Here is a 288,358-nt window from a genome sequence, read left to right on the forward strand (position 1 = left end):
CTCTCTGGTGACTGCTGTGGCCTCGTCTTGGGGGATGTTCATTTAAAGTACTTAATTGTCAAATGTGGTAAGAATCTCTTTTTCTTTTTTAAAACATCTCCCCTCTATGTTGTTAATAAGATAAATGGAGCCCCTTATGTATGCCTGTGTTCCATACACAAATAGTTTTAGAAAACAAAACTGTGAACTGGGTGAGAGCTTCAAGAAAGGACCCACATGCTGAAACTACTAGCCTACCAGCAGGATCGATATGATCTTTGTGCAAGAATATGCATTGTTGGCATCCATGGTTCTTTTTTTATTTATAAATTCAAAATCTTCTTCAGCCATCTTGGAATAGTATTGACCCTATTGCATCATTGTTGTACCATTCCAAGATGACCAACATATTGCTTATGAACATATTGGCCATGTTGACACTGTAACATAATGAGACACTATGAACAATACCAAGGTAAGACAGATGCTGACTGCTTTGCTTAGTTTTACTTTTCTTTGCAAGCCTACACCTGCCATGTTTAGAGGGCACAATTTTTTTTACCACTTTTATTATTTTCATTTATTTTCCATGTTGTTGTTGAATTTGTGCGTTTTATTGTGCACTGGTAAGTGGATTAACACAGTGGGTGGATGAAGGAATGACTGGCAGTAAATGTATAAAGACTGATTAGATACCCAAACTCTCCAATGATTAAAGAGGCACTTTCAGTTAAAAGCCAGGCTTATTGATATTGCCAATGCTTGTTATACATTTACTACATTCTTCAGTGTATCACATCATTGTAGCCTACTGCTGTGGTCTATGCTGGTTGATGCAGGCATTCTCTTAGAATGGGGACTAGAGCCTGCAAGGACCAGTATGGACCCATGCAGAAGGAAAGTATAGCTGTTGGCACTCAGTTAGTATTTGTCTATAATGGTGGACCAATTGGATTGTTCGAATTGATTTTGAAAACACTTGTATTATGCTACCATGACCGACTTCTGAGTAATTCTTGAGTTTAGAGGTCACATCAGTCCATCCACTGCAGAAAGATTTTTATGCTTTATAGTAATGAGAGTCCTGACAATGCGCTTGTGTGCGGCCAAGCATTGCATCAATTTACTTACAATTAAAAGAGCCTATGATATGCCACAGAAAACTGCAGTGCTGTGAGAGCATTCGGGCAACCCCAAGTAGCCCTTTGTAGACATAGGCCCTGGTGTATTATTTTAATTTAGTTAGTATAGTACTGATAAATCGAGATGAGAAACATATTCAGCTACTTACTCGCCAACCCACAGGGCGGGTGATCTATTTGAGGAGACATATAGATTGCCATCAATATGCTACATACAATAGCCTGGGCAGGATTTGAGAACTTAGTTGACAAAGAATAGTCAAATGTGAAAACATAGCTTGAGGTATTTCCTATTAATGATGAAAAGGCGGATACGGCAAACCCAGGACAGAGCCTGCAAAGCTGGACCACTCGACCGCACGTAGGCTTTCCAATTACTTTAGCATTGATTAAACTGTGACTGATGGAATACAGATGAAAGGCATGAAAAACAGTAACGAACATTCAGGCACGGAGTCTGCTGCAGGCATGCTTGATGAGAGCGCTATGCAAATTCACAGTTATGCACCAGCGGTGATGAAGAGCCCTTGCTGCCCCTTGTTTTACAGTAGCAATTTGCAAAGCACACCAAATGAAAATGACTGTGTCGTCAACTAGGGGAAATGCCCCAGTATTTATGTTATGGCAAAAAATGCTGTTTATGAATAGAAATGGGAGAATTCTGCATCTTAATTCTACCGACCTTTTACGTTACGTTCACTTGAATTTGCATACAAAGAACTTTACTAATGACTGTACATGTTATGCGTATTTGTATGGCATGCATATAACCCGAGAGGGGCTATTGGTAGAGGGAGGTTTTCAGTTTTTTGCAAACTTCAAGGACTGAGCTGGAGGCTATGATGTGCCGGGGAAGGTTGCCCCAGGCTTTAGGAGCCAGACATGAGGAAGGGCACTCACCAGCTTGGCTCTTCAGGTGCATGAGATGTGGGTGAGTAGGAAGTTGGCTGAGTGGAAGATTCTGGTCCGGGTGTGGAATCTGACGCAGTTGTTGTGGTAAGTGGGGAATTACATTGTGCAAGGCTTTAAATATATTTGTGAGGAGTTTGACGAGTGCATGTTTGTGAACTGGGAGTCAAAGGAGGCTTTTGAGATGTGTGGAAATGTGGGAGCAGGGTCGGAAATGTGAGTGTGGTGGATGAGAATGAGTGTGAGTCTAGCTGCTGCATTTTTATGACCTTGAGGGGCATATTTATACTCTGTTTGCGCCAAATGTGCTTCAAAATTTTTGACGCACATTCAGCGCAAACCTTGCCCCATATTTATAGTATGACGCCCGACCCCGCGGACATCAAAAATCCTCTGTGTGCATCATTTTTTGGATGCGGGAAACCGCCTTGCGTTAATGACATGCAAGGTAGGCGTTCCCATCCAAAAAATGACTTTAAGGCCTGTGTTTCTTATTTATACTCCTGCGTCATTTTGACGCACAGGAGGGGGCGGGCCTTAAAAAACGGCGCACAGCCTGATGTGTGCTGTTTTTTAACGCCTGGGTGAGGGCAGGCGTTAAGGGACCTGTAGGCTCACTTCCATGGTCCCTGCCCCCAGAGACACCCCCTGCCACCCTCGCCCACCCCTGGAGGACACCCATGGATGGGGGGGGACCCATCCCAGGTAGGTACAGGTAAGATGGGGTAAGTATTTTTTTTTAAAAAAATTTAAGTGGCATGGGGGCCTAATTTGGGCCCCCCTACATGCTACTTTTTGGTAAGACAAGAGTCATTTCAATGGGGGTTGTGCGTCAAAAAATGGCGCAAGTCCGGTTTGAGCCATGATTTTTTACTCTAACCTGACTTGCACCATTTTTTGATGCACAACCCCCATTTTCCCCGGCTAAGGTCAATTCTCAAATAAGGCGCCTGCCTGGCGCGTAGGAATGGCATTAGCCAGCGGTAAAAAAAATTACGCAAACCAGCGCCGGCGCTGGTTTGCCTCAAAAAGTTTAAATATGGGCCTGAGTCTCTTAGTGAGGGTTTGTGGGATGGTTATTTGGGTGTTGAGATGTAGCCATCTGAAAATTGTTCTAATGAGCTTGCGGTTGTGGAAGCAGGAGGAGGTGATCATGTTAATCTGGCTGGTCCTTGAGAGCTTATTATCATCAGTCATTGTTCGGAAGGCCACCAGGCCTAGGTCCATGGAGAGGTGTCTTTTGCAAAGAGTACCACCTCTGTCTTGTCGGAGTTGAGCTACAGACATTTGTTTTTCATCTAGTTGGAGACTACAGGCAGGTGACGAACTTTATCCAGGTGTTTGGGGTGTCATTGGAGAAAAGCTGTGTGTTAACAGCTTACGAGATGATGCTGATTCAATGTGCTCAGATGATGTTGGCGAGCTGTGCCATGTAGACTTTAAACAGTGTGAGGCTAAGTGAGGATCCCTGGGGAAAGCTGCAGCTCAATTTGGCAGCAGTAGAGGTGTACAGGGCTAGAATGAACCAAATGAGGAGAAGCTGATCTATTGGAAATTGGGTTCATGTATGACCAATTTGTGGAGGATTTGGGTGAGGATCAGGTTGGCAACAGTGTTAAATGTGGATGAGAGGTCAATCAGGAAGAGTGGTGGAGGTGACAAGGGTAGTCTTAGTACTGTGACTGGGCATGAGTCTCAATTGAGTTGGTCCAGGAGGTGTTTGTCATTGAGGTGGTAGGCCTGTCATTTGTTGTTAAGTTTTTCCAAGACTTTTGCCTGGAAGTGAAGCAAGGCGAATGATCTGTTGTTAGTAAGAGTCTACGAATGTGCTAAGGGTTTCTTCAGAAGAGTTACTCAGCAGGAGATTTTACAGGCGTCCGGCATTGTGGCAGCGGTGAGGGAGTTGTTGAGTATCGGAGTTAGTGTGGTGCTGATGGGGTAGCCCTTTGGAGAAGATGAAGTATGGGCAAGGATTCGGTTGGGCTCCCAAGTGGTGGGAGCTCATGGTGAAGTGTAGTGTCCATCTTGGTGATGATTGGCCAGCAGGTCATGGTTTTGTCCATAGTGTCCTTATTGTCGGATTGAAGGGCGGCAAGGATGGAGAGGTCCTGTTTGGGAGCAAAGCTGCTCTATATTGTGTTAATTTTGTTGATGAGGTAGTTGAATAACTGGGTGCAGAGATCTTGTGATAGAGTGACAGTCGTCAAGCTGGTGGCAGGGGGTTTGAAGTTTCTTTGGTGTTGGAGCTGTTCTCAATTCTTTCTGCCAGGCTGAGCGTGTCTCCATTGGTGTTCCTGTTGAATGCAATGCTGTTTTAATAGTCGTAGTCCTTCTGTGTACCATCTGGCTTGTGGTCTGGCCCTTAGGGTGGTGATGGTCTTGAGCAGGGTGTGGGTGTCTGTGCAGGAGGTGATCCAGGCATTCATGCAGGGAGCATGCTGGTCAGTTTTTCTCCTTGTACAAAGATAAACATGTTGCTGCGTTGGTGAAGTAATGGTAACACCGACAAGTCTTCCAATTTTTCAGGAATCTTTTTCATTAGTTGACAGAAGTGCACTGCACTAGGGTTGTGAAGATCGCAAATGGAGAGGCTTTTACCAATCAAAAGTAATGTGAGAACTTGACCTGTACAACAATGTCTTACAGCATAGGTCACATAGGGTTAGTTGTCTCTCTTCTGGCATGGAGACTAGTGCTACAGGCCAACATCAGAGAAAAATATGACAAAGCAACAATAAAATAAAGAAATGAAAAAACTGACAGTCCAAACCAAGTCTAGTTGGAAAAAAACACACCTTAACTAATAATATACTTAAAAAATTGTAAGAACAGACGCAACAGAATCAAAAACAAAACTGATTAAAACTAAATACGTTCTTTGAAATGATTACAAAGAAAGCAGAGGGCCAGATTTATCAGTGTTGCTTTGTCCTCCCTAGGAGAGGCATAACGTTCTCCTCAGTTGTTCCTCTTTCTAGAAGAAAGAGAAGAAAATGCCTCTGAAGGTTGTATTTGTACAGGAAGGTTTTCCATTCTGCACAAAACAATCCTGCCTGCAAAACAGGCACCCTTGCACTATAATGCAAGGAGGACTGATGAAAAATGAGCTACCTTGATATAAATAAGTTTATCTCATGATCTTTACATGCTTCTCGCAAATACCTCCAGGCACTAAAATGTAATGACGGAATTAAAGTACCTAAGAGATTTCTGTCGTTACATGCATATACCTGAGGCTGAGACAAACGCATAGGGCATTTTTAAAATTCTTTATGCACCAATCGATTTTTATAAAAGAAGTAAGGTGTCAAGACCATGCATTAAAACCTAATACAGAACAAATATTGGGATTTGTCACAATGGAAGAACTTTGTTAATTTATGAATGATGGTCAGTTCACATCTTCTTGCTCAAACTGAATACAGATATTTCAATCGTTCCTTTTAATGTTTCCTATTTGAGTCAAACACTCTACACAGTGGTTCCCAACCTTTTGACATCTGTGGACCCCCACTTTATCATTACTGGAGCCCGAAGACCCCACTGAATAATTATTGGAATCAGGGGACCCCACTGAGTCATTACTGGAAGGTGGGGACCCAGGCCTAAACATTGTCAATGATTTGAACCGCAAAGCAATACACAAAAACTACAGGAGCAAGCATTCCATCAAACACATACACAAATGATAACACGGAAACAGATCAAATTAAAAAAATAAAAATTTTGAGAGGAGGGTTGGAGCTTTTCTAAATTCAGTTCATAGTATATTCTGTTTGATGCACCTGCACTGCTCCCACAAATCGATTTGAGGATACACATTTAATATTTAACCTTCAGTTTCAAATTCCTTGACATTTAAAATACATTTTTTAAATTTCACTTGTACATTTTGCCACTTTATTTATGTACACTTTATTAATCTGTTAATTTTCCAAGCAGTCACAGACTCCCTGGCAGAGGATTTGCGAACCCCCAGGAGTCCCTGGACCACAGGCTGGGAACTACTGATTTAAAATGTCTGTGTGTGTTCTATGATCTTTGTTTGTATGTAATATTTGTATGGCACAAACCTAGCCAAACGTGCAGTGGGGCGCTGTCCAGGGTCAAAGGCAAAGATACCATAAATGAATGACTGCAGGGTAAGGTTAGCTCGTAGAGTGGAGATGGGGTGGTACTTCATTGTGATGTAATGTCCTTCTAAGAGTTGTGTCTTCAGCAGTTTTGTAAATTGTAGCAGGGTTGGGGCAGTCCTTACGCATATAAGGTATCATTTGTTACATTCACATTCAGCCACAGGCAAGTTCCAGGAGTTGAAACACTGGTGAAGAAAGTATTTATTGGTTTCACGAGCAACCACCAAGACCCTAGCCAAAACAGCTACTTCCGCAAACTCATTTCAACTACTGTCTTGGTATATTCCATTTGTACTCACAAGGTTCTATGGCATAGTAGTGCACAAGCCACAACACATCTTCCCTTTTACTGCAGGTGACCAAATCAATAATATTTCAAGAATTACACAAAATAAAAGGGAAAGGTAAATGAACAAAAGAAACAATAATGAATAGCAATAAGACAATAGTAATGAAAATAGCGAAGCTCTAATGGTACAGCACAACATCCTCAACATCTATAAAGAGAGTAATAGTTGACAAGTGTATTACTCATAGTTTTTCACCCCAGATGGACTTCTTCTACAACGTATCAAATCCATTTGGGACTAGTTGTGTGGCACAGCAACTCACTTTCTGGAGCCATTAGAGGATTCTACTTAACAGTCTGAACATGCTCCACAAATCTTGTATATCAACAACCACTACTTTTCTTTGAACCACTGTGATGACAAATGGTAGCAAATAATAAGTGTTCCTTTTCTTTGCAATTTTGGGTTTCTTGATCCATACTTTCTCCCACCTTCCAGTAAACCTTCTTCACTTGTATTTATCCTGATGTGCTTCGACCTTGTCATCTAACTTAGCCAATTTACAACCCTCTTCCATGATGGACTCTTCAAACTTCTGAGCACTTCTGATCTGGCACACACTCCCTCAGACTAGCAGATAACAAGACACCAGTCACAGTTGGGTGAACCCACAATGATTTATTCAAACACCATCAGGGGCAAACCTAAATTCAATGCCCTTTTCACACAACCCATAACCATTCTTACCACTCACTCAGCCAACCCATTAGATTGGAATGCATGAAACACAATCCTTAGGTGAGTGATTCCCAACCCTTCCACAAATTCTTACATTTCCCTACATACAAACTGGGCACCATTGTCTATCATCTAAGTTTTGGGTAAACCCTCAAGAGCAAACATGTTCCTTAAATGCTCAAGCACTGTGTGAGTCACGCCACTGCTCAAGCATCTGGCACAAATATATTTTGTCTTATAATGCAGCAAACAGAATAGCAAATCTTACAGAGGGCTGCAGAAGGTTGAACAGAAAATCTATATCTATCACCACTTTGGACCACAGCTGATGGAGAACCTCAGCAGATGATGAGAAAGTCTGCTTTACCACTCTATTTTTGTCATTAGAGGCACATAGCACACAATCATGCACTGCCAGTTCCACCACCTCATTTATCTTGGGCCACCTGTATAATTCGCTCAACTGTGCTTTAAGTGAAATTTCTCCCAAGACACTCCAAGTGACCTAGGTTAATCAACTTTTCTCTAATCCTTTCAGAAGATATACAATGATTTTTTTCTGAACTAAATTCCTTGTTCAATACTTAGTTTGTTTTTAACAGTCCAAAATGATTTTATGTGGTCACCTATCACACTATGCCATCTCTGTACCAACAAATGCTTCACCTGGGTCAACACTTTATCAACTTCTGTGACTTCTACTTATTTGTCTTTATCAAGAGCATTCTCACTCTTCCACGTGTCACCGTGGGTTCTCATCCACATCTTCAGAACTGCAAATAGGTAATGGTGACAAATAGCCGGCAGCCAGGTTTAAGTCTCTGATAAGAATTCTACAAGTAATATGAAATCATCTACAACATCTATCCATCTCCTGATGTGAGGTGTGGCGTTCTCACTACCTTTAAAGGAGAAAATATTGATCGGTGGGCAATGATGACGTCCTACTATGAGCTGTATGCCCTACAAGAAAAAACAGAAATGCTGTAAGTGCTCATGTGCAAGCTAACATCTCTAAATTATAGAAACGTCTATGCTCCTTTGAAAGAACATGAAGTGAAAGTAACATCACACTCCCATGCACAATTCACTTGAGCTAGACAACAAGTCCCCTCACCAGGGCACCATATATATATTTTTTTTAAACTAAAGCATGCTGCAGACACCTGAGAGGCCCATGAGGGCACTTCAGCGATGCTGGAGGGGCCGTGTGGGCCCTGGGACTCTCCCCACAGCCCCCAACAAAAAAAAAGCTGTGGGGTGCGCCCAATGGACTCAGGACACTCCTGTTTGTTTAAAAACAAAAAACTAAATGGGTTGCATGCCCCTGCACAACCCAGGCACTACTAATTACCTTACATATTACATTACTCATGACATATTCTATGGCATCATTGATGACATCATTGCAGCATCTGAAATGACATCATTGATAACAACACTGTGCATGGCTGGGGCACGAGGTATAGTTATTTTAGTGCCCAAGTTATAGTTACTTGAGATATCTATAACTGACATTTGCACCTAACTTTAACATCCCTTTAACCCCTTCTGTGCCGCGGACGTAGTGGTTACGTCCCGCGGCACAGTGCTGCTGTGCCGAGGACGTAACCACTACGTCCTCGGCACACAGCCCAGAGGGAGCGCTCTTGCTCCCTCTGTGTGCTTCCCCCCCACCCCCCAAAGTCAGGGGTGGAAGGGGAAGCCCTTCCCCTTCCACCCCCAACCCCCCCACCCCCCCCACCCCCCCATAATGACGTCAGCGCGCGATCGCGCGCTGACTTCATTGTGGGATCCTCGCCGCACAGGAAGCCATTTGCTTCCTGTGCGGCAACGAGTAAAGAGGTGAGTTCCTCTTCCCGGTGGGTGGGGGGTTGGGGCTAAAGAGGCACCGGGGAAAAGGAAAGGCTTTTCCTTTTCCCCGGTGTCTCTTTGAGCATTCCTGCTGCCGGATCGCATTGCGATCGGGCAGCAGGAATGCCCACTAGACACCAGGGATTTTTTTTTTTGTTGTTCTTTCGTGTTTTTGTCTTCCGGGGAGCGGCCCCTTGGGCAAGGGTCGCTCCCCTTTAGGGGGCAATTACTACGGCCATTTCTGCCCCTCTTGGGGGCAGATCTGGCTACTTTTTAGCCAGATCTGCCCCCAAGGGGGGCAGAAAACACTAGATCACCAGGGATTTATATTGTTATGAGCATTTATGTGTTGGGGGGTGCCCCCTTGGGCAAGGGGCGCCCCCCCAAGGGGGGAGAGAACTGTTGGCCTTTTCTGCCCCCCTTGGGGGCAGATCGGCCTATTTTTTTTAGGTCCATCTGCCCCCAAGGGGGGCAGAAGCCACTTAGGCACCAGGGATTGTGTGTGTAGTGGATGGGGGGGCGCCCCCTTGGGCAAGGGTCGCTCCCCTTTGGGGGGCATGTCTTTTAGGCCCATTTCTGCCCCCCTTGAGGGCAGATTGGCTACTTTTTAGCCAGATCTGCTCCCAAGGGGGGCAGAAAACACTAGATCACCAGGGTTTTTTATTTTTATGTGTATTTATGTGGGGGGGGTGCCCCCTTGGGCAAGGGGCGCCCCCCCCCCCCAAGGGGTCAGAGAACTGTTGGCCTTTTCTGCCCCCCTTGGGGGCAAATCGGCCTATTTTTTTTAGGTCCATCTGCCCCCAAGGGGGGCAGAAGCCACTTAGGCACCAGGGATTGTGTGTGTAGTGGATGGGGGGGCGCCCCCTTGGGCAAGGGTCGCTCCACTTTGGGGGCATGTCTTTTAGGGCCATTTCTGCCCCCCTTGAGGGCAGATCAGCCTATTATTTTTAGGCTGATCTGCCCCAAGGGGGGCAGAAACCACTAGAACACCAGGGATTTTTTTTTATGTGTTTATTTTTGTGGGGGGGGGCGTCCCCTTGGGCACGGGGCGCCCCCCCAAGGGGGGCATTGACCTGTTGGCCATTTCTGCCTCCCCTGGGGGCAGATGGGCCTATTTTTGTAGGCCCACCTGCCCCCAAGGGGGGCAGAAGCCACTTAGACACCAGGGATTGTGTGTGTGTGTGTGTTAGTGGATGGGGGGGGGCCTTGGGCAAGGGTCGCCCCCCACTTTGGGGGCACATGTACCCAGGCCATTTCTGCACCCCTTGGAGACAGATCAGCCTATTATTTTTAGGCTGGTCTGCCCCCAAGGTGGGCAGAAACCACTAGAACGCCAGTTTTTTATTTTTATTTTTATTTTTGTGGGGGGGTGTCCCCTTGGTCACGGGGCGCCCCCCCCAAGGGGGTCATTGACCTGTTGGCCATTTCTACACCCCCTGGGGGCAGATGGGCCTATTATGTTAGGCCCACCTGCCCCCAAGGGGGGCAGAAGCCACTTAGACACCAGGGATAGTGTGTGTGTGTGTGTGTGTTAGTGGATGGGGGGGGCCTTGGGCAAGGGTCGCCCCCCACTTTGGGGGCACATGTACCCAGGCCATTTCTGCACCCCTTGGAGACAGATCAGCCTATTATTTTTAGGCTGGTCTGCCCCGAAGGGGGGCAGAAACCACTAGAACGCCAGGGATTTTTTAAAATTTGTTTATTTTTGTGGGGGGGCATCCCCTTGGTCACGGGGCGCCCCCCCAAGGGGGGCATTGACCTGTTGGCCATTTCTACACCCCCTGGGGACAGATGGGCCTATTTTGTTAGGCCCACCTGCCCCCAAGGGAGGCAGAAGCCACTTAGACACCAGGGAAAGTGTGTGTGTGTGTGTGTGTGTGTGTGTGTGTGTGTTAGTGGATGGGGGGGGCCTTGGGCAAGGGTCACCCCCCACTTTGGGGGCACATGTACCCAGGCCATTTCTGCACCCCTTGGAGACAGATCAGCCTATTATTTTTAGGCTGGTCTGCCCCCAAGGGGGGCAGAAACCACTAGAACGCCAGGGATTTTTTTTAAATGTGTTTATTTTTGTGGGGGGGCGTCCCCTTGGGCACGGGGCGCCCCCCCCAAGGGGGGCATTGACCTGTTGGCCATTTCTACACCCCCTGGGGGCAGATGGGCCTATTTTGTAAGGCCCACCTGCCCCCAAGGGGGGCAGAAGCCACTTAGACATCAGGGATAGTGTGTGTGTGTGTGTGTGTTAGTGGATGGGGGGGGCCTTGGGCAAGGGTCGCCCCCCACTTTGGGGGCACATGTAACCAGGCCATTTCTGCACCCCTTGGAGACAGATCAGCCTATTATTTTTAGGCTGGTCTGCCCCCAAGGTGGGCAGAAACCACTAGAACGCCAGGGTTTTTTTTTATTTGTTTATTTTTGTGGGGGGCATTGACCTGTTGGCCATTTCTGCCCCCCCTGGGGGCAGATGGGCCTATTTTTGTAGGCCCACCTGCCCCCAAGGGGGGCAGAAGCCACTTAGACACAAGGGATAGTGTGTGTGTGTGTGTGTGTGTGTTAGTGGATGGGGGGGGGCCTTGGGCAAGGGTCGCCCCCCACTTTGGAGGCACATGTACCCAGGCCATTTCTGCACCCCTTGGAGACAGATCAGCCTATTATTTTTAGGCTGGTCTGCCCCCAAGGGGGGCAGAAACGGGTAGAACGCCAGGGATTTTTTTAAATGTGTTTATTTTTGTGGGGGGGGTGTCCCCTTGGTCACGGGGCGCCCCCCCCAAGGGGGGCATTGACCTGTTGGCCATTTCTACACCCCCTGGGGGCAGATGGGCCTATTTTGTTAGGCCCCCCTGCCCCCAAGGGGGGCAGAAGCCACTTAAACACCAGGGATAGTGTGTGAGTGTGTGTGTGTTAGTGGATGGGGGGGGCCTTGGGCAAGGGTCGCCCCCCACTTTGGGGGCACATGTACCCAGGCCATTTCTGCACCCCTTGGAGACAGATCAGCCTATTATTTTTAGGCTGGTCTGCCCCCAAGGGGGGCAGAAACCACTAGAACGCCAGGGATTTTTTTAAATTTGTTTATTTTTGTGGGGGGGCGTCCCCTTGGTCACGGGGTGCCCCCCCAAAGGGGCATTGACCTGTTGGCCATTTCTACACCCCCTGGGGGCAGATGGGTCTATTTTGTTAGGCCCACCTGCCCCCAAGGGGGGCAGAAGCCACTTAGACACCAGGGATAGTGTGTGTGTGTTAGTGGATGGGGGGGGGCCGTGGGCAAGGGTCGCCCCCCACTTTGGGGGCACATGTACCCAGGCCATTTCTGCACCCCTTCGAGACAGATCAGCCTATTATTTTTAGGCTGGTCTGCCCCCAAGGGGGGCAGAAACCACTAGAACGCCAGGGATTTTTTTTAATTTGTTTATTTTTGTGGGGGGGGCGTCCCCTTGGTCACGGGGTGCCCCCCCCAAGGGGGCATTGACCTGTTGGCCATTTCTACACCCCCTGGGGGCAGATGGGCCTATTTTGTTAGGCTCACCTGCCCCCAAGGGGGGCAGAAGCCACTTAGACACCAGGGATAGTGTGTGTGTGTGTGTGTGTTAGTGGATGGGGGGGCCTTGGGCAAGGGTCGCCCCCCACTTTGGGGGCACATGTACCCAGGCCATTTCTGCACCCCTTGGAGACAGATCAGCCTATTATTTTTAGGCTGGTCTGCCCCCAAGGTGGGCAGAAACCACTAGAACGCCAGGGTTTTTTTTAAATTTGTTTATTTTTGTGGGGGGGCGTCCCCTTGGTCACAGGGCGCCCCCCCAAGGGGGGCATTGACCTGTTGGCCATTTCTACACCCCCTGGGGGCAGATGGGCCTATTTTCTTAGGCCCACCTGCCTCCAAGGGGGGCAGAAGCCACTTAGGCACCAGGGATAGTGTTGTGTGTGTTTTTTTGTTTTTTTGTTTGTTTGAGGGCTGTCCCCTTTGGCAAGGGTCGCTCTCCATGGGGACACACTACTAAAGGTATTTTCTGGCTTCCTTGGGGCAGACAGGCCTATTCTTTTAGTAGGCCCATCTGCCCCTATGGCAGAATCCACTTAGGCACCAATTTCTAAATGTTTGATGGTGGGGTGTTTGTCAACTGAAGAAGTCTTTGCATTTGTGATAAAAAATGTTTTCCTCCTTTTTGTTCTAGTTCAAAGCTTTTGCTTTATTTGCTGTGGCTCCTTGCGGTTTTGGCGGTGGTTGACCTGCAGTTTGCACAGTTGCATGTTTTAGGTAAGTAAAAACAATTTACTCCAAAGGAGTATTGTTGCAATGCATGAATGACATGTTTGTAGGGGGTGTACTCAATGCAGGATTGTGTGTGAAATTGTCCTTAGGTTTGTGCACAATGATATTTGTTTTATCTTATTTCTAATTTGCCTTTCTTTCTTTATTTTTAGTGGGATATCATTGGTGATTGCTGTGTAGTTGCTGGTGAATCAAGCTTTTTCAGGCAAGTGAGCGGTATAGTTTGTGAGTTTATAACTCTTACTAACAAAGCTACACTTTGTTACTTGTCTTACACAGTGCTGGTTGTTGGTGGTGAATTTGTCCAGTTAATTTTAGCAGGAGAGATTATGGCTAGCCGCAGGATGACCGCTCAGCAGGTGGTTGGTATGCTTTTTGAGTCACAGTCTGATCATGACTATGAGACGGACTCTGCATCTGAGGCAGAGGAGGAAGTCAGAGATTCTGGCAGTGATGTTTCTGTTGGAGGGGAATCTTCTGATGATGAAACCACACTCAGTGCAGATGAAGGGCCTGTTTTAGAGGAGGACATTGATGTGCCAATAGTGCAGCAACCTGGGGCTGAAAGGTTTCCCGTTATAAGACCTGATGTCTGGGTTGCCCCAAACATGGAGCAGCCAGAGTTGCCTGCCTTTACTGGTCTCCCGGGGTATAACGCCAATACAGAGAACTTTATGCCTATCAATTTCTTTGAGTTATTCATGGATGATATGTTTTTGGAAGAGATTGTTGAGCAGACTAATTTGTATGCGGAGCAGCATTTGAGGGACAACGCTGCTAGAGCTGCCCAGTGGATTCCCACAAATTTGGAGGAGTTAAAAAAGTTTTTGGGTTTGACTTTTTTGATGGGGTTGATAAGGAAGCCGTCACTGGCTTCGTATTGGTCTACTAGTCCCTTGATGGCAACAGCTATATTTCCAGCGACCATGAGTCATAATCGGTATTTGCTTCTTCTTAGGATGCTGCATTTTGTTGACAATGCATTAGCCTTGCCACGAGATCACCCAGATTCTGACTGTCTTTTTAAGATTAGGCCTGTACTTGATCATTTTGTAGATCGGTTTTCGGAGGTCTATGTTCCAGGCAAAGAGTTAAGTGTGGACAAGTCTTTGGTCCTCTTCAAGGGTCGTTTGTTTTTTAGGCAGTACATTCCTAGCAAAAGGGCACGATATGGAATTAAATTGTATATGCTGTCTGAAAGTAGGACAGGACCCTGGTTCTCAGGCAGGTCGCTCCCCTCACCGCCTCACAGCCTCCAGCGTGACCACTCTCGCTCCTGTGCCCTGTGCTCCTGTGCCCTGACTGCCTTTTCCCGCCTCCAGTGACCTAGCGCCAGCGCCCTCTTCGTTGTGCCCGAGTGCCTGTGTCCGCTCTTTCCTCTGTACCCCGAGTGCCTGTGCCCCTGGTATTGTTCCACTGTATTGTATTGTTTTTACCTTGTTTGCCCTCACCGTGTTCTTCTCTCTTCCAGCCTCGTCGCGTCACCCCATCGCCGCCCGTTCGTTTCCCGCCGCTACACTCCAGTAGCTCCGCCCCCTTGCTCCCCATTGGCCGCCCCGCTCCCACCTCCCAGCTGCTCCTCCCTCCCTCTTCCCCTCATATGGAGGCCGCGGAGCGGGCGCGCCGCTGGTGCGCCGAAGGCGCGCCAAAGGCAAGCCCGTCTGCGCCCGTCCGCGCCTGGACCGCGCCCAGCGCCAGACCCCCTGGCCCCCACCACTGCGAGCCTACACGCCGGACCTACGAAGCCGCCACCCTCATCGCACTCAACACCGGCCGGATCCCCGGGTGCTGCCGTGCTGCCCCAAGACGCACCCACGGACCCTTCACCTGCCAATCCTGCAAGTTCTCATGCATCCAGACCCGCACCGCGCCCGCCAAACCAAGCACCAACAGCAACCACCTGAAGTGCATCCTGCTTAACACCCGCTCCATCCACAGACACGCCGTGGAACTCTGGAACCTGCTCGACACCACATCTCCAGACGTCGCCTTCCTCACAGAAACCTGGATGAACGCCTCCTCAGCGCCCGACATCGCCATCGCCATCCCGGACGGATACAAGATCACCTGGAGGGACCGCATCAACCAGACAGGAGGAGGCATCGCCATTGTCCACAAGACCACCATCCGCATCACGACCAACTCCGACGACACCCTCACAGCTGCCGAACATCTCCACTTCCAGATTCACACCGACCCCAAGACCACACTCAGAGGCACCCTCATCTATAGACCCCCAGGACCCCGCACACAATTCAGCGAAGACATCGCAGACTTCATCAGCCCTCACGCCCTCTCCTCCGCCGACTACATCCTCCTAGGGGACCTCAACTTCCACCTGGAGAACAACAACGACAACAACACCACCACCCTGCTGGACAACCTCGCCAACCTCGGACTCAAGCAACTGGTGAACACCCCCACCCACTACGCCGGACACACGCAGTCTTCTCCTCCAGCAAGTACATCTCCTTCAGCCACTCCACCGGACTCCACTGGACAGACCACAGCTGCGTCCACTTCAGCTTCAGAAAAACAACGACTCACCACCACCCACAACAGGCTCCCCGCAGGAGCTGGAACAAGATCACCACCGACCAGCTCTCCACATCACTGAGCCAGAACCCTCCCGCCAGCTCAGCGGACCCCAACCAAGCAGCCAACAACCTTACACAGTGGATCACCAACTGCGCTGACAACCTCGCACCTCTGAAAACCCATCCCATCAGGCCCAACAGCAAGAAAGCCTCCTGGTTCAACAACGACCTCAAGAACTCCAAGAAGAACTGCTGCACCCTCGAGAGAGCCTGGTGAAAAAACCCGACTACAGACAACATGACCGCCCTCAAGTACGCGTCCCGTAAACACCACCAGCTGATCCACACCACCAAGAAGACAGCATTCAAAGAACGACTAGACAACAACGCACACAACAGCAAGGAACTCTTCAGCAGCGTCAAAGAGCTCTCCAACCCCAGCGCCGGAAACAACGACATCACCCCCTCACAAGACCTCTTCGACTCACTCGCCTCGTTCTTTCACCGCAAGATCGCCGACATACACAACAGCTTCGGCGCACAGACCACGCACCCAACCACCAAACAGACGCCCCCCAACACCACCCTCCGCGCCTGGACCCCGGTCAGCACCGAAGACACCATCCATACGATGAACACTATCCATTCCGGATCACCAACCGACCCATGCCCCCACCACGTCTTCAACAAGGCCGACTCCGTCATCGCACCCCATCTCCGGGACATCATCAATTGCTCCTTCAACACCGCCACCTACCCGGAGAGCTGGAAGCATGCCGAACTCAGCGCCCTCCTGAAGAAACCATCAGCAGACCCCACCGACCTCAAGAACTACCGCCCCATCTCGCTCCTCCCGTTTCCTGCCAAAGTCATCGAGAAGACCGTCAACAGACAGCTGGCCGCCTTCCTTGAGACTAATGGATCCCTCGACCACTCACAGTCCGGCTTCCGAGCCAACCACAGAACCGAGACCGCCCTCATCGCAGCCACTGACGACATCCGAGCCCTGCTCGACAATGGGGAAACAGCGGCCCTCATCCTCCTGGACCTCTCCGCAGCGTTCGACACGGTCTGCCACCGCACTCTAGTGCAGCGCCTCAGCAACATCGGAATTCAAGAGAAGGCTCTAGAGTGGATCATCTCGTTCCTCACCGGAAGAACCCAGAGAGTTCGCCTCCCCCCATTCAGATCCGAGGCCACCGAAGTCATCTGCGGCGTACCACAAGGATCCTCACTCAGCCCCACCCTCTTCAACGTCTACATGAGCCCCCTCGCAGCCATCGCACGCCATCACAACCTCAACATCATCTCCTACGCCGACGACACCCAGCTGATCCTCTCCCTCACCAACGACCCAGCCACCGCCAGAACCAACCTGCACGAAGGGATGAAAGACGTAGCCGAGTGGATGATGAACAGCCGCCTGAAACTAAACTCAGACAAGACGGAAGTCCTCATCCTTGGATCATCACCCTCTGCCTGGGACGACTCCTGGTGGCCCCCTGCCCTGGGCAGCGCACCCAAACCAACGGACCACGCACGCAACCTGGGCTTCATCCTGGACTCCTCCCTCTCAATGACCAGACAAGTCAACGCCGTCTCTTCATCATGCTTCAACATCTTACGCATGCTCCGAAAGATCTTCCGATGGATCCCCACCGAAACCAGGAAGACGGTCACCCAGGCACTCGTCACCAGCCGACTGGACTACGGTAACACCCTCTACACCGGAACCACGGTCAAACTACAGAAAAGACTCCAACGCATCCAGAACGCCTCCGCACGCCTCATCCTTGACATCCCCCGACACAGCCACATCTCCGGACACCTGAGAGACTTGCACTGGCTCCCCGTCAGCAAGAGAATCACGTTCCGCCTCCTCACCCACGCACACAAGGCCCTCCACGACCTGGGCCCCAGGTACCTCAACAACCGCCTGACCTTCTACACTCCCACCCGCCAGCTACGATCGACCAGCCACGCCCTCGCCGCCGTGCCACGCATTAGAAAAGCCACCATGGGAGGAAGATCCTTCTCCTACCTGGCAGCCAAGACTTGGAACTCCCTCCCCATTCACCTCCGTCTGACCCACGACCACCTCTCCTTCAGGAAGCAACTCAAGACCTGGCTGTTTGAGCAGTAGCGGTCCCCCATCCCCCCCAGCGCCTTGAGACCCTCCGGGTGAGTAGCGCGCTATACAAATTTTTTGATTGATTGATTGATTGATATGTGTATAGTTTCTGTGTGTACACTGGTAGGGATTCCAATATTGACCCCCCTGGTTGTCCTCCCACTTTTGGAGTTACTGAGAAAATTGTGTGGGATCTTGGTAGACGACTGTTCAACAAAGGTCACCATTTGTATGTAGATAACTTCTACACTGGTGTGCAATTGTTCAAGGAATTGTTTAGAGTGGACACAGTTGCTTGTGGCACAATCCGTTCCAACCGGAAAGGCTATCCAAGGGAGCTTGTCTGTAAAAAACTTGAGAGAGGACAGTGCTGTGCCTTGCGGAACGAGGAGCTGCTAGCTTTGAAATTTTCAGACAAGAGGGATGTCTACATGCTAAGTACCATCCATGATGAGAGTACTTCCCCTGTGACTGTTTGGGGCCAGGTTGCTGAAGTGCGCAAACCTGTGTGCATTTTAGATTATAATAAGCACATGGGAGGTGTAGATAGAGTTGACCAGAGGTTGGAACCTTATACTGCTATTCGTAAGTCTTACGTTTGGTATAAGAAGTTAGCACTTCACCTCTTCCACTTAGCAACCTTCAATGCTTTTATTGTGTTTAGGGATAGGTCTCCAGAGTCAAAGATGACATTTGTGAAATTTCAGAAGTCAGTGATAGAGAGCCTTATTGTGGTGGAACAGGCCAGAGTTCCTAGAGAAGCAGTGGTGGAGGATGTGGCTAGATTGAAAGATCGCCACTTTGCTGAGCACATTCCTCCCACACCCAAAAAAGACTTTCCAGCTAAGAAATGTAGAGTGTGTTTTCGAAGAGGTGTCCGGAGGGAGACTCGAATGTACTGCCCAGATTGTCCTTCAAAGCCTGGGCTGTGTGTCGGTGCTTGTTTTAAGAATTACCACACCCAGAAGAATTTCTGGGAACAACCATGAGTGTAAACTCATGTCTGTTTTGTATTTTCATGTGTTCAGTTTCATGGTTAGCATTTCTGTCATGTTCTTAGTTAGAGCTTTTGTGTTTGTAGTTTTTTAATTCTTTCTACTTTGTTAGGGGTGCCTCTGTTAAAAAAAAAAAAAAAATGATGCCATTGTGTGTGGAGTGGGGCTTGGCTGAGAGTGTACATATTGACTTGCTGTTGGCTACTGCAACACACTGCCAGCCAAACACCAGTCCACACACTCCCATCAGCTGGTGTGATTGTTGTATCAGGCATGTGGGCGTATGTAAGTGATGGGCCCTTGAGTGGCGCTGTCTGTCGATGTGAGTGTTGTAATGTGCTGGGCCCGTGGCTGGCGGTGTGAATGGCCTTGTGTGTGTCATGTATGAAAGTTGTGTGAATGGACTGTAAAGCGGTTGGTGCCTTGTCGCGGCTTTACAGCTCACGAGCTGTGAGTCATTGGTTCAGTTTTTTGCCTTTCAGTTACTAACCGTGCATTTCATTTTTGTGAAAGCTCTTCTGTTAGTAAAATTTGATCCACTGAACCATCACTCACCCTCGTGCCAAATCCAACCAGTATGTGTGGTAAAAATGACAAAACCTGCTCCGCTGTAATCAGGCGTTGCAGCACACCTGTGACACGCTAGGTGCCTCAGGTGGGACCCCAATGATGAAGCATGCCACCAACTTGGTTGGTGGGTGAGGGGTCTTTTTCACATAACAAAAGTGTGTTTCTTTTCAAAATTTTAGTGTTTGGCACATCACGGACGTATGTGGGCACATCAAAACGATATATTACTAAACTACCTGTGTTTGGGGGGAGAGGGCACCTATGTTTTTGGTCCTGTGTGCGGCCTTCATCTAGGGAAACCTACCAAACCCAGACATTTTTTAAAACTAGACACCCCAAGGAGTCCAGGGAGGTGCGGCTTGCGTGGATCCCCCAACATTTTCTTACCCAGACTCCTCTGTAAACCTCAAAATGTGCTTAAAAAAGCATATTTTCCTTACTTTTCTTCGTAAGATCACCACTCCAGCACAAAATTCCTACTCCCCAGTGTTCTCCTCAGTCTCCCAAGTAAAATGACACCTCACTTATGTGGGTCCCCAAAGCAGAGTCAGTCTAAAGATGTATAAAAGAATATGTCCTTATAAACTTGCTGTGCTATCCCCTCTATCTCTACAAGTTTCGGGCCTTATTCTGTTGCAGGCACCTGGCCCACCCACACAAGTGAGGTATCATTTTTATCGGGAGACTTGGGGAACGCTGGGTGGAAGGAAATTTGTGGCTCCACTCAGATTCCAGAACTTTCTGTCACCGAAATGTGTGGAAAATTTGTTTTTTTGACATAATTTGAAGTTTGCAAAGGATTCTGGGTAACAGAACCTGGTCAGAGACCCGCAAGTCACCCCATCTTGGATTCCCCTAGGTCTCTAGGTTTAAAAAATGCACAGGTTTGGTAGGTTTCCCTAGGTGCCGGCTGAGCTAGAGGCCAAAATCTACAGGTAGGCACTGTTTTCAATGAAAAAATGTGATGTGTCCACGTTGCGTTTTGGGGTGTCTGCTGTCGCGGGCGCCAGGCCTACCCACACAAGTGAGGTATCATTTTTATCGGGAGACGTGGGGGAACGCTGGGTGGAAGGAAATTTGTGGCTCCTCTCTGATTCCAGAACTTTCTGCCACAGAAATGTTAGGAACATGTGTTTTTTTAGCCAAATTTTGAGGTTTGCAAAGGATTCTGGGTAACAGAACCTGGTCCGAGCCACACAAGTCACCCCATCTTGGATTCCCCTTGGTCTCTAGTTTTCAGAAATGCACAGGTTTGGTAGGTTTCCCTAGGTGGCGGCTGAGCTACAAGCCAAAATCTACAGGTAGTCACTCTGCAAAAAACACCTCTGTTTTCCGTCACAAATTTGGATGTGTCCACGTTGCGCTTTGGGGCGTTTCCTGTCGCAGGCGCTAGGCCTACCCACACAAGTGAGGTATCATTTTTATCGGGAGACATGGGGGAACGCTGGGTGGAAGGACATTTGTGGCTCCTCTCAGATTCCAGAACTTTCTGCCACAGAAATATTAGGAACATGTGTTTTTTTAGCCAAATTTTGAGGTTTGCAAAGGATTCTGGGTAACAGAACCTGGTCCGAGCCACACAAGTCACCCCACCTTGGATTCCCCTAGGTCTCTAGTTTTCAGAAATGCACAGGTTTGGTAGGTTTCCCTAGGTGGCGGCTGAGCTACAGGCCAAAATCTACAGGTAGGCACTTTGCAAAAAACACCTCTGTTTTCCTTCACAAATTTGGATGTGTCCACGTTGCGCTTTGGGGCGTTTCCTGTCGCGGGCGCTAGGCCTACCCACACAAGTGAGGTATCATTTTTATCGGGAGATGTGGGGGAACGCTGGGTGGAAGGAAATTTGTGGCTCCTCTCAGATTCCAGAACTTTCTGCCACAGAAATGTGAGGAACATGTGTTTTTTTAGCCAAATTTTGAGGTTTGCAAAGGATTCTGGGTAACAGAACCTGGTCCGAGCCACACAAGTCACCCCATCTTGGATTCCCCTAGGTCTCTAGTTTTCAGAAATGCACAGGTTTGGTAGGTTTCCCTAGGTGGCGGCTGAGCTACAGGCCAAAATCTACAGGTAGGCACTTTGCAAAAAACACCTCTGTTTTCCTTCACAAATTTGGCTGTGTCCACGTTGCGCTTTGGGGCGTTTCCTGTTGCGGGCGCGAGGCCTACCCACACAAGTGAGGTAGCATTTTTATCGGGAGACGTGGGGGAACGCTGGGTGGAAGGAAATTTGTGGCTCCTCTCAGATTCCAGAACTTTCTGCCACAGAAATGTTAGGAACATGTGTTTTTTTAGCCAAATTTTGAGGTTTGCAAAGGATTCTGGGTAACAGAACCTGGTCCGAGCCACACAAGTCACCCCATCTTGGATTCCCCTAGGTCTCTAGTTTTCAGAAACGCACAGGTTTGGCAGGTTTCCCTAGGTGGCGGCTGAGCTACAGGCCAAAATCTACAGGTAGTCACTTTGCAAAAAACACCTCTGTTTTCCTTCACAAATTTGGATGTGTCCACGTTGCGCTTTGCGGCGTTTCCTGTCGCGGGCGCTAGCCTACCCACACAAGTGAGGTATCATTTTTATCGGGAGACGTGGGGGAACGCTGGGTGGAAGGAAATTTGTGGCTCCTCTCAGATTCCAGAACTTTCTGCCACAGAAATGTTAGGAACATGTGTTTTTTTAGCCAAATTTTGAGGTTTGCAAAGGATTCTGGGTAACAGAACCTGGTCCGAGCCACACAAGTCACCCCATCTTGGATTCCCCTAGGTCTCTAGTTTTCAGAAATGCACAGGTTTGGTAGGTTTCCCTAGGTGGCGGCTGAGCTACAGGCCAAAATCTACAGGTAGGCACTTTGCAAAAAACACCTCTGTTTTCCTTCAAAAATTTGGCTGTGTCCACGTTGCGCTTTGGGGCGTTTCCTGTTGCGGGCGCTAGGCCTACCCACACAAGTGAGGTAGCATTTTTATCGGGAGACGTGGAGAAACGCTGGGTGGAAGGAAATTTGTGGCTCCTCTCAGATTCCAGAACTTTCTGCCACAGAAATGTTAGGAACATGTGTTTTTTTAGCCAAATTTTGAGGTTTGCAAAGGATTCTGGGTAACAGAACCTGGTCCGAGCCACACAAGTCACCCCATCTTGGATTCCCCTAGGTCTCTAGTTTTCAGAAACGCACAGGTTTGGCAGGTTTCCCTAGGTGGCGGCTGAGCTACAGGCCAAAATCTACAGGTAGTCACTTTGCAAAAAACACCTCTGTTTTCCTTCACAAATTTGGATGTGTCCACGTTGCGCTTTGCGGCGTTTCCTGTCGCAGGCGCTAGGCCTACCCACACAAGTGAGGTATCATTTTTATCGGGAGACGTGGGGGAACGCTGGGTGGAAGGAAATTTGTGGCTCCTCTCAGATTCCAGAACTTTCTGCCACAGAAATGTTAGGAACATGTGTTTTTTTAGCCAAATTTTGAGGTTTGCAAAGGATCCTGGGTAACAGAACCTGGTCCGAGCCACACAAGTCACCCCATCTTGGATTCCCCTAGGTCTCTAGTTTTCAGAAATGCACAGGTTTGGTAGGTTTCCCTAGGTGGCGGCTAAGCTACAGGCCAAAATCTACAGGTAGGCACTTTGCAAAAAACACCTCTGTTTTCCTTCAAAAATGTGGCTGTGTCCACGTTGCGCTTTGGGGCATTTCCTGTCACGGGCGCTAGGCCTACGCACACAAGTGAGGTATCATTTTTATCAGGAGATGTGGGGCAACGCTGGGTGGAAGGAAATTCGTGGCTCCTCTCAGATTCCAGAACTTTCTGCCACAGAAATGTGAGGAACATGTGTTTTTTTAGCCAAATTTTGAGGTTTGCAAAGGATTCTGGGTAACATAACCTGGTCCGAGCCACACAAGTCACCCCATCTTGGATTCCCCTAGGTCTCTAGTTTTCAGAAATGCACAGGTTTGGTAGGTTTCCCTAGGTGGCGGGTGAGCTACAAGCCAAAATCTACAGGTAGGCACTTTGCAAAAAACACCTCTGTTTTCCGTTACAAATTTGGATGTGTCCACGTTGCGCTTTGGGGCATTTCCTGTCGCGGGCGCTAGGCCTACCCACACAAGTGAGGTATCATTTTTATCGGGAGACGTGGGGGAACGCTGGGTGGAAGGAAATTTGTGGCTCCTCTCAGATTACAAAACTTTCTGCCACAGATATTTTAGGAACATGTGTTTTTTTAGCCAAATTTTGAGGTTTGCAAAGGATTCTGGGTAACAAAACCTGGTCCGAGCCACACAAGTCAGCCCATCTTGGATTCCCCTAGGTCTCTAGTTTTCAGAAATGCACAGGTTTGGTAGTTTTCCCTAGGTGGCGGCTGAGCTACAGGCCAAAATCTACAGGTAGGCACTTTGCAAAAAACACCTCTGTTTTCCTTCACAAATTTGGCTGTGTACACGTTGCGCTTTGGGGCGTTTCCTGTTGCGGGCGCTAGGCCTACCCACACAAGTGAGGTAGCATTTTTATCGGGAGACGTGGGGGAACCCTGGGTGGAAGGAAATTTGTGGCTCCTCTCAGATTCCAGAACTTTCTGCCACAGAAATGTTAGGAACATGTGTATTTTTAGCCAAATTTTGAGGTTTGCAAAGGATTCTGGGTAACAGAACCTGGTCCGAGCCACACAAGTCACCCCATCTTGGATTCCCCTAGGTCTCTAGTTTTCAGAAACGCACAGGTTTGGTAGGTTTCCATAGGTGGCGGCTGAGCTACAGGCCAAAATCTACAGGTAGTCACTTTGCAAAAAACACTTCTGTTTTCCTTCACAAATTTGGATGTGTCCACGTTGCGCTTTGCGGCGTTTCCTGTCGCGGGCGCTAGGCCTACCCACACAAGTGAGGTATCATTTTTATCGGGAGACGTGGGGGAACGCTGGGTGGAAGGAAATTTGTGGCTCCTCTCAGATTCCAGAACTTTCTGCCACAGAAATGTTAGGAACATGTGTTTTTTTAGCCAAATTTTGAGGTTTGCAAAGGATTCTGGGTAACAGAACCTGGTCCGAGCCACACAAGTCACCCCACCTTGGATTCCCCTAGGTCTCTAGTTTTCATAAATGCACAGGTTTGGTAGGTTTCCCTAGGTGGCGGCTGAGCTACAGGCCAAAATCTACAGGTAGGCACTTTGCAAAAAACACCTCTGTTTTCCTTCACAAATTTGGATGTGTCCACGTTGCGCTTTGGGGCATTTCCTGTCGCGGGCGCTAGGCCTACCCACACAAGTGAGGTATCATTTTTATAGGGAGACGTGGGGGAACGCTGGGTGGAAGGAAATTTGTGGCTCCTTTCAGATTCCAGAACTTTCTGCCACAGAAATGTTAGGAACATGTGTTTTTTTAGCCAAATTTTTAGGTTTGCAAAGGATTCTGGGTAACAGAACCTGGTCCGAGCCACACAAGTCACCCCATCTTGGATTCCCCTAGGTCTCTAGTTTTCAGAAATGCACAGGTTTGGTAGGTTTCCCTAGGTGGCGGCTGAGCTACAGGCCAAAATCTACAGGTAGGCACTTTGCAAAAAACACCTCTGTTTTCCTTCAAAAATTTGGCTGTGTCCACGTTGCGCTTTGGGGCATTTCCTGTCACGGGCGCTAGGCCTACGCACACAAGTGAGGTATCATTTTTATCAGGAGATGTGGGGCAACGCTGGGTGGAAGGAAATTCGTGGCTCCTCTCAGATTCCAGAACTTTCTGCCACAGAAATGTTAGGAACATGTGTTTTTTTAGCCAAATTTTGAGGTTTGCAAAGGATTCTGGGTAACATAACCTGGTCCGAGCCACACAAGTCACCCCATCTTGGATTCCCCTAGGTCTCTAGTTTTCAGAAATGCACAGGTTTGGTAGGTTTCCCTAGGTGGCGGGTGAGCTACAAGCCAAAATCTACAGGTAGGCACTTTGCAAAAAACACCTCTGTTTTCCGTCACAAATTTGGATGTGTCCACGTTGCGCTTTGGGGCGTTTCCTGTCGCGGGCGCTAGGCCTACCCACACAAGTGAGGTATCTTTTTTATCGGGAGACGTGGGGGAACGCTGGGTGGAAGGAAATTTGTGGCTCCTCTCAGATTACAAAACTTTCTGCCACAGATATTTTAGGAACATGTGTTTTTTTAGCCAAATTTTGAGGTTTGCAAAGGATTCTGGGTAACAGAACCTGGTCCGAGCCACACAAGTCACCCCACCTTGGATTCCCCTAGGTCTCTAGTTTTCAGAAATGCACAGGTTTGGTAGGTTTCCCTAGGTGGCGGCTGAGCTACAGGCCAAAATCTACAGGTAGGCACTTTGCAAAAAACACCTCTGTTTTCCTTCACAAATTTGGATGTGTCCACGTTGCGCTTTGGGGCGTTTCCTGTCGCGGGCGCTAGGCCTACCCACACAAGTGAGGTATCATTTTTATCGGGAGATGTGGGGGAACGCTGGGTGGAAGGAAATTTGTGGCTCCTCTCAGATTCCAGAACTTTCTGCCACAGAAATGTGAGGAACATGTGTTTTTTTAGCCAAATTTTGAGGTTTGCAAAGGATTCTGGGTAACAGAACCTGGTCCGAGCCACACAAGTCAGCCCATCTTGGATTCCCCTAGGTCTCTAGTTTTCAGAAATGCACAGGTTTGGTAGGTTTCCCTAGGTGGCGGCTGAGCTACAGGCCAAAATCTACAGGTAGGCACTTTGCAAAAAAACACCTCTGTTTTCCTTCACAAATTTGGCTGTGTCCACGTTGCGCTTTGGGGCGTTTCCTGTTGCGGGCGCTAGGCCTACCCACACAAGTGAGGTAGCATTTTTATCGGGAGACGTGGGGGAACGCTGGGTGGAAGGAAATTTGTGGCTCCTCTCAGATTCCAGAACTTTCTGCCACAGAAATGTTAGGAACATGTGTTTTTTTAGCCAAATTTTGAGGTTTGCAAAGGATTCTGGGTAACAGAACCTGGTCCGAGCCACACAAGTCATCCCATCTTGGATTCCCCTAGGTCTCTAGTTTTCAGAAACGCACAGGTTTGGCAGGTTTCCCTAGGTGGCGGCTGAGCTACAGACCAAAATCTACAGGTAGTCACTTTGCAAAAAACACCTCTGTTTTCCTTCACAAATTTGGATGTGTCCACGTTGCGCTTTGCGGCGTTTCCTGTTGCGGGCGCTAGGCCTACCCACACAAGGGAGGTATCATTTTTATCGGGAGACGTGGGGGAAGGCTGGGTGGAAGGAAATTTGTGGCTCCTCTCTGATTCCAGAACTTTCTGCCACAGAAATGTTAGGACATGTGTTTTTTTAGCCAAATTTTGAGGTTTGCAAAGGATTCTGGGTAACAGAACCTGGTCCTAGCCACACAAGTCACCCCACCTCGGATTCCCCTAGGTCTCTAGTTTTCATAAATGCACAGGTTTGGTAGGTTTCCCTGGTGGCGGCTGAGCTACAGGCCAAAATCTACAGGTAGGCACTTTGCAAAAAACACCTCTGTTTTCCTTCACAAATTTGGATGTGTCCACGTTGCGCTTTGGGGCGTTTCCTGTCGCGGGCGCTAGGCCTACCCACACAAGTGAGGTATCATTTTTATAGGGAGACGTGGGGGAACGCTGGGTGGAAGGAAATTTGTGGCTCCTCTCAGATTCCAGAACTTTCTGCCACAGAAATGTTAGGAACATGTGTTTTTTTAGCCAAATTTTGAGGTTTGCAAAGGATTCTGGGTAACAGAACCTGGTCCGAGCCACATAAGTCACCCCATCTTGGATTCCCCTAGGTCTCTAGTTTTCAGAAATGCACAGGTTTGGTAGGTTTCCCTAGGTGGCGGCTGAGCTACAGGCCAAAATCTACAGGTAGGCACTTTGCAAAAAACACCTCTGTTTTCCTTCAAAAATGTGGCTGTGTCCACGTTGCGCTTTGGGGCATTTCCTGTCACGGGCGCTAGGCCTACGCACACAAGTGAGGTATCATTTGTATCAGGAGATGTGGGGCAACGCTGGGTGGAAGGAAATTCGTGGCTCCTCTCAGATTCCAGAACTTTCTGCCACAGAAATGTGAGGAACATGTGTTTTTTTAGCCAAATTTTGAGGTTTGCAAAGGATTCTGGGTAACATAACCTGGTCCGAGCCACACAAGTCACCCCATCTTGGATTCCCCTAGGTCTCTAGTTTTCAGAAATGCACAGGTTTGGTAGGTTTCCCTAGGTGGCGGGTGAGTTACAAGCCAAAATCTACAGGTAGGCACTTTGCAAAAAACACCTCTGTTTTCCGTCACAAATTTGGATGTGTCCACGTTGCGCTTTGGGGCGTTTCCTGTCGCGGGCGCTAGGCCTACCCACACAAGTGAGGTATCATTTTTATCGGGAGACGTGGGGGAACGCTGGGTGGGAGGAAATTTGTGGCTCCTCTCAGATTCCAAAACTTTCTGCCACAGATATTTTAGGAACATGTGTTTTTTTAGCCAAATTTTGAGGTTTGCAAAGGATTCTGGGTAACAGAACCTGGTCCGAGCCACACAAGTCAGCCCATCTTGGATTCCCCTAGGTCTCTAGTTTTCAGAAATGCACAGGTTGGGTAGGTTTCCCTAGGTGGCGGCTGAGCTACAGGCCAAAATCTACAGGTAGGCACTTTGCAAAAAACACCTCTGTTTTCCTTCACAAATTTGGATGTGTCCACGTTGCGCTTTGGGGCGTTTTCCGTCACGGGCGCTAGGCCTACCCACACAAGTGAGGTATAATTTTTATCGGGAGACGTGGGGGAACGCTGGGTGGAAGGAAATTTGTGGCTCCTCTCAGATTCCAAAACTTTCTGCCACAGAAATTTGAGGAACATGTGTTTTTTTAGCCAAATTTTGAGATTTGCAAAGGATTCTGGGTAACAGAACCTGGTCCGAGCCACACAAGTCACCCCATCTTGGATTCCCCTAGGTCTCTAGTTTTCAGAAATGCACAGGTTTGGTAGGTTTCCCTAGGTGGCGGCTGAGCTACAAGCCAAAATCTACAGGTAGGCACTTTGCAAAAAACACCTCTGTTTTTCTTCACAAATTTGTATGTGTCCACGTTGCGCTTTGGGGCGTTTTCCGTCACGGGCGCTAGGCCTACCCACACAAGTGAGGTATCATTTTTATCGGGAGACGTGGGGGAACCCTGGGTGGAAGGAAATTTGTGGCTCCTCTCAGATTCCAAAACTTTCTGCCACAGAAATTTGAGGAACATGTGTTTTTTTAGCCAAATTTTGAGATTTGCAAAGGATTCTGGGTAACAGAACCTGGTCCGAGCCACGCAAGTCACCCGATCTTGGATTCCCCATGGTCTCTAGTTTTCAGAAATGCACAGGTTTGGTAGGTTTCCCTAGGTGGCGGCTGAGCTACAGGCCAAAATCTACAGGTAGGCACTTTGCAAAAAACACCTCTGTTTTCCTTCACAAATTTGGATGTGTCCACGTTGCGCTTTGCGGCGTTTCCTGTCGCGGGCGCTAGGCCTACCCACACAAGTGAGGTATCATTTTTATCGGGAGACGTGGGGGAACGCTGGGTGGAAGGAAATTTGTGGCTCCTCTCAGATTCCAGAACTTTCTGCCACAGAAATGTTAGGAACATGTGTTTTTTTAGCCACATTTTGAGGTTTGCAAAGGATTCTGGGTAACAGAACCTGGTCCGAGCCACACAAGTCACCCCATCTTGGATTCCCCTAGGTCTCTAGTTTTCAGAAATGCACAGGTTTGGTAGGTTTCCCTAGGTGGCGGCTGAGCTACAGGCCAAAATCTACAGGTAGGCACTTTGCAAAAAACACCTCTGTTTTCCTTAAAAAATTTGGCTGTGTCCACGTTGCGCTTTGGGGCATTTCCTGTCACGGGCGCTAGGCCTACGCACACAAGTGAGGTATCATTTTTATCGGGAGACGTGGGGGAATGCTGGGTGGAAGGAAATCCGTGGCTCCTCTCAGATTCCAGAACTTTCTGCCACAGAAATGTGAGGAACATGTGTTTTTTTAGCCAACTTTTGAGGTTTGCAAAGGATTCTGGGTAACAGAACCTGGTCCGAGCCACACAAGTCACCCCATCGTGGATTCCCCTAGGTCTCTAGTTTTCAGAAATGCACAGGTTTGGTAGGTTTCCCTAGGTGGCGGCTGAGCTACAAGCCAAAATCTACAGGTAGGCACTTTGCAAAAAACACCTCTGTTTTCCTTCACAAATTTAGATGTGTCCACGTTGCGCTTTGGGGCGTTTCCTGTCGCGGGCGCTAGGCCTACCCACACAAGTGAGGTATCATTTTTATAGGGAGACGTGGGGGAACGCTGGGTGGAAGGAAATTTGTGGCTCCTCTCAGATTCCAGAACTTTCTGCCACAGAAATGTGAGGAACATGTTTTTTTTTAGCCAAATTTTGAGGTTTGCAAAGGATTCTGGGTAACAGAACCTGGTCCGAGCCACACAAGTCACCCCATCTTGGATTCCCCTAGGTCTCTAGTTTTCAGAAATGCACAGGTTTGGTAGGTTTCCCTAGGTGGCGGCTGAGCTAGAGGCCAAAATCTACAGGTAGGCACTTTGCTAAAAACAGCTCTGTTTTCTGTGATGGGTCCACGTAGTGTTTTGGGGCATATCCTGTCGCAGGCCCTAGGCCTACCCACACAAGTGAGGTATCATTTTTATCGGGAGACTTGGGGGAACATAGAATAGCAAAACAAGTGTTATTGCCCCTTGTCTTTCTCTACATTTTTTCCTTCCAAATGGAAGACAGTGTGTAAAAAAGACATCTATTTGAGAAATGCCCTGTAATTCACATGCTAGTATGGGCACCCCGGAATTCAGAGATGTGCAAATAACCACTGCTTCTCAACACCTTATCTTGTGCCCATTTTGGAAATACAAAGGTTTTCTTGATAGCTATTTTTTACTCTTTATATTTCAGCAAATGAATTGCTGTACACCCTGCATAGATTGAAAACCCACTGCAGGGTGCAGGTCATTTATTGGCTCTGGGTACCTAGAGTTCTTTATGAACCTATAAGCCCTATATATCCCCGCAACCAGAAGAGTCCAGCAGACGTAACGGTATATTGCTTTCGAAAATCTGACATTGCTGGAAAAAGTTACAGAGTAAAACGTAGAGTAAAATTGATGTTTTTTTCACCTCAATTTCAATATTTTTCTTTTTCAGTTGTTATTTTCTGTAGGAAACCCTTGTAGGATCTACACAAATTACCCCTTGCTGAATTCAGATTTTTGTCTACTTTTCAAAAATGTTGCGGTTTCTGGGATCCAGCGTTGGTTTCATGCCCGTTTCTGTCACTGACTGGAAGGAGGCTGAAAGCACAAAAAATCGTAAAAATGGGGTATGTCCCAGTAAAATGCCAAAATTGTGTTGAAAAATTGGGTTTTCTGATTCAAGTCTGCCTGTTCCTGAAAGCTGGGAAGCTGGTGATTTTATCACTACAAACCCTTTGTTGATGCCCTTTTCAGGGAAAAAACCACAAGCCTTCTTCTGCAGCCCATTTTTCCAATTTTTTTGAAAAAAACTAACTTTTCACTGTTTTTTGGCTAATTTCTTGGCCTCCTTCTGAGGAACCCACAAAGTCTGGGTACCTCTAGAATCCCTAGGATGTTGGAAAAAAAGGACGCAAATTTGGCGTGGGTAGCTTATGTGAACAAAAAGTTATGAGGGCCTAAGCGCGAACTGCTCCAAATAGCCAAAAAAAGGCTCGGCACAGGAGGGGGAAAAGGCCTGGCAGCGAAGGGGTTAATCTTTGGTTCTTTCAATGAAAACACACACTCAGAGAAAATAAAGGTTCAACCCCAAAGGCTAAAAACAGATTCAGAGACATAACAGACATCTAGTACGACCCTATTTCCCGAATATTCTCCTAAAATGAACCGCTGCTGAGATATATTTATAACCAATAAAGCAGATAAACTCCGATTGCTGTAGGGAAAAATGGAAGGTCTGCATTGCCGGATATTTAAAGATTTGAGCAGAGGCACTAGAATGATTTTGCTAGGGACTTCTTAAAGTTTGCAGAAAAACGTAAAATGTAACAGAGACTGGGCAGAAGTCTAATCACACGGGCAGGGGTCTAAAGCTGAATTATGAAAAACATGACTAGGGTAAGCTACTATTAGATGCTCAATTCCCCGGCTAAACCTAATAAGATAAAACTGATGGGCATTAGTTAGACGAAACAAGAGATAAGGCTCCACCTGGTACGTCGAAACCAGGGACAAACAGCTCTCCACAGTACGTTTCCACATATGCTCTAGGGAACTCGTCTGTTCTCTCAGTTGAAAAAATCATCCCTGAGCTGCTGTTTCATTTGGAAGTAACACATTACCATAGGATTATGATAACAGTCCACTCGCCCTAAAAAGGAAAACTATTCCTTCACGTAGCTTAGCCATTTCAACTTGGAAGACAAGCCAGAGGACATAGCATCACAAAGCTCTATTGAGCTATGTTTCCTCTTTAGCCTAAATTGCTTTCCATAGCATCAATGGCGCATGTTTAATATGATCCGTGAGCGGGACCAACCCAAATTTAGAGTGGCAAATTGTACTGGGGAAATTGGTTGGTAGTAAAAGAAGCTTCCTTAAGAAATTATTTTCAGCAACTTGCAAGTTTTTGACTTCACAAAAATCCCCACACCCCTGCACCAAAAGTAGCCAGTGTCAAACATTTTCCTCGATAGATGTTCAGCATTACACCCAGTGGCTTCCCACCCAGTCTCTGGGCAAGCCTAAAAGGGACAGCAGTAGCTTGGTCCACTTTAACCCCTCTACTCTTAATTAAATGAGACCATGAGTTACTGCAATCAAACGGGATACCTAAATATATAAAGGTGCTTACATTATACAGTTTCACCCCATCCAGAGACCGATGTTTGGGCATTTTGGGCGAAGGGCCTATAACCATCACATGTGAGCTGGAGATGTTAGATTTGAGCCCCAAACCATTCATAAACAAAAATAACCCTTCTAATAGTTTTTTTAGACCCAGGCATGTTCTAGAAATTAAAACACAATCATGCGTGTATAGCAAGGCAGGAAGCGTGTATAGCAAGGCAGGAAGTTTCCTAAGTCAGCTTTGGGTACGTCGGCCTCCACTGCAAGAAGCCATTTTTCTATGTCATTAAAGACAGAATAGAAACAGGACAAGGACACAACCTTGCTTAACCCCGCACTTAGGGGCATATTTATACTCTGTTTGTGCCGAATGTGCATCAACAATTTTGACGCACATTTAGTGCAAATCGTGCACTATATTTATACTATGACGCCCGACCCTGCGGACATCAAAAATCCTCCGTGTGCGTCATTTTTGGGATGCGGGAAACCACCTTGCGTGAATGACATGCAAGGTAGGCGTTCCCGTCCAAAAAATGACTTTAAGGCCTGTGCGCCTTATTTATACTCCTGCGTCATTTTGACACACAGGAGGGGGCGGGCCTTAAAAAATGGTGCACAGCCTGATGTGTGCCATATTTTACCACCTGGGTGAGGGCAGGCGTTAAGGGACCTGTAGGCTCACTTTCATGGTCTCTGACCATGGAAGCAGTCCACAGGTGCCCTTCACTGCCCCCAGGAACACCCCCTGCCACATTCACCCACCCCTAGAGGTCACCCATGGATGGGGGGACCCATCTACGGTAAGTACAGGTAAGTTGAAGTAAGTATAATTTTTTTTTTTTTTTTAAGTGGCATAGTGCTACTGTGCCCAATGGTCATGCCCAGGGGACAGAAGTCCCCTGGGCATGGCCATTGGGCAAGGGGGCATGACTCCTGTCTTTGCTAAGACAGGAGTAATTTCAATGGGGGTTGTGCGTCAAAAAATAGCGCAAGTCCGGTTTGAGCCATGATTTTTGACTCAAACCTGACTTGCACCATTTTGACGCACAATCCCCATTTTTCCCTCACCGGCGCTGCCTGGTTTGAGTCATTTTTTACTCTGACCAGCCCGCAGCGCCGGATAACCCCAATCCTTAAATAAGGAAATAATGGCGCGTAGGAATGGCGTTAGCTGGCGTACATTTTTTTATGCAAACCAGAGCCATTCACAACACTAGCCTCTCCAAGAGAATTATGCTCACTAGTTTACAGATGGAGTTGATTAATGCAATGGGGCGTTAACACAAGGGTCTGATCTATTACCCTTTTTAAGAATGGGTATGATGTGAGCACTGCGCCATGACTTAGGGGGCTGACTTCAGCCACATCGCGCAAAACATTTGTTAATAGTGGGGCCCACAGTTCTAGGTTGTCTAAAAAATATCAACAGGGACCCCATCAGGGCCTGGGGCCTTATTTCTCCTGAACCAACTCAGGGCCAACCACACAGCACCATAAGTTGGTGAAGCTAACACCAGATTCTTGGGGTTACCCTTGAAGGTGTCCTTAGAAATAGCACCACCCTCATCATTATCACTAGAGTAAACAGAAGAGAAATGGTCAGCCCACTGTTGAGAAAGAATAGTAGCACCCATGGAGGAGTTATGTGTGTCATTTAAAAAAGGATCACTTACTGTTTTCCCCACTAACACTGGCTCTATTTATCCCAAGCATCACTCGCTATATCCTTTTTTCTTTGAATTATGGCCTTATTGTATTCGCGATGAAAACACACCCCAACCCCTGTCCTGTGGGACCTGCTTTGATGCACCCAACATTTTTCTATGGGCCCTAGAGCAATTGTTATCGAACCGCTGCAGCAAATTAGGTTCAGCTACATTCTTTTTTTAGATCAAAAGTCCAGCAATTGATTTACTCACCACAAGAATTGAATTTAGGACCTCACTAGAGGGGAGGTCATCATTTAAGCAGTCTGAAATTTGATCCCCGACCTCCTTCAGTAACACCCTATGGGCAGAGGAAAAGCCCTCAGAAGCCCATTTACGGGTAATGCCCTTATTTTTTTAATAGCTCATCTGGAGAATAACCTTGAAAGGAAGGGATGTGCGGCCCTTCTAGTGTCAATGTAGAGATACAAGGGATGATGGTCACTCAGCCCATTTGGGAGAATTCCTGAACTGATAACCCGGGGCCTAAGAGAGCGTGAAACCGTCATGAAATCTTTCAAGCTCCCATTCCCTCTCCCCATGAACCACATGCAATCATCCATTGATTGATCACTTAAATCCACTGTGAGCAAAAGAGACAACCTAAACAGCAACAAATTACAAAGATCACCACAGGGAGAAAGTTCAAAGTGGGCAGGGTCTCCAACATCCAAATAAGGGATACCACATAGGTTGGAGTTTCCAATACGGCACAGCGTACAATTAAAATCACTGCCCCAATTAACATTATGAGGAGAGGTGAGATAATCTAAAACAGAGGTCAAAGTGCTATCAGGTGGAGTAGCAATGTCCACATGTGTCCGAATAAAATTATTATGCTACAAATTTACAATTACAAGAACCAGTTTACCACCAAAGGGTATGCTGATTATTTGGAAATGGGTAGATTCTGAGTGAATCTTTAATATCCTCCTGATAGAGGTAGTGGATAACAATGTAAGAAGACCTCACCATGAGACATTCCTGCTGGGGTATGACCTGAATAAAACCCCTCAATACAAACCCCCCTCTCTAGACCAAGCCCCTCATTATGACATTGCGAGTAAATATTGCTTACTGGCGCAATGACGGATGCCAACATACTGGCGCGGAGACGAACATCCGTCCACCATATTATGACACACACACACCAAACTGACAGAATACTGCCACAAACACAAATCCGCCAGACCAAAGGTAAGTGTTAATCTGTTGGAACGAACACCCATACCGTTTTGCCAACAAAACAATGCCCTCCACATTATGACCCACGAATCACCACAGCAGATATTCAGCGGCGGTAAACCACTGGTGGTACACACTGGCGCGGTCATAATGGCCACTTAAATACAAAACAAAAGCAACATTGGCCAATACCAAAAACACACACCTGACACTAATACACACACAACACCCACCCACATTACCCACAATCCTTTCTTAACACAAAAAGACGCAATAACTGTCCACGAAAATCACAGAGACAACTACACACACACACCACAACCACCCATTCATCTATCGTGCACCTCACACCCCACCACATCACTCAACACCCTCTGCACAACACACACCACACAACACCCATGTCCCCACAAAGGCACTCCCGTTTCACTGATGAGGAGTTGCAGGTCATGGTTGAGGAAATAGGGTAGAGCAGATCTCCATTGCCAGGAAGATGGAGCTATGGTGGAGAATCGTGGACCAGGTGAATGCCATGGGACAGCATCCACGAACAAGGGACGGCATCAGGAAGAGGTGGAACGACCTACTGGGGAAGGTACGTTCCACAGCAGCAAGGCACCAGCTCACTATCCAGAGGACCGGCGGTGGACCCCCACAGCTGACAGCATGGGAGGATCAAGTCTTGGCAATCCTGCACCCTGAGGGACTCACTGGAGTTACCGGAGGACTGGACACTGGTGAGTCAATATTTACTACCTAGCCCCCATTCCTGCATGCCACCACCACCCCCACCCTGACACCCATCACTTCATTTCATCCCACACAGTGCACCACCACAATTAACTAAATTAAATGCCAAGCCCTGCATGCCATACCTACTGCATGCACATCCCTCCCAGCCCTGCACGTACACCCACCACCAATGCATGCACAGCATGGGGAACTAACAATCCCACAATACATGACCATACACAAACAAAGGTGGCAGGGCAACAGCAACAATATAGGGGAAGCTAGGGATGCAGTCACAGACATGTAGCATAATACACCACTTACATCCCCACAGGTGCCTCAGCCAATCTCAGCGGCGAGGAGGTGCCACAGCTACCCAGTCCCCCAGCAGAAGATGCCCCCAGTGATGACAGCAACTTTGGACTTCTGGATCTGGAGGAACTCCCTGGCCCATCAGGGACCACTGGTCAGTCGGCTACCCCAGCCCACACTCAGCCCACCACAGAGCCTCCCCCCTTAGTATCCAACACCACAGCAGTAACCCAATGTCCCCAGACCTCTGTCCACAGGACACGTCAATCAGCAGTGTGCCCACCTGTACAGGGACCCCAGTCCACACCTCACAGGCAAGACAATGAGGGTTCTGGGGTCAGTGGCAGTGGACACAGTGTTCAGGGGACACACGCAGAGGGAGCCAGGGGCACTTGGAGGACAGCTGTGCACCAGGGGGAGGACAGGCCCAAGGAAACAGCTGTCCCGGAGACACTCACTAATGTCCTGGAGGCTTACCAACAATCCCAGGACAAGATGGGTCAGGTGATATACATCATGCAGGAGAACCAGAGGCTGCAGGAGGAACACCACCAGGAGATCAAGAAAGAATTGCAGTCCCTCAACACCACCATGGTCTCCATAGCAGGGGTGCTGGGTGACATGGCCAACATCATGAGGGAGTACACATCACACCAGTGGGCCCCTTCCACTAGCTAGTCAACTGAGCAGCTCCCCACATCTGCTGCAGCTAGTGGACTGGAGGCCCTGCCACAGGACCCACAGGCCACCAGCACCCCTCCAACTGCAGAAGGTGAACCACCCCGCAAATGGTCCCTGCAACCCAGACAGACACCAGAGACACTTGCCAAGACCAAGACCACCGCCAGGAAATGAGCCCTTCCTGAATTTCCCCACTGTGTTCCACTGTGTCACCTTCTCCACTTTGAACTGCTGTTGCTCTCCTTCCTATCGCCCCTTGGACACTGGACCTGTGCTACAAACAGACTGGACCACTACACTGGATTTTCCTCTACCATCACCCCATTCCATTGCACTATTTCTTCATAATTTTCACTTCAATAAACACCATTGAACACAACTGGAGTAATAGTGCTTTATCCAACGGAAATGTGCAATGTGTTGAACTGTGTCATCCTGTATAATTATCCCAAACTTTGTGATTCCATCCAACAAATGGCCTGTAGCAGTTTGTAGTCATCACATCAGTACACAGTTGAAACCACACCAACATCTGCAAAATGGGAAGGCATAAGTAACAGTCTGTTGGAATGCTAAGGAAGTGACTGCCATCATGCTACAGCCACACAGAAAAATAATTTATTAGAGGAATGGTCAGTTCTACTGTCTTACCTGTGTGTCATTGGAAGTACTGCCCTATAACTGATGTCCTGTTGTCCACATCTTCATCCTCTTCCTCCTCCTCATTGTCCTCAGGGTCACTGTTGCCACAGGAGCATTTTCACCCTCCTCCACCTGCTGACAGGGCACATGTCGTCTGATGGCCAGGTTGTGCAACATGCAGCATACAAAAACTATCTGGCAGACCTTTTCAGGGGAGCAGCAGAGGGATCCACCTATCAGATGGAGGCACCTGAGGATGGCCTTCAGGAGACCGAAGGTCCTTTCAATAATCCTCCTGGTATGCCCATGAGGCTCATTGTATCTAATCTCAGCCCTAGCCCTTGGATTCCTTACAGGAGTCAAGAGCCAGGACAGGTTTGGTAGCCAGAGTCACCTGCAAGAAGTGAGGGACAAACATTAGCCTTGCACAATGGCATGGGGGATGACTCCTGAAGGTACACTGACATACATTGGGTGGGGACTCAGGCTCACCTATAAGCCACACTCTGTGCCTCTGTAGTTGAGCCATCAGTTGCGCTACTATTCCTCAGGATGAAGGTGCCATGCACCCACTCAGGATACTTGGCAGTGACGTGGGAGATATACTGGTCAGCAAGGCACACTAACTGGACATTGAGTGAGTGGAAACTCTTCCTTCCACAGTGGTAGGTACCTAAGAGACAGAAGAGTGAGAAGGTAGTGACAACATGAAAAATGGATCCACCACTTCAGTGTACATAGAGCATGTATGTATCTGGACACTGTAAATGGCTATGTATGTACAATCGACACCAATGAGGCAGTTTCTATTCTAAAATTGTGTACCAGCACTATAACATGGCAACTGCCTGTCATGTGTGTAGGGACGGGTGGAAGTGATCAAACTACGCCGGCACTGGGCATCATGGCGGAAAGTGGTCTGCACCGCCGTGCAATTCCTCATTGGCTAACATGGGGCTCTATGGAGTACAGTATCCAATGAGGATCACCGCCACAGACGTGACCGCCATTTTCTGACTATAACCTCACTTGATTCCTGACTTTTCACCTCCTCGGCGTGTGCTGCTGTGACCTGTGTCTGGAACCTTAATGGCCCGTGCAACAGGGGAAAGGGCCCCTGCATTCACTTTTAAGGAGCTAGAGCACCTGGTGGATGGGGTCCTACCCGTGTATGGACAGCTCTATGGGTCTCAAGACCAACAGGTGAGTACACCATGGGGACATTGCATGCAACAAGGCTGCATAGAGATGTGTGTGTGCTGGCAGTGTGTCATTTGGTTGGGGGTATGGCTGGCGGTAGTGTACATGCAGGGCTCCAGGTGATGTGTGTGCTGTATGAGGGGCAAATGATGTCTGAATGCCATATGTGTGACATGCTGGATATTCGGATTCATGGTGTCCATCTGTTTATGTTTTCCCTGCAGGTCAGTGCCCATCAGAAAAAGGGCTTGTGGCGTGCCATCGCCAAGGAGGTGCGGGGCCTGGGGGTTTATAGCTGGTGGAGAACCCACTGCAGGAAACAGTGGGAGGACCTGAGATGCTGGGCCTGGAAGACTGTGGAGGCCAAGCTGGGGACGGCCTCCCAGTGAGGAATAGGTGCCCGTCGGAACCTGACCCCCCTTATTGGCCCGCATACTGGTGGTGGTCTATCCAGTACTGGATGGGTGCTTGAGGGCAGCACAGCAGCCACAAAGGGTAAGTCTAGTGTGTGAGTGACAACCATATTTGTTGCCTGGCATGGGATTCTGGTGGTGGGTTTTAGTCAGTGGATGCCCCTTTATGCTAGCTCATACATTTCCCCATGGTCCAGCTAGGGGTTATTGGGTGAATAGCAAACTCTGGATAACTAGCTAGGTGGCTTTGATTGTCAGACAGGGCTTAGTAGGTCCCAGGAGGGGTACAGATGGCAGTGTTTGGCTCTTACCTGCTGTAGTACCTAAACAATGGTATGCCAGTGCGATGTATACTGCTCAATCTTGGTCCTTGTGTGTGATGGTGATGTGTATGCCATCTGTGGTGTTGGTATTGTAATTGACCTAGTGCTCCCTTTCTTTCTCCCCCCCTATTTTCTTTTGTCATCCTGTCCATGTGTGCATTAGAATCATCTGGCGAAGGAGCAGGGGCACAGGCGAGTGAGGGAGCTGCAGCCCATGAGACCCAGGAGGCAAAATCCACCGACGCCGAGGGGACCAGTGGGATGGACGGCGAGGGGAGCACCACGACGAGGACAGGAGGTGACAACACTGACTCTGAAACCTCCTCCGATGGGAGCTCCCTGGTGGTGGCAGAGACCTCTGGAACCACCCCAGCTACAGGTAAAGCCGTCACCCTTGTACCAGCACTGCCCTCCCAGTAGCCCCCCCACCAAGTTTCCAGTGCCCGCTCGCCCAGGAAGGTGGGCATCTCTTTCACCCCAGGCACCTCAGGGCCTGCCCCAGTAAGACCTGCTGCCCTCAAAGAGAAGGCTCTTTACCTCCTGGGATCCATTGCTGTAGGGCAGGCAACCATAATGAATACCATCCAGGGGCTGGCATCCTCTCTGATGGCAGCCAGTATCCCTGGTCCCCCTCCAACTATCACTTCCCAGTCCCAGTCTCCTCAACCCCAACCCTTCCCATGCACACATACAGACAAGCATGCACACAAAACATCAAAACATTACACAAGAGTGGCACAGAGTAACACAGGGACCACACTTCAAGCCACAAGCACTCACACAAACAAGACAGATGCACACACAACATCCACTGCCTCCACTGTCTCCCCTTCCTCCTCCTCCTCCCTCACAGTCACATCCGCACTCACACCTGCATGCACTCCATCAACAGTCCCAGACTCTGCCGCCTGTACACTCTTGCCCACAGACACAACAAGAGCAGACTTGCAGACATGCACCCCACACACCACATGCAGTCACCACCACCACCACCTCATGCAGCACACCCACCTCACTTGCAGACACCACCACAACAGCCATCCACACGTCCTGTTTGCCCTCTCCCACTCTGTCTGCCCCCCAAAGAAACACAGACACTCGCACTCAGACCCCCAACAGCCATTCACCTCATACACGCACACTGTCCATTCACCTGCACCCAAGTACAGCACACCTACTCTTCCTACTACCACTCCCTTTACCTCCACTTCCATCCCTCCTCCCACATCCCACCCCAAAGTCACTAAGAAGGGTTTCCTTGCCCATCTTGACCTCTTCCCTACCCCTCCCCACCTCGCATTAAGTGCAAGGTCCCCACCACTCAGCCCAGCACCTCAGCCAACCAGTCTGCCATTGCTCCCACCCAAAAATCTGCTGCTGGCACTAAGGGGCCCACTGAGTGGGACAGCAGCTACTCCCAGCAAGGACTTACCTCCGCCTCAAAAACTGAGTTCTAGGGTGGCGGAACCTAAGAGACAGAGGTCAGGGTCAGTGGAGGTACCTCCTAAACCTGGAGGCAAGGACACAAGTCACATGTGTGTGTGTGTGTGTATGATGTGTGTTGTGTGTGTATGTGTGTGTGTGTGTCACTCTCCTTTTCCTCCCTTCCTCCCTTGTGTGCTTGGCGGTTTTACTCACCGTCATCGCCTTAGTCGGTGTTGGTGCTCCAGGAAGGCCATGGCATTGTAGAGCATCGGGAAGACTTGGAGTTCTGGTTCCATGACAGCCGCAGAGTCCCTGAAGGTAAGTCTTTCCTTTTCTGTAATATGTTTCCACCAGGCTTTTGATGGCGTTGCTAATTCCATGGAAATCCTGGCGGTTTGCTATGTCATAATATGGTGGGTGGTACTTTGACTTTTGCCTGGCTGTAGGTGGCTACCGCTGTGGTTGATGGTGTTAACACCCTGACGGTTGGTGTGGTACATTGACTGTCTATAGGAGGTCTCACTGCCATGGTCATAATTTGGTGGTAATTACCACCAGCCTGTTGGCGGTATTTCCACCACTGTCAGTACCCACCAATGTCATAATGAGGGCCCAAGTTTCTGGCAAACATACAATATCGTAGCCCAAGACTAGGTTGAGCCAATCCTGATTTCCAATGTTACCTGCAATTCCAGCAACATTCCAGAATAAATATTTAAAATCATAGAGAACCAAAGGAGGAGGATGCCTGGGTGACTTGGTAGGTGCAAATGGTTTAAAGGTATCTGACACCTTAGAGGAGTCTGTGCTAGAAGCGTCACTGCATTGAGGATAAACTAGTCACAGGGCTAGACATTCCTTTAATCTCAGTGGGCAGAATAAAAGCCCTAGGAACAACAGGGTCCAACACATGATTATTAGGTACAAGTCAGTCCACCTGTTCCAACCAAGAAAATTGGTTAAATGTCGGGACATTGTACATATTACAGCCCCTCAAAACCCCTTTGGCAGATCTTGAAGCTGGCGCAGGGACAGGCCTACAAAAAAAAACCAAAGGAACCGCTTTAGTACAGCCAGTTGGAAATCTATCCTGGCTAGTTGATTCAAAAGAGCTCCAACAATTGAGCTTTGTGCAAAATTTACAACAACACAGTCCCCATCCTCCCTTTTGGGTCGGGGGCCAACACATTTCACCCATTCCACATTTAAAATGACATTTGAATAAAAACCATAAGTGTACAAATCAGAATTTTGAGCAAACCTATTGATGATCGTGTTCTTCAATTGATCAAAAGCTTCTTCCTGTCCCAGTGCAAGAGGGCGGACATTTGTACGACTACAACAAACGGGGTAGCCTCTGGGGAGAGATGGAGAACTCTAGACCCGTTCACACACTTCCTGGTAGGAGACCAAGCAGGATCATTAACATTTGAGTGCCTGTTAGCTGGGGTGACAATGGGAGCAGGGGAAACGTGACAGAACTCAGGGCCAGATGTAGCAAAGTGTTTGCGTCTCGCAAACAGTGAAAAACGCCGTTTGCGAGGCGCAAAAGCCTCTTTGCTATGCAGAAATGCATTTTGCGAGTCGGATCCGACTCGCAAAATGCATTTCCGACTCGCAAATAGGAAGGAGTGTCCCCTTCCTATTTGCGACTCGCAATGCAATTCAATTTCATTTGCGACCGCAAAAGGGGTCGCAAATGAAATCGCAGTTACCATCCACTTGAAGTGGATGGTAACCCATTCGCAAACGGGAAGGGGTCCCCATGGGACCCCCTCCCCTTTGTGAATGGAAATCAAAATAATTTTTCAGAGCAGGTAGTGGTCCTAGGGACCACTGCCTGCTCTGAAAAATACCGAAACAAAAGATTTCGGTTTTTTTTCCAAGTGCAGCTCGTTTTCCTTTAAGGAAAACTGGCTGCAGATAGAAAAAAAAAACTGCTTTATTAAAAAGCAGTCACGGACATGGTGGTCTGCTGTCTCCAGCAGGCCACCATCCATGTGAGTGCCCATACTCGCAATGGGGTAGCAAACTGCGACCCACCTCATTAATATTAAACAGGTGGATCTTTGCGACCCCATTGCGAGTTGCAGACGGTGTCTGAGACACCTTTCTGCATACCAAATTGCGACTTGCAATTTGCGAGTCGCACGGACTCGCAAATTGCAAGTCGCAATTTGCTATTTTGCTACATGTGGCCCTCAATTCCCTAACTGACTAAGCAACTTGGGGAGTGGCGGGAAGGCGGACCTGTAGTCAAGTGGTTACCACAGATTCTGAGAGAAGGCATCGGGAAGCCAGAGTAGCAGCTTCCTGATTTGACTGACAAAAAGCAAGATTTTTGCCCATCTCCGCCTCCAACTTGTCCAGCTTGACCCACATAGTAGTAAGAAGATCTTTCAGTGACACCTTCAGATCCTTCAGCTGCCCATGTTAAGTCAGTGGGTGGGGTGGAGGACAGAGAGATTCTCTGGAAACGCCCAGCCTCGGGCTGGGTATATCAGCAGCCCCCTCCTCCATTTGTGCTTACGCTTAGTAGCCGGTGAGTGAGGCAAGGTGGAAAGTGCTAATGGTGATGTCACATTACCCAGCTGAAAAGGAGCACCTGCCGGGGGCTGAACGCACAAACCTAAACCAGAGTTATTAATCCCCCCATCTTCTCTGCTTGTCTCCTGGGTAGGTACCACAATAAGAGCTGAGGATTCCCATATCTCTGGAGCAAAACTGTCCCACTTGTGCCCAAACATAAGCACCTTTCAGCCAAATCAATTTCTTTGGAGATATCTCCAACCACCCTCCCAAGAAGAGAGTCTATCATGGTATGATTGCTACTTGTCCCAAAAAAACTGCTAATGGACTCCTTTTTTCCCCATTTCACCAGAAATTAGAAGAATAAGCAAAAACCCCAGTGCCAATCCCAGGACCAAGGGAGCAGGCCCAGGACAGCCTCATTCGGCAGCAGACGGGCCCTCTCTTGACCCAGGCTTCACCCGATCACACTCCTGGGAGCGCCCCACTAGTGTTCTGCCCTGTGGTACTTGAGTGCATTAATTAAGGGTCGACAGACAGGGGAAGAAGCGCCTCCAAACGTGAAGGAATGACGGTCAGTGTAGTTCTGGCTCCCCCTGGTCCCACAAACACCAAACAGAGCCCCTGCTGCTGGACTTGAGCATGGTAATTAAGGTCCGACAGACAGGGGAGCAAGTGCCTCCAAGTGCGAGGAACGCTGGTCAGTGTAGTTCTGGCTCCCCCTGGTCCCACAAACTCCAAACAGAGCAGCCTGAACTGCGGGACTTGAGCATGGTAGTTAAGATCTGAGAGACAGGGGAGCTAGTGCCTCCAGGCACAAGGAATGCTGATCAATGTACTTTTGGCTACCCCTGGTCCCACAAACTCCAAACAGAGTAGCCCGCCCTGCGTGACTTGAACGCTGTAATTAAGAGCCGACAGACAGGGGAGGAAGCACTTCCAGGCACAAGGAATGCTTTTCAGAGTAGTTCTGGCTCCCCCTGGTACCACAAACTCCATACAGAGCAGCCCATGCTGTAGGACTTGAATGCGGTGATTAAATGCCGACAGACAGGGGAGGAAGTGCCTGCAGGCAAGAGGAATGCTGGTCAGTGTAGTTCTAGCTCCCCATGGTCCCACAAACTGCAAACTGACCAGTCTGCACTGTGGGACGTGAACGCAGTAAGGGCTGACAGACAGGGCAGGAAGTGCCTCCAGGAATGAGGAATACCCGTCACTGTAGTTCTAGCTCCCCCTGATCCCACAAACTCCAATCAGAGCAGCCCACACTGCGGGACTTGAGTGCGGTAATTAAGGGCAGACTGATAGGGGAGGAAGCACCTCCAAGAACAAGGAATGCTGGTCATTGTAGTTCTGACTCCCCCTGGTCCCACAAACTGCAATCAGAGCAACCCACACTGCAGGGCTTCAGCGTGGTAATTAAGGGATGAGAGTCAGGGAAGGAAGCACCTCAAGGCGCGAGGAATGTCAGTCAGTGTAGTTCTGGCTCCCCCTGGTCCCACAAACTCCAAACAGAGCAGCCATGACTTGAGAGTGGTAATAAAGGGCTAATAGACAGGGGAGGAAGTGCCTCCAGGCACAAGGAATACAGATCAGTGTAGTTCTAAACCCCCTTGTTCCACAAGCTCCAAATTGAGCAGCATGCGCCGCAGGACTTGAGCACAGTAATTAAGGGCTGACAGACAGGGGAGGAAGCACCTCCAAGTGCAAGGAATGCTGGTCAGTGTAATTCTGGCTCCCCCATCCCACAAACTCCAAACAGAGCAGCCCATGATGCAAGACTTGAGCACAGTAATTAGGGGCCGGCAGACAGGGGAGGAAGCGCCTCCAGGCACAAGGGATGCAGGTCAGTGTAGTTCTGGCTCCCACTGGTCCTACAAACTCCAAACAGAGCAGCCCACACTGCAGGACTTGAGCGCAGTAATAAAGGGCCAAAAGACAGGAGAGGAAGCGCCTGCAGGCATGAAGAATACCAGTCAGTGTAGTTCTGGCTCCCTCTTGTCCCACAAACTACAAACAGAGCAGCCATGCTGTGGGACTTGAGCGCGGTAATTAAGGGCCTACAGACAGGGGAGGAAGCTCTCCCAGGCACATGGAATGCTGGTCAGTATAGTTCTGGCTCCCACTGGTCCCACAAACTCCAAACAAAGCAGCCCTCACTGCAGGACTTTAGCACGATAATTAAGAGATGACAGACAGGGGAGGAAGCCCCTCCAGGCACGAGGATTGCCGATCAGTGTAGTTCTGGCTCCCCCTGGTCCCACAAATTCCAAACAGAGCAGAGGAAAACTTTATTTATTTTGTTTTTTCTACACAAACCAAACTTAAACTACACAAACATTAGAAATTCTACTATTATACTTATGCACCACCTACAAATTATTATAACTTGCATTCCTCCATGCACAGTGTACTCAACTCGGAAGCCACACTACAATAACTATAACTCACCACTCTACCTCACACTGCATTCTCATAAATAGCAAGCTATTGTTAATATAGTGCTCCTACGGAGTTGATACAGTGTAACTTTAGAATTTCTAATGTTTGTGCAATTTAAGTTTGGTTTGAATAGAAAGAATAAATACAGTTTTCCTAACTATAACTAATGTTCGACCTTTAGTTTTTTCATTAAATATGTTTCAAATCATAGCATCCAATCTCGTCAAGTGGAGTGTCATTAAGTGGAGTGCTGTACAGTGGAGGTGAGTGTCATACAGTGTAGTGTCATAGAGTAAAGTGAAGTGGCATAGGGTACAGTAGAGTAAAGTGTTATAGAGTGGAGAGGCGTGATATCCACTTGAGTGCAGTAGAGTGAAGAAGTGTAGCATACAGCTGAGTAAACTATCATAAATTGGAGTGGCGTTTTGTGCAATACAATGAAGTGGTGTGTCATTGAGTGTTGAAAAGTGTTTCAGAGTGTAATTGAGTGTTGTACATTGGAGAGTAATGGCATTGAGTGGGGTGAAGGGTTGAACAGTGTAGTGTAGGGGCACAGAGTGGAGTACAATGTGGTACAGTAGCACAGATTGTAGGAGAGTCTTGTAGAGTGGAGCTGCATAGAGTGGAATAGTGTGTGTTAAAGTGGATGTGGAAGGATGTAGAGTGTAGTGTAGTGCAGTGGCATAGAGTGGGCTAAAGTCTCAGTCACTGGAGTATGGTGGAGTCCAGTGGAGTGCCCTAGCTTAGAGTAGAATAGCATGTTGCAGGGTACAGTGGTGTGAAATGGAGTAGAGTGGGCTGGCGTAGCATACATTGGAGTAAAGTGCTGTAGAGTGGAGTGGTGTGCTGTATAGTGGAGTGGTCTGCGTGTTGTAGAGTATTGGAAAGTGTTAGAGAGTGGAGTAGAGTGGATCACCAAAGCGTGGATTACATTGGAGTGGTGTGGAGAAGAGTAGAGTGTGGTACAGTATGGTAGAGTGGAGTGGTATACACTGTCAGAGAATTGAGTGGCATCCAATGTAGAGACATAGAGTGAAGTAGTGGAATACAGTGGACCAGAGTGGATTAGTGTCTCATAGTGTATAGTATAGTAAAGTGTGGAGGAGCAGCTTAGAAGGAGCTGTGTAGAGTGCTGGAGAGTGGAGTTGAGAGGCATACAGTGACACAGAGTGGACTACACTGTATTTGAGCAAAGTGGAGTGGCATACAGTAAAGTGGCGTACTGTTGAGTGGAGTGGAATGGCCTAAAGTTGAATAGCATAAAGTAGAGTGGAGTGGAGGCAGATACAATGTAGTGGTGTACAGTGGACTAGCATAGAGTGGACTGGAGTGGTGTATAGTGAAGTGAATTGGTGTACAGTGTAGTGGCATAAGGTAGAATGTCATACAGTGGAGTGGTGTAGAATGGAGTAGTGGAAAGTGGACAGGCATAGAGTGAAGTTGTGTGCAGTTGAATAGCGTAGAGTGGAGTACTGTAGAGAGTAGTGACAGAGTGGAGTGGCATAGAGTGGAGCGACATAGTGTGGAGTGTTATACAATGGAATAATGTACCGCCGAGTGGCATACAATGGAATAGTGTTGAGTGAAGGGGCATATTGAAGTGGCATAGAGTGGAGTTGTGTACAGATGGATGGCATAGAGTGGTGTGGCATAGAGTAGAGTGGTGTAGACTGAAGAGGAATGGATTGGTGTAGAGTTTAATAGCATACATTGGAGTGTTGTAGAGTGGAGTGGGGTAGAGTGTGGTGGCATACAGTGTTATCGCATAGAGTGGGCTGGCGTAGAGTGGAGTGGCATGGAGTGGAATGGTGTAGAGTAGAGTAAGGAGTGGCATTTACTGGAATGATATACAGTGGGGTGGCATTGAGTGACATGGCAAGAGTTGAGTAGCAGAGAGTGAAGTGGCATAGAGTGGTGTTGCCTCCAGTGGAATGGCATAGAGTGGTGGGGCGTAAAGTGGAATGGTGTAGACTGGAGTATCGTAGAGTTGAGTGGCGTACAGTGGAATAGCATAAAGTGGATTTCATAGAGTGGAATGGCATAAAGTGGAATAGCATACAGTGGAGTGGTTTTGATTGAAGTAGCATGGAGTGGAAAGCGGAATAGTGTAGAGTGGGGTAGTGTAGAGTGGGGTAGTGTAGAGTAGAGTGGCATACAGTGGAGTGGCATAGACTGGCAGAGACTGGAGTGGCATACATTGGAATAGTATAGAATGTAGTGGTGTTGAGTAGACTGTTGTATAAAGTGGAATGGCATACAGTAGAGTGGAGTAACAAAGACTTGAGTGGCATTGAGTGGAGCGGCGCACACTGCAGTACCATAGACTGAAGTGGCAAAGACTGGAATGACATACAGTGCAGTTGTGTAGAGTGGAATGGCTTACAGTGGAGTTGAAAAGAGTGTAGCGGTGTACAGTGCAATAGCATACAGTGGAGAGAGTGAAGTGGCATTCAGTGGAATAGATTGGAGTTTATTGCCGTAGAGTGTAGTGACGTAGAGTGGAGTGGCATAGAGTGGAGTGGCATAGAGTGGAGTGGTGTGGAGAGAAATTGCGTTAAGTGCAGTGATGCACAGAGGATTGTCGTACAATGGAGTGGCATATGCTAAAGTGGCAGACAATAAGCAATATTGATGTTACTAATGTATATATAAATAAAGGATGGTACAAAAAAACAGTGCTAAACCTACTAATTTCACATATGGTCAAGTATCTGTCACAAGGAGAATGTAACAATTTGTCTGATTTTCCAGCTGCCTCGTAATACATACATGGTTGAAGATGGGATCAGTGTTGTAGGGATGCCTTTATTAAGGGCCTCATATAGAGTTCGGTGAACAGAATATCCATCACAAACATGACAGATATCCCATCCAGCATACAATACATACATTATATCCTATAATACTTGTAATACAACAGATGGGATATCCGTCACATTTGTGACCAAGTATCCCATTAATCAAACATAAATCAGGGCCACAGCTCTTACATTCACACTTATAGAGCGGTATAAGAAAACTTTTTTGACTGGCACTGTTTCACATCTTTGGTAGTAAGTTAAGGCAGTGCTTAGTACAAACACCTTTTACCACTGTATTTTGATAGCAGTTGTCAAGTGAGTGACAAAATGTTTGGGCATATTGGTTGGGTGCCATTTTATTTGCTGTTATTTTGCATGCTGTGATGTGCTGCATTATTGTAATGTAATTTGTGTTATGGGTGTTGTGTTGCATTCTCTTTTTGCTGTTTTTTTGTTGTGGTTTGCTATGTTTTAATGGTGTTGTTATGCTGCTTTGTGTATGACATTGTTTTCTCTAGATTAGTTCTTATATGTCAATCAATGCTGCTACATTTTCAGCCAGAAGCAGCATCTCTTTAAAGTTCCTGTGTCAAGCAACCATTTATTTCTGTCTAAAGAGGTAAAATAATGGTGATCCAGGTTGTCCATCCATTTCATAAATCTTTATTCGGACAAATGCGGACCATAAAAGAATACAAAAATAATTTCACCACACATTTGCATAATAAAATCCATGACAAACTCTACTACAGTTCATAGCTAATTACAATAGCAGCAATAATCATCACAACCATATTCCCCCTGAGTCACGCAGCTGTGCAAAGCACACATATGAATAAAAACCAATAATAAACTAAAAAAAGAATAAATAAAATGAGCAATAAACCCAACATTCCATAGAGGTGACTACCATTATCCTTAAAATAAAGTAAGAATAACTAACTGTGCCCCACACTACCCTTCCATGGACTTCCTACATCTTACTACAGCACAGAGAAAGGAACTTACTCTCAGGCATATGTCCTCGTCGCTCAACATTTGTAGATGAAAAAGTGCTTCTCTACTTTTACGGTGCCCCAACTTTTTCCAACAACGGCTTAAGAAAAGTTCTAAACTGAGAGTTAAAAAATCTACGAAAGAACATAAAATGTGGCAAAATCCTTCTCGCTGAAAGCACAGTAACCTCCACACTGTGCATGCTCTAAAACGGAACAAAAGGTGCCTCTCCCAATTCGTGAATTGCTTACAAGTTTCAAAGTATCTGCAATAATTTAAGGCAGACACTTTGCTTAATTCAGATTTCAGCCTATTTACAGTACAGTACTAAAAAAATTGAAATTTTCTTTCAGCTTGTTGCACCTTCTAATAGTTGCTGGGGCCCTAAAAAGGTCCTTCAGCACCAGTGAACAAAAGGTTCTGAATACATAGTTGATCCAGGGATGCAAAGACCCTTGTCTAAGCTAAGGCAAACCATTATTATATCCCTGCATAGGGACGTTGCCGGTTTGACCATACTCTAACCCACAGCAGTAAGGGAGCCAGGCTAACCCTATCTGTAATATAGTTTGAGTTAAGCTCCAAATTCATAATTAAACTTGAATTAGACGCAGCCATCGATAAATGTGAGATTCCTCATGTCACGGTTTCGGGCGGGTCTGATCAGGACTCTGGTTGGGACACCCCTTGAGGTCACCGAATATCCTAAAGAGGTAGTATACTGGGGAAGAAGAGCAGCTAAAGGCATACACGGAAAGGACAGCTATGGACAGGCACAGGAAACAGGAAAGTAAAAGCAGAGCAACCCTTGAACAAACAGGAAACAGATTACTAATGGACAAACATGCTGGGGTTGTACACAGTAAGGCGCAGAACCTCCCACAGTGACAGGGAATGTCAATGCCTCTGTGCAGTTTGCTCTTACAGATAGTCACCCTGCCAGCCCCATAGAAAGGAGGCAGCAGAAGTGAATCTGTCTCTGGACCCTAGAGCACAAACAAGGATAGTACTTACATACACAAGACATGCTCTTGTGGGTCCAGCTGGAAACACAGTGGCGATTCCTGAGAAAACAGCAATAGCACACTGTCACTGTTAGGCACGAAATACAACGTATAACACTAGACAAGGATGGGGGCTGGAATTGCCTCCTGGAAACCAGGAGCCAACCCCAGTACAAAGGAGAACACTTATACACTGGTGAAGACTGATATAACACTTACCAGACACAAATAACCAAGAAGAAACGGAAACAGAAGGGAACAAAGTAAGAGGCAGAGGCAAGAACTGGGAACAGGCTCAGGCTGAAGTAAAGGCAGGGCTAGGACTTGAAAACAGGGTGCAAACTTCTGGCTGGAACAAACAGAGATAGGACTGGGAAACTGAGAGCAGGCTCTGGCTGGAACAGGCAAGGACAGGGCTGGAATACAGGGAGTAGGAAATGAGCAGTAAACAGGACTGGGAAACAGAGAGAAGGTTCAGGCTGAAACAAGGCAGGAGCAGGGCAGAGAAACAGGGAGAAGGCTCTGGAAGAAACAAACAGGTACAAGGCTAAGAGATAGGGAGCAGACTCTGGCTGGAACAAGCAGGGCAGTGAAACAGGAAACAGGATCAAGCTGGAACAGAACAGGAAAAAACTGGAACACCATCCGACAAAGGGTCTGTAACACAAAGGAATCGAAGTCCAATGCACGACGGGGATCTTGAGGAAATGGCTGCTTATAAGCAGTTCCAAGCTGGGCTGCACAGGAGAGGTCTCAGGTGTGTGTAGTTTCAGACACTTGCAAGTCCTGGAGGAGAGGATCCGGTGAAAAGGAGTAACTGGACTTCTCCCATAGAAAACAATGGGAAACAGAATCCAGGTTTTCCTGACTACCAGGCTGTGCATTATGGGAGTTGCAGTCCCAGGAAGCAACTGTAGTACTACACAAGTATACCATGGCCAAAAGAGAAACAAACAGGAGTCAGCAAGGGACTCTAAATAAGTGTTGAAGGTGATTCCCAGGCTTCCAACAGTCCCCTTACAGTGCCCCCTGGAAATGGGACGACAGAGTCGTAACACCTCCATATGAAGGGGCCAGATGTTACAAAATACCAAATCGTGGCCCCATATGTGGCGGTAGGGATGCACTGAGCATTCTAAATATTTAAAAGAGGGAAAACAGAACCCTTCACGCCTACTCTGGATAAATTAAAAGTGCACCAAACACTCTACTAAGTTTAAGACGTGCTTGACACACCTAAAGCTGCCAAGATCTCTTAGAATTAAAATTGACATATAAACAGCTAAAATCATTAACGCTGCACAGACACTGGCCCTTAATTGTGAGCCTGGCAATAGTACTTTTGCCTGGCCCACATGCCATTATATATGACTTCCCATAATTGGTGGTCAAGTCCAAACTACTCATAAAAGAAACGAAATGGTCAACCAGCACCCGCAGCGTGTTTGCACTATGAGCCAACAGCACTGTATCATCTACATATAAGAGCGTGAGTGTGAGCAATCTTGTGGATGTCCACAGGAGTCAGGGTCAACTCAGAACATACTTTATTTATATAGATGGAAAAAAGCAGCGGATTCATTACACAACCCTGGTTGTCAATTATTTAAGGCAGTCAGCCCAAAAGTGTGGCAGAGACTGTGGCCCAGATTTACTTCGATTTTGCGTTGGGGTTGCATCACACTTGTGGTGCAGCCCCAAAACAAAATCATTTTTTAGATTTACTAAACCGTGCAAAGCCACTTTGCATGGCTTTGATTGAGCTACTAAATGCAAAGTAATGTAAGACAGTTCACTATGCTGTCTTGCGTTAATTAGCATCAGCTAGGCGTTACATTGGTGGAGATGGGTGTTCCCATACATCTTCCCATGTATATTAACACAAACCCAGATTTACTTGTAAAAGTAGGTTTGCACCAAAATGGTGCACCAAACCAACAGGTGTAATGATAAGAAATATCTTCATTTCTCCTTGTTACTTCCTCATTCTATTTGTCCGGCATAATTCTGGAGCCCTTTTGCCGTTACAATGCCACATTAGCATAATTGTTTTACGCTAATGTGGAGTTGGAAGGGGAAGAACACCACCAGGCATAATGTATGCATGGGGGGCATTCTGGCACAAGGGGGGGCCATACAAATGGCACAAAGGAATCTATGAGATTCCTTTGCGCCATTTATATTTGCATTTCTAACGCCTGTTAAGTGCAGGCATTAAAAAGAGGCTCCCATTGATTACAATGGGCCTCTGGGTGCTTAGCAGCATTAGCGTCATAATTTTTTACGCTAATCCTGCAAAGCGCAGGACTAGCGTAAAAAATTATGATGCTAGTCACCCTAACTACCACTGCGGTGCGCCGTATTGTAAATACGGCGCTACCATGGTGGTGTTAGGGAGGCGATAAGCGGTGCAAGAAAAGTGGTGCTGCACTAGGTGCAGCGCCAATTTTCATAAATATTCCCCATAGTGCATTTATGATCTCTCCCTTTCAATCAATGCAGAACAGCAAGTTCCCATGCTGGGTCATGTTACATGAAATAATAGTAAATGTGCACCTGTGTATGAACTACGGCTCCCAGTGCTCACTTTGACCCAGATTTACTAAGAAATCAAGGAGCGACAAGTGCGGCAAGTAAAGTTGATGCATTGATTTGCATGTGCATGTGCTGGCGCCCTTTATGCTGCCATCCTACCCTTGCCCTATATTGCAACGGTGTCTGCATTGTGGGAAGCATAGTTTTTGTACAGGAAGAGATGCCTTACTGTACAACAACTATGCTTTAAGGCGTTTCCCTCTTTGTATGTGTGCCGCAGAATGAAGAACACACGCACACAGGGAAAATGTTACGCCTGCCTCAAGGAGACGCTGGATCTTGGAGCAATTCCCAGTCTACAATTCTTTGTAGATAGAGATTCGCATCCAAACCAATGGGTAGTATCTTGGGAAGGGCCATGCACCACCCAAGGAGCGTCTCCTTGATGCATAGCATAGCTAAGCAGCATTTGCGCAACTTTGATTTACTTTTAGTTACACTTTCATTCGAGTCTACATTAAAAGTAAAAAACACCCGTTGCAAAGTCCTTTTAAATCTGGGCCTTTATATGAGGCGGCCAAGGCCGGCTAGAAACTTAAGAAACTAATGCAGTTACTGAATGAGACAAAATTACCTTAAGCAAGATTCTGAAACATAAAAACATATCTGCAGGTAAATTCAACTACATACATTTCCGAGATCTTGCGAAGTACAAGACAATGTGTCTGCTGGAACCCTTTAAAGGAAACACGATTTATATTTCCTCTGATTTTATTTTATGAACGACTTCAGATGAAAAGACATCATCCTTTCTTGTACAGAGTCAGTTCAGACAGTAAGCCCTGTCCATCTCTCAGGAGACACATCTCGTTTAAGAACTTAAGTGTGCGACATAAACAGTTTTCACTTCATTTATATGGCACCTGTGAATTTATAGTTTTACGACTGGAAAGTTATGCAACAAAAAAACATAGTTGAAAACCTATTGTTAGTTAGAACATCTTTTGTATCTAATGTAGTGGTTTTTAAATCACTGGATGAGGGCTGCAAAAAGCTAAAAGAAACACTTAAAACATAAAATGGCTATTTCTATTACTGTGCAACTACAATGATAAAGTATTCAATTTTAAGAAATCTAAAAATCTGCACTAATTGTGATTTTTTAACTTGAACGTTTTATTTTAAAACATAAGCTGTAACTTAAGTTCGTGTATAAACAAATTATAGACGCAAAAGAATAAAAGCCTCTTTTATGGGGGAAATACTACCCTCCCTTGCAGGAAATCCGTCACATCAGTCTATTGAAATACGAGAACTCGGGCAGGTAACCACTATTCACATCCCCTCTCCTCCACGTTAAACATACCAGACAACAAATGTCACGCATCTAGCAAAGAAAAACCAAACAACAAGGAATTTAAACAGGTTGTTGTTGACACAGTGTGTAATTTGTTTCTTGGCTATCTGGTTCCACACTACATACATTGCGACTTAATGTGGCAATCTTATCCATTCTCTCCTAAGAAGATCAGCAGCCGTAAACATGTACGTATGTTTGTACATATGTGGTATTAGTACAGTGCAAACCTAACCAAAAGGCAGCAATGTTCTGTACAGTGTCAAAGGCAAAGATACAGTCATCAAGTCATTAGAGAGGTAGCGGGGGTTGGGAACAGAAGTAGTTAGGGTACCGTGATGCAGTGTACATAATATTCACCTGCAAGTATCACCATGTACTAGAACCAGTCTCTCCCCCTTGAACATGGTAAAAGGATCATTTGAAAATAAATAGGCTTATAGACTCAATCAATATTCAGAATTCCTTAAGATTAGGGTAGCCCCAAAATGCTTGCAACATTCTACCTTCAATGCCACAAGTTCTTTGGCTGAAAATAACATTTTGCTGATCTTTATGTGGTACTAACTCTAGTTGATTTTTCACTGCACTTAAATGTTTTAAACAAATATTACTGAGTTGTTGTCCTGTTTCACACTTAAGCCCATATTTATAATTTGTTTGCATTGCATTTGCGTTATTTGTTTACGCAAAAGCGGCACAAACTTATAAGATATAATTGTATTTTGTAGGTTGTGTGTCTAGTGATGGTGTTGCATACTCCACTACAAAGCTGCAACAACATATATATTCTTGAGATAATGCCTACATAGTGCCAATTAACTTGGAGCAGACGTTCAACAACTGTAGGCAATCAAACTTGTTTCAAATTGACTTTCCAGTACCTTTCCCTTCTTGGAGTCCAAACTCTTCCTTATAATGTACAAATGATCTAACACTTGTGGAGCAAACTACTGATTATGTTTGCACCTCCCATACTGAAATCAGAAACACCATACCATATTTGGATTGGGAAAATACTTTGGGGCAGATTTATCAAGGGTTACGTTGCTTTTGTACCAGGAATTGGGTGCAAGTGCAACACAACCCTTAAATACGATTTGTCAAGCCATGCGTGCCCCTGAGTGGCTTTATAAATCCAGAGCTACGCAACACAGCTCAAATCACTGCATTGTGCTACTCTGCCCCAGGGAGGCTTTCCATGGGTGTTGGGTGGGTATTCCCATGCAACGCCCATGGATTTTTAATGCATTCTATAAGTGGTAGACCTGGGAATGCGCCAAAACTGCTACGTATCTCCAGGTGAGGCATAACAAGGAGAAATATGCTTATTTCTCCATAGGAAAATGCCGTGGGGGATTTTTTGGTGCATGAAGGTGCCCCTTCCCAGCACATTGTGTGCCAGTGCTGGAAAAAGGCAGGAATGCACAGTATTATACGGTGCATTCCTGCAGCTTCCATGTCATGCAGCGGCCCATAGTTCATATTGAGAGGCACAAATGGTGGACTGAGGGATGACAGCTTCTCCATGCAGTCTCAACCTAAACTCTACAGATCACATTTGATCTCCTTCTCATTTCAATGCCATTTGTCAGACAGTAGCATCCAGTCCATAAAAACAAAATCTTAGCTATGGTGCCTGATATAATTTCAGGAGTTCCAGGTATGCTAGCCCCCTTTCGCATTTGGTAACATCGGTATTTTATTTGACTCTAACAGTGTTCAGCTACTGAGTCGAACATTTTCATAATCTCTCTGGTCTCCCTGCGTATCTGCCTCTTCACTATTTTAAAGAATATCCCATGACATACGTAAGTCATATCCTGTGGCTATGTTGTGCAAATGCAAAAGTATATCATGAAAAACTAAAATGCTTTAATTTAATAAATATTCTGAGGGGCAGGTATGGTGGGCCATATTTACTCACAGCATACAATTTGTGCTATAAAACATTACATTAAAAAAAAAATGTCAATTGATGGGATGTTATTGATGTTATCCACAATAAAACAAACATTGAAAATAATCATTTATCGAGAAATACGCAATCAATCACAAATGATATAATCAATGGCATCAATGATGCTACAAATAAGTGGCTTAGTCACGTCTATCTGCGGAAGTACAAAGATATGCATTTTATTTCTGGCTAGAGACAGCTAAAAGAACAAGTTACTTACGTTCGGTAACGCTTCTTCTGGTGGATACAAAAGCTACCTGTGGATTCCTCACCTTATGAATTCTTCCATGCGCCAGCATCCGAAAGAAAATCTTCTTCCCAGCTCTCCAGGTCGACGAGGACGTCACAATTGCACGGCTCCACGCGACTCCGGCTGACGTCACCGTGCCAATAAGAGGTCGTTGCCGGTGTGCTGACGTAAGTTTCACCCATTTTTTATATGCCTTTGAGGCGAACAGGTGAAAACCGACCTCACAATAGCTCCAATAAATACATATATACATAAAACCACCATGATGCAATAGAACCAAAACCATCATTTATATATACACATAATTACCAAAATCTATATACACCTGTAAAACAAACATTTTAGTGTAACCAGACAGGCAAGGGGGAGGCGGGTGGGACTGTGAGGAATCCACAGGTAGCTATTGTATCCACCAGAAAAAGCATTACAAAGGTAAGTAACTTGTTCTTCTGAAGGATACAACTACCTGTGGGTTCCTCACCTTATGAATAGAGTACCAAAGCAGTACCGCACTCGGAGGTGGGTGCCTGTCTGATTACACCAAGAAATCCTGCAATACAGATTGTGCAAAATGGCTGTCCCTCCTAACCTCAGAGTCCAAGCAGTAATGCTTTGCGAAGGTGTGGAGGGACGCCCAAGTTGCTGCCTTGCAAATATCCACCACTGAAACCCCTCTTGCCAGGACCAAAGTAGCAGACTTAGCCCTGGTGGAATGGGCTCTGAGACCCTCAGGGGCAACTTTCTTTGCCAACGCGTAGCAAATCTTGATACAAAGAATGACCCACCTGGAGATTGTTCTTTTATGGACTGCTCTGCCCTTCCTCTGTCCAATATACCCCACGAATAACTGGCCCTCCAGACGAAAGTCTTTCGTCCTTTCAATATAAAAACTAAGAGCCCTTTTAGGGTCCAAACGGTGAAGCCTCTCTTCCTCCTTTGAGGGGTGAGGAGGAGGGTAGAAAGATGGAAGGGTAATGGTCTGCCCTATATGAAAAGGAGTGAAAACCTTTGGTAGGAAAGCCACCCTGGTTTTCAACACCACTTTATCCGGGAAGAACAAGGTAAAGGGGGGTTTAACAGAAAGAGCTTGAAGCTCACCAACCCACCTAGCCGAGGTTATAGCAATGAGAAAAACTGTTTTAAGCACCAGAAACCTTAGCAGGCAAGAGTACATGTGTTCGAAAGGTGACCCCATTAAAAAGGTTAAAACAAGATTTAGGTCCCACTGAGGCATATGAGAAGGAGTGGGATGAAACCTATTACCTAAGCCTTTCAAAAACCTTATCACGATAGGCGATTTAAACAAGGAGGGCTGATCCGGGAGGTGAAGAAAGGCTGACAGGGCAGCCAAATAACCCTTAACTGTAGCCACTGCACAACCCTTCTTTGCTAAATCTAAATCAAACAATAAAATATCAGAGAGGTGGGCCATCAAAGGGTCAATTTGCTTTTCTCCACATCAAGCCATGAATTTAGCCCACCTGCCGACATAAACTGTTTTAGTGGAGTGTCGCCTGGTCGATAAAATAACATCCACTACATCTGGTGGGAGAGAAAAAGAACTCAGGTTGCCCGTTCAAACTCCACGCATGAAGGTACAGGTTCTGGAGGTGGGGGTGTAGCACCTGCCCCTGCGACTGCGAGAGGAGGTCTGCCCTGAGAGGGAGACAGAGTGCAGGACACAGCGAGAGTTGGAGAAGGTCCGTGTACCACACCCTTCTTGTCCAATCCGGGCCTATTAAAATGACTTGAGCCCGATCTTGTTGAAACCTTCCTCAGAACCCGAGGAATCAAGGGTATGGGGGGAAATGCGTAAAGCAACTGGTTGCACCAAGATATCTGAAACGCATCCCCCAAAGCTCCTTGCACTGGATACTGGAGGCTGCAGAATGACAGGCAGTGTGTGTTCTCCCGAGTGGCAAACAGATCTATCCCTGAAGAACCCCACATCTGAAAGATGTGCAGGACCAGATCCGGATGGAGACGCCACTCGTGATCGGCTGAAAAATGTCAAGTGAGAGTGTCCGCACGTACATTGAGCACTCCGGCCAGATAATTCGCTACCAAGCAAATCCGATGGTCCTGAAGCCAGGACCAGAGTCGCAGAGCTTCTCTGCAGAGAAGATACGACCCTACTCCTCCCTGCTTGTTTATATACCACATCATGGTAGTGTTGTCCGTCAGGACCTGAACTGACTGACCGCGAAGGGACGGGAGGAAGGCCTTGAGAGCCAGACGTATCGCCCGCAATTCCAACAGATTGATATGAAAAGTCTGTTCCACTGGAGACCAACGACCCTTGATGACCAGGTCCCCCAGATGAGCTCCCCACCCTAGAATGGAAGCATCCGTGATGACCGTGGCTACCGGAGGCGGCAGTGAGAACAGCCTTCCCTGAGGAAGGTTGCCGTCCACAGCCCACCATCGTAAATCCGCTACAGCGTCTCTGGAGATCATTATCGACTCCTCGAGACCCCCTTTGTGTTGAAACCACTGCTTGCGGAGTCACCATTGGAGAGCCCTCATGTGCCAACGTGAATGAGTGACCAACAGAATGCAAGAAGCGAACAGACTGAGCAGGCGTAGGACCTTGAGGACTGGAACAACCGCTCCATTTTGAAACATTGGAATCAACACCTGGATGTCCTGAATCCGCTGAGGTGGAGGATAGGCCCGATTCAATGTAGTATCCAGTACTGCCCCTATGAACAGGAGGCGTTGAGAGGGCTCCAGGTGAGACTTGGGCACATTTATCGTAAAACCTAGACTGAACAACAACTGAGTTGTCATCTGCAAGTGACGCAACACAAGCTCTGGAGACTTGGCTTTGATCAATCAATCGTCCAGGTTAGGGAATACTGATATCCCCCTACTTCTGAGACTTGCTGCTACCACTGCCATCACCTTCCTGAAGACTCGAGGTACTGAAGTAAGACCAAACCGAAGGACCGCAAACTGGTAATGTTGCGACCTCACCACAAACCGGAGATACTTCCTGTGCGACTTGAGTATAGGGATATGAAAGTAAGCATCCTGCAAGTCGACAGACACCATCCAATCCTCTTTGTTCAACACAAGAAGTAACTGTGCCAGAGTCAGCATCTTCAATGTTTCCTGTTTGAGGAATCAATTCAACATCCTCAGGTCTAGGATTAGTCTCAAACGACCGTCCTTCTTGGGGATCAGGAAGTATCTTGAATAACAGCCCTGACCCCTTTCCTGCTCTGTAACCAACTCCATCGCACCTTTTGACAACAGGATCTGATGGTCTTCTGAACAAAATGAGGGACTGGGAGGGATGGGAGGAGGAAACTCCTGAAAAAGGAGAGCATATCCATTTCTCACAATGTTCAGAACCCAGGAGTCTGATGTAATCAACTCCCACTCGTGCAGAAAAAGACGTAATCTTCCCCCTACAGGAGAAATGTGGTAGAAAATTGAGAGAAAACCAGGGCTGCTTCCCTTGTTGTTGTGCTCCAGAGGAAGAGGATGATGCTGGGTGGCCCCTCTTGTCCTAACCCTCCCCCACCCTCTAAAGGATCGATATGGGAGGCTGGCAGGCTGTTGGACTGTGGACTGGGGTCTCCCAAGGTAGACGGCTCCACGCCCAAACCCCCTAAACGTCCGAAAGAACCTGAAAGGGGTGGCAGAGGAGCAGACATAAAGACTTCGCCGTGGCCCGACTATCTTTAAATCGCTCTAGGGCAGAGTCCACTTTATCACCAAACAGTTTCTCTACGTCAGAGGGCAAATCCAATAAAGTAGACTGCACATCAGAAGAAAACCCAGAGGACCTCAACCAAGCGTGCCTCCTGGTAGCAATAGAGTTACCCATTGCCCTGGCCACTGAGTCAGTGGAATCCAGCCCAGACTGGATTATCTGTTTTGCTGCAGCCTGAGCATCAGATAGAAGTTCACCAAACTGACCCTGTATATCCTGTGGCAGGTCAGGAACAATAGCCCTAGCGGAGTGCATCAGGGCGTGTACATATCTACAAAGAACACAGGTAGCATTTGCAGCCTTGAGAGCCATGGTGCAAGAAGAGAAAGTCTTCTTTGCCGATTGCTCCATCCTTTTGGATTCCCTGTCTGATGGAATCACAGGGAAGGAGCCTGGAGCAGACCTTGTGGAGCAAGAGGCCTGGACAACCAGACTCTCCGGGGTAGGATGTTTCGATAAGAACCCCGGATCTCCAGACGCCTCTCTGTATCTTCTTGCCACAGACCTATTAACAGCAGGTGACGACACAGACTTCCTCCAAAGTTCTAATATGGGCTCCGTAAGAGCATCGTTGAACGGAAGCAAAGGATCCGCAGAAGTTGTAGAAGGGTGTAGGACCTCTGTCAAAATATTTGTCTTAACCTCTACAGCAGGCAACAGAAGATCTAAAAAGCTCGCCGCCTTCCTAATCACCGTGTGGAAGGAGGCCGCCTCCTCCGTGAACTCCCCCAGTGAAGAAAGGTCCCATTCCGGGGAAGTGTCAAGCCCGCTGGCTGAATCCAACCCTTGATATTCACCCAAGGCATCCACAATCTCCCCCTCTTCCAACACCTGCCGTTGGTACTCTTCCTCTTCTAAAAGCCTCAAGGCCTTTCTACGCAACCTCAGTCTGGCCTCCAACCTCGGCATCAACATAGAATTGGCCGATGTCGATGACACTGGCTTCAAAACTTGAGGATGCGAAACAGGAGAGGAAGGTTGGCTTCGGTCGAATCCATCATCCGGATCCGGCGCCGGAGTGGATCCTAACGGCGCCGAGGACACTTGATGCTCCACCCTCGGCGTCGTCTGATGGGGCAAAGAGATCGGCACCATAGGTCCGGAAGGCAACGTCATCCGAACCACAGGACCTCGAGGCGACGTCATCGGCGCCGAACCGGCACCCTCAGCTGGATAAAAGGGCATAAACGGTGCCGACCTGTGGAACCAGCCGGTGCACCAGCAGGTGCCATAGCCTTAAACATCGAGATCATGGCATTTAAAAATGCCGACAGATCCGCTCCCAGTGCCGGGAAGGCAGGATACCGCTCGTCTCCATGTTGCACCTGTGCTTGCTGGACCTCCGATGCAGCAGGCGAAAATCGAGGACTCTCCTGAGGTGCCACTACCTCGAAGACTGATTGCGCCATAAAAGCCTGAGGGCTCTGAGGTTGTGGAGTCTCCGTCGGACTCACCTCCCACGTCGCACGGCGCCGTCGAGATGGAGACCTTGATCTTGACCAGCTCCGAGCCGAACAACGCTGAGAGTCATGATGACGTTTTCTCTTGTGTCTCTTCGACGAAGTATGGGAAGAGGCTCTACGATGACTCTTATGCCCCTTCTTCGCCTTGGCCAAAAAGAGTTTGGCCTCTTTCTCTTTCAGAGCCTTAGGATTCATGCTCTGGCAGGAAATACACTCCTCGACGCCATGCTCAGAGTGTAGACACCAAAGGCAATCGTCATGAGGGTCAGTAACCGACATGTGACCCTGCACTCTCGACATGGCTTAAACCCTGACTGCCTAGGAGGAGACATTGTAACTAGAAACCGGATTGAAACTAGTAACAAGATGGAACACCTCCAACAGTAGCCAGAGCTAGGAGAAAACCGTTAGCGTTGAAGGCACGGAAAAAAGGGAACTGGCGTCGGCACGCCGGCGAGGTCCTCTTATTGGCACGGTGACGTCAGACGGAGTCGCGTGGAGCTGTGCAATTTTGATGTCCTCGTTGACGTGGAGAGCTGGGAGGAAGATTTCCCATCGGATGCTGGCACATGGGAGAATTCATAAGGTGAGGAATCCACAGGTAGTTGTATCCATCAGAATGAGACAATTACAAGCTAGCCGCGACGTTATGATTGCAGTGGCCACCTTGAAATGGAGCATTATTGTTTCAAAATGGCCACCACAATCTGAATGTGGTAGCCAGAGTGACATGGGAAATTACTGTTTCAAAAGAGCGACTGGATTCAGAATACGGTGGCTATTTGAAAACTAGTGATATCCTGTTTCAGGATGGATAACACATTCTGAATATGCAAAACTGTCAGAAATTGGGTTACTAATTCAGAGGGGATACCTTACAACTTAATAAACATAATCTGGTTAGTCCAAATCTCATGTCTTAGAGAAACACTTCTCTACCTCTGACAGAGGCAGCAGACAATCCACTTAAGGATCTGTTAGGTTACAGCAGTACCAACAATTTGAAAGTAAAGTGCAAAAACAATAGAATTCCCAAACCAATTTATAAAAATAGAGTAAAAGAAGATGAGGAAAAATCACCAACATCATTAGAATTTGACAAAGGTAACCAGAGACTACATATGTAAAAATGTAATGCAAAAATATACCTAGAAAAAGTTCAGCATCCCAAATGAGTCATCTTGGTTAAAGTTTTTACCTTCTGACTTAGTCTCTGAAATAAAAGTAAAAATCCTTTGTGTGGACTATCCAAAGCTGTAGTCATCAAGGGTCTCTGGCATTAGGATATGTCATCCTTTAGTTACTACCGAAGCCACAATTTTGGCACCAAAATGTCCTAGTGGGACAAAGCTGGATTTTGTAGCTCCCATTGTGGCTTTGCAGGTTGGATGGATGTGTTGCCTGACCGTGCTCCAATGTGCCAGCTTCAGAATTAATCTTTGTTTTAGTCTTCAGAATCCTGTGGGGCAAAGCTGGATGTTGTTGCCAAGCATGGCTCTATAAGGCGATATACCATTACTACAGATCCTTGGGAAAGCCTGAGCAGAACTGTGCAGATTCTAAAGGTAGAAAAATGACTAAGTCCCACTTCACTCCACCTGATGGGAAAGTTCTTTCTGGGCAGTCCTTCAGCCCTCACATCCTGAGGGCAGGCTTTTAGGGACTAGATCACTCTTTAGCCAGGGCTCCTGGATGTCCAGTCCTCTATAGACAGCTGGGCCCTTTTCGAGTCAAGCATCCTTATGCTCTTTGTGTCCTTGGAACAGGCAAAAAATAAGCAAAGCATTTGAGTCCTGAAGGCAGATTTATTAAGACTGTGCCACAGCCATGCAAAGTCATGCACAACAGTGCAACATATTGATAACTTACTTGCTTTCCATCACTTTGTGCTGCTCTGCACTGCTTTATGGTACTTTTCTTCCAGGGGGAATTCCATTGCTGGCACTTGGGTATTCTGGTGCTACCACCCATGGATTCTGATGCAAAGCCTGAACTGTCAGACTTGGTTTTGCCTCAAAAAATAATGTGTGAGTGAGACAAGAGAGTGAGTAGGAGAATGCATTTATTTATCCTAATATTTCATACATTGGTTGTGTTCTGCACAATACAGTGCACATCCAATATGAAATGCTTTAATGCTTATCTAAGCATAGAATTTTGTACTGTATATGGTGCAAAGCTATTTGCGTGGCACTAGGCAGCTTATTTGTTTGCAGCATAGAGGAAGAAGCAGCAGTTAGACATACTTAGCAAATATTGTTCTGTGCTGCTTTCTCTCCCTATAGCAACAGAGTGCAGCAACGTTTTAAATACATCTACCTCACAAAGAGCAGTCAGAGTCCCTGGGTGCCAGCTGAAATCAGGAGTGCTTGAGACCTTGATTCATCTTCTAGCAGGAGTCTTATTTCTTCCAGCAAGCTATTCTTCCTCAGTGGAGTCTTCCCAGGCCATGAATGTTCTGAGGAGGTGGTGGTGAGGTGTCAGTCTTATCCTGTGTGCTAGCCAGAGGTTGAGTAATTTTCCCTACTCAATCCAGGCTATGTTATTGCCATGTGCCCACCTCCTTTTGCATAACTTCCTTTTCACTTTATATTATCCAGAAGCCTATTTCAAAATGGCGTCTCCCTAGTATTGCTTCTAATTAGATGAGCTTTCCTTTCACCTGATGGGATCAAAACAGGTTCTCCCTCCTGCTGGGATTGGAACAACATGGCTTAAGAGAGCTCAGAAAAAACTGGGAGAAGATCCTGTCAGCCCCATTTTGATCTATCAAGTCAAACAAAGAGGTGTTAAGGCTGCCTTTTGATATAATAACTGTTCTCAACCTCCCTGACCCACACATGCCTAATCCCTGCTAAGGGCCAGCAGTTAACACCACCCTATTCTTCCTAGGTACAGAGTTAGGCTGTTGCTTTTCCAGGCAAGGTTGTTACTATCTTATCTAAGGATGTGTATTCCAGTTGTGAAGGTGTGCTGAGTGGCAGACCTGGTTTATGCTAGTTCAAGTCCAGGCATCTGAAAGTACATTCTTATAAAATGAGTTTTCCACTTAAGTTATCAAACATATGAGTTCACTGATAAATCATATTTCAAACATGAAGTGGGAAATATTTTTTAATTATCCTTCTAGTATTTTCTCAAGCAAGATAGAGCATACATATTTGAATTAACACCTACATCTGTCTGATGTAAAATGTAGTTAAACCTACACAGTGGACACAGCTTTTAAGCCTCCAGTCAATGTGAGTGCACATTTTTAAGTATACAGCAGGACACTTGCTTTTATATATTGGGTAACCTGCCTTCTTGGCACACTTTTGTGACCTATTAGAACATACAGATGGTTTTTACTACATGGCAAATGTACTTTCCCTTGCTATGTGTTACTTCAGCCCAGGCAGAGCACAGTAGTGCCCCCAGAAGTCATATATGTTGACATGTGGGTAGTGTAAATACACACTGCAGCCCACACTTGACTTTTAACTCCCATGACATTGGTGCATTTTCTGCACCCTCTACAAAGGCATTTCAGGAACATTTAGTACAATATTTGTGTGAACCAATTTTCCCAATACCATTTTGGGACCAGAGCACACTCACCGTTGCACTGAATAGCAGTGTCACAGTGCACAGAATCCTAACACCAGTCCTAATACCAAAACCAAGATGTTCCAAAATGACATGCTGTGGCCAAAGTTCAGATTCAATAGTGACCAAAAAAGTCCTAAATATAAAGAAAGAGTTGTTTCTGTAGGATGAACACATTTTGTAGGATCGTGGTCAGTAACCGCATGGTAGGTATTGGATAAAAGTTAGCTGGATAGTTAGGAAAGAGGTAAGGTTTTTGTTGAAGCGTGTCATATGGCCTTTTTGCCAAATAAGTATCAAAGGGCAACTGTGTGATAAAATAACAGAATGATAAATTAAAGGTGCAATCTGACTATACACTAATGATTATTGGATGATGGACAAACCAGAGCACACACAGGGATTATTAACAAATGGTGCATGAGCTAAGGATTAATGAATAATGAGGCAACTCTAAACCTTAATGAATGATGGTGCAAATGTGAACATACTCCTGGGATTAAAAGCTAACAGAAACCGCACCGCCTTTTGAGATACTCCTGGGATTAGTCAGAGATAGTAAAAATATGAATTTGCGTACATTTGCTTCTTGATTTATTGTGGATATTCTTGATACACTCTTTCTTACTCCTTCATAAAACCTAAACAGGCATAGTGGGTGCAATTATTGACATAATGTAGCCATTCTTGCCACAATGAGGTAATGTGTCCTTGCATAATATCAGTAATTTTTGGCATTTGTATACGATTACCATTCTGTCTGAGGCTACTGCTGTTTGAATGCATCCCTGTACTCAATCATCCATGCATACTCTCCCCTATAAATGATCTATGCACTCATTCACTTAGGCATTAACCCACCCATGCAGTCTGTCATTCATCCAACCACTGAATTTTTTCACATACACGCCCTCACCCAGCTCTACAACCAAACACAGAAACATGCCAGCTGACAAAGAGGCACTTTCATTTACAAAACTATATGCCAGATTTATTAAAAAGTGGCACAGTGCAGTGCTGTGCCATAGTTTGCAGCACTGCGTCACTTTAGAAAGGCAGGGAGTTGCCATATTTACTCAAATATGGCACACCCCTGTGTTTTCCGCTGCACCAAGCAGTGCTAAATGTAGCTGCCTAGCGCCAATGCAGGCATGCTTGCACTACAGTGCAAGGGTGCCTGCGTTGAGGGGATTGATTGTTTATGTGCAGGAAGGTGTCTCTTCATGCACATAAACAATCTACAATGGTGATTTGGCAACTCTAAGTGGCAAATGGTCATTATTGAATGATTGTTTATGTGCAGGAAGGAGCACCTTCCTGCACATAAACAATCATTCAGGGCCTTTTGCTCTTTGTATGTCTGCTGCAGAATGCAGCACATATGGAAAAAGTAAAAAATGAGGAGGAATAAAAGTATTCCTCCTTGTTGTGCCATGCTAACAGCACCCGTGGGGTGGCGTCAGTTGTTGGCCCTGCCACAGATTTATACCTTCTAGTAAATTTGAGGCAGCATCAAAGGCTATGGGTGTTGCGGTGGAAAGCCCACAGCAACACCCATTGCATGCCCCTCTTATGCAGAAAACTTCATCAGAGGGACCCATATTTACAAGGTGACATTAACCCACAAAAAGCAGCTTAGCGTCACCTTGTGAATGCGGGGCATTGCACAGCGCCACCGGAGAGGCACAAAAAGTGATGCTCCGGTGGTGCTACGGCCTTGTACATCTAGGCCCTATATATTGCAATTTAAAAGTGGGAGTGCAGTTTACAAATGACAATTTGTATTAAGAAGTATGAGTTTAGGTATTGCTGAAGCCCAGCAATACCTAAACTCAGCAACATTTATTTAGTATTTATTTATTACGAGCACAACTAATTGCTGACATCAGTACAGTTTAAGGGGCGTCCTTTTCATCTTTCATCTCCTTAAATCTTTTTTCCATTTGTACATTTTTTTTTAGAAAAACAAAATTATGGTTTGATTTTCTTACATCCATCTAGGCTTTGTTTTTCAAGGAAACATCAATAACTGGCTGAACTACCCCTAACATTAAATATTATAATAACACAGTAAGATTATTTAATTTATTGTCACTCAAACAATGCAAGTAGCTCATAACACAAAACCTATACTTATCTGCTGTATTCAAGCAAATAAAATTATAATGCCATAGAAACAAGGACGTCACATAGTGACAATTATGTCTGTAATTTGTGATATATTTTAATAGTGTATAAGAATTTTGACAAAGTCTGAGCTGTTGCAGCTGCTTTTCTACTTGCACTGTGAATAGCTGCACTATATTTTTTAATACAATTTGGGATTTTGAACATTTTGCTCATAGGAACCTTCTTCAGGGAGCTGAGCGAAAGGTTCGTTGATTTCCTGTGTCCACCTGTATCAGGCTCATAAAATCAGAGGATAGGTAGGCTGACTCGTGATAGGTTATCCTGTGAGGAAGTGGTAGTGTCGGGGTGCACCTCATTAATTATTAAATAAACGAATTATACTATAAGCAAATACAAAATTATGTTTTATTAGATAACAAAAGCGTTATGAATAGTCTTAACAATTCCAAGGTTTGCATGCAATTTACCACACAATTTGTGGTGTTTAAACGTTTTCATCACAAATCAGATATTTTTTCCAAAAACTTGCAAAAAATAAGTTAAACTTTCAATTATAATTTCAGATCAAGTCATATGTGACATTCCCATACAAATATCAATTATAAACAACTTTTAACATATTGTAAACATTTGCACCGAACAATCACATTCTTAACATCACAGCATTGTACTGTATTTATCTGGCAAACTGCAAGAAGACATTCCTTAGGACAAATTAGAAACAACTGAAAATATACACTGGTTACATATATTTACTCAGTAGATTCTTTAAAAACATAAAGTCAAATAGATTAAATATTAGGATGTGGTTAGCTGCAACAAACTGTCTAATAACTTCCACAATAAAGCATCATACGCATAACGTAACATACTTTATAGTACATGATATGTGGTTTTTTTCTGTGTATTTTTCTGTGTGCAGCAAGCGATTATACCATTAAAATTAATTCACCAATCTTATGCCATCTGATTTCTAATGTTTTGACTAGTCCTACCCCAACAAGTGGATGATTAGCTTCAACTTAGATAGAAATATGAATTCTCACTTAGATTAGTACGTCTTCTACTGCGACACATGCAGCTACTTCATAGAGATACTAAGCATGAGCAACCCAGAATGTCAGTAGACCAAGACGGCTAAATGATGGCTAAATGACTCTTAAAAAAAGTGTTCCAAAAGACTGAGTCCTAGATGAAGGAAGAAAGGAACTGAAGACAAATTATCTTTATATGATACAACAGAGAAAAAACTGAACCTAAACTGAGACGGAGTATCACGATCTACCCAGAACACAACTCTTATGTCAGGGTTGATGGACCACAGAGATCACCACGCCTATCCACCTCTAAATATACAGTCACATGCAGCCAATTGAGAGCTGGTTAAGTATGAACCATGGTCTTCAGCATGTAACTGGCCAATAAGGCTCTGTTCTGGAGTATTTGTGGGTCATATGCTGACAGTTTGGGAAAGCCCACACATAGGGCTTTACAACTGATGTAGGACAAGAGAAAAGCCTAAGTTTGACGGCTTGAAGAATTTAAAGCAGCTCGAAAATTTGAGGTTGTTTGTTTATTTCCTCACAGCAGTTTCAATAAATAAGTTGTTTTCAATGGTCTGGGTGTCAACATTTTACAGCTTAGAGATCTTATCATCAAAAATTTCAGACCTTGCTCTACCTAAGCTTGCATGAATTGAGTAAATGCTGTGCTGCAGTCTCTCAGATGCTGAACTTGACTCACAGGGATGCATTATCAATCTAAGCACTCATTCTATCAAACAGCACAAAGAGATCACCACTGAATCCAAGGTAAAACGTAGAGTAGCTGATTCCAGCTGCCAGCTGAGTACATATGTTGAAAAGAATCGGGAGCATGTATGAGCTTTGCAGAAACCTGCTGATAATGACAAATACCATGGAAAGGAATTCATCTCACTTAGGATGCTGAAGCTGGAACCGCCAACTGTGTTACAGTCTCCCATGTCACATCCCGTGACTGATCCAACCATATGACAACATTCAGCTACTATTTAGCCATTATGCTGATCATGAAGTGATGTTTCCCTTTTATGCTGGGAATAGAAACCAGACTCACTAGGACCCAGGAATGTATAGCCTTCAAGTAATGAGTGCAGCATCTTTGTTAATAGACACTCCATGCTGGTTGGAAATTTGGAAATGTGTCTTCAATTTTCCTAAATGGAACAATCTAATTTAGACGTATGAGACAGCATAACTACTACTTGCTTCAATACCCATGGAACACTTGTGCAAAGGAGGCTAGACAAGAATGTAATAGCTAAAGAGTGAAACAACAAAAGATCAACACATAAGCTGAGCTGTCAAATTAGGAACATGCAGGATATTCCCTTACCCCTGTGCCATCATCGATAAGCATGGTAGATGTAGTCCCAACAAACAGAAAAAGCGAGAAAGCTGCGTAGGACTCCATGGTGAGTCAAGCTCCTGTGGATGACAATTGCAGCTACTGCAAAGAGAATTAGCCAGAGAGAAACTGGTGTTCCAGCTCACTGATGCAACAAAGGGCTGGCAGTCAAAGTGCAACAGCATGGTCCCACTCTGATACAGATTAGACTGAAAGTGCACAGCAATATGCCCAAAAGCAAACTAAAAGCAAAGAAGGCATCCCTTTAGGATGACACTCGGTGATAGGCTCAGAGGGTACCATCACTGCAGACCACATTTTGTGATGTTGGAAGGACCCACATCAGGCTTCTTGACCATGCATATTTTAAATTAATACGAAAATAAAACGTGCTTTTTACTTTTCAGATGACTCTCTCCAGCAAAACAGATTGAATATCTTTTGAGGTTACTAGTTTTCGAAACAAGCTAATTTCGCATTTTGCAAATAGTAATATTTTAACTATGCCTCAAAAGGAAGATCACCTTTATGATTCAAAAATCTCAAGTAGAAGTAAGGCATACGATGAAGAGTTATTTCTCTGGCAGCACTCTTAAAATCTGATCCTTCCTCTCAACCAAGACACATCCGGCCACCTCTCTCAATGAGGCCATAAGCCTATAGAGGCTTATACCAGCCATATTCTAGCATCAGGACATGGTTAGCACGAGTCACCTCCACGTCCCCCATAGACTATTTTGCTTTCTCCAACTATGCACAAAGCTCAGACATCCTAGCAATGGTCTAGTTAACAGTACAGAAAAAGCAAATAAATACAATATTGATTAGTCCCATTGAATCACCTAGCTTGTCATTAACATCTGCTATGTTAAAGAGGGGCACTGGCCATAAAAACTTTTGATACTGTTCTATATCTGACACATAGTTTATTCCTATAAATATACCAATAATTTAACCGAGAATCCTTCATAAATTGCTGTATTCTGCTATGTTAGTGCAAGAACGTAAATACAAAATAAGGCCAAAGACTAACATGCTGTTGCCCTTTGAAAACAACTTGGTGTGAAATAAGGAGGAGGCCACAGCAGATGGTGCGCATTAGTAAGCATGACAGTTATCCAAACTGTTAATAAATAATGCCATAGCAATTAAATACATATTTAGCAGCATTAGATATGCCAAAAGCTAGTGCAAACCGTTGATATAGAGGCCAATGGCTGGATAAATGTTTGTCACTAATGAATGTAAATTTGTCATAGAATTTTTCAGGAGCGAAAAAGTCCTTGCATAACCCTGTCATGGTGCTATGTACATAACCACGAAAGGCATGGAAACATCGATATGTATAGACAAAAGGAGGCAATAATGGAGGCCACTGGATTGGAGTTTTTCACCATTTTCCGTAAGAGCGGTATCTTAAAGTGACACATATCGTGGCTCATTTTCATAGGTTTGTCTGACCTCAATCCCTCTCCCGGGTTCCATTTTGAACATTTTGTTTAAAAATAGTGAGAAAGGCACCTAAAAAATTGGTGGTGATCTGAACTTGATGGTAGCCATGAACATTAATTAGGGGGAGACATTAATTAAGGAGAGAGAGAGGTTCAGTAATTGCTTGCAGTGTGGTGCCGCTAGCCCTGCCCCTAGTCAAAGGGCTCAGAAATGCAGCAGCCATGCTTGCTTTCTGCATTGTTCCCTCCTTGCCCTTCTGTCACCTTTCATCAGCAAATATGAAGCTGTTGAGGGCTATGCCTGTGACAAGAGGGCAACCAACTCTGTGATGTCATCAGGGTGAAAAAGGTGCATTATATCACTTCTAGTGTCACTGTTATTTTGACGAATCCACATAGAGCCTCTGCTACAGCTTTTTCATCCATCCAGATCCTCTCTATGCAAAGCAGACGAGAAAAGTGGAAGCAGCGTAATGGGTCTCTCCCCCAATTCTCCACAGAGTGCTGCGGTGTAAATGGGGCTCTAGTTCTGTGGATGTTTCTCCCCTTCCTCTCCAAGAATGGGAACCGCAGGAGAACAGCACATCGCATACACAGTCCCCAATCTTTAAAAAAAGACGTGCATCTCCTCCCTGGGACCAAAGAAACCTCAAAAAAGGCACCGGAAGGTCAAGACTCAAAAATCGCATAGCATAGATGCATTATCAAAGTATATATATAGTCACATTTTTGTAGAAAAATATATGTACAGAAGAATTGCTATGTACAGAAGCCTGCAGGGGGTGGGCATAATGTTATCTTTTGCCTTTCGTCTTGGCACCAGCCCCTGTTTTTCTTGAAGTAGCTGAGGAATTCGATGGTGCTTTCGTCTTCACTGCAGCAGGTTTATTCTGTTTTTGCAAAGACTGTAGCCCCATCATTTCACAATATTTATTGCAAAGGTGGAGAGCTTTAAATTGTTCGATGAAGGAAATGGAGCAGTTGCCTTTGAAACCTTTATACCTAGAAAAAAGAAATAAAATAAACTTCAAGTAAAATGGCTTCTGTTGTGTATTTTTTAGGGCGCAAGGATCTTTCACACATTTTACAACTGTAATATCTAACTGGTTACTAGGAAATGAAGATGTTATAAGCAAAACAATTATTATTTTTTATTGCAAGATGTGTTTGATTTCTTTTTATCTGCTTTCTATTGTGCTGAATCCTTCCCAGGAGGCCCTGAGAAGTCGATTCTGGCATACTTCCAACATTACAATTTTTGACGAAAGTTTGACCTGCAGAGGTTAATGGTTTTACATGAGGACATTTGAAAACAATGCATGGTTGTACTGCAGCTGTGATTGCACAAATAAAGAATCAAATGTTCCTGGCTGTTGGGATCTACAGGGGACACAGGAAACAAATATGTCAATTGCAGAGCCCTGTAAAAAAAAAAACCTGAGTTGAGATTACAGATGACTAGGTTAGACACTCTCAGGGGTGCGGCTAGCAGGAATAGTAAAGGTACTTTTAGAATCCCTTGGCTGCAAGAGGCTGTGAAATTCCAACTTGGAACAACCTCTTCTATCAAGATGTTTTAAATCTTTATCAATCAACACCTTTCTCGTCCCCAAACGCCCGCAGCTGCATGCTTTTTCTAGCCTGAGGAATAAAAAAGGCTACAGACCTAGGAGGAACAGAAAGGGACAAGTTACACACAAATATACCAGAAATAGTCTGGGTGTATTTGTGCATGTCTTAGTTGCATGACTTAGCACACTAAAGCAAGATCTGTTGGCTTTGCAATACTTGTTATAATCAGTTTCCATAATTTTATTAATAAAGGCACATTGTTCGATCATGAAAGACCCAATCATCTTTAAGATCCTGGGGTTCTGTGAATTCTGCCGAGGCGGCAGATCGATTGTGGAATTCCCTCTGTTTTCTCTTCAGGCTGTCCAGACCAAGTGACATTTAGGCCCATATTTATACTTTTTTAGCGCCGCATTTGCGTCATTTTTTTACATGAAAGCGGCGCAAACTTACAAACTTACAAAATACAATTGTATTTTGTACGTTTGCGCCGCTTTTGCGTAAAAAAGTGATGCAAATGCGGTGCTAAAAGCTATAAATATGGGCCTTAGTGTCTCATTACGAGTGGTCCAGTAGGGAATGTGAGAAATAGAGCTCCTGTTAAAATTTTATCCCATGGGGATCAAAATTTAAAAAGTGTGAAAATTATTGCTGGTTCCATGTTCAGCCCAGTAATGTGGAGCAAAATGGATATTTTGGTGCCTACTTCACGTTCTAGACTTTTTAGGACCTTTTTCAAACATTAAGAGCCAGATTTACAAGGAGCTGCGCCAAAATTGGCAGCGCTGTGCTGCCTCAGTTCTGAAATGCAGGGGTGCGCTGTATTTTCAAAAATACAGCGCACCCCTGTGTTTCCTCTAGTGCTGGCGCTAAATTCAGCTGCCAACGGTGGCATGCTTGCACTAAAGTGCAAGGCTGTCTGCGTTAGTGGGATGATTGTTTATGTGGGGAAAGTGTCTTTTTCTGTACATTAACAATCTACAATGGTGATTTGGCACTTCTATGTTTGCTGCAGAAGGCAGCACGCAAAGAATTAATAAATTGTCATTATTGAAAGATTGTTTATGTGAAGGAAGGAACACGTTCCTGCAAATAATCATTCTTGGCGTTTTGCTCTTCCTATGTGTGTTGCAGAATGCAACATACATGAAAAAAGCAAAAACGAGGAGAAATAAAAGTATTTCTCCTTGTTGCACCATGCTGCCGCCACCCCTGGGGTGGTGTTACTTTTTGGCACTGCCTCAGATTTACGATTCCTTGTAAATCTGGGGCAGCGTCAAGAGCAAGGGGTGTTGCAGTGGGATATCCACAGCAACACCCATTGCACGCCCCTCTGCCACAGAAAACTGCCTCAGAGGGACCCATATTTACAAGGAGGCCTTAAGCCACAAAAAGTGGCTTAGCGCTTCCTTGTAAATACGGTGCAGAGCACAGCGCCACCGGAGTGTCACAAAAAGTGACGTTCCAGTGGCGCTAGGGGCTTGTAAATATGCCCCTAAATTTCAGCAGGTTTGATCTGCCAAAATGTTAATCCTGTCTTTTGGACTTTAATGCACTCAGTGATTATCGGGTGCAGAAAACTCCATCTAACCTTTAACTGCAACACCCACGCTTACAAGTCGTTGCACAGGAGCTGGGCCTTCGAAAACATCATAAACTGCAGTAATTTTCAGCCTATGACTGGTTATGTTGGAAGTGTCAGAGGACTGGTTTATCCTGCATAAGTGATCTTTGTGTTGCTTCCTCATTCTTGAGCCAAGCTATTCTAGGTGCGGGACATATGATTATCTGGTAGGAATATCTAATCGAAACATTGGCTATGGGGCCATTTGATCCTTGTCGTGCACAACTGGCTGGCATGGAAAGATACATCTGCTGCAAACCTCTTCCATTTCCCGGGAGCAGGAATCTCAGGTTACTGGATTCCTTCAACAATCTCTGGCGAGCAGGTGACGTTTGCAGATTTTGATACACTAAACACAGTACATTTTCTCTATGCTACTCCCTTCACTCTCCTCTCTGTTTGTCCCTTTCGGCCCGCACCCCTCTTACTCTGCAGCTTGTTTATACATGGGTAACTTAATTAGTGCTGCATTAAGAGCTAATGCTTAATGAAGCAGTAGAATTTATTTGCAAAGGCCCGGGGCTGCATAAATTTAATCAATTATTCATGATGCACAATTCTATCTCTCAATTCCCATGACTCAACCAAGTGCTTTTTGCCGCACTCGTAGCATGCCATAGGCAATAACTGTATAGTCAATGCCCGTAGGAAGTGTGATAACATACTATTATATAGATGTGCCTGAAAACATGGTTACTTACTCTCCACATAGGTATTTTTAAGAGTTCATAACTATGTTGCTCGTGGACTGACAGATGTATGATAGGCAAAGTTTGTGTGTTAGAGAGCTAGCAATGAATATTCCATAGGTACAGTGGGTGTGCTAGGGAGCTAACATTGCCTTTTCCATAGGTACAGTTAGTGTGCTAGAGAGCTAGCATTGCCTTTTCCATAGGTACATTGTGTGTGCTGGGGAGCTAGCATTGCCTTTTCTATAGGTGCAGTATGTGTGCTAGGGAGCTAGCATTGCCTTTTCCATAGGTACAGTTAAGTTGCTAGGGAGCTAGCATTGCCTTTTTCATGGCAAACGTTTGTGTGCTAGAAAGCTAGCATTGCCTTTTCCATAGGTACAGTGTGTGTGTGCTAAGAAGGTCGCATTGCCTTTTCAATAGGTACAGTGTGTGTTAGGGAGGTAGCATTTCCTTTTCCATGGGCACCGTTTGTGTGCTAGAGAGCTAGCATTGCCTTTTTCAGAGGTACAGTTTGTGTATTTGGGAGCTAGCATTGCCTTTTTCAGAGGTACAGTTTGTGTATTTGGGAGCTAGCATTGTCTTTTCCATGGGCCCAGTTTGGGCACCAGAGAGTCAGCATAGCATTTTTCCTAGGCAGAGTTTGTGTGCTAGGGAGCCAGTTTTTTGTTTTCCATAGGTAAAGTTTGTGAGCTACGGTGCTACCATTGACCTTTGACATAGGTATGGTTTGCGTGCTAGGGAGCTAGCATTGCCTTTTTCTTATCTTGTTGCTAAATGTTTAAAAGAAATGGATGACCGAGTTCCTTCCATGTTCTTAATTCAAATGTAGTCCCTAGCTATCATATAATGAGGTAGCAGTGTGCACCACTCTACAAATGAACATAAGGCTCAGTGGCACCCCCGTTTTCAACAAGAATACTATTGAAAAGCTTTTACAATAATGTACTTGCTTGTAACTTGGTGTACACCCATATTTTACTCACTCTAAATAAATACACTGACTGAGGCAAATTCTCAATGGCGTGTAGGAGTATGTGAAGTAGTTCTCCGATAAGGCTATTTTACGTACTCTTACACGCCTTTAAGAATCGGCCTGAAAATATTAAAAATGGGAATAAAATGTGAAAATTCATATTTGATTAGTACAACCAGAAAGGGCTCTATATTCTTTGCACTTTTACTTAATAGGGGGTTGGATGTTTGGGGGCTGAATCACAAACATACTTATGAGTATGTAAACAAATACTCCGGTAATACTACTTCCTATACTCATACATGCTTTTATGAATCACCCTTACCACATCTTCACAAGAAACATAGCTGCCAGTAGTGCCGAAACTATAAGTGGGCCACTGTAATTATGCAATTTTGCAGATGTGGTATTTTCTGCATAATTATGAATTTACCACTTTTCTCACATAATACATCATCTGTTGCATAACCTGCAGAATTTAACCAAAAAATGTGTTCCTAGCTCAAATATATAAAAAGTCATTAAAAATGTGTCAACACTTGTTACCAAGAGTTGAATTTCCTTCTCAGAGGTCAACTGGTCACCTTTCTGTTGCTTACTGCTGTATTTCGGTGTTATACTGATACTGAGAAGGTGAGACCTTTTCAATTCAATTATTTATTTTCATTCATTAATATGAATGTGAATCTCAACCATCTTGTTTAAAAAGTCTAATATATTATTAACCTCAAAGTACTCCGAATGCTAACCCTAACCACATAAACAATTAAATGTATACTTACATTTACTAAATTAAGATCATTTGAATCATAACTTGAATTAAATAATTGCACACGTTATTCTTGCAATAATGCTAAACCTAACCTTATTTTAGTTAAATCTTTAATTATATTTAATTCTTTAAATAGTAACTAACTAACTAATATTGAAGTAAACTCGTTTAATTATAATTAAATACAAAGTTACATAATTGCAACATTAAACATACCTCTGTTTTACTTAATTTTAATTGCATTCATACTGATCTTAAAACTAAATTAAACAAAAGTACATTATATCATATTCGACAGAGTCATGTCATAAGTTATGGTGTTGCTCAGCCCACAAAAACAAAGTAAAATAGCAAATGAAGTAAAGACAGAGGGGTACATTTTAATGAAGCAATGGAGGCGATTCAGAGATGTGAGATGCCACAGCCTTCCCCCAACTCAGGGTCTGCCTTCTGCCCCTGACGTGGATTCAGTCTATCTGCAGTATGGAAAACCAGTATGTGCAAATCCTGCCATGGACCACTGCCTACTCATAAAAAGTGAGAGGAAAACTTGTAATTTTTCTTTTTGTAACGCATCCCGTTTTCTTTAAGAAAAATGGGATGCATTACAAACAAAAACTGCTTTATTGACAAAGGAATCACAGACATGGTGGTCTGCTGACCCCAGCAGGCAACCATCCTTGTGATTGTACCCATTCACAATGGGTCGCAAATTGCAACCTGCCTCATGAAAATTGATGAGGCAGGTCCATTTGCAACCCACTGGGAATCACTAACAGTGTTAAACACTCTGTTGTACATCGCAGTTTGCAATTTCCTAATATCGAATCGCTAAAATTCGCTATTAGGAAATCACAAACCTGTGATTTTTTTAAATCTTACCCTAGGACTCCTCAAGTACAGCAGTTTGCCAGTTCTGAATATAATGGTCTTCCATGTTTTCTGTCTAGAATCCCAGAGGAAGCAGCCTTAGTGTGGATACTCTAAAATACCCCTGGCCTCGCCGCCCCCTTTAAGCTGCCCCTTTCTTTCCCCTAACAGCAAACTTATTGGCTCACCTTCAAAGGAAGAAAGTGGGTCTCATTTGTGTGGGTCCCTTCTGACCAAGAATGGGCTGGTTTTCAATGACCAACTATGGGCTGGTAACAGAATGTATTTTTCCTTTATACCCATGTTACCTGTACAGCCCTCTGCTGCTTTAGTTGTTGTGTCACAGGAGGCGTCTATAGGTCTGGTTGCTTGGCCTGTTTTCTCCTGTTGTAGTTTCAGCACAGGAAACCCATTGTAAATTTAGCAGATGAATCTATGATTATAACTGGTCATCAATTTCCTCTTGGTGGTCTGATAGATCCTTTATTCCTTCAGTTTGTAATCCAAAGTGGCCCTTTCATTTCTTACAAGCTTTGACCAGGGGTTAGTGATATCCACAATGTGTGTCCAATGGTCAGCAATCACATCCCCTTGGGGGGGCCTTGCTAAAATGGAATCACTGGTCAATAGGCTATTGAGAAGATTTTCTCTTCTACGACCTTCACTCAAGCCATCTGATCCTTCATGGGTGTCCGCTTTAGTTCACAGGTCGCTAGTAACCTTAAGGATCTAACATGCAAGGTGTTTTTTCTTGTGACTGTAACCTCAGCTCGTAGACTGGATTCCTTGTCAGTTAGACCCTTGTATTGGCAAATCTTTCTAGACAAACTAGTTTTGTATCTGGGTACTGACTTATGCCAAAAGGTGATTAGCCTATCTTCACTCGTCCCTTCTCCTGCTTTCATCGAAGAGGAGTCCAGTAATAAAATGGATGCAGTCAGAGCTAATCAGATTTTTGTAACTAGGTCACATGATTACAGACAATGGGCCCGATTCACAAAGGTAAACTTAGACCAAAAGTCTAAGTTTAGACCTAAAGTCTAACTTTACTTATAGTAAAGTTAGACTTTTGGTCTAAGTTTAGTCTTTAAGACGAAGTTTAGACAAAAAGTCCAAACTTAGACCAAAAGTCTAACTTTACTGGTAGTAAAGTTAGACCTTTAGTCTAAGTTTAGGCTTATTGTCTAAACTTAGACTTTTGCTTTACGTTTACCTTTGTGAATCACGCCAAATGTGAGGAACTTTTTTTATGTTTTGGTACCTTTAGGGAAGGACTCTTGCTCTACCGTACGTTGATGGGAAATGACTGTTACCTACATGGCATATCTTCCCCAAGGACATACTCTTTCAGGTTCAACTCAGGTCAGGCCTACTCAACGGATGGCTGCATCCTGGGTTGAAGTCTGTGGTGCCTCTATCCTGGACATGTACAGGGCAGCCACCTAGGGGATCCCTTCTATGGTTGCTTCTGACTATAGAATAGCAGTTGGGAGTCAACAATCTATAGAATTTGGATCTAGAGTACTAGTGACAGCCACCGCTAGATAAAGATCTTTATTTTCCAATGTATTTAGCAAATTTCTATTACAAATACTAAATGTGATGTATCAATAAGGACTTTGGTCTTTTGTTCTGTATCAGTCCTCATATCTGCTTATAGTAAGTACTGGGTTGTGGGACAAGCACAAGATCATTTTTTCATCCCAGTATTAACAACCCTTAATCCTTTCCCAATCTTTACCTCGATTCCACCAGGCAGGAGGATGACAGGAAGTGTTTAGGGCCATCCCTGAATTTGTTCCCCAGGTGAGGCATGGACTCAAGGAGGGGGAAGGCTAAGAAGGGAGGGATATTATAGTTTGTTTAATTTTTTGCTCAGTCATGTGATACCTGAAAGTGGGAGGTGGCACCTCATATAGGGCCTGATTACAACTTTGGAGGAGGGGGTTAATCTGTCCGAAATGTGACGGATATACCACCCGCCGTATTACGAGTCCATTATATCCTATGGAACTCGTAATATGGTGGGTGGGATATCCATCACATTTAGGACGGATTAACCCCCTTCGCAAAAGTTGTAATCAGGCCCATAGTAAGTACTGCTAAGGAAAAGGGTAATTGGAGTATTGAAGATTTCTGCAAAGTAATCAAGAAATGTCTGCAGATCAGAATCACAAATGCATAAAAGATGTTCATGTATCCACAGATGAGTAATAAATGACCTATGACAGGAGCATATGGACTAGGGTTTATTGTACAGATTACAACTGCTGTGATCTTCTGCAAACAGCCCCAAAACATAGGTCCATTACTTTGAGTTGAACAAAAATGCTGCATGTCATGACTATGCATTCTCTTTAATGGTTTATTCACTCTGCACTGGTTTATCATCATATTTCCACAGTTAAAAACATCTCTTCTGACTGTCACATCTTTGGGAGCGGCCATGCTTCCAATTGCTGGGTCTGTGCCATTGCTTTACCGATACCCTCATGAGGAAGGGTCAATAGTGCACTTTACATTTTATGAAACGTGACAGATATTCATTACACATAAATCTAAAAATATCATAAACAAATGTCCTATTGATCCCATGAGGAAAGTTGAGCCCCTGGAGTACCTGGCACAACTCACATCACCCCATGGTAATACAGAAGAAGATAGAGAGGGATTACCTTTTCTAATCCTTCTCTGCCTGCCAACATGGCCTGGATGCTGCAAGGATTTTCACTCCCAAAGCAAAACTACATTTTTTATTTGCGTACTTTCTTTCCCCTAACAACAAATATATTTTGTAGGTCATCTGCAGCAGTCTGGCATCTTTGTGTGGCCATTTGTGAGGTGGTACCATAAGGAAACAGCCTACAATTGTATTAATAAAGTAGCATCCATTTGAATCACAGGGGCTGATTCATAAACTGACCTTTATAGTATGTTTAGTGGTACTATAATAGTACAAAACAATACTCAGAAACCTAGGGGCGGAGAGCTCCGCCTCTGCTTTCTTTTCTATGCAGAGGTCTCTGCCCTAGTTGCAGAAGTCTTTGCGCATGTAGGTATATGTTTTAGTAGTAAATGTGGGTGGAACTGGGGGAGTGGCTGGAAAATAGGAACTTTCTACTACTAAATGGTAGGGGATTATGGAGGGGTAAGAAGGGGCTTTGGGGGCAAGGGAGGCATATGCATATACAAATACCCACCCACAAAAGAGTAAGCCCATTTCTATTCACAACTTGCAGTTCTATTGTTACAGTCAAAAAGGGCCCCAAACAATATTAGAACATTGGAATTTTGGGAGCGCCAACAATGGAGTGCTCTGGGCTTCTAATGGCTGGTAGAAGCCCAGAGCTCCAACATTCCAATGTTGTCATTCTCAGCTGTTGCTGTGAATAAAGGCCTCATGGAGCCAAGGGGATTTAACCCACTCAGGCTCTGTGAGGCCTTTGTTTTAGTAATTAGAGCATTCTAACCTCTAGGGCTGAGCCGAGGGGATTTCAATCCATTCGGGCTCCATAAGGCCTTTGTTTTATTTGCTCTCTAGTGGCAGAATTTTCTAATAGCATTATGGATGTGCTATACAGGTTATTAAAGGCCCTCGCTTGGCTCGGGCCTTTAACACTTGAGCGGGCCTTTGATGGCTAGTATAGCCTGCTACAGTGGGCTATGAAGCTATGGTAAATGTTCTTCAGTACAGCTTTGGATAAGTCCAGCAATTCACATGGCCACTCACATGTACTGCAAAACACTCCTATTAAAAACTGTGGAGAAAAGGATAGTGCTAAACAAAATAAACTATATTGAAATATATATATCTATATATCTCTATATATATATATATATAAATATATATATATAGAGATATATAGATATACACACACACACGCACACACACACACACACCTCATATGTGTATATATACACATATATATTTAGTTTTATATATATAGGCCCATATTTATACTTTTTTAGCGCTGCATTTGCGTCATTTTTTTACGCAAAAGCGGCACAAACTTACAAAATACAATTGTAGTTTGTAAGTTTGCGCCGCTTTTGCGTCAAAAAGCGGTGCAAATGCAGCCCAAAAAAAGTATAAATATGGGCCATAGTGTTTGCAGTTATTTTTAAAGTTATTGTCAATCAATTTTTTCATTAAATAAACTAATATATGAATGAGTGCATTTTCAAGTTTGAATATTTAATTTTATTTGAAAATATCTAAATAAGTTTTTAACCAAAAATGTTAAAAATAATTTAAATGGCTTAAACAATAACTTTTAATAATATTTACTAAATATTTAAATACAACAATTACAGAAGCTGAGATTTTTAAATAGTATGTTTTAAATAATGAAATTACACTTCAAAATAATACATTTTATTTAGTTATTTATTTATTAAATTTGATGAGTTCAGCTGGTGTTACCTTTTTGATTCTAGGTAATAATAATTATTTTAAATTCATTTATATCTTTATTTTACTTAAAAATATTTTTACTATTTTGTTTGAATAGTTATTACATTTTATTATTTTTCACTGTACTTTAGCATGGGCGATCTCTGGTCTCGTGAAAAGTTACTGGTACTAACTTCCAGGAGACTCCACAACCACTTTTGAGGGGTGGAGACATATAAGTCCGCGTCTAGTAGCAACTTTCTCATTGTAAATTTGCACTCAGAAATTGTGAAAACTAAAAACGTAATTGGGAACTTTAGACACTGTAAATTTATACTCAGATATGATGAATAGCTAAAAAGTCTAAGATAACTATTGGATGTAGCAGTTCATTTACACATGAGTAAATCTACATGTGCACATGCATCTGCGTGAATAGACAACATGGTATTCTATTCTCCCGGGCATTAAGTGGTGTCTTCTTTGTCTAAACCAACTCCACAGAAAACAAAGTGATCAGGGTTATTTTCATCCTGCACTGTGCACTCAGCTGAAGAAAAGTAAAGATGTGAATTACTCATGCACCTAAGAGTTTGCTTCTCTAAATATCTGTCTGGGGATTGGTGCTGCGGATGTAGGTTGACTCTTCATCAGCATCTTCCGCTAAAGGATTGAAGTTTGATATCTTAATAAGCTGATCGCTGCAAACGCATTAGTGTCCCAGCCTGGAGCCAGACAAGGCCAGTGAACCTCATGGGAAGCACAGGGACTGTGAAACAGATACCGAACTGTATGAATCTATTTTTTTCTAGCTTTAAAAGGTTTTGGATTGTTTTACGAATGGTAAGCTGGCCAAACAAAAATGATGAAACACGACCTTGCTTCACTGAGGTCTACTTTACCCTCAAAAACCAAATGCCATTTTTGCTTTTAGAGCTATTAACCAATATTTGTAGACTGATAACAGTTTTGCAAAAAACCTATTGATTTGCCAGTGCTTGTTTATGTATGGTGTGGCTCTTATTACAATGCACAGAGAGATGTAGGTTTAAAGGACGGAAGAGTTCAAAGCCACTACAAATCTGAATTTAAGATTCTTTGGTTGTTTACAATAGGCTGGGTTTGTTTTGCTCGACATGCATTTTTCTGGTTTGTTTGATTAAGCCTGTGCCCAAATAATATTGAACAAAAATGTTAGTTCACAAGGCTAAAATAAATCTCTGAGCACTTCAGTGCATGCTGGTCTTTAAAGACAAGGGTAGAACAGGCAGGTGTGGAAAGGTGCTATTGTTTCAATGCTTTTGACTTAAGGCGCCACAAGTAATGTGCTCCTTCCATTTATTGCTACATCTCCTCTTTGCAGAGAGTCACAGTTCTGATCAAGCTAGTTTTCAGCAATGGTTTTGATAATAACCCTCATTAATTCCTATTCACCAGATTCCAAACTTTGCTTTCAAGTAATTAAAAGCCTAAGGTCTCGTTTCTTCAATAAGATGATAATGAGAGTCTAATATTGAAAGCATGTAATTTTATTATTCAGTTATAAAGTTAAACTATTTTACTTACAATAAAATGTAGCCAATTAGGAAACAAATCTAAGAACGTGATACAATAGAAGTTCAACGGAAGTAAAAATGCATTGAAAACCCCCCTGAGATTTAGGCTGCTTACAGTGCGCTGCAAAACTATATATTTGAACCTGTGGGTAAATTACAAATGTCTGCCTGAGTTCACCTTAGTTGTGTAGCAAAAGCCACATGTGAGGGTTCATTTCCAATCGTAGTTCCCATATTTAGGATTGGCATATCTATCGTCGCAAAAATCATTTGCAAAGTTGGAAACTCTGCCAGTGTGGTGTCCCTTTTCCTAATTGTAAATTTAAGATTAGGGGCGGGTTTGTGGGCCTTTTTTGGTTGGGACTTTCCTTCAAAAGCAAGTGAAGCCTAACAAACTTGTAACTTTGTGGGTATTCTCATACCCCTTGCTGTTAAGATTCCCATCCTGCAGAAGATTGCAAATGTACACCTCTCAAAGGCAAAAGTAAATGTGTTCCTGGGGTGGCAGCGGGGTGTAAAGGAAAGCATATCTCAACAACAGAGAAATTAAATTTAGATTGCTGCAAATTTGTGTTTATTAGGTTTCGGTTGAGATAGCGCACTTGCTGTTGCTTGTGAGACCTTTTTTCCAAGGGGCTTTAAAGGCCATCCAATGCTTACCACTGGTTGGCTTCATTGATACCCTTATTTGGTTTTTAAAAATTGGCGCATGCAGTATTCACTTTGCTTCAAGTGTTGTCACCTCCCCAGAGCATGGCCCAATACTTGTGTCCTTCCACTGTTCCCTTGATCAGGCGATATTTTTTATTTTTGTTTAAGCTCTAGTCTAGAGTGCACGTCTTTGCAAACATTTTTCCTTGTGTACTCTTTCTCCGTGTTGCTTCTGGGCGAGAACCATCGCTGTCCCTTGGTGTTGCTGCTAAAAGCAAGTAAATGTACATAACAAACCTTCCAGAATTGGGGGCCAGTACGGATCTACAACCAAACACTTTGGTCCCATGTGGTAATTCCTCAGTCAAGGAGGTTTAAACCATATCTGCCCCCAAGTAGGCTAGGCCTGATTTTTTTCTATCCATCCACTGATCTTGTCTAAAACAGCTGTTGCTGAGGTTGTAGGTCACAGACACATTGTTACACCCAGGTAAGTATTAAAACACCTATCTTTCCAGTTATTGCAATTTACGTTTTTTCACAAGTAGTGAGGAATTTTGACATTTATTGTGCAGTAAAAAACAAGATTGAGTCAGAATATTTAATGTCATATGTGCATATGTATATACATCTGTGGCTTTACATACCTCAAAGCTAGCTACATAGCAGAGTATTGTGAATACAGTGTAATGAGAGGATAGCAATTGCTGTTGGAGGCAGGTTATGGCAGTGATAGGGGCTGGGTATTTACTGGTTGAGGAAGTTGGGAATAACAGGGTGGATTATAACTGAAAGAGTGTGACAGATCCACTGAGGGGGCAAGGACAGGAGGGGTTGCCCGGTCGCTGTCTTGCCATATGTCCTGTGCATAGCTGCCAATTTTTCAGACTTATTTTTTGTGACATTTTCATGGTTTCACTGTACTTATGGCTGACATTTAATGACCAAATGTGTGACATTTAGAATTACACTTTCTGGTAAGTAAAACTAAGCACGAAATATCAGAAATGATTCCCTTTTGAAGCAACAAGAAGCTCTGAAGTGATCTTGAAACTGCTTTAAGACCCCTGCAGAGCAGTCTGATTTAGTATAACTAAATGTATATATATTCAAAGCCCTTGTTTTATTTTAAACACCATGTCAGCACATTTTGTGGCAGGCTATCTTATACTGTGTATAATACAGTTTTAAAATAATGACTGGTATATTCACAGAGCTTTCAGTCACAGGCTGGGCCTCGTAGCACTATAATACATAAACCACTATTTCCCTTGAGCCAACCAGGATTCAGTTTTTTTATTCTCTGGTTACACACATAGACTTCTGAAGTAACTTTATTAACCAATGAGGTTTCAAAGTGTATTTTTTCACCAATTCATCATCCTCAACATCAGGGGTGCCATGCAGCTCCTCAAACTCCAGTAGTGCAGTGAGGAAGGAGTCCACTATCTCTTTCAAAAATATGCCTAGACATTATCACAAGTCATCTGTATATATATATATATATATATATATATATATATATATTTTTTTTAGCCAGGGGTACTTTGCATGCAGGGATTTGTATGACCATTCCATATGATAGAAAAAGAGAAAACTAAGAAATCCCAGCGCGCAAATTGTTGAGGGTTCAAAAGTGTTACAAACTACATTATGGGCACAATATGCAGTAGCTGAGGGTTGCCCCCATTACATTTCTTGGTGCCATCTAACACTCACAGCCTAAGACATCCAATGCCACAAATGTCACCTCATGAGTAACTTAAATTATACTCCCCACCACAATGATAGCCTCCAGGGCTGGACTTGCCACACTGCCAACGAGGCTAGCAGGTGCTCTGCACTTATATTGACCGCTCCTCGCCACCACAGTAATAAGGTGGTCCAGACAAGGCCTGGATTGGCAACCAACTGGGGTACCAAATTCTGCAGCAATGCTGCTCAGTCTGCACTTACACTCCTCCCCCACCACAACAATATGAAGGCTAGACCACCAGGGCTGGACTGGCCACTTTGGACTATTATAGTGCTCTGCACCACAGCTTACCCCCTGGACTAATACTGGCCACTTACAGCTGGGAAAAGGTGAAGCTGCCTGTGTGGTTGACTGGGACTGCTGTGCTCTCTCCTATAAATTGCGCCAATGCTGCTGTCTGGTACTGGCATCGGGATAGTGGTAGGTAGGCAGAGGTTGTCTCTTCAGGCGCTAAGAGTACTGGCTGCGGCAAATCGACATGGCAGAGTGAAGTGCATCTGGCATTCACACGTTTCACTGCTGATGGTCTGACATTGCCAGTAATGCTGTAGTAGGCAACCCAGAGAAGGCTCTGTCCCGGCACGGTGCACTGCTGCAAGACATTCCCATCAACTGTCTGTTGCTTCAGAGCTGAGCTAGGAGCTAGTGTCGCTGCCGGCATAGAGTCCAGCAGGCTGGTCAGCGAGTGCCCGCCTTTTAAAAACAGTGCGGTGCTTGCCTGGAACGCAAGAATCTGTGTGCCCTGCCAAACCCCCCCAAAACATGTGGAGGGCAGGTGATCATTTCTGCATTCCACCTGGGCCCCTGCACGGGAGGTGACAATCTACATAGTCAGGTGCGCTGTGGTGGGTAGGGCCGGGGTAGGACTTTCTAAACATCCTGCCTGAGACACCGCCTGGAAAATGCAGCAACTATGTTGCTAGAAAGAAGCAGAGCATGCAGTCAGGCACGACTGTGCACTCACTTGTCGTGGACCCTGAGGCGCTATAATGCATGACTAATGCATTTCAGTGCAATGGAACAGACACCTGAACGACAATGCATTAGTCTAACCCCTGATGAATGGTACTTGGCAGGGATGCCTGTACCAGCAGTGATTAATGTGTGCCGGTGTGTGCCAGTCCTTGGCATCGCCACTTATTTTTCAACACCGGCACATATTTAGGAGAGTCCACCACATGGTGGCACTGAGTATCAATTTTTTAAAAGAGCCCATTGTCAGAATGTTTAGTAATTTGATACATATTTAAAGAAAAAAAAATACTAGCACAGCAAAGCTATTCTTTCAGCTTTGAATGACATGTTGTCGTCCAATTTATCACATCTGTAGAAGTGTGGAGGTTAGTAGGTCACCCTGGTACTGGCATTTCGCAGCATTAGCAGGACACTGAGTGATGCAAGCTGTTGGGCATCTCGAGAAATATCTTAGGTCTTTGCATTGATATATAATAAGCTATAGCGAAGTATGATATGAATTGTTAGGCATTAATTAAGGCTCCGGAAAGCCACGCAGAGCGCTATGTGACATTAAATAATATAAAAATAGGTAAACATATTCATGAAACAAGTGAGCCATCTCATCTTTACAGTACGTTTCATGATTCGTAGTATGATTTCTTCAGTCCATGACATAAATGCAGAACCTGAAAAATAAAGCTATGCTCACTTATCCACTCTATGCTCAATTTTCGCTCAAAGGGAAAATAAATACCAGAATAAATCTGAATGCCTATAAATGTGTCAAACATTCAGCAGGAGAAATAATTAGAAATCTCATGAATGGTAATGCATCTTGAAGTCACATTTGTCAATTACAGTGCGTGTTTGCATACAGTTCAGCGTTCAGTAGTGGGAGAGCACAGATGGCTGTTTCGCCTGATCAGTTTGTACTTACCCTTTGGCCAGTGTTGCTATGCCAACGTCAGTGAGCTTCATTCCTACACCTACAGGAAGGAAAACAGAGTTTTACATCTCATCTGGGAACTCCGCTGCTTGGGAACAAAGGCATTTCTTTTGTGCACGACTTTGCAAATTTTCCTAACAAGTTAGTTCATCAAACAATGCATTTGCAACAACGTACATTTACTGTATTTTCAAACTCAAGATTCTAATAGGTCTTGCGTTAACCGTCTGATTTTACCAAAATTAGATATATAAATATACTACTTCTACAAACTTTCTGCCAGCCCTCTTTGTCTATTGGTCTGTTGCGTCATTCATATTTTTTTTGCACCCACTACAGCATACAATATGAGGCAATGGGTCAACCCACTACAGCCATCGGCTATCTTCACGGGGAGGGACGGTATTCTTCCCTTTTTCAGGGAACATATCCACACACAAAGGGAGGGACTACTACTACAGCAGTGTGTGGTTTTTGAGTCCAAAAAAATGTATCTTTTAACCATTTGTTTTCTTTTGTTTAAGATTGATGAGGACCTGACAGCTTCCCCAACAATAAAGTTCCGCAAAAACCATGTCAAAATAAAACAAGCATTGACAAAGCCAAACTGGCAGCCAATGTTTGTATAGCTAGTACAATGGTTTCTCCTATGGGGAAGAGGGGACCATAAAGCTACGAGAATGGATCATTCTCATTACAAGAAAGTCAGCTACAAACACCAACCCCTGAAGTCACATCAGGACAAAGGGAGTTTCCAATGAAAGCAGATTTTGTATCACTGTCACCATTGTCGCTGGTTTGATTGACACAGTTTTTCTGTGGTGAAGGCTTTGTGTACTGTTTGGGGCCACTTGATCCACGTGAACTAAATCCTAGCAATTGAAACCACACGATTATGAACTAAGGGCCTGATCCCGCGTGTGGCAGTCTATAGACGGCAATGCAGTGGTCTGAGCAGCACATTTAACCCTGGTGGTTGGACTGCCAGGGAAGTGCTAGGTCCACCAGGATCTCAGATACCAGCGGTCTGGGGATGGTGGTGGTCCTAATCCGCCAGGGAAGTGCTGCAAGCAGCGCTGCCTTGGGGGTTACGACCCCATTCTCTGCCAGCGTTTGGCATTGGAGCAGTGGAGGGGCAGACAGTGAACATTGTGAGGGTGATGGGCATTGTGAGGGTGCACCCTGCATGCTACAGCACCTGAGTTTCCGCCCACTGACCTAGCAGGAAATTCTTAATTACTACGGAGGGGAGGTCGCTGCATAGGCGGCGGCCACCCTGTTGGGAGTTTGGCAGACAGGCTATCCCATCTGCCAAACTCGTAATAGGGTCCTAAGTGACTGCTCTATCCTACAAGTATATTTATAAAGGAACAAAGGTCCCTTTTATGGTGCTTAAGAACATCAGACTGTACATAGGGATACAGTCAAGCCTATAACTTAAGTCCAATGGATCTCTACCGCTTCAACAAAGAGAAGCAGACACTACTCTTCAAGCAACAGTTTTTCCCTGTGTAATCTTCCAGCTGCTATATCTATCTGAAGGATGATCCCAACACACCGCTTTAGCCCTCTTTTTTACTCCAGGACGGATTCTCCAAAGTTCCTGACAACAGAGCTCATGTTGCACCATCTCCTACCCCTGACTACTTTCCACTAGCCTCACTCATCAATCCACTTTATTCCTACTTCCACTGTCCCTTCTCTGAATCCCCCCTCATGAACCCACCTTTACAGTAAAGTACACCATTGCTTTTTAGCTTGGATCGTATTACACAAGCCCACTTAAATAATTATGGGAGCCTTGGATGTAGCACACATTTCAGGGTAGGTCCTTTATAGATGGGATACAAAGACAAAGGGGAGTGCCAGAATGATACCAAAATTAGCAAATGTAGCCTTATTGCTATAGTTGAGGTTGGCGAAATATCATATCATCTATGGTTGCAACAAAACATTCAATAACTCTTCTTATATAGGGAGCTTTTGGCAGGACGCTGAGCCATTTTGTACTTTATCAATGTATATATTGGAACCTAGGTATCACATCACAGCTGGAAAGCAATGAAGTGCTGTACACAACTGGGTAAGGGAATGGCCTTTGATTTGACATTGAAAATGGTAAACTACCCCAGCGTCTAGGCATTGCTCTTCATGGAAATTAGTCGGGCTAAGAAAACAGAGCAGTGAGGACTCACTGGGTGCAACCTGGACCTCGGCTGCATGAAGTACCTAAAAAGATTCTTCAGCACCTCAGATGAGAACTTATTTTCTTTGTATATAGCTCTAAATAAAGCACTTCTGCCATTTCTAAGTGCTGTAAATCCCAGATGTTACTATTATTTAATTTAGAGTTCTCAATTAACCCACCTCAGAAAATTAGAAGAATAAGGCTGCCTTGCCAGGATGCAAACTTATGATGCCTGTATGCCAGATTTTTCAATGTGAAAGTTCAGCTGCTGAGCCATTCTTTCAGCTATAACTAACAAAATATTTAAATCAGTAAACATGTGCTTAGAAAATAAGTAACCAGCTCCCATATTCATTATAATTGTGAAAAAAGTTGATCTGTTCTTGTATACACTTTAATGCAAATACATTATCCTTTTCAAACTATCAACAAATACTGCAAATTGTTCAAGAGTTTAAACATTGTCACATTTTACACATAATGTGAACCCCAAAACAGTGACACATCCACATAGAATTAATAGAGCTCAAGGAGCAAGGAGGACAACTGCGGAAAGAAGGAGGATGACTGAAGAGGGAGAAGTAAAGAGAATGACAGAAGAGTGGGAAGGAAAGCTGAGAAGTAGGTAGGATAATTGAGGGGCGAACGATTATGTTGTGATGTGTGATGTATGATGTATGATGAAAATAAGTAATGTCCTAAACTGGATGGTGAACATCTGCTCTCACTAACCTCAAAAACTGCTAGGTGATCTTCAATGAACCGCTGCCACTATAAGACCACCTACCTATTTTACAGGCAGAACGCAAACTAATTTTAGGACCTTAGATCCAATCTTATTCAACGTAACCATCAATTAAGCATATCAGGGAAGTTCTGTCTGCAGTATTGAGTCAAGTACCCTGTCTAACCATGAACCCCTTCCAGAAACTCAATTATCTACAGTAGCTACTGGCATCAAGGCCGACTTTTCTAAAAGGTTCACAGCCCTGCAGTGGTAAATCAAGAGTTTATAAGTGGGAAGTTCTGAGAAGCAGCCTTGTTAGGGGTGAGCACAAAGCGCTCTGTCCTCTGTAGTAATCTCTCTTTGGTCTTCCAACCACGCCCATGTCACGTCAGTCATTTTCATTGGTTTGTGGGCTTGCCTTTTAAAATCCGCTTGCTTTCATTTGTGAAAGGCATGCATACGTCAGGCCTTTTACGGTGTTTAGCCCACCTACACAGCACCGGTAAACTACTAAAAACATACGAGGCTCGATGTTTTCAGCATGGTTTCTGTAGTACTTTATCGGTTTATTTTCCACGCAGCGCAATCACGCTGGGGTTTACATAGCACGATCGTGCTCGGTTCTGACGTTTTCAATTTCAGCACAATTGTGCTGCATTTTACATAGTACGATTGCACTGCGTTTCTTTTTCTTTTCATTTGTGTGGCAAGAAAAGTCCAGTTAGGAGTTTACAACGCTAATAGCTCTAACTCGAGCAAATGCGAGACCCGTTGCATTGAAAATGCTTGTTTTATATTGCTGTTTACATGCTTACCATAATAAACAATGGCATTATGTCTTATGGTCTTGCCTGACATCTCAACAGCTTTTGACATAAATAACTGAAGAGTTCTCTTGAATAGCATAATGACCTTCATTACCATATGGTAACTGGATCTGAACATGCCACCAGCATAGTTAACAGCCAATATCAAGGACCTACAATCTGCCCAGCCTTCCATGCCATACAGAGATTTATGAGTAGCTATGGTCTCCCTCTATCCTATTTGACCTTTTTATTGAATGAATGGTTGAAAAACTACGAACCATTTAAACTGTAACTATATATAAATGGCCCACATATTTAACTAAACTATTTGCAGCACAACACTCTATAGTTAATGAAACACACGTGAAATCAGTGTGAAAACATTACCTCGCCAGAAACTCATAAACAAATATAGAGTTTCTGCTCCGAATATCTGGCCTAGTGCACCCACATCCACAAGTGGCTAAACACACTACACCACTGTCGCTATCATTGAGAATGGTGGCCCTTGGTAAATACTTGCCTTTTTTATATCCTGCCACTCTCCATCTGGCAACTACCTCACTTCAATCTCCTCCCTTATTAAGCCCGGAAAATGAAAAACATTGGAACCCACCCTTTCCAACCATGGGAGCTCCATGCCATCTTTTCTAAAGATGTCACTGACAGAAAGCATTTTTTTAAAGATGGCGTTGAGTATTACTGTCACAGTACATGAGACAGCTCATCACACTAGTCATAAAAAGAAACAACTGTAATCTTCTTGGGGGCATCAAGGGTATCCCATATGGAACTCTTTCAAGTCACTCACCTTAACGAACCTCAACTTTAAATTGAATGCCTCGAAAGTCACGGCTAGTGGAGCGACACCCTCCCCACCTCCATTATGAGATCCCTATGAGTAACGCACATTTTCTCATCACATCCTCAACATTATCAACTCTTATCCTTCACAGGAAGTCTTGATAACTACGGTGAAGAAACACCAGAATTTCCTAATCTTCAAGACTCCAACTCTGGGCACAGAAGACCTCAGCAAATATTTGCCATTCTCTCACTTCACCATCCTTGGAGTGTTTGTCTGAAGTCTGTCTCTATACGGCAAAAACCTTTGGTCATGCAGCAGAGGTTCAGGTTGCACCCACTGAATCATCACCATGCTGTTTTTTAGCCCCAACTAATTTCCATGAAGAGCAATGCTCAGATGCTGGGGTAGTGTACCATTTCATTTTCCATGGCATGTCAAAAGATATGGACTGTCCCAAAAGGTACGGATCCAGTCCAAACAGCTATGTCAAGTCTCCTCTGAACAGAAGCACAAGCAAACCCATGCAAGTTTTAGTCCTGTTGGATATTGTCTATGAGGCACCACATCAAAGGGGGAATAGGATCCACGTCAAGACATGCCCATGTCATTTACTTCCGCTCATTAAGAGAACACATAAGTGATGTATTGAAGTGCTAAATCAATCTGTGGCACTCAGTCACTCTGGGAGCACTCTACTTCACCTTTTTGTTAGCTTGTCTGTACCATGGTGTACCATCTTGCCTGGCATGTTACCCCATATTTCACTGTATGTATGTTGTTTTAGTCCATTTGTCACTAGGACCCTGCCAGCCAGGGCCCCAGTGCTCATAAGTATGTGCCCTGTATGTGTTCCCTGTGTGATGCCTAACTGTCTCACTGAGGCTCTGCTAATCAGAACCTCAGTGGTTATGCTCTCTCTGCTTTCCAGATTTGTCACTAACAGGCTAGTGACTAAATTTACCAATTCACATTGGCATACTGGTACACCCATATAATTCCCTTGTATATGGTACTGAGCCACCCAGGGTATTGGGAGTTCCAGGAGATCCCTATGGACTGCAGCATTTCTTTTGCCACCCATAGGGAGCTCTGACAGTTCTTACACAGGCCTGCCACTGCAGCCTGAGTGAAATAACGTTCACGTTATTTCACAGCCATTTACCACTGCACATAAGTAACTTATAAGTCACCTATATGTCTAACCTTCACTTAGTGAAGGTTGGGTGCCAAGTTACTTATTGTATGGGCACCCTGGCACTAACCAAGGTGCCCCCACATCGTTCAGGGCAAATTCCCCGGACTTTGTGAGTGCGGGACACCAGTACACGCGTGCACTATACATAGGTCACTACCTATGTGTAGCGTCATAATGGTAACTCCGAACATGGCCATGTAACATGTCTAAGATCGTGGAATTGTCACCCCAATACCATTGTGGTATTGGGGGTGACAATTCCTTGATCCCCGGGTCTCTAGCACAGAACCCGGGTACTGCCAAACTGCCTTTCCGGGGTCTCCACTGCAGCTGCTGCTGCTGCCAACCCCTCAGACAGGTTTCTGCCCTCCTGGGGTCCAGGCAGCCCTGGCCCAGGAAGGCAGAACAAAGGATTTCCTCTGAGAGAGGGTGTTACACCCTCTCCCTTTGGAAATAGGTGTGAAGGGCTGGGGAGGAGTAGCCTCCCCCAGCCTCTGGAAATGCTTTGATGGGCACACATGGTGCCCATCTCTGCATAAACCAGTCTACACCGGTCCAGGGATCCCCCAGCCCTGCTCTGGTGCGAAACTGGACAAAGGAAAGGGGAGTGACCACTCCCTTGACCAGTACCTCCCAGGGGAGGTGCCCAGAGCTCCTCCAGTGTGTCCCAGACCTCTGCCATCTTGGAAACAGAGGTGTTGGGGGCACACTGGACTGCTCTGAGTGGCCAGTGCCAGCAGGTGACGTCAGAGGCTCCTTCTGATAGGCTCTTACCTCTCTTGGTAGCCAATCCTCCTAACTTGGTAGCAAAACCTCCTTTTCTGGCTATTTAGGGTTTCCGCTTTGGGGAATTCTTCAGATAACGAATGCAAGAGCTAACCAGAGTCCTCTGCATCTCCCTCTTCACCTTCCACCAAGGATCGACCGCTGACTGCTCCAGGACGCCTGCAAAACCGCAACAAAGTAGCAAGACGACTACCAGCAACATTGTAGCGTCTTATCCTGCCGGCTTTCTCGACTGTTTCCTGATGGTGCATGCTCTGGGGGTAGCCTGCCTTCACCCTGCACCAGAAGCTCTGAAGAAATCTCCTGTGGGTCGACGGAATCTTCCCCCTGCTAACACAGACATCAAAAGACTGCATCACCGGTCCTCTGGGTCCCTTCTCATCCTGACGAGCGTGGTCCCTGGAACACAGCAACTCTGTCCAAGTGACTCCCACAGTCCAGTGACTCTTCAGTCCAAGTTTGGTGGAGGTAAGTCCTTGCCTCCCCACGCCAGACTGCAAAGTTGTGGACTATGTGATTTGCAGCTGCTCCGGCTCCTGTGCACTCTTCCAGGATTTCCTGCATGCATAGCCTAGCCTGGGTCCCCAGCACTCCGTCCTGCATTTCACAACCTTGCGAGTTGTCCTCCGACGTCGTGGGACCCCATTTTGTAACTTCACATGGACTCCAGTTCACTCTTCTTCTAAGTGTCTGTTGGGGTACTTCTGCGGGTGCTGCCTGCTTCTGTGAGGGCTCTTTGAGTTGCTGAGCACCCCCTCTGTCTCCTCCTTCAAAAGGCGACATCCTGGTCCTTCCTGGTCCTCAGCAGCACCCAAAAACCTCTACCATGACCCTTGCAGGTAGCAAGGCTTGTTTGCGGTATTTCTGCGTGGGAACACCTCTGCAAGATTCATTGCAACGTGGGACATCCGTCTTCCAAAGGAGAAGTTGCTAGTCCTCTTCTTTCTTGCAGAACTCCAAGCTTCTTCCTACCGGAGGCAGCTTCCTTGCACCTTCATCCGGGGTTTCCTGGGCTCCTGCCCCCCCTGGACACTGTCGCAACTATTGGATTTGGTCCCCTTGCCTTCCAGGTCCTCAGGTCCAGAAATCCATTATCAGTGCACTGCTGGTGCAACATTATAAGTAAACACCATGAAAGAAACAAAAATAAGCCTAGGAGAGCATCTCTATTATTACTTGTGATCTGAGGCACTATCAATGGTGTACAGCTAAGATTGTGACATCACCCGCACGTGAGTGTCAGCATTTTACCTCGGTCGGGCAACATGCACTATACCATGGATAATCACAAATTGTTATGAATTAACACCATTATGGCATGACCAGTGATTTCCTGGGGTTAGCACCTTGCCAAGGTTGTCAATAAGCTGGTAAGGATAGCCACCATTCTGCCAGGAGGGGTAATTAGTCAGCAAATAGTGGACATAATCCTACAAATGCCAACATTTTGGTAAGAATTACTATCACTTTGCCACTTTATTAATGGGCAGAAGTTAATAGAGTGAAGGAGGAGGACAAGTGTGACAACATCGGGTGACCTAGAGAAAAGAGGGCTGCACCTCCTCTCACTGCTACTTCTCTCTCTCTGTTCCTATGCCTCCGATGGCTTGATTTTCTAGGTATGTGGAGGTGGCCAGGTGGATCAAGGCTAGAGACGTTAGCGCTGCAAGGCTAGTAGAAAGATTCTCTTTTTTCCACTTCTCACAATGCCGGAAGAGGAGATTCTATTGATTTGCAAGGCTTTTCACTTCCCATGCACTGTAAAGGGTACTTTGTTTTCCTTAGACAACATGCCAAAGTCACCCTTTTTTGGTAAGCTTCACAATAATGGTTTGATAGCTCCTCAAGAACCAACCCAACTTCATGGTTGGGTTGGTGATTGGCCTAACAGCGTGCCTCTGCTGCCTCCACCAACATCGGTCGCTAGAAATCTAGGGGTGCTGTTTGACGCCCAGCTTATGTTTGGTGCACAGGTGTCTGTGGTGGTGAAAACATGTTTTTGGATTCTCCACATAATGAAGAAGTTCTTTTATCTTCTCCCTTATGAGGCCCAAGTTACTTTTATCAGGGCACTCGCATTTTATCTAGATTAGATTATGCCAACGTCTTGTATTTCGGAATATCTGATCCAGCTGCTACTAGTGATGCAGAATTTGGCAGTCCAGCTACTGTACAAAATTCTGAAAGGTACTTCAATATCACCATTTCAGGAAAGAGTTCATTGGCCACTAGTTCACCAGCACACAATGTTTAAGGCTGTGACCTTAACACACCAAGCCTTCAATAATAGAGGGCCCTTGTACCTCAATGAGCGCATTCCCAACAATTTACCTGGTAGGTCCTGGCATCCCTACACTGCAGGTCTTACTGTGGTTCCTCGCTTTTTGAAACAGTGTAGGGGAGGCTCTTGCTTCACCATCAAAGCGGTAGGCTTGTGGAACAAGCTGTCTGTACACCTGAGACTCATCTCGGAGGAACCCAGATTCAAGAAAGAGTTGAAAACTTACCTATTCAGATGTTAGTGGGGCGAGAGGGCTGGTATTTCACTGTCATACTCTCTAGTGGTGCCAATAAAAAGCTCCAGGACACTCTTGTGAGTAGCTGTGCACTATAAAAGTGCCCGTCATACATTCATTCATTCATTGTAAGATAACCCTCAAAATACATCACAAGAGAGAGCTTGTCAACTGTTAACTGATTGGATGATTCAAGTGTTTGATCATTTTAAATACAAATTGAATGTCTTTGCATGGAAGTAATTTATGCTTCATTAAGAGACCCTACAGCACTGTTGTATTATCTATTTCTGCCCGCCTCACTGATGAAACTAAGACTTTCGTGACAATAGGAGCATTCGAGAAATGTATTCCCATGTAGCAGCTACATGCAGGAATATGAAAGGAGCAATGGAGGCAAAGTGCATCAAGGGTAGTCATTCACTCCAGCCATACCCTCAAATGAAAACCCCTCAATGTCTCATATTCTACATCCACCATGTACATACATGTGTTCTGTTCTCCACATTTCGTTCAAAACCGTTCCTTAACCAACTGGTGCCAACACGACCAGAAATAAATATCATGGGAAGAGAAAAAATACTACGAGGACATAACACCAGCAAATAAATCCGGACCCATCCAAACTCTTAAACAAATGTGATAACAGACTTTAGCCTTTGACATGCTATTTACAAATAGAGTTTATTGCACCGGGTTCTTTATGAAACTCTCATTCATTCACACTAATCCTTTTTTAGGTCTCGCCTAGGCAGTCCACTCTGTTGCCTTTCTACATTTATTTATTTTCAATGGTGAACATTTCCCAATTGTGCCGCATTTGGGTGTGTTGTCACTTGCATGGCTACAACCCCCTGTTACATGTCTTCCTACTCTTTAGTTCATTTATGGTTTGTTCGGCACACTCTTTTTTTCTTTGATGCGGGTTTTTCTTCCTATAGCGTTCACCCGATCTCGTGTGCTTTCAACGGAGGTAATTCAACCATTGCCAGAACGGATGGCATTTGTAATTTTCTTTCCGCCATCGTTTAATTTCATATATTTCGATCCGCATGCTTTTTGTAGGCATCGAGAGAGCCAACACTAAGGCTCGAACCCGGTTCCCCAGTCCCAAAGTCGGCAGCTCTGTATGTTATGCCACACCCTTCCACAAGGCTAAATTGTTTAGCTTTCACAGAGTCCAATGCGGATTTGACAGCCAAGAGGTATGTCCCCCTTCTGTGCAGCATACATGGATTGGCTGAGATTACTTCAGTGATCCAATCCTAGACCACCAGAAACATTACAAGTTCATCCCGCTCGTCCTTAACTAACAGCATCTGTTCAGCCATTGGAATGGCTGCAAAAGCTCCTATGTGACCCGGTCTTCGCTTGAAGGGATTCAACACCCAGTTCTGTAGTTTTATCTAATTGTCACCCGAGGGGGTGGCTGGATCACAGAGACTTCACTGTCCTTATGCACTGTCACCCCCGAGGTGCTGCTCTCCCTAGGTTTCTGGTGGTTCACTCTCTGCGCCCTCGTGTTTGTGTGCACATTCCATCTTCTGGGTGTGCCCCATCATGACTATTTTCAGTTCCAGCAAAGCTGCTTCCTGCTTCACTTCTAAGATTCTTGTGTGACTGTTTTCTACACTTGTTATTACACAGCATCCGTTCAGCCATCGGATTAGTTGTAAAAGCTCATGTGTGACCCAGAAGTAAAGAAACTAAGGGAACATTAAAAATGTCATCCTTTGAAACCTCAATTACAGACTAAAGACATTAGTTTGAGTTTACTGGTAATCTGTGGAATTCGCAGATAGGCTATGTATCACCTGGTATTCGAAAGGCAACGTAGCTTTTAAGTTCATTTGATGCCACATAGCCACACTCCACCTACATACACTCCACATCATGCCACATATATCCAATCATCATAATTTCACTCAATGCCACACAGTTCTGGGCAACACAATACCACTCCACATATTATAATGCCACTCCACATAATTTGGCAACGCACCAGATAATTCAACTCAATAACACATTTAAACAGCACCCCATACACATCCAGTCCACACCACAGAATACCAAATCATGCCACAAAATTCAACACAAAACATAATTAAACTTCACAACATACCACTGCACAACACAAAGTACCAGTCCACATAATTATAGTACACTCAAAACCACATAATTACTATCCACATAATTTCACTACAAACCATGCCACTTAATTCCACTACACACATCCACTTCAAACCACACAATTCCACTACACACAATTCCATTACACACAATTCCAATCTAACTCACAATATTCCACTCCACATCACATACATCCACTTCACTCCATAACACATTGGCCAAAGACATTGAAATGTACAACCCCAATAGCTCTAACTCTTGCAAATGCGAGACCAATTGGCATTGCCAATGCTTGTTTTATGAGGGAATAACATGGCAATTCTAACCTTGCATGTCTGTGACCAGCAGGTTGCCGTTTGTTTTCTGATACACCCAGTGCTGGAAGGTGCAACACTTCTGGCCAGCTTCAGAGTCCCTCCTCATGAAGTTGATTTCCTTTCCGTCTCTGATCGAATACTTCACAAAGTCTCCCACAAGCTCCTCTTCCACCGTAGCATATGGGATGTGGTTTGTAAGGCGATGAATAAGGAAAATAGGAATGATTCTGAAAAAATCAATGATGCAATTAAAAGGATGTTGCCTTTCTATTTATCATATTCTCTAAAGTTCCCTCTAATTCTCCTTTATGGTACTATGTATCAAGCGCTACTTTTTAATTTGGTGGAACCGTAACACCTTTAAATGCATCTTATTTAGGCTAATACAATCGAAAGTGAAATATACCACTGTTTTCAAAAACAGGAATTAAAAGATAACTAACTGGTTATTTGCCTTCCTCCCTCCTGTTCTTGTTCTTCCCTAACAAAAGCATCTAGCAGCGTATTTGTGATCTCTGTGCAGCAGCTAATATCGGCCATTCTGTATACCATGAGAAAGGTAAAAAGTAAAGAGAGACAACTCCACTGCCATTCATCTGAGCATAGATGTGACTAAATAAAACAGTTGTGTATTATACCCTGTTCAAATTGAACTACCTAACATTGAAGCTATGCCTAGCCTAAGTACAGGTGCTAATTTACTGCTTTTGGGAATTCAGAAGCATTCCTGGTAGGATGACTGGAAAGCTGTGGTAGCCATGGGATTCCAGCTATATATCTGGAAATATTATATGACTTCTCCCAGAGGCTCCTATTTCCCATGTGAACTGTAGATTTATGAACATGGGAATTAATAAATTACATACTGATGATCTGCATTCACCATAAGATAGTCCTCCTCATCATAGCCATGACCCATGATGCCACTCCACCTTCTGATGGGGAGATGCTACCCAAGATTTCATTTATTTCCGTCAAAACCAACAACCACCAATCAGATAACAGGAGCCTCTCCCTCAACCACTTCCTGTATGTAGTTAAGCCACATATAATTGTGTGTCAGGAAGGGGTGGGGGCAAGTTGCTGCTATGACGAGGAGGACTATTGTACGGCTAATGAAGATCACCTCTAAGTAATTTATTCACTACCCCTATGATTGTTCTCCTCATCATAGCCTGACCCATGAGGATTTACCAAAACTATGAATAACAGACATAATTATATAATTCAAACAGAAATATTATATTTCCAGAAATGATTGCACTGCTTATTTCAGAATAGAAAAAAAAATGTCAATGTTCGAAGAAAATATGTGCAATTTAAAATGAGAGAGCAAAGTATGGGGTTTAGTCCAAGTGGCTGCTCAACAAATTTCCTGTAGGGTAACACCTCCCCCTTCAGCCCACATGGCTGCTACTGCTCGTGCCGATTTGGCTGATACTTTTCCTTTGTAGTTCATATTCCTTGACTATGGTCTGGCAAACCCATCTAATAATGGTAGCAGAAGAAACCCTCTTCCCTTTTGAAGCCAACCCATAAGAGACAAACAGGGACTAGGAGGACCTGAAAGTTTTAGTCCTTTCCAAATAACTCAGTAAGGCCCTGTTCACTTTTAATGAAGATGGAATATCCCGGTCACAGGTTAAGACAGGAAGAATTATCTCCTGATCTGAATGGAGCATTTTTGGTATAAATGCTGGGTCCGGTTGTAATACAAATCTGTATGGAAAGAACTTCAAGTATGGATAAGTGATTATAAGAGCAGACAGTTCACCCAACCTTCTGGCAGAGGTAATTGCCAATAAAAAAGCACACAACCAAGCAACGCAACTTGATCCAATAATTCACAGGTTTTTTTTCTGTTACCCATCTAAGACCACTGAAAGATCCCAGGAAGATAGTGGAGGGCAACATGATGGGTTTTCTTGCACCAAGACATTAAGAAGCTTCTTAGCTAGAGGATATCAGAGTGATTTCCCCTAGATTCTGTCCAGGATGTTATGACGGCCCACTAGGAAACTAAGATAGAAGGACATAAGCCCTTTGCAAATCCATCCCGTAGGAAATCCAAAATTCTAAACAGATCTCCCAAAACTTGATCTATTTAATGTCCCAAGCAGGAAAGTGTTTCCAATGCTTTGCGTATAACTTCAAAGTGGAATTTTTCTATGCTGATTGTATATTGCATACAACTTCCCTTGAGCAAACTATGTTTTGCAACCCAGACCTGAACTTCCAAACCATCAAATGTAACTGATGGATTTGAGTCAATATTAAGTCTGGGAATTGCAGGGGGCTTGGAAAGAATGCAAAAGAAGGCGGGGTCCGAGAGCAAGCTATGACTCAATCAGAAACCATGGATGTCATGGCCAGAATGAGGCTACAAGACTGACTGTCACTGTCTTACACTGAATCCTCTGAAGCAGATTCTGTAGAAGGAGAAATGGAGGAAAAGTGCACAGTAGTTTGTGTCGCCAGGGGAGAGTCAAAACATTTATGCCGCAAGTCTTGGGGGCACAGACTCTCCATGCAGAAGAACTTGAAAAGGATGTTTAATGGGGGGGGGGGGGCAAAGAGATCCAGTACAGGGACAACAAACTAGTTAATCACCAGCTGGAAGGCCTGGCAACCTAGGTGGAAGTCTATGGGAATATTCTGTCTGAGACTGAGACTGTTGGCTCAGACACGGAACAACGCTGGAATGTACGCTGCTCTGATCGAGTACAGATTAATCTCTGCCCAAGTCGTGATTTCCCTGGCCACAGACACCAGAGTCTCAGACTGTGTTCCTTATTGTCTGTTTTCATAGGTCTTTGCCACGTAGTTCTCTGTTCTGACTAAGACAGTTTGCCTCATTAGAACATTCACAAAGTCCAACAACACCCTCCCTTTTGCTACTAACCCCCTCCAATTCGAGGGATTGGGGCTTTCTGACTCTGACCACTTCCCTTGCACCTCCTGAGTCCCGATAGTCACGCCCCAACCCCACTGACTGTCGTCCATTGCAATGAGTAGGGAAAAAGGGATCTGTCATGTGAGTCCCTTGCAGTAGATTCTGTGGTGAAAGCCACCACTGGAGTGTATGAGCAATGGTTGCTGTAATTGGAATCTGTATGTTATAATCTAGGGAAGTCGGAGACCAGTGAGCCAGTACATGTTGTACCAGTGGTTTGAGGTGAAGTTGTGACCATAGAGTTACTGCTGTGCAACTGAACATGAGATCCTGAAGTTGTAACCATTGTCTGGCCATAGCTGTCGATTGCTGAAGCAACTGATGAAGTTTGGACTGAAGATTTTCCATTCGGTCTTCTGGAAGGAATTATTTTGCCTTCTCTTGTTCAAACAATGCCCTAACAAATGGTTTTTCTTGAGCTGGGAGTAGATGTGAATTCTCCTTGTTCAATAACAGACCCAGAGATGACAGCAATTGTATGATCCATTGCACATCTTCCTGAATCTTGGAAAAAGAAAATTAATCAATCAACCAGCTACAGAAACAATTGCATCCCAAGTCGTGCATGTGTGCCACCACTGGTGCCAGGACATTTGTGAAGATCCTCGGTGAGGAGGAGAGGCTGAAAGGCAACACTCTGAACGGGAAATGATCGTCCCCATCCGTGAAACAAAGAAATGTCTGAGAGCTCGGATGTACTGGGATTTGAAAATAAATGTCCTGTAAGTCTATGGTGGCATCCAATCTCCCTGTGAGATATCCGGGTTGATCTGGTGCAGTCACCATTTTGACATTTTGAAAGGAAAGTCCTGTACAAATGTGTTGAGCTGTTTCAGATCCTGTATAGGACAGAATCTTCTGTCTGGTTTGGGCTCCAAAAAGAGAGCAGAATAGAAGCCTTGCAGACATCGGTGGAGTGGGACTCGGACTAGCGTCCATTTTTGAAGTAGGCTCTGCACTCTCTGATGAATTGCCTGTAGTTTCAGTGGGGTTTCTGGCACCTGAGTCTGAACAAAATATGGTTCCTCTGGAGGGGACTAAAAAACTATTTAAAATCCATATTGGACAATGTTGAGCACCCACCTGTCTCACAAGACTGAAATCCCAGAGAAATTGCACTGGTGCTTGTGCCCTCGCAAGGGAGCTCCCAGATCAGCGAGCCGGTGTGGAAACTCCACTCAATTCCGCAACAAGACACCCTAAGGGAAAGCTCCCCACCACAGTTCGAGCACCTGAGCGGGAAGCGCATGAACTGCCAGCACACCAAGCGTATAAGAAACAAAGAAACCGCTAAACCCAGATTACATTAAAAGTGTAAATGTATGACTGCCTGAATACCATTTCGGTAGCCTTCTCTGTCGCGAAGACGAAGGGAGACAGAAAGGAGGCACCTTTTATCTGATTGGTGGTTTTTGGTTTTGATAGAAATAAAGGAAAGTGTGGGTAGCGTTTCTCTGTCAGAAGGCAGGGAGCCTCATGGGCCATGGCTATGACGAAGAGGACAGATCTAGGGGTAATGGAAACCCCTGTGCAAACACACTATTTTTTTTGCACGAGGAAAGAATTTTCTCCGTGGAGCAAGACCTTTCCCTACACTCTCAGCAAATCAGGGGCAGTCTGTTCACTCTACCATTAATCCTTTAAGTCCCGGCAGGGGTAGTTTTCATCAAAAATATACCTTTATGGCTAAAAATACTTAGTAAATTGGGCCCAAGGGGTCCTGTTCTTTAAAATAGTAGTACATTTTCACCCATAAAAGTATGGCAACATAAGGTTCAACTTTATTACAATTGAGAATTCACAAACATTCCCAGTAGTAGGCCTGTGATGCTGTGTCAAGCGCAGGGTTTAAGATGTACTACTAGGATTGTCATGTGACATGTCCCCTAAGATCCTGTTTCCCCTGTGTAGAAATCTCCTTAGCCCACACTTAAGCAAAGGCAGATTTAAGCCCCCTGTGCAAACACGATTTTTATCTTTTCTTCACATGGCCAAATATTTCCCCCCTACAAAAAATACCCATCTCCCCGGGTGTGATCCATTCCCCTTCTCATCCTGCAGGGGAAGGTATGGCTGGATTAAATTTCCACGTAAATTAGTGACTGCTCACCAATGTACGTTAGTAGGCGTTCACAAGGCAAAGCACACCTTAAAAAGCTCACTTCTTACTCATGGTATGGGATTTACTACTGTGGATATCCCCACACTACTGGCGCAGAAATCCACTGTAGGAAATCCATTTACGTCCACCAACAAACGTCAGACATAAATGAGGTATTTTCAGCTTTAAACATATATTTACTGCCGAAAATAACTTTGTGAATTGGACCTTTAGTGCTTATTTTTGTCAGGTATTGTTAAGTGGCAATAGGGCGACATCTTTATTCTCAAAAACACTTTATCAAATGTTTGCATTCATTAAGGGTTTATTAAGAGCCGAATTGACATCGGTTACAACCTATTTAAAGATAATGATGTTAGACTAAGTATGACAGGACTCTGGAATGCACAAAACTTGGCAGCAAACGTGATAACATGAAATGCATGTGCTTGGCACGGCAGAGGACGGCACAAAGTATATGACCTTTATGTGAGGCCTTTCAGCAGTCAGGCGAACCCTGGAAATCACAAATCCTCTTACTATTATTATCAGCAGCTAACCTTTAGTCTGTTCCACTGTCAAATCCCTGGCTGCAGAGATAACATGGGACTTGCAGGTGCGCTGATGTATTCAAACACTGCATGTTTTAATCCCACATCCAAAGCTGCCTGCTGCCACTCCTTCCCCCATTCCCGAATATAACTTCAAATTCATTACCCAGGAAGTGGTCCTCTCACAAATTCATGGAGGTAAAGTGCTTACAGCTATAACAAAAACTGTTATCCACTTGTCATCTTGAGTACCTAATCTGGGTTTCCAACAAGTATCACCACATCATCCTTTTATTGATCAGCCTCCTGTGACTCCCATCCCATGAAAGGATCACCTCCAAAAAGCTCACCGTCACAGGGGAATTAGGGAGTGCCAAGAGCAAGACCCACCTCATTTGGGAGATATCCTCAATCAAGAATAATGTCCTCCTTTAAAGTTTGCCAGTGCATTTACCAAACTGCTGTTCTGCAGAAGCAGGGAACCGCCCACCTTGGCGGATGCACCACAGCATGGTGGCCTGCTGGAACGGCCATGATGAACATGGGTACTGGAATGTACTTCCCGGCTCACAATGGTAGGGTTACGATTCCAGTAACCATATTTAAAATATACCTAACGTCCTGGGAGATTTTTTCCCATGTGTTAGTAATATTTCTTTGTTTTTTTGTGTAAGACCACCTTTACTGATATGATTGACATGGAAGTCTTGAAAAGAAATGACACTGCCAGATATAGTGGACACAGGCCACCATAAATTGGGCCGCTGGCACCATTTCCAGTGGTGTCACAGCTGGCCGAACCATACTTCTCTTTTTCAGGAACATCGCCTTCCCATGTCCTCATATTGTGCAGGTTACACTGGTGAATGGGATATCTACCATTTTTTTTGCAGATGGCATGTTACCTCCCTCCTCTGAATCAGATGCTGTAATTCTAAATCTTCCTTTTCCATATGCTGCCATTACATCATGGCCCACCCTCCTGGAAGAGTACAGAACAGCTTTCTCTGGTTTAAACTTCCACAAGGCCCTCAAATCCCTCCTCTTCTTCATTCATTCCCCCATTCTCTAATATACGTCCAGCTCAGGCTCTAATTAGTTACATGAATGCATTTCGTGTACTTACTCTGGCACTTTTCCAAAGTCTTTTAAATGTTCAGCCTCTGCTGCATACATCTTGGCATACTCCCTGGCTGTATTCTGCACATAACATTCCTGCATACACAAAAAAATATATATTACTGAAAATGAACTTTTATGTGCTGAATGTTAATATCTACTTTACAAAGCAGCAAGTGTGCGCTAGAGTAACAAGGGAAATAGGAATTTAAGTTTTATCAGACACAATCATTTTCATCCATTCCAAATATCCTGGGTCCCAGACTAGTGACACCTTCGGGGAGAGAATAAAAACAGCAAACAATCTAATTTTACAGAAAATTAGAGCATAAATGAAGTATAATGTGGTTTGAGCCCCAAACAAAAGATCCAACAATATGAAAAGGTATGAAGCTTCAAAATGAGTGGCTGTAGCAGGCATGCCGGTTGGAGAGTTTCAAAGACTATGCACATGTGGGGGCTGAGTGCACCCAGGAAATCACAGGGGGGTCATATTCACAAAGTCATTTTGGAGTAAATTAAGTAGTACTACAGTAGTACTTATTTAGGTACTCATACATGCCTCTGTGAATTGGCCACAAAGCACCTAGGGTGGAATAAAATGGGAATAATAAATGTATATTGATATACACTACCCTTTTTTACTTTTATTAGTAGGGAGCAGGAGATTTCGGGTCTGATTAAAAAAGGCAAATAAGAATATGTAAAAAGAAAATGATCCAGTAGTAATACTTTCCCAAATCATAAATGGTTTTGTGACTCTGACACCTACGGTCTGTCTGAAAGATTTTTCTGTGAGTGGTTATCTTGTGGCAGTCTACGTGAATTTCCATGAGTAACACAATGTTAGGCCTGACTACCTAATGGTGGTCTTCTCCCAATGTTTTGCCTGCCTCCCTCCATTTTTCTGTTCTTGTTTTTGCTGGTTTTAGGACTCTGTGCACTTTACCACTGCTGACCAGTGCTAAAGTGCTTGTGCTCTCTCACCTAAACATTGGCTCCTACACAACTGGTATATTTAATTTGACCTATAAGTCCCTAGTAAAGTGCACTATATATGCCCAGGACCTGTAAATTAAATGCTACTAGTGGGCCTGCAGCACTGATTGTGCCACCTACACGAGAAGCCTCTTAACCAATTCTCAGGCCTGCCATTGCAAGGCCTGTATGTGCAGTTTTTATTTAAAACCCTTTGCCAAGACTTAAACTCCCCTCTTAGTAGATATATGTCATCCCTAAGGTAGGCCCTATGTGACCCACAAGGCAGGGTGCAGTGTATTTAAAGGCAGGACATGTGCATTTAAGTTTTACATTTGCTGGTAGTGAAAACTCCCAGAGTCATTTTTCACTATAGGGAAGCCTGCTCCTCTCACAGGCCAGCAATGGGAATTCCTTAAAACACTTTTAAGCTGTAATTCCTAGCCAGAAATGAGTAGCTACATGTTTTATATCTTTGGGATGGTAATGATAAACTCAATTTATTGGAAAAGTTAGATTTTACATTACTATTTTAGAAATGTCACATTTATAAAGTAGGAATGTCTCTGCTCTTACTGCTCTATGTGCCTTACAGCCTGTCTCCAATCCACGTCTGGTCTGTGCTGGGTGACAGCTCCCCTTGTGCATTCTATCCAGACAGCCATAAACACAAGATACTCAAATGCATCTGCTTTCATCTGCCAGTGCCAGCCTTAGGATATTTTGGGCCCTGTGCAGAGTGTACTGTTAGGGGCCCCCTATGGCACAAGTAACATAGTTTTTCATTGCTAATCATTATATTATAGTAGATTGTTAACAAGTACAACAAGTAAAATGTAACTATGCAAGTGCATCTGACATTTTCGCTCCCCCCTAAGTTGTGGGCCCTGTACAACCACATGGTTCACACACCTCTAAGACTGGCACTTCCTCTGCATACTATTGGGTTTTCCTGGGCAGGAAGGGTGGAGAGGCTCTCACTTACACTTCAAATGATAGTGTCCGGACTCCACTCAAAAGACGGATTATTCCCCACAGATCTCCTGGCAGGCAGGACTGGGCTGAAAGGGGAACTGGTGTACATTGAAACCACTCTTTGACGTCTCCCTCACTTCAAAGGCACATTTGGGTACAAGTACTTGGTCTTTGTCCCCCATCAACTCAGACGCATCTGGACCTGGAACTGAACCTCTGTCAGAACATCTGCTGTGCTGCCCAAAGGAATCAACTGGACTGCTTTCCTGAAAAGACTGCTTTTCTACTTGTTGCCCTGCTGTTCTCTGACCCTGCTGGAAGGACTCAACCTTCCCACCTGAGTGATCCCCGGGGGCTTGCTGGCTTTCCCCCTGTTCTCCTGCAGTCACATAGACATCACAGACTGCCTATAACTTTCCTGGTGCTGCAGGTGTCTGCCTTGTGTGAGCCTCACCCTTGCCTGAGGTCCCCCTTCAAGCTCTGGGCCTCCTAAGTAGGTTCTGCAGCTGATCTCTGCAAAAATCGATGCATCGCCCTGAGTGCGGCAGAAAAATCGGTGCATTTCATCTCCGATGACGATGCAGTGGCTGCACGATGACAGCGGAGTTACAGCCTGCGCGACTCACCGATGATGCTCTGCATGGCCCGACAAAATGCATCACATTTATCTCAACAGAGCTCACCAATGACACAGTGACCTGACTGCCTGGAAAATATTGACGCATCATGCCCTGAGCATCGCCGCATCACTCCATCAAAGGTACTGTTTCAGTGGGCCCTGCACAGGTTTTGTAGCCGGCCTACCCTCCATCGCAGTCGGTCTGGATTTTGGATTTGCACCGGTCCCTCACGACCTCAAGTAACCTTTTGACCCCTAGTGACTTCTAAGCACTGTTTTCACACTTAATAATTAAAAAGTCATATCTCGACTTCCACTGGATTTATTTTTGTCGTTTTTGGTCTTGTTTTACTCAGATAAATACTATCTATTTTTTACCTGGTGTGAGTCTTTTTGTGGTGTTGTCACTGTGTTACTGTATGAGGTATTGCACAAATACTTTACACACTGCCGTCTAAGTTAAGCCTGCTCTCTGCCAAGCTTCCAGAGGGTGAGCACTGGACAAGTTAGGTTGTGTTTTGACTTACCCTGTCTAGGATTGTGGTCCCTACTAGAACAGGATCCATACCTTTGCCAACTATAGACCCAATTTTTAACACACATGCTGCCTCTGCACTGCACCAGGACTGTATGCACATCATAAGAAACCAGAGATTCACATTTGGTAAATTACTCGTAAACTCTAAGAGGAATTAGGTGTGAAGGCTTTGGCAGGACAGCTCGGTGGTTCTTCAATTATATTACATCTAACACTTTCTTTTCTGTTTTCTACACTAGTCTAATCTCAGAAACACCATCTAACCTTTGTGAAAGAAAGAAACAGCAATAATATAGGGCAATAAATGTCAGCTACGATTTGTTAAAAAGAAAAAAATGTGATCAATTCTGCAGCTATTTTGTTAAACAACTCATTATAATGGGAACAGAATAATTATAATAGAAAAATACTCTGTCATCTCTTTTTTTGAATATCTGTATGTTAACCTTATTTTGAAACAAGGTACACGCCAAAACAATGAACATTTATGACAAATTACTTGATGGTAGACAAAAATATTGTACTTCAGGAAACTTCATAGATATGTTGTGGTGGCGAAACTAAAGTCAGACAAATAAAAAAGGGAGCAAATTCTGGCTAAAAACTGATTGTGTGTCTAATTAAATATTTGACTACAGAGGGAAACTGAAAAATGTATGCTGGAGTAAAGTAAAAACCAAAACTAGAGGACATTTATAGAACACATAGGGCCTGATTCTGACCTTGGAGAATGGGATACTCCGTCACAAATGTGACGGATATCCCACACGCCGTTTTACAAGCTCCATAGGATATAATGGAACTTGAAATATGGCGGGCGGGATATTCATCAAGTTTGTGACAGAGTATCCCATCCCGCAAGGTCGTAATTAGGCCCAAAGTGACAAATCACAATGAGATAATGGCTAATATTAAAATAATTTACAGGGGCTTATCAAAAAGATAATAATATGGGAAAATGTATAGCTGAATTTAGAAACCTTGAGCTTTAGGTACATTAATAAACTTGTTAGGCCTGACAGTTGTTGTATAGTCATCTCCCAAGCATTTGCCTTCTCCCCTTCTGCTTGTTGAAATTCATTTTTGTTGGTATTAGGACTCTGTGCACTTTACCATTGCTAACCAGTGCTAAAGTGCTTGTGCCCTCTCCTTTGGATTCCCTTATCACATTTAGTAAAAGATAACATTTGATTGGGAACAGGAGAAATGTCATGTTTGGACTCAACTGAACTGTACTTTAAAATCCTCTTTAATGTTAAATTCAGATTATAATTTTGAAAAAGCACTTTTAGAAAGTTGGCATTTTCCCACCTTACACTTTCTGACGCCTTCTAGGAGTTTCCAGCGGAATGAGCCTGTTAATTGCTCCCCCATCAGGAATGCATAATGGGCCCAGAAAGTGAACAATAGGACCTGGGTGTAGCTGGGAGAGGGCCATCCTGCCAGAATGGGAGGCACAGAGTTGTTTCCTACCCCACTTACATTTCAACGGGCTGCCTCCTGCACACTCATAAAGGCACTTGAACCCGGCCTTCTGTCACACTAGACCTCCTGAAGAAGCCTTGGCAGGTGAAAAAAGCCAAGGAAGGAATTTTCTAAAACCAGATATGGGGGTGGACTATACATCACTCCTACTTCAAAGGGTGGCCCTAGATATAAATATTGGACCTCCTGAGACACTCATCAGTACACTCCTTGACCTCTGGACATTACAGAAGAAGGACTGCATTCTTTCCCAGCGGACTACACTGGTGCTGAGGCCTTCTTTCTTCCCCAGAGGACTGCTCTGCTGCTTGAGGTCTGCCTCGTTCTTCCGAGTACTGCTCTGCTACTATTAGAGGACTATCTTGCTGGTTGAGGCCTGTCTTGTTCCCCTGAGGACTACCCTGTTGCTTAATGCCTGCCTTGTTCTCAAAATACTTCTCTGCTGCTTGAGGCCTTTCCTGCTCTCTGAGAAGGAAGTCTGGACCTGTTCCCTTACTTCTGGGCAAACCTGAGTGATTCCAAGGCTCAGCTGGATTAACTCCTTTTGTGAACTACAGGGACAAAACAAGCTCCAAATGCAACCCTGCAACTGCCCAGCTGACCTGCTACAACTAGCCCTGCCTAGACCTGCAGCTGGACGCACCTGGTCTTGCAATTAGATTTGCCTGAGTCATGCTGGCTTCCACTGGAGTAAGATTCTTATCTCCAGCCCCAGAGGTACCTCTGTAGGTCCTGGACCCTTGGCTGGCATCAGTTGAGCTCCTCCTATGAAATCCTAAATTTTTGAATTGTTTTCAGCAGGACTAATCTGGTCCCTACATCCCTCCCACAGTAAATCACAGTCGGCCTGAACTTCCAAACAGATAGAGCTTTGGGCTACATTTTTACTTAAACCTTTAAATTTCCATAGCTCTAGTTCTACTTATTGGATTTGTGTTGTTTTGTTCTCAATTTATTTATTAAACGTATACTATTTTTCTGAATCGGTCGGGAGTTCATATTGTGTTATGTTTTCACTTTATTACTGTTTGTGTGCTGCATAAATACTTAACACAGTGCCTCTAAGTTAAGTCTGACTGCTTTTGTGCCAAGCTCTCAAGGGTTTAATCCCAGGTTCATTCAGTGACTTTTGTGGCTCACCCTGTCAAGGATTATGTTTGTTGCCTGAATTTCTTACAGAGCTGATAAGTCAATTAGATAAATTTAGGTGCACAATGAATCACTCAATGTTGGGGCAGATCTGTCATATTTTACCAGGCCATTCAGTTTGTACTTGATACTGAAAGAAGGAATCATGGCAATCAACGAGCTAAGTAATTAGTGATCTAATATAAACTCGTGTCTCCATGAAAGCCTACACTACCTTTTGAACACTAGTGATCTCCTATGGCTCAAAACAAGTCTCCCACACAAAAATTTCCCTCTCAGCAACAAGATCAGCCAAGTAATTTCCGTGTTGTAAAAACCTTCACTGAGCCGCACCACAGTCAGCAACTACCAACCAATCATTAATATATCTCCAATTGACTACTAAACTTTGGCACAGAAATTAAGCTACTCTGAGCATACCAGCTATGGATCTAGTGAGAAAAGGAAACAACGACGCTCCATTTTGTCAACAGTTTTTTCTGCTTTACTGATAATGGCAGCCCTCCTGTTACTACCTGGTTTCTTCACACCTCTAGTCACAATGATATCTTGAAATTTTTCTTAAAAACATGACTACAGACTTGAGCACTGGAGAAAGACACCTTGATTCTACTCATTACCACCTGGGCCATTTACCTTCTCACAGATTTAACTTACTGACATAGGACTATGATAAGGAAGTTCTGGACTTTGAGTAACAAAGGTTGCTGGGAAGTAATCTCACCATTACAAACTCGTCCATCTTCCTTATCATAGTCCTACATCATACTGTATGGTCTGTGACGAGGAAGACCTTTGCACAGAGTAATGAAGATTCCCTCTCAGGCTGATTTGTTCATGTTGCTCTTCAGCCTACTTATGAGCCCTGCTGCTGCCAGCATGGACTTCCAGTTTACTAATATGCTGACAACATAAAACTAATCCTTCCTTTTAATAACAGCAGAGCAAGATATTATACACCAAAAAAGTACCTAAATGTAACAAGAGAAATGACACAACTACGGTTTCCAAATTTTGGTGGGCTTTTCGTCTGCACTGAGTTTCTTATGATGCATGCTTTCATCTAGTGTAAGGAAGTCAGCAAACCACTTTAGTATGCATTGTTTTCTTTTTAGTAATGGTGATTGTATTTAATCTAATCGATGGGCTTCATATGCTGGACAGTCGATCATTTTTGTGCAGTGTTTTTTCCGCGAAAGTGTGCCAGATGATATGATCGCACCCATTCTAACCACAAAGATAATATGATATAATGTGGACAGCATGCAATAACACAGTCTGAGATAAGCATTATTTACACTTGAGGCAGACAGGAACAATCCAAGTGTAGGCTGTTACCTGGGTTGCCAGTTTGTAATTTCTTTGCACAAGTTCATCTGTGGTTTTGGTCCCATGTGCAACCGCATTGTGCACTTTAAGAACACAGACATGACCGGGGCTAAAGATGGGTACAAGCCCGTAGATCACTTTACTTCTAAATGCTTTACGGTGGACCCCTTCTCCAAAGTGCAGATCTTCAGTTGAAATCCTTCCATGTAAATTGTCACCAAAATACTTATCACTGATGAAATCTTCTCTGAAAAAGAGTTGATTGAATTCAATCTCTTCCCCACCTGCAAATCATAAAGTAATCAAAATAAAGTTGATGCAATTAGGGATATTAGAGGAAGATTTAGGATGCCAAGTCTATGTGCAGTGAAATGGAAATGAAAGACAGACTAATATTCTCATGTTACAATACTCAAGATAGTTCATGTAGACATACTTTTATGTCTTTCAAAGGAGAAGAGTTCCCTTGCAGAGAATTGTGTTCAGCTTCACCCACGTAACAAACAACGAAGTGCTGGAAGGAAGACTTGGGTTAATCTCAGCCACTGGTGATCAGTCAGGCAGCATTCCAGTCTATTATTTTTCTCCCGCTACGTCACTCCGGAAAGACAACTATGCCACTTCAGACAAGCCATATGCAAAACAGTATTGGTTCTACTCCAATAGGAACACTGCAGCCTGAAATGCTAGGATGGGTCCCCTCTGTATGGGAACCCGATGCAACCCCAGACTGGCTTCTGACTACTTAGACCTCATCAGTGAGGCATAGCTTGTATCCAGTGACACAATGTGCTTCAAACATAGGTGTCAGTTCACCAAAATGCATAGGATATCAAAAGTTACATTACACACATTTTGATCCCTGTTGACATCACAAGGGTGACGCTTGATCAGCCATTATACATTAAACAATCTCTTATTTCCTCATGTGAGCTAACTTTGAGAAGAAGAAACATGTGAAAGCAATCCTTAGAAAAAGGAGTGGTTGGAAGCAAGAGAGAATTATGAGACCCCATGTACTGTGCAAGGAGGCAAGAGGGCGGAGAAAGAGAGGAGAGTCAAAGGCAAAAAATGTGAATGGTGAGTAGTTTGATGCAAGAATTAAGAAAGGAAGGCAGGTATTAAAAATATACAATCACTGGTGCCTGCTGACACATTTCTTTAAAAATAAGAACTTCAAGCTTTTTCTTGCAGCTTGTAAAAGAAAAAGGTCCTGTGCAGAACTGGATGAAGTGAGTTCCAAATTGTGATTGCGTTACCAGAAAATAATTGGGCCATGGTAGGAATTAAAATGGGCACCAATAATTCACAAATGCTGCTAAACTGGCATAAACATTTGCTGTGTATTCATCTGCCACTCATCCCAATGTGCCAGAGAGACGAATGCATTTCATTATCAGATAACTGCACACAGTAATGTAGATCGATGCAAAATCTTGTAAGGGTATTTGCTATCCAGTACAAAAGGTGTTATGCACTGGAAAGTTACCTCTTTCTCAGCACAAAAACCTTTTATGTTGATTTTTGTTACTTTGTGTCAAGGGAGCATTACCAGGGAGTTCCAGGGAAATCACTAGAGCAGATCGATACAAATATCCATATCTTTTGACACAAAGCTCACTCTACTTTAAATGCCTGATTGAGCTTTATATCAAAACTTGGCACCTCCTTGAAGGAGGTATTCACAAGAGGAACTGAGCTTATTTATAAAAAAAGCCCATGCATTGCATGTGTGCTGCAGTGCACAGCCCACAGTAAACGTGTGGGATCCTTCTGAGTGTGTCTAAGCATTGGAACTTGTACTATAAGGGTATGCCTTTAGTACAAATTCAATACTAAACAGTGTACCCTGACATGTGCACTATGATGCGAGGCTAAACATCTCACAAAGAATTCTGCTTGTGTGCCAACACATTAAATCACAGCAGCAGCATGACAGTATTAGTTAATGTGACACAGCAATGTGTTTATACTTTCAACAACTAACTGCAGCCAATTAGGTTGTTGCACTGTGTTGCTTTAAAAATTCCAGGGCTGGCCTTCGGGTGGTGCGACCTGTGCAGCTGCACCTGGATCTGACTTTGGGGGTGGTCACAGTGTTTAAAATAATTATTGGTTTTAAAGCAGGTGAACGTCCATGTGCATGTGGCAGTTTTCAGGCAGCAATAACAATGTCAAGATAACACTGGTTATTAATGTGCCTACTAGTGAAAGATCTGAATTTTGGGCCACAAGTATGAAATTTTGAAATTGTAATTTCCTAATTGCAATTCTTATTGAATCACAATTAGGAAATCACAATTTGTGATGTAAGAAAACCTAAACATTTTCAAGAGTTTTCCCGAATTGCCCTACAACATGAATATTAATGAGGTAGGTCTCAATTTATGACCCTTTAGGAATGATAGCCATAACAGGGATGAGGGCCTGCTAGGGCCAGCACACCACCATGTCTGCAATTGATTTTTAATAAAGCAATCTTTTTATTTTTTTAATGCATTCCCTAAAAGAAAACTGGATGTGTTTAAAAAAAGAACATGAATCTTTGAAGTTTCATTTTTTAAGAGTAGGCAGTGGTCTGTCGACCACTGCCTGCCCTTCAAGAGTGTTTGTTTACCATTCTCAAAGGGGAAAGGATTCCTTTGGTACCCCTCCCCATTTGCAAATGGGTTACTACCTCCTTCAAGGAGGCGGTAAAATCTGAATGTTTTGCGACCATAATTCAGACAGAAAACATTTCTACATGGCTTTTCAAGAAGGGCTATGAGCTAAAGCTTGATTTTTGACTGTACAACTTAATGTGTTCTAAATTTGAAGTCTTGAATTATGTTCATAAAAAAACAGAAAGAATGTCCAAGACTGAAGCAGTGTGTTATCAGAGAGATCATTAGGCCACCTTACAAAATGCATATACGTTTAGGCTATCTAATTGCCAACTCACAAAGCAATTTTTTTAAAGGAGTGGATCACAATGAATACATCCTCAAATTCATTCTGTAGAGATTAAAACTATTTGAAATAACATCGAGGTAAAAGTTCCGGTCAGATGCCGCTATGCTCTATTTCTCTATGGCAAAATGTTAATATATGTTGTATACGTCTTGGAGCTTTTTTCCTTCATTTAAGAGAGATATTTAATGGAGAGTGCCTATTAAAAGCCTTGGAAGCTCTTGGTGAACAGTCCTAAACATTGAAGTTCAAATAGCCTGTAAGGTTAGTTAACGAAAATCCATTCTCCATTAAATAAGCCCTAATTGCATGTTTTTGCACAATTCTGCAAGCAGTTTATGCAATTTCACTTGTTTATATCTTTATAGGTATTGCCATCTAGTGGTCGTTACCCAGTTTAGCCACTGAAGATCTAGAATGTGATAAGGCTTTCCGTTCGAAAGGCCAAACGTACAAAGAAAGTGTTTGTGAAAAACAAATAGCGCATTTTTGCGATTTGCTATTTGGTAATCACAAAGACCCACGTACCAATGTGTTTCTTATGTATTTTGTGAGTGCCAGTGGGCCGCAAATAGACCTACCTCATGAATATTAATGAGGTAGGTCTTGGTTTGTGACCCATTGGGAATCGCAGAAATCAAAGAGATGGTGGCTTGTTAGGGTCAGCAGACCACTATGTCTTTCAATAAAGCATTTTTAAAAAAAATACAGCCCAATTTCCTTAAAGGAAAAGTGGATGCGTTTCAAAAAGAAAACTTTATATTTTTTAAGAGTAGGCAGTAGTCCGTGGGATCACTGCCTGCTCCTAAAAATCTTTTTACAAATATTCTCAAAGAGGAAGGCGATCCTAGGGGACCCCTTCCCATTTGCCAACACATTACCGCCTACTTGAAGTCGGTGGTAAAATGCACATATTTTGTGACCGCATTACAGTCGCAAAACATTCTTATATACCACCGCGATTCGGTATTAGGAATGGGCGCCATAAACACACCCCTTCCTAATACCGAATCGCAAACCCAATTTGCGATTCGGTAATAGGTTACCAAATCTTAGATAGGGCTTTGTACATTTCATAAATCTTTTTTACATTTACAAAGGCTTTGAACATGTAGCCCTAAGTCTCTAAGCATGGTTGCAGTGTGCTCAACCTCACTAGACTAGACGGACTCTCCCAAAGTGAACTACAGCACTCACGGTGGGCACTGCACGTCACAATGCACCTACTTTGCCTTTTTTTAATTCTCTTGACTCTGACACAAAACAAACAGGTTGGTGAGGCACCCTAAATGGACGGAAAACAAACCTTTCATTTTCTATACTTGAGCCCAGGCAGCAGCACATTAAGTTTGGCAAGAGCTTTACATTATTTATGTATTGTCAGGTCCTGGTGATTATGAATCCACACAAAAAATCTTTAAAGTCAAAACATGAAATCCATCGCCCATTATAACCTCTCACCCTGGCCGATTTTGGGTCCTAATAAGAACACCTAAGTTTGGTTCCTTTCTCTCTTAAGCTTCACATGGGGCCTTGGATATTTTGGAGGTTCTCTGACTTCTCCCACTGACTATCAGTGGACTATTTTACCCCATTATTTCTTAAGACTGTTTTTCTTTTTTCTTTATAATTCCCTTTTGCAAAATCTGCCTTTTATTTTTTATCTTTTACTTAACTTGGTGAGGACCCTTTTCTTCTTTATGTCTTAACTGAAAAAGCTACATTGCTGTTTTACACACACATCACGCATTGTTCTCTTACGTTGGTCCTACCGCTAAGGCAACTCTATCAAACATGTTTCAAAGTTTTCGTTACTAGAACCAGATTATCTCTGTTGGTTCCGAGAGTTAAAGCATTGAGAGAGCTTAGTCATATCTCACAACAAGAGAATAGCCTTTCTGCCACACAGCCCTACAGTCACGTTCCCTACAGTAAACAAGCATTGGCAAAACAAAAAGGTCTAACTTGTGTTTTCAGTCCTGACTAACATAATTAAAAAAAAAACCTTCAACAACGACTGCTGTATACGTATACAATGCACCTATAAAATTAAGAATTTAGTCTGTCATAAATCAGTGCAAAATAGCCCCTTACGCACTGCGACAGAAGCTATCCTTAAGAGGAGGGAGACACACCATGGAGCAATTAGCATGAGGTGAGAGAGTTATACTCCTCTGGGCAGAGCCAAACACCACCCTATATAAATGTAGAAGAATTGGTAACACAAGGTATTCCAGACAACTGCACCCTGAAACCACATCTAAAAACGAGGCAGACTCTAGCAGGGTCTGTTGCATAATAGCCACGATGAATATGATGCTTAAAAGAAAACTTTCATATTGCTGTTTTAATGATATGACTAAATGAACCTGGCTGCTCATGTCTGCCTTCACTGTCCACAAATCGGTATTATTATTATTTCTCTACTTGAGTACACAAACCTTGCACACATGTTTTGGCTCTGTCAGGGCTGACTCCATCCTTCGTACGTCTGAGGTCGATAAGAGACACATAACTGAGTAAGTGAATTCTAATAGTAAATTCAAATTGCACAAGAAAATGACGTGTCATAATTAGCTTTGGCAACATTAAAACAATTTGAATCAGCTCCACACCGACAACACCACAATCAAAGGCATCCTCACATACAGATCACCAGGCCCCAGAAATGGCCTCAGCCACACTGTCATGGAATTTCTCACCCCTCTCACCATCGAATTCTAGGAGACATCAATTTCTACCTGAATGACACCACTAACACCCACTTTCACCGACCTTCTGGAAAGACTACACAACAATGGCCTAAAGAAGCTGGTTACCGACCCCACACACAAAGCAGGACACAGGCTAGACTTGATATTCATGTCAAGCATGGGTAAACTACAGCCACACCTCACAACTCACCTGGTCGGACCACTCCATCATACACTTCACCCTTGCCAGAACCCATCACACCATCCCAAGCCACCACAACCCGTCCTCCCACAGCTTGACCAAGGTCACTCAGCAGCAATGGACCAGCACCCTCAACACCTCACAACCTAAAATCGCCACCAACGTAGATCAGATTGTATAATACTTTAACAATTGGATCATCTGAACAGCCATTGGGTCGCCCCAATCAAACAAGTAAAGACCCACAAAACCACCAAGCAAGCCAGCTGGTACACCCCAGAACTCAGCAAAATGCAAATGCAAACTAGAAAGAAGATGGTGCACCAGCAAAAACCTCACAGACCGATACACCTTCAAAACAGCACTCAGCAACTACCACTGCCAGATCAAAAACCACCAAAAAACCTCCCCTGGCCCGCCGGGTCAAAGCCAGCACCAACAGGACCAAACAGCTCTTACCCATCGTCAGAGACTTTGCCTTCCCAAAACAACTCCCCCACCCCGGACACAGGAACTCTGCAAGGCTCTCACCGACCACTTACACAAGAAAGAAACCATCTACAGGAATCTCCAACCACCGGAACCACCGATCACCTCATCCACCGCTGACCACCTTCTCAGCACATAGGAACAGCTAAGCGCACTGACCACGGCCACTCTCATGAGCTCTATCCACTCAGAGGCACCCACTGACCTCTGCCCCTACAGACTCTTCAACTTCAGAAGAGACGAGATCAGCTGTCAGCTCACCACCGTACTCAACATCTTGCTCTCCACAGCCACTTTCCCAGAAGCCTGGAAACACGCAGAGATCACACACCTCCTCAAGAAATCCTCTGCAAACCCCATCAATCAGTAAAACTACCACCCCATCTCCCTCCTCCCACTCCCCGCCAAAGTCCTGTAGAAGGCCATCAACCTCCAACTCACTAAGCACCTGGAGAGAAATAACGTTCTACACCTGTCACAATCAGGAATCAGAGCCAATAACAGCACCAGGACAGCTCTAATCACTGCAACTGACAACATCTGCGCCCTACTCCACAGGGGTGAAACAGTTGCCCTCATCCACCTTGCTCTCTCTGTGCTTTCGACACCAACTCCCACCACACTCTCATCGACTGACTATGCTAGATTGGGATCATTAACAAAGCACTCCGTTGGTTGGCATTCTTTCTCACAGGGCGCACCCAGAGAGTCCACCTCCCTCAAAAGCCAAGCACACCATCTGCGGAGTCCCCCAAGGCTCCTCACTCAGCCTAACCCTGTTCAACATTTACATGGCATCACTAGCAGACATTGTGAGATCAACATCGTATCCTACGCTGACGACACACAGCTCATCTTCTCGCTCTCAACAGACCTCACCCAAACAAAGATAAACTTTCACAACTGCATGAAAAGCATTTCTTCCTGGATGAGGGGCAACTTCCTGAAGCTCAACAAGGACATAATGGAGTTGCTGATCTTTGGCAGACAATCAACCCTCTGGAACGACTCCTGGTGACCATTGTAACTTGGACCTACCCCAACGCCTAAAGATCACACCCAGAACCTTGGCATCATCCTTGAGAGTGAACTCTCCATGAAGCACCATCTCTCATCCTGTTTCCAAATGTTCCGCAAGATCTTCAAATGGTTACCCCCTGACACAGAGAAGACAGTGGCATAGGCCCTCATCACCAGCTAACTAGACTACGGCAACACACTCTATATAGGCACCTCAAACGAACTTCTGCAGTGACTCCAAACAGTCCAGAATGCAGCTGCTAGACTTATCCTCAACCTACCCAAGAGAGCCCACATCAACCAGCACCGGAAGGACCTCCACTGGCTCACAATCCACAAAAGATGCCTCTTCAAGCTTCTAACCCATGCTCACAAAACACCCACTACCTGAACCACCGCCTTCACCTCCACCAAACACCCAGGAGCCTCCGCTCTGCACACCTCGCCCTCACAGATACTCCATGCATACGCCGCTGCCACTCAGGAGAACGCTCCTTCTCATACCTCGCCAACAAGACCTGGAACACTCTCCCTATCCCCCTCTGACCCAATTCAGGAAGGGACTGAAGACTTGGCTCTCCGAATAACATCTGCAGCAAGCACCTGGATACCCTCTTGGGTGATAAGCTGTGCTATACAAATAGCAACTGACTGACTGAGTTTCACAAAACATATGCATTTGTATCATATATGTGTTAAGTGAAGTTTTCCATATTTTGAAGATGCAACCAAGGGTGCCACTTCAGAAGGGGTGTTTGGGGTGTTACACCCCCCTAAACATGTATATTTTGTATATTTTGTTAAATAATTAGGTGCAGGTGCTTTCAGTCAGGTATGGTGAGGTGTCTGTCTGATTTCACCATACTTTTTACACATACAGATAAAAACGCACACACACTCTCTACCTCTCTCTGTTTGGAACACTTCAAAAATGTTGGTTATTTCACAGACTAATGTGCTTTCTCTCACTTAGTACACCTACCAATCTACATTTCTCTACCTTTCCGCTGCCACTCAAGCCCCTCTTGTGCACCCTGCTTGTGGTATAATGTATTTTAACATTATGGGGGTCATTACAGCATTGGCGGTAAAAGGCGCTTACTGCCGTGCAGAAGACCGCCAACACACCGCCGCGGAATTCCGCCACGGTCATTATGACCCAAAGCCCGGAATCCACCAAAATTTAGACACACAAGTCCGCCACACCAAAGGTCAGTGATAAACTGGCGAAAACAAAACCTCCACCGTCACGCCAACAGGAATACGCCCACACTATCACGACCCACAAATCCACGTGGCGGTCTTTCAACCGCGGTATTCCATTGGCGGTACACACCGCTGCGCTCAAAATACACACTCATTTACAAAACACATCCACATTGGACAATTCGAAATACACACACCTGATACACATACACACACCACTCCCACACACCCAGTACACTATAAAACACACACCCACATCACCCACAAACCCCTACTGCCAAGAATTCCGAAAGAAGGCCAGAGAGAGACAGTACAATCTACAAACAAGCATCCACAGACACTCAACACCATCACCCACATAACATCCACGCACCTCACACAACACACCACTAAATATCACCCCACACATCACAACACACACCACCCCACACATCAACCACACCACCCCATGGCACGGCAAAGACACCACAGGTTCTCTGAGGAGGAGCTCAGGGTCATGGTGGAGGAAATCATCCGGGTAGAGCCACAGCTATTTGGATCACAGGTGCAGCACACCTCCATTGCTAGGAAGATGGAACTATGGCGAAGAATAGTGGACAGGGTCAACGCAGTGGGACAGCACCCAAGAAATAGGGATGACATCAGGAAGAGGTGGAACGACCTACGGGGGAAGATGCGTTCCGTGGTCTCAAGACACAACCTGGCGGTCCAGAGGACTGGCGGCGGACCTCCACCTCCTCCCCCACAACTAACAACATGGGAGGAGCAAGTCTTTGCTATTCTGCATCCTGAGGGCCTTGCAGGAGTAGCTGGAGGAATGGACTCTGGTAAGTCAAATCTGTACTATTACTTTCCCTACCCTACCTGCATGCCATCACATACCCCCACCCTCGCCCTCACCCCCATTACTCCAACTCCTCAAAAATGTTCCAATATCACAAACCACACATCCCAACACCAAGCCCTGCATGCAACAACAAAGCATGGAGACCTATCACCAAAGCATGGCCACTGCACATACCCATACACCCCCCTAAACCATCATCTCACAAGCCCCCACACAGGAATGCAAGCACTGGGGTACACAGTCACCCACCCATTGCACACCATGCCACACACAGATGCAATAATCATGCTTTTACACCCCTGCAGGACCCCTACCCAACGTCACCGGACAGGAAGGTCCAGACATGTCCACACCACTAACAAAAGAGGCCCACAGTGATGACAGCAGCTCTGTCCAACTGGATCTAGACGACCAGCCAGGCCCATCTGGGACCTCGGGACAGTCGGTTCCCCTGACACAGTCACAGGCCACCACAGAGCTTCCCCCCTCTGGAAACACAAGCACAGCACCCACCCAGCGGGCCCATACCTCTGTCCCCAGGACACATCAATCAGCTGTGTGTCCACCACTACAGGGAACCCAGGCTAACCCACCACCCCAACAACAACAGGGACCTGGGGGCAGTGGCACATAGTTCAGGGGACAGAGGCCCAGGGAAACAGGGAAACTGGGAGGGCTCCTGTGCGACAGGGGGAGGACAGGCCCAGGGAACCCACTCTCCACGAGGCCCTCTCCAACATCATGGGAGCCTACCATCATTCCCAGGAGACGATGGCAACGGTTCTGTCCAAGTTTCAGGAGACCCATTGGCTGCAGGAGGAACAGTATTTGGGCTTCAGGGAGGAACTCAGATCCATCAATTCCACCCTGGGCACCATCGTAGGGGTGCTGAAGGATGTCCTCAACACCAGGAGGGACACTGTGGCACAACAAGGGGCCCCTGACACTAGCCTGGACGATGAACTGCCCACCACCTCCGCTGGCGCTAGTGGACAGGAGGCACTGCCACAGGACCACCACACCAGCACCCCACCCCCTGCAGATGGAGAACCACCCCGCAAATGGTCCCTGAGATGCAGGACAAAGACAGAGAACGATGCCAAGACCCCAGCCAAGAAATGAGACCACCCTGATTGTCATCCTTTTGTCCCACCTTGTCACCCTGTCCATCCTCAAACTGCCCCAGCTCCACTTCCTAGGCCCCTTTGGACAATGCACCTGTGAGACTAATAGCTTGGACTCTGCCATGGAAATTCCTCCAACATCACCCCTCACCATTTTACAACCCCCTCCAGAATTGAGCACTTAAATAAACACCCTTAAAGCACAAAAAAATCTGGAGTCTGTCTGTGATTTTGAATTAGTGTATTAGCAATTACAGTGACAAAATGCTCTTTCAATTGTAATGTCAACATACCTATGTCACACAGCTCTAGTCCATGAGGAAACAAAGCAGATGGCACACAGTGGGACCCACATCTGTGAAATCGTAAGAGAAAGTGAAAACTCAGTGATCATACACTGGGTGAAAAGGACAGACAGTAGAGAGGTAGTAGTGTTAAAGTACATGTAGTAGGCAGATTTGTCTTCTTACCTGTGTCTCACTGGAAGTATTGCAGGATCACAGAGTTCCTGTTGTCGATGTCCTCTTCTTCTGCTTCCTCGTCTTCACTGTCGACAGGCTCCACAGCTGCCACAACACCTCCATCTGGACCATCCTCATGCAGAAAAGGCACCTGTCGTCGCAAAGCCAAGTTGTGAAGCATACAGCAGGCCACGATGATCTGGCACACCTTCTTTGGTGAGTAGAATAGGGAACCACCTGTCATATGGAGGCACAGAACCTGGCCTTCAGGAGGCCGAAGGTCCGCTCTATAATCCTCCTAGTTCGCCCATGGGCCTCATTGTAGCGTTCCTCTGCCCTTGTCCTGGGATTCCTCACTGGGGTCAGTAGCCATGACAGGTTGGGGTAACCAGAGTCACCTGAAAATGGCGAGGGACAACTGTTAGACACACACTAACTCTTAGGGATATACCCAGACAACGATTCCCACTGATTTGGTTCCACGTGCTCACCTAGTAGCCACACACGGTGCCTCTGTAGTTGCCCCATCACATAAGGGATGCTGCTATTCCGCAGGATGTAAGCATAATGCACAGAGCCAGGGAATTTGGCATTAACATGGGAGATGTACTGGTCTGCCAAACACAGCATCTGCACATTCATCGAATGGTAACTCTTCCGGTTTCTGTACACCTGTTCACTCCTGCAGGGGGGACCAAGGCCACATGTGTCCCATCAATGGCACCTTTGATGTTGTGGATATGTCCCAGGGCATAGAAGTCACCTTTCACTGTTGGCAAATCCTCCACCTGAGGGAAAACGATCTAGCTCTGCATGTGTTTCAGCAGGGCAGACAACACTCTGGACAACACGTTTGAGAACATAGGCTGGGACATCCCTGATGCTATGGCCACTGTTGTTTGAAATGACCCACTTGCAACTAAATGGAGTACTGACAGCACCTGCAATTGAGGGGGGATTCCTGTGGGATGGCGGATAGCTGACATGAGGTCTGGCTCCAACTGGGCACACAGTTCCAGGATTGTGGCACGATCAAGCCTGTAGGTGATGATTACATGTCTTTCCTCCATTGTCAACAGGTCCACCAGCGGTCTGTACACCGGAGGATGCCGCCATCTCCTCACATGTCCCAGCGGACGGTGCCTATGGAGGACAACAGCGAGCACAGAGTCAACCAACTCTGAGGTACGTAAACACAGCTTACTCAGAAAACTATTCATAATCCGAAAATTGCCTGTATGAGTGTTGAGCCAAGGCCTAGGTATGTGTGACGCAGTTACAAATTAAGCCATGTGGGCCCCTGAAATGGCGGCTGCCTGACCTGTAAAGTGGGACAATGGGATATGAGGTAATTGCGTTGGCGTTGTACACCGTTGCGGTAGGCGGTCGAAGACCGCGGCGCAATTCTGCATTGGTTAACATTGGACCCTATGGGTCCCAGGAGCCAATGACGATGTACGCCGGTGGTGGTGGTATGCACCGCCGCGGACGTGACTGCCATTTTCTATCAGTTCAATCATTCGATACCTGATCTTTGAGAGAGGACCTACACTGCAAGTGCTGCTGTGACCTCAGTCTGGAAGAGACAATGGCTCGTGCGTCTGGGGAAAGGGCCCCTGCCTTCAGCACGGAGGAGTTGGAGAAACTCGTGGATGGGGTCCTCCCCCAGTACACGCTGCTCTACGGTCCTCCAGACAAACAGGTAAGTACACTGTGAGCATGCTGTATGGGCAATGCCTGTGTGAAGTGGGGTGGATGAAGGGTAGAGGGGGAGAATGAGGCGTGCATGAAACAACGGTGAGTGCATGTGCCACATGGCAAGGGTAGGGATGCGGACCAATGACTGTGACGGTGCAGTTGGAATTAACTTTTCTTTTTCCCCTGTACAATTCCTGTAGGTCAGCGCCCACCAGAAGAAGGATATTTGGCATGCCATCGCCAAGGACGTCCGGACCCTGGGGGTCTACCACAGACAGAGCACCCACTGCCGTAAAAGATGGGAGGACATTTGCCGCTGGAGCAAGAAGATGGCGGAGGCCCAGTTGGGGATGGCCTCCCAACGTGGGAGGGGTGCCCGTCGCACCATGACCCCCCTGATGTTCAGGAGCCTGGCGGTGGCATATCCGGAGTTGGATGGGCACTTGAGGGCATCACAGCAGCAACAAGGGGGTGAGTACACTCTCATTCTGCTGATTCAGCGCGCATTGGAGGTGTCTAGTTAAGTCCCCTTTTTCAGACAGACCCCGTGGCACCCCACCCCACCTGGGTACAGTGCCAACTACACCTAGTCAGGCTCCTGTGACATCCATGTGTGCAGATATCGGCCATAGCCTTGTAGGCCATGTCCCAGGGATTGAATAGTGGACCCCATGTGCGCGGCATAGTGCAGGGGGCTTCTGTGTCTGTCGTGTCCGCCAACGGTAGCGGTAATGCATGCACTCAACATGTCTTTCTTCTGTCTCCCCGCCCCCACCTTTTTATGGTCTCCCTGTACTTGTGTGCATTAGCATCATCAGGTGGAGGAGCAGTGGCACCGGAGCAGGAGGGAGCTGCATCCCACATGGCCCTGGAGGGTGAGACTACGGACTCCGATTTCACCAGTGGGACGGAGGGCGAGGGGAGCTCCACGGCGGGGACAGGAGCTGACACCAGTGATACGGACTCTCTGATGGGAGCTCCCTTGCAGTGCTGGGCCCGTCTGTGCCCCCCGCATCTACAGGTACAGCCGCCATCACCCCCCCCCCAGCACCGCCCTCTCAGCAGCCCGTCAGCCTTTGCCCCGTGCCCGCTCACAAAGGAGGGTGGGCATCACCTTCGCCCCAGGCACCTCAGGCCCTGCCCCAGTCACCCCTGCTGCCCTCTGTGAGGAGGCCATTGACCTCCTCAGGTCCCTCACTGTTGGGCAGTCTACCATTTTGAATGCCATCCAGGGTGTAGAGAGGCAGTTGCAACAAACCAATGCATTCCTGGAGGGCATTCATTCTGGTCAGGCAGCCCTTCAGTGAGCTTTTCAGACTCTGGTCTCAGCACTGATGGCAGCCATTGTCCCTGTCTCTAGCCTCCCCCCTCCAACTTCCTCCACCCAGACCCACACCCCTGTGCCTCAGCCTATCCCAAGCACATCATCAGAAAAGCATGCACACACCTCAACACACAAAGGAAGCTCTGGCAAACATAAGCACCACACATCCCACGGGCACTCACGCAAGCATCACACACATGCAGAGATACCAACATCCACTGCCTCCACTGTGTCCCCTCCTCCTCGTCTCCCTCATCCCTTCCAGTCTCGTCTCCACTCACACCTGCATGCACTACATCTTCAGCCACTACGTCCATCACCAGTACACCCACCACCACACCCCGCTCACGTGCAGTCACCACCCCCACTACCATTCACACATCCCCTGTGTCCTCTCCCAGTGTGTCAGTGAGCCCTCCTCCCAAAGTACACAAACGCTGCCACACACCCACCCAACAGCCATCCATCTCACGACAGCCTCCAGCCCATGCACCTTCACCCCAAGTCAGCAAACGGACACCTCCTAAGACCACTACCTCTTCCTCCACTCCCAAACCCCCTCCATCTACCCGTCCCAGTGTTCCTAAGAAACTTTGCCTGGCCAGCCTTGACCTCTTTCCCTCACCTCCACCACCCCGTCCGTCCCCTAGGGCCGACTCTCCAGGTCCCAACCAAGCACCTCAGCCACGACATCAGCGGGATCAGTGGTGCCAGTAGTCACCGGATTCTGGAGTGCACCAGCCAGCAGGGCAGCCAGTGTGGCAAGGAGCCACAGCACGGACAGTCCCCACCTGTCAAGCATCAAAAGTTGGCCAGTGCCCGGCGGGAGAGGGGGAAGACACCAGCCACCAAAGCCACTCCCAGGGGTACAGGTGGGAGTGTGGAGTCAGCTGCGACACCTTCCAAGGTGGGGAAGGGCCACAAGAAAACTGGCAAGTCTGGGAAGATCAGCACGGCGGAGAAGACCGCCATCAGCCCCGCTGCCAAGGAGCCGACTGCCAGCAGCCCCACTGCCCCAGACAGGACCACCAGCAGCAGCCCTGCTGCCAAGAAGACCGCCAGCAGCAGCCCAGCTGCCCCAGACAGGACCGCCAGCAGCAGCCCCGCTGCCAAGGAGACCACCAGCAGCAGCCCCGCTGCCCCAGACAGGACCGCCAGCAGCAGCCCCGCTGCCAAGGAGACTGCCAGCAGCAAGCCCGCTGCCAGGGAGACCGCCAGCAGCAGCCCCGCTGCCCAAGACAGGACCACCAGCAGCAGCCCCGCTGCCCAAGACAGGACCACCAGCAGCAGCCCCGCTGCCAAGGAGACCGCCAGCAGCAGCCCTGCTGCCCCAGACAGGACCGCCAGCAGCAGCCCCGCTGCCCAAGACAGGACCGGAGACCGCCAGCAGCAGCCCCGCTGCCCAAGACCGGACCGCCAGCAGCAGCGCCGCTGCCAAGGAGACCGCCAGCAGCAGCCCCACTGCCCAAGACAGGACCGCCAGCAGCAGCTCCACTGCCAAGGAGCCGGCCAGCAGCAGCCCCGCTGCCCAAGACAGGTCCGCCAGCAGCTGAACCGCTGCCCAAGACAGTACCGCCAGCAGCAGCCCCGCTGCCCAAGACAGGACCACCAGCAGCAGCCCCGCTGCCAAGGAGACCACCAGCAGCAGCCCCGCTGCCCAAGACAGGACCGGAGACCGCCAGCAGCAGCCCCACTGCCCAAGACAGGACCGCCAGCAGCTGAACCACTGCCAAAGACACCGCCTCCACAAGCACCGCTGCCAAGGACACCGCCACCACAAGCAGCGCTGCAAAAGACACCGCCGTCACAAGCACCGCTGCCAAGGACACCGCCGCCACAAGCACCGCTGCCAAAGAGACCGCCAGCACAAGCACCGCAGGCCCATGAGCACCAAAAGCTCAGACGCTACTGAGGCCGCAACGAGCAGGATGAAGCACTCTGGGCACAAGGCCCCCTCCAGAACCAGTGGAGATTCACATCCACTCACACAGTCCTTGGCAGGATGAAGCACTCTGGGCACAAGGCCCCCTCCAGAACCAGTGGAGATTCACATCCACTCACACAGTCCTTGGCAGGATGAAGCACTCTGGGCACAAAGCCCCCTCTAGAACCAGTGGAGTATCACATCCACTCACACAGTCCTTGGCAGGATGAAGCACTCTGGGCACAAGGCCCCCTCCAGAACCAGTGGAGAGATACATCCACTACCTCTGTCCTTGGCAGGAAGAAGCACTCTGGCACAAGGCCCCCTCCAGAACCAGTGGAGAAAGGTATCCACCTGAGAGACCGTGGCTTTGCACTCCCCAGGATGAAGCAGTGGGCAACCCACCCACTGTAGAGACTTGAGAGACTGTGGCTTTGCACTCCCCAGGATTGAACAGTGGGCATGGGGACCCCTCGTGGATTTGGCGTCGTGCACTCAACCGGCTGAGGTGCCCACCCTTTCCCTTCCCCCTGAGGTGCCTGTTTTATTTCTATATGATGCCCCTGCAGTGTTCTCTCCGTCTTGTTCGGGTATCTTGTGTGGGCCTCGCCCATGCATTTTGGGCCCAGTGGTCCACGACTTTCATGGTGGAATACCTTGGACTAATATTCTTGGTGTATATATTTGTAAATAGTGTATGTATATTTTTTGAATACTGAATTTTAATATATTACAATCGTTCACCTCATTTCCTTTTGTCTTTGCATTCTTCCGGGGGAGTTGGGAGGTGTAACTGTAATGTATCATGCTGTATTAGTGTGTGTGTTGTAGTGGGTGAGGGTGGGGGTGTTGCGTGTGTGTGTCATTGTTTTTCCCCTCCCCTGTGTCGTAGGTGCAGTACTCACCGTGGTCTTCGCCGCCAGCGTTCGTGCTCCTGGTAGACGAGCAAGAAGATAAAGGCTGGAAAAATGTGGAGCTCTGGTTCCATGGCGTCCTGGTTCCTCGTGGGGTGTGCAGAGGTGAGCGTTTTCCCTTCGAAGTCCTGTTTCCGCCGTGTTTTTGTTCACGGTGAATCCGCCCCGGAAAAGGTGGCAGATTGGTAGGTTGTAATTCTGTGGGAGGTACATTGTCCTCCGCCTGTCTGTTGGCGGTGACCGCCGCGCTGTTTGTACCGCCGTGGCGGTCGGAGTGTTAAAGTGGCTGTCTATGTTGGCGGTTTCTGCCACGGTCGTGATTCCATTTTCTTTACCGCCGGCCTGTTGGCGGTCTTACCGCTGCTTTAACACCGACTGCCAGGGTTGTAATGAGGGCCTATGTGCCAAAGTGATTGTTGGACAATCTGAAGCTCACCCCTCCACCCACAATTTTATGGACCAAGCTATGCTCCTGGATGCAACCAACCCTCAGGCGCATTCCAGAAACAAACAACGTGGTGCTGCAGAAAACCCCAAGAGTGGAAAATCCAGAAGCGCTGGGATTTGGTGAATGTGCAATTGTCCCGAAAAAAAAAACATATTCCTCTAAACATGCAGAAATACATAGAGGCGAATTTTCCAACTATATACGTCAACTGCATATGTCATCACTTATTCTTAAGGTAGGTGTGCGTTTAGATGTACAATGAGTGTGTGAAAAGTGATCCCAAATGCTTATGAATACTCCAAGTTGTTACCTCGTGAATGCTGATCACTTTTTGCATCTGCCATCAAACTCCCACTGCATCAGATTTGTAGTCCTCTTACCCTCACAGCTACATGTCATGTCATCAGAACACCAATAAACGGAACATTCTAGAGAATCCGATTCTCTGAATTCCCAGTTTTTGGGGCATTTAAGTTTCACTTAAGTGGGCAAAGAGTGTTAAGATTCCGCATTATCATTCTGTCTGAATGTCCTGTGGATCCGGGAACATGATATTGTATGAAACATTCACCTCTGCACGAGAACTCCCACTTCTGCAAGATGTGAATGCGATTTGCTAAAGTAGCTGAATCTCATTAACAGTCATTAAAATGCTGTCAGACATAACAGGGCATGTTACAGATGTGCAGCACGTGGCGCGCGTTTCTGAGAACTCTGCACCAAAGAGGACACGATTGGTTATACCGACAAACTTCAGACAAAGGGGGTTATTCTAACTTTGGAGGAGTGTTAATCCGTCCCAAAAGTGACGGTAAAGTGACGGATATACCACCAGCCGTATTACGAGTTCCATAGGATATAATGGACTCGTAATACGGCTGGTGTTAAATCCGTCACTTTTCCGTCACTTTTTGGACGGATTAACACCTCCTCCAAAGTTAGAATAACCCCCTAAGTCATTTGTGTAAAATGAGTTACAGTTCTACATTATAATTACCCCGTGAGATCATTCTCTAAAGAAAGACGCTCATCTGTTAGAAAAGGGATCATATAAGTAATAGATGCTCCTACAGCTGTAAGGGATAGAGGCACGATTCTTTGTCCTGTAATGAATACAATTAACCAATCAAATATCTATCCTAGTATCTGTCAGTGAGGCAAATCTGCCCCCTTAAAAACAGATGCTAAAACCGAAGGAGTAGGCAGTAGCAAAAATCCCTCACTTTGAACCACATCCCAAATGGCACTGAGTGAGAAAAAAAATAATACAGCCATCCATCCTACCACGCCCCCATCTATTTATCCATCATTTTATCCATTATCCATACTTATTGTCATTGTTCTAGCCATGCCCCCAGGCTTTCCTTTCTCTCGTTTTCTAATGGATCACCTACTCTATAGCGCCATCATCCTTACCTTTTTTTCAGTGGCATTTGTCAGCTTCTGTTTGGAGTCTGATAAAAGTCAAAGGAGTCATAGGAATCAATGTGAATGTTTATAACACAAAGAACTGTCTACAGGCACTCACCCCTCGCCATTCCTCAAGCAGCTAAAGTGGGGCTAGTAGGGGTGTGGGGATCATGACACCCCTGCTGCTACCTTGTTACAGTCAGGGAGAGTGATCAGAAATGAAACAGAACTTGTCACTTTCATGCACCAGTAATGTTCAACGAGTAAAGTGTAGCATCGAATCTGGAACACAAAAATTGTTATCTTGTTTTGCTAGAACATGACGTGATTTTCCTTACACCCTTTTGGAGTGTGGCACTATTCTTACACGAAAACGATGGACTGGAATGCGGTCCAAGCAATTACCAATGATTGAGATGAAGTCAAGCATTCCACTCGCACTTTATTGTTTGCCTCACTGTGGGGAAACATCATTTTTTACGACTTTGGGGGTGGGGGGGGTAAGGGGGAGTTAGGGGGTTTTAGGTTTTGGGGTGGGGTTGGGGGGTGGGGCGTTTTTGGTTTTGGAGAGGGGGTGGGGGGTCAGGGGGTTTTAGGTTTGGGGTGGGGTTGGGAGGGTGGGGCGTTTTTGGTTTTGGGGAGGGGGTGGGGGGTCAGGGGGTTTTAGGTTTTGGGGTGGGGTTGGGGGGGTGGGGCGTTTTTGGTTTTGGGGAGGGGGTGGGGGGTCAGGGGGTTTTAGGTTTTGGGGTGGGGTTGGGGGGGTGGGGCGTTTTGGTTTTGGGGAGGGGGTGGGGGGTAATGCTTTTATCAGGAATGCCTTTACAACGGAAATCGTTGTTAAGGCATTCGTGGTAAAATCATTAGTAGTAGCAACGAGGTCGGTGTTCCGACCTCGTTGTTAAGGCACTAGTTGTTTAGGAAATCGGTGTTCCGTCGTACAACCCTCACTGTGATGTCCTAAGTGCAAAGGGTACCAGTGTGGGTCCCGTACTCACTATGCCACTGTAATCAGATTGCACCCTACTGAAGAGGCCCAAGAAGACCATAAGTGGTCGAGGGTTGCCTCTGTTCCAGTTCAGAAGGCATCTGTTCCTATGGAGGCACAACCAAGGCTGATCGGCATATGGCTGGTTTGTCTGAGTTGCTATGGTGGACCAAAAACTGATGGACTGAACTTAGTTTTTTGTTTTCCTCAGTACATTTAGAGTCATTCACCTAATCCTGGGGTTAAACTGCGACACAGTAATAATATTACTGTACCAAGTTAGTGCAGTATCACCCCAGGATTAGGAGACCGAAATACTAAAAAATGCAGTAACACGCACTGTAGAGCCACCTCGTTTATGAATGCTTTGTTTAACAAGTACGACTCCTGTGCAAACGCCCATTTGCGCATGAATTAGTGCAGTGTTTATCACACCGGGTAGCTACCAGGTACGACAAAGACCATACTTTAAGTTCAATCTGTTGAAACGTAAGAGGGGAAAATGGCCATTAACCACCTGGACATGCGGATTTTGATGTACAAAATGTAAAAATCTGCATGTTATGCTCCATTTTTGAGGGCTCAACTCGTTATCGGTGCTATCTATTGCACCTGTGAAATTTAAAATCCCGGGGAATTGGTTTTTATTGAGTGCCATAAGTAGCAGCCATCCCTCTGGGGAAACTGTATTTGCTGCTAAGTGACAGCAGAGAAAGCACCTATTGTGCCACCCTATGCCCTGCATTTTTTGCATTTGGTTACCACCAAGCTTTAGCTAGTGGTTAATTTGGTAATGCACTATGGTATGACTGTGTTACTGAAAATCAGATGACCACACATATTTATCATTTACACTCCAAAAGCAATGTTTAACTCTACTTTCAACAGCTGCAATTTGCAAAGGTAGATGAGAAAATAAATGAAAAAATTAAATAATAAATCTTAAAATCTATGTAGTGTACCTCACAAAGCAAACTGCCAACTGGCTCTAACACTTCTGATGAGCCCTCAGTGTATTTTGGTTGCCAAATATTTTATTTATATATTTCTCATATTTATATATTAACAGCTGCAATTTTGTAGCAGACAATACCAGAGAAAGAAATTTCATAGGCTTTTCAGAGTGACTACTACCACCCATCAGGAATGATATTTTATCAACTCGAATTTACTCATATCTCTGCACCAGGTGCATGTTTCCACAGAGTCATATCACCTACTACAAATGGCAATAATACTGGGTTATTTATATGTTTAAATTACCCAACTTGGCCTTCTTAAACAGAATTACATCTTCCATAATGTTGGAAAGTGGAATATTAGTAAAAGCAGGTAGGTACGTACACTTAGCAATAGGCTACAAACCCCCACTAGGTCCAGTCAAGGTCTCAATAAATTAATCCTTGCTCAACCCTTGGTAGCTTGAATCACGAGCAGTTAGGCTTAATTTAGGAGACAGGTGTGTAAAACATTTAGGCCAATATTTATACTTTTTTAGCGCCTCATTTGCGTAATTTTTTGACGCAAAAGCGTCGCAAATTTACAGAATACAATTGTATTTTGTAAGTTTGCGATGCTTTTGCGTTAAAAAGTGACGCAAATGCGGCGCTAAAAAAGTATAAATACATGCCTTAATATCAACAAAACAGTTAATAGGTTAAAAAAACCACACAATAAAAATCCGACACCAATTTAAAAGAATAGAGAATGTTTTCATCTTTGCAATGACATGAAAATGACAAAAAATCCAATGTAGAGAACTGGGGATATGAATTTTTATAGATTAATTTAAAAAAAAAATGCTTTCTATCACCTAAAAACCAAAAGCGCCAACCAGGGACATCTGGTCGCAGTCGACCGGGGCTAAGTCAAAATTGAGGCTGACTGCGATGGAGCCCTGCTCACATACACTGAGCGGTAGGCCTCGGTTAAAATTTTACCTTCATATTTAGAACATTTCTTGGAGATTTTCTTCGACCGGGGCAAAGTAAAAAATTGAGGCTGACCGCCATGGAGCTCTTCCTGGATACATTGCGTGGGATGCCTCAGTCAAAGTTTTACCTTTGCACTTAGAACCTTTTCTGGAGCTTTTCTTCCCTGACCTCGGACGGTCCTTCTCAGCAAGCTGATTTTGATGCGATGTCGTCGGATTGCCTTTCCGCGAGCCCAGGTCAAATCCTGGAAGTCTAGGACTCCGGAGCTTTTCAGCGGGCTGAACCTGAAATTCAGACGGGTCGTGGTTGACGGTGGCTGATTTCACTCTCAACATCAGGTCAGTCCACTTATGAAGTTTTTTTTCAAAGTTGCTCCAACCTTTTCCAAACCTCTCAATCTTCTTCCAGAAATATGTTTTGGGTCCTCAAAGTGCCCACAAACTTGCTCCAAGGTTCCAGAAGCTTAGAGTTACTCCTTGGAAGTCTGGACTACAGTTTCCAAAATGCATCTAGTCAGAATTCTTAATGGCCACTGGACACTAGTCAGCTGGGCTCTTCTTGCAGGACTTGATGCTGGAGACACTAGTTAGCTCCTTTGTAACTGTTGCTTAGAGGGAGTCCACTCCTGGAGGTGGGGAAGCAAGCCAAAGTCCTTTTCTTGTTGACGCCCAAAGTGTGGAGCTGGTGCAGTCCTTGTGAGTGCAGTGTCCAGGTGCAGGCGAGGGGTCCAGCAGGGCAGTCCTTCTTCTTCCAGTATCTTCTTCCAGCAGGGATCTGAATTGTGGGGCAGCTCTGACATATTTATCCTTGCTCCTCGGGGTGAGAAGCAGGGCGGTCCCCCTGTCCAATAGAATGGAGGCCATCACCCTCTTGAGGGACCACTTCCTGGGAGGTGTGGCAAAACTCAGTCCCAGGGAGCAATATTCTTCAAAAATCCAAGATGGCAAAAATTCTGTCTTAGAGTTTAGATCTGGCTGTGACCATCCACTGATGTGGCTACGTTTACCTTAACACACCCCTTGCCAGACCCTCTCCTAATCTAATTGAGGAGCTCCTCTCGGTCTGGGGCTGCAGGAGATGGGGGAGGTCTAGTTTGTGTCCCAAGTGGCTTTCCCTCCTTTGAAGACCAGTTTGGCTACTGTTCTTCCATCCTGTTCTGCCATCTGCTATAACAGTTTTCCGCCTTCTAGATGTGTCCTTTGTTTCAGCACAGGCCACTTCACACCTCATTAAGGCAGACTGGCTCAGGATGCCAGAGGTTCACCAATCGGTAAAGGACACTACAGGCCTGAATTTGCTAACTTTCAGAAAGAGTTCTAAAACTCTTTCCCTGGGTTAGTTATACTAAATTCAACACTGGCAAGTTGTTAGATGTATAATAACATTTAATTTCATACTAAATATGCTATATTTAGCTCATCTCTATGGAAAATAAGGCTTTATTATTTTAAAATAAACTCTCTCCATGTTAGCCTATGGGGGCCCGTTTACTACAATGGGGAAAAACGAATTTGGTTGTTTTTCCCTCACCAGGGCTTATAAAACATCTTTTATGAAGTCCCTGCTTATATTTACACTACACCCGACCTGGGGAAGACCTTAGGGGTGACATTTATGCAAAAATAAGGCCGATTTAGACTTTTAATTATAATTATAACTTAAAAGCAGCCAGCAAGGTAGGCCTGCCTTTACAATGACAATGGGTACCACAGCAGTGCACCTATGTGTGCACTACCTATCCCGTGGTCCCTAAACCTACATGCCCTACCATATACTAGGGACTAATAGGTAGGTTGTCAGAGTCTAATTTCCATATGCCATTTTACACAGAGCACTGGCCCTGGGACTGGTTGGAGGTTCCCAGGGCACAGTCAGAGTCAATAACGACCAGTTTCAGTCCAAAGGTTTGGGGTTGATTAGGCAAAAAAGGATGACTTCCCAACGCATAGTTATAGAAGTAAGCCACTTTTGGCAAAGAACATGAAGTGAGTATTTGCTCAGGCAAGTCTGACTGTGCTTCGAGCTCGGCATTCAACAAGTACAGGCCATACAGCTACACCTGGGTTGTTTAGAGAAGGTGGTTGTTACTAATTTGCCATCATATCATATGTTTCTATAATAAACTGTTAGACAGTTACAGAAAAAAAAGTTATATTCTGGACACTGGACATTTCCAGTATCTAGCATGGGTTTTATCACTGATTGCTCTTAGTCACTCTGTAATAAATTCAGGGTACGGCCTTCTTACCTCTCTCACTTCTAATTTGAGGACTGCAGGTCCACTGAACTAGCACAAAATGGTTGCCTCTCGAAAGATTGCTCCCAGGCCAGCACAGCACACTAATGGGGTGAGACTTTGGTTGCTTGTGTTCCATGTGGAAGCTGGACAGGCTCAGAGAATTAACAGCTCCGGATAGACTTTCTCCTTTGGTGCAGTTGCAAGAAGTGGCCCTGGAATAATTTTCAGAGTGGGGGGTGCTGCTATCAGTTTTACATCACTGAAGTCATACAGATTGTGAAAAATCCAAGAGTCAAACAAACAGCAAGTGTAGCAAATATATTCGTCAGGAGAGTGGTAAGAGGGTAGTATGTAACTGGTGGTGCTTTTAGGAGAACATTGTTGCAAATAGATTACTAAACCATTCATGGAAGAGATGTCTAACTGGATTGTGGTAAGCCACCTAAAACTTAATGGGGACAAGACTGAGGTGCTGGTGGTTGGAAACAACCCCTCGTGATGGGGCCATTATTTATGGCCCCTTTGCTTGGGAGAGTCACCATTCCTAAACCTGAAGTAAAAAGCCTTGCAGTTGTGTTAGACAAGGAGCTGACCGTGGCTGCTCAGGCCCAGAAGGTATCAGCTGTGTGTTCTGGATTATTAAGATCTCTCAGAAAATCACTCCTTTGGCTCCCTTAGGATTGTAGGAAGCTGGTCGTCGAAGGCCTAATTTTGTCACGCGTGGAATATGGCAACTCCTTGCATCTGAGTAGTCTATCATATGTTACAAAAAAGTTGCAGATTATTCAAAATGCTGCTGCCTGTGCATTACTAGGTGTGACAAAAAGAAAATTCACACAGCCAGCTTTAGCAGAATTGCAAACGCTGCTGAATAAAATAAGAGCTGAATTTAAAGCTCTGTGTATTGTGCACAGATTGAAATACTCAGCAGGGACTCATCCTCTACAGCACCTAATTACTCCACATTTGGCCAGGAAAGCATGAGGATCTAATAACCTCTCCCTCCTCGATGTTCCCAGAGTTAAGACAGAAAAAGGAGGGGGTCGCTCATTTGCTTACAGGGCTGCGAAGCTGTGGAACACTCTCCCAGTCAAGCTCAGATCTAATAGTAACTCACTAGGCTTTAGAAAGCAACTAAAAACATATCTGTTTGTATAAGGCAAGGTTAACTTACTTGATAATGTAAGGTTGTGCTCTTTGACTCAGCATTCGGATGCCGCTAGTTGGGTAGCTGTTTGCGCTTTATAAAAGTACTTAACATAATATAACTTGGTAGTGCAGTGTCATTTCCATAAAGCATATTTTCCATTGAAATGACCACTAAATGTGCTCAGATATACAGTTTTTAGTGGTAAAAAAACAAACACAAACAATAATGTGTGGAAATCAGGTGTGGAAATCAGGTTTCCGATCTTTGTTTCAATCACACCTCAGAATTTTAAAAAAATGTGCCTCTTTTGTGCTTTCCACACTTCTGATATAGTTGGACACAATTGCACAGTTCATTTACAGGTATTTAAAATGTATTATGCGTTAGAAATATTACATCTTCAGTAGCCCTGCAGGATTGTCAAGTTTACTTTACAAATTCATCTTGCTCTGCATTAGAGAAGTAAACCCAACCTCTATTTTACAAGAATAAACAGCCATTTGCCACAAGTTATTGCCTGCATTTGACCCCTGTACTTGAAGCTCAGCAAATGTTACGAGATAAAAACAAAATGTAAAGGCATCTTTATTGCCCATTCACCTTCTGTACTCCAGCATGGTTAATTTGGGGGTGCAACACACCTATGTCCAGCGCCTACTGTTGCAATATTGATTTGCATACGATTGGTCCAAGTCTGCAGTAGCACAGCAACACAAAAGCATTCCACTCTTTGTTTTTTACAGCCTGCTTTGACAAATTACGGTAGACCCCCCCGATGTGAACCTCAAGCAACATAGACCTTCTAAAAAACCATACTTTTATCCGATGTAAATAACCCAAGTGAACCTATTTCGCGTCGTAGTCTGGTCTGTAGACAGATATTTGGCTTCTAGTTAGCAAGATAATTTAACCTAAAATTAAGACTCTGTTTACAAATCATCCGGAGCAGTATTCCAGGAGGAGTCGGGGTACCGCCCTATTCTGAGTGATCCAGTGCCCTCTTAATAGCTGCAGGAATACCAGGAATGATTTTGCCAGGTACATTTTTGCACCAGATAAGACCACGTGCGGTCAGCGGACATTTTCCACTGACGCAGACTGTCAGAGGAAAAGTCCTTGGAATTGGGAATCCAAGAGCAGTGAAGTACCACCACCCCAACCCCTTCCCCCTAGGAATTCCAGACAACTCTAATAAGGGCCCTACTGCCTTAGATTCAAGTGCTTGGAATATGGCGGTCAGTCAAGCTCTAGCAGTCTCAGAAACGGAACCTCCCTCAGTGCTTTGCTATGAGGGATGTCGGCCATCTGTGAGAGCCAGTTCAGAGAAGTGTGCTACATGTCTGTGGCAGCCAGGAAAAAAACTCTGCCACTGAAGGTTTTCTTAGAGTTTCTGAAAAAGTAGACGTAACTCACCGAGACCATTTATGTGGGTAAATAATAATTAACAGAGATGTTATTGATTCCTGAATAGGTGAGATTTAAAAGGCAGAATTGCTCCACTGGCAATCTTTGATTTTGTGGCTGAAACCTAAAACAATGACTTGGTATTGCAGTCACCCGGGGCAGGCTTTTTGCAGTGCACACAACTGTGTCGGCAGAGTAACACCCACACTGTCAGAAAGGAATATATTATCGCAATCTGCATTCAGCGCGTCTGTGATTCTCGGAATCTGATTAGTTGTACAATAAAGCCCACACTCTCAAGCGGAAGTCTGAATCACGGCGAGGAAAGCTTTATTCCAGCTGAAACAATCAAGCTACAGAGCCCTTTCCACCTCGACGAAAATATATGTGTCAGGGCTAACATTCCTCCGGCGGGACGGTAATTGGGCAGTTTCAAGGTGAAATTGTGCACAGAGCAAAATTAAATAATAATGGCCTCATTGGCAAACTATATGCAAATCAGAACTCTATCAATCATAGCTCTCCTCCTACTAATTGACAGTACATATTGGAGCCTTGTCAAATCCAAGACTTTGCCTACCTAACTGTCCATACTTAATCAAGGCCTCTCACTGGTGCCTGTAATGATTGTTGGCTTCCTTGCCACAGTCATTAGTCTATGAGAGTGAGTCCTCACCCCGGGGAGAACCAGCTTCCTTGCGCCCCAAAATAAAATGAGTTATTTCCTTAGAACCTAAATAAACTAGGGCTCGATGTACTAAACCAGTTGTTCTTAATCTTTTGACTTCTATGGACCCCCCCCACTGAACCCCAAAAATACAGAAACAAGCATTCATCAAAGAAATGATGAAAGATTTAATTTAATTCACAAGCAAATATTTTCTAAAAAATAATTTTAATGGGAAAAATGGTGTATTTGTAAATTCAATTTAGGCTAATCATCATCCATACTATTTTCTGTTACATGCACACGCTCTGCTCCCACAAATAAATCTGAGGATAACTTAATTTCCAACATACAATTTCTAATTCATTCACATCTACAGAACATTTTAAAATGTTTGATTTTACCTTTTGCATACTTATCTATATATGCTTCATTAATCTGCTAATGTCACTTAATTTTCTTAGCAGTCGTGGACCCCCTGAGTAGGCTTTACAGACCCTCAGGGCCCTCCAGACCACAGGTTAATAATTACTGTACTAAACAGCGGTTTGCGCGTGGATTTCTCTCTCTGGGCTGCCAGCTTCTCTTCTCAAGGTCCCAGGAACTGGATGGGCACCACTTTGCAGAGTATGAGTCTCTCCAGAGGTTCCAGGTGCTTGCAGAGAGAAGTCTTTGCTGTCCCTGAGACTTCAAACAACAGGAGGCAAGCTCAAGCCCTTGGAGATCTTCACAAGAAGGAAGGCAACACAAAGTCCAGTCTTTGTCCTCTAGCACAGGCAGAAGCAGCAACTGCAGGATAGCTCCACAAAGCACAGTCACGGCAGTGCAGCTCTTCTTCCTCAGCTCTTCAGCTCTTCTCCAGGCAGAGGTTCCTCTTGGTTTCCAGAAGTGTTCTAAAGTCTGTGGTTTTGGGTGCCCTTCTTATACCCATTTTGCCCTTTGAAGTAGGCTTACTTCAAAGAAAAGTCTCTCTTGTTTGTGAAATCCTGCCTTGCCCAGGCCAGCCCCCAGGCACACCAGGGGGTTGGAGACTGTATTGTGCGTGGGCAAGCACAGCCCTTTCAGGTGTGAGTGACCACTCCTCCCCTCCCTCCTAGCACAGATGGCTCACCAGAAAATGCAGACTACACCCCAGCTCCCTTTGTGTCACTGTCTAGTGAGAGGTGCAACCAGCCCAACTGTCAAACTGACCCAGACATGGAATTCACAAACAGGCAGTCACAGAAATGGTTTAGGCAAGAAAATCCCCACTTTCTAAAAGTGGCATTTTCAAACACACAATCTTAAAATCAACTTTACTAAAACATGTATTTTTAAATTGTGAGCTCAGAGACCCCAAATTCCACATGTTCATCCTCTCCCAAAGGGCAGCTACACTTTAATCATATTTAAAGGTAGCCCCCATGTTAACCTATGAGAGGGACAGGCCTTGCAACAGTAAAAAACGAATTTAGCAATATTTCACTGTTAGGACATATAAAACACACTACTATATGTTCTACCTTAACCAAACACTGCGCCCTGCCCTTGGGGCTACCTAGGGCCTACCTTAGGGGTGTCTTACATGTAACAAAAGGGAACACATGCCAAGTCGAATTTACAGTTTAAAACTGAACACACAGACACTGCAGTGGCAGGTCTGAGACATGATTACAGGGCTACTCATGTGGATGGCACAACCAGTGCTGCAGGCCCACTAGTAGCATTTGATTTACAGGCCCTGGGCACCTCTAGTGCACTTTACTAGGGACTTACTAGTAAATCAAATATGGCAATAATGGAGAGACCAATTATCAATACAATTTACACAGAGATCATATACACTATAGCACTGGTCAGCAGTGGTAAAGTGCCCAGAGTTCAAAAGCCAACAGCAACAGGTCAGAATAAATAGGAGGCAGGAGGCAAAAAGATTGGGGATGACCCTGCATAAGGAAAAAAGTCCAACACATAGTATTAAAGCACCCTCAGAATGGCAAAGCAGACAGTGCATATTCTAAGGGTGCTGGGCAGGGGGGCCCCTGCACTGCCCATGCCATGGCACTGAGCTCATCGCCGCCGTGGCTGATTATGGGTCTGACCACCGTCAGCCCGTCGGGAACCATGTTCCTGGCGGTGACAGCGGTCTCCTGGCGGTCCGACTGCTAGGGTCGTAATGTGGTGGTCGGGCCACCTGGAGTGGGGCTGTCAGACTGCCACTGCAAGTCTGGTAGTCCCTGGACCTCCAGACTAGTAATTAGGCACTAAATCTGTGAGGCAGGGCTCTTTGCAAAGGCCTACTCTTCACTCTATACGTTTGCACCTTGTCCTCACTTATCTGCATGTTTGGCCTGAAATGTATGTGTTATGTGGATGTTTGGATGATCCTTGCAATATTATCTCTATTTTGAACAAATGCACGTTGGCGGCAGTAGAGTGGATGAGTTCCAATTCTCTTAAATAAAAAAAAAACATGATTGAAGTCCACTTCATCTCTGCATGCAAGTGTCAAAAATACATCCAAATGGGCTTTTTGTCTTTTCAATTAGGGACATCTCCCACTCCTGTCTCTACCTTTGTTAATTTGGTCTTTCAGTTCGATTACAAATTTTCTTTAGCTAGCCAGTAAACCACCTCCATCTGCATTTCTTAATGAAGCTGGTTAGAAAATGTCTATCTTACCTATCTGATCACACCAAACTACTGATGATTTGGGCTAACATTCTCAGTCACCTGGATTACCGTAACTCTCTCTTCCTGGCTTCACCGACATTTATTTTGCATCTTTTACAATAAATCCAGAAAGAGGCTGTGTATTTAGCTTTAAACCACCGTACTTGCTCCTCTGCAACGTCATGCCTGAGTGCACTGAATTGGCTACCACTCTCTTAAAGGATTAATCTTATTTACAGGATCTAGAAATGGAATATTTGTGACTTGAAGTCAGTGCCTAATTTGCAAAATAATAAGTACCGGGCCAAAGGCTTCTGTTAGAACCACGCAGCCGGAGCTTCTGAATGTTAGGACTGTCGACTACCAAGGTCGCCTAGTCATAATTCCAAATCATGCCTCATGCATGTATCACTCAACACTCCCTGTCCCTTTATCTCACTATGCAGGTTCTCTTAAAAAAATTAATGAGTTTTGCTGCTTTGCTTGTGGCCTTAACTCAACTGGGGTTGATGAAATCTGTGATCTCTGATGTAATGATTCCTCTGGCGGCCTAAAGCTCCACTGCATGGGACCATGTTCTCTGTTGTAATGAGACCATGTTTCCTTTAGTGTTGTGGTAATGGTTTGCTTCTCAGGTCTGTTTTTCTATCACTGGAGGGTTGCCTTTGTCTTTGGTTTGGTGGACTAGATCAAACCAAGAAGAGAGTCAGAGGGAACTGGCTTGAATACGTTTGTGATCCAACCTCTAATATGTCATAAACTAAACAATAACAAAATCACCAATCCTACAGAAGAGGGTTTAGTTGGAAAAGTTATGAGATACATTACATGGATTCCTTTTGAGAGGTACAGTGCCTTATTTATCCAAAAAGTGTTTTAGTTAAAAGGAGGCTGCACCCTAACCCGTCTTAGGTGACATACTTCATCACAGTACCTGCATATCACCCAAGCATCACAGCTGGCTCACATGGCCTCCACTAGTGTTAAAGAAGCCTTTAAGTGATGGAACTCACGTAGGACGTGCCACATAAAACAAAACTCTGGTGGTTAGAGGACTATTTTTGGTACACTTGTAGTGGTTTCTTACATAGAGTTGTTACCTGGACCTACACAATAAAACCGTCTCAGTTAGACAATCATTATTTTAATTTATTGTCATCTGTGACAAGCACAAACAGAAGAGGTGTTACTTGTTGGCATCATTTTACCTCTATTGGACCTAACCAGGTCCGTGACATTTTCTCAGTGCTGTAGGACCAATAAAGCCACGGCTGCTCTTGACTAACTAAATGAAGGGTGTCGAGATGATAGCTCCTTCAATACTGCATAAAAAACCTCTTTGGAAATTAAATGCTGGACAAAGCCTAGTCAACCCCACTGTCCACCCACACCACCACGCCCCCCACAGACTCTCAGAACGGTTTGGCGTGCTCATTGTGGACAGAATATTCACAGTGATGGACTGTAATGAGGCCTGAGGGATTGCTAGTGGCTGAGACTTTTGCAAGTATCCCATCCATCATTTTTGTTGCTTTAGTCTGGTGCCCCAAGTGCGATGGGTAAGCCTAAATATGGGTTCAATGCTCACTATAATATAAGATTCAAGCTGCACCTCACTGATGAGGCCCAAAAAGACAGACACTTTTCTAGGGTTACTTGTGATCCCGTTTAGTGAGGGTTTGCCCTGGTAGTTCCAGCTAGACTGTTCCTATTGCCCCAGACTGATTTCAGGTGGTTGTTTACCGTATGGAGTGGAACAGTGGGGAAACAAATAATGGACTGGAATACAGCTCAAGTGACTGTCAGTGGCTGAGACGCTTGCAAGCATTCCACCTATTGGGATGGTCCCAACCCCATGGTTACATTAGAATGGGCCAATTTCGCCTCACGTACACCCACCGGCACGCTGCCCTCCACTCCCTGGGTCTACACATATCACTGATGCTAGCGCCTCACGCTCTGCAGCTGCTAATGTGTGAATGCTACCTCTTCTGCGTTTATCGGGTAGATTCCTACACATATGAATACATGTTCTCGACTTTCTAAATTCACTTTTGCCGTTTCCTATCTACATGATATTTTTGCCTTTCATGTTTTCTCATGTGTTCTCTTTCCCTCCAGCCCCCTCCAATGCCTCCTCTCTTCATGCTTTCAATGCGAGAGAAGCTTTTGAGAACTGGGAACGTGAAAAGGCTTCAAAGATGGAAATCATCTGCAGCCCAGGGCTAGTTTACTACATTTTATGCAGCTGCTATTGCCTGGAAGCAACAATGTTTTTGAGTGACGCTCCCCTGGCGCCATTATCATGCGGTACTTACAGAGCTACGATGGCCCGAAGTGTTTGTAATGCTAATATTTTGCTTCTCGCCACAACCAGAATGTTAAAGGGTGACTGACAAACAAGGGGGGAATGAAAATGGAACATACATATAATATGAATAAAAACATAATGCATTATATCTGCCATGGGCCTCGATGTTGATATTACACTGGTGGATGCGCCATTTTAAGATTTCTTTTGGACGAGTTACAAAACACTACTTTAACAAAATGCCCTGTTCACACAGCCACATGTAATAGAATATCAGTTTCAAAACAACAGCAAGCGGAAGAAGGGCAGAGGAGCACTGCGTTCATGCCTACAGAAATGCGCATAGGGCCGGCCTATAATTAGCTCGGGCGCAGCAGCCCTCGCTAGAGGGATCAAAGAAGCGCAGGGCATTTGGAAAGCATTCTCCACCTCGGGCTTTCCCTTCTCAGATCCTCTTACACAGAGGAGACTTCGGGGGCCTAGGAGCTCAGACCGTGCGGGGCCGTCATTTTTCCTGGAAACACCAAAAATAGGCTACCTCTTTTGCTTTATGGCCATGGCATGACCTGGCATGATGAATTATTTATTAATTAATTTAAATGTTTGGTCGAAATTCAGTTGACTGAAAGCATCCACTGGGAAATCATTCCTCAAATACCAGCTTTTAATGACGTAGCAAATGCTTTCACATCTTCATTTAGGAGTCGTCTACTGTAGACAATACCAATACACTCAATGAATATTAGGCCGGACCATTGGTTGGTTTTCTTGACAATATCATTTGCTCGCTTCTTATTTGATGGCTTTCCTTCCTCTTCTTTGGTTTGCCCCTACCGAGGAGTATTGCATCTTTACCATCCTTTTCATTGAATGACATAGGAGTGCATGTGTTTTCTTGTTCTCTCTGTCATGTGCTACTTCTAGCCCTAAATAGCCACTCCTCCCTGCACCCCAACTTTCCCCTCCTGCTGCTTCCCTTCTGCCTTTTTCAAACCTTTTATTTATTTATTCATTTATTTATTTTATATTTCTCCTCCTTCACCTCATGCTCTTACATTGCTCACCCACCTCCACTCCTTTTTTCTCACCCCACCTTTCTCCCTACCCACTCCTCTGAAGCTGCCATGTCCCTCACATCACATTTATAAAAAAAAAATATGCTTTTAAAAAACTTTTTGGCGGGCTCAGCAAATGCAGTGCGGATTTTTTAAGCTTTGCATAATTTTAACTTTTTTTTATTTAGTTCTCCTAAACTGGTATCTCCAAATACAAGTAATTAAAACAAGAGAATATGGTAGTTGCATCATTCAATATGCATGCACATTCCTAGTTATGTGAATACTTCATCAAACTGGGCCAACGTAGCACCATGACGCATATTTACAACAATGATGTGCCGTTTTTCTTTTTTTTTCTGCTGGTGCAGCACATTTTTGTCCTCTTTTTGCAGATACTGAATACTGTCAACAAACATCCTTAACAATATGTCAATGCTATTTTTTATTATTATTATTATTTTTTTACTGGGGAGGTCGTCCTCGTGTCCCCACCTTTCTGGCCTATGGCTCTTCTCCTTGTAACTGCTCCCCCTTATTTTTTTCATGAATATTTACTTCAGACTTTCCAATGCCAATTTCAATTTTCAACTGCACACCTTTACCTGTTTGTTGGCCAGACCTAATATTTAGAAAATACCTTTGGGTCAGCACCAAACTCGTGACTAAATGACTTTTATTGTCTACCTCAGTTGCCTCTTCTAAGTTCAATGACTTTCCTCCCTATTCATGTGTCTGTCATGCCAAGGAGCATTTCAGGCTCAATGTTCTGGGTGGCTGACTTGTTTGTTTCTTACACTTGGGGAGCAACTTTGTTTCTTTACTTTTAAGCACTCCATAGGAGGACATATGTTTTCTTGCTCACTTCCCAGAGTGCTGCTTTCTTGTTCACTTTGCTCTGCCCCCTCACTCTGTGTTGTTTCCTCTTCTCACCCAGCTCATTGTTCGTTTAGCCTGCCCTAGGTCAACTCGCTCATTTAAAAAAGAAAAATTAGCATCCCTCTCCCATCACAGCTCTGACGTTTGTCCCCCACCTGACCCTGCTTGTTGCCCCCACCCCTCTCCCACTTTTTTTTTATTTATTTAAAAGGTTTGTGTGAGATGTGCTACTGGCAGGTGTCCATCTTAAAATGGTCTTTTACTCATTTGAAGATACCCGATTTCCACTGCAGATAACTACACATGCACAGTAGGTATGAAGGAATGAGTTTTTATTACCTGAGCAAACCTATTCCAAGATGGGCCTGGTGGATGCAAGTGCATCCTTTGTGGTCATATTTAAATTGGTTTATTCATTGATGACAAACACATTCACAGATAGTCAACTTTGATGCATAAACATCCACTGCAGGAGTCTTTGAATAGGTTTATTAAAACATTACACTTGCATCAAAAAGTGGCTGCTGTGGGACGCACAGCCATTTCTGTATGCATTTGTAACACCGTGGCAGCTTTCTTATACAAAATAAATTTATAAGGCCAATAGGTTTCACTGCCAAGATCTAATGGCCTTACTAATGTTTGATTTTCTTATTTTAGTGCTGTCAGGGCTTTTGCAGTTGCCCTGTTTGCTAGCTAACTGTCTTATATCTGAACAATAAACCATGGTGCCACAATAAATTGTTAAAAAAACTCAACTTATTTATGTAAATTATGGTTCCCAGCACAATGTATTGAGCAAAAAAATAATAATAATTCTTCCAGATACTAATACATTACTGCATGCTTCAAATTGTCATAATCTAATGTTCACAACGGTGCAGTAGGAAATACCTGCATACCCATAGCTTCTGTGTGTATTTGTTGGTTAAAGCCCATGGCTCCAGTGTTTGTCTTTGAAAGCTGTGGGTGTATATTCTCTTGAGCTGTTTTATGACAACAGATTTTGTTTTGAGTTACAGTATTTAGTTGTGGTGACATTGATATTTATACTACTGCAGGCTGTAAGTTAGGGTGCAACATCATCAATAGTTTATTTCACTAAAACCCCAGAGAATCAATTGTCCTGTGTAATGAAGCACATCATGATAGCCGTAATCTAAGACTGAGACCTGGGAAATTCAGGCCTTGAATACGCGTCCTTACCCCCATATAAGCAGTGGTGTTTCTAGAAGTATTTGTTTATGGTGGGGGCACACAGTGGGCCACAAATAAAACGGATGGGCTTGATGCAATGGGTATTCATGAACAGTGTGTGTGGGCTTGTGAGTGCATGAGCCCGAAATGTAGTTATGCTTTAGACGGTGTTTTTATTGAAAAGGCATTTATTGATTGGCCTATAACTTTTGACCCCATGAACCGATTTTCATGAATTTTGGCAATCAGTTAAGTTTCAGAATGCCAGGTTTTGTGACAATCCGTCCACCGGGAAAAAAGTTAAAGGAACGAAGCAGGGTAAAAGTGATTTAAATTTTGAAATCCCATAGGAAATTTTGCTCACATCTGCAGTCGAAACTGCTGAACTTATTTACACTAAACCTGGCACAAAAGTAGAACATTATTGAGAAGGCATTCCTTTTTTGGATAGGCGAAAACCCATTCAATATATTTTGAGATCTAAACATTTAAAAAAGGTTGCAAATGGGATTTAAAGGGTTCACATGTTTGTTATCTCTGTCGTATGGGATTCTCAAATAAATCGGTAGTCCAGCAATTTAGAAAAAGATGAGGAAGACTTTTGTCCCCCAAGGATCCACATAAACTGATCTGTGGATCTGAGAAGAAATGATTGGCTGATGTGAGAAATATTTCAAGACAAGGTTTTGATGTTTACCGAGTACTCATGGATTTAGTGCATTTGTCACATATTTACTGCATAACTTGTTTTGCAGATGTCAAAAAACTATGGTTCTAGTACTTATGGATCAAAACAATTCTGCTAGAGAATGTGCTGCATAATTTGCATTTGCCTGTTACATAATCGAGATAGCTCTGGCCCACAATTTGGTCTTCCATTGCCACATGACCCCAGTGGCCAAGAGAATTGTAGTAAAGCTCTGCAGAACGGATTGGGGGCGGTTATGAAGTTGAAAATACCCATGATTGTACATGGACCTTGTGTGAATAGTTTAAACATTTAATGGAAATATGGCAAAAATAAACATATTTATTTAATTTTCTAAAATAATCTTTATACTACTATATTTTTCTCTACATATACGTATGCAATGCAAGTCCATCCTGGCAAGGTCAACTCCGTTTTCCATCTTCTTCTGATCAGTATACTGAGTATCATCAAATTGGGAAATTATAACATCTATTATTTAAAATGCTTATAAATAATCTAAATGTGTTATGACGTACTATATAAGAAGCATGTGTTATTATTATTGTTCTTGATCTTACTATCATCATTATTTTAAATGGCTTTGCATTTTATAAACCAACAAGGCAAGACATTTTACCTTCCACGTTTGGATGGCTTGAGAATTGTTCCAACACTGAAAAGAAAAATGAAGTGTGTGTTACGAATGTCTACCTTTTAACAGTCTCTAGTGATACTGCGAGGGCTCATCTGTTATACATGCACAGGCATTCTGATTCACCTTCTGCGGTAACAGTGAAGTCAGGATCTTCCTTTGCATACTTGCTCCTCAAACTGCAGTTGTCCCTGTTTTGCTCTTTCCTGCCAGCCTGGAGTGTTAAAGAAGATGCAGCTGAATCATTCTCTGTGCTACAACAAAAAAGGAAATTATATTCAGTTTGCAATTTGCTTTATTCAACAAAAACACTTTCACATGAATACAGTTTAGGACATTTTTATGTTCAATATACTACTTTAATTTTTATGCATATTTAACAGCTCAAACATTGGCTTGATTTTCATAATCTGCCTAGATATTGAGTACATTTCGGACTTTTCTGGAATCCATTGCAAAATCACCTGGGAAGTTGAGATAGTCACAGAATCCCAGGAATAGCTTATGATTTTTTTGTGAATTTCGAAGTACTCACATGAAAAACATGTGTAAATGTGTAAATGTAATAGGTGGGCACTTGGTTTGGAAAAGTAAGAATTATTAGAACGTTTTCATAGTTCTCTTCTCAATGTGGAAAACATTTACCCATAGACAAATTCCATACCAATTTTTGGGGTCTTCCTTTCTCTCCCCACTTTCTTCCTACAGTATCCAGTGTAGCAATATGTCTGTCAAGAATTTGGAACTTACATCCATGTTTCTGATTGTTCGCCTACTCAGATAGGCATTGTATCTACAGAATGCTTTCAGGCAGATTTACTCAGCCTTAAAATTACTGGGTACTAATATATTATTAGATGTGAGCAAATACATCTAGGAGTATGCAACAAAGTTTATACTCATAATTGGAGGTATTTGCACACCTAATAGGCCCTATATATTTTTATGCAAGCTCGAATTTGGGAGTGTGCACTTTCGATTTAACCTTTCCCATTATGTTGCAATGTCTTTGTAAATGAAGATATGCTATTCAATTGCATGTAAAATCAAATGTTATATAACAAATGTCTCAGAATTGTGAAGATCCCATAACACGAGAAATTTTAAAGATCTGCAAACATGCAGTTATTGAGAAAGTGTTATAAATCATCAGTGGGCAGCCTTTGTAATTTAATCATTTCGAAAGTATAATATCAAGAGATACAACACATAATATTTGAGAGACATACAAATCAATAAACACCTGACAAGGGTTGAAAACCTAAGATTCAAGAAGTCCCTTTGCCTTGACATATGGAGCTTAGAATAAAAAACAAGTTACATTTGTGGAAATTTGAAGCTTAGAGCAGCACCGTAATCTGAGGAGCATGCTACAATTTAAAAATATATATCAAGACAGTGCACTGCAGCAGGAAAGCTCACATGCATGTTCTATATTTATAGTTTTCCTGGTTATCTGTAGCCCCTGTAAAACACCTGTATTAATTATGGCATTTATTTACGACTTTGCCTTTCTGCATTCTGGATCTAATCATGGCATGTACATACACTCAAGACAACGCTGTGCTTGCCGAACAGCCAGTTGAGCAACATCCCTCCAATTAAGTTTATTCAATGGTAATTAAGTCTATCCAACACTAGAACATGTGAAACACCACCTGGTGAGGCGGTGCTGACCTTAAGTGCTGTAGAACAATTCAAAGGGTGAAATACTTAATAAAGGGAGCAAATCCTCGGGTTAGACACTGGCCCGGATTTCCTTCAACATGGCCACATCTTTCATCAAAGTGCCTGCTCATAAGGAGGTTTTCTTAGTAATTTTTCCTTTGTAACCACAAAGAATCGTGTGTAGCCTTATGTCAGGTCTGCATTATTTGTGGTCTGCAGTGTGTTCATCCCTTTCTCCCCATATATAAAATGCAGATAAGTGCAATTTCCTATTTAGCCAATTTTAGCCAAATCATGGGGTGCACCAACTGTTTCCAATCAGGGGCTCTAGTACCCTGTAGTGTTTTATATTGCCCCCAGTACAGATCTGTACTGTCCTAGACCAGGGAACTCAAGTCAACGTCTAGTATTTGAAAGCATTTATCAAAGACTATACACTGGTGATTTTGAAAGACATACAGAAGCTTCGGAAGGGTTTTCATTTTAAAAGTAGGAGCTCTCCCCACCCATGAAATCTGCAGTTAATGGCTTTTTCATTCATTTGTTCAGAAATGGGAAAGAGCCCCAGGTTTTGTTTCTTCACACATGTAAAGTATGTGTGGGCCCTATAAAAAGAAAGCCACTTGAAATGCTTTGCAGAAGACTATTGGGCCATGGCTTGGCCCTTATTATAATTTGTTGAGCAGAATCTGTGAATTCTTATAGCGCTATTTCACTTTCCTAGGCAGCGGCAATCTCCACTATCAGTATTAAGGCAAGCAAATTCTTGGGGAAAGTGGAGCCACTTTCTTATTTAATCCAACCATCTCTAAGATATTTAAAGCCACATCCAGTAATATAGAGTCAATAGAATCTGTAGTCATTTATCTGGGAGGGTCTTCAATCTGAAGTGCAATGCATCAAACTATACATAGAGTATTAGTGATCTCACAATTTTGGGGTGCCCCTAACAGTTCAAAGGAATGTTCATGGGTCAGCAAGGCTATATCTAGGAGGAGGAATAAAGCTTCCTTTGCCAACTGGTGAGTGCCTCTAAAAAGCAATAAAATGTGCCCTAAGTTTTTGGCCAACCATATTTTCTAAAGGGAAAATGTAATTTCCTTGTAGTCTTTGAAAAGGTAAATAGGAATATTTTTCACCACTTAAAATGTCTTATATATGTGTTGTGCACACTTGCACTGTATTACACTGCACATATCTATTGTAATAACTTAAAAAGCACCACTGAATATCAGTTTTTATAACATGTTATCAAGGCTCTCTAACAATACTACAATGTTGTATCTTGGTCGCAATATGTAACGTTCTATTTACTACTTGTGAGAAATTTAGACCCTTGCAGAAAATCCACTGGCCCGCTATAGGTTCTACGGTCCTAACCTTCACCCGATTTAGATATCCTTCCCAGCACAGAGGGGATCTCTGTTCTGTAGAAGGCTGCCATGGTGACTGCCTTTACAACCCTAAACGTTTGCCATGCAGGCACCCAATTTAAAACCCCTACTTCAGAAACTTTTATGTTGAAAGAAAACAAACTTCTAAAGTGAGAGTTTGTTTTCTATGAAACAAAGTGGCCTGGCATGCAAATGGGGAAGGGGAGATTCCCCCTCCACTTGGGGGGCATTTTGCATTTCTTTCCCGGGTCCGCCATGCCTCACTAGTGATGCTTCCACTCTGCTACACTCTAAAAGAGGCCCTATGTCGTTGAATGTGTCCGACCAAGTTATTTATTGCAAAGGGCATTTGGAGGGAATGTGCATAATCAACATGAGTATTCCTGGAGATACTAAAACTATCTCTAGCAGACGTCTGAAATGTGCAGCCCAGAGTAAAGATGCTTGCTAGCTAATTCTAATGCTTAGCAAACAGCAAAACTAAATAAATCGAGTCATGGGACAGGGTAACCGTGTACCATAGTGGAAACTAAGTAATCCAAAATCAATACAGAAAAGTATATGCAAATTACATTGCCAGTTAGGAACAACAATAGAATGCCAACATGTAATGTGCACTTCTGAGTACATATTAAAAATGGCTTTAAAGTGAACATCCATCTATGGCCATAAGTGTATCTTGAATAGCACACCGACAATAGTGCCACAGTAATACAGCATGTCTTAACTTCCATGAAGAATACAACCCCTGTATCAAAAACATTCATAACAGCAGCAGCTTTGCCAACTTATGTGCCATTTAGTCAGCATAAACCTTCTTCAGCTTTGCGGATACACATCCTGCCAATTCTGTTGTGGTTGACCTCAATAGTTGCTAAGATGTTAGTGTTTGCGGACCAAAGTTGGACAGTTTCCAGGTGGTCTTGGCCTGGAAAGTATCTGTGTATCATATATGCCTTCACCATCTCTGTAGCCCTGTACTGCTTAGATGTGATATGTTTCTTTTACCAAAACTGCTTATTATGTTATATTCAGACATGACTCCCACAGTGTAACTTTGTGCTTCGCTTCGAAGCAGTCATCAGCAGTGTACGGCACAATCTATAAATCAGCTATGACCTAAAATATTGTGGCTAAAACACTGGTAACTACAGGGATCATTGTAACGGTGCCCCACTTTGACGTAGTTCTTGGGCAGCAAAAGTGTATACATAAGTCGATAATACTATAACATACCCCATATCGCTGTTTTCCATAAACACAAAATAAGTATTTTTTCTGTGATATGACCACTCTGGCACAGGACATCCTTAGCCCACCTCGTTCTAAGGTGTGCAGGGCCTTCCTAATTTCTCTTCTCCTCCTGAAATTAACCTATGGAATGTTACCAGCAGATGTATTTCCCTGGCAGTAATTTAGGATATGGCGGGCGCTAGCGGAGAGAGGCTTAGAAGATGCTTCACTAGCTCATCATGGGTTTCATGTTCTATCTCCAAGCTTGGCTGTCTTTTCTAAAGCTGGTAGATCAATGGAGTTAATGTGCGGAAGTGGCTTGTATCTTTCATCTCAAGCCACACCCACAAGACTAAACTGGCATCCTTCATGTAACCCACCTCAGGTATGGAGTACCTCAGAGATCAGCATCATGGTTAAGCCTTTCAGTGCAATTTATTTTTTCTTCAGCTACATCCCCAGCAAGTCTAAACTAGATTGCACATCTATACTGACTATTCACATCTGCAATCCCAAACTACAGGATAATATCTAGGAGCGAAGAGGCTACCTAACCACCTGCTTATTTTCTGCCCGCTAATCTATAGCCAGTTAGACTACTGATGTTGACCTATCCTTTATTGTGCAAGTCCTGGTCTCCTCCAAATTTGCTTTTTACGGAGGTGAACTCCCACCAGACTACACTGGCATTTTTTCCGGACTACGAGACAACACCATACACTAACTATGGCACGTGAAGAATCGCTCTGCACATATCATCTTTAAAATAATAACGTCACATCCTGACGATTAAAACACTATACCACTGCTAATGAAACAGTGCAATAACTGCAACACTCTTTCCGTAAACCACAAACGATTTTCTTTGGCTCAAGGCTCACTTACCTCATAAGAATATTCCCAATCCATTAGTTGAACTATATATCAAACCAGGCTGGACAAAGCTCAGATGAGTATTGTGAACTCACCTGTTGTGCTCAAGCAGTGAGATAAATCGATTTTATGTACAGGGACAAAGAAAGGCTCATGCATATCAGCACCTCAGATGCATTCTTTCAAGGGGTGATGCCCCTAGTGCATGGAGGTGCCATATGTGTCAGCTACTATCGCCAGTTGAAAGAGTGGGCTAATACTGGGTGACCCATGCTGTCAGGATGCTGCAGATGTATATTTGCAGCATCCTAAAAGCCAATGTGAAGCGCAAATATGCACTAACATTCAGAGCACATGTCACAGCTGGTGCTCTTGGCTGCAAACTTTATGCTCCCTAAAAGGAAGAACACAAAAAATGATGGGGTTCTTATAGATGCCACACCAATGTTCACTATGATCCAGCGATCCAGCTTGACTTCAGTATACTAAAAACGTAGTAGGAAGGACCTGGGATCTTTACCATCTTTGCGTGCTGCTGCATGAGAACCAGCCAAACTCACTCAAAGTTACTAAACCAGTAGCACATGAGGATACCCTCTGTGGTTAATTGGGTATCATTAATAGTTAATTTAAAGAGTACACAATTGACTGCAGTGCTTCGTGGCACAGAGGAAGCAGTGGAACCGAAGAAAGATATCCTAAGTACATGAAACAACCCTCCCAAAAATAACATTGAAAGAACAAAATGCAAGATCAGATCATTTTCGATCTCTATCAGCTCTTCTCGCCTAGTTATTTTTATCTTTCTCAAATATGTGGACTGCCCAACAGTGGCCTGCACTCAAAGGGGACCTGCACTGAACAAAGCATAGAGTCAGCCTCCATCAAGCATGGGAGGATAGAGGACTCCTTAGAAGCCATCTCCCAATCCTCCTGCCGATCTTCTGCAATCGGTGCGCTGACTATCTTCCACTATGTTAACATGTATTAACCCTCCTGTGTATTCAAAGACAGAGAACAGAAACCACATTCCAGTTGATGTAGCTGTAAAAGCTTGCATTTGTTTGGGAAAGGAGTGCACCAACATATATGCCTCAACTCGTCTGTGTTCCCTTAGGGCTGACAAGAGCAATGGCTATCAGATTAAAGCCGTTCTTTATCAGAGCTGTTGCTAAAATCCTGATCTAGAAATGTCCAAGAATTAACAAAAATAAGTGCTAAGGCAGTGGCGTAATGAAACCGGAGGGGCTCCCTGCAAAATACACAAAGGGCCCCCCCCACATAGGGCCAGCTAGCTGCTGCTTTTGCCTGGTGCAACAGTCTTTTTTGGCGTCCTCCCAATCCCCCATGACCTCCTTCTTCACAAATTCCCCCACTGCCACTCTCCAGCAGTGCCCCTCACCTCTCCATAGCACCCTCTGGCTACATTTCTTTTTCTTATTTGGAGCGCTACTCTTAATTCACTCACCGTTTTGTAATCTGCATGGTTCACGTTCTTTGCAACAGGCACATTATCCTTCTGTGCTACTTTATGATTCGTAAAAACTGCCACTAGACAAAATTCAGATCTCTCACCAGCAGTAACATTAATCACCAGAGTTGTTATCTTGACATTTTTATTGTTGCTTGAAAACTGATGGATGTACAAGCAAGTTCAGTGCTTCTAAACCCCCAAGTTATTTTTAGGTTGCGCATAGGCAACGCGCATGTGCTGTCTTTTGACATGCTGCAATCTACTTCTATGGGCGTTCACCACACCCATCACATGCCCATCACTTTCATTCGTTCTTTGCCCTGACATTCCAAATTCCTGTGGATTCTTAGGTAAATGTTTTGTTTGTCCCGCCTTGAGGCTGTTTTGTTACTGCCTTGGAGACTGGCCCTGTTACATGAATTATTGCACTATGGGCCACATACCTCAGTGTGGGTGGGTGTAGGAGGCTGGCCTGGCTTGTAGTGGGTACCAAGGGGTACTTACACTCTGTACCAGGTCCAGTTATCCCTTATTAGTGTAGAAGAGGTGTTTCTAGCAGCTTAGGCTGATAGAAGGTAGCTATAGCAGAGTAGCTTAGGCTGAACTAGGAGACATGCAAAGCTCCTACTATACCACTGGTGTCATTAGCACAATATCATAAGAAAACACAATACACAGATATACTAAAAATAAAGGTACTTTATTTTTATGATAATATGCCAAAAGTATCTCAGTGAGTACCCTCAGTATGAGGATGCCAAATATACACAAGATATATGTACACAATACCAAAAATATGCAGTAATAGCAAAAGGAAGTAATGCAAGCAGTATAAAGTTACAGTAGATTGCAATAGGAGCACATAGGTATAGGGGCAACACAAACCATATACTCCAAAAGTGGAATGCGAACCACGAATGAACCCCAAACCTATGTGAGCTTGTAGAGGGTCGCTGGGGCTGTAAGAAAACAGTGAGGGTTAGAAAAATAGCCCACCCCAAGACCCTGAAAAGTAGGTGTAAAGGGAACCTATATTCCCCAGAGAGCACAGAAGTTGTGATAGGGGAATTCTGCAAGGAAGACTAACACCAGCAAAGCAACCAAAGTGGATTTCTGGACGAGAGTACCTGTGGAACAAGGGGACCAAGTCCAAGAGTTGCGACAAAGTCGAGAGTGGGCAGATGCCCAGGAAATGCCAGCTGAGGGTGCAAGGAAGCTGCCACCGGATGGTAGAGGCTGTGGATTCTGCAAGAACGAAGAGGGCTAGAAACTTCCCCTTTAGAGGATGGATGTCCCACGTCGTGTAGAAGCTTGCAGAGGTGTTCCCACACAGAAAGACCGCAAACAAGCCTTGCTAGCTGCAAGGGTCGCTGTTAGGCTTTTTGGATGCTGCTGTGGCCCAGGAGGGACCAGGATGTCGCCACTTGGATGAGGAGACAGAGGGGGCGCCCAGCAAGTCAGGGAGCCCTCACAGAAGCAGACAGCACCCGTAGAAGTACCGGGACAGGCACTTGGAAGAGAAGTGAACCGGAGTCCACCCAAAGACACAAAAGGGAGTCCCACGACGCCGGAGGACAACTCAGAAGGTTGTGCACTACAGGTTAGAGTGTCGGGGACCCAGGCTTGGCTGTGTACGAAGGAAATCCTGGAAGAGTGCACAGGAGCCGGAGCAGCTGCAAATCACACGGTACCAAGCAATGCAGTCTAGCGTGGGGAGGCAAGGACTTACCTCCACCAAACTTGGACTGAAGAGTTACTGGACTGTGGGAGTCACTTGGACGGAGTTGCTGAGTTCCAGGGACCATGCTCGTTGTGCTGAGAGGGGACCCAGAGGACCGGTGATGCAGTCTTTTGTTACCTGCGGTTGCAGGGGGAAGATTCCGTCGACCCACGGGAGATTTCTTCAGAGCTCGTGGTGCAAGAAGGAGGCAGGCTACCCCCAGAGCATGCACCACCAGGAAACAGTCGAGAAGGCGGCAGGGTGAGCGATACAAGGTTGCAGTAGTCGTCTTTGCTACTTTGTTGCGGTTTTGCAGGTGTCCTGAGCTGTCAGCGGTCGATCCTTTGGCAGAAGGTGAAGAGAGAGATGCAGAAGAACTCGGATGAGCACTTGCATTCGTTATCTAAAGAATTCCCCAAAGCAGAGACCCTAAATAGCCAGAAAAGGAGGTTTGGCTACCTAGGAAGGAGGATAGGCTAGCAACACAGGTATGAGCCTATCAGAAGGAGTCTCTGACGTCACCTGCTGGCACTGGCCACTCAGAGCAGTCCAGTGTGCCAGCAACACCTCTGTTTCCAAGATGGCAGAGGTCTGAAGCACACTGGAGGAGCTCTGGGCACCTCCCCTGGGAGGTGCAGGTCAGGGGAGTGGTCACTCCCCTTTCCTTTGTCCAGTTTCGCGCCAGAGCAGGGCTGGGTGATCCCTGAACCGGTGTAGACTGGCTTATGCAGAGATGGGCACCATCTGTGCCCATCAAAGCATTTCCAGAGGCTGGGGGAGGCTACTCCTCCCCAGTCCTGACACGTTTTTCCAAAGGGAGAGGGTGTAACACCCTCTCTCTGAGGAAGTCCTTTGTTCTGCCTTCCTGGGCCAGGCCTGGCTGGACCCCAGGAGGGCAGAAACCTGTCTGAGGGGTTGGCAGCAGCAGCATCTGCAGTGAAACCCCGGGAAAGGTAGTTTGGCAGTACCCGGGTCTGTGCTAGAGACTCGGGGGATCATGGAATTGTCTCCCCAATGCCAGAATGGCATTGGGGTGACAATTGCATGATCTTGGACATGTTACATGGCCATGTTCGGAGTTACTATTGTGACGCTATACCTAGGTAGTGACCTATGTTTGGTGCACGCGTGAAATGGTGTCCCCGCACTCACAAAGTCAGGGGAATTTGCCCTGAACGATGTGGGGGCACCTTGGCTAGTGCCAGGGTGCCCACACACTAAGTAACTTAGCACCCAACCTTTACCAGGTAAAGGTTAGACATATAGGTGACTTATAAGTTACTTAAGTGCAGTGGTAAATGGCTGTGAAATAACGTGGACGTTATTTCACTCAGGCTGCAGTGGCAGGCCTGTGTAAGAATTGTCAGTGCTCCCTACGGGTGGCAAAAGAAATGTTGCAGCCCATAGGGATCTCCTGGAACCCCAATACCCTGGGTACCTCGGTACCATATACTAGGGAATTATAAGGGTGTTCCAGTATGCCAATGTGAATTGGTGAAATTGGTCACTAGCCTGTTAGTGACAATTTGGAAAGCAGAGAGAGCATAACCACTGAGGTTCTGGTTAGCAGAGCCTCAGTGAGACAGTTAGTCATCACACAGGGAACACATACAGGGCACACTTATGAGCACTGGGGCCCTGGCTGGCAGGGTCCCAGTGACACATACACTAAAACTACATATATACAGTGAAATATGGGGGTAACATGCCAGGCAAGATGGTACTTTCCTACAGTGGGCTACATTTTTCTTTTGCTTCGCCACGTCACACTCATGGCGGTATGTTGTTTCTTCCTCTTTCTTGTTTTCCGGCACCTTGCTGTTTCTTTACCAGATCTGTGAGTTATTTTTGAATTATTTATTTTTTTGCAGTTTCATGTAGCGCAAACTTTACAGGAAGGTATTAGAGCACTTTACATGAGCACTGGTTACATTACACAAGGACATATTCATTTTTGGTAGCAAAGGAATATTAAGTGATTTTCCCAGAATCAGAGGATGTTAAGCCAGCTCAGAGACTCAAACTGTGTTCCTCAGATCCAAAACCAGCAGGTCTGGCTGTTCTTTCCACATCCTTTCCCCTACGGTTCTTTCTCTGGTGCATTTTGGGGGTGGGGGCAGTCTGGGAAGTTCTCTTGGTAGTTCTCAGCAAGGCCTGTGGTTTCTTCTGCTTCTCACCGCTCTGTCCTGGATGGGAATGGCCACAGTGCGTGACCTGTGGGCGGAGGGGAACTTGAGTCACGTACAAAAATATTACATGTACACAGTGTGGATGTATAAATACACTGTGTAGCTGTGCAGAGCGACTACAGGATTATGCCCAAAACAAATGTAATGTACTAGAAACCTGTGCCTTTACTACCCTAATGTGACAGGTATCTCTCCCTTCCACTGTGCGTCCCAGACCTTTCCGATGTTTTTTTTCTATAGTTGAGACCCTTGTCTATTCCCCCCTGACAAGGGCCTCCCCGGTTTCCCTGAGCACTAGCTGGTAAAGCAAAAGGGCGGGTGGAGGAAGGGGAGAGGGAGAAGAGGGGTGAAAGGTGTGACTCCACGCATGCACAATTTCATAATAATTCTTGTATGGCTCACATCTCCTGTTAAATAAAATGTTGCAGTGATCTCTACTTTTGTGGCTTATATCTCATGCCAGTGTCACATGTACCCTCCTTGAACGGCTTAAGGATTTTCCTAACACCACATTAGACAGACCACCCTTATATGGTGTGAATTCACAATATTAGTGCTTCTGAAGCCCTACTTCTGTCAAGCTTCAATTACGCAAGTGCAGTGTGCCCTTGCAGAAACAGATTTCCAACCATCCACGTCTGCTTGCACATGGTGCTTCGAAACGGTCTGAATGCTACGCTAAATGCTCTATGATTTATCGGGCATTGATATTGGCATTAGAGGTTCACTGGCTGCTTTTCATAAGAAGTGCTTGGGCACTTTGTACCGTCTCATACCATATGGTACAAATAGAAAGTGGTCATGTACCATCCCTCGAATGCTGGCCTTGGGGGTCCTTGTCATCACTGGCCCGTGACAGAAGCATCTTCTGTCTGGACAAGATCAGTCAGTCACCCACAGCCGCTGATTGCTATTTAAGGCACACAAGACCCATTACCCAAGATTGTTTTTAGAAAGACAAAAATAAATGAGGGATGAAATGCCAGCCACCTAGAACTAGCTTCCTTTCTCTCTCCGCCCCTCTCTCTCACACGCTCTCTCTCTTGCCTGTCTCCCTCCCTATATTTTCTCCTCCTTTATGTCAGTCTATCTCTCTCACACTCCCTCCACACCTATTTTTCTCCCCCTTTGTTGCACTTTTCATCCTTAGCGTGGTTTCCCCTAACTTTTTGTCTCTGTTTCCAGGTTGTTGATGTGTGCTGGACTCTGTTTCTGCTGTTCTTGTTACTCTGGGCACTTTACCACTGCTATCCAGTGCTAAAGTGCAAGTGTTCCTCTACAAAATGTGTATGTAATTGGTTGTCCATGATTGGCATATTTGATTTACTAGTAAGTCCCTAGTACAGTGCACTAGAGGTGCCCAGGGCCTGTAAATCAAACGCTACTAGTGGGCCTGCAGCACTGGTTGTGCCACCCACATGAGTAGCCCTGTAATCATGTCTCAGACCTGCCATTGCAGTGTCTGTGTGTGCAGTTTTAAACTGTAAATTCGACTTGGCAAATGTTCCCTTTTCATACATGTAAAACACCCCTAAGGTAGGCCCTAGGTAGCCCCAAGGGCACGGTGCAGTGTTTGGTTAAGGTAGGACATGCAGTAATGTGTTTTATATGTCCTGACAGTGAAATATTGCTAAATTTGTTTTTCACTGTTTCAAGGCCTGTCCCTCTTATAGGTTAACATGAGGGCTACCTTTAAATATGATTCAAGTGTAGATTCCCTTTGGGAGCGGATAGACATGTAGAGTTTGGGGTCTCTGAGCTCACAATTCAAAAATACATCTTTTAGTAAAGTTGGTTTTAAGATTGTGAGGGTCATTCTGACTTTCCCGCTGGGCCGGCGGGCGCCCGCCAAGGGAGCGCCCGCCGGCCCAGCGGGAAAGGCCCTGCAACACAGAGGCCGGCTCCGAATGGAGCCGGCGGTGTTGCAGGGGTGCGACGGGTGCAGTTGCACCCGTCGCGATTTTCACTGTCTGCAATGCAGACAGTGAAAATCATGCTGGGGCCCTGTTAGGGGGCCCCTGCACTGCCCATGCCATTGGCATGGGCAGTGCAGGGTCCCCCAGGGGCCCCATGACACCCGTTCCCGCCATCCTGTTCCTGGCGGTAAAAACCGCCAGGAACAGGATGGCGGGAAGGGGGTCGGAATCTCCATGTCGCCATGGAGGATTCGCCCAAGCAGGGGAAATCCGCCGCGGTCAGAATGGGCAATGAAGCACCGCCAGCCTGTTGGCGGTGCTTCCGTTGCCCCCGGCCCTGACGGTCTTGTACCGCCAGGGTCGGAATGAGGCCCCATGTGTTTGAAAATGCCACTTTTAGAAAGTGGGCATTTTCTTGCTTAAACCATTTCTGTGACTCTGCCTGTTTGTGGATTCCCTGTCTGGGTCAGTTTGACAGTTGGGCTGTTTGCACCTCTCCCTAGACAGTGACACAAAGGGAGCTGGGGTGAAGTCTGGACTTCCTGATGAGCCATGAGCTAGGAGGGAGGAGAGGAGTGGTCACTTACACCGGAAAGGGCTGTGCCTGCCCTCACACAATGCAGACTCCAACCCGCTGGTGTGTGTCTGGGGCCTGGCCTGGGCAAGGCTACTTCAAAGGGCAAAATGGGTATAAGAAGGGCACCCAAAACCACAAACTTTAGAACATTTCTGGAAACCAAAAGGAACCTCTGCCTGGGGAAGAGCCGATTAGCTGAGGAAGAAGAGCTGTCCTGTCTGTGCTTTGTGGAGCTATCCTGCAGTTGCTGCTTCTGCCTGTGCTAGAGGACAAAGACTGGACTTTGTGTTGCCTTCCTTCTTGTGAAGAACTCTTCAAGGGCTTGATTTAGAGTGTGCCTCCTGTTGTTTGAAGTCTCAGGGACAGTAAAGGCTTCTCTCTGCCAGCACCTTGAGCCTCAGCTGAGGCTCCTACTCTGTCAAGTGGTGTCCATCCAGTTCCTAGGCCCCTAAAAGGAGAAGCTGGCAGCTCAAGAGTGAGGAATCCACGCACTGACCACCGTGCAGGGAAAAGATCGATGCAACTTTGATCTGAGGCTAAGAAATCGACGCACCGCCGGCTTCGCGGCTGAAAATCAACACTCGTCTGCAAAGTGACCGGAAGATCGATGCTCGTGGCTGGAGAAATGACGTGCAGCACCGCTGACGGAGACTGGTGATATCACAACCCGCGCTGCGTGGTTTTTGGATCATCGTGCGGCTGAATTTCTGACACAAACACCGCTGGGTGTGTAAAAACAACGCAAGGCCTGCCCGGACCCGTGTGAGGCTCCAATGGACGCATCGCTCTCCTGCGGAGAGCAGAAACGACACACACCAACTCGACTGAAGGAGAAACGAAGCAAGGTCTCGCTCGTGAGTGAAATCGATGCATCGAAAGCTCTTTTTGATGCACACACGCCCGTGCGGGGTTATTTTTGACGCACCAGGTACATTTTCATGCTAACAGTGTTAGCGTTGTGCTTAAAACTAAATGAAGACTCTTTTTAGTTTTTAAGTAATAACTTGACTTGTGTATTGTGGATTTTTGTCATTTTGGTCTTGTTTTGTGTAGATAAATATTTTCTATTTATCTAAACCTGTGTTATGTCATTGTGGAGTTTTTTCATTAGGTTACTGTGTGTGTTGGTACAAATACTTTACATCTAGCACTCTGAAGTTAAACCTGCTGCTCGTGCCAAGCTACCAAGGGGGTGAGCGGTGGTTAGCCGAGAGTGATTCTCTTTTACCCTGACTAGAGTGAGGGACCTTGCTTGGACAGGGGGTAATCTGACTGCCAACCAAAGACCCCATTTCTAACACCCTTTATCTCTCTCTCTCTCGCTCTCTCTCCTCCTCCTCCTCTCTCTCTCTTTCTCTCTTACTCGACACCTATCTTTTCTGCCCCTTTATCTCAGTATCTCTCTATATTTCCAGGGTATATCTCTCTCTGTCTTCCTCTCACTCATCATGAACTCTCTCTCTCTCTCTCTCTTGAACCATTGATTTCTCGCTATTTTTAACTCTATGCATGTCCCAGTCTCTCTGTACCCTTCTTTTATGTCTCTCTGTACCCATCTTTCCCTGTCTGTGCCCATCTTCCCCTCTCTTTATTTTCCGCCCTCTCGATGTATCTCTGTCCCCTTCTCTCTGTACCTCCCCATCGACAGCTGTCTCTCTTTCCTATCTCCCTTTCTCTTTGTTCGTTTCACTATTTGTTGCTGCATTACATTCTCAGTCCTCTGACAGTTTCTTCCCAAGCGCTAATGGAAGAAGGATTGAGAGGTGGCTGTGCTGCACACCCAAGGGAAGGGCCCAAGAGAAACCAAAACTTTACCGACTCTTTATCTAAAGTATGCTTTACTTTACCAGAACTAAAAGCAGAACCCAGGCTTCCAGTCTCACAATGTCATTTGGCAATTCTACTGGATAGCCCTATCCAATATTTTGTTGCAATTTGATTTATGTCATGTTATCAGCTGAAACTAGATCCAGGCGGGCCCATTGGGTGTTGTTCCACACATCTCTTAACATTTGAAATTGGAAGATAAAATCTGTAGGTCAAAAACAGGAAGTGTTTTAAAAGGGAGGTCCTGTCTGGTACTGAGTACCTACAATTCATTATTTTGAAAGAAAGAGTACTGGCACTTCTTAGTACTGCGGCAAAACACTTATGGCAGAGTACCTGTACATCTCAGGAGCAAACAGCTACTCCACAGAGGTCACTGTTGGTTGCACAATGTCAGCTAAAATATGTTCCATCTGCCATGTAATGTAAAATATGGCTAAGTAGTTATAAGGTCACAAAGGCGAGACCTGTTGTTTATGCCAATGCTTGTTAAACACAGAACCCACACCAAAGTCAGTACACCGGTAGCACCACCCTAAAGCCAACCCTGCCCCACACTTGGACCCATTCAGGAGCTCTTAGGCCATGGGGCCATTGCACAGGGCCTGAGAGGGCCCCTGGAGCTACACCTCCCACACCGCAGGGGCTGTGGCGGATATTGTTCCACAACTGTGCTAACGGGCACCCTTCTTCATTTGTTGATTAATAGTGGGTGCTACTAGGCTCAGGGCATCAAGGCATTTTGCAGAAAAACCTTCTTGTGACCCATGAATTGCACTTTCTGTGCATTTGAATTTAAAATAAATAGTGGTAACTTCAAGTTCCTTTTTCGAAACAAAGTACCGGTGCAGGGATAACTAATTTGTTGAAGACAGTCACTGACATCTGTTCCTCTTCATCCTTAGGCCTTCATTATCGGTTTGACGTCCGGCCAGTATTACTGAACCAAAGTGAGGCCCATACTTGCTAAAGTGCCCAGACTATGGAATACCTATGCAGACCTGAAAATACTGTTAGTCAGTCTGCATATTTCCCATGATTCTGAGCTATTGCGCTAACAATTAACACCACCATGTCTGAACAGGTGATAAATGTCAGATTGGAGCACTGTGGGGACGGGTTTAGGGGTTGGGAGATGGAGCACATCCAGATCCATGCCATACTGTGGCGTGGCTAGGGGGCGCACTCTCTGCTCCATCCATGGTGCTGCAGCAAATCGGAAGGAGACCCAGCTGTGCGTGTATCCACCGCCCTGACATCTGCTCGGCAATTTTAGCAGATACAGATTTACACCCGGTAAAAGTGCATAATGTGTTTTTTGACCTGGTAAACTTGGGTCCTGACATACTGGGAACACATGACATGTCACAGTGGCAAGCCCTGTAATGATGCCCCTTGTCTATACTCATAATGGAGCCCTAGATTTATACATGCTGGTTTAAAGACTGGCTCTGTTACTTCCTCTGTAAATAAGCCCCATTATGAGTTGTTTCCTTTGTGATCATACATGCTGTATATTGTACTAGTGAATATGTTATTTCATTTATTTAAATATGGAATTCATTTTTCTTTCTTTTTGAGATATTATGTCGTTTGTGAAGCAGGTGCATTAATCCTATACCATCAATAAGCACTCAACTGCAGGTTAAAAGTTGGCTCATGGTATTTCAATGCTATGTTTGGATTGACTGAGACCTTTTTAGTTAGATAAGCACTATGCTTCTGACACTTTGCTGAAAAAACACGGCCAGGTGCTGTAAATGAACAGCGGCAGCACCTCCACTATGGCGGAGGAGTGTCGCTCCCCCACCAGCAGCAGAAGCTGCAAACCTTTTACAATGAAAGGATAATAATCTATAGGTACACACAGCACTCCCCTCAGTGCGCATGTGTGTTTGGCCGGCCGTCTCGGGCCGGCCAAAACACGTGCACTGTGCACTGTGTTGCTGGTCTGGAGAGATCAGGCACAGGCTCAGGCTCCCAGTCTTGAGTCAATCATAACACTGCCCTGGGCATCAGGATTGGCCGCAAGGCAGGCTGGGAGCCTATGCCTGCCTGCTGAGGAGACAGAGAATTGGCGGCATGGCGTGCAGGTAAGTTTTTGAAAAATTGTTTTTTTTTTACTATTAATATTCCCCCTAACCCCACTGCACGCCCCACCCCTTGTAACCCCCATGAGTTGCAACTGCAAATGAAACACATTAGTGCCTCCAAATTACACTCTTTAATAGACAGTGAAGGCATACACCAAATATTAAGTGCTTACAAATTCCAAAATGTATGCCAAATAAATAAATATCTAAAGCATGGTTATTGCCACACAGGCACCTGAAATTACCAGTGAATATATATTTATTATAAATCGCATGGAAGATGTGAACGCTCCTTCCACCCTGACATATGTAAGTACCAACTATAGCTAGACTGCTGCAGAGGTAATCAAGTAATCATACTGATTAGCACGGGCTCTGCCAGAAGAGCTCTTCCCTGAATGACTATCCTATATTTGGGAGTGATGTTGTGAACGATGGTGGGGTTGCTAGATCACTTATTGTCGGCTGAACTTCAGCATTCATTTAAAGAAATAAGTGCATGTTGTAATTTGAATTTTTATATGCGTTTATTGGAGTCAACTGCACTAAGGCAACTGACAATGATTTCTAAAAGAAAGAATTGGAAACATGCCATTCTGTTAATATGGAGCAATGAGGCAGTCATCAGTAGGGCACGTGATGGCAAAACCCACCAAAAATGGTTGGAATCTAGTTATAAAACAATATTTGCCATGCTTACCTTTGTCTCTACATTCCAATTGACAAACATGAATGCACAGCGCTGAATGGTGTTATACCATTAAAGAGCATCATTATGGGACATTATTTTTAATGGGAGGACAAAACTCCAAATGCTGTAGTTGTATCATACAATGGGCATTTTTTGTTGTTTACAGCAAAATGCCATTTTTAATGGGCACTACTTCGCCTAACAACATACGTCTGCAGTGGCTCAGTGTTTCAAAATAAGACAATGCTGAAATTACAGAACCTGGGCACAATTTGCATCTAATGAACATGTAAAGCTTTTTGAAGCTAAGGAATAATGCACTTGAAGCATTGGTAAAATGTTGAAGTATTAAACATTTCTAGAGGTCATTATCAAGGCAGAATATTTTTTCAGTTTTTGGTGGTGGTGTGTATACGCTGAAGAGGGCCTGGATAGTGAAGACTGAAAGCTAATACTTTTCCACCAACAAAGCACACATCTCAAAACTTCCCAATAAATCTGAGAACTTCCAATAAAAAGATCATATAAAAGCAATGCCCATATGAGTGAGATCCTACCTGAGGAAAATCTGCTGTCATTCAAACTGGGCCCATTCATCGAAGAATCCTACTTAATCTATTTACACTAATACCTGGCAGACAATGAGAACTCAGGAGAACAAAGTCTTTATTTTTAGAAACACTGCACTGAAATTCAGAACATTTCTTGCATTGAATCATTCCTTCACTAGTGCTGCAAACAGGAATCTAGCACTCCCTCCCACTCCAAGCATCCAACCAAACTTTTTATCCTCCTTAAAATGCTCACCAGACATCTTTTATGATTCGATATACATAAATGAGAAGAAGAACAACCCTTTTTTCTGTCCAGTGCTGTGTTATTTCACAATTTCTGAATTGCTTTCATGAAGTTCTTTGGCCTCACTATTTCCAGTCTTGCTACATCTCACACTTTATGAAATACTCTTTTATAAATTCATGTTGTCTGCAATTAACAAATAAATAGCATGCTAAACACAGAGGTCAAAGCTCTAGTTTTTTCCTATATTAAGTATTGCAGTGATCCACTTACTAGACTCCCAAAAAATAGCTGTGTGTATAAGCTGTTCTTCATTCAGCAGCTCATAACCTGGAAAAACATATGTATCACTTCCCTCCTGCCCATCCTTTTCCTAAATTGCTACCAATTGAGACATGTTGCCCTTTTGGAACAGCCTACCCAGACAAAGCCCTAAAGCTGAATACTGTAATTACTAACAATGAAACTTTGAATACCCTCTGGCCTCCATAACCATAGAAGGAAGACAAAGCCACTCCTAATACCATTTGTTTATAAAGGGAGTGCATTGTGTGCAGGTTCTTCTCAGGCAAAGCCCACAGGATAGGAAATGCACTACTTGAGCAAACCAGAAATGCCCCATAATGCCCTAACATCAGACAAATACTACAAAAATATTATAATGTCCACAGAAAAGGCTGTAAACAGTTTCATTTACTTCTAATATTGATGGTCATCTACCAGAAATGTATCCTTTGATCAGATGAAATCCACCTACTTGTATAATATTTTTCCTGCATGTAGCCTCTCCTATCTCACACTGAAATTATCATCACCTTCTCCTCTCTATTCCTAGCGTCCAGAACCCTACAGCCTGCTAAGGATGGCCCGCACTTCCAATACAGCTTCTTTACCTTGATCCAATTTTAGACTACCTGAAATCCCAGTTTTTCTCTCTAAACTGATGAATTTAACTATGTTACCCTTTCCTTCTCAACTTCTCCAATCAAGATTTCTCATCTTTATATAAATAAAAAATGCATGAGCGTTTCAATTCACGCTATCATATTTATGCTCTCACATGTTTATTATCTATCACAACATAATCTAGTTTTAATCTTAGTATTCAAAAATGTGTACAGGTTATAAATTTCACAAATTATTATCCACCGCCATTGTTACACTCGGTGTAACAAGTATTTCTTTAAAATTAACCACTCATATTGTACTTCCAGCTCCTTACACTTAATTAGTTTGTAAAGTGCTCTGAAGATACCTGTTGTCAACTACACATTTTATGAAACAAGTTTTAAATAAATGTTTTAAAAAACATAAGGGTGGCTCATTTGGGTATTCAAAGAATTATAGCTAGTCTAATAATCACCAACATTTAAGATGGAAATAGAGAGAGGGAACCCAGAGAAGTGCCTCATCTCCCACTACCAACAAGAACATCTGTAGGATCTGTACTCTTTTGAAATCATATAATAGAAAAACAGCCATGCTATGTTAAGTTAGTGAACCAACAGAATACAGAAGGAAATGAAAACATTAAACTCTCCTCAGCCATTCTTCAATAATACCTAGGTTACTGTCAACGGGGGAGGGGGAGTACAGAGAACAAATTAAACCTATATGCCCCTAATCTAAGGGTCTGATTTAGAGTTTAGTGGGGATAGTCCATCAAAAGCATGATGAATATCCCATCCACCTACTACAAGTGCCATAGCATATAATGCACTTATAACAGGGCAAACAGAATATCTGTCACGTTTGAGTATCCAATCTGCCAAACTCTAAATCAGACCTTCAAATCATGTCTAGAACTCCCACCAACCACAGATACCTTTTTAGGATACTTAGCAGTAATTAAAATTAAAATGCTGAGTGTCTGTTCAGTAAAATAGGAAGTGAAAAACAGCATTAGGCTTTACAATGTGCTATCTAATGTGTGATGTCACTGACCTTTAGTCTCTAGACCAGATGATCCAGAAAAATTGTGAACTGTTAATTTAAGACACCGAACACGTGAATATTCCTTTTTTTCTGGATAATACATCCACTGATTTATTATTGAACAGCTGAAGAAGTATACATTCAAGTCTATTCTATTAAAGATTTAGGGGTAAGGCATACAATAGAGGAAATTAATTATGAAACCACTGCACATATGTTGCTTATGACCCATTTAATTTGTGTAACATAGTGTTTATTATTATTAAGAAAAATATATTATTAACTACTAATAATAATTGCGAAAGTTGTTTCTTGTGCTAAATAGGCTGCTTGCTTTACAGGAAGTGGAACAATCATAACATACAAACATATTTTCCTATTTCTAATTATGTAGGAACAAAAATGTGTGAGATTATTTATTTAAAATTTGTCTTTACACTATTCTACCTGGCGAAGTCAGCACCATTTACAGAGCAACACAATCAAAGAGATCAAACCTCATATTACAATAAAACAAATGGTAACACAAATAAATGACATTGCAGAAGAACAAATCAGGGGATGCAACTGACAGTGAGGAGTAAATGGCGGAGAACCACCTAATTTTGGACAGGAGATGAGGGTTAGGGAGGGTAGAAAGGCTATAAAATGGGATGGGGACCAAAATAGGTTTGGAGAAGAGCGAAGTAAAAAGAGGATGAGGGTTGGTAGACATAGAGTTGGAGGTGAAGGGAAAGCAAAGGGGCTGAGTGGAGGGGAGAGAAAGAAGAGGTCTCAGATGAATAAAATTGTTTGGAAGGATAGGTAGGAAGGGGCAGAAGAAGGAGGGGTGGGATAGGTCAGGAAAGAGGATTAGGCTAGAGGGGGGAAGGAGGCTGGGGTGATGGGGAGGGGTGAGGACAGAAAAAGGGGTCACAGGGAAGGTTGGACGACGTAATTTCGTTGAGTTGGTCAATTTAAAATTAAGGCAAAATCTATTTGCTGGGTTTTACGTTAAAGAACATATCTTTGAGATTATACCACACACGGAACCTGTTTTCTTGAAGGGTATTTGAAAAAACACATGCAGCAAAGCTTTCTCTATTGCTGTACTTTTGTACTCTGTCAATAGCTTATGCTCTTGCAAAGTAATAGGATAGATGTCTATAATGCCTATTGAACTATGGAATCTCTGTTAGTCTCTAATGAGCACCATGTGGGAACTACAGTGAACTGTCCCACATATCGGTGCCCTTGCTTTGTAGTACAATATCAGATTTAATATGTGATAATTAGAACACTGAATTTTTGGAAGCTCCACCGAGATGATCAATTGTGGCTGATGAAGACTCTTTCTCAAACATTCAAACATGTGTTTGCTCTTCTCCCAATTTAATTTGGAGAAATCCATCTCTGGTTGCAATGCTGGAATAGCATTGTAGCCACCCTGCATCAGGTTACACTACTTGTAACATGCCCCCCTCACCCTTAAAAGGCCCACGTCTGTGGCCTGGGTGTATTACTTGGGGACAGTAAATTAAATTAAGTATAGCTCTTGGCTGTGGGGTATATCATTCAACATTTTCAATCATGATGGTAAGAGTGATGATGCTTCATACCTCAATTCTGACAAACAGTTGTCACAGTTATGAATTGTCAGGTATGGCAGTCCTTGCATCAGATAACATAAAGGGTATCATTACGAGTTTGGCAGTATACTAACTGCCAGACTCGCGATGGAGGCCAGATCACTGCCAATGTGGCGGACCAAGTGCCACATTACGACTGCAGTGGTTGCACCACACTTGGACCGCCAGGACCGCCAGGATTAGTCGTCCAGGCGGTCGTTGCGGTCCTAATCGGCCAGAGCAGAGCTGCAAGCAGCGCTGCCCTGGGGATTATGACCCCCTTCTCCGCCAGCGATTTCATGGCGGTAACACCGCCATGAAAAGGCTGGCAGAGACAGGGTGAAGAGGGCCCCAGGGGGGCCGCTGCACTGCCCATGCATTTGGTGCACTCTACGCAATACAGCATTGCCGCTGGCTCTATTATGAGCCTGAGACAATGTTGTAGGCCGTTTCCCGCTAAGCCAGCGGGCGGAAACTGAGGTTCCACCCACTAACCAAGCAGGAAACTCGTACTGAACCTGGTGGGGAGGCTGTCAGACTGGGGGCAACCTACCCGTCGAAACTTTGGTGGATGGGCTTTTCTGTCCGCTGAAGTCATAATGAGGCCCAATGTTTCCAGAATCAGACAATCATCTGTTCAATTTGCATCGCTAGTTCTAGAACCACATCATCCAGGTTCCAAGGTCAGCAACTTATCCACCTACCACATCTTCATCTTCTTTGCCTACTGATGCATTCTGCTTTCTGGATCTTGTGGGTTATAGAAAGACTGTTAACATGGGTGAAGCCCATGCCAAGAATCATATGGAACCTCCTACTGGTGGAAGAGTCGTGCAGTCACAGGCATTCTTGTGATGTTTGCTGCAGTCTTACTTAGCCAAAGAAGACACGTACCAAGTATATGCAAAAAAGCTCGAATGAGTAAACGTTCTGAGCTGCCCATTCCCGCCATACCTACAACGAGGACATCCTATATTCCTTAAAATTACTCACTCCATACATTTCATGTACACTCACTGTAGATTATGTCGATGGAACAAGGCAGATGACATGGCAGTGCTTTATAGACAGGGGGAAAAGAATCAGGCTTTACATGTAACACTAGCAGAATAAGGCAAAAGCAGTGGAGGTCCGAGAAATTAATCAGGAACAATCTCAGGACACCAAAGCCCCCATATGTTAAATCTGTTCTGTTCTAAGTAAAACTACTGTTAAGCGCACTCTTCATTTTAGTGATCTTGTGTATAGGCTGCCAGTTTACAAAATATAATCAGAACAGCTTGAAAATGAAGCAGAATGAAGTACATTTAAAGAGCTTACCTTCTTTGTGCTTGAGCAACCAACTCTGAATCTTCCTCCCCGGGAATTTCAGCAAAGTGACAGGATAATTGCTTAGTTTTAGGGCGACCTAGTAATTTCTTGGCTTGCTTATTTTTCATTATATGAGGAGCTTCAAAACAGAAAATAACAATTTTAATGCATTAAATTGATAATGGAAAAACCACTGCAAATTCACGTTATCATGTGTGTTTTATAAACCAAACTGCCTCCAATTATTAAAATATGTTGTTTAGCATAAATATGGCACACTTCACAAACTGTCAAAAATAATTATAGTGCAACTTAAAATATCAAACTGGAAATTTCCAGGAGGCTTCACGCTGTCTTAAAATATGCATGAGCGCTGCAGAGGAAAAATATAAAAAATAACTTGCTTTCTCATAATTCCTTTCTGCTGTACACGTCTAACACTGAGAAGAATATAGGCCATAGTGCAAAGAAAAAATTAATTAAATCCTGATAAAACTGAACTGTTTCCATTAGCACAGTCGTTTGCTGAATGCTTTGGCATTGGAGTTTCAAGTCCTCCATTTTCAGCTTAATTCCATTACTTGAAGCCCAGGTGGCAATGGCAGTCTATCAATACCATAGCTCACCTCTTTCATGGCCTATGGCAATTGTGTCCAATGTTGATAAACAATGGCCTGGGCTTTTCCAGATATTCAGGATGTCCATACGAGATGAATTTAGATGTCATCAATCAATTACATAGGCAGTGGTTGTCTTGAACATTTGACTTGGCTGTGGCCCTCATAGTTAAAAGTAAGAAACCCCTGGCTAGTATGATATATTAACGTTAAATATAATAAAGTGACTCAGTAGAGAACACTTGTATTTTTATAGAAGAAGCTGAATCAACAGAAGTGTTTCACAGGTTGATTTAGTCTTTGGTGGATTTTGGGGCAATCCACAAAAGCATTTATGAGTGCAGGAAGCAGTTTTACAGGCGTACTCTTTACACACTCTTACATATCTTTGTGAATTGGCCCCAAAACGTTCAACTTCCTATCAGTGAAAATTGCAAAAAAGGCGCAACCTTTCGATCGTTACAAATTGTTCATGAATAGCCCCTTAATGACCCCATTTTATTCCCATTTGAGAGGTTTTATGGCGTATTCACAAAGTATGAATACATAAAAGAGTACTACAGGAGTACCAGTGCTTAATTTGTGCTTGTTGTTTCCGGTGCTGAGCACCACTTGTTTTTGAGGGCCGGTGCTTATTGTTCTGCCTCATGCATTTGCTGCGAGCAAAAGCCTCATATGGGAAAGATGGAGGAAGAGAAAAACGAAAAAGCGTCACAAAGGGAGAGGGCAGAAAGCTGCAAGGGTGAGCCCAGGTCAGTGAGTGGCTTTAAATGGATTGAAGAGGCCTAGGATGGCTTCAGGACTAAGCCGCCTCAGTATTCCGTGTTCTCACATTTAATTGAGGCAGCCGCGTGTTTAAGAGGAGGTAGTGCTTAATTTGTGCTTGTTGTTTCCGGTGCTGAGCACAGGCACTTATTGTTGAGGGCCAGAGCTTATTCTTCGCCCCCAAGCGCTTGCTGAGGGCAAAAGGCACATATGGGAAAGACGGAGGAAGAGAAAAACGAAAACGCGTCATAACAGGAGAAAGCAGAAAGCTGCTACAGTGAGCTGAAGTGGCAGCAAGCAGCTTTAAATGGAATGAAGTGGCCCGAGATGGCTTCAGGATTACGCTGCCTCAGTATTCCGTGTTCCCTCATTTGGGGCCAGATGTAGCAAAGGGTTTTACCCATTCTGTGTCTATGGGAAAATTCGTTGGTACATATGGCCTTTAATTGCAGCAGCCGTGTGTTTAAGAGGAGAGCTTTTAGCACCTGCACCTTGTTATTTACAAGTTAAGCACTGAGAGGAGGGCTCTGGGCACCGGCACGTTTTTATTTACAAATTAAGCACTGAGGAGTACTACTCTATGTAAGTCAACATTCCCCTGGGGAAAGGCCCCAATATGTCCATCAGTATTCCTGAGTGGTGGAGGCTTCTCCATAAAAGCACAGTTTCTGGAATGAGATACCTCGGGGAGAAAACTTCTGCAAGAAAATCGGTGCTTGTCACGTCCACCACGAAATTCTGGCACTATAAATGTATTCCCAATACTGCAAATTCTAGCAGCAAAAATAATAGATTTATAAAAAAAATAACATGGATGAAAATATCAATCATAGTGCCAAGATACACAGCTTAACAAATTATTAGTCTCAGCTCATCATAATAGGCGTGTTGTGGTATGGTCTCTGCAGAGCAACAAACCCCCTTGTCTCTACTGCTCTATCAGAGATAAGTGCATGTGCGTCGTTCTTCTTTATTCAACGTGCTTAATATACCAATATTTTTTATATATAACATTTTGTAAAAGTATCAGTGATCTGTTGCATAGTCTGTGATTAGATTCTCATTAACACTAGTAAGGTCAGTCTTCCAGTCTCGCATGGCCGGGGCAGGGTGAGGGTTGGAGGGGGATGGGTGGTGGGCGGGAAGGGCGTGGGAAAAAAATAATTTAAAAATAATAAAAAAAAACGTACCTGCTTTGGTCCCCTGCCGCACTCCTCTCCCGTCGCTGCTGCAGGAACAGGCTCCCAGCCTGCCCTGCGCCAATCCTGATGCTGCTCAGAGCAGCGTCAGGATTGGCTGGGAGCCTGTGCAGGCTCTCTCCAGCCTAGCAACCGTGTGCCTGTGCTGGCCAAACACACATGCGCTCTGACGGGAGTGCATAGTGCACTCCCTTAAGCTCGTCACCCCCAAGGCCCGCCTCTTTTACATGGAAAGGACAATAAACAGAGTTTATTATCCTTTTCATGTAAAAGGATTTGCAGCGGTTGGTGCTGGCAGGGGGTGACACTCCTCCGCCCATACGGAGGAGCCGCGCCTGCCTCTCATCTGGTTTCACTTTAGCTTGCCAGTGCGCAACAGTGCAGTTTTGCTCCAGTGCACTGCATTTCTAATGATGGTTATAGTGCAACACTGCAGAGCGCTTGCTGCCTCTGGATCTAACGTTTTGAAGAAGCTCTATTCAGTTTCCCATCAAAAAGATAAGTAGGGTACTTCCAATAGTAAATCATTTTTCTTAAATTTGACAGTTACCTAAAAAACAAAAGGGGAAGAATTTAAAGGCGTACATATTATATTCGACTACTTTAATTATAACACCCTTGATCTTGCCATCATTCTGAATTACCATGATAGGTACAATATGAAGGGCACTGATAAAATTGGTTATAAGAAGACTTTCCATAAACTCTTCAGTGAGTTCAGAGCATGATGAGTCTGATTCCTCTGTGGATGAGGAAAGCCGAGGAAGGCATGAGAGACAGCGGTCTGTCTGAATGGAAGGTCATAGTCAGAGAGGTCATAGAGTCAGCAGTGACTGCGTCAATGCAATTCATGCAGGACGCATTTAGTAATTCCATTGCAGCCTCTTTTAATAAACTGAGTCATTACCTCCCCCCATGCTCCAGGGAAGAAATATGTAATTACCAAGAGCGAGAATTCCCCTGTGCTAGTAGTAAAGATTCCTCTTCCCAGTATAACATTTTGAGCCGTTTCCAACTATAAAAAGGAGGAACTATCCTATCCTGTTCAAGAGATCAGGGTCTTGATTATAAACCTTTTAAGAGGAGTTGAAATGTTTCCTTTGTGAGGGATTCTTTTTTAGACGTCTCAGGAAGAGCAACGTTATGTTTGCCCGCCCACCCCCAGAATCAAATTTAATTTCTCCTCCTATACTTCATCCAGGGAACACAGAGGATGAAGACATGGTTAGCCCTCTCACTGCAGGTGATACACTTGAGGTGTTTGCCCCCTGTGTTTTTGGAAGAGCTGGGAGAGGCAGATCTCATTCCGCTGGCAATACTCAGTAGAGCTATTTTCTGCCAAATGTTGTCACCTCAAGAGGACCGCATACATCCAGTTACAATGACAGGAGAGGACTTTCCCCTTTGTATTATTAATAAAGAGGCCGGGTTCCACATGGAGGTTGATGTTCAATCAAATTTTGGTAAGCCAATCCTCTTAAACACTTTTGTTCCCAAGAACGATCAGAGGCAGACCCACCCACGTTCTTCAGAATTGAGGGTTAATAATATCAGATGGGTGCTACATACTTTTCAAGGTTATAAATTAGAGTTTCACTGTCCACCGGTTCAGTTGATTCAACCTCTTCCTACGATTTTCACATCTCTAGAGAGAGATCTGATTACACAGGAGGTGCACAGACTACTCCACAAAGGTGCAATAGAGGAGATTTCAATGACTTATCATGGCGTTCTCAGCAACTTACTTTTGATCCAGAAAGCGAACAAATTTTTTCATCTGGTCATAAATGTGAAGGTGTTTGATGCTTTTGTCTTTTATAGACAATTCAAAATGGAGGGGATTCACTGTCTCGGAGACTCCCTTCAGACTAAAGATTAGTTAGCAAAGATAGACCTAAAGGATGCATATCTTTCAGTCTCACAGCACATAAAAGTTTACATCTGCGAAGGGGCCTCCTTTGGTCAGCATTATTTTATCCCTTTCCAAAAGGTAAGGCAGACATTGGATTGGTGGGTTTCCCAAGTGGAGACTTGGCAATTGGATGGGGTGCAAGATGTGGAGCAGTGGTAACAGGGTAAAATGGTCTCTCAAAAAAGATCAGTGTCATATCTGCTCAAAGATCTGCTCACCAGGTCCTTCACAGTAAAAACAATAAACTGTTGTATTCTCACTCTCCCCATCTTGAATAGTTGACTGCAATTGTAATATACTCTATGAAGTATCTTCAATTAGGTGAGCCTCAAGCTTGTTTTAATCGCTACCTGACATGGATATGTTAATGAACTTTCCCAGTCCACATATCCATTTGGCCAATGTCTGTCTCCCACCCCGCCCTAAGGCACACCAAATTGCCCAGTCTGTTATTGATAAGCATAGTGAAAGCTATCACATCCCACCGGACATAGCCCATCGATTTCTGCAATTCCTTTAGCCTGCCACCCTTCCACAAGGGGGTCGCCATAGAATACCTATGTTGCCACCCCTCATATTTTGTGGCTTTGTCCTAGGCTTCAGTCTTGGGAGCATGGACCTATACTCTGTGCCATAAATATAGTGCATGCATGTATTCTCATTCATCAGAGACCACTCTTGTCTTATTGCCAGGTCATCCCTGGAATTGAGAGGCCCAGTAATAGGCCCTGAGGTCTGGGATGGAGATGCCACCATTGTAGGTGTGTCTCTGCAGGGTTTGCTAGGCTATTCTGAGAGCACTCTATCCCAGAGCAATGTACGCAGAGCAATGTCTAACCCGTCAAAGAATGAGTTGAGATAGGGTAGGTAGTGGTCTGGAGAGCTTACAAGAATTTGGGAAGGGTAATCATTTTAAATACAGAGGATGTACTCATAAGTGAGATCAACAAGCATCTCCATCTGTCTGCAACGGTCTGGAGCTCCCGCTAAACCACATGCAGGTTTTGCTCTAGAAATTGAGCCTCATCAAGCAAGACTTCAATCCTCAGGTAGCAGAATCCTGTCACTACCCTGATGGTAACTGGGACCAGGAGCAACACTTTTCCATCCCTTGGTACAAATAGGGTTGATTTGCTCCAGTTAATCCTATACTCTACATAGTTCTCAGAGTTTCAGAACACCTATAGACAGGTATGGCAGGATATCATTGGCGTATAGCAACACCTTCTTGGGTTCAACTGCAGGGAATCCCCTGATTTGCACTAAGATCGCCAGTGGCACCGTACAGAAGGCCAACAGTAATGGGGACAGCGGACAACCCTGTTGGGTTCCCCTTTCTAACAGGAAGGTTTATGAGAGCACTCCGTTCACCTTCACCCTTGCCATCAATTTATTGTATAGTAACTCTACCCAGTGGCAGAAAACTGGACCAAACTCAAATCTGCTTAGCACTTGACATTGGCTCCACCAATAAATAGAGTCAAACACTTACTCATTTGCAAGGGCCAAGAGGAATAGCAACCTGTGGGTTTGCGAGGCAAAGTATGCAGGCAGTGAAGGCTTTGCCTTGTTGTCCTATTGGGTGTGAATCTCATTTGGTCCCTATGGACTAGGGGATTTATAACTTTCACCAGAAGATATAATCACTAGATTATTGGCCACGATCTTGAGCTCTGTATTTAACAGGGAGATCAGCCTGTATGAAAAGCATGCAGTACCTGGCTTTCCTTCCTTGGGTGTCAAGAGAATTGTTGCCATAAAGCTGGAGACAACTCCCTCCTTTCCCACTCCTTCTTGAACATGGCCAGGAGGTGTAACCCCAGGATCAAGAGAGTTTCTTTAGAGAATTTCCCTGGTATCTAACTGGGACCCGGGGTCTTTACCTGTCTCATCAGACCCACTGCCTCTGATATATCGGTGTGGGAGAGCTCCTGGTCCAGGTCCATTCTACTGTTGCTATACAATCTCGGGAGTGGCACTTCCTTGAGGAAGGCTGTGGTGTCACCTCAGGGGTGGTGTGCCCCTCCTTATATAAGGCTGGGCAAATACTGTGCAAAAGCCTCTGCTATACTCCTAACCATAGTCATCCATGTCCCATCTCCTGTATGTATCTCCCCCACCCATCAAGCCCCTTCCTCTCTCCAACCCAATCAAGCCAAAAGGGAGAGAGCTTTAGCCCCTACCTCGGACAGTTTCAGAAGAGTGGCTTATAATACTTTTTTGCTATGTCATGAGTAATTATTTAATATGTTTCACGCAGGAACTCAGTCAGCATTTGTTTGCTAGTTTCTTCTTTTGGGCAGTTACATTCTGGGCCTTGTCCTGAAGGACTGTTTTATACACCTCCCAAAGTGTCACGGAGGGGGGTACTGAGACGTTTTTCCTAATAACAGAGTACTGAGCCTGAGCAGAGCTCACCCATTTCCCTATCCTGAAGTTCCCAGCTACTGAGTCGCCACTCACCCTCTGGGCACTACACTTGTCCCCCAGCATCACCCTGACGGGGTGCATGGTTAGATATCTCCCTCAGCAGGTATTCTGCTGGAAAGGTACTCTGGTATTATGTGGCAGGGATGAACACATAGCCCAACCACAAAAAGGTCCTATGGACCCAGGAGAGGAAGGAATATTACCTGTCTGGGGGGGATGTCCTGCTTGCCAGATATCAAAGAGGCCCATTGCATGCATACATTGCAACAAGTATGGTGACATGCCATGAGGGGCCTTGGCTCCTGAGGATCTATTGTGTGTGCTATCCATTACCTCAAAGAAATTCCCATCTAATAGATGACTGTCCACTTATGCTTCCAAGAGTATATGTCCCACTGCTTCCAGGACTGGCTGCTGGAGTTTAGGGGGCATAAATGCTCATGACAAACAAGGGTTTCCTTCCTCTGTCTCACAGCACCCCTACGAATTTACTCAGTGGGTCAAGCTACGTTCTGCCCACTTGGAATGGGGCTTTCTTCCTTCCCAGTATCGCCACCCCACGAGGCACTCTGGTATACCCAGAGCAGGCCAATGTAACATTATCCCCCTGTTGAGATAAGGGACATTGTTGCTCACAAAGTGAATTTCCTGCAACAGTAGCAGGTCCAGCACCGTCTTCTAATGTAGTGTGTTACCATTTCCAGTATAACCTTATTGACTATGGCATTAACATTTCATGACAGGACAGTTAGTTGATTGGATAGTTGATAAGGTATACTTTACGCATTAGCTGCGTATCATAATCTTCCAGCTATACAGTTTGTCTATTACACACTCCACTTCCATGAAATGGGCCATCTCTAGTACACTTGGGCTGTGCCCAGTCAGAGTATTGTAGTGTATCATGGGTAGTGACCCAAAGCATTTGTGCTGCTCCCCATTAGGCCAGTAATGGGTCCCCCACCTTAGCACGGCAAAAGTTATCAAGGGTGCAACCAGTGACCTTGGTGGATATCGAACATAACAAAGTCGCCCACCTGAGGAATGCAACAGGCAGACGTCTTTCAGCCTCCCCTCAAACCACTCTACCAGGAATGTTGCCCCTGAACCTAACTACCTGCAACATATAACAATCAAGTTAATGACCTGTCCCTCTCCCCCTTGCCCCAGTTACATTATAATAAATTTCACTCTCACTGCTTACCCAACATTGGTGTGCTGAGGGCCCCTTCATTACTGACCTAGTCCTGGGGCCCTGCATAGAGACTTTCTTCCCTCGTGACACTCGCCATGCCTCTTCTAGCTTATCTCCCTTCCATTATCCAGCCTAGGTCCCTCTCACCATCAACACAGTCTTGCTCTCTGAGCTGACTCTGTGGACATCATTTACCTTGTTATGAGGCTAGTGAACAGGCTTCAAGGACTTCAGAAACAAATTAGCTCCATCATACTCATTCATCTTGTCAACTGTCATTCACTCTCCGGTCGCTGGCAAGTTGGACTATTGGAACACCCTTTATGTCGGAATCACCAAGCAAGTCACTAGAAGACAACAAACCATCCAGAGCTCAGCAGCCAGACTCATCCTCAACCTTCCGCTCAGAACTCACATCACATCACATCATGCCTCAGGGAAGTACACTCGCTCCCAATACACAAATATGCTCAATCTTAAATCCTCACACTTTAACTGCACTACACACATCAGACCCCACCTCCGTGCCACAGGACTTGCACACATCCCACGTATACACAGACCCAGATCAGGAGGACAGGTGTTATCTTACATTGCTCCGAAAGCATGGAATGACCTCCCACTCACATCAGAGCCTCTTCCTGTCATTCTTGAATTCAGCAAGAAGCGGAATACCCAGCTTTTTAATTAACCAAACTACCATATCAGGGCTAGGCACACACCTGCTCAATGCCAGAATAGTCTTGCGGGTGACAGTGCGCTTTACAAATATGCATAACATAACAACATTTATGAATCCACTCACACTTTATAGTGCCTTCTATGGAAGGAGGTGCTTTAAAAACATAAACGTTAATCAGTGACTGATATTAAGGTTACACAGGTAGAGAAATATTCTAAAGTATAGCCGAGAGCACAATCAATTTTTTTTGCAACTGTCATTATTTACAGTGCTCCACAGTCAGATATTAAAGAAGTGTTAAATAGACTTACTTTACATGTGACAACAAATGTTCTGACATACATGCATTGCACCTACCTGGAAGCACAAGAGAAGCTGAACACAGCAACCAAGCCTAGAGAAGCTGCAGACTTTCATGGTAAAAGCACATACTAAAGAACACACCAGAAAAAGCAGCGGACAAGAGTTTAGTTCAGGTCACAGTTAAGAGATGGAATGTCCCTCCTGACACGGATGTCCCTCCTGACACTAGAGTCTGTCACATGGAAGGTCAAACATTGGCTTTTGTGCATGGCATCTGCAGTTTAGTGGAGGTTGGAGACATTGGTCATTGGCTGCAGCAGTTTTTGAGGCCTGTCTTGTCTGGTCATGTGTCTGATGTGTATATGTGGACTGACACAAAGTCACCATTCAGAGAAGCACAAAAGAAAGCTGTGATGTGTCTCTAAAGTGGGTATTACTCTGCAGGTCAGTTACTATTTCTTGAAGTTCAAGAACATGATTAGGTTCCTTTATAGTAATCTGTAAATGTACTCCATGATGATTTCTCTTTTTGAACATGACCTCTGAAATTGAAAGCATTAGTGACAAGAAGCAGGTGAAGTGAAACACATCTTAAACTGACACTGCAGCGCATGCCGTTGTGCTTATGATTGGGGTGACAATAGCTCTATCTAGCATGCTACAAGTGTGCAGCAAAGCAATCATGCCTGTAATTGCTCTTACCTTCTTGACTGTCTTTGGAAGTGGCCTCAGCACTTATGAACTTCATTATTTGTTCCTGAGGTACAATTACCTTCTTTGCTTCCAGAATCACCTTGTGAAAGCAATGTGTACCTTCACTGATCTGTTCTTTTGGTTCACTTTTGTTCTTTAGGGAGATTTCTTCACAGCTGTTCTGCTCACGGTGACCAACTAAAACATTACTGGAGCCTGAGGCCTGTCCACACTCCATCCCATTAGGCTGCACATTTTCCAGCAACTCCTTTAGCCTCTTTCCTTCACTTGGCTTCTGGTGATACTCTATCTTCTCCTGTGATGTGAGCCAAGCATCCTGGGTAATGTCACATATTTTATACTCTGGACTCTGGACTTTCTGTACAGTTTGATGCACTTCTGAGCAACACAAGGACATTGACATATCATTTGTTAAGGAACTGTTGATCCCTTTTAAGAATACTTCTTGTTCTATGATTTTACCATCCTGCATTGTGAACTCCTCTTCAGAACTGTGTGTGGTGGGAATTTCACAACTTGCAATTTTAATTTTAATAGGCATGGCCTTTTCCTCTTTAAAAGAAGTCGTACTTGGGAATGGAAGTACAACACTGTCCATGGCATGTGCATTTTTCTCTTTAAAAGAGGTCAAAACTGGCAAAGAAAGTTCAACACTGTCCAATGTATTAGCATGTTTCTCCTTAAAAGAAGTACAAATTGGCAATGTCATGTCAACACTGTCCGCCATATGAGTGTTTTCCTTCTTCAAATAAGTCAACCTCGGCAAAGGAAGTTCAACACTGCCTGTGGTATGGCTATGCAAGCTACTCAATTTCCACATGTCATATTTACTCTCACTAATATCGTTAATACTACTGAGTGATGTTTCCTTGTCACTGCCTTTGTGGAAACAAGATTCACTTTTCAGATCCTCCTCCCTGTGAAAAGTTATTTCCAATATATCAGATTTTACATCCACACTGGGGTCGGCACAAGCCACATCTACAGATGATTGTGAATGTTCAGGTTGCTGATTACTAGTTATTGTGAGCTCATCCGGTTCCAGGACATTCCTGTAACAATTCTCACTTTGATCATCAGGTTGTGCAGTGGATTGTGACAAAACATGTGTGAAATAATTATGTGTGTATGTCTTAGGCATGTCTATGTCATTTCTAATCATGACTTCGCCTTTTCCATCTATATCACCTTTAGCAGCATTAGAGGCATTTCCCTCAGCAATTATTACCTGCTCTCTAAACATTTGACACATTCTAGATGTTGTTGACATTTTAGGCTCTTCTAGCCATATTGAATTGGGGTCATGAAAGTCATTTTTGTCCTCTACAAAACCACAATGGGATTGCACGAACATGAGATTTGGTGTATGTTGTACCTTTGAGCCATCTACAAGATCAACACTGATTTTGGGCTCTACCTCTGGCTCAATCTGCATGCTTTTGGTATTATTTTCATGGTCACTAAGGGAATCTAACACATTTTCATTTAGCAATAACTCTTCCATGAATACCTTTATTGACAACTCCATGTTGTTTTGTTCAGTTTCACCAATCTTCAATTTCTCTTCACCATTTCCATGTTCCAATATCTCAACAAGGTTCTGTGAGTCTCTAAAAGGTGTGGGATTCTGCCTGGGTGGGTTAATGCTGCCATCATTATGGATTTTACTTGGCCACTCATGGCCAGTTAAGGCGCCAGCTTTGTTTTGGTTGAAAGGGTTTGACTGATGTTTCTGCCTTTGCATGCTCTCCTCCAACTGTTGACTAAAAGCTTCCAAGAGACTTTTAATGTCATTAAACAGCTGTCCCCCACTGTCACTCATTGAATTGCAACTGGAATTGTCTACCACTACAAACTGAGGAAGGGGGTTATGGTCACATTTAGTTTGGTCACTTTGAACAGAACATGTATCCATACCAGATTGTATTTCAGTAAACTTTCCTAAACCATCTTCAGATGATCCACTGGTGTGTTCTTGTCTGACATGTAAGATACATTTGGGAGAATTAGTGGGTGATTCTATTTGATGATCCAATGAACTAGGTGGTGGTTCTATGTGATGATCCTCATTACAACTCTCAAAGGAATTATGAGGGAGGTCATGGTTCTTGACACCATCATAGGTCTGAACACTTATGTGATCATAATTCATATTGGAAGGATGGATTTCTTGCTTATAAACTTCAGTTAAATCATACCCAGCATCATTCATTGGGAAAGGGCTTAATTGACCCTTAGCCTCCTTTTCATGCACATGGACATTTACTGCTGAATTTGTTTCTTGAGTTGTTCTATTTGCATCTTTAATGTATATTGCATTTTTAATTGTGTCCCTTGTGCTATCATTGAGTTTTGGTTGACTTTGACTATCCTGATCTAAAGAGCTCACGATTGGATAATCAAAATCCAGAGCAATAAGAGTTCTTTCAGGATTATCACACATACTGTGTCCACCATTACATTTGTCTTCATTTATATCTTGTTCTACCTCATGATATGATGGGGATATTGCAAAGCCCCCCTGCAGAAATCCAGACGTCTCTGAATCTGTATAGAAATCTAGATTAGACAAATTTGTATTAGAAATAAGGCCAAAGAAGGGATCTTTTTTAACAGAACACTCTTCTTTGTTGCTGGTTAGTACATTGTGTTATTTCCCATATAAGTAAATTTATGAAAAATGTAATTTTCAAAGAATTGTGTTTGTTTTTTCCAAATGTTGTGATCATGATATGTTCAATATCAGCCCAGTTTGTGGACTTCAACCCATATTTACCTTTGCAAATTTCCGTGGTTGGACGTGGCATGTTGTTGAATTCCATTGAAGTAACAACAGATGCAGCTGTGTCATCCATGATTGACCCACAAGTCCCGTTGGTCATGTCACCTTCATCATTCACATAACTTGCTTGCATCTAGAGACAAAATATAGAGAAAATGTGTGAGCATAACATTTGTTAACAGATATAAAATATGGCAAAAACACTTTCAGCCTAAGAAGTCCTAGCTATAATATAGATAAGAAATATTGTTACTTGGCTATACACACTGATCTAATTAAAAGTAGAAAAACACTAAAATACATTTAAAAATGAATGTGCCTGTTTTCAAAATGGTCAGTGTCTATTTGTTATAATGTCCTATAAATGCACTTAAAGATAATGATGGCTCCCTAGCCCCATAGTCATTACTCTCTCTGCTGCAGTGTGGTCAACCCTGCCCAGTATTTAGACCTAGGTTTGATCTTTCTATAAAAATGTATGTAACATGTTTCATCCAACTCTATTACTGAATTTGATTCCTGCACCTCGCTTGGTGAGTTTCTTCTACAAGGTATTTCTAGAAAAAACAACTTACTTTGTGAAGAATTTATCGATGTTACTCTAGAGCTTCTCACTGTAGTATCCATTCAAATGTTTGAAAATATGACTAAAATACAATTTAAAGGCAGGCACTCTCATTATTCAGACATAGCTGCATTTGCTTTCAAATGAGAGGGTGAGGTGAAATAATGCGATGATCCAAGAAAGGAAGGTTTAATTCCTTTATGAAAATCAGGATACAAATGTCACACCCAAGCTCTCTTTGTGTGTGACTGTCTAGAAGAAATGCACAAAGCCAGTTGTCATCTATCACAGACGTGAATTCAGAGACAGGCAGATGCATAGAATGGTTAAAATAAGAAAATGCCAACTTTCTGAAAGTCTCACTTAAAAATGCTCCTAAAGAAATTGTTTGGATATAATTTGTGTACTTAGGATCCAGTCTTCAATTAATGAATAAGACAACTCCATGCTGTTCAAATCCAATATATTAATCAATAGGATTCAGGAAGTTGACAAAATTTACAACAAATGCAACGAATGTCCATACCATAGACAACAATACTCTACATAACACACCCTAGATCACACAATTGGAGCCCAACAGAACACCCAGGAAGGGGTTATAACCCTCCTCTTGACACAGTCCTGAACAATAATTGCCTGGTTTTCAATCCCAGTTCAAGCAATATCATGGTATTTTAATTCAGCTTGTCAAATGAGAAGGTCATGTCAATGTTTTGGTCTGTGGTGGAATTCAGAGGTCTGTCTGCCCATCATCAGACTCAGTGTTGAAAAATAATACCTACACATAAGGAAAATTAATTATAAAACAGTATGTGCAATCAGCTACATCACACCATGTGCACCGCCTGTTGAACCCAAGAAAACACCACAAAAACAGGTGTGGACACTTGTATGGTCCACCACCTACATGACAAAGAAGGTTCAAATATTACCTCAAAAACATAGAACGCATGCACCATATAATAAACTGTAACATGCTCCAACCCAAAATAACTAGATGCCGCTAATTACAACAATAGACTCCGTAGCAACACACAAGGGGAATTCAACCTACAAGCCCAAATAAACAAATCCACAAATATTAAAATACTAAAATCACTTAACCGCCATACAACATAAACTGTAGAAAAAAGCTGCCTCCACTGTTACATATTCATACCTTCGAAATTTGGCACTGCTAGCGTCTGTCTCCATCCGCATCCACTCAAACCATGAGAGTCAGAATCAAACATTGCCAGTCTTCCCGGCGTGCTTAAATAAGGGAGTGACAGATCATGTGAACATTCCAGTGAATATGGTGGCCATCTTGAAATGGTAACAATGCCTAACTAATACCCTGAGTTTAGAGACAGTTTTAATTACGGTACGTTTACTGTTGTGGACCTCAGCAACTTAATAAGTATAATAACCATCAAGGTTATCTGCTACGTCCTTGTTTGAAAGATGCACACGCTGCTGGTATCCCTGGTGCAAAGCATTCAAGTAGTCACATGTCACGTGACCATTGCAATGACTGTGGAGGCCATCTTTAAATGTGATAATAGTGCATCAAAATGCTCTTTGACACTAAATCTGCTCTCACAACCCTGCTGTAGATAGCCCCAGAGCCTAACTTATACACAGAACTGAAAGAAAAGATTGACCCAACCAATTATTCTTAGGGCATTATTAGCCAGCAAATACAACAACCAATACAACTTAATGTCAGAAATGGAAGTACAGATAAAGGGACTCACAACCCTCATACCACCCATAACAAACAAAAGCAAACAATAGAAAACAATGGGTCACCATGAGAGGGATCATACCCTATCCAGTAGAACTGCTAGATATTGATTCATCATCCGCAATTGCAGGCACAGAACCATGAAATGAGGTCGAGATCCATATCCCTCGATGTGGAATACATCACATTAACTGTTACGTTCATGATAGTCCATCTACGACGTTGTCAGTATTTGCCATTCCACCTGTTGATTCAGACCCTTCTTCACAGTATCTGCAAGCCAAATACATCGGGTCTCTTTAATGGCCAACAGGCAGTCCACATTTACACGTCTTATCAAGGGTTGTATAACATCAAGAACAATCTAGTACATATCTTTGGGGGCACGTTTCATAAGATTGTAATGTTCAACCATAGGAGCGTTTGTGACATTACACCGTATTTGTGATTGCTGTTGAATAATAATTTGTTTTCTGACCTCCTGAGTTGTTTTACCAATGTAAAACAAAGAAAATGGGCATTGAACACAATAAATACCATTTTTAAAACCATAATTAGTGAAATGTTATAGCTGCCAAGTTCTCTCCTTTAGACAACATGTTTTTACAATTCTGGTGGAAGCGCATGCACTGCAGTTCCCAAACGGATAATGTCCGACCCTCAGTGTTAGCCCCCAGATGTTTCTCAGTGTGGGTGGTTCTGGTTCAATGTAGGCCCTCACTAGACTGTCTCTCAAGGTTTTCCCCCTTTGGAAGGCAAATAATGGTTTCTCAAGTGGAATGTCAAGAGAGGCTAACAAATGACAATTTTCAAAATAATCCTTTTAATTCCATTTGACTCTCAACCAAATGTTGTAACACAAGTCACGCAAGAGTGAACAGCTTTCTCTTTGACCTGGAGTAAGGCTTGTTGATCGTAATACCAGACACGTTTCAGGGGTCTTTTAACCAGTCTATGTGGATAGCCTCTCTTAATCAATTTGGACATTAAAGTCTTGGCTTCCTAAAAATAGTCATCTTTCTTGGTGCAATTACATTTAATCCTTACGATTTGCCCAAACGTCGTATATGGTTTGAGTGGATGCAGATGGAGAGAGACGCTAGTGGTTCCATATTTAGAATGTATGAATACGCTACAGTGGAGGCAGTGTTTTTCTACAGTTTATGTTGTAAGGAGGTTAAGCTATTTTAATATTTGTGGATTTGTTTACTTGTGCTTGTAGGTTGAAGTCCCCTTGTGTGTTGCTACAGAGTCTATATTTGCAACCTGTTGTAAGTAGCGGAATGTAGTTATTTTGGTTGGGAGCCTGATACAGTGTATTTTATGGTGCATACTTTCTATGTTTTTGAGGTACTTTCTTTGTCATGCAGGTGGTGGCCTATACTAGTATCCACACCTGTGTTTGTGATGTTTTTTTGGGTTCAACAAGGAGGTACACGTGGTGTAATTTGGCTGATTCACGTACTGTTTCACAAGTCTAAATCCGACTTCAACATAAGTTGTGATTTTAAATTGTGAGGCCAGAGACACCAAATTCCACAGTTCTATCTTTTCCCAATTGAATGTTACATTTAAAGGATGCTTCACTTTAACCCCAATGTTAATCTATGGGAGAGATAGGCCGTGCAGTAGTGAACTGAATTTAGCAGTTTTTCAATACCATGACCAACATTTTAAATGCACTGCACCCTGCTTTTGGGGCTAGCTAGGGCCTACACCTTGTGCCTTATATGTAATAGAAAAGACGGTTTGAGTGTGGCAAGTGGGTGCACCTGCCAGGTCAAAATGGCAGTTTAGAATTGCAAACACAGGCTCTGCAGTAGCAGGCCTGAAACATACTTGAAAGGTTACTGTAGTGTGTGGGACAATCAGTGCTGCAGGCCCCATAATAACATTTAATTTAAAGGCCCTGGGCACATATGGTGCATTTTACTAGGGACTTACAAGTAAATTAAATATGCCAGTTGTGGGCACACCAATGGTGCCATGTTTTAAGCAGAAGGCACATGCACTTTAGCATTGGTTAGCAGTGGTAAAGTGCCCAGAGTTCTAAAGCTAACAAAAACAAGTTAAGAAAATAAGGAGGAGGAAGGCAGACAGGTTACGGATGACCCTGCAGAAACACCCACACATATTTTCTGAAGTAATTCACTCCCCAAAAACAGGCCAGAGCTTCCTTTTCAATGGTGGAATAATTCTTCTCAACCACTCTCAGATGTCTGGAGGCATAGGCAATAATGATTTCAACTCCATCACGATTCTGCAACATCACTGTTCCTATACCGACACTACTGGCATCAGTAATAATAATGATGGCATCAATAACTTCAAATGGTTTGAGTGCAATGCATTTTCAAACAAACAAAATTATTTCTCACACTCACTATTCCACATAAACACCTTACCCTTTTACATGAGTTCACGCATACACTTAGTTTTGGCTTCAAAGTTGGAAATAAATTTCGAATAGTATTCACCTAGCCCAAGGAAAGTCTTCAATTAATTCTTGTTTTCTGGGGAAGGAGCCTCTTCAATAGCTGTAATCAATGTAATTTCCAGAAAAAGACCATCTTTTTTAATCCAATGTCCAGATATTCCACTCCACTCACTCTAATTTTACATTTTCCCTTTTTATCGTCAACCCATTGTTTTTCAACACATGCAACACTGCCTTTAATGCCTCATTGTGCTCAACTACATCCTTCCCAAATATTAACATGTCATCTTGAAAGTAAGTGACTTGGGGCATCCTTTCAACAAATGATGCATGACATGTTGGAAAACAGCTGCTGTGGATGCCAACCCAAAAGTCATCCGCTTGTACCTGTACGCCCCTTCAGGTGTTAAGAAAGATGTTGAATGGCGTGATGCTTGATGTAGTAAAATCAGATGATAAGCTGAAGACAAATCCAGTGTTGTGAATATAGAGGGCCCTTTGATGGTGGTCAACATCTTGTTAATATTGGGTAACGGATGTCTGTCAACCCAAATGGTTGTGGTCAGATCCCTCAGATTCCCACACAAATGCAGATCACCATTGCTTTTCTTGGCTATGACCACCAAGGTTAATTCCCTTGCTGCACAGTTCTTCCAACTCTCGAAGTAATGACTCTCTCATAATTATCAGGACTACCTGGGGCTTGTGTACCTTGGGCACTCCACCCTCCTTAAGAATGTTATTATGCATGAAACCCTTCAACAACCCCAACTTGTCACTGAAAATCCTCAGGTACTCTTTAAAAAAAAAAGGACTTCAGACTCACTTCCTGCCAAATTTACTTTTGACTGGGCTCCTAAGACTTGCTAAGGATGATTGGGGTCCAACCTTATGTCCAAATCTCTTTGCTGTGGCAAATCGTAACAAGTTTGAATCATCTTTTGCAAAATAAACTTTTGTAGGAACTTCCACCCCTTGAAATAAATTCTAAACAAGCATCAATACAACCCACTAAGTCTATGTGTTTGTTTCCATATGCTTTTAACTTTACATGGGGTGGATTGACCACATGGTTCTGAACCTGGACATTTACCCTCCTCCCCCGATTGGAAAACCTGAAGTCTTATTGGTTTCGTCTTTCTTTGTTTTCTGAAATCCCTTTTGTACAGATTAAATTGTTTCTCTTGCATGCAATTCCTTCAAGCCTTCATCACTATTTTGTACTCTTTTCACAATCTGCACAGTCTTTTTCACAGTCGAATTCTCTGTATTCAGTATTTTTTCCTGCACCATCTTGTTGTTCACCTTCATCACCAGTTGATCCCTCAGCATCTCATCTAAAATGTTTTTATGGTCACATGTTGCTTCAAGAAACCTTAAACTGACTACATAGCTCTCCACAGATTCTCCTAGCAATTGTCCTCTTAAATCTTTCCACCACTAAATTTTTCTTTTTGACAAAATTGTTGGTCAGCTGCTTTATAGCAGTGTCAAATTCAGCCATCTCCTCATCCGTTTCTTCCTCATCTGGAACAGGTGGATGCTTTTTCAAGATCCTTCTTCCTTCAGTGCCCAAACAGTGTTTGGGAAGTGTTTATTTTCTTGCTGAAGTAAACTAACTATCACCCACAATTGATTGTACATAGGCTTCAAACCCTTCATTCCAATCTTCCCATGGCACTGCAGGCTCACCAAGGCTATTCAAAAACATGACAGGGGCTGATAAACCCTCCATATTATTCATTTACAAGATAATGGAACATTAAAACTGAAGTAGAATACTAGGGTTTCAATGTGAAAAACGGAGTGCTGTTTCATTTCACTCAATATTCAGTAATGATTTATTTGTAGTTTAGTTTTCGTTTTACTCATATTTTTCTCTTTTCCAAATGTCCAGTATAAATCTCACAAAGTGTAAATAAACGCCACCTCATTTCACATAGTGCTCACTCCACACGCACTGTGTCAATAGCTGGAAGGTTGTCAAGCAGCCATCATTAACCCCCAGGGTGCCTGGGGCAAGCTGGTCTCGTCCAGGCACACGGTTCCAGTGTGCCTGGACGAGACCAGCTCGTCCTGCACCCGGCCCATGGGGGGGTCTAGCGCTCCCCCCGTGGGCCTCCCTCCCACACCCCCCAGTCGGGGATGGAAGGGGAATGGCTTCCCCTTCCACCCCCGACCCTCCCCTCGGAAATCTGATAAGGTTGGCGCGCTCAAAGCTCCCAAGAGTGGACCATCGTAAGTTGAGTCCTTCTCTTTTTGGGGGCGTTTGGAGGGGGGGAACAGACACAGGGGGAAAGGAAAGTTTTTCCTTTCCCCCATGCCTGTTTTCAATGGATTCATGCTCTCGTGGAGCAGGAATCCCCATTAGGCACCAGGGATTTAGTTTACATTTTATTTTGGGGTCGCTCCCCTGGGAGGCACTAATAAATCCTGTTTCGTCCATCCCTGGGGGCAGATCGGCCGTTTTTTTGTCTGATCTGCCCTCGGGGGGGGGGGGGGTTTGAAACCCACTAGGCAACCAGGGATTGTGTGGTGTGTGTGTGTGTGTTTTGTGTCTTGGGGGCACCCCTTGGGCAAGGGTCGCCCCCCCCCCCCACAAAGGGGAGAAATTAGCATTGACCATTTCTTTTTAGGCCCATTTGCACCCAAGGAGGGCAGAAACCACCAATACGCCAGGGATTTTCTTTTTGTTCCCCTTTTTTTGTTTAGTGCTGGGATGCCCCCTTTCGCCCCCTTTGGCAAGGCTCACCCCCTAAAGGGGGCACAGAGCTGTTGGCCATTTCTTCCCCCCTGGGGGGCAGATCGGCCTATTTGTTTACGCCCATCTGCCCCCCAGGGGGGCAGAATCCACTTAGGCACCAGGGATCCTGTGTGTGTGTAGGGGGGACAGCACCTTTGGCAAAGGTCTCCCCCAATAGGGGGCACGTTACTGATGGCCATTTCTGTCCCCCTAGGGGGCAGATTGGCCTTTTGTTTTAGGCCCATCTGCCCCCAAGTGGGGCAGAAGGCACCGAGATGTCAGAGATTTTTGTTTTTCTTTGTTCCCTTTGTTTTTTTGTGTGCTGGGGGCACCCCCTTTGACAAGGTTCGCTCCCCAAAGGGGGCACAGAGCTGTTGGCCATTTCTGCCTCCCTTGTTTTTATGTCCCATCTGCCCCCAAGGAGAGCAGAATCCACTTAGGCACCAGGGATCTTGTCTGTATGTGTTTGTTTTGTGTGGGGGGGCCGCCCTTTTGGCAAGGGTAGCCCCCCAAAGGGGGGCACATTACTGATGGCCATTTCTGCTTCCCTTGGGGACAGATCAGGCTATTTTTCTAGGCCCATCTGCCCCCAAGGGGGGCAAAAGCCACTTAGGCACCAGGGACAATTTCTATGTTCTTGGTGGCGCTGTGTTTGTCAACTGGCAAAGTATTTGTATTTGTGATTATAACAATGTATTTCTTCTTTTTGTTCTAGTTCAAAGCTTTTGCTTCCTTTGCTGTGAGTCCTTGCGGTTTTGGCAGAAGTTGTCCTGCGGTTTGCATAGTTGCATATTTTAGGTAAGTAAAAGCAATTTCCTCCAAAGGTGTATTGTTGACATGCATGAATTACATGTTTGTAGGTGGTGTACTAAATGCAAGAGTGTGTGTGAAATTGTCCTTAGATTTGAGCACAATGATATTTGTGTTGTCTTATGTCTATTTTTTTTTTCTTTTTTCTTTTTAGTGGGATATCATTGGTGATTGCTGTGTCTGTGCAGAGTAGTTGCTGGTGAGTAGCTTTTTCAGGCAAGTGAGTGGTATAGTTGTTTTAGTACATAACTCTTTGTGATAAAGCTACACTTTGTTTTTACTTATTTTAACGCTGGTTGTTGTTGGCAATCCATTTGTTGTTAAAGAGGATCATGGCTAGCCACAGTGTGACCGCTCAGCAGGTTGTTGACATGCTTTTGACTATGATTATGAGACTGAATCTGCATCTGAGGCAGAGGAGGAAGTGAGAGATTCTGGCAGTGAGGTTTTTTGTCTGAGAGGATTCTTCTGATGAGGAAGCCACTCTCAGTGCAGATGAAGGGCCTGTTTTGAACGAGGACATTAATGTGCCAAGAGTGCAGCAGCCTGGGGCTGAAGGGTTTCCCATTAGAAGACCTGACACCTGGATTGCCCCAGACATGGAGCAGCCACAGTTACCTGCATTTACTGGTCGCCCAGGGTGTAGAGTCAATACGGAAAACTTTTTGCCTGCAAATTTCTTTCACTTGTTTATGGACGATGTATTTTTAAAAGAGATTGTTGAGCAGACTAATTTGCATGCGGAGTAATATTTGAGGGACAACGCTGCCAGACTTAGGCCCTCATTATGACTTCGGAGGTCTTTCTAAAAGACCGCTGAAGCCACGGGCGCCACTATACCGCCAGTGCTGGCGGTATATGTGCCTCCCTATTTTGACTTTTCCGCTGGCCCAGCGGAAAAGTCACATCAACATTGCAGTTGGCTCATAATAGAGCTGGCGGAAATGTTGATGTGCAGCGGGTGCAGCAGCACCCCCCGTCGCGCATTTCACTGCCCGAAACTCGGGCAGTAAAATGCGCGATGAGGCTGTGCCTGGGTGCCCCTGCACTGCCCATACCAAGTGCATGGGCAGTGCAGGGGCCCCCAGGTGCACCCCAAGTCCCCATTACCGCCAACCTTTCCATGGCGGTGTTTACCGCCTTGGACAGGCTGGCGGTTGGGGATTATGACTGCCAGGCAGAAGCCTGGCGGTATGTTGGTGGGGCCGGCGGTATGGCCATGGCTAATGCGCCACGGTCATAATACGCTGGTGGTACACCGCCAGTCTGTTGGCAGTGTTACCACCAGCTTACTGCCGACCGCCAGGGTCGTAATGAGGCCCTTGGGCCTCAGTCTAGAGCTACTCAGTGGGCTCCCACATATTTGGAAGAGATGAAAAAGTTTTTAGGTATGACTTTTTTTATGGGGTTGATAAGGAAGCTGTCACTGACTTCTTATTGGTCTACTAGTCCCTTGATGGCAACAGCTATATTTCCTGCAACTATGACTCGTAATCGCTATTTGCTTCTTCTTCGTATGCTGCATTTTGCCTTGCCACAAGATCACCCTGATGTGACTGTCTTTTTAAGATTAAGCCTGTCCTTGCGTGGAGTGGCGCTTGGCTGGCAATGTGTGTGGAGTGGCGCTTGGCTGGCGGTATGCGTGGAGTGGTGCTTGGCTGGTGGTGTGTGTGGAGTGGCGCTTGGCCGGCGGTGCCAGACAAACATCAGTCCACACACTCCCATCAGCTAGTGTGAGTGCTGTATCAGGCATGTGGGCGTATGTAAGTGATGCGCCCTTGAGTGGCGCTGTCTGTCGATGCGAGTTTTGTAATGTGCTGGGCCCATGTCTGGTGGCGTGAATGGTCTTGTGCATGTCATGTATGAAAGGTGTGTGAATGTACTGTAAAACGGTTGGTGCCTTGACGCTGATTTACACCTGACGAGCTGTAAGTCATTGGTTCCATTTTTTGGTCTTTCAGTTATTAACAGTACATTTCATTTTTGTGAAATCTCTTGTTAATAAAGTTTTATCTACTGAACCATCACTCACCCTTGTGCCAAATCCAACCAGTATGTATGGTAAAAATGCCAAAACCTGCTCCGCTGTAATCAGGCGTCGCATCACACTTGTGACACGCTAGGTGTCTCAGGTGGAACCCCGATGATGAAGCATGCCACTAACTTGGTTGGTGGGCGAGGGGTCTTTTTCACATAACCTTAGTGCATTTCTTTTCACAGTTTTAGTGTTTGGCACATCATAGACGTACGTGGACACATCAAAATGATATATTACAAAACTACCTGTGTTGGGGGGGGAAGGCCCCCTTTGTTTTTGGTCCTGGGTGAGGCCTTCATCTAGGGAAACCTACCAAACCCAGACATATTTTAAAACTAGACACCCCAAAGAGTCCAGGGAGGTGTGGCTTGCGTGGATCCCCCAACATTTTCTTACCCAGAATCCTCTGCAAACCTCAAAATTTGCTTAAAAAAGCATATTTTCCTGACTTTTCTTTGTAGGATCACTGCTCCGTCACAAATTCCTAGTCCCCAGCGCTCCCCTCAGTCTCCCAAGTAACATGACACCTCACTTGTGTGGGACCCCAAAGCAGAGTCAGCCTAAAGATGTGTAAAAGAAAAATATGTGCTTATCAACTCGCTGTGCTATCCCCTGTGCTATCCCCTAAATCTATACAGTTTTTTTGTCTTTTTCTGTTGCAAGCACCACACAAGTGAGGTATCATTTTTGTCGGGAGACTTGGGGGAATGCTGGATGGAAGGAAATTTGTGGCTCCTCTCAGGTTCCAGAACTTTGTCACCGAAATGTGAAGAAAAACTGTTTTTTAGCCACATTTTTACGTTTGCAATGGATTCTGGATAAGAAAACACTGGGAAATCAACACAAGTCACACCTCCCTGGACTCTCTTGGGTGTCTAGTTTTCAGAACTGTTTGGGTTTGTAGGTTTCCCTATATGACTACTGAGCCCAGGACCAAAAACGCAGGGGCACCCCTCTCCAAAAAACAGTTTGTTTTTTTTGTGATAATTTTGATATGTCCATGTTGTGTTTTGGGGCATTTCCTGTCTCAGGCACTAGGCCTACCCACACAAGTGAGGTATCATTTTTATCGGGAGACTTGGGGAAACGCTGCGTGGAAGGAAATTTGTGGCTCCTCTCATATTCCAGAACTTTCTGTCCCCGAAATGTGAGGAAAAGGTGTTTTTTTAGCAAAGTTTTGAGGTTTGCAAAGGATTCTGGGTAACAGAACCTGGTGAGAGCCCCAAAAGTCACCCCATCTTGGATTCCCCTAGGTGCCTACTTTTAAAAAATGCACAGGTTTGGTAGGTTTCCCTAAGTGCCGGCTGAGCTAGAGGCCAAAATCCACAGGTAGGCACTTTGTAAAAAACACCTTTGTTTTCTTTGGGAAAATGTGATGTGTCCAAATTGTGTTTTGGGCCATTTCCTGTTGCGGGCACTAGGCCTAACCACACAAGTGAGGTATGGTTTTTATCTGGAGACTTAGGGGAACGCTGGGTGGAAGGAAAAGTGTAGCTCCTCTCAGATTCCAGAACTTTGTCACTGAAATGGGAGAGAAAGGTGTTTTTTTTTAGCCACATTTTGAGGTTTGCAAAGGATTCTGGGTAACAGAACCTGGTGAGAAAAAAAGACCTATATTTGAGAAATGCCCTGTAATTCACATGTTAGGATGGGCACCCTGGAATTCAGAGATATGCAAATAACCACTGCTTCTCAACACCTTATCTTGTGCCTATTTTGGAAATACAAAGGCTTTCTTGATACCTATTTTTCACTCTTTATGTTTCAGCAAATGAATTGCTGTATACCCAGTATAGAATGAAAACCCACTGAAAGGTGCAGCTCATTTATTGGCTCTGGGTACTTAGGGTTCTTGATGAACCTAAAAGCCCTATATATCCCCTCAACCAGAAAAGTCCAGCAGACGTAACGGTATATTGCTTTTAAAAATCTGAAATCGCAGGAAAAAGTTACAGAGTAAAACATAGAGAAAATGGCTGTTTTTTTCACCTCAATTTCATTATTTTTTTATTTCAGTTGTTATTTTCTGTAGGAAACCCTTGTAGGATCTACACAAATTACAGATTGCTGAATTCAGAATTTTGTCTACTTTTCAGAAATGTGTACTTTTATACACACCACAGAAGATGTAAGAAACATTATCCTCCTGCACAGTTAATTCCTTTTGTTCGCCCTCCTTCACATCTTCCATCACCAATCTGGAAAGACAATCTGCACTGACATTCAACGCGCCCGGTAGATACTCCACTTTAAATTTGAAGTCCTGTAGACTGATGATCCACCTCCTTATTCTTGCAGAAATGCAATTTAAACCTTTGCTACCAAACACCTCAACTAAAGGTTTGTGATCAGACAGCACCACAAACTCCGTATCCCGCACAAAATGTCTAAACTTCCTCAGTGCCCAGTATATAGCCAACGACTCCCTTTCAATCACTGAGTAATTCTTCTCAGATCCACTCAAAACCTTAGATGCACAAGCAATCATCTTCTTCTTCCCCTTGTCATCTTGCATCAAGATTGCATCCAGCCCTTTCGCACTGGCATCAGTGACTATAGCAGTCGGCCTGCCCGGCTTAAAAGCCTGTAGACAAGGAGCATTATCCAATTCTTCCTTGATTTTGGCAAATTCCTTTTCACATTCAGTGTCCCACCTGAACTCCTTTCCTTTCTTTAACAGATCTCTCATATTCTCCATTTTCTCTGACAAATTCTTGATGTACCTTCCATAGTATTCTACCATGCCCAAAAATGAACTCACTTCCTCCTTGGTTTGGGGGGCAGTTAACTTTTTTATTGTCATGACCAACTCAGGTTTGGGTTTCACACCTTCCCCTGTAATCAAATGTCCCAGATACTCAACCTCAGTCAGACCAAAACAACATTTTTTTTTAAGGGTGAGACCAGCTTGACTTAAACATCTCAACACCAATTTCACTCGCTCCCAATGCTCCACCGCTGTGTCTGCAAAAATCAATACATTGTCTTGGTAACACTTCGCACCACTCACATCTTTCAAAATCTTGTGCATAATGCATTGAAACACAGAAGCTGCAGATACAAGTCCAAAAGGCATCCTCTTGAATTTAAAGGCACCGAAAGGTGTGATGAATGCAGTCAACTCTTGTGAACTCTCTTCCACCTCTACCTGGTGATACGCTGATGTTAAATCCAGCGTGGAGAAATACTTTGCCCCCCCAACCATGGACACAATTTTTTCAATATTTGGAATGGGAAATTTGTCGACTACTACCTCTCTGTTCAGGGCCCTAAGGTCCATAGTCTGATATATCCATCACCCTTCCTTGCCTCCACCTCCTCAATTATACCTAAATCCTGTAGCCTTTTAAATTCTGACTCAACCGGCTCTTGTAACGCCAAGGGAATTTTCCTCATCTTTGCTACTACCGGAATGGCACCCTTCTTCAGTTTAATTTTATGTCTGTAGCCTTTTAGACATCCTAACTTCTCTGAAAATACTTCAGGGAATTCAGAGACTAACTCACCTTCATCATCATCTACACACTGCACTTGTGGTTGTGCATTGGGATTTAATACAACACCTAACAATCTTTGATGTGTCCAGCTCAAAAGATTGTCACCCTGGTTGGACACACAGATTTTCCCTAACAAATGTCTCCCTTTCAGCTCAAGATGACCTTCAAAATACCCTAACATCTTTATTGGTTGCCCCCCATAACCACCAGGACGCACATCCATTTTCCTTAGTACTCTATCTTTCCTTGTTATTAGATCAAAACTTTTCTTGGAAATTATCGTCAATTGGGAGCATGAATCAAATCTCATCAGTAGATCAACTCCATCCACTCTCACCACCTCACTGGGATGTTCCCCACACTCCACCTGTGCTTCAACCTGGAAAATCACCTCCTGAGACACCCTCTTTGATCTCTCTCATCTTATTGCCATTACCATTCCTCTTCTTTTTGTTACAACAACATTTATAGTAGTGTCCTTTTCTCCCACACCCATTGCACACTACATTTAATACTGGGCAATTGCTAGCATTAGCTTTGTGGCCACTTTTCCCACATCAAAAGCATTCTCCTTTAAATTTCCACACCTCTTCTTTCTTTTTCTCTGCTCAAAACTCTGTGCCTTTCACTTCACATACCACCTCTTCCACCCTCGTACCTTCTCCACTCATAACCTAGTTACCACTTAATTCTTTAAGGCACTTCAGCATATGCTCCACCCTCTTTGCCACCATAATCACTTCCTCAAAAGGTGGTTCATCTTTTAACCACAATTCCTCCCTAATGTTGTCGCTAATGCACTTTAATACAAATTGGTCTCTAATTCTTTCGTCCACTAATGTTCCAAATTTACTGGCGCTGCCAGCTTCCTCAAACTGGTAATATACTCCTCCACCGACTCATCTCTCCCTTGTTCTCTTCTCCCAAAATAGTACCTTTCCATTATCGTACTCACTCTAGGTAAGTAATGTTTGTCCAGTTTCCTAATACACAGCTCATATTCATTCAGATTCCTAGACTCATCAATACTCAAATCTGGTAAATTTTCAATTACTTCTTGTCCCTCACCCCCCAAACAGTGCATCAATAATGCGTGCTATCCTCTACGCGCTCAGAGTCGGGCCACACACTCTAGCGTAGTGAACAAACATTTTCTTCCATTTAGTCCAAGGATATGTCGGATCTCCTGGACTGCTTAAGAAAAATGGAGGGGGTGTTATGTTCTGCTTTCTTTAACCATTTAATATTTCCCACCTTTCTAACCCACTAACCAACACAACAAAGTTGTTCTTTAAATATACTGGTGCAAGACTAATACAGCATTCCAACCCTGCAATTTTACCATTGGATACAAAACACAGGTGCTTCCACTCCTCATATGTGTTTGGCAAAGTGTCTTTCTTCCTGAGTCACCATACTTTATCTTAGGTGTGCCTGTCACCGTGCAATGTACACGACAGGCAAAGTGAACTACTTGAATATTGAAGGTGTGCCTGTCACCGTGCTATGTACATGACAGGCAAAATGAACCATTAGAATATTGAAGGTGTGCCTGTCACCGTATCCAGTTAGCACTGTTATATCGCAATGTATCCGTTGAAACAAGTACACCAACTCCAGCTTTAATACTCCCCTTTAAGACAGCACTCCTCGATGATCCCTTTAAGGGCAAGGAAATCCTGATCCACGCCTCCTGAAAATCGGAAACCAGGGCACAGCTTCCGACTGTGCCACGACCCCGGGGCACTCCACTGCCGCACACTCCTAACGATTTTGTATAGCCGCCTTCACAATATAAACAGCAGATCCGGAGGATGAGCCTAGTTAACTGCCGGACCTGAAATGCGCTATACCAACACGATGCACGGAGGAGCTGCAACCATCGGGATGCAGCGCATCAACCGAAATCGGCGGAAAAAAGTCGACGACACTACAACCAAGTAAGTATGCCGCCGTCTGCCGTCTTCAATTATTTATTCCTGCCGCGATGTTGAGGCGATCCCATCCTCATCGCCAATGTGAAATCGGGTTTTCGATAAACATAACAAGACAGATTTAACAGAAGTAAAGAAGTGTCTTGTTTATTCATGGTCACCCCAGCCATCCAGCTCCTTCCAACCGTCGTCGCGTCTCCCCGTTCATTCACCCTTCGATCTCCTTGGAGACCGCGCGCGCGATCCCACTCATAACAATACACCACAGCAGGCTCCTCAGAACTCCAGAGTTCCTTCACCCAGGCTGCAGGGGTTCAAAGAATTGCTCGTCGCCAGTGACATAATGCGATGACCCAAGAAAGGTAAATTGAATTCCTTTTATTTGCAGACCTCAGCATAAATCATCCATCCGGCAACTGTCAAAACCCATTCACAGAAGATTCCTCTGGAATAGAATCTCACAACTCGATAACATGGCAAAGCTGACAAAACAGCATGAGGGCATAGATTGAAGGATGGATGTAAGCACTGACAAGTCAGTGAGAATGGGTGTTGAGGAAGACAGAGGCCGATGCAGGAACTGTTAGAGGTGAGTGCAGATAATGATAGGGAGCATGTGCATTTTGTGATGGGGATTACATGGGGTCGCTCATGGGGACTTTGGAGATGAATGCAAGTGAATCAAGGACTGTCAATAACAAGCAATGGGGTACCAGTGAAAGAGGTGTATTCATGAACCATGACAATTTAGCAACAGAAATACTATCAGATAGATTTCAAATGGGTAGGGGAAGGCAAGTGGAAAGTAGAAAGTTGCAGAAGTCTTACCACCTCCAGTACATATTAAGTTACAGGTTTCTGATCAAGGTTCTCAACCTTTCTGGTTTTGTTTGGCCTAATCACACAAAACTCTACATGAAAGTCATATTCCATGACCCATATTTTTGACCACTCCCCCACAGGAATATTCTCAATTTATGTGCTGTATTTGGATGTCTTTATGGTACCTCCCTTCTCTTGCAGGTTAAGCATTAATCTTCTCAGTGTTTCTGATTTTGATGTGAGACCTTCTTGGCCATGCCTTTGGTTTGTTTTTCATCTGTCCTCATTGTTTTGAAAATGTAACCCACACAACTAAACACAGGCTTTACCAGTAGTTAAAGAAAGCCTACTGAAACTGTAAAAAAATCCTGATACTATTACATTATGGTTAGTTGTTCAACCAGTAACTCACACCCTCACCAGATACTGTACACAATCCCACACGTGGCATCACTGACAACACAGCACATTACATTATTGATGACAGCACTGATGCAATTGCAAGTGGCATCATGCATGACATTACTGACGACATCACCAATGGCACCAAACATACGTCAATCTCTTACAAGCAAAACAATCCATAACTTACCCACAATAAGTTTTTCATACATTTTATTTTTTAATCATATACAATATAAACTTTTCCCCACACATAGTGAGAATAACTGCTGCTGTGTGTGGCCTACGGGCATGCACAGCATGTCCTGGCTGCAGGGTCTGCATCCAACCTTCCATTCGGCCAATCCTTGCATAATTGCCATGATATTGGACCTCAGCCAGGGCTCTGCACTAAAGCCACACTGCAGCCAACCCCCACTATGCATGGCCTTTGGTTGAGCACAACAGGGGTCAGTTGCAGGCCTTTACCTATGGTCAGGTTCTGCACCCAACCTTCAGCATGACATGTTGCTCCTGTCCACCTCCTTCAGCTATGAAAAGTGAACTTCTTCAAATTAAAAAACAAAACAAAAAAAACGTGTTTATTAAAGCACATTAATGTCATACACAGACAATGTAATTTGAGGAGAGTGCCCGGTCTCACTGTGCCACTGGAATCAAGCTATACCTAGGTGATGGCCCCAACATAAGAAAGAAAGTGGTCCTCGGTTGCTTGTTTACCCGTTCAGTGGGGACAGTTCGGGCTGACCTGTACCGACTGGAGCACGGTCAAGGCTGATTTGTATGTGCTTTACCCTGACAAGGAATGTGGTTGCTGCTTGAGCGGGCACACACCCCAGTCAACCAACAAGCCAATTTCTCACGCTATTGTTATGGGTGTCTTTACTAATTTTTTTTATTGTGTGAAAAAATTATATAGAAAATGAAAAACAAACGTTTTTATTGAAAATTAAAAGACGGGGATTATTACAGTGGGTATATGAACTCATTTACATGATGCTTCAAGTACTCGTTTTGTTTTGTACACCGCTAGTGATACTTTTATTGGGCACAGGCGCATTTCCAATATGGCTTCCTTGGCGCGTGGTATGTTTTTCTTCAGTGTTTAGAAACGTTATGTGATGGTCCCTTAGGTCAATGGTTTATTTGCATCAGCTCCTCCAGCAGCTGCCTGTTTTGTTTTTGTAGTTCAACCCGCCAGCATGTGGCTTAAACTAAAAGTATCATTTTTACAGGGAAGGCGGGGGTTCCACCTCATGCCCCTAAGGGCCCCAGTCCCACTGACATACTTTTGTAGATGTCGCTGGACTTACCTTTTACCATTTAGGTTGCCCGGGAGGTGGAGGCGTTTGGCTCACCGTCAACTTCGTATTCTAGCGCGACGTGTTGTACTGAACCTCTCGCTGCCACTTTATTTTCATATTCACCCATACACTCAAGTAAACTCACCTGTCAATGAGGATGCGCCTGCTGACTTTACAAGTGCTTGTTATAAAGTATGTGATAGGCGCCTGTAGTTACGGTAACCTATTAGTCAATCTTAAGGGACTTCATCAAATATTATATTTTTTGCTGATTATTTACTCTTTTGAATAAAATTGGAAACACATTTCAAAATGCCTTTGGTAAAAGGGCCAAGAAATATATTTATCATTTATAGTTTACATGTGAACAGTCTATCGAGTAGAAGACTGCACACCAATGATTAGAGAGTTCACAGACACGCACAAACAGTAAGTCAGGAAACACCGAGGACCCCGTGCCGTGCTATTCTTGTACAGTATCACGGAACCACTTAACTCTTAACAATGAACAAAGTGCGAAATTGGTTGCAGCCAAAATGGGCCGTGTTTAGCAAAGCAGCCGATAGCAAAGTGGTCTCCGTTTTTTTTGCTTCTTTCATTGGGCGTTCAAAACATTCATACATCTGAAACGATGCGCTTTGCATATACATTTGTACTCCGTGACAACCATGAACGTATCTGCACCAGACAATCGTAGCATCCATATTACAGAATGCACAGAACCGAAGTGTTATGGATGGTAAAAGAGCTCTCCTATATTCTGCTTAGGAATGTCTAGCAGGAATGTTGTCCTTGTGATAAGAAGTGCTGGTCGTGAGAGTAATGTACCAGAATACATGGCAGCAACACCCGGTCCCAGATATCAGACCTAACACTATGTCTGCACTTCCTGCTGAGGCATGATTGACACCGACTTGTGACAGAACCCTTAGGGCACTGTATTGCTTGATCAGCAAAAGGTGCAGGTATTCCTTTCAGCTCTCTCCAAAATTGAATCAAAGTTGTGGCAGCCCTGATGGATACAACACAGAGACTCATCTTAGGGCTTGTGTGCTGCCAGCTGTTATTTATTGATGTTCAAAGTACAATATAGTCCACAACAGTTTATATTGTGTAAAGTTGGCGTGGGTGTGGGGATCCATGTTGCACAATTTGTTGCTGCTTGCCTAAAACAGGTTTGCCCTAATTGATACAATGTAAGCAGGGGTTTTTCTATACGTACGTTAAAGTATTTTTTCTTTCCATATATTAGGAGATGATGCAGATTTTATCTAAATATTAGTCCTAGCTATTTCGTGTGAGAAATGGATCAAAATTTATCTGTCGCAAAAAAATTGACCTCAGAATAATTGATATTCTGATGAATACTTCTATCGACACATTCCTCACTGTGTTACTCTCCCCAGGCACTGCACTGGATCCACAAAGCTTTGCAATAGCATCTGTGCGTAGTGGCACCATCATCTTCCATCATGACTTTGTCCCACCTACATACATGACAATATAGAATCGCATAATGGCACTCCTTCAGATTTCCAATTTCTTTTCCAGACATTTTCTCTAAAAACATTTTGACAGTGTACTGAGATCTCAACCCAAAGCTACAAGGTTTTACTCTATCAGAGGCTACGGATGTCAGTTTTGCTTCTTGCCACACTTTCCCAAAGTCGATCTACTCCGGCTGTTGGTCCTGGTTTGTCACCTGCACTGGTGACATTGTCTAAACATTAAAGAGTTCATGGTCATCAAACACCATAACATCAAGCATTCAGTTTCAAGTGCATTATACCACCACTGAACCTGAAGAGGACCTGGGTGTTGGCTGCCTGTGTATAAACTAAAAATCCAAAATCATGATTGAGGGGGACCAGATGGACTGTAAAATTTCACTGCAAAAATAAGCTGAGACATGGACTGAAGGGGGCTTCACACTTAAGAAACAGAAAACAAAGGAGAAACACTTCCTCTCCTGCATATCAAGATAACAAAATGTGCAAAGTTGTCAAATGATAAATCATGCAATATCAGGACCATAATAACATCAATGCTGTGAAGACAGTGGTTTCTGCTGAATGGCCACCAAGGCATATTTATGTGAAACTTTAGTTAAACATGACCAACACATGACAACATTGTAAATCTGGAAAGTAGGAGATTTTCAAAACAAATTTGGGGAATTTAGTTTCCACATTGACATGTTTTGAAGCAGAGGCAATTTTAGGTGTTAGGCAGCTAAAATGAGCCATGTTTTTCTTCAAAAATCGTGAGTCTCCCTTCTGAATCAGGGCTGTTGGTACGTATGCATGAAGAGCAACAGAGCAGCTAGTGAAGACTCTCTTCATCAATTATGGTGACAAAAAGAATCAGAAATGAGGATGTATTCAATTACACAGAATGGAATTGAATACAATTTCACGCTCTTAGTACTACAATCCTTTGACATTGAAAATTGATTTAAAAAGTAGACTGAACTTCTGAACTGAGAATCCATGAAAGCAGTGGTGATTAACTATGTATTCTCTCCAACCTTCAAACAGGCTTTGTGTTAGAAATGGAGTCTCTAGTTTGCAGAGGTATACAACCTTGTCCAAGTAGGGACCACAATCCTAGTCAGGGTAAGCCAAACACAATCCAAATTATCCTGTGCCCACCCTCTGGTAGCTTGGCACTGAGCAATCAGGCTTTACTCAGAAGTTCCTCTGCGATACGGGGAACTTTTTGATGCCCAGGGAAGATGAGGGGAAATAATGGGCGCGCTGGAAGAAGTCACAGGTGTTGGCGGCCGATCCGGTAGGGCTGTGCATCGAATTTTCTGTGGCAAGGCAGGTGCTGCATCGAATTTCCACTTGGGAAGTCGAGCTGCAGCTGTGCGGTGATTTCTTGGTTGCAAGGCAGGCTGTGCATCCTTTCCACCAGCCTGTGCATTGATTTTCGAGCGCACAAGGTGTTCCCTGAAGAGATGAAGTCTTTTTGGCCCTGAGACGTCATAAAACAGGAGGCAAGCTCAATCCAAGCCCTTGGAGAGCACTTCTCAGCAAAGTCAGAGATTCGCAGGGCAGCAGTCTTTCTCAGCAAAGCAGTCCTTTCAGCAGCCAGGCAGTTTCTCTTGACAGATTGCAGGTTCAAGTCCAGAAGTGTCTAAGTTAGTGGGGTCAGAGACCCAGTGTATATACCCACAAATGCCTTTGAAGTGAGGGAGACTTCAAAGAGTGATTTTCAAATACACAACTTCCCTTTTCAGTCCAGTCCTGTCTGCCAGAGTCCTTGTAGGGGGTTGATCAGTCTGTTGTATGAGGGCAGGCCACTGGCTTTTGAAATGTAAGTGTCAGGCCCTCCACCCTTCCAGCCCAGGTAGACCCATTTAAAATGCAGATGAATGCAGATGAGACTGAGGGGGTCATTCCGACCCTGGCGGTCAAAGACCGCCAGGGCCGCGAATGACGGAAGCACGGCCAACAGGCTGGCGGTGCTTCCCTGCCCATTCTGACCGCGGCGGTAAAACCGCGGTCAGAAAACCGGGTCCGGCGGTTTCCCACCGGATTTACCCCGGATGGGTGAACCCGCCATGGCGGCGCTGCAAGCAGCGCCGCCATGGGGATTCTGACCCCCTTACCGCCAGCCTGTTTCTGGCGGTTGTCACCGCCAGGAAGAGGCTGGCGGTAACGGGTGTCTAGGGGCCCCTGGGGGCCCCTGCACTGCCCATGGCACTGGCATGGGCAGTGCAGGGGCCCCCTAACAGGGCCACAGCATGCTTTTCACTGTCTGCATAGCAGACAGTGAAAAGCGCGACGGGTGCAACTGCACCCGTTGCACGCCTGCAACACCGCCGGCTCCATTCGGAGCCGGCTTCAGTGTTGCAGGCCTCTTTCCCGCCGGCCCAGCGGGAAAGTTGGAATGGCACCAGCGGTCTTTTGACCGCGGTGCGGCCAATTGGCGGTTCCCGCCTGGCGGGTGGCGGCCGCCGCCCGCCAGAGTAGGAATGAGGGCCTGAGTGTCCTGTGTTTGTGATTGTCTGGGTGAAATGCAAAAGGGAGCTGTCAGCCAGCACAGACCAGACCTTGACTGGAGACAGGCTGTAAGGCACAGATGGTTTTAAGTGCAAAGAAATGCTCACTTTCTAAAAGTGGCATTTCTAAAATAGCTATATAAAATCCAACCTCACCAATAAACAGGATTTTCTATTACCATTTTGGCCATAAATATATGACCTGGTTACCCCTTTCGAATAAGAATCTACCACTCAAAAAGTATATGAGGGCAGTCCTAATGCTAGTCTATGAAAGAGCAGGCCTCACAGTAGTGGAAAACTAATTTAGTTTCCACTACCAGGGCACATGAAACACATATGCACATGTCCTGCCTTTTACCTACATTGCACCCTGCCCTATGGGTTACCTAAGGCCTACCTTACTTATTTGTAGGAAAAGGGGAGTTTAAGGCTTGGCCAGTACTTTTCAATGCCAAGTCAAAGTGGCAGTGAAAGTGCACACACAGGCTTTGAAATGGCATGCCTGAGACATGGTTAAGGGGCTACTTATGTGGGTAGCACAATCTGTGCTGCTGGTCCACTAGTAGTATTTAATTTACAGGCCCTGGGCACATGTAGTGCACTTTACTAGGGACTTAAAAGTAAATTAAATATGCCAACTGGGTATGAGCCAATGTTACCATGTTTTAAGGTGGGGAGCGTATGCACTTTAGCACTGGTTAGCAGTGGTAAAGTGTCCAGAGTCCTAAAGCCAGCAAAATTGAGGGCAGAAACAGAAGAGGAGGAAGGCAGAAAGTTTTGGGGTGACCCTTTAGAGGGGCCATTTCCAGCACTTTGAATTTGCACAGTGCAACATCTCATTGTCTTGTTGTAAACTTAAGATTTTCCTAGCTATAATTAAGAGGAAATATAGAATTTAGTTCAAAATAACAAGGTAAGTAAAATATCCCTCTCAAGGTTCTGATTATGTATACATTTCTCTTGTTCTGTAAGACCAGCTTCACATTTCCATTTCATTATATATGTTTTTTTTCCTTGAAGCCTTGTAGTCTTCTTTCTTTTGTCCATAACCATGGAGTAAGTCTCTTACTGGCTACTTTTCAGATACCTGCAACTATGTGCTGGCTTCTTCAATCGACTGTTGCTTTTCGAGGCGCCTTCCTTAAGATAGTGGAATGTGCTCCAGATCTTCTTTCATAGCAGGAGTCCTTCTTCATCTGACTCCTAAATGGATGCCCTCCTCCAAGTTTAGCTTTACTTGTTCATCTTGTTACTGAATTCCTCTTACTTGTCTCTTGTTAGGTATTTGTTTATTCTGTATTCCTGCTGCTGGGATTGTATAAAAGGGGTTTTGCATATTTTAACAGTCTCTATTGTTTTTAATAACATTTTTGATTTCCTTTTCACTTAAGCTAGAAAAATCATCATTTAGTGATGTAAGTTCCATCTCTATCACATTCATCCTTGGGATCGGGGATTCCCAGAAAAAATCCTTATCCATCTGTCTGATGACATGTTTCGGTATATGGAATAAGAAATCATAATAAAATATTCTCAATTCCTCGAAACACAATTTACATGCCAAATACTCCATATAATTTCCAAGAGACATTCTTTCAAAAAATAGATGTGGTGCTTAGCTCCTGTGCATCCCAGAGAGCAGTTGTTCATGTTAGGTCCTATGAAGCAGTACAAGTAGTCTGGACCAGTAAGGCTGGACAGGTATCAAGGCCAACCTGGCTGTCCTGGGCATTGGGCGTTTCCTCAAGAGGCTGGAAGGGTGGGGGCTGCTTTTGTACTGGGGGTGGGATTTGTTGCAGTGAAGCAGTTTTAAAAGCACTGCAGAACTTCTTGATAACTCGGGTAATTAATGTACCTCCTGGACTGAGATGGGGGCTTTGTCAAGTGGCAGTTTTGACTCATAAAAGGTAGTGCAGAGGGCTATTATGCCTGCTACAAATAACATGTATTATACAAATCACAGAACAATGTTTTAAGTGCAGTGTGTAGTGAGATACTGCTTTTGGCACAGAGATCCTTTTGTCACTGTTCAGTTTATAAGTTACAATCATAAACTACCACAGTGAGCTGTGAACTGCCACTAAAGAGCTGCATACAGGTTAGAAAGTTATGTTTTTCCAGTCTTTGATTATCCTAATTTTGCTAAAAAAAGGTTTGTTTGGGAAGAAATAAATTGTTATTAGTAAAGTCAACCCTAATTACTGTGTTACATTCTGAATTCTGAGTTTATGCTTCCCAAGACCAAGCTCTCTTAAAAATAGCCTACCAGTATGGATGACGTGTGAATCCCTTTGTCTTATGTAACATATTCGATACCCTGATGTGCACACATATGATTCATTGTCTGTGTGTGTGATGTAAAGGGCTTCACCACTCTACGCTGGTAAGAGAGGTGCTATAAAACAAAAGAAATACATGTGAGAGAGGGGCTATGAAGAAATGAGAGGCACTTTTAAAGGGTGATGTGAGGGAGTCATTGAAGAGATCCAATAAAGATTGCTCTATCCTGGTGCACTGTAAGGTCATAATTTACTATGCCTTAAAAACGAATGCAAATGAAATTATAATGAAAAATGTGTTGTAGAATTCAGTTTTTGCCATTTTCCCAAATGTACTTTGGGGAGAGAACCTCTCAAGCCCCGTTGTAGTGGTCAGGCTCACTTGCTATGCACCCTATGGGGGCTGGTCTGACAAAAATTGCCAGTGCTGCTTTGGGATCCTAGATTGACCCTGACAGGCATGCCCTTGGGGAGAAAACAAACATGCACCACTTATATAATGGGGTGACTGAAGTTGCCTTCCTACAACTATATCTAGATGTTTCAAACTGGGGAAGGCCATACCAACAGCACTACAGTGGCAGAGTAGGATGGCTAAGCTGGGGAGGGTATTTAGTTGAGACAACACAACTCCAGGGCTATAGTGTTCGGATGGTGTGCAGATCTTTTAAGTACCTCCAGTCTTGGGAAGGATCACAGTAATACATTTGCCCAGTTACAATCTGAATATGACATGGCCTCTAAAGAAAGCTTACAATGTCTAAAAATTCCTCACCCTGTGGCTGAATATTACATTGACAGGGGAAGCCCTCCACATTCTTCCCCACTAGAGGCAAGAATACCTTTGGAGGAACTAACAAAATTGGCATTATCTCTGATTAACAATACACTTACTAACTGTAGGCATGACAGATTGAGACTCCTCAGACACAAATGGGAACAGCACCATAGGGGACAAACACTGAGAGGCAGCATTCATGTACCGAAGGAAACAGCCATTCAATCTAGAATCTGCTTCGGACAACTGAATATCATACATAGGGTTTACTATAGCAAGAGCAAGCTTAATGTTATGGGACTGCTCAGAGACTGCATATATCCGAAGAGGTCAGAGGATGGTACTTATATACAAACTAAATGGTCATGCTGGGTGAGTCAGGTGCTCTGGAAATCAGCAGCGAACAAACTCTTATAAATACTTAGAGGTACTCTTCTGTTAACATCACAGGTCGACATACCAGTGATACTGAATCGTACAACAACCCACGTACTCGTTGACCTTCTACTCTTTCTGCTTAGTGCTGGCCAAAAGGAACATTGCACAAGAATGTGAAAACTCATCATGACCAGACGTGGCGAAATTACATCAAGGTATGGATCGGTGCATGAAGTCCAAAAGGGTGATATATAAAGTTAAGGAATTTCCTCACATGTATTTACAAAATTATTTAGGTAGGGAAGAGGACTGGATCCTTAGGGATTTTATCATGTGATCTTAACTGATGGGAAAATATTCTTCTTAATTTGATTGTTTCTTGAACAGTTGATACTCTGCACTCTACCCTGAATATTTCTACTTTGTGGAATATGTGGCTACATGAGAATTACCGTATCTGCCTAACCGTCACTTATTACAGATCTTGTGATAGTACACGGCAACGTTAAGGAATGTTTGAAATGTTCAATAAAAAGTATTTTAAAAAACTTTAGAAAGCACAACAGACAAAGCACACACAGCGGGAGCTTAATCCCTTGGGCCGCAGTTTGAGGAAGGCCAAATGCTAAAAAGTTCATGATAGAAATTCAGAGCATTGCGTCTGCTTTCAAAATTTGGAGCACAAATATTAGCCGTTTGCTAGGATTTCTCGCAAGAACAGTCTTTGTTTGGAAATTTACCCCAATCAGTAAAATTTGCTGAGAATCTGCATGAGTAAATCTGATGTGCGGGTATATATGTCCACTAATTCTGGAAATTTTGATGGGGAAATGTCCACCTGCAGATTCGTTTTCTGTGGACATAAATGTGCACAAGAAGTTTTGAGAATTAGGCCCAATGGACCAGGTTCACAAGGGAATTGAACACCTGCTTTCATATGAGTAAAATACTCACTGATGCAAGTTTCCTTTTTGTCCTTATACACAAAACTCAGCAGTAGTATGTCTGGGAAGATTCTCTAGTCCCAGCTTTCCAGCTGTGCTACTAAAAGTTATGTCATTTTTTAAGACTACTATTTCGCCAATTCGTAACTGAGCTTGGGGTACAATTGCACAAAGGCAGTCAGTTGTGCAAATACATTTTTTTCTATATCTTTTTCTTTAGTCAGAATATATTTACCCCAGGGTAAAACTGCTTCCTCTCACCTCCCCACAACCCTCGCCCAAATGTGGTGGGTGGTTCGTTCCCCTTTCCACCCTGGAAAGGGAGTTCCTCCAGCTGGAGTAAACCGCATGCAGTTTTCAGGGTGAGGTAGGGACGGAGGAGAGTTTGCCGGGGATTATATCAAATTTAGCAGCCAGAAGAAATACACTCGATGTAAAAGATATAATGATTTTTGGATAGCAGCAAGGAATAAAAAAAATAATAATATCGGCAATACAATGAACCATTAGTTACTTTAGGGTTGGTACTAAATTGAACGGCTCTCTATGTCGTCTTGTTTTGCAACGAGGGTCACGTGATATGGGATTACAAAGCTATGAACTACGTGTTTACCAGTTTCCGCATTGATGCAACAATGGAACATCCTTAAATTGCATACGAGAGGGGTGTAAGGGATTACAATGGCAGACCGACGTTTTCTTTCCAAGTAAAGCATCTGCTAAAGCTATAAGTACAATAGATGAACAAAACAGCTTCACCTGCTTCAGGGATTTAAATGGGTATTTCAGTTCTATAAATAGCGGACCAAGGCAGACAAGGTTGAGGACGCAAGCATTGTGTCACTGAATCCCTGCTCGATAAGGATATGCAGACATGTAAGCCAAGGTGGGGAGGGGTGCAGGGAGCTCACACTGGACAGTGAAGCACCAAACATCCTTGGTAGCCAAAAAAAGAATCATGTAATCCATGCACGAACTTTAGCAAAAGAAACGAATTTGCTTCAAACACAGACGCATATTTCATATTTGAAAATTAGAGGTAATGTGTTTTATGCTCTTATAATTACGGGACCATACCATGGAGTTCTCTTTCTTCACGTTTTGCCACGGTTCAGGTATAATATAATATGTCTACTATGCCAGTAGCAAAAAGGATGCAATAGGAATGTTTTTGCACCATTGCTAAGGTTCGACAATACGGTTCAGGGACCAAAAAACACAGTGAGACATTTACCACCCAATGCAAAACTAACATTTGCACCAGTTGGTTGATGAAAATGTCTTCACAGCACAAGTTTTGCTCTTTGCTACCTGGATCCAGGATATTGACATATATGGATGCCACAAAACGCACTTTGTTACAAATTATTTAATGTTCGTCGGTGACACATCCTAATTATCTTGCATAAAAGTTTTTATGGAGTAGTCTTTCTCTATGGTAAACACCGGCATTCCTACTAAACTTTAGCCTTCCAGCATTCAAGGGCTCAGTCCATGGACAATGCTTAAATTTGGATTGTGAGGGAGGGTATTGAGTGCTATAGCGGACAAGTTTCCCAGGTCCATGAGTTATGTGGTCCAGGTTTTTTCCTTTGAATTATGGGACTTGAAGTCATGTTTTATAATGGGATAAACAAGACTACAAGTCCCAGAATTTAAATAAAAATCCATGGACTATTGCACACACCTGGAAAACTTGGCAGGCCTGGAGTGTGACTAAATTTTCAACAATAAGCTTCCAAAATAATAAAAGAGAAAGATATATATATATATATATATATATATATATATATATATATATATAATATAATGTATGTATGTGCAGCTCAACTATGAAGGGGTCTCTTCAGGCCCCGGTAGCTGCTTGGAACCCATTTGTGAGGAGGAACAGTTCTCCCCGGGGCTTTGAAGATGGTGACCTTCTCTTCGCTGACACACTGGGAACCTCTCGGAAGCACCCACATGCCAGTGCGTGTGTGTACCCCTGGTCACAATGGAAGCTGAGGGAGTCTTTTGGGGTCTAGGCTGGGATAGCAGTGAGTGGACATGACTAGTGCCATGTGCTTTCACCAGTATTGACTCACGGGGTTCCCATCAAGCCAGAATGTCCCACAGCCACAATCAACTGAGCTTGCAAGAGGCCAGAAGGGCCAGGCCTGCAGTCAAAATCTGCAGTACATGGATAAAAGCTATGCACAGTGTGAGGAGATTTGTTATGCGGACTCACCACATAGGCCTAGCCTTGTGCCCAAACCCTGCAGCGCAAGGCCAAAGACTATAAGGGGGGATATATCTGAATACAAAAATATGTGAGTTTGGACGTGGTGTACTACAAAGATAAAGAAGAAAAAAATCACAAAAACAATTTTTAATGGTACGTTTTATTGTATATAAATATGTTTGAAAAAAATTGAAAACCTATGAAAATAACACTGTTCAAGTGACACTATCATTACAAGACAAAATCTAAAAACAACAAAAATTAGGCAGTTGGGATGTGGGGGCATACGGAGTGTGACAGTTCGCGCTTAGGCACCCCAAAGTCTTTCCCAGAAAGCAATAATCCAATTCAAATTTTGCCTCTGCTCACATTTTTTGCTAAATAACTTCAAGTATCTTGAAGACTCCTACACACGAATAACAGCCTACGAAGATGCAACTCAACTCATGGAAGGGTGCTGGAACTGAGGTGGAACTATTGTGCATACGGCGCCACCAGCGCTTGATGAAGTATGGACCACTTATATGGTAGGGTGACAAAAGTTGCTCTACTTACAGCTATGGCTATGGTAGTCAAATTAAGTAAGGCAGCAACACCAGCAATTGGCTGAAAGGGTAGGTTGACTAAGTGTTCAGAGTGTATTTAAGATGAGACAATACCAAGAAAGGGAGGAACAAAAGTTGGTTTAAGGAGACAAGCCTAAGATCAACGGTGGTGGGCACCCACAGCAGAGAAGAGAATCTCACTAATGGTGGCTTAAATGATTGCTGTTGCAGGCCACTGCAGTGGAGCATGAGGAACCTCAGAGGGATGTTGAATAGTACAGGGGTCAGTTGCTTGTGTGCATTCCCTCTACTCAACTCCTGTGGAAGTCTGCTGAGGCAACCAGGCGAGGCACCTACAGAGAATGTGTGGTGCTGCCTTAATTGATTTATACTGAGATTTCCTGCTAACCTGGGTTCCCAGATCTAAGGCCCCTCTCAGATGCTAGTGCGCAGAAAGGATGAATGAGTAGAGTTTGAATTTCCAAGGTTCCCTTACATTTGGCCATCCACAATAGGATCTATTAGATAATATGTCAAAAAATGGGGACACAATTATCGCACTGCCACAGATTAGGCAGACAGTATATTAGCCACAATAAATGACAACTGACAAGCAAGTGAGCACAAACCAAATATAGTGGTCATATATTATAGCCTGCTACCTGCAGACCAGAAGACTGAGGACTGTGGTAAAACTGCAGAAACTGCCATTAAAGAACTGAAACACACCACCAATAAATTGAAGAAATAAATCCTGGATTGGACCAAAAGGGTTTTATTTGTGGAATACCAAGCAGAAGACTCTGAGGGCCATTCCAGAAGGAATACCTTATGCATAACTGGAATGCGTGAAAAAGCTGATGGACCCCACATGGGATTTTATCTTGAAGATCAGCATCTTACGGTAGTTATGACAAAAGGATTAGCAAACGTTTTCACAACTGAGAGAGTACACAGGGTACCTGCCTATGGCTTCTGCCTGTGGTACTCCCTATACTGATGGAGGCTAGCATGCTGAATTACCAGGTACAGAACCTGATTCTAGAAAGGGATTGAAGAAATGGTCTGATGACAGCTTGCAATAGCATGTCACTGATCTTCCCAGCTTATACTGTGGTGGTCAAACATCCGCAAAACTGCACCTCAGAAGTGAAAGCACACAATGTTTGGGTGTGGCTGACAGGGGAAATGCTAAACTCACCAACCCACCACCCTTCTCATCCACGATCGAAGAGTGGGAGGTTGTTTGCTGCTATTCTCTGCAGGGTGATGTTGATGTCTCCTAAGAAGGGTTGGTTGGGAGAAGTTGAAGATGGGTTTATTACTATTACATTTTTATCTCTGTGTGACACTGTGCTGTTCATAGTGTAATGTGCTTACTAGAAAGTTTGCTTGTCTTGGCATCCTGTACTTTAGATCATAAATTGTATTGTATTTATTTATTTATAGAGCGCATTCTGGACGTACCATCGAAGCGCTAACGGTGAAAAGTAAGTCGGAAGAAACCTAACAAGAGTATAGCAAGTCGCTGAAACTACAACGACCTCCCTAATATGAAAATATCCAGGTTTTAAGCTGCTTCCGGAAGTGGAGGTATGTCTCCTCCAGCCTAAAGGACAGCCAAAGTGAGTTCCAAAGTTTCACTGCCACCACTGAAAAGGTTTCATCCCCCCATCTAGCCCTACGGCAGTGGGGGACTAATAAAATGAAGAGCAGAAGATCTAAGCTGACAGCAGGGCAGGTACGGCTGCAAGGCAGAGCTAAGATAATTACAGCCTTCCTGGTGGAGAGCCTTATACATAAGGCAAAGTGTTTTGAACTTAATCTGTTTTTCCACCGGTAACCAATGCAACTGTCTCAGACTACTGCTAGCCGATGCTGAGCACGGGAGATCCAGCATTAGTCGAGCCACAGCATTCTGGATCAGCTGTAATCTATGGAGGGAAACCTTCCTGATGTTTAACATCAGAGCATTGCAATAATCAAGTTAAGAAATAACTAAGGCTAAAGTCACCATAATTTTAAGTTCTTCCTGAAGAAAGGGAAAGATTTTCTTTAGCATTTTTAGGCACCAATAGCAACATTTGACAGTATGGTTAACGTGTTGCTCAAAAGAGAGAGTCCTGTCAAATAAAATTCAGAGGTTTCTGGCCGATGAATTCAGAATAGGGCACTCATTACAGGACTTTGGCCACCAGCGAGAGCTCCATAAATTGGTGTCTAAGCCAAAGAAAATAATTTCCGTCTTATCTCCATTCATTTTCAGCCAACTGTTGCTCATCCAGGTGTAAATCTTCCTCATGGAATTGTAAAATCTGTGTGCCACCTCCTCCCAGTTCTGACTGACTGGAATGATCAACTGAGTGTCATCAGCATAAGACACCACTTGAAAGCCGAATGAGTGAGCCAGTCTGGCCAGAGGAGCAACATAGAGATTAAACAAAGTGGGGCTAAGTGGGGTCCTTGTTATTAGTATGGTGTTTCTATGACCATCATTATTATCAATTTCCTCACATTGAGTGTGAAGGATACGTGTAAAACTGCCAAATGCTCTAAAGTGCATGTGATTTGAAGAGAATGTGACATTTCTACAAGAGACATACATTTCTAGAACTGATGGGAGTAAACTTAGGGCGAGATGGAATGGCCGGTTATACAGCATGGCAAACTCCGATATTACAGAGGGCCTGCTCTAGACACACCTATGTGTGCCGTTTTGAGCTGACAATGTCATAGATTTGAGAGCCGGTATGTCCTAGTGATGGGCTCATTAGATGGCGAAATAGTCTAGATGGCAAGCATATACACCCCAATTCGGGGCAAGACATTTTTTGATTCCCTATCTCTTGAGATAGCTAATAACACTCCATTATCAATAACATGAGGGTGGAATAACTGTATGCTAAATATCAAGGTACACAGATCAGACCCACTGTTGCACACTTCACATGTTCTTCAAGCAACAAAGGCCAAATCAGATTGGGCCAGCAGCTGGGAGTTGACTGATGGAGCCATACTTTTCATACTGGTTGATCACATTGATTCCCACCTCCTGCCCCAGTACACCCTGCTCCACACCTGGGAGCAGATATTGATTCCTACTGATTGTCTATTATAGATTGTTAAATGCTACCTCATAAAGAAGTCGTGACCGATATCTGCTAGAATGCAATGTTTTCCCTTCCGATTTCTTCACCTAATAACTTGCTGACCCAAAGATGGTTAAACAGTCGGCAAATTTTTCTTTTGGCATACATACATGGACTAACTTCACAGTATTTGAATTTGTGGGGCTCTTTCTTCAGATTTCTGTTTTTTAATCTGCTGGCACTGGTGTAGTTCCTATGATAATATAATGTAAAAGCAAAATGACTAACACGTCGATGAAGAAAGAGAGGAGAACTGAAAGTGATGTATATATTTCCATAGTTAATTACTAGGTAAAATGGACTCCTAATTTTAAAATTGAACTGTAGATCAGCGAAAATCTGCAACTGTGTTTGTTGAAAATGAAACTGTCTAGTTATAATTAGCTGAACAAATTTGAATTTGCCTTCCACTGCAGTCCTCAACCTTCGAGAAAACAATGACAACGTTTTAATATACAGTACAGCAGTTGTCGGCACTATTTCTGCATAGTCATCTTTATTTATTTACTAAAAAAATCTTCTCTCACAGAAAATCCCTCCAAATAAGGGGCTTGCTCACCGGCACAGCTAAGGCACAAAGGGGCAGCATGGTGCAGGAGAATGAATCTCCTCAGTGACAGATGGCAGTGAGGGAAATTGCTAAGAAAGAACAGGTGACTGAAAACAATTACATACACTACCCTAAAAGATGGAATACTGACCTGATAAAATACATATCTTTTGTTAGTATCATGTAAACCAGCTCTTAGAAAGTGCACTCGCCTAATACATTAGGTAAATATTGGAAGTTGTTCAGAGACAGTACATTTTTATGAATAGTGCTTATGAATATGCAACAATGTTGCTTAACAAACATTTAATCGGAATTTAAATTTCAGAATGGAAAAGTGAGTCAGGAGTTTACTGTTGTTGCTTTCAAAGTATACTATCCAGTGCAACGGCAATTGCAGAATGATCCACAACAGCCCACCACTCTCCCAAGCTCAAAGTAAACAAACCAGCCTGATTGCAGTTTAGCAACAAGCATTGGCAAAACCAATAGATCTGACTGGCATTTTGAGTCCAATAGTCCAAAACCAATAGATCTGACTTGCAATTTGAGTTCTTGGTAAAATATTTTTAAAAGCCTTCTTTACTGGAAAAAAAACGAAGATAAGCGTTTTCTATATATCTAATACATCAATAAGATAAATAATTTAATGTGGGATGATTCAGTCTACTTCTGAGATGTTAGTTAGTCCCTCCTGCATCGCGGCCTATGCACTGCATAGAAGGTGATAGGATGAACCAAAGAGTCAACAGCATGAAGTGAGAGAATAATACTCTTTGGGGTGCAGCCAAAGTCCACTCCATGCATATGTTAAAGTATTGGTAACAATAGGTCTTGCGTACAGCTATGATTTTAATCCAATCCTAAAAAAAAAGTTCAGCGAGAAGAATTAAATGACTGGTGAAAGTGTCGGGCCCCAAAGTAAACATTTTCACTACAGTATCTACTTAGGTAGTGATATCAACATTTAGTTGGCATATAACTACATTCCTGCAGCCATGGGTTGGGCCCCCTATCCCACAAAAGAGTAATCATTCAAAAAGTGGAATGCTGACACATTTACGTTATTAGTAGTGTCAATTACAGTAGGTTAGAGAATATTGTTCTATATGATTACACAGCAGTGGATGCTCTAACCGATGAATCCTCTTGAACCCCAATGCAGAAGACCCAGGCTTGCGCACCAATAAGAGGCGAAACAGGTGTCGGCTGTGATGAAGCTGAAATGAAGGTTTTACATTTATTAGCGCTTAAACGTAGTGTAGCAATAATCATGTGTGATTTTAACCGAACTAATAAAGATTGTACGGGGACAAAATGTGCCCTCAGAGTAGTTTGCCAACATTTATAAGCGTGCTTTATATAACGTGATGTATTAGAAGTGCACTAATCCGACATAATCGTAAACACGTGCTATGATTTGCTTGTTTGAAATGTTTTAGCTTAGCATTACTTTAGTGCAGGCTTTGGCCTAGTTGCCTGGTCTCACGGTTTAGATGTTCGTATTTTTCCAATGTGCTAATAAACGTGTATTTTTGCTTGAAGCTGTACTTTTCCACTGAGATCGTTCACATGCTTATCTTAAGGTTTCGTGCCAGCCTGGCATTTTTCTATTTGCTCCAAGGTCGATCTGCAGGTGCGGACAATGGAAGCTCTGAAAGTGAGTTAATTGGTATAAAATGTTGCAACTTGCGTACCCGTCTCCAAGGATAATGTATGCTTAAGTAAAAGCTTGAGAACTGTTGTTTTTGATTGGACAATTTGAAGTCAACCTATGAACCCTCCAATGGAAGACCCTACTGGATTTGAACTGTTGTCTATTTAAACCAGGTGCACGAGAGGAAAGTAGCCATTACAGCTATTACCAGCCATTACCCGGACATTGCGGCCATTACCAGCCATTGCAGCCATTATTGGACATCCCGCCATTTTGCAGGACATTGCAGCTATTATGGCCCACCTTGCTGCGACGCCATTTTGAAAGAGACTCTGATGCTTTCTCTAATCGAGAGAAAGAGACTTTAAATGATTCTCGCCCTAGAGACTTTAACTTTGATTGATCCCTTTGCATGAAGTAATAGTTTTGTCCCTTTGCCGCCGTGAGGCAATTGCCCCGTCCACCCCTGCCCCTTTGCCCCGTCCCATGCTGATCGAAATGGTACCCATGCTGATCGAGAAACGGTACCTGTGAGACGAAGACTTCCTTGAATGCTGATTGTAATTGGTAAATATGAAAGGAAATTGTACAATTGCATTGTGTTTCTTTTAGGTAACCAACTGCTGATTTTTGATAAGAGCCCTAGTTAGGAGTTTCCAAATTAATGTTGCTAAATTGTTTTTGCATGAAGTCCCACATGCCGATGCTAATTTGAGGTTAGATGAGGATTCCTTTTGTTGCACGATGCAATTTGAGACCTTGTTATGCTGACTAAATGTATGCAATTAGCTCATTACAGATTATAGTTTTAGTGATTTGCATTGCTATTATCGAATGCCTTGTTATTCAAATGCTGCATAGATTGCACTTGTTCCGCCGTTATGGACAACTATTAATGTTCATTTACGTTTATCATTTGGTGTTGAGACACATCTATATTGTGCTAGCTTTGTTAATATAGGGAAATAAATTCACTAACTTTGAATAAACTGGTGTGGTTATTCCTGACTGAAAGGTCAGGGTTCGCCGAAATGTATTCTGGATTAATTGTTAAGTGTTATGTTGATCAGGGTATTGCTTATGTTCGTTATTGATTATTGATTTGATTAAATTGACCGATATAGAGTGAGGAGAGTCCCACTTAGCCAAAAGATTCATCGGCCTAAAGAGCGTCCAAATACAGGTAAATTATTAGTACGGAACGCTCTATCAGCTGCCACCCTCTGATATTAACCCTCTGTAACTGACACTACTAATACTAGTATAAAGGTGTTAGCGTTCCACTTTTGGAACAAGACTGAAACAAGGAGGAAGGCAGGAGAAAGGCATGATCGGAAAAGCCAGAGTCTCTTACAGGCAAGGCAACAAACACATTGCTCAGCGACAAAAATGTGTAATGTTACTGGCAACTACAGTATCTAAGAAATGTATTTTTTGTTTAATCACCCCCATCTTCTGATTGGTGTACAAATAGCAGACAATATGTGGTAGTGTACATATTTTGTAATATATAGGTTAATTTATGAAGTGTACTTATTTGTACTCCACACTGTATGCAGTATTTAAAAATCTCATAATTTAAGACTATTAAATGTCTGTGACTGTTTCAGTGAACTGGTCTAGCAGAAGTTATCTTGCGAGATCACAATCAGAGAGACATTTACCTTCTGATGAATATGAGTGTCAGATAGGAAAGTCTTTCTGACGCTCCTTGGCCTCTTATAATCTTTCCTAACCCTGGGAGGAACGCTGGCTGCAGTTGCTCTAGTGAGAGTGCGGTCTGACAGCCTCCAAGATGCGAGCCACATCTGCACTGCAAGCATCACAGCTGAGACATCGTTTGCTTCGCCTGACAGGGCGGCTATTTCCGTCCACAGAGAGTGGAAACATTGGACCACAGCATGCCCTCTGTGTCCAGGTGCCAACGAAATATGACAGGGAACATTTTCCGAGCGTGCTATCCATCACAGCCGGGAATGTTACTAATGCTCGGAGTGTGCTTGCTTTTAGGATATTAGGCCGCCAAGAGCTGTCTGAAAAGGAAAAGCAAGGTTGTAATGTGACAACAGTTTTCTTAAAATATTTTCTTAGTTTTAAAATTTTATGTTCTACGAAGAAATAAAAAGCTCTAAATAAGAGACTACAAAAACCGAGCATGAATCATTGTACAAGATTGCAGGTAACTATTGATCTCATTTAGAGTTTGGTAGCAGGGTAATTTTTTTAAGTAGTGTGAACTCGGCCTGATCGCACTGGAGGGCTTTACACGTGCACCAGATTATGTTACAGAAGGTCATATTCGGACTCGATCCCGGATCCCCAGTTCCTAAATCGTCAGCTCTGGGGGTTGGGCCACATCTCTTCCCTATTGTGTTACAAACATGATGGATATCCCCTCCACCATCACGGTTGTGACATAGTATCCATTTGGAAACTGTAAATCAGGTCCAATACTGCTTGCAGTAATGTTCCGTTCTGACCATCAGTTCAGGTGGCAGGTCAGGTTTTATTCTTTGCTTTAAAAAATGGATCAATTCATTTTTCAGAAAGATATTTCGTTTTCTTACGATTTTACAGAAACTAGCCCTTCCTGTACATTAAGACAGAAACAAGGAACATCAAAGGACATCGTACTTACTTTTCACTTTTACTTGGTGGCTATTTTCTTCAGTTTCTCTTTCCTGCTATTCTCTTATGTCATATTTTACAGCATAGCCTTTAAATATAGTATTTGGCAATACCAGTCTTTAAATGTATAAAAGAATTACATTTAAATTAGTTGCATTTAAATGTATCTTATGTGGATTTCCTGAATTATATGGTCCTCCTGGATCAACATTGTTCACTCATTAGCAACAGAAACAGTTCTTTATGTCCAGTCCTACATCTTTAACAATCACCAACCATAGGCATTCTAATATATACATTTGTTTTGATAATGTCACCTGGAATTTTGAGACCGATTGTGACATCATTCACCAAATTGCCACTTTATATTCCCAGGTGGTGGTTGTGGTTGGCAACTGTTTCCACCAACGTAGTACCTTAGATATGCTCTGCCTTCACTGCCTACCACTCAGAAGGCACTTGTGGTGGGGGTGGTTGTGAACTCCAGACTTGACTACTGTATTTCTCTGCAAGTAGCCTTACCTGCCTTCCAGTGGCCACAAGAATGTGTCTCAAGAGCACAATGGAGGTTTGCACCCATTTTTATGCCCAACTAGCACTTTGGTATTACATAAAGGGCCACTGACCCTCTGCAGACTCTTCTGTAATATATGGATCATGCAGGCACATATTTGCACCTGTGCAGTCCTAAGGAGGCATTCCCTCATTTAGATGATCCCATTTTAATCTGGAATGCTTTTTGGCCCTTATTCACACCATACTGACTTGAGCATAAAAGAGGGAAGGTAAACTGATGGTGTACCATTTATGAAGAGGCGCTCATCCAGTAAGCTCCCAAGGGTGTTACTTGGGAGAAGGGCACAGTGGTCTTTTTGACCACCCCAGGTATTCTACACAAGTGGTGCAATCACAGATTACACCCAGCTGGGAGGCGAAAACTGTTTACTCTTTTAATTGTGGGCTGCCTCTAGAGTAAGCACAAGCTCATCCCTGCACTACAACAGTGTATTTTATTTTTAAACTATATCCGGCACCTTGTGCCATAATAATGTAATATGACCCCAGGTACAATTTTCAAAGGGTGCAGAATGCTGCAGTTTGGCTGGTTAGGGACCACATTTAGGTAACAATTGTGCTTAGTATTTAAAAAGTATTAATTATTTAGCTCCTGTCTACAAAGTTTCCCCCAAAGTCCTGAACGCGTCCTTAGAAATAAAGAGCAGGCTCAGTATTTCTTAATTAAACTTAAAGATCTAAGGCCGAATAACCCTGGTGGGCTTCGGTAAGTTTCCTCTGTACATATTTTCAAAAGTTCTAACATACTTTTTTAGGCATCTATAAGTTCCACACCAAGACACCCTAGGGCAGCGTGAGCAGTAAGTGTCCTTAATCAAATAAAACACAATTCAATTAGTCAATTAGTCAAAGTAATTATGCTGGATTAACTACATGGGAAGACCACCACACGAGCTGCTCTGTGCGAACAGATTCCAAAAGTGGTTCAAATATTATGTTCCAACCATTTTATCACTACTTCCAAGTAGGAGTGGAATGAACAATTTACCCACTCGGGTTTCTGTCTGGGAATTTACAATCCGATTTTCGTTGGTGGTAACTATTGGTGCAAAAAACTAAACAATGGGCACAACTAATGAATGCGCATATTGCTCCCCATTTTTTACCACCGATGTGTTAATGTGTTTCAGTAAGAAGAACACAAATGCTGTTTCAACTGGGTTTTGCACTTGAAGCTCCCATTTGAGCAGCTGGGGAAACTAAGAATGGACATAGCCCCAGCGCAAAGATTTTCAGGGTATGACCTGACAAACGTCTCTCCTTCTCCCATCAGGTGCTATCAAAACATCCTCCTGTTAAGACACTAGGTTACAATCTCCATACTATCACAGCATGAATACTGCAACATGACATGCAGGGAGGACATCATTGAATTACAGAGAATGCAAAATCAAGTAGCGGACAGGTTCCTGCGTCACAACGGGGATGAATATCCCGTCCACCCAAGTATAAACCCTATAGGATACAATGCGATTTATATTTCGGCGGATGGGATATCCGTCACCATAGAGACAGAGTAACCGGTCCGCTGAACTCTAAATCAGGCCCATAGGGCCTGATTCTAACTTTGGAGGACGGTGTTAAACCGTCCCAAAAGTGGCGGATATACCACCTACCGTATTACGAGTTCCATAGGATATAATGGACTCGTAATACGGTAGGTGGTAAATCCGCCACTTTTGGGACGGTTTAACACCGTCCTCCAAAGTTAGAATCAGGCCCATAGTCTCTATGGCATAAAGAATTACTTTCACGCTGGTTTAATTTTCAAATCATGAAGTGGTGGAGCTCAGCCTATTATCTCTGAACTACACCGCCAGCGTCAACTTCAGTTCTAGTAATACCAGTTTTATTGTTCAATCTAAATTCACTCAGAAGACGTGCGGTGGATGTACTATCCGAACTTTATGCACTCAGCATTGGAACGCGCTTAGCCTGGATCTGAGAAACCAGTAAAATGTATTACGATTGAGAAGATACGCGGAACTATGGCTTTTCAGAGAGACATTTTCTGATTTCCTCGATGTTACAAGGACCACCTGTCTGTCCTAATAAAGGACAGATGGGTGGTCCTTGTGATGGGTGTATTGCTGCCTATCTGCATGGTAGAAAGCAAGACCTTCCACCATGCAGATAGGCAGCAATACACATTGGAGGGGTCTCTGAAGTTGCTGATGTTTAAATCATTAAATTGTTTTGGCCTCAGCAGGACTATATCCTGGAAATGTAATCCACGACTTAATAAAATAAATAAAAATATAAATGTTACACAGCTCACTCCAACTTCGAAAATCATATTACTCAGTGGTTACAGAGACCTTACAGGCTAAAGTCTCACCAGGAAGAACTATACATCTTGTTATGGAGATATAACACCCATAGGCTTTAGAAAGTAAACTGTCTTACAGAATCAGGCACTGTTAGGAAAGAGTATTGCTCAGATCACACAAAACGTACAGGCTCAGCATTATGACAGCAGAGCTATCCATCTGCTTACAGAACTCTTACAGGATTAAGCATCTGACTGTAAAGCTGTCCTCCGTGTTACACATAACTTATAGGCTCAGCACTCAGGCAGCTGCAAACCTACCCCTCGGTGTACAGAGAACGTACAAACTTAAGTCTCAGGCAGGACACCCAGGTTAAAATACACATATCTTGCAGGAGCAGAAATGTGGCAGTAAACCTATTTTCAAGTAGCACATTTTTTTTACAGGCTAACACTTCTAACAGCAAAGACATCAGACTCAGGATTCTGAAAGAAAACCCACACACATCTTTCAAGTTTGAGACTACGACAGAAGATCTATCAACCACTTCGATTAGAGAAACCTTTCAGGCCTGGGCATTTGATAACAGGGCTCTCTTTAGTTTGAAGAGCTCTGGCCTATGGCAACAGACCTATCAGACATATTGCAGAGCTCCTACAGGCTCTGTCATCTGCTATCCTTCATGTGACAGAGAACTTACAGGCTCCACCATTTAATAACAAATGCATCTCTCAGGATACACAAACCTTCTATGCCCAGATATTTGACAACAGATCTTTCCCTTAAATAAAAGAGCTGTTCCATACGCAATCACTTGACGGCAAAACATCTGGCAGATCATACAGCAGGCACAAAAACATATGTCCAGGCAACATAAACCAAGTACTTTTAAGCATTTGACAGCAGACTTATCGAGTGACAACAGAGTTAAACCTCATGCTAAAGAGACCTGCCAGACATAATTTCAGTTAACAAACCTAATGGTGAAGCTACACCTTTCTTTAAGACCAAACCTTTGAACAATCATATTTAATTTTTACAGGGTTCTCACAGTTTCACCTCTTAAAAGTAAACTATCAACTGTGTTACAAAAGGAACTTTATAAAAAAAAAATGCCCTAGTGCAACTGAACCAACTACCATAACATACCAGAAATAAAGGTATAAAAAAACATAAATTTGTGTTAATACATTTCATGTATCTCTTCTTGTGGGCATATCAATCTGTCATTGACAGTAGCTTTTCAGCGCTATAGCCTTTCTAGACACTGATTTAGTTTGGTCTGACTTGGGAATACAGCTGTCTGTGACATCTAATGCTTGCAATATATGAGGATGGGCTGTGTGTAACCCCTACAACCTTTTTAGGTCTGTCCCTTCAGCCATTCTTCTGAGACAATATTAATCACCTCTTGGATCAGCCTTAAGGAGTATACATCTCTCGCCTCATGCTATTGGCTGTTTTATGTATCATCCCATCTCAAGGAAGTGGTTCAATTCCAATGCATGAGCGACTATTTTAAATCTGAAAAGTACGTTTGATTAAAGCTGTTTTAGCAAATTCAATTTTTTACATACATGCATTGTGTACAAAAAGAACTTTTGCAGCAAGACACGCTGGTTCACTTTACAGAAAATCAAATGAATTGCAATGGGGACCACGGAGTCATTTCTAACAATAGAGAAATTAGCCCTTGGTGTACCCAGCAACCACACTGAGCCTTTGGGTTGTTGATTTGAATCCGTGTGTTTGGCAGTTACACTGCTCCTGCGATGCTGCAAAAGTACAATTGGAAGAGCGACTGGGTCTGACTGAAACTGAAATGCAAGCAGACAAATTGACTTTGCCAATGTTAGTTTAAAAAAAAAAAAAACTTAGCAGGTGAAAACAACGTTTAGAAGCCCCACACTTTGATATAGGTTAGAGTGCACACTTCTTCCTCATACAATATAGGCTGGGTGTGGGGAACATCTTTTCAAGCTGAAATCATACACACAAGGGGAACGATGAAGGACACAAACGGCATCTAGTAACCCTTAGCACAGAGGCCCTGAAAAACTAAGCCCTGGGCTGCAGTCCCATTTTCCAATATCTTGTGACACCCTGGCACGCTCAAGGGCTCTTGTAATTATGTCATATGCTTTCACTGCTGAATTATTTTCTAGAGTTTCTCTCACTGCCTCAGCCTTTCCATGTGTATAATGTAACAGCAGACCCTCAAGGAGCCTTCAGTGGTGGACAACCTTATGAGTGACATCACAATACCGTTTACTTCCCCATGATATCACCAGAAGCGACGTGACCAGTCAATTTGAAAGCAAAGAAAGTTTTGTACTATAGTAACTGATGGCTGAGGCATGTGAATGAATTGATACTACTGATAACCGTCCTACTGTTAATATTGGCAAAAAGTAAAAACATACAGATCTTTAAAAGGTCAAGATCCTCATTTATGGTTTGGGTGGTACAATGCTGGCTGTTACTCAGTGTTGGGTGGAGCATGGCAGTATGGTCAACCGGCGGAATTCTCTAAGAGCAGAGCTCCTTGTGGAGCTGGTGGAGGAGGACTTCGTTTGCACAGGAGTGTACAATATGCAAATGAGCCCGCAGAAGATGCTCAAAGTCCTTTCCAACAAACTGCCCAAAATTACATTAGACTTTTAATGGTCTAATTCCGAATCATGTGCATGGGCTGCACCTGCCGGTCACGGGTGCACACCACTTCCACCACACAATGGTCCTCATCTTTATCCGTCTCATTCTGAGCAGCCATGCAGGCAGAAATTAGACTGACAGGCAACAGGAGACTGCCCCATTTTACTGCCCAGGTGGATGAAGGATGAATTATTTACTTAATGGCTGCCTGCCTGGCAATCCTGCCTGAGTGAACTATTTTACTACTTGCTTTCATACAAGAAAGAGAAACACGTCAAACTGAGTTGCGTGTTTAAATTGTTTCCGGGTCAATTTGAACAATACCATCCAACATTCTGAACTCCACGTACAGTACTTTCTTTGAAATATTATTCTGTGATACTGTATTTGCATATATATTGAACACATTTCGTTTAACAATGCTGAAACGTAAAATTCGTTTAGAATGAGAATGTAAACGGTGCATCTTTATAGACATGTTATACTTAATCCATGAAACGTCCTGATTACAAGCATTCTTTTGATAAAGAGCATCTATTAGATAACACTTCTGAGATTTCTCCATCCAGCTGTCGGCGCTCCATTAGTAGGCCTTAGTATTATCACCCCTTTTGCTATAATTAGGAGTGCATACTGTTTATCTGAGGCCTATTCACACAACCTGATTTCCCCGCACAGCAGGGGCTGTCACTCACGGTTGCCTAAACGGTATTTTAGGAACTAAACACAGAGGCACTGTTGTGTTAGGATACAAAGATGCAAGGGTGTGCTGGAGTGTATTCAAGAATATGTTTCTACTCACTGCGTTTGAAGAACAGGAGATAATGTCTTTATTGGAAAGGCTGTCGCTCTGGTCACAGGTACAAGACATATCCATGTCTTCTATATGAGTAACAGGGTTGGTCTGATAGACTTCTGTTTCCAGCTGCCCCGCAGAAGAGCGGTGATCCTCTGCATGCGAGTGTCTGCTCTTTATATTTTCACCAATGCCAGATTTTACTTCATTTCGTATGCCTCTGTGAAGCAGTTTATGTTCACGGCGCCCCCCTGATGTTGCCACGCTGCTGACATGCCCAGCTGAGTTCACTTTACAGATCTTGCGGTCTTCCTTCCGGGAACATCCTGCCCTTTTGCCCTTTGCACTTCCATTTGCAAGCTCTTCCACTGTGGGTTTCTCAGTCATCACCGCTGAAATTTCCTCTGAAGTAGGATGCTCTGTTTCATGCAATGCCGCAGCCTCGACTAGTTCTTCGACTGAACCGTGTGGGATATAAAGATAAAACCCCTTTCCAGCTGTCCGGACCCCCTTGCCTTCTTCTCCGATGGCAGCAGAATCATTTTGGATGGCGGTGGCAGCTCTGGGCAGCTGGCAGCTCCTGTTGTTCACTGGAGAGAGGGCATTTTGAAGGTGCCCAGCACTGAGCACCATCTCGGTCTGCAGGGCTGACACACGGCCTGTGAGCTGGACTGCACTTGTCTCGAGCTCTCCGCGGTTTGAGTGACTGTCACAGAAGCCAATGGTGATATCTGCAGCCTCCGTGTAATCCGACGCTCCGTTCAGGCCAAGGGAGGGCACGCACCCATCCGGGCAGCTCAGATCTACGTCATCACGGTTGTGGCATGTCACCTTAGCCAAAGCATCACCCTCTTGCAATGCCCCTCGCCAGGAGCCATTGCAGCCGCCTTCCCGTAAGTCAGAACATTCCAGCTCACACAAGTCATCCTGAAGACGCATCTCATCAGCTGTGATGACGTTTCTGCCCGGGTAATGCTCCACACTGGTGCAGAAATACCTGGATGGCCTTTGCTGCTTCTCCGCGCACTGTGTATGGTTCCTGGGTGTGGAGGGTGCACTGCTGGTCACCGGCTTGGTAAGGTCACCCTCTTCATATATGGTCAAGTCCTCGTCCTTCCTGCCCGGGAGCCTGCTGTATGTATTGTGGCAGGGGTCCATATCACTCCATACTGGAATCGAACTTGTGGAATGTATTTCCCTCTTGTGGCACACATCCAAATCCCGGTAATTGCCGGGCCCATATCTTATATCACTATTGTGTGGAAGTTCAGTAACAGGGCTATGATAAATAATTCTGTCACCTATCCCAAGTACACTTTCTGGTTTATTTTCCATAAAATACCCATTTCTGTTCTGGGTGTTGCTTGTTTCCGTGCAGGGTGAATGATAAGTGCCAACAGAGACTATGACCTTTTTGGAACTTCCGGTTTTGCTTTGCTGTTCCGGTGCTGAGCGTTGATGTTCACTCTCAGGCTTGTCAATGCATTGCACATTCGCTTCATTCCTACTGCGCATGTCCGTCGTTTGTGCTGGATACTGGAAAAGCCTTTGGTAAATGACGGATTTAGTAAATGATCCAACTTCAATGACTGCCGAGCTGCTGATCATTCCTAAGCAGTTCCTTGCTGATATCTGATAAACGGCAGCATCATCTTCAGTACATCTGCAGAGATGACACAGAAGACTATAATCAGTGCAAGGAAAGGTTATTAATACACTTGGCAGCTGACGTTATGTGGCAATAAAGGAACAACTTGTGCAGAAGGCTTGGCTAAATTCTGCAACATGGACGGAAAAGTACATTATATGATATAATATTAAATCAGAGGAAAATTATGCATCAGCATCTGTGGCCTTATTATCTGGGCAAGCCTCAGCACCCTGTTCTAGTCCTCTGGAGGTGGAAAATGTGATGACTAAGTCCCAGGTTTCTTCAGCTGCTGGGAAAGATTTTTGTAGTTACTCCTGCAACCCTGGAGCCCTCTGGGCAGGTTTCTAGAAACAAAAGGGAATATTTACCAAGGACTTGATTTGGTCCATGCGTGATGCAAGCCATTGTAAGGCAAACCAAGTCTTTAAATGGGACGTACACAGCAAAGGAATGTCAATTTGTGCCTCCTTGCATAACTTTTTAAAGAAATGTAATGCAACGCAGTTAGTTGCGGAGGGCGTTCCATGGGTGGAGCATGTGTGTTCCTGTGCATCCACCAATGGTATTTCAGGCAGTCCCAGATTTATCAAAGGCAAGAAACTTGGGATGGCGCCAAAATGTTGGGCCTACTACACTAAACAGGGAGAAATACCATCTGCTCACTAGTGACACCTGTCCATTTGGTCACTCAAATGTACTGCCCTAAAGAGCTTGTGCCTCACACTCCTAAAGGTGCTTTTTCTTGCCGTACTCATCAATGCTAGACACATGCGTTTCCCACTAGTGTCAGCCGTTCACATAGCCCACACATGCCAGCTCTTTATTCTGTGTACTAGTGTTTCCCTCCCCACTTCCTACCCAAGTCGATGCCTAGCACTTGCCACAGTATCTACTTCTTACTACTCTGCCCACAAGAGACATTTAGTCACACTACCATTGCTCATCACACTCCCCGCCACCTTTCACCCCTACCTATATAATCCTGCACACTGCCCAAGAGTGGAGACTCCCCACACTGCATTTCCCACCACTGTCACTTGATTTTCAAGCAAATGTCAGCTCTTCAAAAGCCAACGAGTGGTAGCTCCTCACAGTACCCACTAATGGCAGCCAACCCATTGCAGCTTCCCACGCTCACCATAAGACCCAGCTTTTTTTTTTTTAAAGTAAAAAGCATATATTTGCATTCTCAATACAGCAGGGCAGCATACCCATGAGGAAGAATGAAAAAATGTGGTACATAGTCAAAGCCAGCTTTTCATATTGCCCCCTGGCTCCTGCTGTGTTGTACTCAGTGGTGCCCACTGTTCATAGGGCTCACCAAGCGCAGGACCTCACATTGCACACTACTGTCAGCTCCTCAGACTGCCCACCAGTGACTTTTCCTCACACTGCCTAGTTCTCACACTGTCCTCCACGGAAGATTGGTCATTTTTCATGATAGTTATAATTCTTCATTTTGTTCAATAGTGCAGGCTCCTTATTCTAACCACAAATGCTAGCTCATCACATCAGTGGCTACTCTTCACACTGCCATCTAGTACTTGCCTCTCTCACTGCCTGTCATCACTGGCAGCTGCTCCAACTGCCAACCAATGCCACCCTCTCAGAATGCTTGCTAATCCTTGATTACCGCCTCACCGGCCAAAGTAAACGCATTATTTACTCAACAGTGCAAACTCCTCACACTGCTCAGTAGTGCTTGCTCTTAACACTGTCCCCCAGATTAAGCTTCTCACACTACCAACTAGTGTGATTCCCTCATCATGTCCACTTGTATCATCTTCTATTGCCAACCGTTTGTAGTTTCTTACACTCTAAATCAGTGACAACTCTTCACAATATGCATCAGTGCTAGCTTCTCATACTGCTCACCACTGCAAGCTTCACATACCGGGTACCACATCAAGCTTCAAACACTGGACACCACAGAGAAATTTGAGCGTTTGTAGGAAGCTGGCCTAGTGTGTGGTGGGTACTTATGGTACTTACACCTTATACCAGATCCAGGTATCCCCTCTTAGTGAAGTGTAGGCAATGTCTAGAAGCCAGGCTCTCTAGAGGTAGCTATGGATGAGCAGCCAAGGCTTAACTATGAAACATGCAAAGCTCATGCAATACCACCACAGTCACACAGTACTCACACACAAGAGAGAAAAAACTTGGTTGTACAAAATTAAAAGTACTTTATTTTTGGAACACAGTATCAGAAAATACTAGAGAGGCAACCCTCCAATAGGAGGTAAGTAATTACTATATATATATATATATATATATATATATACCAATAAACAGTAAGAGGCATAAAAAGGTTAGAAAACAGTGTAAAATAGCAATAAGCAATAGTAGCCCTAGTGGGAGCACAAACCACATACTAAGGAAGTGTAATGTGAACACAGGGCCCCCACCTAGTTAAGTAAATCATTTAGAGGGGAGCTAGGAGTACTAGGAACCACACAGGTAAGTAATGCAGTACCCCCAGCGACCAGGAATGCAGGAGTAAAACACTGGGTTTCCCCAAGACCACCACAAAGGCTGAAAGGAAGAAAAAGAAGACACACAGAACAGCCTGCAAGAAATCAGCAGCGGAACACTGAAGATGGAGACCTGTGGAGAGAGAGGACCAAGTCAAGAGTGTCTGTGGAGACCAGGGGGAGTAGGAGATACTACCCATCCAGAGCTCCCTTTTGGAGTTGGTCGACGAAGAAGGAAGACAGAGCACTGCAGCACAGACGTTGGTGAAGACTTCCTGATGCATGCAAAAGGTGTCCCACACTGGAAGCTGAATTTGCAGATGAATGTTGGTGAAGGATTTCCACCAAAAAGTCTTGGCAAAGGCAAACTTACGGTTGGAGGAAAAGGGGTGCTGCTGGGGGAGGACTCTACCTGGGGGGATGGTGGTCACAGGGGACCCTTCACATCGCAGAAGGCAGTTACCTTCCTCTTCCAAAGGAAATCCTTTGTTCTGCCCTCCTGGGCTTGATCAGATCAAGCAGCAGGAGGGCAGAAACCTGTCTGAGGGGTGACAGCAGCTGGGCTGCCCAGAAAACCCTGTAAGACTGGTGGTAGCAATGCTGGGGGTCCTCTAAGGAGCCCCCAGAGTGCATGGAATCATACTTCTAATACTTGCAACAGTATTGGGGTATGATTCCGACATGTTTGATATCAAACATGCCCAGGTTCGGAGTTACCATTATGTAGCTGGACATAGGTAGTGACCTATGTCCAGTACATATATAAAGTGGTGTCCCTGCACTCACGAAGTCCAGTAAAATGGGGCTGGAGTTCATGGAGGCACCTCTGCTAGTGCAGGGGTGCCCTCACACACAGGTACCTGCAACCTGCCCTCTGGGCTGGGAGGGCCTACTATAGTGTTGACTAACAGTGACTTGGTGCAGTGACCTGTAGTGAATTTGGGTGCGGACAGCCAGTTCACGCAGACTGCAATGGAAGGCCTGCTGAACTCTTTGCATGGGTTCCTTATAGGTGGCAGAATAACTGCTGTAGCTCGTAGGGATCCCCTGGAATCCCAGTGCCTTGGGTACTTAGGTGCCATATACTAGGGACTCACATGGGGGCACCAGTATGCCAATTGTGGGGATAAAAAGTTAGTAGCAACCAAATTTAGAGGCAAAAGCACAGTCCTGGTTAGCAGTGAACACATTCAAACACACTGACAAACAGGCTAAAAGTGGGGGTAACCAAGCTAGAAAGAGGCTACTCTCCTACAGAGTTTCACACAGCACAAATATGGCCCAAAGGTGTCAAAGAGCTGTACAATGGAGCTGGTTCATAACATAACCAACACACAGGCACAGGTGTGAGTATACAGAGATGTTCATTGTTGTACTGGCACAAATTACCACAATTTTCCCAAAACTGTCACAGAGTTCACAGTTCAGACAGTGAGCTTTCTTTTGGAGAAGTGCAAGTGAATTGTTTCCTGCAGTGGGATGGTCGGAAGAGGGTAGATGAAAGAGTTATGCATGCCAAGAGTTGATCCTGGTGGGAGCGATGAGACTGGGTTGTCATCAACTGTGACTGGTTCACCATGAGAGGAATATGTTTAATAAGATCTTTTTTACCTCTTTTTTTAATGTGATGGTCAATAGGTTCATCCTAATTTCCAGAGGAATGAAGTTCAGATTCGGAGAAAGTGCTCGGATAGTTCTTTCTTTTTTTCACAATCATTTCAGTGCAAGCTATTCCCACTGTCTACCAGTGCCAACTGTTCCCTTTGTCCACTAGCATATTTTCTTTATGGTAATCATCAGTGCTAGCTTTTCACAGTACCCCCCAGTAGTCGCTCTTCACACTTCATGCTAGTGCCAGCTCTTTATGTTGCCCTTTTATATGCATCACCTCTGTTCTAGAGGCTGACCACTCCAGGACCAGTCTGCCCTTGGCTTCTCCAATGAGGTGGCAGCTAGTGTGCCATCTGTGATGTTCTTTTTAATGCCTACTGTTTTCTTACTGACTGTCTGGCACTCCATCACTTTCTCTCCTGTCTTCCTCTTTTTTTAAAAACATTATCCTGGTAACATTTTATTAATATGTAACACATCCAACTGTCTTCATTGATCTCCATTGATTTTTTTTGTCATCCTCTCACTCCATCTGCCTCACTCACACTCTTCTACCATTCCCGGATTTCTTCAGATTTCTTTCACTTCTTTTTTCTACCCTACCCTTCCTTTCACAATCCTCTCTCTTTCTGTCACTACACTTTGTTGTGACAGCAGATCCCTGTCCCAACCTCTGCTCTAGCCAGCCTCCATCATTTACAGGGTTTCAGAGTAGTGCTCAGAGGAAGGGATGAGAGGGTTGGCACCACAGAACTTTGGTATAGCCACCTCAACCAATGTAATTGTAAGGATTTTTGGGGTCACAAGCAAGACATTTGTGGGCACCTGTTCAGAATAACTTGAATTTCATTACCCATTATCTGCTAAGTCAAGACCACATGATGCCAGACAATATTGAATTATGTGTTAAATGTTTATAAACTGGATCACACAAATAGAAGTGCAAAACAATCCTTAAAAAGACACTCAGTACAAAAAGACAAAGGTAGGCAGAGAGGGGGGGGACAGGTTCAGATATATAAATAGACTGAAGTGAGATAGAGAGAATGTTGAATTCCTTAGAGGGCCCCTTGAAAGGTAGGGGTTCTGAGCAATTGTCCACTTTGCCCATGCCTCAAAATGTTGTTGCGAAAGAGGGCGGCGGTGGCGACGTCGACGACGGTGAGTACTGCACCTAGCACACAAGGGAGGGGAGGAGGGAAAGGAAAGTGACACACACACGCGGCACGCAACACCCCCACACCCCACGCTCACCCATAACAACATACACACAAACACATCCAACAACAATACTAATACACCCCGTCACCCCCTGGAAGAACGCAAGGACAAAAGTAAATTAGTCTAACAAGTGTTATATTGGAACATTCAGATATAGCAGTAGAATTTAAATAAACAGTATATACAATATTTACATGATATACACAAGGCCATACACTGTCCCTTGTAAATGTCCAGTGGTCCAAAAAAGCATGGGCGAAGCCCACACATGACACCTCCCTCAAAACGTAGTGAACACTGCAAAGCCACAGTCTCTCAAGTGGGTGGTCTGCCCACTGCTTGGTCCTGGGTAGTGCAAAGCCACAGTCTCTCAAGTGGGTGGTTTGCCCACTGCTTGGTCCTGGGGAGTGCAAAGCCACAGTCTCGCAAGTGGGTGGTCTGCCCACTGCTTGGTCCTGGGGAGTGCAAAGCCACAGTCTTTCAAGTAGGTTTTTTGCCCACTGCTTGGTCCTGGGGAGTGCAAGGCCACAGTCTCTCAAGTGGATGGCTCCTTCCACTGGCTCTGGAGGGGGTTTGGTGCCCAGTGTGCGTCATCCTGCCAAGGATAGGGTGAGTGGATGCCTTTCTCCATTGGGTCTGGAGGGGGCTTGGTGCCCAGTCTGCTTCATCCTGCCAAGGATAGGGTGAGTGGATGCCTTTCTCCACTGGTTCTGGAGAGGGCTAGGTGCCCAGTGTGCTTCATCCTGCCAAGGATAGGGTGAGTGGATGCCTTTCTCCAGTGGTTCTGGAGGGGGCTTGGTGCCCAGTCTGCTTCATCCTGCCAAGGATAGGGTGAGTGGATGCCTTTCTCCATTGGGTTTAGAGGGGGCTTGGTGCCCAGTCTGCTTCATCCTGCCAAGGATAGGGTGAGTGGATGCCTTTCTCCACTGGTTCTGGAGGGGGCCTTGTGCCATGTGATGCAGCACTTAGGTTGTGGCAGTTCACATTCCCTCACCTGGGCGTCTGAGGCACGAGATTTGCAGGGACCAGGTTGCATGATAGTCCATGGAGGCAGGGCTAGACTCCATCCTGCGGCGCCTAAGGCTGCAAACTGGTGGTAGTGCCTGTGCCGGTGGGGGTGCTGCCTTTGGTGGTGGGAGGATCCAGCCTGTCTCCTGCAGTCTTGGACGGCTGCCCACTTGGGCTGCAGGTGCTGGTAGTGGTCCTACTGTCAGCAGTGCAGGTGACGGTGCAGGTGGCTGTGCTTGCGGCGGGGCTGCTGGAATTGCTGGCCGTGGTGCAGGTGCCGGTGCTGCCAGTGGTGGAGGTAGGCCCCAGCCCTGCTCCTGCAGCCTCAGACGGCTGCCCACTGGGGATGCTGCTGCTGACAATAGTGGTTGCAGCAGCGGTGCAGGTGGCGGTGCTTGCGGCAGTGCCTGCGGCGGGGGTGCTGGCGGTGCTGCCCGCGGTGCAGGTGGCGGGGCTGGCGGTTCTGCTGGTGGGCACCAGGCCTTCACCTGCAGCCTCCGACGGCTGAAGTGCCTTGCCTTGGGTTTTCTGCCACTTCCTCACCATTGCAGATGCTGTTGTGACCTTGGCTCTGGCAGCTGGAGTTTTGGAGGAGGCCTTGCTGGGTGGGTCGTGCTCCTTGCCCTTGCTGCATGTTGTCCCCTTCTTCACCTTGGCACGTGGCGGAATGGTTTGGTCCTTTGCAGGGGTTGGTGGCACACTGGCTGGCCTGACGGGTGCCCCCTTTGAGCCTCTGGGAGTTGCAGGTACCACAGAGGACTCCGACTTGGTGGCTGAGGTGCTGGCCTTGGTTCTGGACACCCTGGCCCGAGGGGGAGGGTGCATGGGAGGGGTAGGGAACAGGTCAATGTTTGCCAGGAAAAGGTTTTTAGACACAGTGGGGCTGAAAGAGGGAGAGGGTTTGGGAGTGGAGGAAGAGGGAGTGGTGGTAGGAGGTGTCTGTCTGCTGAGTTTGGGTGAAGGTGCATGTGCTGGATGCTGTTGTGAGGTGGATGGCTGTTGGGTGGGTGGGTGCTTGCGTTTGTGTTCTTTGGGGGGAGGAGTCAAGGACACACTGGGAGAGGACACAGGGGATGTGTGAATGGATGTGGGCGTGGTGACTCCCAGTGAGGGGTGAGTAGTGATGGGCGTGCTGGTGATGGAGGTAGTGGATGAGGGTGTAGTGCATGCAGGTGTGAGTGGTGACGATACTGGGAGGGAGGTGGACGAGGAGGAGGAGGGGGACACAGTGGAGGCAGTGGATGCTGGTGTGTCTGCATGAGTATGTTGCTTGTGTGAGTGCCTGTGGGATGATGTGTGGTGCTTGTGTTTGCCGGAACCACTTCTGTGTGTTGATTTGGGTGAATGCTGGTGTGAAGGTGTGCTTGGGATAGGCTGGGGTTGAGGGGATTGGGACTGGGTAGAGGAAGTTGGTGGGGGGAGGCTAGACACAGGGACAATGGCTGCCATCAATGAGGAGGCCAGAGCCTGAAATGCTCTCTGTTGGGCCGCCCTCCAGGTATGCATTTGTTTGTTGCAAATGCCTCTCAACACCACGGATGGCATTCAGAATGGTTGACTGTCCAACAGTGAGGGATCTCAGGAGGTCAATAGACTCCTCACTGAGGGCAGCAGGGCTGACTGGGGCAGGGCCTGAGGTGCCTGGGGCGAAGGGGATGCCCACCTTCCTGGGTGAGCAGGCACGGGTAAGACGCTGAGGAGCTGCTGGGAGGGCGGTGCAGGGGGGGTGGAGGCTGTATCTGTTGTTGGGGTGGGCACAGAGGTGTCCACCACCACCAGGGAGCTTCCATCGGAGGAGGAGTCGCTGTCTGTGGTCTTCCCTCCTGTCCCCGGCATGGTGCTCCCCTCGCCCTCCGTCCCACTGGTGCCCTCACCGTCGGTGGATTCGGCCTCCAGGCCCATGTGGGATGCAGCTATGACCATCGCCGGTGCCTCTACATCGGCTGATAGTAATGCACATAAGGACAGGGTGACAAAACAAAAAGGGGGGGAAGAGGCAGAGGATACACTTGGTCAGTGCCAGCAACACCACTACCGTTGGCAGACAAAACACACAGGGAGCAGCCATATGCACTAGGCCATGCCCAACCAGTTACTAAGATAGTCACCAGCCAATGGGGTAGAATGCATAACGCCATCAGCTGCACACCAGAAACCTACTGGACCCTGCCCAGTAGTAGATGCCCACTAACACTATTGGGGTAGGAGTGTTTCAGAGCCTGCCCAACAAGGGACCTTCACTGCCATCTTCGTCCTGGCCTAGCCCACATCCCTCACCCAGGTACATCTTAATGCGTGCAAAGTCAGAAGTCAGATTCTGTACTCACCCCGTGGTGGCTGCTGTGATGCCTTCAAGCGCCCATCGAACTCCGGATAGGCCACCGCCAGGATGTAGAACATCAGGGGGGTCATGGTGCGACGGGCACCCCTTCCTCGTTGTGAGGCCAGCCCTAGCTGGGCCTCTGCCGTCTTCTTTGCCCCGTGGCGCAGGTCCTCCCACCTCTTGCGGCAGTGGGTGCTCTACCTGTCAAAGAACCCCAGGGTCCGCACCTCCTTGGCGATGGCACACCAAATACCTTTCTTCTGGTGGGCACTGACCTGCAGGGAAAAGACAGCAGAAAAGGGAATTAGTCAACCGTCTGGACCGTCAGACTCATGGCCCACCAGATGCCTCCCATCCCCTGAGGCACATACATTGTCCACCTTACATGCTGCACTGTGGCTAGGACGCCTCTGCCCCCCCTACATGTGGCTTACATACACAGCACTCCATACATTCATGGCCCACGCATCATGCTCACAATGTACACCTGTTAGTCTGGAGGACCGTAGAGTAATGTGAACTGGGGTAGGACCCCATCCACCAGTTTCTCCAACTCCTCCACAGTGAAGTCAGGGGCCCTTTCCCCAGACACATGACCCATGGTCGGTTCCAGGCACAGGTCACAGCAGCACTTGCAGTGTAGGTCCTCTCCTGTTGAAGGTCAGGTAGTAAGTGAATGGATAGATAGAAAATGGCAGTGATGTCTGCGGCGGTGCATACCCTCACTGCCGGCGTACATCGCCATTGGCTCCTGGAACCCATAGGGTCCAATAATAACCAATGCGAAGTTGTGCAGTGGTCATCGACGCCTATGGCGAAGGCACACAACGCCAGCGCAATTACCTCATTTCCACTTGTCCCTCCTCACAGGTCATGCATCCGCCATTACAGGGGGGCACAGGGCATGGCACCTAACTGCGTCACAGCAGACATTGGCAGGGCAACTGATTGTCGGGTTCACATTTTGTTTCTGTAAAGTAAACAAATCATCATTAGTGCAATAGATGTGGGAATATGACCCTCTGCTCACGGTTCTCTATCATAGGCTTCAACTGCTGAGGCTGAATATGAGATGGCGGCATCCTCCTGTGTACAGACCCCTGGTGGACCTTGCGACAATGGAGGAATGATACATTATCATTACATACAGAATTGATCGGCCATCATCAAAAAACTGTGTGCCCAATTGGAGCCAGACCTGATGTCAGCTATCCGCTAGCCCACAGGTATCCCTCCTCTAGTGCAGGTCCTGTCAGTGCTCCATTTCCTGGCAAGTGGTTCCTTCCAAACAACAGTGGCCATAGCATCAGGGATGTTTCAGCCAATGTTCTCCAACGTTTTGATCAGAGTGTTGTCTGCCCTGCTGAAAGACATGCGCAGCTACATCGTGTTCCCCCAGGTGGAGGATTTGGCCACAGTGAAAGCTGACTTTTATGCCCTGGGTCATATCCCCAACATCATGGGTGCCATTGATGGTACAGATGTGGCATATGTCCCCCCCGGAGAAATGAACAAGTTTTCAGGAAAAGAAAAGGCTATCATTCTATGAATGTGCAGATGGTGTGTTTGGCGGACCAGTACATCTCCCATGTGAATGCCAAATATCCTGGCTCTGTGCATGATGCCCTTATCTTGAGGAATAGCAGCATCCCATATGTGATGTGCCAACTCCAGAGGCACCGGGTGTAGCTAATAGGTGAACCAAAGGTCCCCACACAGTATGAGGTGTCTGGGTATGGGGTTGTCCCTAAGGGTTAGTATGTGTCTAACAGTTGTCCCTCGATATTTGCAGGTGACTCTGGTTACCCCAACCTCTCATGGCTACTGACCCCAGTGCGGAATGCCAGGACAGGGGCAGAGGAATGTTACAATGAGGCACATGGGCGTACAAGGAGGATTATTGAAAGGACCTTTGTCCTCCTAAAGGCCAGGTTCCGGTGCCTCCATCTGACAGGTGGCTCCCTGTACTACTCACCCAAGAAGGTGTGCCAGATCATTGTTGCATGTTGCATGTTGCACAACCTGGCCTTGAGACGCCAGGTGCCTTTTCTGCAGGAGGATGTGCCTAGAGATGGTCTTGTGGCAGCAGTGGAGCCTGTGGACAGTGAGGAAGAGGAGGCAGAGGAAGAAGATGTTGACAACAGAATCAATATAATTCAGCAGTACTTCCAGTGACACACAGGTAAGACACTGTAAGTTCACTTTACATTTCAGTTATCTTTTGGACATTGTACAAGGCAGCCTCTTACCCTATGTCTATGGCCACTGACTTTACCCTTTGGCATCTCTACTTTCAGATCTGTGTGCCCCACTCTGGCTCCTGCTATGTGTAGTGCTGCCCACCAAAAGGTCAGTCCAAAGTATATTTCACCGTACATTTGAGTTGCAATGCTTTGATAATGTTGTACTAATACATTTGTGAATCATTTGACGGACTCCAGATTAATATTTGTTCCAACGGTGTTTATTTAGGTGCTAATAAGTAGAGGGGGATGTGCAATGGGCTGGGCTGATGGTGGAGGAAAGTCCAGGGTAGAGTCAAGCCTCTTGGTATCACAGGTGCATTGTCCAATGGGGCATAGGAAGGGGAGTAATGGCAGTTCAAGGTGGACAGTGTGACAGAGTGGGACAGAAGGGTGACAATCAGGAGAGTCTTATTTCCTGGCGGGGGTCTTGGCAATGTTCTCTGGCTTCTGCCTGGATCGCAGGGATCGTTTGTGGGTTGGTTCTCCTTCTGCAGGGGGTGGAGTGCTGGTGGCCTGTTGGTCCTGTGGCGGGGCCTCCCACACACTAGCGCCGGCAGAGGTGGAAGGCTGTTCATCGGTTTGGCTAGTGTCAGGCGCCCTTTGTTGTGCCACTGCCTCCCTCATGGTCTTGGTCATGTCAGCCAGCAACCCTGCAATGGTGACCAGGATGGTGTAGATGTTTGTTAGGTCATCCCTAATCCCTAGGTACTGTCCCTCCTGCAGCGGCTGGGTCTCCTGCAACTTGGCCAGTATCTGGCCCATTGTCTCCTGGGAATGGTGGTATGCTCCCATGATGTTGGAGAGTGCCTCATGGAGACTGGGTTCCCTGGGCCTGTCCTTCCCCTGTCGCACAGCAGTCCTCCCAGCTTCCCTGTTGTCCTGTGCCTCTGTCCCCTGAACCGTGTGCCCACTGACCCCAAGTCCCCGATCGTCCTGTGTTTGTGGGGTTGCCTGGGGTCCCTATAGTGGTGGACACACTGCTGATTGACGTGTCCTGGGGACAGTGGCATGGGCCGCTGGGCGGCTTCTGTGCTGGTGTTTCCTGAAGGGGGAGGCTCTGGGTGGGTTGGGACTGTGGCTGGGTTCCCGACTTTCCAGAGGTCCCTGATGGGCCAGGTTGGTCATCCTGATCCAGGCGTGCAGAGCTGCTGTCGTCACTGTGGGCCTCTTCAGGGGAGGACTGGATGTAGCTGGCACCTCCTCTCCGGTGACGTTGAGTATGGGTCCTGTGGGGATGCAAATGCAGTGTTAATGTATCTGCGTGTGCCATCTTGTGCATCGGTGTGTTTCCCTGTATGGTTGTGATTTCCCTGTCAGCTTGGCCTTGTGTGAGTGGTGATTTTATGGGCTGGGTGAGTCTCTCTACTGGGCATGCTGTGGTGATGGGTGTCCTTGCAGGTCTGTGTTTGGGGGCCCATGCTTTGGTGTTGCATGTAGGGCTTGGTATTGGGATGGGTGGGTTGTGATAGTGGGGTATATGTGAGGTGTTGGAGTGATGGGTGTGAGGGTAGGGGTAGGAGTTTGTGATGGCATGCAGGTAGGGTGGGGGGTATAAAGTTGTAAAGATTTGACTTACCAGAGTCCAGTCCTCCTGCGACTCCTGCGAGGCCCTCAGGATGCATAATTGCCAAGACTTGTTCCTCCCATGTTGTCCGTTCTGGGGGAGGAGGTGGGGGTCCACCGCCAGTCCTCTGTACTGCTACCTGGTGTCTTGCAACCATGGAACGCACCTTCCCCCGTAGGTCGTTCCACGTCTTCCTGATGTCTTCCCTGGTTCTTGGGTGCTGTCCCACGATTCTCCGCCATAGCTCCATCTTCCTTTCAATGGACGTCTGTTGCACCTGTGATCCGAAAAACCCTTAGCTCCTCCTTAGAAAACCTGGGGTGTCTTTGGGGTGCCCTGGATGTGGTGTGTGTGATATGTGTGAGGATGTGTGGGGTGATGCGTGGGGTGATGTGTTGGGGTGTATGCTGTGAAGTGCGTGGATGGTGTATGGGTGATGGTGTTCTGTGGCTCTGATTGAGTGGGTGCTCCTGGCTTCTGTGTTGGCAATCTTTTTTTTTCATTAAAAGGGTTGTGGGTAATGTGGGTGTGTGTTTTATAGTGGTGTGAGTGTGTGGGTGCGGTGTGTGTATGTGTGTCAGGTGTGTGTAGTTTGAATTGTCCAATGTGGTGAGGTTTTGTAAATGTGTGTGTATTTTGAGCGCAGCGGTATGTACCGCCAATGTTTTACCGCAATTGAAAGACCTCTGCGGTGATTCATGGGTTGTGATACTGTGAGCGTATTCCTGTTGGCGTAACGGTGTGGGTTTAGCTATTGCCAGTTTATCACTGACCTTTGGGCTGGCAGACTTGTGTGGGTGTCTGTATTGTGGCGGAATTCTCAGTGTGGGTCATAGTACCCGTAGCGGAATACCGGAGCGGGCACAGTATGTTGGCGGTCGTCAGCACGGCGGTAGGCGGCATTTACAGCCACGGTTGTAATGAGGGCCTATGTCTTTAAGTCCAAAAACTATGGGGGTCATTCTAACCCTGGCGGTCGTCGACCGCCAGGGCTAAAATGACGGGGGCACCGCCAACAGGCTGGCGGTGCCCCGCAGGGCATTCTGACCGCGGCGGTTCGGCTGCGGTCAGAAGTGGAAAACCGTAAGAGGGCCCCACAATGAATTTCACTGTCTGCATTGCAGACAGTGAAATTCGCGACGGGTGCCACTGCACCCGTCGCACCTTCCCACTCCGCCGGCTCCATTCGGAGCCAGCGTCCTCGTGGGAAGGTTGTTTTACACTGGGCTGGCGGGCGGCCTTTTGGCGGTCGCCCGCCAGCCCAGTGTAAAACCCAGACTACCCGCAGCGGTCTAATGACCGCGGTGTGGTATTCTGGAGGGGGGAACTCTGGCGGGCGGCCTCCGCCGCCCGCCAGGGTGAGAATCACCCCCAATATGTATTCTGATCTGTTAAAAATCTACTGCCACTTTTATTCGCCACCACATTTCTATTTCTGAATCTATTAAATACAAATTTTTCACAAAAGATAACACATTATATGCAAACGTAATTGGAAATAAAAAATTTCTAATGGGGGGCATTTCGCTGCAAATATTTTATGCATTTGACACCACCTCCTTCCTTCATTAATGCCCTGCAAAATGACTGAATATAAATCATTCATTTGAAGCTGCTTCAGTGACTTGGCAGGCATTCTCAAAATACTGCTTGAATACATATGCAAACAAATTAGGCAAATTTGAGTATGAATTATATTTTTACTATATCTCGTAATTCTTTCCTTCTGATGAAGCAGCTGTGCGATGAAAGTCATCCCAGTTCATATCGTGCTTGATTTTCCACATCTTTTGAACACCATCCAAGAAAATTAAATCTAAAAGTAAATTATTCGGGCAAATTTTAATTCACAGCACTGCTCCCGGGCATATGCAAGTTCGAACTCTAACCGTGCTTCCAACTTTATAAAGTCTTTATAGCACATCAAGAGTACCACACACAACTTCACGTATTTCTTTGTTAAGTGGTTTTGTTAAGTGCTTCCCGTCTTTTCAGAGGCCCTGTTCGCTGAATGGATGGGAAAATGAGAGCCCATTCCGCAAAGAGTGGGTCCCAGTATGATTCCCCTCACCCTCTTCGCATTTAAATAGAAGCTTGGGTGTTGGTGAGCCAGACCATTTCAGTTTTCAGGTTCTTCCTGAAGCGAATTTAGGGCCAGATGTGTGAGAAAACAGGGCTGATTGCAGAGGCCCCATAACGTTTTGCCCCCATTTTCCTCTTTTTGCTGGTGTTTTCCTGACTTTGATGGTGCCCTGGGTACTGCTAACCAGTCCCAGGGCCTGTGCTCTGTGTAAAATGGATATGCAAATTAGGCTAATTATAATTGGCTAAGTTAACCTACCTATAAGTCCCTAGTATATGGTAGGGCATGTAGGTTTAGGGACCACAGCATAGGTGGTGCACACCTAGGTGCACTGCTGAGGTGCCCAGTGTCATCTTAAAAGCAAGCCTGCCTTGCTGGCTGCTTTTAAATTAAAGTTCTATGTAAATTCGACTTTGGAATTAAAGGTACTTCCAAAGTCTTAAACTACCTTATTTTTGCATATAAGTCACCCCTAAGGTGTGCCCTATGTGCCCATAGGGCTGGGTGCCATGTAACTAGCAGCAGGGACTTTATAAAAATAGATTTATAAGCCCTGGTGAGGTAAAAACAGCCAAATTCGTTTTTCCCTCATTGAAGTAAATGGCCTTCATAGGCTAGAATGGGCAGACTTTATTTTAAATTTTAAAGTCTCCTTAAATGTTACATACCAAGAATTTGGTATCAAATAAATTGTTGTAATACATCCCACAACTTCCAGTTGTTGGATTTAATATAACTTGTTCAGGTAAAAAGTTTAGACTTTACCTAAAAAGTTGCCAATTTCAGCTCTGCATTGTTTTTGCTGCTGTGCTCTGATTGGCCAGCCTGCAGCAGCTTCTGCCAGGCTGCCTTGATGAGGTGTGAAGTGGCCTGGCTTCACACAAAGGAATGTGCTTGGGGGAGAGAATCTCCCCTCAGCAGATGGTGAGGCAGGAAGGGGGAGGGCTGCCAAACTGGTCTTCAAAGGCAGAGAAGGACATCTGGAGCACCCAGCAACACCCCCACATCCTGCAACCCCAGACAGCTAGGTGCCCCCTTGATTAGATTAGGAGAGGGCAGGAGAGGGGTGTGTTTATGATTTTTAGCCACACCAGTGGGTGGGCTCAGCCAGATGTAACCTCCAAAAATCAGATTCATCCATGTTGGATTTTTAGAGACTGCTGCCTTCTGGGATGGATTTTTGCCACACTTCCCAGGAAGTGGTCATCACAGGGGGACGACCCTGTCCCTTATTGGAGAACCAGGGCCCCCCTGCTTTTCACCCAGGAGCAAGGATAAAACTGGCAGACCTGCACCCACGCCTCAGATCCCTACCAGATTTCAACAAGAAAAGAACTAAAGGAGAAGAAGGACTGCCCTGCTGGACCCCTGGCCTGCACCTGGAACCTGCACTCAGAAGGACTGCACCAGCTGCACACTTGGGTTTCACCACAAGAAGGACTTTGCCTGGCTTCAACTGGTTCAAGGAGGGACTCCCTGTTTGCTACAGGTGAAAAATTGCTAACCAGAGTCCCCTGCACCAACTCCTGAAGAAAGCAACCAGCTGACCACTGTCCAGTGGCCAAAAAGGAGTTTGCGCCAGGTGCATTCTGAGAGTTGAAGTCCGCACCCCCCAAGGACCATCACAGAACTTCTGGACCCTTGGGGTGAGCTGTGGACCCCAAAAGAACCTTAAAAGAACATCTGGGTGAAGCCCCAAAAGTTTGGAGAAGATTTGACAAATTTTGTAAAAAAGCTCCAGAGAGGGACCGACCCGCCGCGGAAATTCTAGCCGGCTTGCCTCAACCGCGACCCGGCCTGACTTCGTGGTTCGTCCCGGTAAAGAAAAACATCCGAAAAAGAGACTAAGGGGGTGATTCTAACCCTGGCGGGCGGCGGAGGCCGCCCGCCAGAGTTCCCCCCTCCAAAATACCGCTCCGCGGTCGCAAGACCGCTGAGGGTATTTTGGGATTTGCCCTGGGCTGGCGGGCGACCGCCAAAAGGCCGCCCGCCAGCCCAGGGCAAATCACCCTTCCCACGAGGATGCCGGCTCAGAATTGAGCCGGCGGAGTGGGAAGGTGCGACGGGTGCAGTGGCACCCGTCGCGTATTTCAGTGTCTGCATAGCAGACACTGAAATACTTTATGGGGCCCTCTTACGGGGGCCCCTGCAGTGCCCATGCCATTGGCATGGGCACTGCAGGGGCCCCCAGGGGCCCCGCGGCACCCCCTACCGCCATCCTGTTCCTGGCGGGAGACCAGCCAGGAACAGGATGGCGGTAGGGGGTGTCAGAATTCCCATGGCGGCGGAGCGCGCTCCGCCGCCATGGAGGATTCTCAGGGGCATCGGAAAACCGGCGGGAGACCGCCGGTTTTCCAGATCTGACCGCGGCCAAGCCGCCGCGGTCAGAATGCCCTGCGGGGCACCGCCGGCCTGTCGGCGGTGCTCCCGCCGACCCTGGCCCCGGCGGTCTCAGACCGCCGGGGTCAGAATGACCCCCTAAGTCCGAAGGTAAAAAGTTGACCGGGACCTCCCAGCCATCGTATCCGAGAAGGGCTCCATGGAAGTCGGATCAAGACCCAGGTTTACCCCGGTCGAAGGATTTTCACCTCGAAAAAACGACTAAGTCTGAAGGTAAAAATCTCCACCGAGGAATCCAGCATCGCGTATCCGGACAAGGGCTCCAGGAGGTCGGATTCGACTGGCAGGTTCGTCCCGCTGAAGAAAATCTTAAAAATAAAGACTAAGTCAGAAGGTAACTTTTTAACCGAGGCCTCCCGCGACCTGTAGCCGAGCAGGGCTCCATCGCGGTCGGCCTGAAAGTTTGACTTTGCCCCGGTCGAGGTGCAACCAGATGACCCGATTGGCGCTTTTTGTTTCTAAGCGCTAGAAAAGTAATAATTCTTTAAAAATTCATATCTCCGGTTCCCCTGAACCGATTTTAATCGTTTTTGTGTCATTTTAAAGATAAAAATATAAACTATTTTTATAAATTGGTTTTGGATTTTTAAACTGTTTCCTGTGTTTTATTTAATTACTGTTTTGTGATATTTGAATGCTTTACACTTTGTCTCCTAAGTTAAGCCTTGACGCTCGTTGCCAAGCTACCAAGGGTTGAGCTGGGATTAATTTACTGAGACCTAACTGTACCTAGGTGGAGGTTAGTGGCTTGTTGCTAGGTGTAGGTACCTACCTGCCCTACCAATAACCCATTTTCCAACATTTTTGCGATTGCGATCACACAAAGTCATTTTGGTATGTATCAAGTCCAATTTGCGATTCAGTAACTTGTTACCAAATCACAAATTGGATTTGCAACTACATACCAATTCGGTATTAGGAAGGGGCGTGTCAAGGGCATCCCTTCCTAATACTGAGTCACAGAGGGACCCCTTCCCCTTTGTGAATGCATGCAAAAACATTTTTCAAGAGCAGGCAGTGGTCCCACGGACTGCTGCCTACTCTTAAAAAATGAAAAGAAAACTTTTCATTTTTCTTTTTTAAACATCCCGTTTTCCATAAAGGAAAACGGGCTGCATAAAAAAAAAAATTGCTTTATTGAAAAGCAATCACAGACATGGTGGTCTGCTGAGCCCAGCAGGTCATCTTCCCTGTGATTGTAGCCATTTGCAATGGGTCTCAAATTGTGACCTACCTCAAGAATATTAATGAGGTACGTCCATTTGCGAGCCCTTGCAAATCGCTATATGAAACTCCTGGAGTTGCATACATTCCAATAGCGATTACTCAATTGCGATTCGCAAAACATCGCAATTTGCTATTCGCTATTGGAAACCTTGATACATCTGGCTCTTAGTTTGGTTCAGCCATAAGACTTAGATTGAGATAACTACACATCCTGGGGTCTCAACTCCAAAGGTCCTGCTCCTGCATTTTATCCTTTCCAAGGCATCAAGGCTTTTTGTGTTATTTGATGTAAATTTGCTGAGTTTTGGTTAATGTGCCATTGCCCTACTATGTCCTATGAGCATAAGCACTGGAAGTAGGAGTGCAGTGGGTGCTTCAGCATCCCCAAAATAACCATGCTGGAGCTCAGAAGTTGAATGAGCAATAACAATGCCGATTTCATAGAGGTTGTTAGACCTGGCCCTTTTTTAGGGTTATCCCCAAACATTTAGCCTTCCTCCTTCTATTTTTCTGTCCCTCTTTTTGTTGGCATTAGGACTCTGGGCATTTTGCCACTGCTGATCAGTGCTACAGTGTGTGTCCTCTCACCTTAAACTTGGTATGATTGGCTAACAGCTGTTTGACACATTCAATTTACCTATACTTTCCTTGTACAGTGGTATCCCATATACCCAGGGCCTGTGAATTATGCTATCAGTATTGTATTGTATTGTATTGTAATCGTATTTATATAGCGCTTACTACCCCTAACGAGGCGTCAAAGCGATTTTCGGTGAGTAGCACGCTACTCTGGAACCCAACAAGAATTAGTGATGGATTAGTATCGGAAAATAATGAGTACAGTTTTAGGCCTGCAGCGCTGCTTGTGCCAACCACAGAAGTAGCCTTTCAAACCTGTCTCAGGCCTGCCACTGTAAGGCCTGCATGCACAGTTTACTGCCACATTCACTTTTAAAGTCACTTGCCACGCCCAAAACTCCCCTTTTCTACATATAGGTTACCCCTAAGGTAGGCCTTTGTAGCCCTATGGGCACGGTGCTGTGTAGGTAAAAGGAAGGACATTTGCCTTCATCGTGTGGCATGTCCTACTAGTGACAAACAGCCTATTTGATTTCTCACTGCTGTGAGGTCTGCTCCTCAGAGGCCAGCATTGGGAATTCCCTTAACAGTACTTAGGTGGTAATTTCTGATCTGTGAGGAGTTGCGTGGGCATGTTTGATTTGTTTGGAATGGTAGTGAGAAATCCTGCTTATTGGTGTAGGTGAATTTTTCATTACTATTGTGGAAATGCCACTTTTAGAAAGAGGGCATTTCACTGTGCTTGTGACTGTTATGCTTTGCAGCCCGATTCCAATCCACGTCTAGGGTAGAGTGACAGCTGAGCTTTGTGCATACTTTCCAGACAGCCATTACACAGGGAGGGTGGAGGTGTAACAGGATTACATCTGCATACAGAATGGTCTTTCTGGGCCGCGAGAGAGGGAGGTGGGGTGCACTTACATTTGTATAGGCTGTGTCCTGCCCTAACACAAAGGGCTTTTTTACCCTCTACTGATGTCTGGAGCCAGGGCTGTGGTTGAAAGGGGGTGTTGTGCACTTCCAAGGTTCCTTTGAAGTGCTCCCTAGATCAAAGACATTTTGAGTATAAGTGCAGGGGCTGTAGCCCCATGTTTCTAGACACTGTGTGGACTTGTAACCAGATGCCACTGGCTTTCAACCTCCTGCAGTGGGATGGTCGGAAGAGGGTAGATGAAAGAGTTAAGCATGCCGAGAGTTGATCCTGGTGGGAGCGATTAGACTGGGTTGTCATCAACTATGACTGGTTCACCATGAGAGGAATCTGTTTAATAAGATATTTTTTACCTCTTTTTTTTAATGTGATGGTCAATAGGATCATCCTAATTTCCAGAGGAATGAAGCTCAGATGCAGAGAAAGTGCTCGGATAGTTCTTTCTTTTTTTCACATTGATTTCAGTGCAAGCTATCCCCACTGTCTACCAGTGCCAACTCTTCCCTTTGTCCACTAGCGTAATGTCTTTATGTTAACCATCAGTGCTAGCTTTTCACAGTACCCACCAGTAGTCACTCGTCACACTTCACACAAGTGCCAGAGAGAGCGAAAGAGCCATTACAGTGGCGAGGGGAATCCCTGGAAGGAGACGCGCGAGGGAGAGCTGTTTACGTAGCGTGTGGTGAGCGCTTCAGGTTTCCTGGCTTTCTCCTGTCCTGACCGGTGCGTGGTGGGTGATAGTTCAGATGAAGGGGAATGTGTGGAGAGGGATTATCTCTATACTTTGAGGGAAGTGCCATGTGTGTTTTTCCTACGTTCGATCTCCCAGGAGGGCTTGGGTGAGTCGGAGCACTGAGCCTTGCTCTATATGAACCCCCAGAGCCAGAGGGCTTACCCAAGTACCGTAGCTCCCCTAATGGTGGTCCCTGAAGCCTTTGTAGCTGCCTTATAGTGGTTGGTGTGGGGAACTCAGTGAGGTCTCCCTGTGAAGCCCTTGTGTGGGGATTGCCACCCCCCACCGTGTTTATACCTACATTGGGGCCATTGTCCTTCATTTCTGAGGGTGAATCCTCTAGAGAGGACCACAGAGCGACACAGAGCGGTATTCACAACCAATATTTCAGGAATTACCGTATTTACGCTCATAGGTACAAAAGAGTTCCTGTGCCCGACGTTATGGGTTGCTTTTCTGTATACCATGGATTAAGAGTGTATCTTAGCCTGATGGTGAGGCTTCCGATATTAATATGTATATGGTGCTGTTTTAGTGACTCATTTACGTTCTGCATCTAACCACTGCATTTTATGCCCTCAGTGTTCACTGTTACATGTTTTATGCCTTGCCTCATCAGAATAAACATATGATATATAGTGTGACAGTATAACATGCTTAGTAATGATGTTTTGATGACTTGTCCAATGTAGGAATATTTCTTTTATTGCACCCATTGTGATGTTTGACAATTGCCTAGTTAGCAAGGTAATCACTTTTTTTTTAGGTTTTAGTCAATTCTTTTAACAAGGAGATTGGAGTGTGAACTATGTGACAATTTTGCTGAGTATGAAAGGAAAGGCCGCAGGATGCTATTTTTTTATAACACATAAAATTTGAACTGTACAAATATTTCAAACCAAAGCAGCAGCGAGGAAAACACGAAGAAGCACTTTCTTTTGTAATTCTGCACTGTGATAGAAACACTTATTTCAATGGAATCAAAACAAATCAAGACACTTTACTTGGTGATGCTCCAATCCCTAAATATTCACTGAAATCTGATTTGCACACATCGCCATTTGTGCACTGTACAGTGTAGCAGTAAAATGACATAAATGTACAAATTTAGTAGGCATTTCAATGGAAAATGTGTTGTCTGTAAATGACAGTGCTTCCTCACCCTACTTCATAATATATTTGTGAAACGGTATCCGAAATGCAATATCAGCTACATTATGCACCCCTACCACTCTCCTTCTGGCATGTGGCTCATTTGGTCTATGTGTCTCTGTGACACTTGAATTTGTCACAGTCCCTATGACTTTGGAGATTAGTCATAAGTGCATAACACTAATGGCAGCACAGCCACTCTGAAAATTGTTGCTGCACCACTGTCTGTGAAAGTGCAAAGGAAATGTAATTTGTGCCTTGCATCTTCTGAGAGCCGATGAAACACTTTCAATATGGTTTTGATATGCTCTTGCGTCTTCAGATTAAGACACGTATGGGTCTTATGCATTTTTAACCTTTCCAGCAGTCAGTTTTTTGGGTATAAATAATATCACTGTAGTCTAAATGGGCCATCTCTAGGGCTCTCATCAAATCCACATGATGGTCTGTTTAGAGAAGTGCAATGACTACCCACCAGGGCTTTGGACCAGTGCACTATTGATCTGTCTCCGTACCAAGAATACTATGGACATTAAGAATACTGATAATTGTGGCTATTAAAAAAGCAATTTACACATAAGTAAATCTGTATGTGTAAATTTACTCTTACATTTGTACTAGTGTAAAGTTGCTCAAAAGTGTACATGAGCATGTCCCTGCCCCTGAATCCAGAGGGTGGAGACTAATTTACGATAGTAAAGCTATTACTGGTAACTGGGGTGAAGATCTCCCTATAGCAAGGGTATAGGGAAATGCTTAAAAGTTTATTAAACTAAAAAATAAATATATAAAATATTTTATTGTTACATATACATGTAAATTAATTTAAAATATGTATCTTAAATGTAGAAAGAAATACAAAATGATTCAACATGTGTGACGTATTATTAAGTAGTTAACTACTTGTAATATATTTAATTAAATTAAAATGATTTTTCAGAAAATTTATATTAGAAAAATCCATCTAAAGAATACAATTTATATTTATTCCTTATGTTGTAAGAATATTTAACTTGATGTATAGAATTAATATAGAATAATGTAATTATTTATTTTAAAATTAAAGTTTATTAATATTTACATTTAAAAAGGATTAGATATATACTTATAATAAACCAATTTTGAAATGTTATTTATGTATAATTTTTTAACATCTAATAAATGTATTTATATTTTTAAAAAGTTGAAATGAGTTAATTAACTGTAATGTTAGTTGCTATGGTATTTTATGTTAAGTCACTGTCTCCATTATTTTCTAAGGGAGTGTGTAGCAGTACTAGTACGAGTGGTGCTGGATTTACTCCAGCTCTTAGCTGGAGTACATTTATGGCTCTTTTGAGTCTTTAGTGGCTGTACTAACTATAGAAGTGTAGTTTGTGAATAGCAATGGGCTTACTCTTTTAAGGTTGGCCTGCTCCCCTTTTGCGGGCGGGTCCCTTCCTTAAGCCCTACCCTACACCCCTCCCATGCCCTTCTTTTTACTCCTCTCTTAACTCCTCCCCATTATCTATACATATTTCCCTTTTTCCAACCACTCCCTCATCCCTCCCACATTTACTACTAAAAAGTATACTTACACATGTGAAGATGCAAGAGGGCTCCTAAGCATACTAAAAAGTACACTTACAGATGCAAAGATTTCCACTGTCAGGTGGAGAGCTCCACACATAAAAGATAGTATTGGCGCAGGTGGAAACCTCTGTACGTAGGTTAGCGACTACTGCAGTACTACTAACGTATTACAAAACAAAGATTGTGAATAGACTCCATTGTCTCTTAACTATAACTCAGTACCTTCAACATTCATTCATACGCAGTTATTCTGAGAACAAGTCCGAAAAGAGTGGGCAAGTACTTGGTTGTTTTTGAGGAAGTTAACTGCTTTATAAAACACAAACTAATAGTGTATCAATTTCCACCAGAAATTAACTAGAACTCACCCCCTATGGCACAGACTAGACAGCCTTAATTTAGAGGCAATGTGTAAAGTTTTAATGCAGTATTAAAACAATAATGAAGTTAAAACACAACAGGATACAAATCTGAAAATAATGTAGAAAAATAGAGAGAATTGTAATAAATAAAATTACACCACAACAGCAAAAATCCAACAAGGGGATTTGGAGATATTAGTTTTGAAGTTGTAAATAAAAATAGTGCCATATAGAATTAAGCACCTGGTCACAGTAGACCGAGACCTCGCCATGATTTGAGGCTGACTACGATGGATCGCAGGTTGAATACAGCAACCAGGTTTAACTTGGTTGGAGGTTTTAGCTTAAAGTTAAAAATCTTCAGCAGGCCAAGTCAGCAGGCTGTAGCCGAAGAGGGCTCCATTGGGGCAGCAAGCCTATGAATGAGGTCTAGATGAAGCCTTGGTTTTTAGCTTGGAAGCTCTAAGCAGGAGAAATTCAAATTTGACACCAAGGAAAGGTCCTTCACTGGCCACATACTTTTGGCACCTTCACCCAATCAAGGTTTCTTTGTTCACGCTTAATCACTTTTTTGGAGCATGGATTCCTCCAGTGGGGCAAGGCTGCAGGTTGTTGTCAAGGGGGCTTCATGAGGCTACATACGGTCTCTGCAATGTCCTGATAATTAAGATTTGGCAGCATGAAAAAGCTCAGAGCAGGGGCAACCTCTGAATCTTCTGCTGAGCTGAAGTGCACCATGGTTAGATCAATTTGACAGGTACAACCCAGTCCTCCGAATGGTTTTGGAGCTGAAAACATTTCTAAGTCCCTGGGCTTCAGGGCTGGTAGGGGAAATCCACCAAGGCCCAGCCATGGGTTCCAGAACTTCAGCAACAGCACTTGCAGTGTCAGGGCTCACTCCAGCAGAGGCCAACAGCATGGTTCCAGGCTAGGTCCAGTTGGAACTGGTCTGCAGAACAGTTGCAGGAATGGCCTCTTATACCTTCATGTGTCCCTGTAGCTTCAACAGGTCAGTCTTATGACCCAAGAAGTCCACTTTGTCCTGGGAATGAGAGAGAGCGTGTTCTGTATTCAGCGCTCCTCTCGAGCCTCAGACAGCAGGGCAGCCCTCCTGATCTTACTCAGGTCCTGTAGTGTTCTGAGGAGGGTACTGGGGGTTGCCACATTTATGTTTGGCACAAGCTTGTGGGTGGAAGGTCTCCTGGCTCCCTCCAAACCAAACCCAAACCAATTGGGTAAATGTTCCCAGGGCTTTCCATATAATCGTTTGCAGCAATTCCTGTGTGCCATACTGCAAACAATCCCACAGTGCTCTTCTCTGCCTTATTCCAAGATGGTGATACTCTTTTCCACTTGTGCAGAGACTGTGTGCCCATGGCCAGGGAAAAATGCAGCCTCTCTTCTGTGGTCTGGGGGTAGATCCCCTCCATGGGAGTGGTACCTCCCTGAGTAGGGAAACAAAATAGGATCCTGTTCAGTGGTCATCTCACATCTGTCTGTGACAGGGGAGCCCCCTTTGAAGTAAATTAAGTTGCTGGGCACATTCCAAAAGGGTGGCCTGCCAGAGGAACAAAACCCTCCCCACACCCAGACCTTTGTCTCTGCTCTGGGAGAGGTTTTCACACTTAATTCAGGAATTGGGTTCTCCTATTATATCTGCTGAGGGCTAATGCAAATTAGCTTCCAGAGGCCTTAGACAGGGAAATTGTACATTTCTAAAAGTACCCTTTCCTGAATATTTATTAAAATCCTGCCTTCACCATTGAATTGAGCTTTTAATAAATATTACAAAGAGTCCTTGAATCATGTTTCTTGGTGTTTCCTTGCCAAAGTAGTGCACCCTAGAGTTTCTCTATGGAACAACCACCCTTGCTACAGTGAGAATGGCTTTTAGGTGTTAGTCACTGTAAGGACATACTTTAACACTAACTTTCAACGTGTCTTACTTTTAAATACCTTGCACCTTGTCTTATGAGGTAAACAGTCTACATAAAGTTAAATTATTAATATTTAACAGGAGGATTTTGTCCTGAGACAAGCATTTATTTTGATAGGTCTAAATGCAGTTTTTACACTGCTACAGCCAGGCTACAATGTTAGTCCTGAAGCTATGTATCCACTGCCAAGGTAGTGGACGGCACAGTATGTGCACTGGTGCATTTACATTACAGGCCCTAGATACACCTTGGACCACCCACTAGGGACTTCTATGCAAGTTCAACATGCTAATTAGGAGTATATCAGAGAAACCATGTTAAAAGGGATGAGCACAGACACTTTGCTACTGATTAGCAGGGCTAAAATGAACATCTACAGCCAGCAAAAACAGATGGAGCACAATTCTCGGGGTACACCACACAAAAGATTGTAATTTCCTTCAGTTATGGTAACCTGCTGGTTGTAACACCAGCCATTGCAAATAACTAACCCAACATCATGGTGCCATTCTCCCTTCTCAGTTGGTTGATGAAACCTAACACCACCTACTTCTTATTTTCCTTTTATGGGTTTTTTTTTTAATCAACAACTGCCTGTCCATCTGTCTCAGCCTACAGAGTACTCATTAAGGGGTACATTTTCAAACACTTTGCACTGGATTTAAATCACACATGTGACACATTCAAGATAAAAAGTGTCATACTGGGATTCACTTTCCAATGCAAATCCTGAATTGCATTAGAAAGTAGTCTAAAGTGAGTAACATGAAAGCACTATTTGCTGCTTTGTGGTACTTTGCATCAAGAGGGGTACCATGCATGTACATGCGTGTTCCATTGCAACCACCCATGGATTTTGACACAAATCTGTATCGACCAAAAATGGTAGACATGGATTTGCACCAAAAACATTTGCCTCCTTGAGGCAGGTGTAAAGTTTGAGAAAAGGTTTTTTTCAAAACCTTTCCAACTTTGCATGTATGTTGCGCAGCAAAGCACACATTGAAAGTGGACAAATGTTTAAATATGTCACAGTATAGTATTTTGTTCTAGAAAGGCACTTCTCCAGTACAAATCCTATGCTTGCCACCACGCACCTTGCACTATGGTTCAAATGTGTGTGTACTAGTGCAAAGCAGCCTTAAATGCATCAGCATATCTTAGTACATATGGCACTGTTCTTCTCCCTCCCTTTCATGACACACTCAGTTGCTTGACAACTCAGTAAATGTGGGCCTAAGTTCCTGGGGTGAGTGTTTCACGGGGTTGTTTGGGGTGTTACACCCCCATAATAAATGTTTTTTTCGATATAGTTGGGTACAGGTGCTTTTGGTCAGATATTGTGAGGTGTCAGTCGGATTTCACCAGGAATTTTTACATACACACAGACAGAAACACACACCATCTTTGTTTTTAAAGTCCTCAAAAATCTTGGTTATTTTTACAAAATATTGTGTTTTCTCTCTTAGTACTCCTCCTAATCCGCTTTTCTCTCCCTTTCCACTGCTGCGTCATAGGCCCCTCTTTTGCACCCTGCTTGTCGTATATTATATTTACACATTAAGGGCCTTATTACGACCTTGACAGAGGGGGTTCCTCCATCACAAATGTGGCGAATATCCCGCCCATCGTATCATGATCCTATTATTTTCAATGAGGATCGTAAAACGACGGACGGGATATCCGTCACATTTGTGATGGAGGAAACCCCTCTGTCAAGGTCGTAATAAGGCCCTCAATGCCAGCCTGATTGTCGGAAACTCTGAGGCTCACACCCTCATCCTCTTAGTGGCCAAGCCACGCCCCGGGTAAGTTCTTAGGACTTTGGACACCACTGATAGGTGCAAGAAACCACGGCAGCACTTTCTCAATGCATGTTTGTATCAAGTTGAACGACGACATAGGTGCCAGTCATAATGGCAGATCTTAATCCCGTAGCTGAAGTAAATAGAGCGAAATGCCCATGTTTTTCTTATCTACAGAAATATGACTGACTGACCCACAAGCAAACATTTGCACGAAAGGGATGCATTGCTTTGCCGTGTTGAAACGCTCAGTAGGCCAATCATTAGACCTATGCATTCATTTCTAGGAAAATAAGCCGTTTGTATGCTAGTCCAGCCTTTGTTGGTGTGGTTGTCAGCAAGTTGCAGCATTAATCTATGATAGAATGACAAAAGAGCGATAGAACAGTGTCAGAATGTGCTGTGGTATGTCACATCATGTGCCCTTCCGTGGCACATAATTATCCAACCATGCCGCATAATCTGGTCCTCCACTGCCGCATAATTTCTGTGGACGACACAAGATAAACTGAACAAAATGAAGAGGAAAGTATGTAAACGCTCCTCGCCCACTAGTGAAGCGCTATCACAGCCAAAATTTCATGTTTTTCTTCAGCAGCAGGCAGTGAACGACCTCTGCGGTCGTGTGTTTGCCAGAAACAGCACACGCAGGACTTTTATGCTAACTAAATGACATATTAAAATTGTATCAGTGGGAAAAAGGAACCTTCGCAGGCCTCATTATGTTCCACTTCGTAGTCTAATCATCAAAAGTCTAAAGCATGGTGCAGTAATTGGATTTGATTCACAGAATACCAGCTGTTCCAACACTTTTATCCTGAACACTGAACACTAATGAGCTGAAAGGAGTTAAAGCTCTGGTGGAAAGAATAACATTTTGTCAGCAAAGGCCATAAGGTGCTAAGTGTTATACTCCCCTGTTACCTGCCAATTAGCAAGAGTTTTACAAATATTTCTCTGGCGGAACAAGAGGAGTAAAATGGACCTAGTCTTTACATTGCCTCCTCTGGAACATGTTGGCTTGAGTTCTAACTCAGTCATTGGCACCCTTGGGCCATTCATTTATCTCTTTATTGCTTTAATTGTAAACAGTGGAAATCAAATATTCCTAATTGTGCCATGCACTGATCCAATTGCAGATTCCCATCCACCCTCTCCATTACTTCCTAATTTCTGCTGTACCATGTACTCTTTCAATTGCCCGCTCTCATGCGCCCTCTCCATTACTTCCTGGTTTCTGCTGTACCATGAACTCTTCCAACTGCATGTTCTCATGCACCCTCTCCATTACTTCCTGGTTTCTGCTGTACCATGAACTCTTCCAACTGCATGTTCTCATGCACCCTCTCCATTACTTCCTGGTTTCTGCTGTACCATGAACTCTTCCAACTGCATGTTCTCATGCACCCTCTCCATTACTTCTTGGTTCTGCTGTACAGTGTAATCTTCCAATTGCCTGCTCTCATGCACCCTCTCCATTACTTCCTGGTTCTGCTGTACAGTGTAGTCTTCCAATTGCCTGCTCTCATGCACCCTCTCCATTACTTCCTAGTTTCTTCCGTACCATAAACTCTTCCAATGGTATGTTCTCATGCGCCCTCTCCATTTCTTCCTGGTTTCTGCTGTGCCATGCACTGTTCCAATTGCATATTCCCATCCACCCTCTCCATTACTTCCGGGTTTCTTCTGTACCATGAGCTCTTCCAGCTGTATGCTCTCATGCACCCTCTCCATTACTTGCTGGTTTCTTCTGTACTATGTACTCTTCCAACTGTATGCTCTCATGCACCCTCTGCATTACTTCCTGGTTTCTGCTGTGCCATGCACTGTTCCAATTGTAAATTTCGATCTACCCTTTCCATTACTTCCTTGTTTCTGCTGTGCAATGAACTCTTCCAGCTGTATGCTCTCATGCACCCTCTCCATTACTTCCTGGTTTCTCTAGCTGTGTTTTCAGGGACATCCCACATCAAATAATTTTCTATGCATAAAACCTCCAAAGACATCCCTTTAGGGGAGATGTTTTAACTTCTCCATTTTCCAAGCTTAGGTTGAAGTAGAAATATTTTCCGTAGAATGTTGCCCAGCTGATTGAACCTAGGTCTTTGATATTTCAGTGCCTTTACGTCACTGGTGCTCGACAATTTGCAGCATAGGGTTGCTCCATAAATGTTACATCACTGTAGTCATAGAACTGTGAGCAATTCAAACATACCACAAAGAACAAGGTTACGAAATGAGCTACGCCCATCCTGCTGGAAAGTGGTAAGGGTGTGGAGTTGGTGGTGCATTTTGGATCACACTGTCTCAAATATATTACTAAAGCAGAGTGTCATAGCACACTGGCAATTAGAGATAACATAATTTTATTTGTTGCAATGACTCCTACATTTCACAGACATACAGTTTTAATGGTAAACCTATACAGCACACACATTATAATATTTGGAAATTGGATTTCAATGAATTCCAGTAGTGCATCACCAAGTAAAGTGTCTTGATTTGTTTTGATCCTATTACATACTTCAGAACTACAAAAGAAAGTGCTTAATTTGTGCTTTCCTAACTGCTGATATATAGTGATGTAATTATGCAATTCATAGACAGGTATTTAAGTTTTATTATGTGTTTCGAAAAGAATTTACATCCTACAGACTTTCCTTTCACATCCTCTGAACCCCAGCAGGACTGTCCGATAGCTCACTTTACAAAATCATCTGACTTTGTAATCAGAGAAATAAAACTGAACACTAATCTCCATGTTGGAAGAAAAAGCAGCAGCTGACAGAAGAAAGAGCCTGACAGTTGACCTCTGTGTAAAAATGTAAAGGTATCTGTATTGCTCAATCACCTTCTGAATTCAAGCACTGTTATTTGGGAGCTGCTCCAACACCTCTGCACCTCTACGTCAAGCACCTATGCTTAAAAGTGTGTAACGCTTGATAGAGCGTTTTGGCCATCTTTCATAAATCTTTAAATCAGAAATAAAGCTAGAGATTTTTATGACAAGTTAACAGTCAGGTTAATATAAACAAGTCGCAAAAATATGCTGTAGAGATTCAGAATAACAAGAGGCTACACAAATCTCCTGAAGAAGTTTAGGCAAATTAGCATAAGACAAAGTTTAGTTACAGCAATACAAAATATCAGCAATAAGATTTGGTGTTCAGAGAACAATCTTTGATACATAAGTAATGTCTAAGGGAAGTCTCAAAAAGTTGGGGATATCTAGGAAATAAAAAAAATATGCTCATGCATATAGGGAAGGTGTCAAAATTTCAGAAGCTCGGTCAAGAGTCTTCCAGGAAGAGTTAATTTTTAGCCTAAGTCACACTCAGCAAAGCATAGGGACAAGGGAAACTGTCAGAAGTCTCTACCTCTTGAAGTCTGAAGGGAAAGAGTTTGAAATCAAGCTGTGAGAACACTGGTGAATACCACATAAATATATTAGGTAACACCCATCATCACACCATCAGGAGGCACCATTGTCTTCTCCAGTGTCATGTTCTAAATAGCAACATCTACAGTTTCTCCCAGACAAGTCGTGAGAACGACATCGACCTTGTTCATTTGTACATCACTGGGAACAATTTCCCAATAAGGGACTGTCAGCTCACTTTCATCTCTCCATGTTTTTCCATCAACTTCTTTTTTAAAGGCTCTCTATTACTAACACAATAGTAAATCTATTTCCAAACTAACATTTCATGTGAATGCACCTGCAAAGAAAAGACACGCAAGCAGAAACGAAAACAGTTTTTCATGTTGAAAGCAATACAGGCCTAGTGAGGGCAACTTAAAAGTATTACTCACTAATGCACATTATGGCCCTCATTACGATCATGGTGGTTCGGCCCACAATGCCGGCAGAGGCGGCTGAAGCCACCGGTCGGCATGGCGGGCCGAACTGCCATATAAAGAACAGGGTGACGGCCGCCAGCGGCAGCCATCACCCACCGCCAGGCTCCCGCCGTCAGGCAGCCTGGCGGCGGGATGAAACACTATCCGCCAGGGTAGCGCCGGTACCCTGCGGATAATGTTTGTTTTGCCGCCAGCCTTTTCCTGGTGGGATATCCCGCCAGGAAAAGGCTGGCGGAGGGGGTGCCCCGGTGCAGTGTCCCGTCACGCAGGTCACTGCCCGATTTTCGGGCAGTGATCTGCGCGACGGGTGCAACTGCACCTGCCGCACGTCAATGTCCCGACCGAGCCTTTCTGAGAGCCGGCGGGCGGAAACAATGTTTCCGCCCGCCGGCTCTCAGAAACGTTCATAATCTGGCCGGCGGGGTTCCGGGGTCGCTGGCGGTCAGTGTTTTGACCGCCAACATAAACACAGCAGTTGTTTCTGCCGTGTTCATAATGACCCCCTAAATTTGTTGTTATAATGCACATTTTAATTTCAAATAAATGTAAATGCCAGTTACGCAATATCAAATAAAGCTTCATGTTACAGTTAGAATAAACGCAATACATCTTTGAATACACAAACATAAGTGTGGCTGAGAACTACATTCTTGTATTGAACTTTAGTGCACATGTCTACAGAAATTCCTCTCGTTTCTAAGTTAAATTTACCTAATTGATGCAAGGATGGTTTCTAATTCATTACAAATGATTACATTTCATTTAATAAAGTTCACACACACAATGTATATGATTCCCTACTTGAGGCTATATGTCTCCTGAGTCCAAGCGAATTAAAAAAGCAAATCAACATCCAAGCAGTGTCTATCGACGCACAACATAAGCCCTTAGCAGGACTTCCTCTTTCTTTGTTGCTTAGTAGCACAGTTTTCTGTCTCTGATTATGAACACAACACATTGTGAAAGCTCATGAGGCCTGTGATGTCTCACGCCTAAAAAACTGCACAGTGTATGTTAAGGAGCATGAGGTGGAATGTGTGTTCAGTAGTTTTAGGGTTTTTCATGGTTAGTGAGATGTATATGAGTTTGGACTAATGTGTTGGGAGGACTTGGTAAATATTTCTTTTGTATGGGTGTGACTATGGGATAGATAGTGAGGGTTGCTGAGCGAGGCACACAATTAAGTCTTACCTTTTATGCGTTTGAAGTAGCTGAAGTGGAGCAGAAATTCTTGGCCAATGCTCCTTCACAACCTGCCACAAATTTGTCTGTGAATCCACTTAGCTGGGGATGTCCATGCAGCCGGATGCCCTAAAGAAGTGTAGTAGGGGAGGGGGCCCGGATGAGGGAGACAAGAGGAACCAGTGACATTACTTCCTGTAAAGATGGACGCTGGCATATGCCATGATGTCACTTCTAAAGATGGATAGTAGGATCTGCAGTAATGTCACTTTCTATTGAGATAGATGCTGGAAAATCCTGGAGGCTCGTATTATCTTTTCCTGAGCCCAACACCCAGCTGAATTATTCTCAAAGAGACTAACCAAATGGGCCACCTGACCTCCGAAATCCTGTGTGGAAGCTCTGGACCGCTGGTTTGATAAGTTTAGACTGGAACAAAGGAGCTTCTGGCAACTAATGCCCCATGCAAAGATGTTAGTAAATTATCTTTTTATGAGTTCCTAGAGCTCTGTTTAAGCCGCCTGCAGGTGTAGAAGATGGTCTTTATCTTACAAGGTGAGCTTGAAGTCAGATATATCCGGCCCAGTCCTCATTCAGTAACCTTTCAATCGGTCAATCAGAATTTAGAAAGAGCACAGCTACTTATAGTGTGTTCCAGGACAGGCTAGATAACCTAATGCACAGCTAAGTTACTGAAAAGCAGATTGGAAAAGCCATGTTTTAAGGGCCTAAAGCAGTTTTCATCCCTCAGTACACGCGAGTCCAGAGGAAGGGCAGTCAAAGCCGGCCGCAAGATGGGAGAAAAAAGTACCACTCCATCTCTTTCTTCTAATTCTTAGTACTGTGGCCAGCTCTTCTCCAGTGGAGTGGAGGGTTCTTACAGGGCGATATTGGATGAAACTAGCAGACAAGTACCTATGACCCGTCTGGTAAAAGGCATGATGGGCTAGAGTGAGACCTTTAAACAGAATTCTCTCCTTGATGAGCAGCCAGTGAAGTTCCTTTAGATAGGGGCGAATGTGTGACTGCCTAGGATCTTTTAGTAGGAAGCGTGCAGCTGCATTCCGGACCAGCTGTAGCCTCCTCAGTAGGTAGGCAGGGAGACCCATATAGAGCGCACTGGCATAATCAAGATGAGAAGGGATAAGGGCATGTATGACAGTTTTTTGAGCCTGCATATGGAGTAGATACATTTTTTTTATTGACTTTAGTAGTGCAAAACAGGAGGCCAACACTGCTGCCACTTGTGGGCCAAATGAAAGCTGACCATCAATCTTAACCCGTACATCACAGACTACTGTAATGGGGGCAGGAGGGAGGAGGAATATAGCTATGCCAGAAATCCCCATCCCCAAAAAAGGGGGTGGAGAGTCAATCTAAAAATCACTGTTTTATCAGCAGTGCATTGCAAATTGCTAATCTGTTTCCACTGAAAGACAGCTGTCAGCCAGTTCTTGAAACTGCTAAAAGCGGCTGGTGAGTTACTGTCCAGAGCTGTGTGACATCGGCATATGACACTATTTGGACACCAAATGACACCACCAATGAGTCCAGGGGGAGTCATATAAGTATTAGAAAGAGTAGGCCGGAGTCCTGCGAGACTCTGAACTTCAGCAGATTAGGGTCAGATACAAATGGTGGCATCCAGACAGATTGGCCTCTATCGTCAAGAAATAAGCTAATCCAGGCCAGTGCGGAGCCGCTGACTCCTATATTTTCTATGCTTTGGGGAAGGATGGAATGAGACACTGTGTCAAAGGCCACAGATAAGTCGAGTAATATCAACGCAGTGTTGATCGACAGCCAGCTTGATGGAATCAGTGACCTACACTAAAGTTGACTCAGTACTGATGAGGATGAAAACCTGACTGGGACTGGTGCAACAACTGTCCTTGTCCTAAATATTTAGATAGTTGTCCATTAATGAGCTTCTCCAACATCTTTGATTATGCTGGTAGCAGAGAAATGGGCCTGAAATTGCTCAGTATGGCTCTACCTGCAGAGGGCGTTTTTAACAGGGGCACCAGTCTGGCCTATTTCCAGCAGGTAAGTACAACAATAGCCAATAGAACTGAACTATTAAAAAGATGGTTTAGAAAAGGGTTGATGCCCTTCGGGCTAGTAGTCAAAATCTGAAGGGGACATGGATCATCTGGTGAGCCAGATGTATGCTCTCCAATGCCATGTTCTGATTCATACAGAGAAATATCAACAGAATCCCAAAGAGAGCTCCTCCAGATCTTAGCTGGATGTTTTAGTAACACCTCAACATAGCTAGTATGGGGGGTTACAATCAGCAGCAATATTCATAGGTTTTTCAACAATGTCAGTGATCTTGCACTCAAAGAAGTTAGACAGCTTCTCGCATAACATGGTAGATGCATCTAAGACCTGTGAAAGGCCATCTGGGTGAGAGAAATATTTCACTATCTTGAAAATGTCTCTAGGTTTCTTTTGTTGGAACCTGCAGTTTGGTCAGTAAAGAAAACCTGCTTGAACTAATAATATTCCTTAAAAGCTGCTTGCACTAATAACATTCCTTGTGTTCAGGGTGACAGCACCTTCAACAGGCCCTTTTCTTTTTTTTACAGTGCTCTTCAAATCTCTCACTTGACTGTTAAATCAAGGTGTGAATGAGAGTCTGCTGGAAGAGTTAACTGACTTCTTCACTTTTGTTGGGGCTAGGGTATTCACCATGTTTAATAGCCAGGAATTAACAGCCATAGCGTCAGCTTCGATCCCCCTGCTAATACTTGCCATGATTTGGACCGTTGTGGAACTGAAAAACCTCAAATCACAACATGGGGATTTTTGACATTGATGAGGGCACACTTTTATCCGAAGGATGCACCTGTCCCCCCTCCAGTTCAACATAAGCGTTAAATATGATTGTTCCACATAAGAAGTATGGGAAGACAATACTTGTGGATTCACAGTCGGGTTGCTGAAGGACTCTGCTTTTGTCCTGTCAGACATCTGGCTGGGTTTGTTGTGGGTACAGTTGGTGCCTTAAACTGTATTTTAGTGTTAATTGTGGGAGGACACTAGGATTACCATAGTACACTCCCTACACACTCCCTATCTCTTGGACCTCAGTTTAATGTATCTTAAGAATGTCACCATCTTGATATTGGCCAAAGTGAGGAGGGTTGGCCCTAAGAATTTTTTACCCCATTGGTAAGGGCATGCCCAAGAGTTAGTCCCACCCACTAACTAGTACCAGGGATAAAGTTGGCACATCCAGGCACCCACTTCAGAACACTTACCAGACCTGTGGAAGATCAGACTAGGACTGGACCTACTGTCTGTTATCTGAGTGGAGTCATAAAGGATTAGACGTGCTCCCCCTTGTACCCAGTACAATGAAGGGTCATAAGGCTAAGCTCCTGTTCACGTTACAGGGATAGAACAGGCTACAAGAAGCATTTTTTATGGAAGTATCCGCTCAATAAACAAACACATTGCATGGGTTCAGCAGTCCACAGCACGCATCAAATGTATGCGATCCTCCTGAGTTTGTCTAGGCATGATTTTTACCGGAAGGGAATCCTTCCAATACAGAGCCTAAGCTGGACAGTGCACACTGAACTTTGTGCCATGATGTGAGTTTGTGCATCGTGCAAGGCAGCCTGTTTGTGCACCAGCACAGATGACAAAATGCAGCGCAGCAAGTTTGATTGCTGTGCTGAGTTGCGTGAAAAACGAATAGACCTGGGTACCAATGTAGTGTCGGGGTAACCATGTCATTCAAGATGGTCATAATTTTCAGAAAGGAGCTTTATAAGCTTGTCCATCTTTCATTGGGTTTAAGTTATTTCTCTGTTCAAAAGTCTACTTCCTGCCAAATTGATGCTAGGCCCAGCCTTTCCAATTGAGTTGTATTTTGTAAAAAGCAAAGCCAGGCACCACATCCTCTGCCACAGCCTTTGCTTAGGGCACATTTCAGGAAACAGAATTCTACTTTTTTTTTTTTAGCATATTTATTTATTGATTTTCACATATTTAGTTTCAGATAATACAATGCAGTAAAATGTTTCATTGTTTCAGATTGTTGAAGTGTAAGTATGATCTCAATATATATATAAAAAAAAAAACAGAACAATAACTGCTCATTTTGCCGTCGATTCCCTCTCATCTAGTAGTTAAATTATTGCATATATCAGCATATGTGTTATATATTGTCAATTCCGCAAACTGTGTCAGCGACTTGCAGATTAATCGTTAACGCACATATGAGAAGTAAAGAAAAGGTGACAAAAGGGGAAAGAAAAAAGATTAACAGAATTAACAACATTAACAATCACCATGCGAACATTTAGTTTTGCAGTTATCGTGAAGTGTCATGGGTACAGTGAGGGCCAGAACGTGTTGTGTGAAACGAGTGCTGAGGGTCAGGCTTAAGTGCACTTTCGTACTGGTGTCTTATCATGTGTGTGGGCTTGTAGTGACTGTGTGTATTTGTCGTTGGTGGCCATCTGGTTCATGGTGGATGCAGGTCGTTTTTAGCTTCCACCTTTAGTATTAATGACTCCCAGTACTCCGTTCCTGAGTACACAATGCCCTGTGTTCGGAGCCATTTTCAGTGATGGGCTTCTGCTTTAGACCACATCAGAAGGTCCCTCAACCATTGCGATAAGGATGGAGGGGCTTGGGATTTCCATGCCACGGCTATCCTGCGTTTGAATAGTACCAGTGCTAAGTCTATGAATCTGTGAAGATGTTTGTCCCGTTTTGTTTTGGGTCTAATATTTAACAGGCAAGAAGACGGTGTCTCAGGTAGGGTATAGTCCGTTATTTCCGTGATTGTTGCAATAATTATATGCCAGACACTACATAGGGTTTGGCAATCCCATACCATGTGATAAAATCCCACTGGGGATGTAGCACATCTCGGACAGGCTGGTACATGTGTGGGATACATGCGGAGGAGCCGTTTTGGGTCTAGGTATGCTTGGTGTATGTAGTTGAATTGAGTAAATCTGAATCTGGCATTACGGGAGACCTCCTTTACTGAGCGCAATGCTGAGTTCCACTCTGGTATAGTCAGTGGTTGTGACAACGCAGTGTTCCATTTTTCATGTGTTGTTTGTAGTAGGGGCAATGATGGGTGCACGAGTGCTGTGTATATAGTGGTAACGATGCGTTTAGTTGTCGTTGCCGTTAAAATAGCATGCAAGGAGTGAGATGTTGGTGGCTCGATATTCCCCGGACCCCATATGTGACGCATACCTTGTATTAAAGTGTAATAGGTGATGAATTGCCCTGGAGCAATATCATATTCAGTTATCATATCTTGGAAAGATTTAAGTACACCGTCCAAGAAGAGGTGTTCTGTTCGTGTAATGCCCTTGTCTGCCCACAGTACTCTTGTTTGGGCTGGTATAGTCTGTGGTACGCCAGGTATATCCCATAGTGCTATCGCCGGGGAGTGTGGTGGGGGTGAACGTTTGGGGTGTAAGTATCGATGCCATGAAGCATATGCCACTTTCATTAGTGCATTCAGCTTATGACATCCCTTCTAAATGTTGGTCAACCAAGTGAACCTATAATATCAAAACAGGTGCACTGTTCCACAAAGGAGAGACATAAAGAAAATGATCCAGTTTGGAAATGGCGAAACTGTACTGAGTAATCTTAGGAGGGCCCTCAACCACCCATTTGGGTGACAGGTATCATCATCGGGCTCACTCCTCGCCAGACTGGTGCTGCAATGCCTGGCGGACCACCCAACATTCTGGGTGGCACTCAACCGTTATAAAATTGCTAACAACAAGGGTCTGGGAAAGAAACTGAATCAGAAACGGAGAGTATAGAAAAAGAGACAAAACTCTAAAATTGGCTCTGAACCTGAGCCACTATTTTAATGTGATAGAAATTGGGTTCAGGCCAAGATTAAAAGCAAAAAATATATATTAGAGTGTCACTGGAAATAATGTACCGTTACACTCTATAGTCTAGGAAGGTAGTTCGCCTAATCCCATATGGTCAACATGTTTCGCGTCTATGTTTGGTCACTAAGTGATCCGGTGACGCTTCTTCAGGACCCACAAAAAAGCCTTTGATTATTAAACTACTTCTCCTATGTGTCAGTAATTTATCAAGTGCACATCAAGTCACTTACAGTGTAGAAGACAGAGTATGTCTGAGTCAGTCGGTCAGTATAGTCGCCCATCCCATATTAGAGATTGAGCTCCATAGGTCTGCGCTAGCATCAACCAAGAAAAACGATTTTTTTTCGATCCTCAGTCCGTCCGGGAACCTGCCCCCCTTGGTTTCAGGCGCGCGGCAGGGGGCAGGTTCCCGGACGGACTGAGGATCGAAAAAAATTCGTTTTTCTTGGTTGATGCTAGCGCAGACCTATGGAGCTCAATCTCTAATATGGGATGGGCGACTATACTGACCGACTGACTCAGACATACTCTGTCTTCTACACTGTAAGTGACTTGATGTGCACTTGATAAATTACTGACACATAGGAGAAGTAGTTTAATAATCAAAGGCTTTTTTGTGGGTCCTGAAGAAGCGTCACCGGATCACTTAGTGACCAAACATAGACGCGAAACATGTTGACCATATGGGATTAGGCGAACTACCTTCCTAGACTATAGAGTGTAACGGTACATTATTTCCAGTGACACTCTAATATATATTTTTTGCTTTTAATCTTGGCCTGAACCCAATTTCTATCACATTAAAATAGTGGCTCAGGTTCAGAGCCAATTTTAGAGTTTTGTCTCTTTTTCTATACTCTCCGTTTCTGATTCAGTTTCTTTCCCAGACCCTTGTTGTTAGCAATTTTATAACGGTTGAGTGCCACCCAGAATGTTGGGTGGTCCGCCAGGCATTGCAGCACCAGTCTGGCGAGGAGTGAGCCCGATGATGATACCTGTCACCCAAATGGGTGGTTGAGGGCCCTCCTAAGATTACTCAGTACAGTTTCGCCATTTCCAAACTGGATCATTTTCTTTATGTCTCTCCTTTGTGGAACAGTGCACCTGTTTTGATATTATAGGTTCATTTGGGAGACTGTGCACTGGACCAGTAATCTCCCAGTCCCCACCTTGTTTATAGAGGTCAACCAAGTGTACAGTGCTGTATTGCCCAGTTGGGTTAGTACCTTGCGTGTTTCCGGGTGGAGCGGAGAGGACAACCATGTGATTGGCCATTGCAGCTGTACTGCTGCGTAATAGGATTCAAAGTGAGGGGCACCAAGGCCTCCTTCGTGGAGCGGTCTCTGGACTACAGAAAGTGCCACTCTACGACGTTTTTCTCCCCATCTTAAATCCAGTAATAGACTGTTCAGCGCTCTGAAGAAGGCCCGTGGTACTGCAATAGGCAGAGATGAGAAATAATACAGGAGCCGAGGTAGAACTAACATCTTAGATACCGCTATTCTGCCCATTGGGGATAAAGGTAGTGATTGCCAGAAAGTGAGAGATGTACGAGAGGACGTCAGTGCTCTAGTTAAGTTGCCATCCATGAGGTTGTTGGACGAGTGGTAGATATGTATTCCTAGGTATTTGAAAGTGTCAAACTGCAGTTTTGTGTTATTTGCAAGAAGACGTCTAGCGGTAGGATGTAGTACTAGTGGAAACACGCATGATTTAGGCCAATTGACCTGAAGTCCTGATGCTGTCCCAAAAGTGAGAGTAGGTGCTCAAGTTCAGGGAGCGTGGAGTGCACATCTCTGATATATATAAGGGCATCATCCGCATACAGGGTCACCACATGGAATCTTTGAGAGTCCCATATTCCCCAGGCTTCAGCCTTGGTGCGTAGGTAACATGCTATAGGTTCCATGGCCAAAGCAAATAGCAACGGCGATAATGGGCAGCTCTGACGTGTGCCTCGTTGTATGTTGAAGCAGTTCGATATTACCCTGCTTGTCTTCACTCTAGCTAATGGATCACCGTATAGTGTCTTAACCCAGCGCACTAGGCATGGCCCAAATCCCATTTTTCCCAGGCAAGCAAATAAGAAGTCCCAACCTAATGTGTCAAAGGCCTTCTCTAAACAGAATTCTACTTTATTGCAATAATTCTGAAGTCAGGAAGGAAGCAGAAATCAAAACCTTTAATGATAAAAACACTAATCCAGTGCCCACATTTTGCACCAAAACAGTTAATTTTGGTTTATGCTCGTTATGCATCTTGATCTGCACAACTAGGAAGCAGATTAGAAGATGCCAAAAAATGTTGAATAATTACAACAGTGTTGAGAAAGGGAAAGCAACTGTTTCATAAATCCCAAAGAAAATCTACTCAGAAAACCGCCGGCAATTCATCAAACCCTATTTCCCTGCGGAAATAAATATACTTAAGGACATTTTATTTTCTCGAAATTGAACAGCTGAAGAATCACTCATTCACACCTTCTGCACAGTTCACTGCCACATAAACACATTATACACTCACATGCTAAATTAATATATTCTCCTCTCCAAGCATGATGCAATTACAGTACAGAAGACTTTCTTTATGTCTTCGTTATTTCTTAGTTAAAACGCCTACTGTAGAAGAGATGGATTCTCAGGCGAGCTTCGTAGTATAGTCTTCTTTATTAAAGTATCTTCCCTCCAATACAGAGACCCCATCCATTAGGTGTCTCACCACTCCAGCTGCTCAACTCCAACTCCCATCTTTTGAACATAAACATTCCTATTCTGGAGTGGACAGCACAAAACACTCTAATATGTCTGTCAAGAATGGCATGTCAGCACAGCGCATTCCCTACTATATCTTACTAGGTCTTACAGCATATCACACTTACTTCTTGCCAAATTGATGCTACGCTCAGGCTTCCTAATTGTGTTTTACTTTGTATAAAGAAAACCACTTAAGTGTTTGTCCGTGCTTAGGGCACATTTCAGGAAATCAGAATTCTACTTTATTGCAATCATTTTGAAGTCAGACGGGAAGCAGAAATCATAAATTTTTATTGATAAAAAACACAACTGCAATGCCTGCATTTTGCACCAAAAAAGTTAATTTGGGGTTTAGTTCGTTATGCATTTTGATCTGCACAACTAGGAAGCAGATTGGAAGATGCTAAGAAAATGTGAATACTTACAACAGTGCTGACAAAGGTCAAAGCAACTGTTTCATAAATCCCAAAGAACGTCTACTCAGAAAACAGCTGGCAATTCATGAAACTCTGTTTCCCCGCGGAATTAAATATAATAAAGGAAATTTTATTTCCTCGAAATTGAACAGCTGAAGAATCAATCATTTACGCCTTGTGCACAGTTCGCTGCCACATAAACACATTATACACTCACATGCTAAATTAATACACTCTCCTTTCCAAGCATGATGCAATTACAGTACAGAAGGATGACATCAGAGCAGCCCATACTGCCTGATAAGAATGTTTCTACAGCCGCCAAGCTGACTCAAGCTGTAGTGGTTAATCTGCGCAAGTAGAAAAGCCCACTGAAAGTAACAAACCTTTGCAGGCGAGGATAGTTGGGAAGAAATAGACATCAGGGAGAAAGACATTACATTTTCATTCAGCAATGGGACACTGCAGTGTGTGGAAATGACTAAGGCTGGAAGAGGTCTCCAATATGAGAGTTACTTAAATAAAACTATGGTGGAATGTTGTTGTTTAATGAAGATGAAAACTTGTGAGTAATGGTGTGAATGTTCACCCTGTGAGTAATCATGTCAAAGGGCTCTGAAATGCCCTACCTGGCAAATTAGGAGACCAATCACAGCTGAACATGATTAGAAAGGCTGAACAAACCTCAAAAGCCTTTAAACATCATCCAACTTTTCTGTTTCTCCCTTAAGTCAGAGTGGTGACACTCCCACTTGAGTGTTTCAGGACTTTTAATCCAAGCTCCTAAGGTCAAGTATATTCAGTCTGCCACACTGCAACTAAGCAGACGTTCATAAAGGTGGCAAGCTCATGATGTGGCTATTATTTTGTAAGTAAGCTACTTATCTTTTGTCACAACTCTGTTTGTTTTGAACATCATGTGGTATTTCTATACATCCTGTAACACTGAAGATGCACAGCCTGCATTAGTGCAGGTGTTCTAGCTACCACATCTGTGATGCCAGTGAATATCACTCACTGCAGGGGTAGTACTGAGATTCTTTAAAGATTTCAAAGATTAAAAAGTCTGATCAGAACTTCACATTTGTGATTAGTTTTCACTGTGGCCTTCTGGGGATATCTAAGGCATTAGAGAAAGGAGACACTGTCTTTTCCTTGGTATTTTCAGTGTTTTCAGTGTTTTCATTTACTAGTGAGGCACAGAACTGAAGTGGCCTTGGTATTACACCAGTTGTTGGAGTTTGTCATTTTGGAAATTTGACAATCAGGTTGTTTAGGGCACTGTTGGATCTTAGGTAGTCCATAATGATAGTGATAGTAAAGGTTCTGTCTAGTAATTGGTCTTGCCATTAGGAATTCCAACTCAAAAGGATGCATTTTTTCCAGTAGAGTAAATTACCAAATTGATTTCCCTCCCATTAAATCCTCTATTCATTGAATTAACAAACTTCACATTGCTTCAGCTATTTTCTTCTGTGAAAAAAATAGTATGCTACCGTATCTGTCTTTCGTTCCCTAACTTTAGACCACCTTACCAATAAATGTGTTGATGTAAAATTGGACCTACAAGTTAAATAACAGAAGAAACATATTTGTGTTCAGTGGAGTATAAATATATACCATAAACATATCAATATCATCAAATTAGGCAGAAAAACTTCAAGCGCAGTCTCACTATGCACAAGAAGACAATGCCCCTTTCACTGAAAAAGCTGAAGTCTCCGTAATGAAGGAAACAACCAGCCCAGAGCACTGAAAGTAGAATTACCCCTCACTGGAATTCTCTGCAACCATTTCTTCACTCTTTTTGTTAACTAAATTCAGGATATTCTGGATGTTATTTGGGAGGGAACTGCCTTTAACACTAGTTAATGATTATGTTCCCTCATCTCAACTCATTGGAATTACGTTTCTCAAGTTCCTTCTACTTCTGAGGGTGATATTACTCTATTGTCTCTAAAAATCAGCTTCCTAGGCTATCTCTCATGTGCACATGTAAAAAAGTAGTAAAGATGTTGTCCAAGACTGATTGGCCAGAATGAAACAAGACCTGGCAATTGTCTTCATCTAATCGAATAATCCAATACCCTTAAAGGAAGCAGTTATATTCTGGTCAAGAATTAGTGTGAGTTCTTTTTTCTTGCGTTATGAGTAGATCACCTCGGTGCATTCCTTAATATCAATCACACTTAGCTCTCTAGAGATAGCTGTGGACGAGCAGTCAAGGATTATCTAGGAGACATGCAAAGCTAGTGCAATATCCCTTGTAGTCACACAACACTTACACACATGAAAGAACCACACAGTGTTACAAAAATAAAGGTACTTTATTTTAGTGACACAAATACTAAAATACTATATAGGCAATACTCTACTAGTAGGTGAGTAAATAGACTATTATATACACCTTAGTTGTCAGGAATGAGCATAGAAAGTAATAGAAAACAGTGCAATAACAATAGTGACCCTAGGGCGTAGGTCTCCAAACTTTTTAATGCCGCGTCCCCCCCAGTTGAAAAATAAAAATCATTGGCCCCCCCCTCAGAATTTTTCACAATTATTTTATAAACATGGCAATGTTTAAATATGTCTAAACCTATTTAAACATTGCAGTTAAGTACTGTTACCTTTTTTAAACTGCTATAACATGCTTCTGCTTAAAACAAAGGCCTGTTATCTGTATAATATTTATTTTGGCCAGAGTCTGGGCCCCCCCTGGGATCACTTCAGGCCCCCCTAGGGGGGCCCGCCCCCCAGTTTGAAGACCTCTGCCCTAGGGGGAGCACAAACCAAATACTAAAAAAATGGAATGCGAATGAGGGACCTCCACCCTGGTAAGTGGAATCTGTAGAGGGAAGCTTGGGGAACTACGAACCCCAAAAGGTAAGTACCAGAGTGCCCCCAACAACCAGGAGAGGTAACAACCTGTTTTTTTCCCAAACCACAGAGAAAATTTGTGAAAGAATTGTGCAAGATCCAAGCAAGATTGTAAGAAATAGAAGATGGATCCAGATATAACAGGACCTGCAAATGAAGGGGACCAAGTCCAGTTCCAGTTAGAGTTTCTGGTTGGGGCAGGAGCCACTACCCACCCTTCTAGAGATGCAGGACCTGGTTGACGGTGAAGACCAGGAGTTGGCTATGCAGCACAGGAGCAGAGGAAGAGTTCCAGAAGGGATGCAGTCGATGTCCCACATTGGAAGAAGAGCTACAGTCCATCAGTGGTGTGAAAAAGCACCAACAAGCCTTGGCAAAGGCAAGAGTTGCAGACAAAGATTTGCAGAGCTGCTGGGGACCAGGATGGTCCAAGGGGACTCAACCCATGGAGGGAATCCCCAGGCATCCCCCAGCAGACAGGAGAGCAGGAATTTGTGGATGCAGCCCCCACAGACAACTCAGAGGCAGCAGGCACAGGAGTCATAGTGCGGCCCACTCAGCACACCTGGAAAGGAGTCACATGTTGCTGGAGCAGCAGGCAGGAGACCACACATTGCAGGGAAGAGTGCTGAGGCCGGGACTACAAGGAGCCTGAAGATCCCTCGGAAGAAGAGCCAACAAACCTTGGTAGCTGCAAGAGTCGCGGTGCACAAGGGTACTGTCCTGCAAGGAGAGGCAAAGACTCACCACTTCCCAAGTTGGAAAGTTGGTAGAGGGGACCAAGAGGACCACTCAGGACCACCACCTGTGTTACAGAATACATACAGAGCTGCAGGAGAGAGGACCCACTCAGCCCGCAATCATTGCAGTTGGTGTCTGCGAATGCAGGGGAGTGACTCCTTCACTTCAAGGGAGATTCCTTCTTGCTTCTTGGTGCAAACTGAGGGCTTGCCACCCTCAGAGGATACACAGCCAGGGAAATGTTGCAGTTGCTGGAAGGAGCTGAAGAAACAATGTTTCAGAGCGAAATAGTCACGGGAGCTGCAAATTGTAGGTTCCTGTGAAGTCCAGTTGCAGTTCCAGTGGCCAGAAGTTGAAGTAAATTTTCCTACTGGAACCTTGCACATCGAATCTGAAGACCCACCCAAGAAGGAGACCCCAAATTGCCCTGGAAGGGGGATTGGTCACCTAGCAAGGTGACCACCTGTCAGGAGGGGGCTGTGACATCACCTGTCTGACCTGGCCACTGAGATGCTCCCAGAGGCCTCTGTCCCCCTTAGATGCAAGATGGCAGAATCAAGTGGCCACCTGGAAGAGCTCTGGGAACAACCCCTAAGGTGGTGATGGACAGGGCAGTGGTAACTCCCCTTGCCATTGTCCAGTTTTGCACCAGAACAGGGACTGGAGGTCCATGAAGTGGTGTAGACTGGTTTATGCAAGTAGGGCACCAAATGTGCCCTTCAAAGCATAGTAGTGGCTTGGGGAGGCTACCCCCCCAAGCCATGTAACACCTATTTCCAAAGACCTCTCCCAATAGAAATCCTTTGTTCTGCCTCCCTGGGTTTGAGCTGTTCAAGCAGCAGGAAAGCAGAAACCCGTATGTAGGATGGCAGCGTGGGCTGCCTGGGAAAGCCCTGCAAACTGGTAGGAGCAAAGCTGGGGAGACCTCTAAGGAGCCCCCAGAGTACATGGAATCATACAGCCAATACTGGCAACAGTATTGGGGTATGATTCCAACCTGTTTGATACCAAACATGCTGAGGTTCTGAATTACCATTATGTAGCTGGATATAGGTACTGACCAATGTACAATACACAGGTAAAACGGCTTCCCCACACTCACGAAGTCCAGGAAATTAAAGCTCAAGTTCACGGGGTCACCTCTGCTCATGAAGGGGTGCTCTCACACACAGGTACTTGCACCCTGCCCTTTGGGCTAGGTGGGCCTGCCATAGGGGTGACTTACAGTGATCTGGTTTGAAAAGGGTGCATGCACCCTTTCACGCAGGCTGCAATGGCAGGCCTGAAGACACACTTTGCATGGGCTCCCATGGGTGGCATAATACATGCTGAAGCCCATGGGGAACCCCTGGTGCCCCAATGCCCTGAGTACCTAGGTATCACATACTAGGGACTTACTGGGGGGCATCAGTTGTGGGGTGTAAAAGGTTAGGGACAACCAAATCTAGAGGGAGAGAGCACAGTTGCTGGGGTCCCGGTTAGCATGATCCCAGTAAACCCAGTGAAAACACACTGACATCAGGCAAAAAGTGGGGGGTAACCAAGCCAAAAAGAGGGTACTTTCCTACAACAGTATTTAAGTGTATCACTGCACCAAAAATTAGTTAGTCTTTCTTTTCACAAGCCAAAGTTAATGAATAGCCCTTCAATGAACCTTGAACTGGCCTCAGATAACCTCTTCTAAGTTCCCAGAGTCAACAGGTTTAAAGTAGGAGGAAGGTTCTTCTCTTACCTTGTTTGTAACTTATGGAAAAGACACCTAAAACTTGAAAGGCAGAATTGAACACCATTGAACATATTCTTTTCATCATGAAACAGAGAACTATGGTGAAGTAGAACTAATGATGAACTTCCCCAGCGAATTCAGAAATTCCACATCTGCAAAGGAGAGTAATGCTTCAGGCTGGCCAAATTCATCCCGCTTCAAATAGAAGAGGTTTTTGAATTCCAGCAGAACAACAGGTCTATTATCCAGTTGCAGGGAGTTATGCAGTTGGAGGATAAAATATAATGCCACTGGGACAAAGGTAAGGCAGGCAATGAAGCAAGGGCAGAGGGATGCAGTGTCAGAAGCTGGAACAGCCTTGTAGTTAATTCATAAAATACTAATAACTGAAGTAGTTGTCACATCAGCATTGGTAGAAGTTTGAATTTCTTCTCAATCAATGTCCTTTTTATGCAACATATCAGACCAAATTTGACCAATCACAATCTATTTGTTTGTTCATTAACTTTCAATACACCAAGAATAAAGTGTGCCAATTAATTTACCTGAAGAAATTGAGTGTGTGAACTTCATTGTCTTCTTTCATTTCATACCATGAATTTTGTTTCACTCTTGAAAGTTGTTGTCCATTTTTATACCACAGTACTTCTGGTTTTGGATTACCTAATGAAGAGATAGATGCAAAGATTTAAATGATATATTTGTGTATCTTACTCTATACCTCCAGTCTTTATATGTAGGTGCCTGGAAACCTAGCTACGTTTGATTGAGTGATTTACTGATTCACCTAATTGATTTTCTTACCTATACATCATACCACTGTCCTAAGGCATCCAGATGCTGAACTTCATTACAATCCCTGGAGTTGCCCCATAAGGGCTTGAGGCGACTTCATCTCCTGACAAGGGGATTTTATGGGGCAGCTAGGTCATACTCTTTTCAGAGGTCTTACACTTTCCAAATCCTTGAAGTTTGAATTCTCCTTCAAGAGGTTTTAGGTATATAATTTTAATCCCTGGTCATGACTCTAGTGCCAGTAGAGACCTTAATTTTGATGTGGGTTGGCAGCCCACCACACAGTCTACGTGGTGTCAGAGGAAAACTGAATCTCATGTAAGCTAGTATGTTACTGTGTCTCACTGAACATTATTTTTTGTTTTTCATAAAAACACATCCAAAGTGGGAATGTGTCTCTCAAAAACAAAGAAAGAAAATGTAAAAAAAACACAATGGCTCTGAAAGGCCCATTTTTGGATTTCCAGCCCTTTCTCACAAAAGCTTGCATGGTAGAACGGTACAGGGACGAACTGAATCACAAGGTATGCCTTAAATATGATGGGCTTCTCGATGCAATGATGGCAGTGGCTTTGTGACTGATGGGCCACCACCTTTCATTTGTGTGCCAGCAGAACCAGCACAGGTTCCACCAACAACATGGGGTGTAGATACCACCAGTTTAGTGCAGCAGGAAGTCCCCCAATTTTAGGCAAGGCCCTCACTAAGCCAAACTTTAAACAAGGCAAGTAATCTTCATTTTTGTCTTAGAATCCTCAGTGGCCATAGCAGGTGCCTCTACCACCACAAAACCTTGGTCCTGACCTGTTGTTTCCAAGATACGGATCATCACTTTGAGAGGGGGATTAACAGTATACAAGCACCCATACCAGCTACTGTCCCAATGGGTACTGGTGGACTTCAGCAGCTACCATGCCAGGGACTCACTGGACATCACCAAATGTCTGGCTGGGGGTGAGGTTATATGATCATCGCCGGTTGTGCTCAGCAAGGGTTTGCTGCCCACAGAGGGCTGGGCGAATGGTCTGACCTGAGGTCAGAAATTTGTGCACAGCTGGTGATTGGGCACAGAGAACTCTTGAATTAGTATGTGATAAAAAAGCACTGAAAAACAAATGTTGAAATGAATATAGTTAACCTTGGTTATAACATTTATACTTTAAAAAAATCAGAAACTCACCTAAAAACACAATTAAAATGCAATTATGATCATGAATTAAAATAAAAAAAACACTGCAATTTGCATGTTATGGTTAGATGCACATACCTCACACACCAAAAGCAATGTTTATGACCTCACACTATTTATACAAATTAATAACAACACCTAAAACTGGTATGTAATCAGGCAGCAACACATATTCCTACTAATTATCTATACTACATTCATAGTCTCTGACAAAGTGGTAAGTGTATTGTGATATAGAATCTGATCTGTAGATGATTTACATTTGTAATTGCATTTGTTTAATTAAGGCTGAGGTCACATAGAAAACATGTGCATGTGTGTGTGTAAGTAAGTAAAAGACTTGTAAAGCGTGCCTATGGCCAAAGGCATATTGGTGCTAGAGTCTGACATAAAAACCATCTGAGAGAGCCTAATAAGAAAGTTAACATGAAAAAAACTGGTTTTAAGCTGTTTTCTAAAGTGCAATAAGTTAGATTGTGTTCTGAGTTGAAAGGGCAAAGAGTTCCACAGTTTACAGGTGGAGAAGGAGAATCTTTGCCATTTTTGGCTGAGGTGGACCAAAGTATATGATTGGGAACATCAACAATGAGAGGGATAGGGAGGTTGTTGGTCCAGTGTACGGTCTCCCAAAATGACTAATCACACACTAAATAGGTACACTGTTCCATAAATCTAGGGGAACATTAATGTTTAGGAGCAAGAGCCCTCACACATACAAATGGATGTCATGCTTCATCATCGGGTTGCTCCTTGTCAGACTGGCAGTGCAATATCTGACGGGCTCGCCGTTCAGGGGCTCTTTGCCAGAGATCTTTTTATAAGTGGCTGCCGTAGTGATCGTAGAGGTCAGACACTGATTTCGGCAGGAGAGTGAAAAGTTAAAATTGGTTCTCAACCCCACAGGAGTCTGCTCTATTTAATGTGTCAACAAGAAAAGGCTAAGACCAAGATTAAAAACACAGGGAAAGTGGAAAATGAAGATTCATGCTCAACCACTTTATAACAAAACCTGGAGTTCTGGGAAATTATCACCTGACCCCTAAGGCATGGTCAGACGGGGTCAGGTGATAATTTCCCAGTCTATGTTTCTGTGAATATTGGAGACAAAGGGTGCCACTTTTGCCGGCTACCTATCTTACTGCAGCCTTGAGAAAAGCACAGAGTGAAAGAAATGTCTTGTTTGAGAACGCAGTGCTGACCTAGGTGAAGAACAGCTAGATAGAGAAAAATAAAACAGGACCGCAAACGTGGCTACTGTTAAAATAATATAACAAAGCTAAAATAAAACATATCAAAGTTAAAGTGTACAGCGGCAGGCCTAGTTTGCTAAAATAACATGTATAAAATTATAGCTAAAATTGCTACACAACACCCTCCCCTTGCCGGTTCAAAGGTGGTTCAGTACTTAATTATATATATGGAAGCCATTAAAACTCATTCTAAGGCATATATATGGGAATGTCAATAACGACAAGCTAAAAGACATTTGAGCATGTATGAACAAGGACAATTTAAAATGTTAATTGTGGCGTCAAGAAAAAGCTGCATTTCAAAAGTAAGAGTCTTTTTTTAAATCACCATTTGAATCCGTGATAATTGAAGACAGGAAATCTTTCACTTCGGCAGGTGGTAAAGTAGGAAGTTCATCGCCAAGGAAAACCAAGCAGCATTCGTGTTCTAAAGCCTGAGCTCCATCTGAGGCAGCAGCATTTGTGGTGTGCCCAACAGTGAATTTAGAGCTGCATGATCCACAAAGGGCAAAGAAATTTGCGATCCCAGTAGTACTGGGTGCATTAAAAAATATCCATCCCACAAGTTCACCAAAGTTTCTCGGAAAGTTAGTACTTAAAAGGGGCTGTACCTCTGCGGGTGACCTCGCAACCTGAAGTGCATAGGTCTTGCGTGCAGATGTAAGCGCCACATCTTTTTGAAACATTAAAGCCTTGAGTCTGCTCAACTTGTCAAAATTAACATTTGAAGTAGCGATATGGGGCCTAATCTCAGCTACTTCCCTCTGTCGTGTAGGAGGAAAAAGTACATTCCCGCAACATCTAATAATTTTGGAGACCGAAATGACATAAGCTATTCCGGCTTGCATCCCACAACAGCTCTCACTATTAAGGAGCGCATAGCTGCCATTCGAGAGCACTTGCAACGTCAGATAACAAGCACGTTCACTGCTGAAGCGTTACACGCCCATGCAAGGGCAGCTGTTTACAAAGCATCCAATGGCTGACAGAAGTTTTGCATTTACTACCGCTAAGAAAAACTTCTTTCATGCCAATGAGACATTTGTACGTGAAGGGCAGCTCCCACACCTCATGTATGAAACTGTCTCCTAGCCTTTCAGATCTGCCCACTGGAATGTGTTTTAAGCAGGATGTGAAATGAAGTGTTGAAATAGACAGACTGATGACCTTGATGATGTATATCTTTATGGTATATAGATGGGGAGTTAAGAATTGCAAATCTATATGTCCATCAGCACACTTACCTCCTTGACATTTAGGTTTTCGATACATTGGCTACAGTATTATGGGATATTACAGACTACAAACTGCTTGACAAATACATAGTAACATAACATGACAACTACTCCCAGCGAAGGTGAATACTGAATTGGCTGTAAGCAAGTAGAAGGCCATGAAGATCTACACCATTTGAGCAAGGTGTCGGTGTAGTCCATGCAGAAAGAGAAAATGCTGTGTATGGTTCTACTGATGAATGGGTCTACTGATGAATGGGTCTACTGATGAATGGGCCTACTGATGAATGGGTCTACTGTTGAACAGTGTCAAAAGCTCTAGACATGTCTAGCAGGACAAGGAGATTGTGTGGTTAATGTAAAATATGTCACCAAAGGAGGCTGCATTAGTGCAGCATCTGGAGTAGAAGCTGGATTGCAATAAATGTAAATAAAGGTGATGAGTCTACAGCTGAAGTGCCACAGCTTCTTCCAATACCTTGCAGATGTAAGACAGACAATGGAAGGCAATTGAACAGTTCATTAGAGTCTTGTGATGTTTTTTTAAGAATTTGAAGAAGGTCACTAGTTTTTAGAGAGGTGAGGGCTGTGCCAGTTAAGAGGCTGGTGTGGCAATAGTTAGGAGACAAGGGAGAGCATCACTGTACAGTCAGTGATAGTGAAGGGTAGGATGTTATCATCATAACAGGCATGTTCGAGTGAAGGGATACAAATATCAAAAGTGGGTAAGATGCATAGTGAAACAAGGTGAAAGTTTGACTGTTGATCAACTTGATGGTATGTCTAATTTTTTTAATAACGTTCTGGTTTATGTTAGTGGATGCATAAATTACGGCATTGTTATTGAATTATTGGTGCACAGAATATAGAGCTGGCCACGACATTTGAGATGTCACCTTAATATTTTATGACAGAGTGGGTATTATTGAGCAAGAAGGACAGAAAGGAGCTGATCTAGAGTTTGGAGGTTGGCTCTACAATGTGCCTAGCAGGCAGAGACTATAACATCCTCCCTTATCCATATGAAGAGTTCCCTTTCTTATTTTGCAAGAATATATTTTCCTACCGTGAATATGGTGATGAGAGGGATACACTCTAGCCACTTTTGGGCACAGTTTTATCCTTGGACCCCTCAGCATTCTTTTTAGTGGGGGGTTGTTTGAGAAACACAAACAAAAATAAAATCAGTGGTCCTGATACACAGGGATTTTGCTCCCTTTGTGTCAAGAACATTGTTAGTTTTCTTTGCGTAGGGCTTCAATGTCCTACTTGGTGGATGCAGGCAGAAAAATTAGTAGCAGTGGCCTACCCTTAAATATGGAGGTTACTATCACCCAATGATCCTTTGGCGTTTAGGCCACCTGGAGAATGTTTTGATGCTCTGCAACTAGAAACCTGGAAACTCCCCCATAGTAACATAGGGAAGGGGAACTGTGAGTATAATCAAATTTATAGCAGAGCTTCCACTCTCCCAAACCCTAAATCATCCCCAGAGTTTGTTTGGAGGAGATGTATTCTGGAAGTGGAATGCATGGATGAGGAGGTGGATGAGAATATGAGGATTGGGAGTGCAGGAGCTGTGGTATGTTTTGAGTCTGTTTGTGCAGAGATGGATGGGAAGATCCTGTTTGGAAGCAGTTGATAAATTATACCTAGTGAAAGGGAATGATCTAAGACTTCATGTCACTGGCTACCTAGGTATGAGCGGGTGAAACATGTCCCAACAGTGGAACCACCCCTTAAATGTATTTATCTTTTGATGCAGGATACCAAGTGGGGGCATCCTGAAGAGAAGCATTAAAGAGATGATTGGTAGAGAAGTATCTAGTGCAGGGGATGTCGATGAGCATCACTTGAAATGCGTGGACTCCATGGTCAAGGATTTTTCTACTGTCCTTTCAAGTGTCATACCGTGGCACTCTGCAAGGAGAGGGTTGTTGGCTCACTTGTTGCCTTCTCTTTAACTGTTCAAAATGTTATTGGCTCTTGAATCTCCTGTCTAATTGCCTTTCATGCAGTTGTGGACTCCCGTTTTCAACAGAAACAATGATCCTTAAGCTTTATTTAAGAGTTTCTACAACGTACTTCACAATTTTGGACATTCATTCCATGCTCTGAATAATGTTCTTCTAACCACTCCTCCCCTCTTTTGCATTGTGTCCCAATTCTCAGCCTCACATTGATTACTCAATTACTCAGCAATCACCAGTAGTTACATAAAAACTATGCATAATTCCATGGAGCTCTACCAATGGAAGGAAATATGAATGTTGCGCTGCAGGCACTGCAATGTAGTGCCAATTGCCTGAGCAGTGCTAATAGATCAGCACAAACACCACCATGCGTTATGCAAGAGCATGTAGAAAATCTAAATGAGTGGCAGCAAGTTTGCTCGAGAAACAGCCCTTGGCTACAACCTCCCGTGACCACCCACATTGTTCGCTTTTCTGGGACCTTGCTGGAAAAACTTCTGCCACTTGGCAAAACCCCAAGTTACAAGGGTAAATTCCATTAATTATGCAGGCTGAATGAAACATTCCACCCACCCCTAATAGAATGCAAAGAGTGGAAGCGAAATCCATTCTGGGATGGTTTGGCACAATAGGCAGAAGCAAAGATAACACCATCTGTTCATTGGGTAATGTGAGAGGGTGGTTCTGACTATCTGGTCGGCTCAGGTTTTTTGCTTTTGGATCACCTGTTTCTTTACCTGTTACAGTGAGGGAGCCTCATAGATGGGGACTCACCCATGGAAAACTCATGGTCAAATGGACTGCACAGGTTTACCGCTGGTGCTCCCTTGTTGTAATGCTGCTGTGATGCAGCCAGGGTAGGAGGCTCAGGGCTGGCTACTCGTGATCACATGTGCACATGTGTGTGCGCCCGTGTGAGGGCTGCACAGGGAGGATTCCTGTTGTGTGCAGTCCAAGAACTGCACTTAGGTAGCCTGGCGCAGAAGGGACCATGCAGACTGGGTGTTGACCTGGAGTAGGCCTTATGAGATGGGAGTACGCATGTGAGGGATATTCAGTGTGCTTACTGTCTTCACTGTAGTGACACTTGATTATATGCCAATGGGAAAGTGTGCCCTTGGGTGCACCTCCAGTTTCCTAGGGTCCACAGACTCCACAGTCACACCAATGTATACTGTAACCTCTATGAAAAGAAAAATGCAGTAAATAGCAAAAGTATATCTGTAGAGCTTTTGGGTCATCCAGGAATGTTATCTTTCTCTGACTCAGCTCAGGATCATGGCCAATTACTGTTCTCTCCATCTGGAGAAGCAGGGTCCTGCATCAATCAGCCAGCTGTCATTCTGTGCAAGGAACCGGGCGTGCCCCAGGCCCCTCAACGAGGAAGGACTCCTTGGAGGAACTACTGGGATAGGCCCTGACAGGAATGTCAGGGAGGAGGGGGGCTGAGTACCTCAGAGCCCATGTGGCAACTGTCTCCTGGACGGCGCCATTTTGAGTTACTCCAGAAGACTGTGCAGGATGGTTGGGACAGGGGTGGAGAAGTGATGTGGCACATCAGGATAGGTCGGAGAGGCAGCCCTGCTGAACACTTCTGCCACCACTTAAAATGTCTTGCACAAGGGAAAGAGCTCTCTCTTGGATATGCTTCCCTGCAGAACATTGGGATTGAAGATGGGTATCATCGACAACTGAAAGAATAACCCCCTGTCTGCACATTGGGGCAAGGACTTTGCTCCTGAATGACCCCAGATCCAGTGGGGCACACCTCAGGACCAGGTAAGCTGGTTCCCTTACTCCCCCTGAGGATCAGTTGGGGGAAAGTCTGGGCTCTGGCACAAGAAGAGCGTGCTGCCCAGAAGAGAGCAAGGCACCCAAATGGAAAGCTGATGGAGGTCGTCAGTGGGACTGGCTCCCTACCAAGTTAGGAACCTTCAAGGCCAGGAGGCCTGAAAAAAGTGCTCCACATGGCAAGGACTGGCCACCGGGAGCAAAATGAGCCGAAGATCATTAAAATTGGCCCAACGGGCCCGAGATATCCCTGTGCAAAGGTTGGCGACCTTTGTCCGGCCGGCGACAAAGCGCTTGGGGCACTTCTGCCAACCTCCCACTTGCCCCCAGGGTGGGCCAGGTGCAGCACCAAAGAAGATCTGATGACCTGGGAGTGCCGTTGCATATCCCCTGCGAAAAGGCTAATGCGAGGGAGCACTGTCGCACCCACTCGATGAGGAGGTAGGCGGATTCCAGGACCCCATCCCTGAGCCCCCAGCCATGAAGTAATTAGGGGGAGCACCTTTGCTCTCCCCATGAAGATGTTGTGCTGGAAGTCCAAGCCAGGGAGCGCTGTTGCGCTCCCCATGAAGGAGAGGAAGGAGGGACCCAGGACCCGACCCCTGTGCCCCATGGCTGAAGATGCGGCTTGGGATAGGGGGGCCCAGCGATGGGCCCCTTTGGAGGAACCTATAGGGGGGAGTGCCATTGCACTCCTCTGTGCAGACGGGAGAGCTGCCGCCAGGATCGCATCTGACCGCAGGACAGGCAGACAGAAGAGAAGAGGCGGGGGAGTGCCTGCGCACCTCTCCCACATGGCTGCCTCATCAGCTTCTAGCCGTCCACAGTTGCGGACTCCTGTGTCGGCACTCGAAGGTGAGGGCAGGGAGCTGGCAGGATTGGCCCGGGGTGTGCTCCCTGTGCTGCTCCTCAACAAAGGCCAGCAAGTGGGGTGTCCGAATGGGACTGGGTATCCCAGAAGAAAAAATGCAATAGCGGTGTGAGGCCACAAAAATGAGAAACGACGAGTCAGCTCTCATCAAAGCTGTGGGTGAGCCGCTCATTACCTATGCACGCTCCTGGAGGAGCTCCCCATAATTCCTTGTGAGCTCAACATTTGCCTATCAAAACTGCTCATTTTTGCACGTGGTATCCCAAGGAGAGAGGGGTCACCACATAAAATGATAAAAAAGTGAGAGGGGACTGCAGGAGGAGTGCAGCCTCCCCCAAGAAGTTACCAAATGTCCCCACCCTCAGTTTAAGGGGACTTGAAAGTGATTACCCCTCAAGGATCGTAATGTGTTTTCAAGCCTAGTCCCAGCTGGACTTAAGCTTGTTCAAGGTGATGGAAGTGCGCCCTCAAGAGGTGAAAATTATGGCTGCAGTCCTTGTGGTTGGAATGTGAATAACAATGTATTGTTATAATGGTGAACACCCTCTATGGGCGAATTACATGTGTTTTTACAGAAGTGGTGTCCTTTAGGGACCATGGTCAAATGGTAGCATTTTCTGCTAAATGTAATTAACAATGTATGGCTGCAGAGTTGCAGCCAATGATTTGAAATGTGTATGGTCATATATAAAGGCACCCTCTTAGGGTGAAAGATGGTACTACGCAACTGAAAACAACCAAGTGGTGTCCTTTAGGGACTCTGTCAACTGTGCATCATTTTTATGTTGAATGTTTCAATGTGGAACATGATGAACTTTTGCCAACATCCTTCAGCGGTGTGGTTAGACATTGTAGATCATGCTGAGAGTAATCGTAACAGCACAAATCATGCCAACATGCCTATACACGTATCCTGTTAATGCTTTTATTTCAGTAATGAGACTGACAGCCACTAGTGATTAAAGTAGATGTACTTTATTTCTGGTAATAGGTGCTATCACTCCACGTTACAGTCAGATATTACATTGAAATACAAGTGAATGTTTTGCCATGTGTGGTGTTGGTTTACATCTCCCTTTGGGAGAGAGAAGAATGATTACGCAATGTCATCCAAGTAATTCCATCAACTTGTGTATATTTGTAAATTGTTACCTAGTATTGAGCAATATGTGTGTA

At 44.6% G+C, this 288,358-nt stretch overlaps 1 protein-coding gene across 1 annotated transcript; it reads right to left on the reverse strand.

The window, feature by feature from the left end:
* Positions 1 to 68,123: 68,123 nt before the first annotated feature.
* ALPK2 (alpha kinase 2) lies at positions 68,124 to 231,399 on the reverse strand. The gene is made up of 11 exons (XM_069220227.1): positions 229,759 to 231,399; positions 186,031 to 186,169; positions 183,243 to 185,813; positions 173,447 to 173,576; positions 150,258 to 150,385; positions 150,117 to 150,152; positions 113,616 to 113,890; positions 106,541 to 106,629; positions 99,819 to 100,036; positions 88,325 to 88,373; positions 68,124 to 72,573 (listed from the first exon to the last, which is right to left on the reverse strand). Exons 1-11 carry the CDS (start codon positions 231,358 to 231,360, stop codon positions 72,366 to 72,368), a joined length of 5,445 nt encoding a protein of 1,814 aa, XP_069076328.1. The 5' UTR covers positions 231,361 to 231,399; the 3' UTR covers positions 68,124 to 72,365.
* Between the last annotated feature and the right edge of the window lie 56,959 nt (positions 231,400 to 288,358).

Source organism: Pleurodeles waltl, chromosome 1_1, assembly GCF_031143425.1.
Source record: "Pleurodeles waltl isolate 20211129_DDA chromosome 1_1, aPleWal1.hap1.20221129, whole genome shotgun sequence".
NCBI classification, from domain to species: Eukaryota; Metazoa; Chordata; class Amphibia; order Caudata; family Salamandridae; genus Pleurodeles; species Pleurodeles waltl.

Excerpts from the sequence above, each read along its gene's own strand:
- ALPK2 (XM_069220227.1), bottom strand. The coding sequence starts at position 231,360 with ATGATCAGCAGCTCGGCAGTCATTGAAGTTGGATCATTTACTAAATCC. Across the intron at positions 185,814-186,030 it reads AACCACGGAAATTTGCAAAG|ATTTCTATACAGATTCAGAG; the intron begins GTAAATATGGGT and ends TGTCTAATCTAG. Across the intron at positions 173,577-183,242 it reads TTCCAAAGACAGTCAAGAAG|CTCCTCATATAATGAAAAAT; the intron begins GTAAGAGCAATT and ends TCTGTTTTGAAG.